This window comes from Notamacropus eugenii, chromosome 2 (genome assembly GCF_028372415.1).
Source record: "Notamacropus eugenii isolate mMacEug1 chromosome 2, mMacEug1.pri_v2, whole genome shotgun sequence".
NCBI lineage: Eukaryota > Metazoa > Chordata > Mammalia > Diprotodontia > Macropodidae > Notamacropus > Notamacropus eugenii.
The window spans coordinates 24454553-24698032 of NC_092873.1; the positions used below are offsets into that span (position 1 = coordinate 24454553).

The window sequence follows — 243480 nt, forward strand, 5'->3', positions numbered from 1 at the left end:
GGCAGTAGTTATCTACTACATGAACCCCAAATGTCCATATTGTTCCCACAATACTTCAAAGGTCTCATTTCCTTTAAAACTCCACTCCAGTGATACCTCCTATTACAGGAAGCCTTCCCTGATTGCTTCCCCAGCAACTGGTACCTTCTCCTTTCCCACTCATGCCAAGAGAAAAAAAATTACCTTATATCCATTTGATGTATTCAATACATGTGTATACCTGCTAGGACCCCCTTCTAAGTGTAAAGTCCTGGAAGGCAAAGACTTTCTGCTTTTTCTCTGCATCACTGGTGCATAGCTTGGTGCCTGGCAGGATATACATTCTTAATAAAAGTTTGTTGTTTGACTGATTCATGGATTCATCTCTATTAAATTTCTTCTAATTAGTGTAAGCTCGAGCCCAAGGCCCAAAAGTAAAGAAGCTTTTGGCGGTGAGATCTCCATACAGAAGAGTGCCCCACTGCTCTCTGTCCTTCTAAACCCCAACCCCAGCCTGAGCGTTGCTTTAAAGGTCCTCAGTCACTTTCCTGCTGTGGTGCAGCATAACAGGGAAAGGGCTGCCGGTGCAGTCTCAGGACCTGGGTTTGAAGGGTGGTGGGTCAGCTGGGCAGACCTTGGGCTCGTGGCTTGCCTTCTTCAGGCCCAAGGATCCTGTAGCTGGGAGTAAGTGGTCTCCAAAGGGCCTTACAGCCTGGATTCTAAGAGCCTATCTGCAGCCTCGCCAGGTTTCAGATCACAGAATCAGAGCGGAAAGAGACTTTTGAAAGAGAACCCCTTTCTCCAGCCGTCATCCATCATTAGCCAGAAGAGCTTCTCTGAGAAGCTCTCACTCCTGCCCCTCTTCCCCCACAGCTTAATCCACTCTGCAAAGCTCTCCAAAGCAGGAAGCTTTTCCAAGCATGGAGCCTAATTTGGCCTTTTCACAGCATCCCCCGTGCTTCCAGCTCTTTCCTCAGGGGCCCAAAGGAACAACTCTAATTGTCTCCAATAAAATGACTGAAGACAGCCCTCAAGCCTCCCCCCTTGGAGAAACCCCAGAGTTTAGGGGTGAGATAGCAGGTGTCAGAGGCAGGGAGTGCTGACCACCTGCGCCTCTGGGATCAGCTCAGGCCTTCACATAGCGGATGTTAAAGAAACATTGTATGAGGTGGGAGAGGGGCAGCAGAGAGAGAGAGGAAGAAGCGGAGGATGGAGCAGGCAAAGGAAGGGGGAGCAGGCAGAGGTGGAGAGGAGACGTGGGGGGGAGGGGATGAGAGGAGGAGGAGGAGGGAGAAAGAGAGGAGGGGGAGAAGGGAGCAGACCAGACTGAAGCCCTGGATAGCTTCAGCTTGCCCCACTCCCAGCAGCTCTAGCAGCTACACAAAATCAAAAATTAGAGAAGGAAAATCACCATCCCAATACAAGAAGTCACAGCTGTGGAGACACAGGGCAGGACCTCTCAGGACCAAAGGCAGCTCCCAAACTTTGGATCAGACCTGCTAAAGCAGAACATGGTGGAAACAATGACCATGAAAACAAAAGGCTAGTCTGGAATGGTGGCTGCCTGCGCTATCCCTCGTTTTCCAACAAGAGTTCTCCAGGGACTCCTGAATTGCATTGGGATACTTGTGCCATGCTGGGGGACAGAGAATCCTTAGGATTCTTGGGAATGAAACCTCTGAGAGGTGACTGCTGGGAACCTGCGGCCAGGAGGAACCTGGGTTCGACTTTGGAGACACTTGGTAGCTGTGTGACCCAGGGCAAACTACTTCACATGCCGGTGCCTCAGTTTCCTCATCTGGGAATGTTGGGGTCTGCCTGGTTCCCCCATGCCCCCATGAGGAGGGAGAGAGACCTGGAGCCTGGAAAGTGGAGCGCCATGGACGAGTTGTTTGTTCCAAAGGCAGGCAGGAGGTCTGGCCAGACGTCCTCCCCCTACTCTCCCAGCCAAGCCTTACTTCCACTTCTAGGCCCCTTGGGAGCAAGCTGGAAGAAACAGAGGATGGTTCTGGAAAGGCGGCGGTGGTGCAGGCCCTGTAATGGAGCTGGGAGGCAGAGGCGGAGGCAGCTCAGGGCTGGAGCCTCTGACAAGTGGACCGACACCACGTGATGCTCCCCTGCCCCACTCCCCAGCAGCCTGGGCATGCCGGAGCCAACAAACAGCTGTCCGGGAGCCGCCCTGATTCCATCGGTCTCTAGGCGGGGAAGGAGGTGCCTGCAGCTGGAACTACCAGTGCGAGCCAGCAGTTCAAAGCCCCCTACACCCAGGAAGGTGAGAATGAAAGCAATGGTCCGTAGCCACAGCCTTTGGCGGGGGAAAGGGTATGCGGGTGTCACCCCAGAGCTTTCTGTCTTCCCTTCTTTCTCCTCTCTGCTGGGTAAAGTGTTTGGAAGGGAGTGGGCACTAGGGTACCAGAGAAAAGAGTGGTGGGGGGGGGTGGGTATCATCTCCATCCCCCTGCCTCCAAGACCCCACCTATCCACTTCCACCTCTAATCTGTGCAGCCTTTAGAAGCTTCCCTATTTAGCCTGGCAATGTTTACCTCCACGGAGAGCATCTGTTGTTCCTGAATTGGGCAGACTTAGATCTATCCCACATCCCTCATGCTGCAACATGAGCTCATTTCCTTGGGTTCTGGACTCTGGGGACATGAAGATCAGCCACTCCTTGTGGGCCCAGTAAAAGGCATCACCTTCTCCCCTGACCTCCCCATACCCCTGAAGGGCAGGTAATGAAATGAATCCCACTCCCCTTAGACCACCAAAGAGAGTAGAAGAAATCACTTTTCCCAGGCACAACTCTGGGGAAGCTGGGGCCCCTGGTTTCTCCCTCCTGATTTCCTACTACAGGTGGATGGAGCCCAAGACAGAGCTTGGTGCTGCCCGAAGTCACTGGGCTGACAGAAGAGGCTCCCTAGGATCCCTGACTGCCCAAGGGGTAGGCAAGCTCTCCTCTCTTTTCCTCCATGCACATGGCACCCAGCTTTCCCACACACAAGTAGGAAAACTATTTGGTTTTCTCCTCACCTCAACCATCTCCCAACCTCCAGGGCTCCCTAACTATACCTTTCATTGTTCCTCAGCACTAGGTCCTTCCTTCGGCTCAGGCTGAGCTGATGGTGCAGCTCACAGGATCTTAGGTCCTGGAGGGTGCTGGGAGGGGGAGGGGGAGGACTGGCATGGGAGCCAGTGAGCCCTGCTCTGGGGCATCCCACCTTCTTTATCCAATCTGCCCTTCCCCTTCCTTCCCTTTACTGTCTCCTTCCTTGGATCCTCATCTCTCCCTTACTGTCTCCCCTATTCACCTTCTTAAGGAGAGGTCTGGTTATTAGTGCATTAGGCCCCTCCCAGTCCCGCAATTCCAGTCCCCCCAAGGGGTGGGAAGGAGGCCAGCACCAGATAGAAAAGCCATGAGAGGTTTGGACAGAGGGAGAAAGGAGGCAGAATCTTTGGGAAAGATCAAGCATCATTTGGGTTGGGGGAAGAGTCAGGTCCTTGGTGTGGAATGTGCCTTGGGTATTATCTACCCTAACCTCATTTATTTTAGAGGGCCAGCCTGTGGTCCTGGGAGGGGAAGGGTCTTACTAATATTCATATTGGCTATAAAAAGCAGAGCCAAGATTTGGATCCAGGTCCTCTGAAATAAGAACTTAAAATAAGAGGTATCTGAAAGTAGAATAAGCTTCCTCTGGAAATGGTGGAACACATCCTCTGGCTTCCAAAAAACCAGGAGGGAGGGAGGAAAGGAGGGAATTAGAGAGAAATGAAGGGAGAGAAGGAAGAAGGAGAAAGGGAGGGAGGTCCTCCCTAGCTACAGTTCACCACAACCCAGGGAACATTTATTAACCACCTCCCATTGGCTGGGCACTGATGAGGCAAACATGCTGGTTCTCAAGATCCCTGTTTGTTGACTTGTGGTACTTATGCCCATGCTCCAGAATTCACTAGCGTTCTAAGGAGGACACACAGTGCACTTTACAGGCTGGTGGACAAGGTCTCTGAGATCCCCTCCACCTCAGACTTTCTGGGATTTGGTGATGCCGGATCCAGGCTCCTCTCCTCAGTCACAGATGGGGTCAGATGGAGTAGGACTTGCTCAAGGGACATTATTAAGTCATTGACAAGGCCCTGGAGTTAACAGACAGCTCAGAGAGCAAAGGGAGAATCAGTCAGAGGACCTGGGTAGGAGACCCTTGAGCAAGGTCCAGGGTGTCAAAGGGACTTAGAAAGAAGTTCCTGAAAGATGGAGCTTAAGTTTTCTTTAACACCTGGCTGGGCAAGAGGGTAGCATGAAAATTCCTCCTAGGTTTTCTCACTTTGATAAATATTTTCCCTTCCCCACAAGGCACTAACTACACAAGGGTACATCCAGGGTCCAGTCTGCAGCTTTGCTGAGGTTCAGAAGAGTCAGAGAGGGCAGGATGTGGCTGTGGTTGGGGTAAAGGAGAAGGAAACTTTGGGGTATCCAGGCACACCACCCCTCCTTTCAGTCCCCAAGTAACTGCCAGTTCAAAGAAGCCCAGAAGCCCTAGACCATAGCCAGAGAATGAGTCATCCCTGAAGGACAAGTAACAAAAGCCCCCTTCCTCCCTCCACCCCAAAAAGAGCCCATCCTACCTCCCAACAGAAAACTCTTCAGGAAATTGAAGAGGAGAGAAAAGACTGTAGTGGACAGATATCTCTTTCAGAGGGTGGTCCCTTCCTAACCCCCTAAACAGCAAACAATGATTGCACAGCTTTCCTCTAAGAGCCAGCACCCAAATGACTCTAAAGTGAAATTCTCATTTCCCTGATGATTCCCAATTTTAATTGTAATCTGCATCCCAGAAAACAAGAATGCATCCCTCTTTGAGAAATGGTGCCCCAAAGTTGCAGCCCAGTTCCAAGTTGAGAGAAGCTTCTCTGGGCTGCTCATTAAAAGCACTTTCAGCTTTTCCATACATTAAGTTCCAAGGACAGCTGAATGTCTCCAGCCTTCTGCAATTAGTTGTAGTGCCTGGTGACCAGCTCTTGTCCCCTGCTGCTTTGGAAGGTGAAGGGGGTGGTCATTCCAGGCAATTACATCATCAAGGGGATGCAGAGTCCTTCCATGACTCCTTGGTTCCCATGTTGGCTCACAACTCTGACCTCTGTCTTATCTCCCCTGGGCATTGATGAAGGTCTGAGACAGGGATGGGTAGGGCAATGAAAGGAGTTCCCGGTACATCGCCATGTTTTCCTTGTGTTCACAGGGACGTTGGGTGTCAGCAGAGTCCCAGAGAGGGATCCTGAGCATGGACGCAGGTGCTGGAGAGCAGGTTCCTGGCTATCATGGGGTTGGTAACCAGACCGAGGACGTGAAGCATCTCATCATGAGCGATGAGGGGCTGGTCTTCAGCGTTATCATCCTTGCTCTGACAGAGGCTGTGGGGCTGGTGGGGCTGGCCGGGAATGGCATTGTGCTGTGGCTCCTAAGCAGCCGCATCCATCGCAACAACTTCTCCATCTACCTCCTCGACTTGGCCAGCGCTGACTTCCTCTTCCTTTGTTGCCACTTGGTGATTGTTATTCCTGAAACTCTCCAGCATCACTTCAGCTTCCCCCATTACGTCTACGACAGCCTCCTGGCCCTGAGGTTTTTCTTCTACACGGTGGGCCTGAGCCTCTTGGCAGCCATCAGCATGGAGCAGTGTGCAGCCACACTCTGGCCCACATGCTACAGCCGCCGCCGGCCCCCACACACATCGGCCATCGTGTGCGCCCTGCTCTGGGCCCTCTGCCTCCTGCTGCACTTCCTGTCTTACGGCACCTGCGGGGAGCTGTCCGGGGGCACCTCAGGGACGCTGTGCAGCCAGATCGGCTTGGCCCGGGTGGGTTTGCTCTTCCTCCTCTTGACCACAATGTGCGTGTCCAGTCTGATCCTGCTGGTCAGGGTGGAGTGTGGCTCTCAGCGCCGCTGGCCCCTGAAGTTCTACCTGATTATCCTGTTTACGGTTCTCACATTCCTCTTCTGTGGCCTTCCCTTTGGCATCTACAGGCTCTCCCTGAATTGGATGGACATCCCTGCCTACTACTACTGCCTCAGTATTCTCATGGCCTGTGTCAATAGCTCTGCCAAGCCGCTGATCTACTTCTGTGTGGGCAGCCTCAGGCAACGAAGATTCCAGGAGCCCCTCAAGGCTGTCCTCCTGAGGGCCCTGGGGGATGAGGAAGAGCTGGGGGAGGGTGGAGAGATGCTGGATACAGGACCCGTGGAAATCTAGGCCTCGGCTCCGGAGGATGGGGGGGTCACCCCTCAGGATGCCTGATTCTTTTCGTTCAGCTGTACTTATTCCTCTGCCCCTGCCAATGAGACAGGATGCTACCTTAACTTGGTTCCCACAATCTTTTCTTCTGGGGTGGGAATACCCACCAGCCTGGGGTCCCAGGATTTCTTGGGGCAGCCAGGGCCAGAACTGGTTTATTGCACATGGAGGCTTTAATTCAGTATAACCCTCCTTCCCCTTGGCTATGTAGAGGGAAGGTGAGGCTGAAACCAGTGTTAAAATATAGAGGCTGCTAAAAGTATTTGAACTCCTTTGTCAGGGAGAAACAACTGACCTGAGTACTAAGTTAGCAGGAATCACTATCCTCAGACACCTGCACCCCCTCTAGCCCAGCCACACTTGCAAGTGAGTTCCTGGCACTAACCTCCCTAGACTTGGTGGTCTCTGTCCCCTCCCCCTCATCCCTGTCATAAGGCAGTGGCCAGGATATCTCACTCCCTGAGTCCTAATATTCAGAAGCCCAGAGTCTCTCTCCATAATCCTTCCTGACCCCCAGGGCTGAGAAGCTGTTTTGTTCCTGTCCTGTGTGGACAAGCTCACCACAGACACGTGCTCTCTGTATCCCCCATTCCCACCCAAGTCAAGCTACAACTGCCCAGGAGTGAATGGATAGGATTTTTACATTACAAGTTCATATGCCTGGTGTTTCACTGAGGACCAGAAGGCTGGTCACAAAATTTAGACGGCTCATTAAAAAATCTTGGCCAACAAAGGGAGAGTGAGAGCAAGCTCATCAAGATGATGATGGCTGGCAGGATCATCAGGCGGTTCTGGAGCCACTGTGACATCCAATCTAAAGCACAAAGATTCAAAGGTGAAGAAAGAGAGAGAAGTGAGAGCACAGCCAACCTCCGAGGACCCCTGGTCTAGCCCATCCCTAAAGAGACAGACTCTCTCCCTTCCCCAGTTACGTGGCCAGCCAGCCTGTGCTCCAAGAGTGAGGGTAAGGTCACTGATTTTATTCTCTGGACAGCGCCTCCTGTGGCTCTTCTGGTTGGAATTTCCTTGCATCAAAGTCAAATCTGATGCTCTTTAACTTGGGATCAGAGATTTAGAGCTGGAAAAAATGTGTGAGGCCACCTAGCCCTAAAGGAGACTGAGGCTCCAAAAGCCAACCAGCAGTCAACAAGCAACTATTAAGAGCTTACTATGTACCAGGCACTCAGGTGATTTCCCCACGGCCTCACCACTAGTCAGTAAGTCCTATCAGAAGTGCTTACCTTGGTTTTCTGACTCTCTAACCACAATGCAATGCTATCTAACTCTTGGGGGTTGGGGGAGGAAGGGATGAGAAGAAAAGACTAGTTCTTCCCTGTGAATACAAGAAAACCTCCAAAGCTAAGGTCTTGGTCAGAGTAGGGAAAGGAAAAGAATAGGTTGGGATAAAGACTATCTCTAGGTTGAGACCTTTGTGCTCCCAGAGCATGAAGGATACAAACCAGTGAGGGCCTTCCTCAGAGATGGGGAAAGGTTACAGATATGTCAGTCTTAAGATCCCAGTAGGAGGCAGAATGGGAGCCAGTGATGATCCTTCCAAAGATCGCCCTTGGACCTGACCTGTCCAGCTTCAGCTAAGTTCTTATCACTTCTAGGGATGCCTGCGTTCTTCATCCCCTCCATACCAAGGCAGCTCACTGACTTGACAAAGAAGGGACAAGACCCGTTTTTCTATCTCTATTGCTACAGACAGATACTAGGAAGTGACTGGTAAGGCCCTGTGGTCCTACACAAGGTATGGAAATTTCCAGCATGGGACATGAAAGTTTGAAGGAAATGGCAGCAGGAAGAGATGGGACCAGAGTAGAGGCAGCCTGCCACAAATGAGGCCCATGGATCTCAGGCCAAAGAAATTAAAACATGTTTGTGGACTCTCATGGTTCCTTTATCCAAATCACTGATAAACAATTTTAAATGGCACAGGGTCAAACAGATGCCAGAGACCTCCACCGGAAACCTCCATCCAAAGGAAAATGCTGATGTTAAAGACAGCCTCTGGAGTCTGGCCATTCAACCAGTCCTGAAGCCACATGATTGTGTAAGGTCTCCCTCATAACCCTTCTTTATTTCCATAAGAATAGCATGACAAGCCTTGTCAAGTGCTTTTTTCAAACCTAGGTTATCCATATCTGCAGCATTGCCATGAAGTACCTGTCTAGTAATCGTGTTAAAAACAAAAACAACAGATTTCTTTGGGTCTGGTGTACAATTTATTAAGGCATGCTGGCTGCTTACAATGTCCACTTCTTTCCTAGTTGATCACTGACCCTCTCCTTAATCATCCATTCTAGGATATTGCCAGGACTAGCATTCACCACTAGTTTACCTCTGGTAAACAGGATTCACCCTCTTCCCCCTTTTGAAATCTATCATTTGTCCCCTCCTAGTCTTGAAGTACCTGTCCTAGTGGCTGTTATGTCCCCTCTGTCTCTTCTCCACATTCAACCTCCCAATTTTTTTTTACTCAGACCACATAGGACTCATCTCCAGGACCCTCATACATACCCCTGACTGCTCTGTAGCTTACCAAGGCTCTTCTGAAAATGGGGTCCCAGAGATGACTATAATATACCAGATGTGGTCTGACAAGAGCAGAAGACAGCCACCAGAGACATCCTCATCCCCCCACCCCCGGTGTCTTGGAGGACATGCTTTTTGTTCTGCAGAGTTTCCAAAGACATCACAGAATTCCTTTAGCATAATCATATAAACAAGGTTTGCTGCATGGCCCTGTGAACTGGCTGATGGTTGTTAGTGGAATTGGCACGGGTTTGCTCATTCCTTCTTGCGTCTCTGTAACCACCATATTTATCCCACATCTTTGACTTTTATGATCTCATTTGGAGCCACTGCCTTCCCTGGGACAAAACTAGAGAGGGTGGGGAACCCAGGAGGTAGACTCAGGGTCACAGGCTTAAGTCACTGAATGTTTCCTACAAGCAGAAGTTGCTAATCTTTGTATTTATTAAAGAGAACTGAAGGATCTCCTGTCTGTGCCCCACCCCATCTGCTCAAGGTAACAGCTTACACTGGTCTGACAGTCAGGCCTCCACACTTACCTGGGCTCTCCATACTCTAAAACAAGCTTTTTCCTGTCACCAATAAAGACCTCTGCTCCTCCTAGGGAAGAATATCCCCACAACTTCCCCTGGAGAAAGGGTCCCATGTGATCAGAGAGGGGGGCTGCAGCCTCCCAGTGTCCTCTGGGAGTGCATATCATCAGACAGATACATGGTGATGCCAATATACACATGTATCTATATGTGTGCCTGTGTATATAGCATGCCTATACATTTCTACCCTGAGACACAGACACATGACCCAGTGGAGGAGGAGCACCAGGGAAACTAAGAGGTTCTTTATGCTGGATTCACGTCAGAGCAGGTTCCTGACGGAAGGGCAGCAGTCAGCTTTTGGCCCTCAGGCTGGAGGCTCCTCTGAGGGCCGACTGGAAGGGGCCAAATGCTCCCCCTCCCCGAACCCTCCCCCCCACTGAAGATTCACTTCAACAGATTTTTCACTGGACCATGACTTCTCAGATCTCCAGCTAGAGGAATCTTGGAGGTTCTCTCATCCAACCCACCTCACTTTTCAGATGAGGAAACTGAGGCACAGAGAAGCTAACTCATTTGCCCAAGGTCCCATAATAGCATCAGAGACAACCTTTGAATATAAGTCCTAGAACTGCAAAGCCAGTTTTTCCGTATTTTCTCTCCCCACCACCTCACTTGTCTGTGTCCCATTCTCTCCACTCACAGAGCCACTACTTCCAACCAGACCCTCATCACCCCTCCTCTGCCTGCTGCAGTGGCCTCCTAACTGGTTCCCCTACCTCAGATCTCCCCCCCACCCTACCCCATCCTCCACAAAACAGCCAAAGGGTGTTTCCTAAAGGGTGAATCTGATGATGGGACTCTTGTGCTGTATGAACTTCAGGGGCTCCTTACCATCTCTGGGGTCAAAAAGAAAGTGTGTTAGACACTTAAAACATCTCCCTATCTGCTCCTTCACAGCTTTCCAGTCTTCCAACACTTCCTCACACCACCCAGCTTGCCCAATATGCTGCTTTACCACCCATCTCCTTGACTTTCCACTGGGTTCCCCCATGTCTGAAAGGCCCTCCCTCCTCACCTCTGCCTCTTAGCAGCCCTGGTCTCCTCATGCAAAACCCAGCACCGGGAGTCTCTCCTGATTCCTCCTTTCCTTCAGAATCTTACCCTGGCTCCCTATTTGCACCTACGCAAAATGACAGGGATAGGGTCTAGTCTTCAATGAGTACAAACCCTGGGTAAAGGAGACCAGGTGCCCGGGCAGCTCTGAGCCACAGGGCTTAAAAAGTACCAGAAGGGGCCAAATTCTTGTCAACACTGTGTTGACCAGTGTGGATGGTCCTGATCCTCAAGTCCAACCTCTTTGTGACTGCTCCAGGGCCTTTAAGTCCCCTCCTCTGGCCCTTCCAGACTTGTAGCTGCCTGGCAGCCTGTGCAAACCCCATCCCAGCTCCCCAGTTCCTATCCCTGCCCTTAGCTCTTCAGTTCCAACCCCACCCTCTGTTTTCCACAGAAATGACCCAGCCACCCCTACTCATGACCCAGCCTCAACCCTTTGTGAGAGTCCCTAGGCCTGAGTTCAGGGTCATGGAGGTTTAACAAGAACACAGTGGTCTCTATGGAGGTAAGGGTAAGAGGCTTTGGGGTCCTGACCAGAGGGGCTCTCAAGACTGTCAGTGTCTGGGATCCAAAACCTGGTTCTGCTCCATATAGGAACCAGCTTGAGGGCTCTGCCCATCCATGGGCCAGGAGGTTCCATTTCTGTCAGGGGAACGTTTGGTGGAAATAGGGGCGTTGCTGCCTGGGGGTGCCAAGAAATTCCTGGAAGCCCTGGGGTGACTTCTGATCTTTCTCCTCAGGCATCTCCATGAGGTCTCTTTTCTATCCTCAAACACCACACCCTCGGATCTTATATCCTCTTGCCTTATGTTTCCTCAGGCCTAAGGACTGGAATGATTGAGACACACTCCTTGGCACTGCTCTAGGAGTATATAGCCGGGTCAGGGAGAATTGCGCCTAGGCTAATGCCCCTCTGCATTCTGTTCTGTTTTCTAGTTCTGCCCTGCCCCCAACCCTGAAAGGACAACAATGCATGCATTCATAGGGTGGAAGGGGGTACATGTACACATAGACCATACACAAGCAGAGACCAAACATCAGACCTACATAAACCTAAACTAGCTTCTGGGGAGTGGAGGGGGGGGAGGTTTCTTATTCCCAACAGTAGATGAAATCAGGTAATGTCTGAAATACTTTGCAGACCTTAAAGCTGAATAATTGTGAGCTATTATTATCAGTCAGGATGCCAGAAAGACTGCCCATGGCTCATACCACTAGTGGCCTTTTCTTTCTTTCAGAGCCCAGGCCACCTTCTCTTCCACATCCTCCACATGAAAACCCACTCTCCTTTGAGAATGGAAACAGTCTGACCTCACCTATGGGAGTGAGGTGGGGGGAGGAGGGGAGTGAAGCTTGCTAGGGCTGTCCTTCCATCACAAAGGAGGCATGTCTCTGAAAGCATAGACTGGGGCATCTTCCAGCTTAAACTCACTTGAAAGGAAATCCCACTCTAAATCACTATTGATTAGAGAGATGCAAATCAAAACAACTCTGAGGTACCACATCACACCTGTTAGATTGGCAAACATGACAGAACAGGAGGATGATAAATGTCGGAGAGGATGTGGGAGAGTTGGAACACTAATTCATTGTTGGTGGAGCTGTGAGCTGATCCAGCCATTCTGGAGAGAGGTTTGGAACTATGCCCAAAGGGCTACAAAAATGTGCATACCCTTTGACCCAACAATATCACTTCTAGGACTGTATCCCCAAGAGATCATAAAAATGGGAAAGGGTCCCACATGTATAAAAATATTTATAGTAGCTCTCTTTGTGGTGGCCAAGAACTGGAAATCAAGGGGATGCCCATCCACTGGGGAATGGCTGAATAAGTTGTGGTATATGAATGTAACGGAATACTATTGTGCTATAAGAAATGATGAATAGGAAGACTTCAGAGAAGCCTGGAAAGACTTATATGATCGATGCTGAGCGAAAGGAGCAGAACCAGGACAACTTTGTGCACAGCAACGACCACAGTGTGCGAGAGTTTTTTCTGGTAGACTTGAAACTTCATTGCAATGTCAGGACTTAAAAAAAAATTCCCAGTGGTCTTTTAAGGCAAAATGCCTTCCACATCCAGAGAAAGAATTATGGAATTCAATTGCAGAATGTAGCAGATCATTTTCTTTTGTATTACGTTTTGGTTTGTTATATGATTTCTCCCATTTGTTTGAATTCTTCTATGCAACACGACTGTGGTGAAAATGTATTTAATAGGAATGCATGTGTAGAACCTATGTAAAATTGTATGCTGTCTTGGGGGGAAAGGGGAAACGTAGCAGGGAGGGAGGGAAAAAGAAATCTAAGTTATACGATGGTGATTGTGGAACACTGAAAATGAATAAAATTAATAAAATAAAAAAAATTTTAAAAAAGAAAGGAATTCCCCCCAAGCTCCCCGATTCTTTGGAGGATGGCAGCAACATTTTTGAAGGCTCAGTATCACCATCTTTTAAGCCAATGAGCCAATGAGCATTTCCATATATTAATGAAGAGTCAGTCAATAAGCTTTTATTAAGCACCTAGTATGTTCTAGGCACCGAGGATACAACAGCAGCTCACAGTCCGATGGAGGAAGCAACAGGCAGATCACTCCACACCCATGAGACAGGATACATCAGACATGATCTCAGAGGACAGGCACCAGCATTTAGGGGCAGGTGTCTTGAAGAGGGGAGAATTTTAGTCAGGACTTGAAGGACCCAGAAAAGTTAGATAGCAGAGATGGGGAGTGAAAGAATTCTAGGCCTGGGGAGCAATCAGTGAAGATGGCCAGAGTGAGGAGATGAAAGGTCTTTCAGAGCAGCAAGGGAAGCAACATCACTGAATCTTAGAATGCCTGGGAATAAGTAAAATGGAAGAAGACTGGAAGGGGGAGGTCATGAAGGGTTTTGAAGGCCAAAGAGAGGATTTTATATTGGATTCTGGAAGTTATAGGGAGCCAATGGAGTTTAATGAATGGGAGGATGATAGAATCAGACCTGAACTTTAGGAAGATCACTTTGACAACTGAATAGAAAATGAACTGGAGTCTGGGAAAGCCTTGAGGCAAAGAGACCAATTTTGCAGACCAATAGCAACAGCCTACTGCAACAGAAAAGGGGCAATAAGGGCTTGCACAAAGGTAGCAGCAGGGCCAAAGGAGAGGAGTATATATACAAGAGATGTTATGAAGGTAAAATTGGCAGAACTGGGTGACAGATTGGATATGAGGACTAGGGGTGAGAGAGGGGGAAGAACCAAAGATGATACCTAGGTTGTAAGCACAGGTGACCAGGAGGATGGCAGGCTTGGGGAGAAAGCTAATAAATTCACATTAAGTACAAACTATGGGACATCTTGTTCAAGATACCCAATAAGCAGTTAGAGATATGAATCTGGTAACAGGATAAAAGTTAAGGTTCAATAGGTAGGTTTAAGAATCATTAGTATAAAGATGATAATTCAATCTAGGAGAGTTGATAAGATCACCAAGGTAGACTATAGAGGGGAAAGAGAAGAAGGTCCAGGACAGAACCCTGTGGGATACCTCCTACTAGAAGGAATGATCTGGATGAGGATCCAATAAAGAAGACACAGAAGGAAGGGTCAGATAGGCTGGAGGAAAACCAGAGAGCAGTGTCATGGAAACCTAAAGAGAAGAAAGGATCCAGAAAAGGGTGAGCAAAGGCTGCAGAGATTTCAAAAAAGAATGAGAATTGAGAGAAGGCCATTTGATTTGGCAATTAGGAAATCGTTAGTAACTTTGGAGCGAGTAGTTTCAGTTGGATGATGAGGTCAGAAGCCAGACTGCAGGTTGTTAAGAAGAGAGTGAGAGGAAAGAAAGTGGAGGCACCGATGTCTTTTCCACAGAAGGGAAGAGAAATATGAGATGATGGCAGAGATGATGATGGGTCGAGTTAAGGTTTCCTGAGAATGAGGTGATATGAGCATGTTTCTAGACAGCAGGAAATGAGTCAGTAGACATGGAGAGATTGAAGACAAGCAAGTGTGGTGCGACAGGTGAAAGATGAAATGATTGAGGAAACAAAGCTTCCATCTTTTAAGTAGATCACTTTATTAAGCAATGTATGCAATTGTCTAACAAATCAGGACCAATAGCCTTCCTCAGCTTTGACACTGGACCCTGAATATAGGGGAAGACAGACTTTTATGCATTCAAAACAATCACATAAGGCCGATTAATTAAAAGGAAACAATACAACATTAGATAATCTGATTTCTAATTGAAGGAAAGATTAGGGACTTTCCAAGTTGGGAGGGAGAGAGTAAACAGGTGTAATTCCTTGAAATCAGAAAAAGAGGTGTTCCCATTTCCCCAAGTGTCTGTAAACAATCAAAGGAACATGGAAACTATGACTGACCAATCGGTATAGGCTGTTCTCAGATAAGACTTACGGCTTGCTTGAGATAGTACAATTATGAGAAAACTCCTTGTGTCAATCTTAGGGTCTGACCCAGTTTCTGGTCAGCATAACCTATATCCTTGGTGAAGGGTCTCTAAGCAGCGGGTAGAGGTTGTCCAGCTTCCAGGTCAAGGTTCAAACAAAGCAATAAGGTTTTCTCCCAGTTGCCATAATTGAGTAAACTTTTCTCAGAAGATATATTTTGGACTAGACCCCATAATTGAATAGAAGGAGAACTGAGCTAGGACCAAAATTGAGTCACTAAATTGAGTCAGTGGGGTTCATTCAATTCCCACAATTGACCAGCTGCTATCCTAAACCCCTCAATTCCCTCCATTTCCTCAATGGGAATGATAGCGTGAGTGGTCTGCTGGAGGAAATGGGATGGAATGACACCACTTAGTGTTACACTAGATCATCTCTACAATCCCTGCTACTCCTGACATTTCTTTTAGTTCTATAATACAACCTCTCAAAGGGACTGTGAGACTTATTTCAATTCAGCAGAATTCAATAAACATTTGTTAGTCTCCTGTCTTGAGAGAGTTAAGGGATAGGGATACAGAAATAGTGCCAGTCTTCAAGGACTTCAAATTCTACTAACAGGGTGCTGCATGCGCACAGATGAGCAGAGGGTGAGACTTGCATTAATCAGTATTGACTTCAGTTAGATGAGCTGATGTAAGAAATCAATCTAACCTCAGCTCACCATGACCAATGAACCTGGCCAGCCTGGGGAGGAACTTGCAAGGGGGAAATCAACCCCTGTAACAAATCAACTGCTTCTTGCTCCTACCTGAATCATAAGTCCAAGTCACAGGTAAAAATCCCTTTTTCCCAGCTACCTCCTATTTTAAACCCTTTAATACCCAGCTGTTTCCTGCCCTTCTAGAATTCTTTCCCATTTCTTTGTTTCAGGTACGTGCAGTCCCTCCTTCAAACTTCTAGATTATTAATATGCTGCTTCCCTCAAGGAAGGAGTTGACAGTCTCCTACTCTCTTATCCTCAACCCTGCACAACAGAGTCATGGAACTCCCTCCCTGAAGGATCAGCAGGGCCTCCCTGGAACTCCTTTCTATGAATAAGGCTGGCCTTGCCTTAGAATGTCAGGACTTCAAGCAAACATTGTAAATATTAGCTTCATGCAATCAGATGGTCTCAGGAACATGACCTAATGGGGCAATTATTTTCTGAGCTGTATTTTTCTTTAGTTTTCCTGACAGCCAGGGACAGCTAATAAGGAAGGAGGTTTTTCTAGCCTGGAAAATTTCCCTTTTGTTAGATAGTGCTGGACAGTGTGCTCAAGCACAAATCTTCCAACAAATCCTCACCAAGAGGACTCTTGGGAAATCCTCTTCCTAAGAACTCACAAGCGATAGTGCCAACCCAGCCCAACCCAAACCAGCAAGAGAAATTAGAGTCTGCAGGAGTTTCACCAACCTCAGCTTTGAGCCTGACCGCCCGAGCAGAGGACAGGGGGCTTCCCAGCAGGACCAAGGTGGAGCCTGACTCTGGAGATAGGGGCACAGCAGCCTGGAGGTGCAGACTCACAACTCTCCTGACTGGCACAGGACACCTGGGAGGTGTTGGTGAGAAGAGCTTGCAGACATCCTCAGCTCCCAATGCTTCTTCTCTCTACCTTCTCTTCCCAGATAGCTGCCTCTGCCTCTGCTAGACACCCCAGGCCTGATGGGTGATCTGAGGGGAGCCCATAAAGGTCCCTGTCCATCCACCCATCTGCATCCATTCCATCCTACTTCTTGTAATCTTAACTCATCTCTAAATTTTCTTGGTGGTGAGAGTTTCATGAAAATCATTGTGGAGGGAGAAGAAAAGGCAAGGGAGCTGGAGAGATAAATTAGATATATGTTCCTAGGGGGTTGTATGTGTATGTGCATGTGCATGTGCATGTGTGCGCATGTTTGCATGTGTGTGAGTGCACGTGTGCCATGCATGTTCAGATGTGAACCTTGGTCCACCTATATTTTGGTTTGTGCTTGGAGAATCCCTGTAGATGCCTTTCATAATAAGAGCTAACAGGTATAGAGCACTTGAATTTTTACAAAGCCATGTTGCAAACGTTCTCGTTTGATCTTCACAAAAACCCGGTCAGGTAGGTGCCATTATTACCCCCATTTTAAAGATGGGGAAACTGAGCCTGAGAGAGATGAAGTGACTTGTCCAAGTTCACACAGCTTGTTAGTGTCTGAGGCAGGATTTGAACTCAAGACTTCTTGACTCCAAAGTTAACACCATCTGTATGCACTGCCCCACCAAAAGCTGTCCCTCTCTGCTTCCAGTTTTCCTGTGCCCTCAAAGGAATAGGTGTCATCCAGCTTGGAGTCATGAAATCTGAGAGCTTGTGGAGATCCTACGGGATCATCTTGTCTAACCCTCTCCCTTCTGTCAAAATAAAACCTAAGAAATACACCAAGTGCTCTTTTGTCTGTTATCCTCGGGGCACAAATCCCATAACCTTCACTAGGAGTGTACAGAGACAGGGCACCTTCCTTCCTAGAGCTCACAGCCTCCTTCCCAAAGCTTGGTTCTCCCTCCCAAAGCTCTTCTTAGCACTGAATCCCGCCCAGCTATATGGGTTTCCTGTAAATCCCCAAAGCTGGAGTCTGGAAGGACTCTTAAGACTGTCCAGCTAGTCCAACCCCTTCACTTGACAGATGAGAAAATTGAGGGCCAAAGATGAAAATGCCTCATGGCCAAGGTCATGTAGTCAGTGGGAGTCACTGAGAGGCCAAGACCAGATACAAGTTCTCCCAGAGCAGGACTCTTTCCCTTGGCAGCTGAGAGAGTGCACAGAGAGCATTGCTAGCGCCCAATCCAGAACACCTGAGGAGGAAATCGGCTTCTTCCGCTAAGGAGCCTGTGTGCTCCTGGGAAGTCGCTGGAGATTCCTGAGCTGCAATTTCCTTACGGAGGGAAGAGGGGTAGGGGGGAGGAATAATAATTGTACTGAAAGTGGACAGAGAGTTAGCCTCCGAGCCAGGAAGGTCTGGGCTCAAGTCCCACCTGCAGACTAGCAGTGCTCTCGGAAACGCCCTAAGCTGGTAAGTGACCGGAAGGATTCTGACCTGCACTGGGTCTTTCCCGAAGGACTTTCCTGGCCCAGAAATTCCCGGTGCCAGGGACATCCAGACTCACGTTCCCCTCCCTAAAACTTACACTTCCTTCCTCCCAAGGGGGCCGTGAGGACCCAAGGATGTAAGGCTTGGAAGGATTCCTTAGCAACTTGGAAGGATTCCTTAGCGGCTCGGCAGCACGTGTCCAAATCAGCACCTGGCCGCTGTCCACCTTGGGTTACCCCGCAACTGAAGCCCCAGTCCTGTTCATCGTCTGCCTTCTGTGGACGTGAGAAGCGACGGCCTCGCAGCAGAAGTAGGAGCTGGAGCTGCTGTCACCTTCCTCCTTCCCCAGCTCTCCTCAGAGCGCCCGCACGAAGTGATTCTCATCCATTCCCCAGAAGGAGAACCCCAGCCCAGGGAAGTGACTAGCACAAGGTCTCTCAGCCGGTGAGTATCAGTCAGGAGTTGAACTCGGGTCTCTTCTGACTATGAGTTTTGAGCTCTTTTCATGACATCAGACTACCTCAAAGTAGCAGCAATTCGGCATGTAATCATCACTGGCGTTTCAAATGGCCCTTTAATTAGCTCACAAATACCTTTTCTTGCTTACATGATCTCCCAACAATGCTAAGAGGAAAGTGGGTCCAAGGACCATAAATGTAGAGCTGGAACAAACCTGAGAGGTCACCCAGGCTAAAGATCATGAAACTGAGGTCCACGCTCACATAGCTAATGAGGTACAGAAGCTGGATTTGAGTGTGGGCCTTCCTGATGCTACATACAGCACCCTATGCCCTATGCCACTGTCTGTTATACAGAGAATGCTATGCCAGGCACAGAAGAGAGATTAGATGGGGGAAGGGGTGCTCCTTCACCTTTATTATGGGCAGACCAGGGAAGGTCAGAGACTCCTCAGAACAATGTTTTTTATCCATAAAATAAAATACAGAGGATTGCAGCGGGGGAAGGAGTTCTATTGAAACACAGCCAGGTCAAAAGATTTTAAGAACAATTGCACATACCTCAAGTTAAAAGTCCTGGATCAGATTCAGTTTCTGTCTGCAAGTAACTTTTAAGCTGGACTGGGAGTTTGATCAGAGAGATATTTTAAAATAATAATAAAAGATGGAAAGCACAGCTTTCCTGGTGCTCAGTGAGAGATTTGGATAAACAAGATCTCGGGGATCTCTGGGACTGGAGGAGTGGGACATGATCACCACGTGGAAGGAAGACAATAAGCAGAGAAAAGGTAAAGAAGCAGTGCATGCCAGAGAGGAAGGGGACCAAGGAGAGCCCAAAGGTAAGTGATGGGAGAGCCTGGCCAGGCTGGATCAGGATGGGGAGAAGAAGCACTTCTATGGCACCTATGTGCCAAGCACTTCCTACAAATATTATCTCATTTGACAATATGGAGCAGAGAAGCAGAGAGAGAAGAAAGGAGACACAGGTAGTATATGTAGTATGGGGAAAAGGCAACTGGATTTGAATATCTGACTGTAAGACCTTGGATAAGTCCCCTCACCTTTCAGGGCCTCCCTTTCCTCACCCATAAAAGAGGCCCTATGGTAGATGACCCCACTCCTCCCTTCCCCCATTCAATAGTAGGTCTTCTGGCAGATCAGGCTGTGGTTCCCACAAGCAGAGGGGCCCCAGGGCATTTCCCTTACCAAGCCTAAGCAGCCCCAGCCTCAGCCCCAGCCCAGCCCTTCCCAGGAGCCCTCTCTTTGAATACTTGGAGAGACTGCATGTTAGGTCCAACATTCCACACCATACACCATCTTGTATCTTTGTTAACTCTCTGTCCTTAGCCATGCACCTCCAGCTGGCCTGAGAAGACTAACTGGGTCTGTTCCTTCTCTCTCAGCCCTCCGCACCTGGCTCAATATGAGGTGCTTAGTGGGTGCTTCCAGATTCCTTGCTGCCCTGCACAGAGCAGCTCAGGCACTGGCTCTGACACAGCTCTTGCACCACCCATTGGTGCACTCTCTCCCTTGAAATGACTTTGTGTTACTTTGTCTGGACTGTTTTGATGTGATTCATGCAACAATAATGTGCTAAATGCCTTCCTGTGTGCTGGGTGCTGAGACATGAAGACCCAAAAATGAAAAAATCCCTGTGCTCAGACTGTCCAAATGACTCTGCATGTGCTTAGGTGAGTGCTGCCTGACCCAAGAGAATACAGCCTCCCTTTGTACACCCAGTGTCTAGCAGTAACTTGCACGTAGTAGGATCTTAATACATTATTGCTGAAATTCTCAAATCAATGCCTCATGAAGAAATCAATAGAAAGTAGTTAGGTAGCACAGAGCTCTGGACCTGGAATCAGAAAGTCTTCTGACCCTGGCTGTGTGACCCTGGGAAAGTCACTTAATCTCTACCTCAGTTTGCTCATCTGTAGAATGGACACAATAGTAGCACCTACCTCCCAGGATGGTTGTGAGGATCAGCTGAGAAAATCTTAAACATTTATATAGCACCTATAACGTGCCAGACACTATGTATGCTAAGTGCTTTTTACAAATATTATCTCATTTGATAAAGCTATTTGCAAACCTTAAAATACCGTATAAATGCTAGATATTACTATGAATGAGTGAGCAAATGAATGGATTCCATGCCATTCTGTTCACAGGTGTACCTGGGGTCAGTAGTGCCCAGCAGCATTTGTCTGAGGACACACGGGGATTGTGAATTCCTTTCTCCGTGCTCTCCCCAGCCTGAGGAAAGCAACACTGTCAAGATGTTCGGTTTCTGGAATATTATCAGTGGGAGAACATTCTATACCATTGTCCTCTCCCTCATGGTGCTCACTGGTCTGGGGGGGCTGGTGGGGAATGGCCTCATGCTTTGGCTCCTGGGCTTCCGAGTGAAGAGAAACCCCTTCTCTGTCTATGTCCTCCATCTGGCAGGAGCCGACTTCCTCTTTCTGGGCTGCCAGACTGTGTTTGCCATCCTCACCTTCACCCAGGGCCCCCAGCAGCAATACCTGGTGGTCACATTTTTCTGGTTCGCTGCCGGCCTGGGCCTGCTGGTGGCCCTGAGCCTGGAGCAGTGCCTGGCGGCCCTCTTCCCCAAGTGGAGCCGCCGCCGGCCCAAGCACATGTCGGCCTGCACGTGCACCCTAGTGTGGGCTCTTTCCCTGCCACTGGTCTTGGTGCCCAGCCAGGCCTGTGGCTTACTGAACGGTGGCAGCTCGTGGCTCACATGTTTCCGATACCACGTGGTGAGCGTCATCTGCCTGTTTCTCCTCTTCTCCATCCTCTGTGTTTCCAGCTTCATCCTGCTGGTCCGGGTGCAATGCTGCTCCCAGAGTGGCCAGAAGCCCCCATTCTACTGCTACGTTCTCCAGGCGGTCCCCTTGTTCTTTTTCTGCGGCCTCCCCTTCCTCACATACTGGACTTTAAAGAACACCATGGGCTCCCTCATGTGGTTTTTTTCTTTTTTCTTATCAATTGCTGAACTCCTGGCCTGTGTGAATTGCAGCACCAAGCCCATCATTTATTTCTGCAATGCCAACCACAGGCGGGATCTGCAAAGGGCCTGGGCCAGGGGACGGAAGGGCAGGTTCGCAGAGGCCCTGGAGATGACAGTCTGAGCCCCAGGCACACTGACCCAGTTCTCCATGGCAGAAGTCTGCTGGATGACCTAGCTATCCATACCCAGAACAAAACAGCTTAGATCAGAATGGGAGCTCCTTGAGGGCAGGGACAAACTCAACTTTGTTTTTGTATCTCCCAGGTCTGAAATAGTGCCTGGCTCATAGTAGAACCTAATAAATGCTGAACTGAATTCATTTGAGTTAAGATTGATGAAAGGATAAACTTTCTAGCAGTGAGAACCCTCCCCAAGTGGAGGGGGTGGCCTCCCGGGGAGTAGCCTTGCCCTCAGTGAAGAACTTCAAAGACAGGCTGAGCAGACACTAGTTGGGGATATTGCCCACAGAGAGCCTGTTCAGGTCCATGTTAGAGTGGATTACTAATGGGGGCCTTACCAACACTGAGGGTATGTGAATAGAATGGAATTGGATTGGACACTGGGACAGTAAAGAGTTCCCTGGCTTTGGGGTCAGAGGGCCTCTGACACTTCCTGCCAGTGTGACCTTAACCTCTCAGGATCACAGTTTCTTCAACTGCAAAATAAAGGCAGCTAGGTGGTCCAGTGGATAGAGTGCCTGGTCCAGAGTCAGGACGGCCTGAGTTCAAATCCAACCTCAGATACCAACAAGCTGTGTGACCCTGGATAAGTCGCTTCACCCTGTTTACCTCAGTTTCCTCATCTGTAAAATGAGGTGGAGAAGGAAATGGCCAACCACCCCAGTACCTCTGCCAGGAAAAACCCAAAGGGGTCACAGAGAGTTGAACATGACGGAAAAATGACTAAACTACCACGACAAAAATGAGGAGGTGATGATGGGTGACGGTGGATGGTGGCTCCATCTACCTCTGAATTACAGATATGATGATCTGAATAGAAACAAAATCTAGGAAGAGATTCCCACTCTCCTAAAAACTTTTCAGAAGCAGATGGGCCATATGACCTTACCTAGGTCACTTCCCCACTGGACCTCAGTTTTCTCCTCTTTCACATGGAGATAATTCATTCCCTCCTTTGCTCAGTGGCTGTGAGTGAGCCTGAAGGACTTCTAGACATGGGCCTCACCATGTGCTCGTGAACGCTGAGGGGACACACAGCCTGGGGCCTCCCTCAACCTGCAAAGACAACTAAGTAATAGGAAGAGGAAGGGGCTCTTTGAGGGACTTGGGGTGGGGGAGATTTGGGAAACAGAGTTGGGGAGGGCATTGGCTAATGAGAACAAGTGAAAAGGGTCAAAGAAACAGTGTGAGGAGGGATGTTCGAGGCCATCTGGCCTCCTCCCCTTGTTCTGCTCATGAGAAAACTGAGGCTGAAAGAGATGATGTAACCTCCCCAAGGTTACACAGGTAGCAAGGGCCAGAGGTAAGATTTGAACACAGAGCTTCTGATTTCCAACCCAGAATTTGTTTTTCCCACCGAGCTCTACCAGGAGGTTTCCGGTCCAGCTTCCACCAGAGACCATAGTCATCACAGGTTAGACTTGTGTCCTGTGCCAGGCTTTGTGCCCAGGACAAGGTGTCAGGTCCTACGGCTGGAATGCAGTCAGGAACAATCATCTTCTTCCTTTGTTTAAAATGCCCACCCATCTGGAATAAAGGAAGGAACAGCATTCACTCAAACATGCCTGGCACCATGCTCAGGGCTGGGCATTCCTCTACAAAAGGGAAACCGGTCTCTGCCTTCAAGGAATTTACAGTTTAATGGGGGAGACCACACATGAGGGAGTGGAGGCCAAAGTGAGGGGGAATTATTTTGGAAAAGTTATGAGGATAGTGAGGATAGTCCCAGGGAAGTCCTTTATTTTCCCAGAAGTCTTTCCTAAATCCCAGCTTTTCTGTTTCCTTACAGATGTTCGGGTATTTGCTGGGCCACATTTTACCAGCTCCCTCCATTCCCTGCCTTGCCCTGGGCTCTTGAAGTTGACTCCACTGAGCCTGAAGCCCCTTATAGGACAAGGCCCGGGGCCGGAGGCACAGACTGATCATTCCTCTTCAGCATATACCCAAAAGGTCCCTCACTAGTCCCTCATGGATGGAGATCCTTATTGAATAACATCCCAGACCGAGAGGATTCAAATTAGAAATACACCATGTCCTAGCTGTCACAAGGAAAAGGGAGGAGGCTGGCTCTGCTTGAGCCCCAGGGGCTCAAGCATGGTGGATGGAAGGCTGGTACAGAGTAGCAGAGACTTCCTCAGAGGGCAGTCAGCTTCCCCTCACTATAGAATGTAACAGGAGGCAGCTGTCCCATTGTCTGTGAGTCTCACTCAGCTACAGGTTGGATCCTGGGGCCTTTTCATCTTTATTCAGATGATGCTCAGACCTATTTGTCCAACCCTAACCTCCCTGCTGACTTCCAGACTCAATCTCTAACTGCCTGTTAGACATCTCAGATGGATGCCCTGTAGACATCCTAAACCCAAAACTGACCTCATTCTCTTTCCCTCTAAACCCTTCTGTCTTCCTAACTTCTCCAGTTCTGTCAAGGGTCCCACCATCTTTCCAGTCATGTAGGCTGACCACCTAAGGGTCATTCAGGCCTCCTCACTCCTTCTCACCACCACCCCCAGATCCAGTCTAGAGAGAAGAGCTGTCAATTTAACCTTTGTTATGTCTGTATCTTCTCTCTTGACACCACCGCCACCTTGGCCCCTCACCCCTAGACCATGGCAGAGTCTTCTGCTTGACCTTCTTCTCCCTAACTATCAAACTGATATTCCTAAAGTACAGGGCAGACTACATCACCTCAGTCCCTATCACTCCCAGGATCAAATCTGACTTCCTGATTTTATACAACTTAGTCCGCCGAGCCTTTCCAGTCTTCTTACCTCTCTTGCCCCTCCTCCCTACCTCTTTGATCCAAGGACACCGGCCTCTTATTCATCTCAACTCCAGGCATTTTCACTGGCCATTCCCCATGCTGAAATTCTCTCTCTCTCCATCTCCATTTCCAGCTTCAAGTCTCTGATAAAATCCCACCTTCTGCAAGAAGTTTTTTCCATTTCCCTTAAACCCAATGCTTTCCCTCCTGCTGAGAGATCATCCCGAACATACTGGTTTACCTGTTGTTCCTCCTTGGAGCCAGAGACTTTCCTTTGCCTTTCTTTGCATTCCTGTATACTGGGATGGACACACAGTAGGTGTTTAATGTTTACTGATTTGACTTGCCTTGGACCAGTCACTGCAAGTCACTAGGCCTCAGTTTCTGCATCTGAAAAATGAAGGCATTGGACTTTCTAAGGCAGGGGCAGAGAACCTGCAGCTTCCAGGCCATATGTGAACCTCTAGGTCCTCAAGTACAGTTCTTTGAATCCAAATTTTACAGAATAAATTCTCTCAATAAAAGGATTTGTTCTGTAGAACTTGGACTCAGTCAAAAGGCTGCACCCCAGGACCTAGAGGGCCATGAGTCCTCTACCCCTGCTCTAAGGGATTCTGAGATTCTCTAAGATTCCTTCCAGGGCTAATTCTCATAAAACCAAATAAATGCTTCTGGAACTTTTGTTGACCTGAGTTAAATGCACTATTCCCTACACCTGAAGCCTAGACTCTAGGCCATGGAAGACAGTGACCTTAGAACAGGTTTAGAGTTCACCTCATCCAAGTGCCTCATTAACAAGCAGTCAAGGCAGGATTCAAACCCAGGCCTCTGCCTCAAGTCCTCATTTCAAATAACCCACTGCCACCATCCCACTAAGGCGCACCCTGGATCACATCTCCAACAGGTCCCAGGCCTTTCTGACCAAAGGAAAATTTGTCCTGCCTCTAAATAAAGCCTTCTGAACCACAGACTGCCCTCACATCCCCTTGCTGGAACAGGTGTGCAGACTTGAATTCTTAATATTCAGGGAAACTGCCCACCTTCTCCATTGGCAGGAGAGGGCCTTCCCTCAATGGTGTTCATCAAATAAGGAAGGCTCCTCTATCTCCTCCCCAATATCCACCTCACACATAGACAATGCCCTGAATGTTATCAACATCTCAGCCCTCTATTCTCTGCCCACATCCACCACATCCCCAGGGCATGAACAACTCCTTCTCTCCAGGAATGAGCCCCCTTGGCCTTGGCAGCGGACTCTTTCCTAATTTTTAAAACACAAATCCCCATCACATTTGGAAAAGTCCAGTAGGATGAGAAAGTCAGCCAATCTTTCTCCAGAACTCGCTGGAAAGAGTGCCGCCTCTGGATCCGATTCCCCTTGGGACTCTTCTCCTTATGCAGCGGTGGTCAAACACCTTCTCCTGCCCAGGCCTCCCTTACCCCTTCTGTAAAGTGAGCAGTTTGCACTCAAAGGGCTCCAAGGCCCTTCCCAGCTTATGGGCACATCTGGCTGCATCAGGAATCAACCATCTGTTACAAGAACGAGGAAAAGATTCGAAACAACAATACCACACAGGACCACATGGGGAGGATGTTTCTCCACAAATATATTGCGAGTTGTCTCAACCAGTCATTGAACTGAAAAATTATCACCCTAATTTCAGGTCTAACCCTGCTCAGCTCCGAGGATACGGAGTTCGTCCAGGACAGACACAGAGTAGATGGACGGTGATCCCAGAGCAGAGACTCCAGCAGTGGAGAGAAGAGAGGTCCCTTATAGAAGGCATCATGTGGAGTCTGCAAGGAAATGGGAAAGCCAGGAAGCAAAGATGGGGGGGATGGCATTCCAGGCATCGAGGATGGCCAGTTCAAATGCACAGAGATGAGAGACGGAAGGAGCGACCTGCACACGTAATAGTAAGTGCACCAGTGTCGCTCCATCATTACGCATGTAGAAGGAATGCTGTCAGAAAACCAGAAGAGTGGACAGTTACCATGTTATGAAGGACTTTCAATGCCAAACAGGACTGTATATTTAATCTTAGTTAGGGAGCCACTGGGACTAATGAGTAGAGGGGTAATGTAGTTAGACCTATGTCTTAGGGGAAAGGGAGAGGATGAAAAGGTAGAGTTAGAGTGAACTAGTAAACCCCAGTGCAACTGACCATTATCCCCTGCCCTTCTGTGTTCTCAGCCTCTGCCTCTGCCTCTTGATTGGTGAAAGATCAACACATCTAAGCCCCAGCTGAGCTACCACAGTGCACCCTGGTCCTCATGTCCTGATCTTCCTGCCCTAAAACACCTTCCCTATCCCCCTTTCCACCTCTGTGTCTGGATAGAGTAACCAAATCTCTAGAAACAATTGATCAATCGATGCCTTCTGCCTTTATGTGCTGCCCCTGGGACTTCCCAGACCAAAATGCCATGCCCTCCTTTGTGGCATCTAAGTCTATCAGAATGTAAGCTTTTCAAGACAGGGACTGTCTAACTTTTTGTATCCATATGCCCAGAACTTAACATGGTCCTTGGCACACAGTAAGTACTTAATAAAGCCTTTTTTTATTCATTCACTCAAAACCAAAGAGTAGGGTCATCATTCTGGGGCTACCATTGATTGGAAGTATGCCTTTGGGCAAACCAGTTCCCCTCTTTGGAATACGCTTTCTTCACTGGCAAAATGCAAACAAGAACAATATTTTACACCCTTCCCCCTAGGGTTGTCTAGTAAGCCAAATAAGATCATGGGTATGGAAATGTTCAGTACCTAGAAATCAAAATATCAATAACAACGGACCACTATTGCCATTGTCCAAGGGACTGTGTGCTAAGATTCTGGAAACCTTGTTGACTAGCCAATGGACCATGTTAGTCAGGCAATGAATATTTATTAAGCACCTACTATGTGCCAGGAATTGTGCTAAACAATAGTATGTATATTCTGTCATTCAGGATGGATCAGAACCTCTTGGTGTCATGGAGAAAACCATTGGATAAGTGGATAGAGGCCACAGTAAATGAAGTCAGAATGAAATAAGCAAAGTCATAGGGAAAATCAAAGTGGATCTAAGAGAAGGGTTCCAGACCAGTGACTCCCAACCTTTCCAAATGTAATGAGCTCCATTACATGGAACTTGTAGAGATACTCTGTCTGGTTCCAGTTGAACACATAGGGGCTTTAGGAATGCTGTGGGCCAAGTGATAACTTTCTGCTAAATGTACTGGTGTTTGAATATGACATGATAGACCCTGGTTGTCTCTTTCTCCATTATGGCAGCCAGATAGTGGGGTTCTGCTTCTGTTAAAAGAAGATAAAACTTCCAGCTGGTGCTGTCTTGGTTGTAGCTCTCCAGATGGCAAGGTGAACCTTTGGTGTGGGGGGAGGGGAAGACAGGATTATTCTCTACCTCAATATCATGATGATCCTACCCACATGACAGTTAGTGACAGGGGACAAAACTAGGTGAGTTTGGTCCTGGATCCTGGCTAGCTTGTATCTTGTTTGTGTTTGCTTTCTTTGAGGAGATGACCTTGTGAGTTAGAAAGGTCTTCAAGTCTGTGCGTGAATATAGCAATACCCACTAGAAGAGCTGGTTTTGCTCACAGCAGCAGGAAGAGGCTAGTGGCAGAGAGGAGTCCTGGGCTCTGTATCAGACAGGGCAGTCACCAGAAAGAAAATCAGCCCAAATATGGCTGTTTGACCCAAACAGCACCAGGCTAAGGTAAAATGGCTAATTAGCAGCCTTCCAAACTGTTTCTATGTCCTGATGATGTATGACTACCAGCAGAATGTAACGATAGTCATAAATTACTGAATCCTGTTTAAACCATTCTATTAATGTGATTCTATGTCCACCATCTTTTTATGTAAGAATAAACTACCTGACCCATACCTGATTCATATTGTCAATTAGATGCCTCTTATTCTCCTTCCACTTTTGGGCAGAAGTCCTAGAGGTGAGCCATATAAAAGTATGACTCCAGTATCCCAGTGTTGAGAGTTGTTAATAAGCTCAGGAGTGGGAAAGAGAAGAAGTTCCTTTTAATGAGAGCAGGTAGCTCAGTCCAGAAGCTGCAATAGTTGGATACAGAGTAGAGAGGAGTATTCTCTAGGCTCAGCCTCCAGTGTCTTGATGCCAGAAAACGATGAGGGGAATATCCTTAATGCCTATGAGCATCCCACACACAATGGGAGTGGTACTTTTAGCATCCAGCCAGCCATTAAGAAAATATATGATGACAATAAGTTCTTGGGAATCCAGTACTAGACAAAGTTCTGTTTTATGTCACAGGAGCACCCAGACAGAAAATCATCTCTGGTCTTTTAGGTCTTAAAGTCCTATTCATTTTCAAAAACTCCAAGTTATAAATCCAGTCCAAGAGTCAGGAAGAGATTTTGCCTCCATGGGTTATATACTTTTTAAAGCACGCTACATACATGAGACATTGTTTTTCAGTTCTACTGAACGTATCCATTACATGTGTATGAATTTCCTGTCTTACACAAATAACCCTGTGGCCAGGATCGGCCACCCACAGGACTGCACTAGACCAAGAATCTGTCCCTTCTTTGGGTTAGTGACCCTTTGGAAGCCTGCTGAAGCTAATGGACAATTCTCAGAATCGTGCTTTTTAAATTCATAAAATAAAATACATAGGATTACAAAAGAAACCAATTACATTGAAATACAGTGGGGGGGAGGTGGACTTAAAGTTCATGGACCACAACTTAAGAATGTTGGATTGGAGGAAGGGAGATGAGCAAGCTTGTCACATGCCTCTTCTGGAGCATGCTGGGTTCTTGCCTAGGCAGGATCTCCATCATTCCTAGCCATCCCTGTTCAAGCTCCTTCTCTTCTTTCAAAGCTCAGCTCAAGCTACAACTCTTCCGAGGCAGCCATCCTCATTCCCCATCTCCCAGTGTCTTTCCCTGCCCAATTATTGCTAGAGAGCTTGGTAGAATCCCTCCTTTATCCCATTGCTTCCCATCTTGTGTGTTTATCTGTGTCCATGCTATATCTAGCCAACAGATAATGTTTCTTGGACGCAGAAATTGTGGCCCTTTTTTCATCTCCATATCCCTAGAACCTAATACAGTGCTTGAGAGTTCAATGTACTTTGTCCAGCTTCCCTCACCACTTAAAACCTAGCCTTAGTTATATTAGATCAATGATTATATTGGACCAAACCAACAAAATGTAGGTTTCTTGATGACTGAGGCTGAGTTGTGTATGTGGGTATCTGTTTCATTGTTGTAGCCAAAGCGCGTAATACAATGCCTTGTGTGTATTATGTGCTTAATCAATGCTTTTGGAGTGAATGAATGAACCCTACCTATCCTTCAAAAGAGAGCTTTGACATATTCCCTCCATGTGGCTCAGTTTTCTCATTTGTGAAGTCAGGTGACTGGACTAGATCTTGGGTGCCTTCTCATACGAAAGCCTACAAAAAGGCATCATCTTTTCTATTTCATTCTCTAAATGATTAAAGACATGACTAGGGGAATGGTTATTCTGGACTTCAGTTTATCATTCAAGGAGGAGATAGTAACTATTGTAGGAAAAGATGGGTCCCTGAGGGAAGGGGACCTCTTCCATCTAAAAGGCCATGGTGGATATACAGAGAAAGCTTTACATAATTTCACTAGTGACATAAATGTAGAAGAAGTAAGACTTAGGGGGTTCAGAAAAAGGGCTGGGAGAGATCTATGACTGAAATTCTGAAAGGGAAAACAGCCCTGGGCAGAGGGAGAGTTCTCAAGAATGAAGACTCAGATGTAAACAGTGCTAGTGAAAGAAGAACCCAGAGGCTGCTTAGAGAGATGGGATGAGGAGTCACGGGGTGCTCACTAACCAACACAGGCTGGTAAAAACTGTGCTTAACTGATGGAAGAAGCCAGGACAGGTAATGCAGGAGGCACCCAATGGTCCCATAAGGAAAATGTCCAGAATCATAATGCATAGTGGGAGCTGAGGCTACCTGGGAGTCAATAGAAAGGGCTTCCAGAAGGCCAAGTCCCTGCTGGGGAGGGGTGGGGAGTGGGCAGGAGGAGGAGAAGGGTTGGGACAAAACAATGAGAAGGAGAAGAGGAGGGAAGGTAGTTGATTCTATTTTCTCTGTGCCATTAGAGGAGGGAAGTCCTGCCTGCTTCTGGCTTTATGTTTTCTAATGCTTGAGACTTTGCTCCTGATAGGATTCAGAGGAGCTATGAACCCCTGAATATGTAGTATCTTTACCCAGAAGAGTATATGACTGGGAGTGAGGAGAGAAGCAGCTGTAGGAGGAAAGGTCTCCAACCCTCAGAGTCTATCAAGAGAAGGGATGTTCGGGCACCAGGCCTCTTTGCCAGGGCTGGTCACTGAGTCTACCCTACTCCAGGACAGACTAGCTATATCCAGAAGAGGACAGAGGTCCCTACCAGGACAAGGCAGTCAAAATAGAAAGAGAGAAGGAGAGAGACAGAGATGGAAAAAACAATCCTAACCACTGTGAGGTCCAAGGGGCTGGGGTGCTATGCCTTCTCCCTCTTTACTGAGGACCTCTCATCTCTAAACTCATGCATGCAGTGACCAGGTCCCATCCTGGGAGCCTAGCTTCTACCGAAAGTGAGTCAGCTCCTCTCCTGATAATCTTTCCACCCTCTTCCTCAAAACCCAGGGGAAATGACTTAAAGCTTAGGTTTGGCCTCCTTCCTGGGGTGTCCTCAAAGGGAAGAGCAGAAAAGCACTTGAATGAAGAAGGTATATAATGACTCCAATTTCCTCTACACAAAACAGATGCTAACACATAAGACCCAGAAGTGTGCATTGAAAGAAAACTGCAACAACAGCATGTAGTATGAGCACTGCTACATTCTCCTGGGTGGTTGATACTGAAAGTCTCAGGGCATAGTGCAGTTTGGGGGACGGCAGAATAGCCATTTTACACCCCACCTTGGCTCTGGATGGGCCATACAGGACAGGGTCTGAGCTCCTTCTCCTATGAATGATCATCCTCCCAGGTATAGAAACTGCCTCTGTCACCAGGGAGATCTAGGGTCCTCAGACCTCTCAGATTCACAAAGTTGTCTCCAAGACTGAACTTGTCCATCTCAGGATTACCCATTGATCACCAGCTATTCAGCAAAGAAGGACAAAGCAGGATAGATGACCAGAGATTCAGGCTCAAACTCACTCAGCTCTACTCTGGCTGCCATGTGGAGCCAGGTTACACCTCATGGTGGAATAAAGCATGCTGACCCTCCCCATCCCTTCCTAAGAAGTGTGGGAAACAAGGAAGTTCTATTTCCACAGTTCCGGGTGATTGGGGTTGTGACCTAGCACAGTCAGGTGAAGATCAGAAACTAATTAGAAAGCCTGATGAGCTGTTTAAGGAAAAGCCTATCAAAGAGAAAAACAAGAAGTCACATGGCCAGAGAAGGGCGGCCTAAGAGACTCAAAGTTCATAATTCCATAGGAAGCCTGCCTTATTCTGAGCTTGTTGTAGTCTCCGGTAGCCATCCTGAAAACTACCCGTTCCTTCAGGGAAAGTAATGTAGAAGACCTTCCCTCCTCTGAACTCCATTTTAATAAATTTTCCTTGATACCTTTCTGTGTGTCAAGTGCATCTGTAACAGAAGTCTAGAGGAAGATCTGTTTGTCATCACCCCCTTCTTGGGCCAATAAAGGTACCACTGAGTCATTTCAAAGATTAGTTCTTCAGCAGCCAAGTCAGCACCTGGAAGTAGATAGGGTCACACTATGTGTTCAACAGAGGGCAGAAGTCCCTGCAACAGAGTTTCTTCCCACCCACCCCTTCCTTCCCACCCACAGTCCAGCAGAAGTTTGAAAGCTCTCTTAAGAGACAGAAAAACATATTTCTCTCTCTCTCTCTCTCTCTCTCTCTCTCTCTCTCTCTCTCTCTCTCTCTCTCTCTGTCTGTCTATCTGTCTCTCTCTGTCTCTCTGTCTCTGTCTGTCTCTGTCTGTCTGTCTGTCTCTCTCTGTCTCTCTCTCTGTCTCTCTCTGTCTCTCTCTCTGTCTCTCTCTCTGTCTCTCTCTCTCTGTCTCTCTGTCTCTGTCTCTGTCTCTCTCTCTCTCTCTCTCTCTCTCTCTCTCTCTCTCTCTCTCTCTCTCTCTTTCTCTCTCTCCGATATATACAGACACACCCCTGACTGCAGGTTGTAACCCTAATCGACAGTTTCCCTCCTCAAATCCAAGCTTCCAAAGGAATCTCCAAGAGTCAAAAACTTAACAGGTAAAGGACAAGGCATAAGGCTCTATGTGTGTTGTTATTGATGAGGAGGAGGAGGAGGAAGAGAAGGATGGTGATGATGGTGATGGTAATGGTGATAGTGATGATGATGATGGCGATGATGATGATGATGATGATGATGATGATGATGATGGTGATGAGGATGCTGATGCTCATGCAGGTGGCTGTAGCAGTGGGGAGAAGCAGCCCCAGAGGTATTGTTGGTTCTTCTTCCCTCCCCCTACCTTGCTCCAGCCGGCAACTTCCAAGTGTGTCCTTTCATTCTTCTAGAGACTACATCTGGTTGATCTTCTCTTGTTCCTCATAAATAGCTGTGGTTGACTGTGTCCTGTGCATTTCCTTGTGTTCCTCTGTCTGTGGCATGAGGATGCTGCAGGTCAGCTCTAGCAGATGCCAAAGAGAGAGCAGCCTTTTCTAGTGCAGGGCTGGGATCTCAACCTGCCAGCCCATGGTAAGAGAGTTCACTTTCTCTAATTAGGGGCACCATGATGACCTGGTTATGTTTCCTAACTGCTCTTCCAGGGCAGAATTACTATGAACCTGGGGCCTGGAAATCCATGCCCATTAGACCAGGAACCAAAATTTGTTGCAATCCCTAGGGGTTACATTTTAAAATGAAACTAAAAGCAAACCAAACCAATAATAAGCGATGTGATGGTGTTGTCATTAAGCATGAGCAAAAAGGACAGTAGAGAGGGATGAGAATGGAGAGATCTTAGGTATGACTTGGGGGAAAGAAAGTATTACCAAAGGGCACTCATGGCCTCTAACATCAGAGGAGCTGAGATCACATTTGGCCTTTGATATTCACCACCTCTGTGAGCATGAAAAAATTATACATCCTCTCTTGGTCTCAGTTTCCACTTCTGTAAAAAAGAGGGAGTTGAATCAGATGGCTTCCAAGGTCTTTTCCAGTTCTACATCTCTGAATTTATTATCACCCCTAACCATCTAAAACCATTATTGGGTTCCAAAGTCGACTCCTGGGGCAGAGGAAGGCTAACTTCTGGCCTCTTTGTTGGAAGATGAGGATGGGGGTGGGGAGGCAAGTTGGCAGAAATGGGGATCCTCAAAAGTCTCAGGGATCTGTCAACACTGCCAGCAGTAGTGAGCCTTCTTCCTGGGCCCAATGAGGGGGAAGGGAAAGGAAAAGAAAAGTGGGTTGTCAATGATTTGTTAATAATCGAGAACAGTCATTGTATCCTTGGGTCTCAGCCAATGAAGAATCTGGAAGGTGATTTATCACAGCTGTTTGGCCTCATTTCCCAAAGCTGCATCTATCCAAAAACTGAGGACTGTTCAGCAGCCCCTCCGGAAGCCTAGGATCCTTGGCAAGAGAGAGGGGCCGGACCAGTGGCAGACTAGGGTGGTCTGAGAGCTTTCCCTGGACTGCAGAGGACATAGGAGAAGATGGTGATTGCCATCTCCCTACCCTGGCCTTTCCCTTCTCCTTCCTGACCCCTCATGCCTAGAGACAGAAATTCTGAATTACAGGCCAACCTCCCCCAGAACGGTGGAATTAGCTGATCTTCCTCTACACACTCCCAGGCTGCCCTGCACCCCGAAGGGAGTGGAGGACAAAGAAGCAATTCCTACTTGTCACTGTTAGTCATGTGCCTCAGTAGGATGCAGACAAAACAGTGGGAGGAAGGGAGGTAACTTGGAACTGAAAATTAAAGTCAATTAAAAAAGAAAGAAAGAAAAGAAAACCTCTCCAGATTCAGGAGTCAAGGGACACCAGTACAAATCCACATTCTGCTGCTCACCAGCTGTCTGAGCGTAGTCAGGTTATTCAACCCCTTTTACCCTTAGTTTTCTAATCTGTGAAATGGAAACCATAATATTCACATCCTTACCCCAACAGGATTGTTTATAGGAAGGTATTTTAGAAGAGAAGGAGGAATAAAGAGAAGAAGGAAAAGAAGGAGAAAAAGGAGGAGGAGGAGAAGGAGAAGGAAAGCTGACATTTATCTGAAACTCAAAGGTTTGTGGAATACTTTATGTGTGTTGCCTCATTCGATCTTCACAATAACTCTGGGAAGCAGATGCCACTTCTTATGGCGTAATGATTATTATTATTACAGAAGAGGAAACTGAGGCTGAGATGGGTGAAGTGATTTAGTCAACAAGCATTATTCATTGTTCACTGTGTGCCAAACCCTGGGAATACAAAGAAAGGCATGAAAACATCTCTGCCCTCAAGGATCTCACAGTCTAATGGGAGAGATGACATGCAAATGACTGTACATCTAAGGTACAAATAGTATAGATGGGAGGGAATCTCAGAGAGGAGATGCTGGCTATGACAGGGGCCAGGAAAAGCCTCCTGCAGAAGGCAGAAACCTGTCCAAGGTCACCCTGCTAGTGTCTGAGGCAGGTTTCAAACTCAGGTCTTCCTGGGCCCAGTTTAACCCTCTGTCATTCCCTTTGGCACCCAGCCAAAACATCATACAGACCTGAGGAGGGGGAGGTGTGGTTGTCATTGCCTAATGCTGTCTGGGGTTTCATGCTAAGTCAACCTTGTCTTTCCAGTGAGGTGCCAAGCTCCTCCAGGCCAGGGAAGGTTATCTTCTGCATCCCCCACCACAGATCTGAGCTCTCAGGTGCTTTCTAAATATGAGTGGAATTGAACAACTCAGACATAACTTCTGGAAGTCTGCAAGCCCGCCCAAACTTGACCTGCCCTCTAGGGATAAGGGTGCCCGGGGTGGATAACAGCAGAGGGCTCTTGCGGGCAGGCTGCTCCAACTACTGTCTGCAAGGGTCCTGCTAACTGTGAAACAGAAAGCATCTCAGAGGCCTCCAAAACGCAACTTTCAGGGACTTTATGACACAGTGTCCATGTCCAAACATTTTGTTGTTGTGCATGAGAGTAAGTCAGTCATGTGCATTTATTAAGCACCAATCATGTCCCAGGTGCCAGGGATATAAAAAGTGAAAGACAGCTCCCCTTCAGGAGCTCCCAGTCTCACGGGGACATGACAAGCTAGCAACTATGTATGAACAAGCTGGACAAATAGGGACAAATCAAGAGAGAGATCTTAGGAGAAGTCAGAGGAAGTCAGAAGAAACCACAGAAGGTGACCTTTTACCTGGGACTTTAGGAGGAGAGGGGAGAGCATTCCAGCCACGACCCATAGGAATGCCTGGAGTCAGGAAATGAAGGAACAACCAAAAGGCCAGATAATGGGGGAGGGTTGAGGAAGTAAGGTGTCAAAGACTGGAGGGGGCACTAGATTATGAAGGGCTTTAAATGCCAAGCATATAATTTTTCTGTTTGAGCCTGGAGCCTGTACGCAGCTCCCAGAACAATCCAAAACCCCCAGGATTTCCCCCCAGGGACATTCACAAGTCAGACAGATGCAAACATATATAAACATGGAAACTACCTGAGTCCTCAGACTCCAGAGCCAAAGAGGTCTCCCCTGACTCTTCATCTCCATTTTTTTAAAATATACAACTAAAGCAGCCCCAGCCCAGAAGCCGATGTTTCCCCTGCAGCCACATCGAGTTGTTAACAAGCATCTATTAAACACCTACTTTGTACCAGGCATTGTGCTACAAGCTGGGGACATAGGCAAGATCAGCCCCTTCCTTGAAGGAGGTCCCAGTGGAGATCTAGAGGCCAAGGATACCCTCGGTGGGATGACTGGCCCCCTCTGCCTCCTGGTTGATCCTGAAGATTAGGTGCTTGCCTTTCTGAGTCCAGAAACTCCTTCAACAAAAACGTCATCCATCCAATTGTTCTCCACGCCTTGTTCTGTTCATATTCCAGCTAGCTTTCGATCCTTCCCACTTCCACCCAGAGAGATGTCCAGGGGAGGGCATTTGCCTCTTGCCTCAATCCTGAAATGTGTGTCTAATGTCACTTCTGCCAATTCCTTTCCTAACCAGAAATGGAGAGGTAATGGAAAGCAGAAAGAAAGAGGATGGAAGATAAACTTTCTGGGTTTTCCTGGGACCTTGGTTAAACATTCAGGTAGAGACACACACCACAAGCATGTTCCCTGCTGAGCTTCCAGGGCAGAAATAATGTATGGCCCAACTCTGGGAGGACCTCCTCTCAGACTCTTCTCTGCCCTTGACCTTGTCCAGTGCATTGGTCTCTGAGCTCCTTGGAGACTGATCTTTCCAGCTGGTAAGGAAGGCCAGCTCAAAGGAAAGGTAAGGGACTTGATTTCAGTAGCACTGGGCTCACTCAGAGAATAGAACTTTAAAACAGAGAACATAGCATTCCATGCTTGGAGGCAGTCTAGAGTTCAAACAGTAGAATTCTCTCATGTTACAGCTGGAGAAACTGAGACCCAGAGAGATGATTTGCCCAAGGAAATATATAAGAACAGGTCATCTGAGTCTTCCAAATTCTACCTTCTTGAGGTCATTGACTACCAGTCCCACAGAGCCAGCTGAAAAAAGGTTTAGCCACAAAGTAGGATATTTTATACACAGGTACACACAGAGTTTGAGAGATAGTGGAGTTAGAAGGGCCTGGCATGCTAGAGTCCATGGGGGTCACAAAAACTCAGGCCTGACTGGACAACTGAACAACAAATAATAAGAGTAACTGAGCAAAACAGTACTTCTCATGACAAGCCTGGAAGTAGAAAGCAGAAGCACTGGTAAATTCATTTTACCGATGAGACCACGGAGGCTCAAAAATGGGAAATAATGGCCTAGTAGAGATATGAGAACTCATTTAGTACAACCTTCTTATTTTACAAATGAAAGAACCCAGAGAGAAACTAGTTTGTCCGAGGTCACTTGTTGAGTCTGGAGTTAATAAAACACAGCTTGGTGCAGCAGAAGGAGCCCTGGCGCTGGAATCAAAAGACCTCAGTTCAAATCCTGCGCTTGCCACTTACTCCCTGGACAACCTTGGACAGCTCACCTTCTGTCTGTGAGCCACAATTTCCTTATCTGTAAAATGGAGGGGCCGAGTTGAATAGCTTCAGATGCTCCTTCTGGCTCTGGTTCTGGCTCTAGGCTTCACGATCCCAGTAGAGCTAAGTTTTGGACCCTAACCTTGGTCCCAAGTTCAGGCCTCTTTCCACAACACCACAAAGGTGCCTCCCCATCTGCAGCAAGGACTTCCTAGGAGCCTAGGGCTTAGAACTAGAGAATCAGGGAACTGGAGGAGACCCCACTGGCCATCATTCTATGTCTGACTGAGAGTCCCCTCTATGACATACCTGACAGGTAAGCAGTCATTCACCTTTGGTTTGGAGACCTCTAGTAATCAGCAACTCAGGAACTTCTTGGCCAGGCCAACCCTTGAGATTCTTGACCACAGGGACCCTCTTCCCCCTTCATTAACCCTCCAGGTTAAGCCTCCGAATTCCTTAAACCAATTCTTTCATGGTCTACAGCCCCCACCCCCTTTCCAAATATGGAGCACAGAGTCAGACAGGGCAGAGTCAGAGTGCAGATGTGGGCAGAGGATCTTTTGTGTTACCTTTTTGTCCTCAACACTATGCTTCAGCTGATTCAGGAGAATGGAGAGCAGTGATGCCCAGTGCCCTTGGGGGAACAGGTTTATTGGTCCCTCCTGGGGGTGGGGGGAGATGGGGGGAAGACAGATGATTGGAAGGTTGTAGAGTCTGCAGGTCCCCAGAACAATTAAATACAGTTGGATTCCTGTTAGGGGATTCTGGGCTTAGATCCAGGCAGAGAGGAATGTGGACCTGGTGCAGACAGATGGACAAGGTCACCACTGTGGAGCCAGTGAACCAGGCTTAGCAAAGTTTTCCTCTTGTTAACATCTATTTCAGAAAACTTCTAGAAAGGGAGGCCTTCTTGTGCTCCCCTCAGAGGCCCCCAACCTTTAAGAGCTCCACCCTTTCTAACTACTCCTCTTCAGTCTTTGCCCTCCCTTCCCCCAACCTTGCCTGGCATCTCAGACAATGAGAAGACCTTTAGCTCGGATTACCTTGAAGGCAGTTCTTGTCAGCTTGATGCTATGCTAAATCAGCCTCTTGGCCCAAAGTTTCTTCTCCACAGCGTGGAAGGGGAGGCACCCAGTGCCCCTCAGTACAACCTAAATCTCCCTATCACAGGAAAATGTCTAAGCCTCATTAGGGCCCCCTTATTCTAAGCATCATTTCATACAAGATAATTCCAGCCCCATGAGTAGCACCTAGACACCTCCTCCCCAGCCCTCAACCCTACCCCCACCCCGTGATCTCTGCAATGGCCTCTGCTGTCTCTTAAAATCAGGTCCACATTATTTTATCCTGGCACAATGTAGGCACTTACTAATTGCTTGTTGGTGGATATGTTTTCTTCTTCGTACCCCTAGCATGACCTCCTGGACCACAAGTCAGTAAGATATTTATTCTAAGGTTTTTTTCATAGGGGAGAAGATGGATCTGCCTTGGAAAAGGACCACAGAACCTAGAAGTAAAGGAACCGCTGTTTCAGTCTTTTTGCTTTATCTACAAAGTAGCTCTGGTTTCATACAATATGGAAGGGACAGAGTGGCATTTGGGGCTGTCTTCTGCTTCTGAATCCAATGATTTTCCCATGACATGACACCGCCATCAAGGTATCTGTGATCTTGGAAGAGCTCCCTGGCTCCCAGTGGAACCTGTGGCCTCCTTGGAGCCAGGGTCAGAGCACCGAGTCTGCCACGGCCTCCTCTATCCTAGGAGCCCAAGGTTTCAGATTGGCCATCTCTCCTGGGGTCCTTGAACACAGCCAGATGGAGCCCAAACTTGGGAAAAGTGGCTGGGCAGGGGCAGAACAAAATGGGCTTGACCCAGCACAGGACCTGGGATGGAGCAGACTGGATAAATGCTTGTTGACACTACACTAGCTAACTGCTCTCCCTGTTTTTCCCTCTTGCTCTTTCTTCCTCACTCTCTTTTCCTCCATTTTCATTTCCCCCTTTCTCTCTTCCTTTTACCTGCTTCTAATTCAGCACAATTTTGGATCCTGATTGCCAGAGCTCGAAGGCTCCCAGAATGCAGAGCTGGGTCAGAAAGCAGCTGCTCAGCACTGATTCCCCCAGGCTCTTGGAACCTTTCTCAAGGCATCTGGGAAGTAGACACGAGGAAGCCCAGTCCCTGAATGGCCCCAGTTCTCTCCCTCCCCATTCTGCCCCTCCTCCAGCCCTTCTCTGCAGTATGTCAGGTCACCAGGAATGTGTTATTTATTCCCGAAGCAAGGAGTGATAAGGCTTAGAACTGGAAGTCATATATCTGACTCTTTGTGACCCTGTGGACCACACAGTCCATGGGGTTTTCTTGGCAAAAATACTGGAGTGGTTTTCCATTTCCTTTCTGACTCCGGGCCTAGCACTCTATCTACTGAACCATCTAGCTGCCTAGGAGAGGATTTCAGAAGTAACCAAACACAACTTTTTCACTTTACAAAAAAAGGAAACTGAGGCCCAGAAAGGCTAAATGAATGAGCTCAAATCACACAAGTAATAAGTAGCAGAGGAGGATTCCAACCCTTGAAGATGTCACCTCTGGGCAGAACCTCCTCTCAGGATCTCACCTCTGGGTAGAGCCTCCCTTCAAGACCCCCTCCTCATTCTCAGGGCTGTGACAGAAGCAGGAGTCAGCACCTCTTAGGAACGGGGGAGGAGGGAGCTGACCAGAGCCAGCAGTGCAGGGGGTGCAGTGTGGCCTCTAAATCTTTGCTTTGGTGCAGCCTTGTGCAGCCAGCCCCACCTCTTGGAGTCAAGCCCGCCGGCTCCCTGCCTCCTGCCTCTGGGGCCAACCTGGCATTGCCTCTACTCAGTCCTAGAAACACCTGCTCGGTTGGTCCCAGATACAGCTCAGAATAACTCCATCTGGCTGAGCTGCCTGCACCCAGGCCCACACCCGGAGCAGAGTGCACCCCCTGGAGCCCTTGCCTCGGTTTCCCGGGACGAGTGTGTCTGCAGAGCACGGATCGAGCCATTGCCTGGTCTTTCCTCCCAGCTTGGAGGCTGCAGAGTCCCCTTCCACATTCCCAAACTGGGCAGAGGAAGGAGACTTCGGAAGCCAGCTTGTCCCGGCGCCTTCGAGATCGCCCAGGGCTGCCCCTGGGGAGGGGGGATGAAGGAGACCTGAGGGTGAAGAAGGATCTGCGTGCGCCTGTCCCAGAGCAGCCTCATGCCTTGCTGTACGGTGAGTACCTAGCGGGGGTAGGGCGAGCGCTGCGCGTGCCCCAAGGACGTACCTGATATACTCCAGACCCGAACTGGGATGAGGTCTGGGCTTCTGATCCAGGACAGGGAACGGGACAGGATCTGGGTCGATCTGCTGGTAGTGGGACTGGCCCGGGGGCGTGGGGGAGAACTAAGGGGAGAACTCCCCAGGAATGCCTGCGGTTACGGAGGGTGGAGTCTGGCCTGAAGTGGGGCTGGTTCCCCCATGGTTGGCGCCCCTCTCTCCATTTAGGGGCTGTAGTGGGGGCTGAAGGTGGGGATCCGAGCCTAGAACAGCCTCCCTTTTCTCGCCTCTGCCTCCTCCTTTCTGAGAGCTACTGGAGCTCCTGCTAGTCGTCTGCATCCAGAGACAGAGAGGGTGGGGCCCCCCAGCCACCCTGCCTCTACCTCCAGCGGCCCAGAGACTGGGTTAATGGCCAGTACCAATAGGCGCCTGTTTCCCACCGGCCTCGTCTTGGGGAGATGAGGCGACAGACACCGTACTTCGGGGAGCAGGGCTCCCAGATTCTGCGGGCGGGATGCTGCATTGCGCTCCCTCAAGCGGCGGCTGCGTGCGAAGTGCGCCTCTCTCCCTGCACCCCCACCCACCCTCGCCCCAGTTCCTGCAGCAGGGACTTCGAGTCCAGCGCCAGCTGCCAGTCTGGGCACCCATCGGTCTTTCCATCCACGCGTCCCAAGGAGAAGACAGATGATGCTCCCTCCCCAGGGCAGGGCCCCCCCTCCCCAGGCTCCCGTGGGGGCGGGGACGCTTCGGGACTTTTGCAGCGTCCATCGGCCAGTCTGGGAGCATCGTTAAACTGTGGCATCTTGTTGGGGCGCTTGCCCTTAAGACCCGGGGCAGTGCAGGGCGAGTCTGGGCGCCCAGGCTCGGGTTACGCGCCGCTGTCCTCTCTCCGGTACTGATCCTAGTTTGAGAACTGGGAAGGATCCCAGAAGCCATGTTATCTCCCAGAGTGCAGCGGCGAAACGTGGGAGCTGAAGCCAGGCCTGCTAACTCCCTAACCATCCCGGTCCTCATTGCGCGGGGCGCCTCCTCGTGGCCAGTGGGGATAGTGAATCCCTCCTCTTAGAACCGTCCCAGAAAAGAGGCCTCTCCCTCCCACATTTGAGATCCCATCTTCCCTCCCAGTCCAGCTGCGGCCAGGGAGCCAGTCTGGAGTCAGACAAGGGACATCACTTGCCCCCTGTGTGACCCTGACCAAGCCCCTTCCTCTCTCTGCGCCTCGTTTTCCCGACATAGGAAAGGAGGGGGCTAGACTCGCTGAGGGCCCTTTCAGCTTTAACGCTGTGACTCAGGACAGCTTGACTTTTTTAATCCTACTATTAAAACTGATGATGTAAATATCAGAGTTACCAATACACTTTTAAAGACAAAAACATGATAATCCCAGAGGTGCATCTCACAGGAGCTCCTCCGCAATGTCAAATTTCCAGCCATCTGCAGAGTCAAAGGGCATGGCATCAAAAAGCTGTATATGGCAGAGAAGTGGGCTCCTTTGGCCAGTGATGCAGCGGCACATAGAATCTTGGACTGGGGGTGGGCTTAGATTCCTCAGTCTTTGCCGGGTCCAAAGTCAACTCAAATGTGAAGAATTCTTCGATTTGCCTTTTTCCGTTGTGATATCGGTAGGACCTGGGAGCCCAGCAAGCAAGTGCAGACAGCAGCCAGGATTTATGCCTCCATTTCCCCCTTCTCCATTCCTTATTATCCTTCCCTGTACTCTCCAGGTGGGATTTATGCATCCATTTCCCCCTTCTCCATTCCTTATTATCCTTCCCTGTACTCTCCAGGTGGGATTTATGCATCCATTTCCCCCTTCTCCATTCCTTATTATCCTTCCCTGTACTCTGCAGGTCAGGGCAGCTGGACCTTTGGCCACCAGCAAATCCCTTTCTAATGTTGCTCCTTTCCCATCTATTTCCAATACAGACACTGCCTGTGAACAGACACTTTCCAGACACCTGGTCCCATTAGACACAAAGTCCTGAGACATGGGAACATCTGGGATGGGTGAAATGTGGCATTGACTTCCTCCTCTGCCATCACAGAGTGGTGGTAGGTATAGACTTACAGGGTCACAATCAGCTACAACACAGGAAACACTGAGGGGAAGGGGATAGGAGACTGACCTGGGAATCAAGACATCTACATTCCAGTCAGCGCCACCCATGAGCTGTTTAAGCTTTTAGCGAATTCCTTCCCCTCTCAGGAGGCTCATGTTTATATTCTGTAAAAATGTTGTAGCAGGAAGGAGACAGAATGATTAAATGGTGTCTGAGAGGTCTTCCAGCATTTCCAGGTACTGTGTGTTGTATGTTCTAAGTGCCTCCCAACTCTGACACTCTGACCTATGTTCTAAAGGTCTCTCACATCACTAACATCCTCTGGTCCAGGTTCTAAGCTTCTATTCACCGCTGACATTGTCTGAGTGTTCTTCAAAGAATCAGACATCCCAGCAATGTACAAAGTGATAGAGTATTTTCTACTTATATTACAGAGTTTTAGGGCACTGGATACCTCCCTAGGGGTCACAGGGCCACAGAGAACAAGGGTTGGGTACAAATGATGGATCCACTGGGCTCACAGTCCCTATAGGAATAAGTCAAATTGCAGCAGAAAGAGATATGGTAACAGATAGTTCACTGGAGAGATGGCCCTCAGACCCTACAGACTCTACACCCGCAGGCTGTGGGGACCCTCCTGGCTCTGACCTTCTATATTCCCAAGGCTCTCCCATTTCTGACCTTCTGTGTTCCCAAGGCTCTCCCATCTATGATGTTCTATGCTCTGTGTTCCAAGGTCTCTCACATTTCTAACAGTCAGTATTCTAATGTCTCTTTGACAGCCCTCCCAATTCTGACACTCTATGCCTTATAGGCCCAACTCCCACCCTGGGCTCAAAATTCCATATTCTAATGTTCCTTCCAGTTCTAACATGTCATGTTCTATGTTCTCAGGTCTTTCCTAGCTCTGACATACTATGATTCACAAGAATCTCTTTCCTTCCCTTTCTTTGTATTCTTCCCCACTTTCTCTTACCCCCCCCCCCCCAAGACATTCAATTATCTGTGAGATCACTGGTTTTTCCAAAGCCAGACTACAGTGGTTTTTTCAGATGCCCCCACCCCTCTACTCCCAGCAAGGAGGCCCTGGGATGACCTGATACCAAGTTGGAATAAGACTTGGACCAGTTTTGGGAATTCAGGAGGCATAACAGTATTTGGGAAGGATGAGTTACGAAGAAAAGTTGCCAGGAGGTTGGAGGTCAGCTAATCATCATTCCTGAGGAGAGACATATGGAGGTAGTAGCATCGATCAGATGTGTATGTGTTTGTCCTTCGTTGCAGAAGAAGACCATGCCATTAGAGAAATAATGGCATGACTTGTATTTGACTTTGTTTTGAGTGAGGGAGGGCTGGCAGGTCACCAGCCTCACTTCTCCTCCAGAGCCATCTGAATCCAGTGACCAGATGTTCATCGGGATGACTGAAGATAACCTAAGAGGAGGCAACTGGGGTTAAGTGACTTGCCCAAGGTCACACAGCTAATGAGTGTCAAGTATCTGAGGTGAGATTTGAACTCAGATCCTCCTGACTGCTGCACTGGTGCTCTATCCACTGCACCACCTAGCTGCCCACTAGCATTGATGAGAAGGGCAAAAGGGAATGAGCATGTATATAATGCCTACTACTACAGAGTCAGGCACTGTGCTAAGGGCTTTACAAACATTATCTTATTTGATTCTCACATCAACCCTGTGAAGTAGGTGCTGTTATTATCCCCAATTTACAGTTGAGGAAACTGAAATAAATAGGTCAAGTGACTTGCCCAGGTCACACAACTAATAAGTATCTGAGGTCAGATTTGAACTCTGGCCTTCCTAACTCCAGATCCAGTGCTATCTAGCTACCTCGCTTCAAAATACAGGAGACTCCAGGGAACAACAGTTGTCCAAATACCTGGCAGTTGCATCAGGGAGGGATGAGGGAGGGAAACAGATGTAAGTCATTTATTTTCCCTGAAATGGATATTTCTGGAACCCTGTCACTGAGTCCCTGGGACACTCCTCTACCTAGCCTTTCCCTGCTGTTGATGTGGATTTTATGAACTCCTTCCATGTGGCGGGCTCAATGTCATGCCCTAAAGTGGAGGTGGGAGGATAGACATGGACAGGCAGGTCCATGCCGTAAACCTGGGCTGGTTTACTTTCTAACTCAGGGCTCCAGCCAGTGTGGTTGCTGCAGAAGCCTGCACCAAAAGCCCAAAAGGTGCTCACATTTGCATAAGATATGCAAAGCAACAGAATGCAGATTTCCTTAGGCTAGCCTAGATTAGAAGACTATCTGCAAACAAGAGAATACAAGGTCTGGAGCATGGCTTCCTTTCCTTTCCCCTTCTGCAGAGTCTAGGGGTTCCCCCAGGAGCCTGAGTACCCACCCACTCAGGTCTCCTTTCTGAGGCCCTGTGCACAGTGCACATCTGCCAGGAGGGGTCTGCTAAAACTCAGTAATGGGAACTCACTGATGGATCACTCTTTCCAAAAGGTGGAAGTGAAAAAGAGAACTCCAACTCAGGACTCCCTCAAGTAGCCGTGTCCAAGGAAGAGAGGGGACCAGTTCGGCACAATCCAAATCCATCCCCAAACTCCCCAAGCCCAGTGTCTCCCTTCCCTCCTCACTTTCCCAGGGCTCACTTTGGTCCCACTGAAAGCTGGGTCCCCTGCAACCGCTGGAGTTCCCAACATGCCAGCAGCTCCCTGGGCTGGACTCAAAGAGCACCTTTCTCCAGCTGTGGAATTCCTGTATGGTTCCTCTGCCGTTTACTAGGGCCTCATTGTTCCAAATGCTCCAGAGAAGGAACAGAGGAAGGGACTATTAATTGGACTGATGAGAATATAAAATGTTTCTAATCCTTTTCTCTTGTGACCAGTGTGAGGAGGGAAAACAAAGGTGAGAAAGAAAGGGGGAGAGAATGAGAGTGTTAGGACACAGGCCCCTCTCTGGAGAGAAGGTAAGGGAGGGAGGGACCAGCCACCAGCCCCAGTCAAGGACCAATGAAAGTCCAGCATTACTTGGGTCACTCATATGAAAGGACTTGCTGGCACCAAATGACCTCATTTACCTCCATCTCTGCCTCCTCTCTCATCCCTCCCATGCCTTGGTGGGGATGCTCGCCTCCAAGTTCAGCATCCATGAAGCCCAGCTAGCATGGTAACTAGGGGAGAATAGCAAAAAACTCTGCCCCAAAGAGCCAAAATTTAGAGGGTACTAACCTACTGCATTGCTACAGATAGAAATCATTAGATTTTTGAGCTTCAGTGATCAAAACAACTAGTTAAACAAGGAATTTCCAAAGGCTTCCAGCTGACCCTTCTAGTAACCACACCCTGGATAGCTCTGACTGGACTAATGTCCTACTTCTTGAGGCTCCCTTGCAGGAAGCTTGCGATGCCCCAAAATCATCCCTCCACCAAGCTTACTCCATTCCCTGGACTTGCCCCAGGGTCCAAATTGTCTCCTCACTGCTCTGAGGCAGGACAAAGGTAGGCCTTGGAGAAAGGTCCTGGGTAGGAAAGAGGAGACGGTTCTACTGAATTTGATGTAATCAAACTAGAGGCACCCGAGGACAAAAGAATTCAATCCACCAATTAATAAACACTTATTAAAGACTTACTACATGTCAGGTACTGTGCTAATATCTCTTGGTATGCTGGCCCATCCCACTGAAGGATTCAGGGGTTGACCTTTCCTGATTAATTTGGATAACAGTGGTAGATGGTTCCAGAGATGCCCTGGAATATCCTAAGCTGATAAAACATCGTGCTGGAGCTGTCTCATCTGAGTCTCCTGGCCTCTGCATAAAGAAAGTTCCTTCTCCAAGGGCCCTGGGATGTCACCAAGAGACCTAATTTTAGCCATTCCCTGTCAGGTGTACATAAAGGACAAAGAAAGATCACAGCAGATCTTCCAGCTCTAGAAGTATCTGTCTCCAGCTGGTTTAAACAAACCTGTCCAACTTCTCTGCTCTCTGCCTCTTTGACAGTTTCCACCCACCTAGTCTCACAGTCCCATCGCTCTCATCTGATATTCCTTCCTGTCTGACTGGGTGCACTCTGTGGGCTGGGGTCAAAAGACATCTGGTTCTGGAGCCATCCAGGTTCACATTCCACCCCCACTCCTTATTACCAGTATGTCCACAGGTCAGTTATGTCACATTTTCTCTGTGTCCTCATTTCTAGAATGAACCAACTAGATCTCTTTAAGGTCCCCTCCAGCTCTGAATCTTTGATCCCACTTCTATCTTATGTTCAATAAAAGAGAAGGAATGAGCTTGAGCATGAACAAGTTAGAGGCAAAATGTCAAGGCCAACTTACATCCCAGCCTCTCCACAAAGCTCTCCCTGATTACTTCATTCTCCCTTCTAATAACATTCAACTTAGGACCTTAACACTTTGCATGACCCCTCTCCACTGCATCTCCTATATAATGTCATGTAGCAGCCTTATCTCTGTGGATGCCACATGTGACAGAAATTTCTTCATCCATTAAGTTATTCCTTCACTAGGATCTTCCCTGTGATCTTACCTAATCATTCCTGCATTCAGAGGCAAGGCATGACATGGGAAGAATATCTGTTCATGTACATGCCATGACCTGTCTGGCCACAGGAAAGGGCCCTGACTGATGGAGAGTTTTCACCCAAATCATGGCCTCATTCAAGGGACAAGTAAAATCCTTCTTCCCTAAAGAAGGAACAAAGAAAAGTGTTTTGATTGATTTATTAGTGTCCCTTCATCTCTTAAGGAATTAACAGGTTCAAAAATTAATCCCCACATGGGTTAAGTACCAGAATCTGAAGAGTCACACACACACACACACACACACACATGCACACACACACACACACACACACACACACACATGCACACACACACACACACACACCCTGCTGAAGTATCCCTGATAGTCGTCTCTGTCGACTGTGGTCCATTCTCATACGGGACAGCTCCTATTCTCACAAAGGGCCACAGCCAATGAGCCCTACATCTGCTCTCTTGAGACAAGAAGAACAATTCATCTTCCATGAGACAATCCCTCTGATTTCTGAACAAGGCTAATCCTTCTCCCCTCTCCCCCAAGTCTTTTCTTGTCCAAGCTAAACATCTCTAATTCTTTCATCAAATTATCTCCTGGTGTAGTTTCAAGTTCCCTCCTTGGACCAGCAGTTTAATCTACTCATCATTGTCTCTAGAACTAATAGTGGTTTGGACTGATGGAGGCCCAGAGAATAAATACAACTTTAACCCAAAACTCAGCTCCAAGATCTCAAGAATTCACACAAGCACCAGACACATAAGCACCAGTATCATTCCTCTCTAGAAAAGATAACTCCAAGGCAAGTCAGTCCAGAGAAGGAGCTCTTAAGAATGAAATTCTCTTTTTTCTTTTAAAACTGTAAACATTTATTTCTTTTGTTTTTACCTTCATTTCCCAATACTCTCTTCTCCTCTCTGCTCCCCTCCCTTGTGAGTCATCATTTGTAACAAATAATAACAACAAAAGATCTGGGAAAAGACAGTACCACAAAAGTAAGCAGACCCCAACCTGGTCTGAGAGGGCATTTGATGCTTCACAGCCACTGCCCCCTCCCCCTACAAGGAAGAAAGAGAGGTGTCCTTCTTATTTCATGCCAGGACCAAGCTTGATCAGTGAGTTTCAGATTTATTTGAAGAATGAAATTCTGGAGGTGCACAGAGATACCATTTAGATGAGGAGAAAAATGGGAGTGGTCTGAAGAATTATTAGTGGTTGTGCAGAGAATTCCCCAAAGAACTGGGGGGGGGGGGGGTGTTGTTTGTTTTTTAATATATGTACAAGAGATAGAGACAAGGATGGAAAACAAAGGATGAACATAAAAATGTGTCATGGGAAGGACATTGTCAGGACTTTGAGAGCTCAGTGTAAACTGGGGCTGGTGAACGAGACTGAAGGCAACATCAGGAACATTTGCAGGGGGTTATGAGCTATATTGGGAAAAAGAGGAGGGTCAAAGAAGATATCAGGCTATTGCATGACATGCGTGAGCCAAGAACCACTGACAAGGAGAATACAGAGCTGCTCAGTTGCTCTTATTTTTGTGTTTTCTCAGAAAAGGAAAAATTACCTTTGGATTGGAAAATATAAAAGGACAAAATGACCAGTGGGGAGTGACTATCCAAGATAAATAGGGAGCTAGTTAGAGAGACTTGGCAGCCTCTGGTGAAGTCAGGCACTGGTAGGTATGCTGACCGAGCCCCCATCAGTGATATCTGAGGGATCACAGGACTGGAGTAGGGCAAGAGATGTCCTGATTTTCAAAAAAGGAAAGAAAATAAAATCGGTAAATAATTGGTAAGTGAGCTCAACTTTGACTTTTGGCAAAAATCTAGGGTAGATTTTAATGGATTGTAAGCTTCATATGAGTCAGCAGTGTGTTTTGGCAGTCAGAAAAGCTGAGAGAGGCAAAGTTTCCAGGAATAAGGAGGATGGTTAGTCCTAATATATAACATCCTGGTTTGACTACACACGGAGTATTGGCTTCAGTTTCAGACACATTTTAGGAAGAGAATTTACAAGCTGGAGAACATGATTTTACCAGTGAGAGTGAAAGAAGTGGGATGACCTGTCCAAGGTCATGAAGACTAAATTAGTCACCAGGTGCTAACCCTAACCCAGTCCAGGGCTAACCCTAACCCTAATCCTTTGCTTTCAGCTGAGCAGCCAACTCAGCTGAATATATCTTCCCTTAACCCTGGAGCACTCCCTCCTCACCCCCACCTTTCAGAATCCTGGTCTTCCATTGAGGTTGAAGTCATGTCAGATGGAGCCCTTCTCCATGCCCCCACACCAACACCTCCCAAATCATCAGAGTAACTTGAAGCTGATTCTCTGCCTCCTCTGGTAGGTAGAAGAGACAATATCACTTTTGCCTTTTTATCACCAGTACTAGTGCAGCGTAGTGGTGATTGGGTGGGAGTGGAGGAGAAGGAGGCTGTCAAGTAGAAAATGAATGACATTTGTTCTGCCTCATACCAAAGGGAACAACTTGAAGCAATGCCTGTGAAGTGGGGGGAGAGGTGGAGTTACAGGGAGGTACAAAAAACTGTCCTGACAATAAGGGCTTTCCATCTATGGAATGGGTGGCACTGGGTGGTAAGGAGCTCCCTGTCCCTGGAGGTCTTCAAGTAAAGGCTGAATTGCCATTTCCCAGAGCTGCTACAGTGGGGGGTGTCTTTGGTGGATAGAGGTTAGACTGGATGGTGTATGAGGCCCCTGCCAACTCTTCTGTGAGTCTCTGACTTGGAGATTCCAACATTCCTTTCTTTCCTCACATCACCTATATCATCTGGCCTCCATTATTATGATTCGAACCCCCTTCTAAAGCCCACCTCATCATCTAAATGGTGAAAGATCATGGAAGAGAAAAAGGGAATGACCCAGCAAGGGACAAGCACTTGAAGGCTTACCAAGGGCTTTCCTCATCATTTCACTGAGATTCATGACAGCGCTTTGTGTGACAGGAGGCTCAATGGAGAGTGTACTGAACCTAGAAGATGAATTCCAATCCAGCCTCAGACACGTCCTTTCTGTGTGGTCCTGGGCAGCTCCCATAAGCTTTTTCATTCTGTTTCCTCATCTACAAAATGGATATAATAAGAGCACAGTATTACCTCCCATGGTTGTTGTGAGGATAAAATGAAGTGATATTTGGAAAGTGCTTTTAAAACCTTAAAGCTCTAAAAAAATGCTAAATAATAATTATCATTTTCCCCAAGACTGGGAGTGGATAGAGTTGAACAGGAGGACCCTCCATGGAGTATATATGAGGATGAGACTGAAAGGTTGGGAGAGGGGTGAGAGCATTGCAACCCCACTCCACCCCCCAGCCACTTGGGATCATGGATCATAGATTCAGAACTTCAAGAAAACTTGTTGTGTCATTGTTCAGTCATTCTGAGGTATGGCCAGCCCTTTGTGACCCCATTTGGCAGAGAAGCTGGAGTAGTTTGCCATTTCCTTCTCCAGATCATTTTACAGATGAGGAAACTGAAGTGAAAGAGTTAAATGACTTGCTCAGGGTCTCACAGCTAGTAAGTGTCTGAGGCCAGATTTGACCTCAGAAAGATGAGTCTTGCTGACTCCAGGCCCCAGTGCTCTCTCCACTGCACCACCCAAGAAATCTTAAAGGCCATCTATGCCAATGCTCTCATCTTATAGATGAGGAAACGGAGGTCCAGAGAGGTTACACAGTTTGCCCAGGGTCACACAACTATCAAATGTCTGAGAGAATTTAAACTGAGTTCTTTCTCACTCAAATTCAGGAGTTCTTGATCACACACACACACACACTCACACACACACACACACACACACACACACACACACACACACACACACATGCATGCACTCTCTGCTACCACCACCATCACTGGTATCTCCCCTCTAAGATCACCTCTCATTTGTTCTTTACTCTGTGTCTAGTTGTTTCCATGATGAATCCCCATTAGAATGTGAGTACCTAGAGGACAGGGACCATATTTTTCCTTTTTTTTTTTTTTTGTATCCCCAGCACTCAGCATAGTTTCTGGCGTGGAGTAAGGGCTGAATAAATTTTTGCTTATTGACTGACTGATTTTTCACCATGGGATTTGGCTGTCACATGTCTTAGGTGACTCTACACTGAAGGATGTGTGCTCTGGAATAATGAAGCTGCCCCCACATTGGTTGGTCCCCGTGACAATAGCCTATGTCAAAAAGGAGAGGCCCCTGAGATACGAGGAAGGGCCCAATCAGTGGATCTTGAAGGGATACACAATTTTTACCCTCATTCTCTTCTCCCAATTTCTAAAGGGTCCTTAGTGAGAAAGAGAAGTATCCTAGAGCTCCCTTAAGCCCATCCAATCAGTGGCTACACTGACCTTACAAATGAGAAAGCAGAGGCTCAGAGAGGCTGTGATTTGCTGCAGTCACAATAATTGTGGGAGATAGAATTTTAATCCTGTTCTTCCTGACCCAGGTCCATCCCGAGCACAATCTGTCCAATGGCGGCTTCTCCATTAGCAGCCTTGGTTTGCCTGTTTTGTATCATAATGGTGGCTATCCCCAGTCTGATATCTGCTAGTGGACTATGAGGTCCTGGAGGCTAAGACTCCCTCCATGGGCCATGCTAAGTGACCAAGTGAGCTGTAAATGTCTCCCGCCTGGATCTGGGTACCTTCTTTAAGAATGGGGCCTTGGGAATGAGCTCAGCTGCCATGATTCAGACATCGTCAGCCCAAGGGTAGAGTTTTCATAGAATCCTGGGCTCCAGAGTTGTAGGACACCTTAGAGATAACCTAGACCAACCCCTTCATTTGACAGAAGAGGAAACTGTGGCCCAGAAAGGGGAAGAGACTTGCCCATCCTTACCCAGGCAATTCTGGAATAGAACTGACTCCAAAGTGAAGATTCTTCTACTAACTCTCCCACCATTTTAACTCCAGTTCTTGTAGATGTTGTGTCCCTGGTTGGTTGACTGGTTGTTGTCCTTGGTTTTTGAAGAGGACCAAAATGACATCACCATGATAAAGTGAAGTTTCAGTGTGTCCAACTGTGGCTGATCAGACCAATATGAGTTCAGAATGCTCTACCACGGGTTGGACACAGATAGTCCGTATGAATTGTGGAGGTGGATACTCCAAATTTGTGCATCCTGTATTTACTTTGTGCTGTCTCAATTCTGCTTTGCTCACAGAGCACAGCACCCTTTCTGATGTGGGCATGCCATGCTGAGTGTCTCCCATGTATCTCTCATGTTGCCCAGTCAAATCCCTAAACTATGACTGAACAGACTCTGAACCCTTCCTGTTCAATCACCACAGTAATTGAATGAATGAATGAAAGGGAATGAAACCCAAACTGCAAAACTTTGGGGATCACAGTGAATGTACCAGGTATCCAAGACTGTCCCAAGGTCTCCCAAGAACTCCCTCCTTTGTCTGCTGTTCACAATCCTCTCACCCACACGTGTAATCTACTGGGTCCTAGATACCTTTTCCTTTTTCTAGATTCTCTCACTACCCTGAAAGAAGTGCTTGTGCAACTAGTAACCTTAGCATTTTTTTTCACTCTATGAAATTTGTGCTAGTTTTTTGTAGATTTTGGATATCAGAAAGGCTTACAGCAAATATTTTCCCCAGTTTATTTCCTGCCTTTTAACTCTGGATGCAGCAATTTTTGTTGTGCAATATCCTCATATTTTATATAATCAAATCCCTCCATTTTATGTCTTATCATTTCTTCTGTAATTTAAATAACTAAGAATTCTCCCTGCCCTACATAATTTCTGTAGGAATAATATTGCAGTATCTTATTTTTGAACTTTTAACATTTTAAAGATATTTATATAGATCTAAATGAATAAATGAAAATTTATTTATTAATAATTACTATATGCCAAGCACTGTCTTAATCAAAATTCCTTTCCTCAATGATTTTATATTCTAATGAGGATAGAGAAACTATGAGAGAGTTGTGGCCCAGAAGGGGAATTTCAGCTTGGAAAATTACAGGGATGGTGAGTCAAAACTTTGAGGAGTATATTGATGGACCTTTGCCAGTGGCAGTAGTGATCTGATTATGACTCAAGAGCTAGGACATAAGGAGGCATGGCAGCTGATGTACTTGGGCTGGCAAGAAGATGCCTGGAAAATAAAATGAAATATGACTGAGGGTAAGTCTCATAGAGCCAGATGAATCACTCATCAATCAGGCCTGAGGGGTCTGGAGGGGAGAGCTCTAGAGCTTAAAGCAGGGGGGCTTAACTTTGCCTCATGGATCCCTTTGGCAGTCTGGTTAAAGCCTGTAGGCCCCTTCTCAGAGTAAGATTTTTCAAGTGCCTAAAATAAAATACATAGAATGACAAAGGAAACCACTCATGTTGAAATGCAATTAGGAAGAAAAAAGCGAAGTTCACAGCCACCAGGTTATAATCTTGGCTAAAAGGATTAAGTCCTTAGGGCAAGGCCTCTGCCCTGGGGAGCAATGATGGTGCTGAGAAGGTGGTCCTGAGTCATCCTGGCCAACCCAGCAGGTTTAAGGACTTTGTTTGGGACTTTGACAATGTGTTGTCATCTCCACCTAAATCATCCCAGGCCTCATTCGATCATGCTTAATGAGTGTGAATAAGGCAACAACTCCTCAGGTCGGGGGAGTCCTCACCCCTGTGAAGGCTCATAAACAGTGGGGATAATCACAGCAATCACAGTGTTGCGGCTGATCTCACCCTTTACTTTGTTACAGCTGATTCATTTGTAATCCATTGTTTTAGATGGTGTGAAATTCCAATGTAATTCTACTTTCTACCATATTATTGTCTAATTTTTCCTGTAGTTTTTGTTGAATAATGAATCATATCCCCAGTGGGAGTTTTTAATCATAGATTGTGCAGAAATCAATTCACTGTCCAGACTCTTAGAAGTGCCTAGCACATAAAAGACTTCCTCCTCCAATAACTTTTGTTCCCTGATTTATTGATTATAAGTCATGGCAGCCCAGTTTGGATGGATCCATGGGAATCTCCCATTCAAGCAGTTGCCTGTTTTTTATTGCTGTGATACTAAAGCCACAATCCAGCACATCCTGTAAAGATGGGGCCAGCCATCCCTGCCAAGTGCTAACCAACTGCCACCTATGGGGCAAACCAAGCCAGCCTAACTGAAACTACAAGGTACACTAAGGAAGAAATAGACATGAGCCATCAAACCACCACTGCCACCTCCCCTCATGCTGAGGGAGATATACCAAGACTCTGAAGCCAAGAGCACTGACAGGGGTGATGTCCCTCCAGCCCACCAATCCTGCTTCCATCTGAGCCCCTGAAGCCATTATCCCAGACATCATCCCTCATGAAGATAGGACCTGGCCACTGTTCCCTCGGGTAATTCAATCACAGCTACTGAAGACTCAGAAAAGAAAGTACTTACCACTAATGTCATTGGCACTGTCCAATGTTCTGACATCAGGAATGGATGTGATTTTAGGAGTGAAAATTAGAGTTAAGGAGCTACATCACAAGCTACCCTGGCCCCCTCCCTAGGAATCATCTGGCTAGTGGCTGAAGCTTTCTCAGTGACTCTTTCATTAGAATGTGAGCTGTGTGAGAGCAGGCATTGTCTTACTTTTCACTTTGTATTCCAAGCACTTGGCACAGCACTTCATATGTAGCAAGCTTTTAATAAACAATTTTTCATTCATTTGTTCATTCACTCACTGGTCCCTTTCTGCTTTGGATCCATATCTGATAGACCTTTCTAAATGATGAGCTTCTGAAAACCTCCAAGTGCCCAGCAGAGGCCCTTGACCGTGGCAAGAGCCCAGTGAGGATGAATTATATACCTGTCCCATGGTCCTCCTTCTCTAGCAGTGGGTCCTTGGAAGTACTTTGTGCTCATTTCCAGCTCCTAGACTCCTAAAGATGCTGAAAGTGTGTGGGAGGGAAAGGAATCCACATTTGGAAAAAAACAGGTTCAAAAGTAGTACCACTATTCCCAGCAGGTGGCAGTATAGGGATAAGAAATAGATGGGTTGGGATGGGATGAGAATGGGCCAACCACCAGTGTTTGTTTGCTTTTCTCAGAAGTTTCCCTTTTGCTCCATTGTTTTCCTTGCATCTTTAAGACAAAACAAAACCTCTCTGGACATTTTACCTATTGAGATGGCTGGTCCCTGCCTCCCATGAATCCATCCAGTCGTTGGCAGTGGCAGTGTCTGCACTGAGGTCCCGTCCAACACTCGGACATCCACATTCAACAGCCTCCCCAGTTCCCATGATTTGCCAATGAGCTCAGTTTCAGCCTCCCACCCACGGAGTCAGACCATATCCTTCAACAGAGAACCATGGCAGGGTTTGCCCTAGATATGGGAAATTGAACTCTGGTCCTTCTTCTGTCCTTCTGTCTCTCCCTCAGTCTGACTACCTGGAAATCCATCCCCATTACAAAGCCACTACTTATGCTTTACTAAACCTCATCTCAAAGTTATTTGCACTATCCACCTTCCCTCCTCCTTGAAAATAGTTAGGCAACTGATCCTTGGTCTGCTACAAGGTTATGCTGTCTAATCTGGCCTGCGACCTCCCTGCTGCCCAGCAATGCTTGTGTTCCTCCCTAATTGACTATCACGCTCCCCATACTATCTGTTCCAAAAGTTCTCTTCTTACACCATCCTCAAATTACCTCAGCTCTGACTTCCCTGAGAAAATCAAAGCTATCCATCCAGAAGCCACATCTCTGCTATTCAATGCCTAAAACCATCCTAGTTTGTCTGTCATTGTCTCCTGCTCTGTTCCAATCTCTCACAGAGGTGATGCTTCTCTTTGCTAAAGTCAACCCCTCCACTGGAGCCTTTAATCTCATCTCCACTGAGAGCTTGCCCCTTCTATCAACATCTCTCTTGTCTTTAATCTCTCTCTCTCTCTCTCTCTCTCTCTCTCTCTCTCTCTCTCTCTCTCTCTCTCTCTCTCTCTCTCTCTCACCCTATTCATGAGTATTCTCTCCCTCCCCACTGTTAGCTGCCAATGATTAATGTCCTTGTTCCATTTAACCTACCAACAACAATTAGCTTTTATAAAAGGATATCAATCACAAAGAAATACCAAGGACAGAAGTTTTAGCCCAACACCCAGGAGCACATTCTACCTCATACCACCTGGAGAGATTGAGTTCAATCTTAAAGCAGCTGCTTAACAGGTCATTCACCCCCCAAATTCCATTCTGAATGTGGCACAGCACATGACAGAGTTATCCCCTTGTTTTCAGGATTCTGCATCTTGGTTTGAGGTCAATCCACGGCTTGGCCAGAGCCATGGGACTCCTCAGAGCTGTGCTCTTGACCAGGCTTGGCTGTCTGCAAATTCTAACATGAACTCTATAACAGCTCTTGGTGGCTCAGCCAACCTTTTGCAGTTCAGGAGATTCCAGCCTGGTAGATTCTATCTCCAGCATTGGAGCAAAGTAGGGCTGTGTATTTGCTCCCATGCTTTTTAGCATGATGTTTTCAGACACCTTCAGTGAGGATGAAAATAGCATCAAGGTCAGCTGCCACAGTGATGGTAAATTATTTCATTGAAAAGGCTACAAGCCAAGACTTAAGTTGAGGGAGAGATGGTGTGTGACTTTTTGTTCACTCAATTGTGAACTCGATTGTGCATTCAATGCAGCTTCTGAGGCTAAGATGTAATAGGGTGGATTCTCTGCTGCTTGTGCTAATTTTGGCCTGACAATTAACACCAAGAAAACAGAGGTTCTCCACCAGCCAGCACCACATCATCTGTGTGTGGAACCATCAGTTACAGAAAATGGAAAAATGTTGAATGCTGCGGATGAGTTCACTTACTTCGGCAAGGTACGTCCACATAGATGATGAGGTTGATGCATACGTAGCCAGAGCTAGCTTAATGTTTGGGAGGCCTGGAAAGAAAATGTGGGAGATAAGAAGTATCAGTCTGCCTACCAAGCTGCAGATCTACAGAGTCATCGTACTGCCTTCATTATTGTATGCCTGTGAAACCTGGACAGATACCAGCACCATGTCAGAAAATTGAATAGCTTCCATCTGAATTGTCTCAGGAAGATTCTGAAGATCACCTGGCAAGATAAGGACACTGAGGTCCTTTCTTGAACTAAACTCTACTGCAGAGAGCACTACTCCAGTGGGCTGGCCTTGTTGTGTCAATGCCAAATAGGATGTTTGCCATACAAGACTATTTTACAGAGAACAAGGCAAGCACTCACATGGAGGTCAGAAGAAGGGCTACAAGGACTCCCAAGCCAGTCACTTAGTAAAAATTTATTAAGTACCTACTATGTGCGAGGGACTGTGTTAAGTTCACTCATTTTTCTATAACTCTACACTCACTGCCTTTATGGATGTCTTAAGCCCTACCACTTTGGGGGGTAACCTTACCTGCTTAATACCTGAGGCTTATCCCTTCACATCCAGAGACTGCAGATGAGGCCAGGTAGGAGGGAGAGGGCTCTCAGGGCTAAAAAAATGGACAGAGGCCTAGCACAGACTGACCTCTCCTCTCTTTTCTGTTCACCTTAGCTTCAAGACCTGGCAGCAGTAGAGATCAAGAAGGCAAGCAATCTGCACCATTCACCTTTTACTCTCTCTGCCCTAGAGAGGTGCAGGGTGCAGGTAGGGAGAGGATGGGACACAGGACTAAAAACTGACCTTGGAGCCCCATAGAGCAGGGTTGGTCTCTTGTACAGGTGGTGTAGGTGGATAATCAAAGATGAGAGGCACATGGCAAAGCCCAGAAATATCTTTATCACCAAGTATGAGGTGTATGAGGCCACCACCCTCCTCTCCTCCCTGGCCTGGAATTCTCAGCCTCAGAGTCACAAATGAATAGACCATGAAGGCAAAGAGAAAACTAGATCCACAAGACTGTGCTGAAATGCTGGCAGGGGCCCCTTAGCCTTCTTCATCAACACAGATCAAGCTCTCAGATTATGGAGCAACACCCCAGGAGCTGAAGAGACTGAGATACAGGAGAGGGACATGTTAACCAGGATGGAGAGACAAATGATAAGATAGTCAAGGCCCCAAAACACCAGGGCTCCTTGCCTCTAATCCACTTTATTGGAGTTAATGGAATATCATTCAATTCAGCAAGAACACAGCACATCCCAGGGAGAAGAACCTGAGGTCTAGAAGCAGAAGATCTGGAGTTGAATTTCGGCTTTTCTCCTTACCTACTGTGTGAACTGGGGTACCTCCTTTCCCTCTCTGGGCCTGAGTTTCCTCGGATATAAAATGAGGGACTTTGTGGTGGAAAAAATTGGAAACTGAGCAGGAATGGCTAAACCAATTGTGGCATATCTCACTGGACTGCTCCTCGGGGACAGATTCTGCCTTTTGCCTCTCTTTGTATCTGAAGCTCTAAGCACACTGCCTGGACTGGACATTATAAATGCAATGAAATTATTAGGCAGTAAGAAATGAGGCACAGAAGGAATTCTGGGAAATATGGGAATATTTATATAGACTGATATGGCACAAAATAAGGGGAGGTGGGAGACTGATAGACACAAACACATATTTACAAGAATGCAGATTAAAAATTCTCTAGAAGGAAGGCCAGCACTGAATAATGGGAAAGCAACAGCTACAGAGAGGAGACACCCATCCTCTACCTCCTGGCAGAGAAGTGGAGTCAGCCTAGGACAGCCTAGTGTGAACATCGATATGACCTCTAGCAGATGGTTTTGTCCAGTGGATTTTCTTTATCACAAAGGAAGGCTTTGTTATAGAGTTGGGAGGAGATGCTATGACTTTGGCACAACCACAAGAAGCATCAACAAAAGGTATTTTCCATTTTGAGGGCCAACTGTAGTTTTAAATGACTCACCCAAGGTCACACAGCAAGTGGGTGACTGAATTTGAACTCAGGTCCTACTCACTCCAGGGCTGGTGCTCTATCCACTGTACCAGCTAGTTGCCCCAAAAGGTATTTTTAAAATAAAAATGAAAGGGGTTGGAATGAATAATCTCTAACAAAGGTAAGGAACCTGTAGCCTTCTAGGTCCTTGTGTGTGGCCTTTTGACTGAGTCCAAGTTTTATAGAACAAATATTTTTATTAAGGGGATTTATTCTGTGAAGTTTGTATTCAGGCAAAGGGCCACACTTGAGGACCTAGAGAGCCACATGTGGCCTTGAGGCCTCAGGTTCCTCACCCCTGCAGTCTAAGATGTCTCCCAGCACTAATTCCCATCAAGTTATTGTGGTTCAATTGTTTCAGATTCCTCATGACCCTATTTGGGGTTTTTCTTTTTGGCAGAGATCCTGGAGTGGTTTGCCATTTTCTTCTCCAACTCATTTTAGAGGTTGAGGAAACTGAGGCAAACAGGGTAAACTGGCTTGCCCAAGGTCACACAGCTAGTAAGGGGTTTGAATTTGAACTCATGGAGATGACTTCCTGAACTCATAGCCCAATATTCTATCCATTGTGCCACCTAGCTGCCCAAGTCCTAGCATGCTAAGCATTCAAAGTCCTTCATAGTCTTCCTTACAAGACCCAACCCCCACATTTCCATTCTTTTTTTCTTCTAATTTCCATTCTTTTTACACGTCATTTGTCCACACACAGTTTGTGGCCCAGGGACACTGGCCTCCTGGCTATTCCTCCTACAAGAAACTCTATCTCTAGATTCCAGAAATTTTCACCTACTGTCCCCTGTGTCTGGAATTCTCCCCCTCCTCACTTCTGCCTCCTCAACCTTCCTGGGTTCCTTAGGTCCCAGCTGAAATCTCACCTTCCCCATCCTTCCTTAATTCTAGCACCTTCCCTCTGGTGAGTATCTCCAATTATACCCATATATTTTCTGGGTATGGAGTTGTTACACATTATCTCCCCTTCAGACTGGGAGCTCCTGGAAGGCCTTTCTTAAGGACATGCCTCTCTTTTATTCCCAGAACTTAGTGCCTGACGCACCAAGGATGCTCCATGAATGTTTACTGAGTGACTGACTGATATGAGCAAACAGAGTATGCCTGGGCTCATTTTCCAAGAAAAGCTTAATACAAACCATGCTGGGTGTTGTGGCTAGGATAGCTGTGGGAAAATGGAGCTGTCAGATAGAGGAGATGGGACAAAAAGTTGTCCTGAGAAAATACAGTCTCACAGAAGAGATAAGACAGTTTATTTTATTTACAAGAAAAAGCAGCTACTTTATCAGCAAAGGGGGAGCCATGTGTCCAAGAAGAAGATGCTGGACAGCATCAGAGGGCTCCCAGACTCCCAGGTTCTGGCATGATGGGAAAGGAACCTTAGCCAAGGCCATTACACAGTGCAGGGTCCCATTAGAGGTCTGCACAAGACTAGAGAAGGCCCAAGACCTAAAACCAGTACCTGGAGGTAGGGCCAGGGCCAGGAAGTTAACAGGATAGAAGATTCCAGGACAATGGATGCCTCCTACTCTCTTTTACCAAAAGGGTGTGATATGACTCCCTGTCAGTCACCAGAAGGGGTCTCCAAGGCCTCAGATCTTCAGGTCACAATAGGAAAGAAGAAGACTGGACAGTAAGAAATGGCCCTTCCTAGATGGATGGAGACCCAGAACATCTAAGCTCTACATCCCTTCCCAACATAATGGGTCTAGCTCTTTGGTCCTTCCCTACTCCCCACCAAGGTTGGTGGAATCAATATTAATGGGCTTCATAGAGAAGAGGCAGGTTCGTACCCACGTGCACTAGAGAGATGCCAATCAATGGTGATGAGTCCAATACAGAGAAGCAGGCTCAAGTGTGGAAGATTCCTGGGAAAGGTAGGGAGGAGAACTAGGCAAGAGGACAGAGATGCAGAGCAGACACAGCAACGTAGCTTCATGGGTCTCCAGGAGGTTTGAGGACCTTGAGATCCAATTTTATTTCTGATGAGAAAAAGACGCATAAGGTCATAAATTTAGAACAGAAAGAGTCCTTAAGGGCCATCAAATCCAACTCCATTCATTTTACAGAAGGAGAAAAGAGAAACAAAGTTTCAGCAACTTGTCCAAGTCATACAGCAGTAAGTATCTAAGACTAAATCATAGCTAAGGCTAGATTGCATCTATAGCTGATAGTAAGTATCTAAGCCTAGATAGTAAGTATCTATGACTAGAAAGTATCTAAGGCTAACTACTAAGTATCTATCTACATGCCACCCAACTAGCTGGGTAACTCAGCTCATCCCCCTTCCCCTCCTTCTCCTCTCTGAAGGAAGGTAAATTCGTATGGCCAGAGGATGTCCAGTTAACTTGGAATTTACTGGTTAGATTTCTTTTTTGCCCTTCCTTCCTTTCTTCCTTCCTTCCTTCCTTCCTTCCCTCCTTCCTTCCTTCCTTCCTTCCTCTCTTCCTTTCTTCCTTCCTTCCCAAAACCTTAAACCCAGTGCACTCTGAAGCCCATGGATTGCACACCAAAAAGTCTCTAGCCAGACTCCACTTAATGGCTGCTTTCTGGACCCTCCTGGTTTAAGAATAATTATCAATAGTAACTGTTGTTCTTTCCTCCCAGCTTGATTTACGTATATTTTTTTCTTTTGTTCATTACAAGGGCCATTCTGAGTACTTCTTAAAGAGGCCTATTCACTGAATGGGCGTCACTTCACTCTAAGTGAATAGGGCTTAGTCAAAAAAGGCCAAGGTCTTGTATTTCATTCTGGGCCATCTCCAGTCATCCTGGATCACTGGATCCAGATGGCTCAGGAGGAGAGCTGAATGTGACCATGCACAGCCCTTCGTCACTCAAAACAAACTCAAGTGCAAGTCATGTCATCATTTCTCTGATGTCATGGTCTTCTTTGAAATCTATATGCCAGATGGTGTCTAATGTTAGATAGTACGTATCTAAGACCAGACAGTAAGTACCTAAAGCTTACAAGCTTTAAAGCTTACCCAAGGCAGTAGGGAGTCACTGAAGTTTATTGAGCACAGGAGTAGCTGAAGCTCTAGGAAGAAGACTTTATAGGATTTCTGCAAAATGCATCAGAGGAAAGGGACTCAGAGCAGGAGAACCAAGAGACTGTTGCAGTAGATGAATGCAGCTAGAACTCCAGAAGTCATCCTGTGAGTCTAGAGAAGGGAATGGTGGTGGAGAGGAAGAAGCAAGACTTGGCCAATGATTGGATGGGGAGGCAGGAGGAATGGAAGCCCTGCCCTTCGCTAATTTGTGTGTCACCTTTCAAGGCTGAGGCTCCAAATGCCTTTGTTTCAGGCCTCCCACAGCAGTTGCAGCATAGTGTTTTCTGTTTCAATCGGGCTAGAGTTGAGTCGGGGAATAACAGCCCTACACCTCTCCTTATTTTACAAGGGGGGGGCTTTTTATTTTTTATTATTTATTTAGCACTTTTTAACACTTTATTTAATATTTTTATTTATTATTCATTTTAATTTAATTTATTTATTATTTAACACTTTCATTTTCTCCAATTGCTTGTAAAAACAATTTTTAACATTAGGGTTTTTTTTTTTAATTTTGAGTTCCAAATTCTTTCCCCCCCTACCCTTCCCATTGAGAAGGCAAGCAATTTGATACAGGTTGTATATGTTCAGTCATGCAAACCATATTTCCATATTAGTCATATTATAAAAGAAAACATAGATCCCCTAAAGAAAAAGAAAGAAAAAAATTTTAAAGTATGCTTCAATCTGCATTCAGATGACGGCAGTTCTTTCTTTGAAGGTGGACAGCATTTTTCATGATAAGTCTTTTGGGATTGTCTTACATCGTTGTATTGCTGAGAATAGCTAAGTCACTGGGAGTTGGTTTCATACAATATTACTGTTACTGTGTACAGCGTTCTCCTAGTCAATAACACTTCTAGGTCTATATCCCAAAGAGATCACTAAAAAGGGGGAAAGGACCCACATGTACAAAAATATTGCGTATAGCAGCTATTTTGTAGTGGCAAAGAATTGGAAATTGAGGGAGTGCCCATCAATTTGGGAATGACTGTACAAGTTGTGGTATATGAATATAATGGAATACTTTAAGTGCTTTCAGAAATGATGAGCAGGTGGATTTCAGAAAAAATCTGGACTTACACGAATTGATGCTGAGTGAAGCAAGCAGAACCAGGAGAATATTGTACGTGGTAACAGAAACATTGTGAGATGATCTTCTCAGCAATACAATGATGTAAAACAGTTCCAAAGACTCATGATGGAAAATGCTATCCACATCCAGAGAAAGAACTGTGGAGTCTGAAGCAAGGTGAAAGCATACAATTTTCATTTTTTCATGGTTTTCCTCTTTTGTTCTGTTTCTTTTTTCACAACATGACTAATGAAGAAATATGTTTACCATGATTGCTCATGTATAAGCTATATCAGATTGTTTGCCATCTTGGGGAGGAATAAGAGGAGTGAGGGAGGGAGGAAAATTTGGAACTCAAAATCTTATAAAAATGAATGTGAAAACTATTACATGTAATTGGAAAAAATAAAATACTATTTACCAAAAAAAAAAAAAAAAAACCCCACAGTGTTCTCCCGGTTCTGTTCATTTCACTTTGCATCAGTTCATATAAGTCTTTCTGAGAACATCTTGCTCATCGTTTCTTATAGTATTCTGTCACAATCATAAACCACAACTTGCTCAGCTATTCCCCAATTGATGGGTACCCCTTAAATTTCCAGTTCTTTTCCATCACAAAGAGTTGCTATAATTATTTTTGTACATATAGGTCTTTTTCCTTTTTTAAAATCTCTTTGGGATACAGAATTAGTAGTAGTATTGCTGGGTCAAACGGTATGCAATTTTATAGCCATCTGGGCATAGTTCCAAATTGCTCTCCAAAATGATTGGATCAGTTCACAATTCTACCAACTGTGCATTAGAGTCTCAGTTTTTCCATATCACCTCCAACATTTATTATTTTCCTTTTTGTCATATTAATTAATTTGACAGGTGTGGGGAGGTACTTCAAAGCTGTTTGAATTTTCATTTCTCTAATTAATAGAGCATATTTTCATATGGCTATAGAGAGCTTTAATTTCTTCATCTGAAAATTGTCAGTTCATATCCTTTGACTATTTATCAATTGGTGAATGACTTGTATTCTTATAAATTTGACTTCATTCTTTATCATATGAAAAATGAGGCTTTTATCAGAGAAACTTGCTGTCAAAATTTTTTCACAGTTGTCATTACTATTCTATTTTCTATTTTATTTCTATTCTGTTCCCTCCCTGTTTATCCTACTCTCTCCTTTTACCCTCCATCCTCAAAGATGTTTTGCTTCTGACTAGCACCTCACCCAATTTGCTCTCCCTTCTGCCAATTCCCCTCCTTCTCCTTATCTCCTTTCCTTGTAACTTTCCTGCAAGGTAAGATAGATATCTATACTAAATTGCCTCTTTAAGTCAGTTTCAATGAGAGAAAAGTTGGAGCACTCCTCCCCTCTCTCCCCTCCTTTTCCACTCCACTGTAAAAGTTTTTTCCCCACCTCTTTTATGTGAGATAATTTACCCCATTCCCCTTCTCTTTTTCCCCCTTTTTTTGAATTTTTGATCACAGCCTCCCTCAGTCTTCCCTCCCTTCTTTCAGCCCCCCTCCCTTTTAATCCCCTTTCCCTTACTACTTCTTCCCTCCCTTTTAGGGTCCCCTCCCTTTTCTTTCCCCTTTCCCCTCCTATTGCCTATAGAGCTAGTTGTAGTTCTATACTTAACTGAGTTTGTTTTTCCCTCCTTGAATCCAATCAGATGGGAGTACCTCTCAATACTCATCTCCCTCCCCTCTTTCCCTTTACTGTAATATATTTTTGTGCCGCTTCCTGTGATGGAATTTTTTTTTTTTTTTGCTGCCTCCTCCTTTTCACATCTCCCATTACAATCCCTTCGCACCCTTAAGTCACATTTGTTACCATCATATCATTTAATTTATACCCACTCCATCTATCTATGTATATCCTTTTTACATTTCATAGTAAATATACAATTCTCAAGATTAACAAGTATCATCTTCCCTTATAGGAATGTAAACAATTTGCCCATATTGTGTTTTTTTCCCCCTGTTTACCTTTTTATGCCTCTCTTGAGACCTGCATTTGAGGACCAAATTTTCTATTGAGTTCTGGCCTCAATCATCAGGAAGGTCTGGAAATCCTTTATTTCACTGAATGTCCATCTCCTTGCCTGAAATATTATGCTCAACTTTGCTGGGTAATTAATGTTTGGTTGTAGTCCCAGCTCCTTTGCCTTATGGAATATCCTATTCCAACTCCTTCGATCTCTTAATGTAGAAGCATGCATTCCTTTTTCTTACTCCTTAATTTTATTTTTTTAATATCATCCCATTGTAGTAAACTCACACCTGTGCCTCCTATCTATGTATACTCCTTCTAACTGCCCTAATAATGAGAAAGTTTTTTAGTTGTTACAAGTATCACTTTCCCAAGTAGGAATATAGTTTCACCTTATTAAATCACTTCTGATTTCTCTTTCGTCTTTACCTTTTTATGCTTCTCTTAAGTCTTGTATTTGAAAGTCAAGTTTTCTACTGAACTCTAGTCTTTTCATCAGGAATGCTCAGAAGTTCTCTGTTTCATTAAATATCCATTTTCACCTGGAGGATTTTACTCAGTTTTGCTGGGTAGGTGATTGGTTGTAATTGATTTGGTTGTAATTCTAACTTTTTTGTCCTCCAGAATATCATATGCCAAGCCTTCTGCCCTATCCTGACTATGATTCCTCAGTATTTGAATGGTTTCTTTCTGACCACTTGCAATATTTTCTCCTTGACTTGGAAGCTCTGGAATTTGACTATAATATTCCTGGAAGTTTTCATTGGGGGATCTCTTTCAGGAGATGATAAGTGAATTCTTTTGATTTCTACTTTACCCTCTGGTTCTAGGAATCAAGGCAGTTTTCTTTGATAATTTCCTGAAAGATGATGTCTAGGCTCCTTTTCTTTTTATCATGGTTTTCAGGTAGTCCAATAATTCTTAAATTATCTCTCTTCAATCTATTTTCCAGGTCAGTTGGTTTTCCAATGAGATATTTCACATTTTCTTCAATTTTTTCATGTTTTTGACTGTTTAATTATTTCTTGATGTTTAAAGGAGTCATTATCTTCCACTTACCCAATTCTAATTTTTAAGGAATTAATTTTCTTCAGTGAGCTTTTATGCCTCTTTTTCTAGAATTTGGTCAATTCTACTTTTAAAAGAATTCTCTTCTTCAATGTATTTTGGTACCTCCTATTCTATTTGATCATTTTTTCTTTTTAAGGAGTTTTTCTCTTCAGTGGATTTTTGTGTTTCTTTTGCCATTTGACTTATTTTGAGTTTTTTTAAGGTGTTTTTTTTTTTAGCATTTTCTGTGTTCCTTTACCAAGCCATTGATTCTTTTTTCATGATTTTCTTGCATCACTCTTACTCCTTTTCCCAATTTTTGCTCTACCTCTCTTATTTGATTTTGAAAGTTCTTTTTGAACTCTTCTAGAAATCTTTTTTTTAGGCCTGAGACCAATTGACATTTTTTCCTCAGCTTTGCATATAGCTGTTTTGACTTTGTTGCCTTCTTCTGAGTTTGTGTTTTGGTCTTCCTTGTCAACATAGTAAGTTTCAGGTTCTTTTTTGTTGTTTGCTCATTTTCCATCCTATTTCTTGACTTTTAACTTTATGTTAAAGTTGGCTTTACTTCTCTTGTGGAGGAAGCACTATCCAAAATCTTTGCTTTTTCATGCAAGTGTTTTCCAAACTGGCTTGGGGGGAAGGGGGGGTCTGTAAGCTTCCAGTTCTTCTAAAGTGGATCTAAGGAAAGGCATGTTTACTACTGTTCTGGCCTATACTCTAGTATGTGAGTGACCACAAGCACTGTTTTCCACTCTGGAACTGGGATCAGGCTCCCCACTCTCCTGCGGCTATAAGCTGTGTTGTTCCAGTGCTCCTCCTTGATCTCAGACTGCAACCCAGGACTGTGTTTAAGTAACACAACTAAGTTCTGCATGCAGTACTAGCAAAGAGACTCCTGTAATCTCCTTCTGACCAGTTGTCTGACCCCCTTATAGTCGGTGGGCTGAGAACTCTGGAAAGTTCCACTGATTCAGTCAGTGCTGCTTTCTGGGGCACAGCCTACACTAGACTATGGCTTCACTCTCACCCTGGTGCCACACACCTTTCCCAATGACCTTCTAAATTGTGTTGGGCTGGAAAATTGCTTTGCTCTATCCCTTTGTGGGTTCTGCCACACTGGGACTCATTTTGAGGCATTATTTAAAGTTATTTGGAGGGGAATTGGGAGGGTTCATGTGAGTCTCTGCCTTTGTTTTTCACCATCTTGGCTCTGCTCCACCTTCCAAACTCACCTTCTTGCTGTTCCTTACATATGGTATGCTATCTCTGGCCTCCTGGCATCTAAGCAGGCTCTTCCCCAGGCCTAGAATGCATCCCCTCCTTCTCTCTACCTCTTAGAATCTCTTCTATCTTCAGAAAGCCTAGAAAGCTATGTGGATCAAAGATGGTCCATGGTTTTGGCTTATAGTTTATCCTATAAACAATGGGGAACCAATGAATGTTAATCATCAAGCTTAAGGAAAATCTATTTGACAGCTTCATGGAAGATGGATTAGAATGAGGAAACTAACCAGAGGGCTATTGCAAGAATCCAGGCATGGGGCAATGAATGCCTGAACCAGGATAGAGGCTGGATGTGAGAAGAGAAGGGAAGATACAGACAGATAGGTAGCCATACATACATTCATAAGACATGGATGCATACATACATGGATACATGGATGGATACATACATAGATAGAGAGGTACATAGATATATCTATCTACATAGGTAGATAGATAGATGGTAGATAGAAGAGATAGTGTAGTGGCAGAAATGAGAAGACTTGGCAGTTGATATGGGGATTGGAGGAGAGGAATCATGGACCAGTCAGAGGCTTTGACCTTGGTGATTAGGAGGGTATTGGTGCCAATGGAAAAAAAGAAAGTTTGGAGGATGGGTGGGAGGGGTAGAGAAGATGGTTTGTTTTATTGTGGTGATTTACATCTGATCATTTTTGTTACTCTATATCCCCACTTCAGCGATGATGCTTACAGTCAGAACACTGCATTTAGGTCCAGAAAAGCCTTTGGGGAGTGTTGAGTCAAACCATCTGATGCAGATGAAGGCTGTGAGGCCCAGGATGGGAGAGGAGAACTGCTCAGGGCCATTGGGTAGGAAGCTGCCCAGCTAGAATCACAGGGCCAGTCTCCAGCACTTTCTTCCACATTCCTGTATTCTCTACTTTAGAGCTATTTCTGCATTCCACTTGTCTTCCCTCTGAATGGGGGCTTCTTTCTGAATCTCCCCCTGCCCTCCCAGAGCCCTGCCTGATCACAAGTCATGGGTCAGAACTTGTTGAAATGCAAAGGATGTTCTATTAGCTGCAGGGAGGGGTGGAGCCAAAGGGAGGTTAGGCCCAGCAGTGTAGAAGACTGTCTGAACTTTGCCACCCCTCTGCTCACACCTCCCCCCACCCCAGTCTCTCCCCTAGCCTCACTGTGAGTCACACATTAAAAAATGTCATCCTCCCTTCCTCACTGGTAAGTCTCATGGGCTCCAACTGAAACACAGTAGGCTCTAGACCTTCCTTTAGACCCCATATGTAGGGCTTCAATCCAGTCCAAGCCACCATCTTTGCAGGACGAGAGAAGCTCTTATTTGTATATATTAGCTAGGGCTCCTCAGGGCCTCTGGGGCTTCCCGGGGAAGGTCCAGGCTTTCAGAGAATTCAGAATTAAGAGGTTTCCCTGGGGCAGAAGGCAGAATAACAGCAGTCTTTTCTCTGGCTCTTCAGCTCAGCTGTTTACACACCTGAAATGATGATTCACTCCCTCAGGAGACGGAGTGAGGCCAGCTGCCAAACAGTCAAGACCTAGGAGGGATCCCATCAAGTGCCTGCTCTTTCCCAGAGCTGACCTTCACAGAGGACATAGGGAGAGGGCCTAGAGCACTTGCCCAGGCAACCTCACTCCTCTCCCCCTCCTTTGCTCACCTTCCTGCACTTTGGGAGATCAGAAAGTAGTAAGGGATGCAGTGAGTGAGGGAAGAAGGCAGAGGAAGAGAATGGGGTGTTGGCCAGGACAACAGGCCACAGTTTGACAAAATAGTTGAAATCACAAAACTGACCATGGCCTTTTACCCAAGGTATCCTAAATAGGGTCACAGAAAGTTATACATAACTGAAACAACTGAACAACAACACAGCTTCATATAATGTAGGACTTCCTTGAAATGAGTCTGTCATTTTAATCAAAAGGTGTTTAATAAAGTACCTACTGTGTGCTACTAGCATCAGCAACTGCCTATTGAACATCTTTGAGACATCTCAAACTCAGCATGTCCAAAACTGAACGAATTTTCTTCTCCCACTCCTTCACTCCCCTCCCCACTTCAAACTTTGAACCTAAAGACTTGAAGCTCACCACCATCCTCAGCTCCTCCCATTTCTACCTCCATAGTATCTCTCCAATCTAACTTCTGTTCTCTACTGTATGGCTTCCTTTTGGGTCCTGGCCCTCATCTCCTAACAATAATCATAATTTATCAATAATAATCTCCTCTCACCCAGATTATTGCAACAGCCTCCTTATTGGCCTCCTTGCCTCCACTCTCCCCATTCAACCTTATCCTACACACTGCAAATGGCAGTAGCCAGTGATTTTCCAAAGTGCCCAACTGACTATGTCCTTCCACTTCTCAATCTATTTAAGGACTCCTTTTACCCCTAAGATCAAATATAAACTTCTCTGTCCAGCTTTTAGAGTCCCCACAATCTGGTCCCACCTTTGTCTCCAGCCTCACTGGCCATGCCTCCTTCCTCCTCCACACTGGAATCCAGCCAAACCAGCCTTCTCTCTCTTCCTCTCACCCATCCTGGCCATCGCTCCCCACACCTGGAATGAATGCACCTTTTGTTTTGCAGGTCTTCCTCCCTTAAGATGCTGCTTAAATTTCACCTGACCCCCACAAGTGCTCCTGCTGCCTAGACAGTGGCAGAAGGAGCCACCATAGGGCACAGAATCCTGGACCCAGAGTTAGAAACACAGTTCAAATCTGCCCTCAGGCATTTGCTAGCTGAGCAAGTCCCTTCTCCTGTCTACCTCAGTCTCCTTGGATGTAAAATGGGGGTAATAGCACCTACCTCTCAGGCATGTTATGAGAATCAAACGAGACATTTGTAAAGGGCTTAACACAGTACCTGGCACACAGTAGGTTCTTAATAAATATGTTTTCTTCCTTTTTTTCTTTCTCCCTAACTACTTGGTGTACACTTACATTTATTCACCTCAAATATTAGACAGACAGACAGAGAGACAGATAGGTAGACATTAGTATATTCACTTGTCTTCCCCATTAGAATGTAAACTGGTTGAGGGCCTATTTGGGCTTTTATCTCTATATCCCTAGTGCCTAGAACAAAGTAGGCACTTTAATAATATCTGTTTATCTATTCATTGCCAAACATGTGCTTATTGGATGCCTGTTTCCTCCACTGGTGCCCATCATGCCTTACCCATGCCTTCTCCTTCTATTCTTGGCCCATGTCTTCTCAAAAGTCCTGCATACAGGATCCAGACACAAGTACCAGGCCTTCTGCTGGGTCTTTTGATGGAATCCAGTGTGATCTCCCATCTTCACCCCACCCCACCCCCAGTCACTTAACCTGCTCCTACCAGGATCAGCACTTCCCTTTTTCTGACCATGCATGTCCTCTGCAATGTTTTGCACTGTTCTCCAGCATTAATCATCCTTATTAATATGCTGCCCTAATAGATGCTGAGAGGGAAGGGTAATTGGCTCATCTTTGATTCACCCACAGCTATGGTTCTTCTAAGATCAGCAGCCATACAGTGATCTCCAGAAAAATCATGATGCTAAAAAGGTAGGCTTTGGCAGCAGGTAGTAAATTGTACAATTTCTCAGAAGCAGTCCATCCTGCTCTCTTCCAGCTTAATTCCATGTTGGTCAAGAAATCTACTTCCCAAGTACAAAATGAGAGAGATTTGGCGAAGTTTCAGTGGGCTTCCATTCTCTAGGACTCTTAGTTGTAAAACAGGAGCTAAACTGCATTGGTAAAGGGAGTTTCTTCACTGGGATTTCCCAATACCCATGATGTCACAGGGCTAGTCCAAAAATAAAAGCTCCAGATGAGTCAGCCATTCGATACTGAAGCCAAGAAAGCTAATGCCATTCAGAATGGCAGAACATCCCAGGACTAAGGCTATGACAGCTTTATTGTCCCCTGCCCTGGTCAGGAGACAACTGGAGAATGAGTTCAATAATGAGCACCACTCGGTAAGAAAAGAGAAGAGCAGTCAGGATTGGGCAGTAATCTGACTTTGTGCTCAACAAGCCAGTGACACCCTTTGGGTATCATCCAAAAAGCAGCCTAGTGAAGTTTGGCGCTTCTCATGAAGGCTGGATGCCCTGGATAACCACCCTCAGATACCATCTCCAGAGTTTTAGAGGAGCTGCCATATGTACAGTGAATGGGGAAGAGTATGCATGTTAAGGAAATCTCATACCTTTTTCTGTGTAGAAGTTACTAAGGTAGTATCCCTTCTGGAGCTTACACTGAAAGTCCAGGTTCCCCTTGAACAACTGAAGATTACTCTTAGGACTCTAGTAATAACCTTAACTGGAGATGTGGTACCAGCAGGATACTACTCTTCTAACCAGAAGTAACACCACCCAAAGAAGGGTAGCTTTAGGGAGCATGAGCTATCGTAGCAGAGTGATATGTGGGCTAGGAACTCTTTAAAAGCGCTAACCCTCCCAACCCAACACCTAATAAAAACAACAACCTAATAAATTATTGTTGCTGTCCAGTTGGATCTGAGTTTTCAAGACTCCACTTGGGGTTTCCTTGGCAAAGATACTGGAATACTTTGCCATTTCCTTCTCCAGCTCTTTTTTTTTTTAACAGATGAGGTACTAAGGCAAACAGAGTGAAATGACTTGCCCAGGGTCACACAGCTAGTAAGTGTCCAAGGCCAGATGTGAACTCAAGAAGATGAAGTCTGCTGTTCTATTCACTGTGCCACTTAGCAACAATAATAACCTTGAGGGATGAGTTTCTAGTACTTGTTCATGAGCCCCCATTGGTGTGCTTCCTCTTAACAACAAGCTTTTTAGCAAAGACATTTATGAAAATAGCTTAGCAAGAACAGTGGTTACAAAAAACATTCCCCTAAAATTTGGGGGGCATACTTGTCTACAAATACACATAGCATCCAACAGAAGAATGGTCAAAAACTTAAAATACAAAGTTTGTGAGGCATCCTTACAGAGAACATATGTGATAAAAGAACAATCCCCACTTTCAGCTACCAAAAGTCCTAGTCTCCTTTCATAAAGTCCTCATGAAGCTTTTATTAGGTGTTGGGTTGGGAGGGTTAGTGCTTTTAAAGAGTTCCTAGCCCACATATCACTCTGCTACGATAGCTCATGCTCCCTAAAGCTACCCTTCTTTGGGTGGTGTTACTTCTGGTTAGAAGAGTAGTATCCTGCTGGTACCACATCTCCAGTGACATAGTAGGGAGTTGAGACATTCCTTCACTGGGGCTTGATTACAACTATCTAAACTAGAACTCAACTAGTCACATGTTTCATATGTGGAGCTATGTGTGTTCATCCCATGGTCAAAGAATGATGATCCTTCCAAATTCCTTAAGGACTTAGTTTATACTTCTGAGTAATTGATCCAGTTGTGGTGTCCATGCCTTCTATGATAATGTCCATTTATTTGAAAAGAAAACAGAAATAAAAGAGTAAAATGTAAAGCCAGACAAAATGATAGTGATGGGCCTTTCCACTATCCCCTCCACCAGCCACTTTCAGAACCCAATTTTTTTTTAAGTATGGCCTAGCAAAGTGCATTTTCCCTCGATGAAAGTGGCAACGTGGAGGCACTGGTAATGTGGCCATATCAAGATGGGATGAGATGTTCCAGTGAAATACTTGGAGGAACGCAAACCTGATGTGGCTGAATCAGTCACAAATTCCCCTAGCTGATGCCAAGGGGCAAAGTGACCCATCATAGAGGTCTCAAGATCATTCCCAAAAGGTCCCACTCACTTCCTCTCCATATTTCTCTTCCTTCCTCCTCTCCTTCCTTTTCTTCCTCCTTCCAAGGATTAAGTATTTCAGAGCACAAGACAGTGAACTATGGGGAAGGAGTCATGACTTAGAGAGGTCATCCCTCCCTCCTTTTCAAGTTCCCCTTCTTGCTCACCTTTTAAAAAGGAGCAATGTGTGGGTGGACTTTCCTATAAAGAGAAATGACTGGGTCTTATGCTAAAAGAATCCTCTCCAAAGAGGGAACAGAGGATCTCCAAAGATGGGGGTTGGAATTGAGCCCAGAGGCATCTGGCCCAAACCCATACTTGATCAAGACTCTTCTCTACCACAATTGGTCATCCAGCCTCCTCTTGAAGATGGCCAGGGAGGGGGCAGCCTATTCCACTCTGGGACAGTTCCAATATTAGGAGGTTTTCCTGACATTAAGAAATAATCTGCTTCTCCAAGATTTTCACTCACTGTTTCTAATTCCCTTCTCTGAGGCCAAGCAGAACAAAGCTAATCCATCTGCTATTTGACCCTCAAATACCTCTTCATACACTCTTCAGGTTTTGAGTTGGAAAGGATGTTAGAGATCACCAAGTCTAGTGATTTCACAGAAGAGGAAGCTGAGATTCACCTAAGTGAAGTGATTTTCCCAAGGTCCCACTGATAGGAGGTAACAAAGGTGGCAGTTACATCTAGCCCTTTCCATTACATGTTTTCGTGACATCGACTGCATCCCCCCAGTTCAAGTCTTCTCCTCTCCAGAGCAAGTATCCCTAGATGCAGCTGCCTTTGCTCAGATGACTTGGTGTCCAACCTTCTTATCACTGCCCAGCCCTGGAATTGATTCAGCCCATCAATGTTTTTCCCTACGTTTGGAGAACTGTACATTGGTCTCCATTCAATTTCATCCTAGGAATCAGGGCCACAATTCTATGCTGTCAAGATCTTTCAGGAGACTGATTCTGTGATCCAAGGCTTTAACTCTCCCTCTCAGGATTGTATCATCTGCCAGTTTGATGAAACCTTTTGTGGATTTACAGAAATCAAGAATAAAAGAGGAACTGGCCCAGGGCCAAGCTGATCCTCTAACCATGATGGTTCTGCCTCCTGCCACTGACAACTCCAGGTCCAGCCATTCAATGAGTCACCAATCTGAGTAATTATATTATGACCTGTGCTAGTCCACCTCTCTCTGTCTTCTATGCTGATAGCAGGAGAAGACAACTAAATCACTGGGGACATCTCAGCTCTTCTTGACTCACTGCCTGGGGGACGTGGTCCAAGTCACTGAACATCTTTGCCTTAGTTTCCCCATCTGTAAAATTCAATTCCATTTTGCCAGCATTTCTTCAGGCTGTGCTGGATAGACAAAGATCAGAGTGTTAAGCAATAGCTCTGACCTCCCCAGGGTGCTGGAAGAAAGCCTGGGAAGAGCCTGGCAAAGCCCACAGCCTCACATTCACATGAGCCATGACTAGCAATAGAGCAGGTGTCTGGAATGGGAGCAGGGGTGGATTTGTTAGAAGTTAATGATGAGGCTTTTCTGCAGGTGCTTGTCAATCTGGTCACACCTTCCTGAGGATGACTGAGATCTGCAGGATGATGGATTGGAGCCAAGTATTGTAACTCAACCCTAGCCTTTATAAAAGGAACAGAAAGATCTATCGGGGGGGGGGGGGGGGGGGGGGAGGGTCACAGAGGTCCACTGAGGCCTATGAGCCAGGGCCCTGAAAGAACCTTTGGTGAAGCCCATCAGTTATCATACCCTCCCACCCCCATCCCAGAAACCACTCCCCCTCTGCCCCCACTTCCTCCCCAGAGGTGCTAGTGTGGCAAAGGAGTCAACTAGGTGGCTCGGTGGACCTGTAGTCAGGAAGACCTGAGTTCAAATCTGGCCTCAGATACTTCCTAGCTGTGTGACCCTAGGCAAGTCACTTAGCCTCTATTTGCATCAATTCCTCATCTGTAAAATGGGAATGATAAGAGCACCTCCCTCCCAGGGTTGTTGTAAGGATCAAATGACATAATTGTTAAGTACTTCTCAAAGTTCCTGGGACATAATAAAGTGCTATATAAAAATTATTCTTGTTGTTAATCCTGGTCACTGAGACCTCAGCAAAATCCTAAACAAAGAATTCCTCCTTGTAACCTCTGACCTTACCCAGGCTGACCCTACCAGGGCAGAGGAAATGAGAAGTGTGAGCATGTACATCCCAAAGGGTTGTCACCTTTAGATCAAGCGCCAGTGGGATGTGCTGGAAGCAGCATTGACCTGCAGTCTGAGGGCCTGGGGTTTGAATTCTGTCTCCGGTGCAACCACAGTTCCCTGCCCTCATGTTCATCATCCTCTTCATCCATTCTAGGTCCATGATCCGAGGCTGCCCATTCCACTTTAGGCAGCTCCAATCAATAGGAAGTTTTTCCTGAGAGAAAGAAAAAAAATCTGCTCCTCTCGGCCTCTCCCCACCAGGGATCTGCCCTGTTCCTGGTTCTCCCCTCCTGTACCAAGGAGAACCAGGCCAACCCTTCCTTTGGCCTAATGTCCACTGCCAGCCTTCCTTCTCCAGACTCAGCCTCCCCAGTCCCCAGCACAGAAGCTTGACTTGCTCAGCTGTTCCCGTTCTCCTCCAAAATGACTTTGCATTTTGCATTTGGTTTGTAAATAGACCATATTTGCTTCCTATGGGTTTCTATTTCCTTTCCTGTGTGTGTATGGTTTTCTTTCTTTTCCCATAAGCATCTGGAGGGCAGCGTAGCCCTGTTTTGTTTTATGGTTTCTGTATCTCCTCTGAGCCTGGCACATGATAAACACTTAATAATTTGCTGAATTGTATTGAGTTGAGCACATGAAATTTGGGGTTGTTGCAACACAGAGCTACTACATCCAATTCAATCACATCCTTTCAGAGAACAACCCTCAGTCTCAGAGAAGGGACCACACTTGCCAAGTCATCCCAGTTAGGCAGGAGAGCAGGCTTCTAGTCCAGGTTCTGAGCCCTCTTTTCCTCATCAATGCTTGTTGGGGCCCCAGCCATGTTAAGGCATACAGTCTTTATGCCTGATGGGCCTCCCTTGGAAACACCTGGCATTCAGCAAGTCTGGCAAACTGCAGTGAGAGTTTTACCAGGAGTTCTCCCACCCTCTCCTCTGGCTCTAAGCTGCATTTCCCTAGAAGAGATGGGGCCCAGCATTCCCCACCCTTCCCCTTTCTTTCTTTGGAAATGTTTCTCTCTTTCTTTGCCCCAGGAGGCCTAGGGCTTTGGGGAATACTCAGCCTTGTTTGTCTCCCTCAGTTCCCCACAGTTGTCCCAGCAACCCTGCAATTAATGAGCCTTTTTTTTCCTGTAACACAAAATGATCCAGCAAGCTTGGGCTGAGATTCAGAGTTGCTGGGGAGCCCTGCGCCCACAGCCCAGTGTTGCCTGCCTACTTGGTGGAACAGCAGCCTGATCCCAGCTATGGCGCTGAGCATTTTGTCTGACCAGTTCTGCATCAGAAGGCGTCGAAAGGTGACAATTGAACTAGAGAGTGTTGTGAGGGAGGGAAGGCCCTGGGAGGTCATCCAGTCCAGCCCATTCTATAGATCAGTATCAACACAGATAAGGAAGCTAAGGCTCAGACAATGGGGGATGGGGGGGGGGGGGTCTTGCAGCTCCATGATCCAGGCCCTCAGACTGGCAGGCCAATGATCATTCAGGTAGAGGGTGGCTCCTCTCCACAGAGCAGTCAGCTTTCCTTTCTCTGCCCTTGTGCACACAGCCTTCTGTGAAGAGAGAGTAAACATCTCAGTAAAGAGACTCCTTTAGAAAGGAAAAGTGAGAGCTGGATGAGGGTGGAGTGGGGAATCACCCTGAAAGAAGAGGTCAAAGGCTTGTCTTAGCGCTGACCCTAATTCTGGGGCACTGGGCAGGCTGATGCTGGTTCCCCATCTGATGAATAAGCAACGCTGATCCTGCCTTCTTTGCCTACTTCCCAGGGTTACCTGTACCATGGGGTGTGCCTTCAAAAGGTAGCAATTCAAACATCTATTTCCTGGAGCCATCCTATGTGAGGTTAGAACCCTAACCCATCCTATGTCCAGAATGGGAGGGGTTCATCCCTTGGAGATCTCCAAGCAGAGATACTAACTAGCAAACCACTTGTCAGGGGTGCTGAAGAGGGAACACCTGTTCAGGTAGGGTTTGACTCAATGACCTCTGAGGTTCCTTTGGACTCTAAGATTCAGGGATTCTTTTTAAAAAATACTGCTTCTGGACAAGTTTTGTGATGATGTCTTGGCTTCACTGCATGGGGACTGGGGGAGGTACTTCATGGAATGACCTAGTCCCATCCACTAACACCCCAATTGATTGACTGGAGCTGTTTGACCATGTCGGGGTCCTCTGGTAGGGAACGCTTGGCAGCAGATTAGGCTGCTGTCCAGTAGGAGCAGTGCCAGGGGTGCCTGGGATCCAACTGAGGCATCTCTTATCTTCAAGGATGGAAACAAGGCAGGGAGCAGGGTTGGCCTGACTGCTGCAGTCCCAGTAGGAGATGGGCTCATTTTTCTGGAGTGATGATGAGACAGGACCCTTAGCAAACAGCAACTGGGAACAAGGCAAGTTTGCTCTTGTGCCTGGAAGGGCAGGGAGCATCAGCAGCTGAGCTGATCTTAGTGGATGGCTGAGAAATGAGCTGTCAACCTACACACATCCATGCATAAAGAAGTTGGGGAGACAGCACAGAACTCTCTCTCCCTCAGTAGAAGAGAAAGACACAAATGGAAGGGCTATGGAGAAAAGGACATCCGGAAGACATATATACGTATGTAGCATGTACATGTGTACAGCGGCATATATATAAATATAAATCCAAGTTGGGGGTCAGGAATAGGTGGGCTCAGTGCTGGGGGAAGTCCAGAGAGTCTCTAAGAAAACAAGATTTTTCTTGGGGGGAAGCTGGAGGATTCCTCAGCACAAGTTTGGGCTAAAGGCTCCTTGAATAAAGTTAGGATTTGTGGAACCTGTCTTGTTCCTTTGCCATTTGAGTTTCTCCAGCCCTTGTAAATGGGAAGGAAAATGGAAATGAGGTTGTTAAGGTGGTGTCTGAGAACCAGGGATGGAAAGCACGAACGAGGTCCTAACTAGGACGCGTAAAGAGGAGATAAGCCTACACTGTCAAGAGTTTTGAACTGAAAGGGACAAAGGAGGGAGAAAATATATTCACTTCTGGAAGGAACCACTTATTTAAATAAAAAAGTGGGGGTTTAAAAAAAAAGCAGCAGGCTGTATAATAGTAAACTTCACCAGGGAAATCAAGGACCAAGGATGAGGTAGCGCAGTGGAGACCACTGAGTCAGTAACAAAATCGATGTTTTCATTAGACTAGAAAGGAATCCAGAGGCCGGTGCAAGCTGAATGGAGGAGGATGGGAAACGTCAGGAGTTCAGGACTAAGGCAGAGAGGTCCTACTCATCACATGTACAGACAACACAAGGGGGAAGAGGTGGGTACCATGAAGAATGACACTGCCAGGAATCTTGACAGACTAGAACATTTGGGACAAACCTGAGAAAATGAAATGGAATAGGCATAAATAGAAAATCTTGAACTCAGATTGAAAAAATAACCGCCAACTTCCCAAATACAAGATGAAAGACATGACCAGACCACAGGCATCTGAGAAAGATTTGGGACACCAAGTGGACTCGAGGATCAAAGGGAGTCTGCGGCGTGATCCGGTTCGAGCAAAGCTCTCTGGTCAGAGTATTAAGCGCCCACTACGTGTTAGGCGCTGTCCTAGGTGCTGGAAGCACCTGCGGCAGGTCCTGCTCCCAGGGAGTTTGCTATGGATGGGGATGGAATTGGGCTGGATGTGGAGAAACTGTGCTCTCGAGGAGAGCCGTCCCAAGTGGCCAGGCTGCCCTGGGAGGCCACCGGCTCCCCCTCACTGAAGAGCTAGGGACACAAAAGCGCCGAGACCTGAGTCAAGGGAAGTTGGGTGCTAGTTCCGGTAAAGGGATTTGAGCAAATGTTCTTCCAACTAACTTGAAGAGTCTAAAGCGAGAGTGCAGAGACAGAGACTGACAGAGAGGGAAGGAGGTAAAAAGAGGAGAAACAGCAGACTTAGGGGGCAGGGCAGAGCAGGGGACGGACCCTCCTTCCGCCCCGCCTCCCCAGCCTGCTGTGGCGTCAGTGTGCTCCACCCCCACCCCTGGGCCAGCCCCGCCTATGCCTCTCCTCCTTGTACTGGAAACTGGGTCACACAAACCTGTCCGCTCCGAGTTGGAAGATCCAGGCCAGGTTTTGGCGGCGCCTCTCCAGCCCCCCCCCCCCCCCACGTCCCGCCCCGCGCCGCGCCGTCCCTCCCCCTCCCCCGCCTACCCCTCCTCCCTGTCGCTAACGTGGTTGGATAAGTCTTCTGGTATTTCCTGCAGCAGTCGCTCTCCGACAGCCAGCTGGGCAGCCTTGGGTTGGCCCCAGCCCCAGCTCGGGTCCCAGCCCCGGCCCCAGCCCGCACGGCCCCCTATCGTCCGGACCCTGGCCCCTGGTCCCCGGGCCCGGCTCTGCTGCAGGGGTAAGGAGGCTGCGGCTACTAGGGCGAGGGACGGGGGGCTTTTTCGCTGGGAGGGTGGGGGGCGGGAGAGGAGTAGATACGGGCCGGCCAGGCCAGGGACCCCCGCCGGACCCGTCACCGCCGCCAATCGAGGAGAGAGAGGGGGGTTTGGACTGGGCTCCCGAGGACACATACACACACACACGCACACACGCACACACACGCACACACACACCCCACCCCGCGGAGCTGGAGGAAGCGGGGCGGGGCAGCCTCACACCCGGAGCCCGGGTCCGAGAAGGGAACTGTAGACCTCGCGCCGGGGGATCCTCACCCCCACAACACACACCCACTTAGTCTGCGTTCTGCGGAGCCTGCCCCGCGGGACATGGGGGTCTGCTTTGGTTTAGCCCTTGCAGCGCCCATGGGGCGGACAGCCGTGACTGCCTATGACGGGAGTGGGTGGGTGACCCGCGGCGCTTGTCTGGCCTTGGCACGTTCGTCTCCGTAGCCCGATGCATCTGTTCAACTTGGTCCCTGCAGGTCTTCTCTCTCTCCCTTTAAAATCCAAATCCAGCGGTGCCCCCCTCCCAGGTTTCGGGGGCTCTTGGGAGGGAAGGAGCCGGGCCCACCTGACTTGGAGAAAGACAAGGCGGAGGAAGGGCCGGGGCCAGCTACCGTGCGCTGAGAAAGGGAAAAGTGCAGGTCTGTCATCCTTGCGGTGGCACCCCCAAGGCTGGGCCCCTTACGGGAAGGGGCTCTGGGAAGAGGGCTAGCCTTGCCCCTCTGTGCCCTCCCCAGCGCCTGCTCCGTGTGACCCTGAAGAATGTCTGTCCTGCCACCCCTGCCCCAGTCTGTCCTAAAGAAGAGTTGCAGAGACTGAGCCCCTAAAAACCTGTGAGAACCCTGCCCCAACTGAGGAGGCCACTGGCTGAATGACCCAAGAGGTCGCCCCCAGCTCCTTTTCTGGAGTCCTGGGCTGCCTTTGGGTACAAACAGAATTCCAGGGGAATCCCTGTACCAGCTTCCCAGGAGCAAAACCCCCGACCCTTTGTTGGTCCATGAACAAGAAAGAGAGTCGTTCTAAGAGGTGGGGGGGGGGGGGGGGGCACTATTTCCTTCCTACTCACTTTCCCACTTTCTTGTATTTCCTTGAATCTGACAGGGTTTTCAGAAGAGCATCTGCCGGGATTTATGATGGGGGACCCCCAGGTCTGTGGTTGTCAGCTTCAGGCCGCTTTGGGGGGCTCCCGTGTCATTCTCAGGGGCTTGAACCTGGTCCCCCTACAGCTCCCATTGTCTGCATGAGACTGCATGGGACAGACAGTGTGTGTGTTCGTGTTTGTGTGTTCATGCCCGTGTGTGCACTCCTAACCCAGAGAATGGTGAGCCAGGTGCTTGGGTTTGGTTTCCTTTTGCTTGCTGTGTGCCCTCCGCCATCGGAGAGAAATAGGGCTGGGGGCGGTTCATCCTGACCTTCCATGTTTAGCCAGCACTATGTGAACTGAATGGGAGATATGGTCTGACTTTATCTCCAAAACAATTTGCAATTCAATTTGACAAAGCATTTATTAAGTGTGGGCTCTGGGCAGGGCCCTGGTCTAGACAACAAAGAAAGACCTGCTCTTGTCCCTGTCTGGTGCCAGACCCAGAGGGTAGAGAGCCCTTGCCCCCCTCCCCTCGGATGCCCACTTAGGGCTTGGCCCTCACACGGGTTGCTTCAGTGGAACGCACCCTGCGTGACTGGCTCACCTTGGGAGCGCAGCTTTGTGTTCCTAATGAAATATGGCTTGTCTGGGCCCCAAATTCCCTCCTCTCTCTCTCCTCCTCCATTGTAATGCCCCCCTGCTGTGGAGGCTGAGTATCAGTTTCTCTCCTGAAATGCTGGCATCCCAGATGCTTACTAAGCTGCTTTGATACTCATCTGACCTGATGCCCCTTCTGGTAGAAGTCCATTGTCGGATGAACGCCTCTCCTTCCAAGACTGTCCTGGGCTCCTCTCGGGCCACTAGTGAGGGAGCAGAGCCAGACTGATTTTAGGAAGCTTTCTTCTTGCATGACTGTAGAGAGTTAGAAAGACCTGATGACAAATCCCTCTCAGATGTTTGTTGACTGTAACTGAGACTCAGTGTTCCTGTCTGTCAATTGGGGATGACGATCACAACACTTGTCTTACAGGGCTGTGGTGAAGATCCAAAGAGGTCATGTGTGGAAAGGGCTCTACAAATCTTAAAATGCTGTTTTATGCACCTGTTGTATACCAGATATCCTAGGCTCTGGGGGATGAATCCTTTCCTTCAGAGCACTTATGTTCTACTGGGAAAAGGAGTGGCCGAGGACTAAAGAATATATGCACCAGAGATGTAAACAGAAAATCTGTAAACAGAGAATATACAAAATAATTTAGGGGAGAAAACTGCCCCATGGCCCTTGAGGAAAGGCCTCTTGAATGAGACCCAGAAAAGAGTCTGGGGGGAGGTCATGGGTGATCCAGGGAGGGACTAAGGAGTATCAAAGGATCAGGTAGCAAGGGCTGGGACCCTATGCCTCTTAATGCACCTCTGCCACCCTGGACAAGGGGGCTGATGTTCAGGGAGGGGGTGTGACTGAGGCTGGAGTGATGTCTAAACTTAGGTTGGGGCCTGAATCCACCTGCCAGTCACCTGCCATTGCCAGCAGCAGAGGCTTGCAGGGAGAGGCTTGGAGATGGAGTGTGTGGGAGCAGAGTTTGGGGGAGACTCAGGGCCTCCAGAAAAATGACAGTTCTGGGACATGAAGATGGGAGCTGGCCTGGCCCTTGGAGAACAGAGACCAGCCTTCCCTTGAGCTGGAAACTGAGGCCCAGAAAGTGGAATCAGATGGTAAACTGAGTGAGCCTGCTTCTCTAGTTGGGGCTTGCTGCCTTGTCCCTAAGGTATTTTTAATGGAGGGACATTTCTCACCATGATGAGCATACTTCAGTCATTGTCCTCCTATCCTCTGGGGCCATCCCAGAGGCACCCAGGACTTTCCACTCCATTCTTCCACATGACTTACCAAGCCATGCCCATTCTCCTCTCCAGACTGGGGTGCATGGCCATGCCCTGTTCTGAAGGATTTATAACTTGGAAGGAAAACTTCCCTCCAGGCGCTTGGGTTCCCTTAGGTCACAAACCCTCTTGAAGTCCCTCCTAGACACAGATCTCTTCTCCTGGCTGGGGAACCTGGCACAGAAACCTCCATGGCCCCTGCCCTTGGGAGCTCCCCCTCTCCTGGAGGAAGGCAGGAAAGACCCAGAGGGGGTCCAGCCAGCCCCATTTTGGGGAAGCCATGCTTTGGCCCCAGGTCAAGTCTTATGAGAACATGTGTTTCAGGGGATGGTAGAATCGATTCTATCAGGTCTCCTCCCCTCAGACAGTGAGTCTGAGGCCCTGGTAAATGGAAATAATGAGCATGTTACCAGCTGGCATTGCTAGAGCCCTTTGAGGTTTGCCAAAAGTTTTCTATTCAGAATCCTCTCATGTGGGCCTGATAGTGAGCCCTGCAGAGTAGGTGAGGTTATGGCTCCATTTTATAGATGGGACACTGAGGCTGGGAGGTTAGCGAAGAAGTCTCCCCTGAGAAAGCTGAGGGGTGGAGGGGTGGAGGGCTGGCTGCTGGGTTCAGATCCTGTTCTTTACATGACCCTGGCTTATATCCCTGGGAGGGGGGGGGACGTGGCCTCTGATGGGAACGTGCAGGTGGAGGATGCTCTGGGGTTGGAGCTTTCCCCTAGGCTGCAGATCTGTTCCCCTTACACAGCATCCTCTCCAGCAATACCCCAGAATGCACCCCTACCCCAGCCCTCTTGGCTCTGCCCTCCATCGGCAGGTAGCACCCACCCCTCACTCCCCACTCTTGTCTGCTCCATGCTGCCAGCTGGTCCTCCCAGCAGAATCATGATCCATGGCCCCATAGACGGTCGACACTTTCACATACATGAGCTAAGTACAACATAGAATGTTTCACAAAGAACATCGGCTCCGAGAAATGGAAAATCGTCCGTTTCTGCCTCAGCAGCCTGGCCCTCCACCAGCTTAACAAGTGTGACTGAACATTTATTAAACACTCCCTGCATGCTGGCCACAGCTGCGGCTCACAGTTATAGTGTCCAAAGGGCCAGCCCAGGGGTGGGGAACCTTCAGCCTGGAGGCCACACATTCAGGGTCCTCAAGGGCACCCTTTTGAATCCAAACTCCACAGAACAAATCCCCTTCATAAAAGGATTATTCTTGGATTCAGTCAAAAGGCCGTACCCAAAGACCTAGAAGGCTACATGTGGCTTTGAGGCCACAGGATCCCCACCCCTGGGCTAGCTTAAGGCTAAGCTGGGAAAATTGATATTCTGTCATTTTCAGTTGTGTCTGGCTCTCTATGGCCCTGTTTGGGGTTTTCTTCATAGAGATACTGGAGTGATTTGCCATTTCCTTCTCCAGCTCGTTTTACAGATGAGGAAACTGAGGCAAGCAGGGTTAAGTGACTTGCCCAGGGTCCCACAACTTGTATGAATAATGACGATGATGTTGATAGCTGCCATTTCTGTAATGTCTACTATGTATCAGGCACAGAGAGCTAAGTGCTTTACGATCATTCTCTCCTTTGAGCCTCATGACCCCCTTAGATCGTCAGGAAACTGAGGCAAAACCAGAGAGGAAGTGACTAGCCCAGGGCCACCGAGCTAGTAAAATGTCCAGAGCTGGATTTGAACTCAGGTCTTGCTGACTCCAGGGCCAGCACTTTATCTGCTGCATTGGTTCCTGGTTTAAAACCAGAGGAACATCTTTCCTCCAAGCCATCCTGGTCTGCTCTGGCAAGAAGAAGGAAGCAGATGGCTCATCGCCTCTCCCCCGTGCTCCTCCTTCACATGTACAATGTATAGGAAGGAGGACAGTGAAGTCATCCAGGGAGAGTTTCTCACACTTGCTCCCACCCACCGGAAGAGACGCCTCCAGGATCAGGGCTGGTCATACATAACAGAGTAGGAGGTTGCCAATATGGCATACTTCAAAAATATCTCCCTTGGATTTTTAAAATTCACAGATATTTTTAAGTATCTGTAGCACTCAAGGCTGTGAGATGCAGTGCCAGCCTCCACAGCTCACTTCAACCTGAGCAAACCATCTCAGCAAAGGAAGCCAGTGTGGGAGAGGGACCCCAAGAGAGTGAGAACTGGCAGGAGCCCCATGACCCCTCATTTTACCACTGGGGAAGGGAAGGTCATTTCACAGACTTGCTGAATCTTGGGGCTAGAAGAAATCTCCTTCAATCTATGCCTAAAAAAGCATCCTCTGCACCTATCACACTACCTGTGACAAATGGCCCTGCCAGCTCCCACCCGAAAACACCCCTCCTCTGGGAAAGTCCAGCATCTCGTTCCCTTTCTGGACAGCTCTCTCCCCCACTACAGGTGGTCATGCCCAGAGCACCTTGGCTGGAGGGACCAATCAGAACCAGGCTGAGTTCTGTCCCATACCATAACCCGTTAAACCCTTGGATGCTGTGACCACAGTGTTCCTCCTCTAGTCTTCTCTTGTGCAGGTTCCACAGACCCAACTGATGGGGCATCATCGCCTAGAGGCCCTTCCCTATCCTGGTGATCTCTAGACACTCCAGCTCACTCTTAGGGTCCATAAGCACCAGAACAGAGCCCAGTCCAGGTGGGATCTGACCAGGGGAGAACATCACCTGCCTCTTCCTGATCTTCCCACCCCAGTTCATGACACCTCGAGGATGCCCTGTCACATGCTGACCCAGACTGACAGATCATCTACCACATGCAGGGACACTCAGTGACTTCACTAAGGGCACATATATGAAAGCCCTAAAACCATACTGTGTATCAGATACTAAGCAACTAGTGGGCATGAGTCAGATAGACCTGAGTTCAAATCTGGCCTCAGACACTTCCTACCTAGCTGTGTGACCCTGGGCAAATCACTTTATGGCTGCTGCTGCCTCAGTTTCCTCAACTGTAAAATGGGGATCTAACAGCACCTCCTTCCCAGAGTTGTGGTAAGGATCAATGAAATAATACTTGTAAAGCACTTGCCTGGCACACTGTGGGTACTTCATAAATGTCCTTCCTTTACCAATTGAATTCAAAGCCTCCACAAGCCTGGAGCTCTGATCCTAGGCCCTTTCCTCCCAGGTTGCAGTGTGAGAACACATCCAGTCAGATTCTGAGTTCTCAGTGCTAATGGTCAGTCAGACTTCTGAAGCTCCTTGTGTAACTGGAGGCCCAAAGATGTTTTCTGTTCTAACATTGCTAAACAAACCCTGCGGCTTTGGCTCTTGTGTGTGTCATGGGGCCCAAGGCATGACTCACCCTGCCCTGGGCTGAAGATGGCAAGTCAGTGGCTCTTGGAGCTGGTCCTCTCAAGGCAGGGAGTCCAGTGCCTCTGGTGGGGGAGGGGCTTCTGGCTTTTCTCTCAGATGCCATCTTGGTAGGAATGAAGAGCTCCAGAAAAGCTCTGGCCTCCATGCTCCTCAGATTAGCCTTGGAAGGCTGGTGTTTCTTGTCCTTCACTGTCAAAGAGGCCCATAACATCAGGGAGGTGATGCCATGACATGCAAGTGAAGTGGACTTAAGTGAGGGAGGACTGTGCAGAGTCACCAGCCTCACTTTCTCCTCCAGAGTCTTCTGGGTCCAGTGGTTGTGTTACCAGCCCTTGGGCAGATTGCCTGGAAATCCAAATTCCTTAAAGATCACATTGGAAGCCCTCCCACCACGGTCTGGCCCCAGTCTTTACTCCCCTCTGTCTGGCTACATGACCTGGTCATTGTCGAAGTTGTGAGTACCCTTAGGACAGAGAACATAGGATTGTTGGACCTGAGAACAGTGAGTGTTGGAGCTCAGAGAGGTCTTAGAACAGAGGATGTCAGTCTGGCAGGGGGCCTAAAAACAGGGGATGTCAGGGCTGGGAAGGGCCGTGTCTTCTCTTCCCAATTAAGTCATAAACTTAGAGGATGAGGATTCTGATCACTGGGGGCCTGTGCAAATACCTATCAGCTGGAAACGAGACAGACATCATTGATTCGTTCAGCTGGGCAGGAATCTAAGGGGGGGGGGGGGGGGGTCACATGACCTGGGGCAAACTCAGGCCTGAGGGAGCACCTGAGTCTCCCGGGCACCAGCAGAACTTCAGGGACAAGGGAACCAAAGGGCACAAAGCTTCATGGCACCCTGGGCCCTGGGGAACTGGAGTCTGAAGGAGGGGGCTAGCTAGGCTCTTCCAAGCCCTTATTTTACAGGTGAGATAACTGAGGCACAGGGAAGCTTAGTGCTTAACCTACTCCTCCTCTTCTAGAAAATGAGGGAGTTGGACCGGGTGAGGGGTACAATAAAACAGACAATGAAATGTACTGCCTTCGGGCTGGAGAGGTGGGGGTTCAGGGGCACTGAATACTGCATACATCACCTGAACAAGGATTTTCTTTGTTACAAGGAAAGTTTCAATTGTGTATGGGGGGCAGGGATAAGGGATACTGTGTCTAGAAGTGGATATAGCAGATAGAGAGCCAGAAAGCATCAAAAATATACAATAATGATGAAGGGAATTGGACCAGACAATGTCTATAGCGGCCCCACCTCTACCATTTCATTACCCCAACCCAGCCTCATGCCTGGGACACCACATGATAATGTGGGAAGCCAAGAATGAAGCCCCAATGTCTTCAATGGGCCGAGAGATTAGGTGAGCCCAGATCTCGCTTTTCCTCTCTCCACTCTCTCCTTTGTCTTGTTTCTCCCCGGCTATCTTCTCTCCTCACAGTTTTCCTGCATTTCAGTGAACCTGCCCTTCCCTCTGATAACAGACCTCTTGAATTTCACCTGTTGCCCTCCAAACTTCTGAACAGGTCCAAGTTCTTTGGAATGTCTAGAAAATCACTTTCCAAAGCCTGCTTTGGCTGAGTGGGAAGTCACCCTTTTGGCTTTGTGCCATCGACCTCCTGCAGCTGTCCAAGGCACACTGGGCTGGTTCTCTTGGGTAGTACATAGTAGGTGCTTAAGAAATGCTAGTTGAACACACATGAATATGTATGTTGACAAGCAGAACAAATACCACTCAGCCCCAGACTTTCCCTTTCCCCCTCCCATCCCACTCTGTTTCTCAACTTTCCTCCATCCCCAATGAGATGGCAAAGGTCAGTAGAGCTGAAGGCTAAGATCCTCCCACCTGTTCTGGGCAGGTGAACTTTCAGGTTGGTGCAAAGAAAGGTCAGCAAAGATGAGAGGAGCTGCCTCCTCCTGCAGGAAAACAGCTGCTTTTCTGAGCCCTCTGCAAACCTTGATTCATTTTCTTCTTCCTCGTCATCTACTCTTAAAGGGAATGTTCTGCCCGTGGTGAGGGGATGGCTAGTGGAGGCGGAAGTGAATGAGCAAAATACCCAGGAGCCTAATCCTGTCACCCACTGGGCTGGGCTGGGCCAGGAGAGGGCTGCATCCATGCACCTGGGCTGGGGGAATGCTCACTTGGAACCCAGCTGTCATTAACAAACAGCTACATTGTAATATACAAGAAGGAAAAGGATGGTGGCGGAACCATGGACTTGTGTGGACACACAGATTTGGGGGAGACAATGGAGGCGGAGCCTGTCTGTAGTCAGGACCAGGGCCAGTCTTGTCTGGGAAGGAAGGAAGGAAGGAAGGAAGGAAGGAAGGAAGGAAGGAAGGAAGGAAGGAAGGAAGGAAGGAAGGAAGGAAGGAAGGACGGACGGACGGAAGGAAGGACGGACGGACAGGGAGGCCAATGGGCTGCTCCAGAAGTCCCTGGGTCTGGACAGGGAGCCACTTGGGCAGGTTTTCTTTGTTCATTAACTGACTGACTGATAAGGATCACATTGTACTGAGACCTGCAGCTGGAAGTGCTTCCAGGTCCTTCTATAGGTCACAGGGACAGCTTCAAGTCTGATTCCCTTGACCCAGGCTCCCAGCCCTTGAAAACTCCTAAATCAGGCCAGCCATTGTTTGTGGATCTGGTCAAGGCCCAAATGGCTTCTGCTTGAGTTCCTCAGGTGGGTAAGGCAGGCACGGTAGACAGATGGAAGCAGTCATTCTTCAGAGGTCAAGCAACTCTCAAGAATGCCTCAAGTCAGGGCCTTCTTCTGCCATCTTTACAGCCCTGCTCTTCTGGGCCAAGGGTAATAAGTAGCCCTGGGGTATACACCCGCTGTCTGCTGCTTACAAAGAGCATGTTGTTTGGCTTTTGTCTTTGGATCTTCAAGCGCTGCCTGGTCCCACCCCTGGCACATCACCAGGGAAAGAAGGTGTGGAGAAGGGCTTCAGACCATCTAGGGCACAAGGAAAGGGAGAAATGGAAGGTCCAGTGGATTTCACCAGCCTCTTAGAGGCAGGGGGAATTCTCTCATTCAGCTTTTGACTTCTACCCTGGGAGGTGCCTCCTCCAAAGCTCTTCTGCATTTTTCAGGTCAGGAAGCTGGTCTCAGAGAGTGGGAGTGCCCAGCCTGGCATCCCAGAGCCAAAAAGGGACAGGCTTCTCCCCGCCCCTACTCCCCTCCCACCTCCTATCCTTCCCTCCCTCTTTCCCTCCCTCCTGGGGAGTGTGTTTATAGCTGATCCTGGAGGCCGGGAGCCAATCTTCCCAAGCAGGGAGAAGGGCATAGGGAGGAGCAGGGAGGGGCCAGGCCAGTCCTCTGCCAGGCTTATGTTTACAAGACTGGTTGCACTTGTTTGTATCTTAGATTCACTGACATCTCCATCCCAGGAACTTCCCCAGAGCTTGCTCACACCTCCAGTGAGGAGCTTATCATCCCTGTGGCCTTGGAGCAGAGGCCAGAGGCCCCCATTGTGAGGGAACATGCCCTAGAAGGAGCTCATGGTCCAGTATAGGGTCACCTGGGGGACCCCCTGAGACACTGCACACTCTGAGACCTTGGCTCTCCCAAGGCTCATTCTCAGGCAGTCCAACAACTTTTATTAAACACCTGATGTGCCAGCACTGCCAAGCACTGGGAATACCGAGAAAGGCGGAAACAGTCTCTGCACACAATCTAATGCACCAGCTATGTACAAAAAAAATCTATTCAGAGTAAATTGAGGTTAATCAATAAGAGAAAGCATGGCAAGGGGGAAGGGGGGGCGGGAAGGACTTCTTGCAGAAGGCTGGATTTTAGCTGAGACTTGAAGGAAGGAAGAGGGAGGGCATTCCAGGTAAAGGGCACAGCCAGCACAAAGGCATGCTGTTGGGAGAATTACATAAGAAGGAATTATCAAGAAGCCTTATTCCATAGAATACATAGAAGGGAGAAATGTGAAAGAAAATTGAAAAAGGACAAGTGGGGGGAGGCAGGTTGTAAAGAACTTTAAAAGTCAACAGAGGATCTTAGATTTGATCCTGGAGATCATAGGGTACTTTATGGAAGGAGGGAGAAGTGAGCTAGTCAGACCCGAAGTTGGGAAGATCACTGTGGCAGCCCAGGGTGGACTGGAGTGGGGAGAGAATAGAGGTGGGAAGACCCACTAGCAATAGTGGATGGAAAGGGATGAGGGCCCAGCTGGGCAGGGTTGGCATGGGCACAGAGATGCCCATTGGCTGGCACATATGGCTCCAGGTCTTTTCTGACCTCTGTGTCAGGATCACCAGTCCTCAGGTGACAAGAGGGGGGAAGGGGCAGAGCTAAGGAGCCTGGGACATCCTTGGCAGCACCACCCACTGACAGCTGGCCTCTGGCTGTGTAAGTGGGGACTGAACTGGGCACTTGTATATGCCTATTTGTTTTCTGTTGTCGTTATTTTAAAATGTAATTCCACAGCGACTCCTGCCCCATCTTAGAATGTCCTTGGACCTAAGATCTGGTTACGGATCTTCTACCCTTGCACATGAGTCTAGGAATGGCTTGCCCAGCCAGGAGCAGGCTTGCTGTGGAGTGTCTGTTCTTGGGTTTATTTTTAAACCTTGGAATGCAGGAGGAACATGCCACTTGGCTCCTGAGCAAATGTTCTCCTCCAGGTATCTGGGGGATGACTATCACCCTATCCAGGAGCAGGTGAGCCCACAAGAGTCCTTGCCCTTGGTCCTGGCAGGGGTGAGCCATGGTTGGCAGAGGGCTGCTGGTCTTGCAGAAAGCCAGACTCAGTCACTGGGCAGCCCAAGGCCACAGTCTCTCTGAGATGAGCCTGGGTCAGCTGGCATGTTCCATGATGGGAAAGACAGGAAGAGAGGAAGCCCTTCCTGCTCCCATCCCTGTGAGGAGGAGAGATAGGGGGCTGAGGGGCTGAAATCCCAGCACTGCAGCTCCCTGGCCCCTCTGGGGACCATTGTCAGTCACACCTGTGTATGGCTCAGAGAAGCTATACAACCCAAGGAGCCTTTAGGAAGTGTCTGCTGCATACAAGGCACAGTGGTAGGTGCTGAGGACACAATGACAGAACCGAAATAAGCCCCTGCCCACAAAGAGCTTACATCCTAATGGGAGCAACTATAATTAATATTAATGATTATTTGATCAGTGGGGGGGGCTTCCATGGAGATGAGAGTTTGGGCCATAGCAGGTATGATATGTGTCTGTGATATGATCACGGGAACTTCCCTCCACCCCAGAGAAGCACAGTGCCCTGAGGTCCTGAGCTGCTGAGTGACTTGCCGAAGGTCATGAGGTCTGTAGGTGTCAGACCAACTTTCTTTCCATTCACTCAGTTAACACGGTGTGGCAGAGATAAAGGAATTTGTAAAAGTTAAAGTGGTAACGTTGGATTGTATGTTAGTTTTCCAGAAAGCTTATGCCTTAAGTGCCAGAGATCTGGTTTGTTTTAGCCTTTTGGACATAGCTTTTGTTAAGACTAGAGGCTGCTGGAGGTGCAGGGCCTGGAGTCAGGAAGACTTGAGTTCAAAATCTCCCTCAGATACCTCTTAGCTGCAAGACCCTGAGCCAGTCACTTAACACCCATTCCCCCCTGCTCCACTTACTGACTGCTAACCCAGAAAAACCTTTGGAGTCCTAGCCGGGCCAGCACTTTGATGCAGGACGTTGGCCTGTCTCAAGGCAAAGGGGTCTCATCAATGGGGTACCCATTGTGGGTCGTTCAGCAAAGCCACACCCCTTCTGAGGAACTCTCCAAGAGCCCTGGTGCCCTCCTTAAGCTTTCAGGGTCTAGGGGAGCCCAGAAAAGGTGTTTGACAGATTTCAGCATTCAGCCCTTTGAGAGGAAGCTCCTAGGTGAGAAATGTCAGAAGGAAAACCAGATTTGGGCAAAAAAATGAGGTCCACCCGGATGCTCTTTGGCCTGGCCCAGCATTCACTTCATCATGTGCTCCTTGGTTACATACCAACCCACCCTGGATCTTCACCAAGTCTTAGAGACACAGAAAGTGTTAGGTTGGGGAGTCAGGAGAGAGGGTTCAAATTCTCTGCCACTTAGTGACAGAGCCTTGTCTGTAAACTGGAGTGAATCACCCTGTTCTACCCACCTCACTTAAAGCCCCCTTCAGAGAGCTATGGAAATGAGAGTTCTAGTCATTAACGAGAGGGAAAGGAGAGAGGGATTTAGCAAGCTTCCCTCCAGACTGGCTAATGAGGCTTCCTGTTGACCTGCCATGTGTCTAGACCTCAGAAGGCCCCCCTCAGGGAGTAGGGAGGAGTCTGAGTCTGTGGGACTGGAGAGAGGTGATCTTGGCCCTGCAGCTGGAAAGACCTCGGAGCTGTCTGGTCCAGCCCCCTTATGTTATTGAGGATGAAGCCCAGGCCCAGGTGAGTGAAGGAATTGATTCTTGGCTAGGAGGTATCAAGCAGGATCTCTGCCTGCCCCCAAGGAGTCTTCAGTCTCTTCCCAACTATGTGTCCCCAGGGCAGGTAAATTACTCCGTCTCCCCCTCGTCCTGCCCTTCTCCCTTTTCTAAGCCATTTCAAAGACTTGTTCCATCCTCACGAGCCCTGAGGTACCTCTTGCCCCCATTTTCCAGAGGCTCAGAAATGGGTAGCTAAGGTCACAGGCTGTGGGCAGTCAGGGCTGCCTGACTCCCAGTGAAAAATGAAGGTGCCAGGACATTCTGGACCTGCATTCATCTCTGGGCCCTTGGGGCAGTGGAGGGGACATTGAGAGCCCAAAGCTTGACTGGGTCTTAGAACCAATGGCTGTCATGGCCAATGGCTGCTGACCAGGCTTTCTCAGGGAAGAGCCGTCCTGCCATCCTAGACACAGTCTCATGCCCACAGTTTTACCATCTGGCCTGGACAAAGCTGCCATCTTGGGCTTCCCCAGAGGTGCTCCAGACTGCAGGGAGCCCTTTCCTCCTTTCCTCTTCCAAAGGGCCATCCTTCCTTATCTCCTCAGCCGTTAGGGGAAGAGTGGGGACCCTCCTCCTGGACCCTGCACCCACTTGGCTGTGTGACCTTGAGCGGGTCTTCAACAGAGTTGGGCCACCCTTTGTTGGGGAAGTGGCAGACTGGTCCCTCCGTTGCCTGCCATCCCTCCACTCCACAGCCCCAGTCTCCTCTGCCTGCCTTCCTGGAGGCCATGCTGCTCACTTGGTGCAGAGCCTCAAAGGAATAAAGTGAATTACTAGGAGTATAGGCCATTGGATTTGTTTAATCTCAGACCAGCTGGCGTTAGGCTCATTGGCTTCAGGGTGGCTTCTCTTCCAACAGGCTGTATGGTATTCTGGCATGCAGTAGCTACTGAGGCCTTTGTCCTCTGGGGCAGCTGGCTTGGGGATGGCGGGAAAAGTTGGGGTGATGGGACATGGACATGGACATTTGTACTTACTTACATGGAACTCTTACAATAGGGACAGAAGAGGCCCAGTTTCTGGCTTCTCTGTGTTTGCCTTAACCCTTTGGATGAATCTGCCTCCCTGAAAACCTGAAGTCCTTTAACAGAACTCGCTCCATCAATAAGTCAGTCCATAGACACGAAGGGTCTCCTGTGTCCAGGCATTGTGCAAAGGTGCAGTGATGAGAGAAGGATTGTCATGCCTGAGGTCAGCCTGACAGGATGGAAAGACTGAGTGTAAAGATGGGCTCCATGCCTTTCGCCCTGGGCATCCTTGACTCAGACTAGGAGTTTCAGAGATGTGGACCTGGCCTCTGAGGGGGGTGAGGGGTGAGGGCACCTGGGGGGTGAGCTGGGGTGCCAGAACCATGATGGGGGACAGAGTGCAGCAGCATCCCCCCCTCCATCCCACAGTTTGTGTGGTTCTTAGACTTGTGGGGGAAAAAAAGATGCACAGTCTCCTCCAGGGAACTTTTCATCAGCCTCTCTGGGGACAATCACCACATGCTTGGGAGGTCACAGGCTCCCCAAGAGTCAATCCAGGCCTGTAGTTCTTGCCAATTAACTTGGTATCTCAAACATTCCCCCACCTCCTCCTGCTTTCTCTGTAAACATGGCTCTGTTAATCACTCTCTCTCATCCCATAACTATTGCCCTCCAGAGTCCAGTGGGATTCAGTGAAAAGGCAGTAATGAAGACCCTAGGGCTGAGCCCCAACCACTGAATTGGAGGCCTTTGCCCTCCCCGAGGGGATCTGCCCTCCTGGGGACCTGAGGGAATGCACCAGGGGCCTCCAGGCCACACCAATGTGCTCCAGAGAGTTCTGATCACCCCCTCCTACTCCTCCCCAGCCAGAAATGGTCTTTTCTGCTGTCTTGGCTCCTTTGGGCCTCTGTTTCTGTATGTCACATTGGTCTTGGGAGCTCCTCCATCACCAGCCCAGGGCTCATTTCCCAATAGGTGCTTAATGGATGCCTGCTTCTATGTAAATAAGAGGCAGAGAGGTTTAGGGTCAAGAAGGTACCTCCAGGGTCACTCACTTCTGAACACAATCAGATCTGGCCTCTGCTTGGAGATGTCCAGGGAAGAGGGACTGGCTACCTCCTTCTTTTTGGACAGCTTTCATTGATAAGAAGGGTAGCTGGGTGGTGCAGTGGATAGAGCGCTGGGCATGCAATCAGGAAGACAGACCTGAGTTCATATCCAGCCTCAGACACTTCCTAGCAGTGTGTCCCTGGATGAGTCACTCAGCCCTGTTTGCCTCAGTTTCCTCATCTGTAAAATGAAAAGGAAATGGCAAACACTTTCAGTGTCTTTGCCAAGAAAACTCCAAGTGCAGTCAGAGTTGGACATAACTGAGATAACTGAACAACATTAATAGGAAGTTTATCCTTACCTTGAGCTGAAATCTGTCTCTGCATGACAGCCCTTCTGGTGCCTGAATACAGCTAGCAGACCCTTGGTGAAAAGAGCTGTTTTGGCCTCACTCGGGGCCTATTTACTGGTATTTTACAAATAATGTTAAACAGCTTGGATATCAGATTTCCCAGCATGCAGTGAGCTTAGAAATAAATCAAAAGGAAGACTTCTGGCACCTACAGTGACTGAGCTGAGGAGACACCAAAAGTATTCAAAGTTGACATAAAGGTGAGACAGAACATCTGGGACTGAGTCGGGCAGGAACAAACAGCTCCTTCTGCCTCAATATCCCTAGAGGCATCCCTAAATTACAATCCAGTAAACTCAGAATTCTAGAATGAGGTACTTGTTAATGAGCTTTCAAACCTTAAAATGCCATAGACATGTGTGCTCTTACTTTCATTATCACTGAGGGGCAGCATGATACCCTGGCAAAACTGCCAAGCTTGAAGTCATGAGATCTGAGTTTGAATTCTACCCTAGGCACTCTCAGCGTGGCCACACACACACAGTCGGGCTAGTCACTCCCTTTCCCCAAGACTCAGTTTCCTCATCTCTAAAGGGGGGGTGGTAACATGGGCATGTTGCTTTACCCGTCTGAGCCTCAGTTTCCACATCTGTCAAATGGGGATGATACCTGTGAGATGATATCATGTGCTTTGTAAACCTCAAACCTTCTAAAAATAGGAGGTATTAGAATGATCCTTATTCACATTCTCCTCCCGAGCATGGGCCTATGGCCTAGTCACTGTCATTTGGATGTCAAGGCATTTCCTGCTTCTCCCAGGGCCCTCCCCTCTGTGTGGTTGTTGCTCCCCATCTGTGTGTGTGTGTGTGTGTGTGTGTGTGTGTATCCGTCTATCCATTCATCCATCTGTCCATACTCAAGGTAAGGTTTCAGTCCCCCGGAGTTCTCCATTGAATCAGTTTGGAGGAAATAATGGGGTGATTCCCAAAGTGACTGGCAGGTACCAAGGCCAAGATTGATGGGCTAGGAAGGAGACTCAGCCAATATCTGATTTTTCCCAGAGTATGATGGTCTAGGGGAGGACTTGTGATCATCTCTCCCCAAGCCTTCTCCAAGCTAAACATTCTCTGTTCTCAATGATGAAAGACAAGGGCATATGTCCCCTGATCCAAAGTCTGAGGCCCCAGATTCAAACCATGGTTCTTATTGACCTCCCTGGAACCTCCCCCAGGACATCCACCCAGCCTTGCTTAATAGAAAGGTCGTTCAACTGAGAGTCAAGAGACCGGAGTCTAGCCTCAACTCTATCACTAAGTCACTGTGTGATCCCACACAAAGCTACCTCTGTTTCCCCGCCTATAAAATGGGCCATATCTTCCCATTGTGAAAGGAGTACTGACCTTGGCATAAGACAACCTTGGTTTAACAATGTCCCAGGTCAGACACCTTCTCGGTGGATGAGAATGGGCACATGCCCAAGCCTCACCTCTCCACTGTAAAATAGGGCTGGCCAACACTTCCTTTCCCTACCCTGTTGGGGTGTTGTAAGGATAGACCAACCACTCTCCACATAACTGTGAACTGGAGGATCTGGTGATGGAGCTTGGGGTGGTCCCAGTCAGCACATCCACGGGCCTCACATGCCCTTCCATGTGGGTTGGCTATGCAAGGCCAGCTGACAGCAAATGCCACGGACCCATCAATTGGAAATGTCAGACAGTTGAGACCTGAAAGAGCTTTTTGTTGACCTGTTCCACACAATCCAAGGCCTGCCAGCATTGGAACTGAGAGTTAGCATGGGCAAGGGAAGGAGCTGGAAACCCAGATTGAATCTCTTCCCTGGGTGGGCCACCTGGTTCAGTTTGAGGAAGATGGTGAAGGGGGTTACCTAGAGGCTTCTACCCCACCTCAACTGACCTAGCTGGGCACAAGTGTCCTGATGAGGTTGAGAGCTGTGCCTGAGCACTAGATGTCCCCATAGGGACTGTCAGTGATAGTTTGGAGGGAGGAAGGCAGTAAGAGTCCAGGCCTCCCTGGCCAAGTACGCTGGTGTTGTCTTATTCCACAGGGGGAAATCCTTGGCCAGGCAAGACAAACACCCCACTGACTAATTTTATTGAGGCCTAGTGACTTCCCCAGGCTTAGCAAAGCTCTAGTAAGTCAGCGGCACCATGTGAGCTAGCTCAGGTCCTCCTACGTGCAGTGCTCTAACCACTTCTCTACCCAGCCAGATCGCCTTCCATAAATACGGGGGGAGTGAGATGGCAGCTGACATCTATTTTCTGATGTCAGTAGTTTATTGTTTATGGCGAATCATTTTTGTTGATGCTTAAATATGTTCATAGTAAATTCATTTTTTTTAAATGTTCCCAAACATTTTTAAAGTAAGAAATACTTTCATCCTTGGGATGGAAATAAACATTTTCTCTCAGGCATAAAGACAGCCAAGAGTTTTAGTCCCATACTACTGTCCCGCCCTCACAAACTCTGCAACACCCCCTTCTCTCCTCCAGGCCTACCCAGTGCAGACCTTTATGCCCTCATGCCTGGACTGTTGTAGTAGCTGCTGGGGGGGCTGGGGGGGCGGGGTCTGCCTGCTTCAGTCTCTCCCACTCCAACCCAGTCTTCATTCAAACCACTTTCCTGAAGTATAGGTTGGACCACAGCACCCCCTCCTCAGTGCCCTCCCATGGTTCCCTGTCTCCTCCAGGCTTCCTACACCTCATGCCTTGACCAATGACACTGGCCTTCTGGCTCTTCTTTAAACAAAGTCCTCCATCTCTGGCCTTCCATTTTCTCTGGCTGCCCTGGGGATCCAGAAAGCTTCTCCCCTTCTTCCCTCCCATCTCCACTTTTTAGCTTTTTTCAAGTTCAACTACAATCCTACCTTCAACAGGAAGTCTTTCCTGCCCCCCCTTCCCACCGAGAATCCTCCCAATTTACCCTGTCTGTCTTGTTCATCCACACTCGCCTGTCCCATTAAATTATTAGCTCCTTGAAAGCTATTTCTGTCTTTCTCTTCATTTCCAGTGCTTAACAAAGTGGCTGGCACACAGTAGGTGCTTAATAAATGCCCAGTAATTTGACTTAACTCATTGATATTAAGACAACTTGAACACCAAGACAGAAATATTTGCCTGTGAGGCATCAAATGTCCTAGCAAGAAACAATACGTGGGCATTTCAAAATGCCTTTGCTCCAGCAAGACTGCCCACACTTTTATATTTTGGGGAGGGGCAGTATAAATTCCTTCCCCCTTCCCCTTCCCCTGCAGGATTTGAGCAAGTGTGAAGTCCAGAGGGTGAGGCACACCAGAGGGGGGGAGGGCAGGGCAGGGTTCATGACTCCTTTTGTCCGTCAATCATGAGGACCCCAAGGAAGTCTGGGGAATTTCAAAAAGATTTTCATGAGCCATTTTCCCTACAGAGTCTCCCCAGCTCACCCTAATCAGGAACCGAGGCAGCAGAGGGTCAGCAGGCAGGGAAGCTCCTGGGGGGGCGGGGCTGTCTGATCACAGAAGAGAGAGGAGACCACCCCAGTCGAGGGACAGCAGAGTCACAGGAACTCCACTCTGAAGGCTTGCATAGACAGACATGATTCAGTGGGGAGGGGGACTCCTTCCCTTCAGGACATGGCTGGTACATGGGATTCTCAATGCTGAACTGGCCTCAGTGCCCCTGCTGTCCTCCCTTCCTGCTCCTTGCCTTGCCTAGCTCCTGGGCTGAGTGAGTGAGAGGGAGCCTCCTGGAGCCAATCTGCCTGGTATTGCTCACCCTCAGTGCCTGCCCAGGAAGGAGCAGAAGGAACAGGGAGGACTGGAGGGTCCTCTGGACCAAGCTTGACAGCATGGAGCAGGGTCAGCTACAGGAAAACCAGAGTACTGTCATCCCCTGGGGTGGAGAGGGTGGGGGAGGAGAAACAGATGATTCCTGGAGGTAGACAATTAGTCCCAAGGCTGCAGGTTAAATCACTTTCCTCTTGACCTTGGCAACCAGTGAGAAACTCCTTGGGCTCTTCCTAGGGGATGGACCCACTCACCTTCTGAGTGTTTGCCTTCTTCATTTTGTCTGGTGATAGCTATCATTCTGAGTGTGGGAGAGAGGTGGGGTGGGTTTGCCTAGAGGCTGTTTCTTTAGTATTTGATAAGCTTGTACCCAAGTAGTTTAACTCTGCTACCTGAGAGGGCTAAGCCAGGCCAATGATTTCTGACTCAGAAACTAGCATGTCGGGGAAGGAGAACTTGGGGTCCATCCCCCCTTAGTGTACCAAAGGGGAAACTGAGGCCCAGGCAGAGGAAGGGATTCACAGAATGAGTCAAGTCTGCAGCCAGTTCAGGAAGCCAGGGCTCCGCCTTCTTCTAAGACTTGACTTTGCCCGCTAGAGGAATAAGCCCTGATATTCATTAGACTTGCTTCTTGCTATGGCTCCCCTTCCCATCTCAATTCCCCCATTTCCCATACTCGAATCCACTCCAACTGGCCTGCTGCTGTTCCCATATAAGACCTTCCCTCTCCTGCCATTTGCACAAATGCTCTCCCATGTGTGGAATGCACTCTTTCTTTCCTTCCCTTTCTTCTTTCACTCCCTCCCCTACTTCCCATCTCCACAAAGAACAGGTCATTCTTAGACCTTCAGGTGCACCTGGAAAGCAGCGGCTGCCATGGGAACTTTTCATTTAAGCCAGGAGAGAGCTCTCCCCCCACCACCTCCAGAGTCCCATCACAATCATGCTTTGGAGCCCACCAGCAGAGGACTTTTCCAGCGGCTTCTCCTTCCACCCCTCCCCAGCTGAGGGCATGTGGTCTTTGGCTCCTGTCTTAGATAAATCTTTTGTGAGCACTCAGGTTTCTGTTTTGTCCCTGTATCCTCAATGTCAGACAAAGTGCTTTGCATGTAGCAGGCGCTTAATAAATGCTTTCTTGAATGAATGACTGGCTTTTCTAAGGTCACAGAGGGAGCATAAATCCCAGAGCCAATTGTGCACCCCAGGTCCTCTGACTGAATCTCAAATTCTCAGCTGTGTGCCTAGGTCTCCCCTCCCCATCCTAATTTGAGGGCAGGCCCCATAAAGATAGCCCCCAGCCTGAGTGTCCTAGGCAGACACCAGAAGCTTTTCTAACTGGGAGCTTAGAGCAATTAAAACAGAACTTTCACTTTTCATCTTAGACTCCCTAAGACCAAAAGGGAGGGAGCCACAGGGACCTTAGGCACCATCATATTGCCCTATAGGCTTAAAATGAAGTAATTCTTTAGTGTCAGGAGTAAATTCAAAGGAACTTCTGGGGGATGGACATTAAGCCTTGGAGAAAGGTACCAGAAAGTGCCCCATTTATGAGGTGGTCTCTGAAGGGCCTTGGAATATTATGAAGTAGGGTTTATGACAGAGGGGCATTTCAGGCATGGCTGTTTAATCCCTCTTTGCCTTGGTTAACTCATGTGTAAAATGGGTGTGTTGGACCAGGTCCTGCCTAGTTCTGAGTCCCTTAGTCCCTTTTTTTTTGCTTTTGGGTAGCAGGGGGTTTCTAGGGTTAACATGCTCAATAGGGTCTAAGAAGCATGGCTGGCAACATCTCTGACTGGGCAAAGAACTTCCCAAAGGTAGGAAGGGCAGGGAATGTGCTCTGGCTGGGAGGGGAAGGAATGTTCCAGAGAAGACTGAGAGGGCCCCACATGGTTGTCCAAAAGGATCATAAGGACAGCCAACCTTGTCCTGCTTGGCCCTGGATCCTAGAATGAGGAGCCTTGGGGGAAGCTGCAGAGAGGGAGACTGAGGGTCAGGGTCGAGAAAGAATTCCTCCCAAGCAGGGCTTCTCAGAAGGAATTATAACTCTTTTATAATTCCCACTGCAAAGGGAGAGAGTGAGCTCTCTGTCACATAGAGGTGTCTACCCAGAGTCTGGATGACGATTTTTAGAGGTTGTGGTAGAAGGGATTCTTGGTCAAATCTGTGTTGGCCCACCTGGTCCCGGAGGTCCCTCCCAAAGGCTGAGATGCTTGAACTGTGAGAATACAGACTCAGGATGTGCTGAAGGCTGGAGGAAGCTTTCTTGACTGTGAGGGAGTTTCAAGGTTCCCTCCTCGCCCAGTGGACGAAGGAAGGTTTGGCCAGTTAGACGCAGGCCTTGACAACAGCCTGATGAGAGAGGGGCTGGACACCTCCAAGGGAGCCTGAAATCCTGGCTGGGTAGTTTTGTCTTTGACACACATGTCTGAAGGTTTCTCATATTGGAGACCTAGCTTGAGGAAGCCAGCAGATCTCTCTCAGAAGCAGCACACAAAGGGTACACCTCAGAATCCATCCCCAGCCATCAGAGGGCTGCACTGCCATTAATGAGCCTCCATCAGAGGCTCAGGGGCCACACAACCTATATCTAACCAGGAATCTCCTCTGTAACAGGGATGCCTAACCGTTTTTGTTCCTCTAGGAAGTCTGGGGAAGACTAGGGATCTCTTCTCAGAGCCATGTTTTTAAATGCATAAAATTAAATGCATGAGCTTACAAAGGAAAGCAATTTTATTGAAAACGTTATTGAAATTATTTGAAAGTTCATAGACCTGCAGTTGAGAACCCCTGCTCCAGAGGAACCCCAATAGTTGGCCCCCAAGTCTCTTCCAGAGAAGAAAAGCCCTCCACCCACCCAGGGGAGCCCAGGCCATTTTGAAGCCACACAAGTGGCTACTTAGCCATTATAGATATTATCTATTAGGCATATTTTGATGCCTCCCAGGGCAGGGAGGTGGCCCTTGGCTCCCCAAGGTTCTACCAGCAGACTATAGACTAGAAGGTCTTTCTAAAATACAAAACATTGAAAAACAGTCTCAATAATGAATGAATGGTCATCTGAGAATCAGATCTAGACTTAAAACAAACGGGTCTTTGAAGGTGTTTGTTGTATTGAGGTTTTTTTTGTACTAATGAGATCAGACCTGTTCGTGCTTCCTATCTTGCCTCTTGCTCAGCTCTCAGTCATCTGTGTCCCAAGAGGGAGGGAGGATGAGAGAACAACAGGATGTGTGGTCAAGTAGACATGCCACCGGGCAGCCAGTATAGCCCCTGGGTATCTTAGAAAAGTTGGCCACCCTGTTTTCAGTTGAGAGGGTTTGAAAGCCAGGAAATCTCAGACTTCCTGGAGACTAGGCACAGCACAGATCCTCTTGGGAGATGGGACCTGAAGGCTGGGCTGCAGGAACCTGGAGTTCAGGAGAGTCAGGGAGCTTTTCAAGACAGTGCTTGATGAAACAGGGAAGGTGCTGGTTTCTGCTGGCCTGGTACTGATTTCTTTAGGCCTCTCAGATGAGATGTCAGGTGGCGGTTAAAAGCCAAGGAGCCATACGGGGTAGTAGTGAAGGGGATATGCTCTCTGGTCTACCCAGGAACAAAGCAAGACCAAGCACTGACCATGGTGGGAATCCTCTATTATCAAGCTTTGGAGGAGGAGTGTGGGGAAAGAGATTGAGAAGCTGAGGTGCAAAGAGATACACAGGTTATGTAGGTAGTAAACAGGAGAGCTGGGTGATACAGTGGATAGCACACCCAGATTCAGGAAGACCTGAGTTCAAATCTAGCCACCAACATTAGCTATGTGATCCTGCTCAAGTCACTGAAACCTGTTTGCCTCTGTTTCCTCATCTGCAAATGGGGATCATGATAGCACAAGCATAAAATGATTCAAAGACTACAAAGTCCTTTGTGAACCTTAGAGAAGGAGGTAGTTAGCTTTTCCTATCACTGCGGCTATTAATGTATCATCTGATGGAGATGAGGCTGCTCTGGCTTCTGGGGACCATGATGACATCTGGCGTCAGGTCCGGTCCCTCAACACAAATCCCATCTTCAGGCTCCGAGTCTGGTTCAGACAAAGGATTTGTTGAGGGTCTTTTAATTTTCACTTGTAGGAGGAATTTTGCCACTTGAGTTTCAGCAAAGAATTGCCCATGGGTCACACCCAGCTCCAAACTGTCACAAAAATCCTCTTCCTACACTGAAGAGAGAGACTGAAGACTCTGGGCTAGTAAAGGAGATAGATGGACACTGTAGGGGAAGGGGAGGAAGTGTAACTGTGTGGGGTCTGTTCTCAAGGCTGCCCACCCAGGGAAACATCCTTGGGTTCCCTCAGCTGACCAACCAAAATTTCATGAGAGATGCCCAGTGAGAAGCCTCCAGGCCAGCCCTTCTATACCCAGTGGCTGACAGTGACTCACAATGGCCAAGGAATGGGGGGAGGGGCACTCCACAAGGGTCCCCTTGGTATATTAGTGGCTCAGCCAAGAGAAGGGGGGGGTTGTACTAGGCTTGGGGGTTTCTGCAGCACTGAAGCCTCCCTGCTGTGCTTCCCTCTCCCCTCCCCATGACTGCTGGCTCGCTCATTGATGATACCAGTCCCTGGACCTCCTGAGTCAGAGTACCCATTCCAGGGCCCCTGTGCAGATCTGAGGTTGTTCAGGCTACAGGAAGTGAGGTGGCCTCAATCCCACTCATTTTTCTGGTCCCTCCTGGACCAGCCTGCTCCCCAGGGAAAGAGGGAAGGGGCTCCCCATGCTCACAAAGGGAAGAGCCCTAAGAACACAGTGCTGAGGAACATGTTGGTTCTCCTGGGAAGTCTTTTACTGAACGCTTCTGTCCAGCCCATAGCCCAAGCTACAGAGCTGCACACTGCTATCCTTCCTTATAGGATGGGAGCCTCATCCCCTAGCATCCTGAGCATCCTACCTGAAACAGTGGGAGAGCACAGGGTCTAGAGTTAGAGGTTAGGATCTGAGTTCAAACCCTATCTCTGAGTTTTGCTGACTATGTGACCTTGAATAAGTTAGTTCATCTCCTGGGCCAGATTCCTCATCTCTACAATGAAGGCTGACATGAAGCCTTAATTTGACATTCTCTTCTAAGCTCAGTGGGTTTTTAGCAGCCCTTCTTCTGTCTCTGAGGCTCAGTGTCACGGTCTCTAATCATGGCATGAAAGGGATGGCAGGGCAGCAGGAGCCAGTACTAAGGCCAAAAGAGAATATTGGTTATGTCTCTTTAAAACCAAATGTGAGCTTCGGCCTAGTAGCCAACTCAGCTCTCCAGTCAGGCTCTGCAGGGCCGCCTGTCATCCTCACTGGTCCATCGTCAGTGCTATGGCTTTTAATATCTTCTGAGTTTTGGCTTGGCAGCTTCAGTCACAAATCTCCCCTCCTTCCACGGCACCTTCCCCCTGAACACAAGAGTCTGAGCCCCAGAGCCCAGAACCATGATTTCACCCCGATTCCCTTCTCTTAGTCCCAATAACCAAGACATTTCAGGCCAGCCTAGGTTTCTGCAGAGGCCACCTGCATCTTCCTCCCTGTAAAGGGCAGAGAATTCATTGACTTGGCACCCACTCACTTCACCCATCTGGACCCAGAAGAGGACCTGAGCAGCAGGCCATCAGCCCCAGCCCAACCCCATAAAATATAAGCTCCCTGAGGGATGGCCAGGAGGTACAATGGATGCTTGCTGATAGATGGGCCAGGTTTTATTCAGACTAACTAAAGCCTGCAAAGAGGGTGACCCTAGGATGCCAGCTCCATGAAGACAAGGACCGTTTCACTTTGCCTTGTGACCAACTCAGTGGCTGACACACCAGAGTCCCTTAATAAATGCTGATGGTGATAAAAAATTCTATGTCTGTATAATGTTCTTTCCCCACAGCAGTGCTGGAGGGTAGGCATTATAAGCATTATTATCCCCATTTTATGGGTGAGGAAACTGAGGCTCTGAGAAATTAGACCTGCCCAGCATCACACAGTAAGCACCAGAGCCTGAATTTGAATTCGGATCCCCCGACCCTCAGACCAGGGCTTTTCATTTCTTGGCTGCTCCCTTGTATGGCTGGGACCCAATGGGACTGACCTCTGTGAGAAAACCGTACAAACATTCTTACCTACTTTCCACCAAGTACCAAAGCCAAAGGTTAAATGACCTGTCCAAGATCACTAAATCAGGAAGCAGACAGCAAGAACACAGACCATTCTGTAAAAACTGAGACATGGAGAAGCCAAGTCTAGGTCCCCCTGCAAGGGTCCTTTGAGGCCAGTGCTCAGAAGGGCACAGATCCCTGTCTGCAAAAGTTTGTACTCAGGCAGTTTTCCTAGGAAGAGAGCTGAGCCCATAGGCAGGCCCTCAGATTGGGAGCAGCCCAGAAGAGCCAGGCACTCTGGGGCTCCCAGGATAGCTGGAGAGGACTCAGCTGGAGTAGGGAGGAGGGGGTCACCTCTTCTTTCCCACGGAGGAGGTTCGACTTCCCTCCCCCACTCACCTGGGCCCTGGCAGGATAAGCCCAGGAAGGAGCTGCCTCAGGGGCTTGGTGCAGCTGGTTGGTGGGAGGGTCCTGTTGCTGGCAGGATAGCTTTCCAGCCAGGATGTTCATTGTACATTCAGAATCTATTGTCCCCATAAATGCCCTGTGGGGTGTACCTGCTTGTGGGCACAGAAGGTACTAGTAGCTTTGGCTCTAGACAGTGTCCACATACACACACACACCAGCCTGCAGCCTGCTACCCTCCCATTGTTTCTGGGAAATGAATACTGGACTCAGGACCTGGGATCCAGTCCTGCTGTGCCCGTTTACTCCCTCACCATATGACAAGTCCCTCCTTCTCTCTGGGCTTCCTCAGTTTCCTCCTCTGTAAGTTGGAGGTGTGGGGGTACAATTTGGATCAGATGAGCTCTAGGGTTCCCTCCAGGCTCTGTTCACCTATAGTTTTGCCCCTAACTCCATGCAGAGGGGCATGGGAGAAGCAAAAGCTCAGACCACAGCTCTCTAGGAGCCCAGTTTGATTGGAGAGACATTAAATAATGAGACTAAGGAGGTACTACATACAGCCTGTAGGTAGAGACCACGGAATGAGAAGAGTGCTGGGCTGTCTCAGCACACCTGGGCTTGGGTTAGAAATGAACACAAATAGTAGCATGCCCCTGGACAAGTCCCATCACCTCTGTGATCCTCACGGATTGGAGCTGCCCACCCCAGGGAGCAGTGAGGGGTGTAATTAATGACCTCCTTCTTGTCTCGGTCAGTGGGATTCACATAAGAATGAAATGGCCTGAGGACAAGATCTTTTTTTTTTTTTAATCACTGAAAGCCCTGCAGCCTTTTGGGTAGGTGGAGAAACCAAGGCTTTCAGAGCTGAAAAGAGCTTTGAGAGGTCAGCCTCTTCCATAGACTCACCGAAGTGGCGCTGTCCCTCTCTCCTCACCCTGGGGCTTTCCTTTCTCTGACTCAATCTCTGTATTTCCAAAGCTCTTCATGCTGGGTGGTAGAGTGAAGATTCAGTGCCGTGACATCTATTAAAACCATCATTCTTAGCTGTGTGTCAGCATTCTATCTGGACACTGGGGGCAGGAAATGGGGCTGCTCTGATGCTCCTGCTCTGTCTGCTGAAGTCTGAGGCTTTTTGGGTGTTGTTATTAGTAGGACAGGAATTTGGCTTCTGTTGATTTATGAAAGTCAGCAAGCTTGTGGGGGGAATTCCAGCCACCTGATTGTGTCTGTCCAGGTATCAGGGAGAGGCTGCATGGTTACATCCTTGCTGAGGTTTCTGCAGTGAAATCACTATGGGCTGCTGTCATCCGGAAGGGCTTCTCGGAGGAAGCGATACTTGGCCTGGGCCATGAGGCGAGAACAATGTAAAAGGAATCCTGTGTTATTATGGGTTTTCTGAGGATTTTCTCCTTACCCCATTTCTGGGTCATTAACAGGACAAGTAAAATTGCGCATCCATCATGTATGAAGCAACTGAGACCTTGAGAAATCTTGACCTGACCAAGGTCACCAGGCAAATCAGTGACTCAACCAAACCTAGGTCCCTAGGTAATGCAGTGGTTAGAGCCCTGAGCCTGGAGTCAGGAAAACCCTTACTGCTCTGGGCAATTCACTTAACTACTGTCTGCCTCCATTTCTTCATCTGTAAAATGGGGATCGTAAAAGCATCTACATCCCAGGACTGTTGTGAGGAACCAATGTGATCATTTCGGCAAAGCACTTAGCACACAGTGCCTGGCACATAGTAGACCCTCAGTAAATGCTCCTTCCCCTCTCCTCCCTTCCCCCTTCTTTTGCCTGTGCTGTGCCTTGATGGATGGCTACTGTGTGATAAGAGAGCCCAGGGCTAGCTACTGGGGAGGGGGGAAGGAGTGATGGTGAGGTGACCAGCCTGACTGAGCTGAGGGGGACTTTGGAGAGGAGGCAGGTCTTCAAGATGTCCTGTTTGACTGGAATGTGGAGGCTGAGGAGAGCAGTGGGAGAGGAGGAGGGAAGGACAGATCGAACCTGAAGCCAGGGGATCTTCATAGCCAGGCCTCATAGCTGGTTCGTCCTATTGGGGATCCACAGAAGGCTTTTGAGTAGGTTTTGGTAGATTTTTGAGAGACTGTCCTTGGACATCCAAGCCTCCTCTGTAGAACTGGGAGAGATGACTCTCACCACTTTGTGCTTTAGTGCCAAGGTGAGCCTCTAAAGACAAATTGGAATGTGAATATTTAACAAACCTGCTTGAAATCCAGCCTCAAGTTTTAAAGAGGACATTTTTCAATGGCCATCAGACTGGCATTAGCATGAAATGAAATCTTCCTTGAACGAACCCACTCAGCAGGCAACTGTCTCACAGCATATAAATTCTGGGGCTCTGATGAAGGACAAGAACACAGGTGACTGGGAAAGTGAGATGGGGGGCAGGGTCTGGTGCTGTGGGAGATTGAAGGAGGGAGAAATTACTTTTCAGCTCTGGTAGGGGGCAGCAGTGAGCAGTTAGAGCTGGAAGAGCCTGGGGTATCAGGTTAGCACCTCCAGCACCCCATCCTACAGAGTAGAAAACTGAGCCCCAGAGATGAAGAGACATATTTGTCACGGTCAGATGGGGGCCAAGTGGAGGAGCCATGGCCTTCTGACACCAAAGCCAACTTTCTTGTCTCTGTAGCATATCCTTGCTCTAGCTAAGGGGGACACCTTTACAAAGGCACTTTCTAAAGAGCATTTTCAGAGGCAGAGGCTGGGGATATAAAAAGGAGCACAAGACAGACCCTGCTCTCAAGGAGTTTACAATCCACTGGAGGAGATAACTTGCAGATGTGTGTGTGTGTGTGTGTGTGTGTGTGTGTGCGCGCGCGTGCGCACGTGCCAGTCCTTATAATTCTAGGCAGCTCTGTTTTTCTATCCTATGCCAAACACATAGCAGGGCCTGAGGATGCAGAAACGGAAATGAAATCCTTCCTGCCCTCAGGAAGCTTATTCTGTAGAGGACTGGAGAGAATCACATGAATCCATGAGCAGGCATTTTCTTAAGGGTCTTCCATGTGCCAGAAGCCTGGGGCAGGTTGCTTTTCTGGTTCAAAATGAGTAAGGAGTGGGCATAATTAGACACAGCCTAACCAAGCTGTGCCAGAACTCAGGGATACAGAAACCAAGAATGAAGTCATCCCTGCTCCCAGAGAGCTTCCATCTTAACAGGGGAAACACAGCGGCATGTATACCTCCAGACAAGATTCCATGACAAGGAACTTGAGTGCTGGGAGCCTATGGACAAAGCTATCCACAGGTCCCTCTGGAAGCTAGAACTTCTCCCTAACTAAACAATGGCTTGGGGCTCCCTGGCTACAGACTGGACACTTGCCCAGTGCCTCCTCCTCCCATGGCTGCAGAGGAGTCAGACATTACCAGTCTCACAGCTGGGAAGGACCTAACAAACCTGGCACCTAACTTAGAATCACCCCCACCCCCACATCCCCAGAGAGGGATCCCCTAGCTTTGGTGTTTGATGGACATAAGACAGAGGGAGCCCCAACTTTTCCCAGCAGTGCATCCATCAGGGCTAACTCTGCTCCTAGCAGCCTCCCTCCACCCCCAGACTTCCTTGTGTCGTGAAGCCTTCTCTGAGCCCTCCAGGCAACCTTCTGGGACAGGAAATGCTCTTGTCCAGTTTGGGATGGAATTAGGACTAGATGCAGGAGTTGGAGGACAGCTGGAGGCTGGAGTGAGCTTACCTGCTTGTGAGCCTACTTCTGATTTCTGAAACACTTAGAAGCAAAGTGGACATTGGCCCTTTAACGGTCTCAGGTCAAGGGAATTAGCAGTAGGTCTCTCATGACCAAGCCAGAGAGTTTCCAGCATGGAAGCAGCCCTAGCTTTCCTGCAGCTGATGACAAACCACATCCCCTGTTTATTGGGGAGGTGAAAGAACACTTTTGTGATGCTGCAGGGCCACCCGACCTAGGCTAGGCACTGACCCTGGCGCTGGCCCTGGCAGTGAGTCACATGCACAGAGGGTCCTGGCTCAGGTCACTCAGGAGCTTGTTGCCCAAGCTCCTGTAAGCCTACCCTGTCTGGCCTGACCTTGGCTTCTCGTCTGCAGCATGGAGCAGTTTCTAGGGCTCTGGAGGCTCACCCCACCCAAAAGCCCCAGGATGACAGATTGTCACTCCCATTTTAGAGCTGAGGAGACTGAGTCAGAGAGGGTTGGATGCTGAAGTGCTTTAAGCATCAGATCTAGGCTCCTGAGTCTGATGATTAGAGGATTTCCAAGTTGTCTTCTGGCTTCTGTGCTATGTGTGCCAGGCATGAGGGGCTATAATGGGGCAGGAGCCCCAGCCCTGCCTCGGGATCTCGTCAGAAGCACAAGAATCACAGCATTGTTGTAAGGCAGGATGGCTAATCACTGGATGGATCATCACAAATACTGAGGCAGGAGGACACTCTGGAGGTGGCAGGTCCAAGCTCGGAGGCGGTCAGGAGCACATTCTAGAGAAGGAAGGGTTGCGACTTTAGGGATAAGCCCATAAACTGAAATGGGCTGGATTATCCTCAGAACCCCCAGTCCCACCTGGGCCTGGAGAAGAATCAATCCCCTTTGGATACAAACAAACAGGTTGGGTTTGTTCCTACCTCATTAAATTTAATAGACTCATAAAAGCAAATGGTGCCCAACAGAAGCTCCTAATTTCATGAACCGTCTTCTTTGTTCTTGGTCATATATTGGGATGTTGGTATTTGTTGAGAACTATTAAATTCATAATTGAAGAATTTTTTGAAGATCTTGTTACAGGTCCCACCCCAAGCATTTGGTTGGGCTTTCCTTCCCTTCCCCGGAAGGGCCAGGGGCTCTGCCTTCCCAGATCATCCATTCCACTTGCAGTAGCTTTCCTTGTGAAGAACTTTCCTCCTCTAGGAAGCTGATGTTGATCTCTCTGTACTTTTCACCCATCACTGCCCATTCTGCCCCCAAGGTACCCACAGAATAAATTGAATCCCTCTCTGGAGTAACAGCTCTCCAGCTGTCTTACCTGCTCCGGTGGAAGGATCTCAAGGCCTTGTGCTGTCTTCTCTGGCTTATAAATGCCCTTTCTGAAATGTAGCTGGGAGAACTGAGTACAATCCTACCTGTGAAAGATGATCAATAGAGAACCCCATAGGGTGTCCCCACTCCAGTCCTGGGTATGGGACTCTCCTTCATGCAGCCCAAGATCCCACCCACTTTCTTGACTGCCATATCACTCCATTAACTCGCGTGGAGCTCATGGCCCACTAAAGAGCTACAATGTTGCCACCTCAGATTTGTGAAATTGATTTTTCTTGGCCCTGTGTAAGCCTTTCATTTATCCAGCTACTCAGATCTCTGCAGAGGGGATCTTTGCTCCTACCTATTATAAAGATTCCAGCCATTCCAGCTTGCTTGTCCTGACAGCTCTTGTTCTCTCTTGTAAGTTCACCCCAGAAGGACCCCCCCATCCTGGCATTGCAGGGATGACAGTGGCACCCATGGGTCTCCATGGCCCTAGTCATGTGATTCCCCATCCTCTCCTTCCATCATACTTTTCTCTTGGCTCTGAAATTCCTTGGTGGGTGGATTTGGTATTTATCTTACTAAATGGAATTTGATTCAATACATCACAATATTGGAGTGTTGGTATTTGTTTTTTCTTTTAAAAAAAGATTTTTTATTTTTAACTCCACTATATGCCAACTAAAGTAGGCATTTCGGGGAGAAAAAGCGTTGTATGGAAAACCACAGGCCTCCATTAGGGAGAGCTGGCTCCTTTTCTGATCCATCCAGGCTGTCACTTTCAAAGTTGCTCTTCTCAGTTCTCCTTGCTGGCCATCCTCTTGCCCATTTTTAAAGATTCCTCAATGTCTCCCTCTCCTCTCTTTTTGGCTGCCCTGTCTCCCTCCCCCGTGGAAAAAAAGAAAGAAAAATTACACCTTTGTAAATAAGCCTAGTCACGCACAACACACTCCACCACAATCCATGTTTTAAAAAGTCCATCTGCACCATATGGGAGTCCAGGCAAGAGGTGGAATGAGCATCCCCAAGGGCCTACTGTCATCTTGGCCAGGCTTCACATTGAGCAGAATGCTGGGTGCCTTCTCAGCTTTGGCTCTGGTCTTTGGGGCATGGAGGAGGAACTCCCCCTCCCAGCACCTGGCTGGCAGCCTCTTTGGTCCCTGAAGGGCTCTCTCCCAGGTCCCATCTCCAGGTGTGTGAAGCAAAGGCAGTGAAGGAGCCACAGTCCTGAAGAAGGCAGTTTGTCAGGGACTTTCCAGGCTAGGCTGTGCAGGTGCTGGCTATGAGGGGGCTCCAGCTTCCCCTGGGGCCCGGTGATCCTCCAGGCCAGGTCTGAAGAGCACAGACTGCAAAGGGAGCTCACTGAGGAGAGGCAGCACAGGGGCTTTGGCATGAGGGGATTGGGTAACTTTGGAATGTGTAGGGAGAGATGAGGGTGGACCACGGAGCTGAGTGGAAAAATCAGGGTTGGAGCATGCCTTTCCTTTTTCCTAAGGAGTTGTATTTTCTTTTGCCTGAGCCTCTGGAGGCAAGTCTTACACACACACACACACACACACACACACACACACACACACACACACACAATTGCACACCCAGAAACCAGCCTGGCCCCCATCCCCAGACCTGTCAGGGCAGTTTTCTGAGAAGACTCTGACTCTCTCCCCTTGACAACCCAGAGCCCCAGTGAGTTCCACCCCAAGTTTGCCGCCCTGCAGCCCATCATCCTGCCAACAACTATGAAGTGCCTGCTGTATGCAATGGTGCAGACTCTATGTGGGAAGGCAGTTTAGGGATGGGCATGGCCCAATGGTGGAGGATAGCAGGTGTCAGGCTGAGGATCTGCTATTGATTGTACAGGACAGAGGTGAGCCACTAAAAGTGTCAGAGCAGGGGAGTGACCCCAAGCCTGTATAGATGCTTGCAGCTAACAGTCAATAATAAGCATTTGTTAAAATCCCTACTGTGTGCACGCACACTAGGGAGTTTGGCCTTTACAGAAAACAGTCCCTGCCCATACGGAAGTGAAGGAGGTCACCCTTGCACCAGGGAGAGTCCCCTCCACACTCCTACCCCCCAGAGCTCTGGGGTGCAGGGAAGGGACTGACAAAAAGACAGGGCAGGGAGACACAGTCAGGTCAGACATTCCCCAGAAACTGTGAAGAAAGTGACAAAGCAAAGGAACCCCATTAAGAATGGGAGAGTGGCATTTGATAACAACTTCCTCTTCTGTAAGAGGCAGGCTGGCCTACAGTGATCTCGGAATGTCTTGCCCAATCTGACACCCTCCCCCTACCCCCAGCACCCAAGTTCTGTGACTATCAACAGCCTGATGGGGGAAGGGAAGATGCATTGAGAGAGGCCCACAGCCCAGGGCTAGGATGCTGACTGGCCTCAGTCTCCTTCTTGGCAAGGTGAGAATAGGACCCACTTCTCAGAGCTATTGGAACAGAAAGATATTTCTCAAGCCTCCAAGGGTCATTTATTCTTTCCCTTAATAGCATTTTTTTCCAATTACATGGAAAGATAGTTTTCAAAATTCATTTTTTTGAATTTTAATTTCTACATTTTTCTCCTCCCTCCCTAAGACAGCAAGCAATCTGATATAGGTTATGCATGTATAATCGTGGTAAAAATATTTCCACATTAGTCATGTTGTGAAAGAAGAATCAGAACAAGAAGGAAAAACCACAAGAAAGAAAAACAAAAAACAAAAAAATGAAAACAGTCTGCTTCAGTCTGCGTTCAGACTCCATAGTTCTTTCTCTGGATGTGGATAGCATTTTCCATCGTGAGTCTTTTGGAATTGTCTTGCATCATTGTATTTCTGAGAAAAGCCAAGTCTATTATCATTGATCATCTCACATTGTTGCTGTTACTGCATACAGTGTTCTCCTGGTTCTGCTCCCTTCACTCAGCATCAGTTCATGTAAGCCTTTACAGGTTTTTCTGAAGTCTGCCTGCTCATCATTTCTTATAGCACAGTAGTATTCCATTATATTCACATAATTTGTTCAGCCATGATAGGCTGAATATCCTCAATTTCCAATTCTTTTTTTTAATTATTTTACTTGTTTTCAGTTTTCTACAATCACTTCCATATGCAATCCCATACTTTCCTATTAAATACATTTTCACCCCAGCCATGTTGCATAGAAGAGTTAAGATGAATGGGAGAAACCATAAAACAAAACAAAACACAAGAGAAAATGGTCTGCTTCATTCTGCAATCCAATTCCATAGTTCTTTCTCTGGATGTGGAAAGTGTTTTGTCTCAAGAATCTATTGGAAATTTTTTAGGCCCTTGCCTTGCTGTGAAGGATTAAGTCTACCAGAAAAATTCCTCACACACTGTGATTGTTGCTGTATACAAAGTTCTCCTGGTTCTGCTCCTTTCACTCAGCATCAGTTCATATAAGTCTTTCCCATCCTCTCTGAAGTCTTCCTGTTCATCATTTCTTATAACACAATAGTATTCCATTACCTTCATATACCACAACTTGCTCAGCCACTCCCCAATTGATGGGCATCCCCTTGATTTCCAGTTTTTGGCCACCACAAAGAGAGCTGCTATAAATATTTTTGTACATGTGGGACCCTTTCCCATTTTTATGATCTCTTTAGGATACAGTCCTAGAAGTGATATTGCTGGGTCAAAGGGCATGCACATTTTTGTAGCCCTTTGGGCATAGTTCCAAATTGCTCTCCAGAATGGTTGGATCACCTCACCGCTCCGCCAACAATGATTTAGTATTGCAACTCTCCCGCATCTTCTCCAATATTTATCATCTTCCTGTTTGTCATGTCAGTCAATCTGATAGGTGTGATGTGGTACCTCAGAGTTGTTTTGATTTGCATCTCTCTAATGTATAGTGATTTAGAGCATTTTTTCATATGACGATAGCTTTAATTTCTTCCTCTGAAAATTGCCTATTCATATCTTTTGACCATCTAACAACTCAATTTCCAATTTTTTGCCACCACAAAAAAAAAAACTGCTATAAATATTTTTTGTACATATGGGTCCTTTTCCCTTTTTTTATGATTTCTTTGGGATACAGACCTAGTGGTGTTTTTTCTGGATCAAAGAGTATACACAGTTTAGTTGCCCTTTGGAGATAGTTCCACAATGTTCTCCAGAATGGTTGGATCAGTTCACAAACACCAACAATGCATTAGTGTCCTAATTTTCCCACATCTTCTCCAACATTTATCATTTTCCTTTTCTGTTATATTAGCCAATCTGATGGGTGTGAAGTAGTACTTCAGAGTTTTAATTTGCATTTCTCTAATCAATAGTGATTTAGAGCATTTTTTCATTTAACTATAGACAGCTTTGATTTCTATATCTGAAAATTGCCTGTTTGTATCCGTTGGCCATTTATCAATTGAGGAATAACTGGTATTCTTATAAATTTGACTCAGTTCTCCATATTTTAGAAATAGACCTTTATCAGAAACACTGGCTGTAAAAACTGTTTCCCAGCTTTCTGCTTTTCTGCCAATCTTGATTGCATTGGTTTTGTTTGTGCAAAAACTTTTTAATTTAATGTAATCAAAATCATGATGTTCTCTGTCTCTTTTTTTGCCATAAATTCTTCCCTACTCCATAGATCTGACAAGTTCCTTGCTCTGTTAATTTGCTTATGATAGCACCTTTTATGTCTGAATCCCATTTTGACCTTATCTTGGTATATAGTGTGTGAGATGCTGGTTTATGGCTAGTTTCTGTCATACTATTTTCCAGATTTCCCAGCAGTTTTTGTCTGGTGCAGCTAGACTACCTTCCTTTTCATTTTTTTCATTAATTTCCTTGATATCTTGACCTTTTTGTTATTTTTCTAGCTGTATAAAATAATTTTTTTGTGTTTGATTTGTACGGCACTGAATAAGTAAATTAATTTATGTAGAATTGTCATTTTTATTTTTTTAGCTTGGCATACCCGTAAGCAATTGATATTTTTCCACTTGTTTAACTCTGACTTTATTTGTTTGAAAGGTGTTTTCTGATTGTATTCATATAGTTCCTGGATTTGTCTTGGCAGACTCCCAAGTATTTTATATTGTCTACAGTTATTTTGAATGGAATTTCTCTTTCTATCTCTTGCTGCTGGGCTCTGTTGGCAATATATAGAAATGTTAATGATTTATGTGGGTTTATTTTATATCTTGAAATTGTTCATTATTTCAAGTGGTTTTTTAGTTGATTCTCTAGGATTCTCTAAGTCTACCATCATATCATCTGCAAAGAGCGAAAGTTTTGTTTCCTCATTGCCTATTCTAATTCTTTCCATTTTTTTCTTCTTTTATTGCTAAAGCTAACATTTCCAATATGATACTGAATAACAGTGGTGATAATGGGCAACCTTGTTTCACCTCCCAATCTTATTGGAAATGCTTCTAGCTTATCCCTATTACATCTAATGTTTGCTAATGGTTTTAGATAGATACTGCTTATCATTTTAAGGAAAACTCCATTTACTCCTATGCTCTCTACTGTTTTTAATAGGGATGGGTGCTTTATTTTGTCAAAAGCTTTTTCTGCATCTGTTGAGATAATCATATGATTTCTGTTAGTTTTGGTCAATTATGCTGATGGTTTTCCTAATATTGATTCAGCCCTACATTCCTGGTATAAATCCTACCTAGTCATAATGTATTATCCTTATGATTAATTACTGTAATCTCTTTGCTAATATTTTATTTAAAATTTTTGCATCAATATTCATTAGGGAAATTGATCTATAATTTTCTTTCTCTGTTTTTACTCTTCCTGGTTTAGGTATCAGCACCATATTTGTGTCATAAATGGATTTGGTAGAACTCCTTCTTCACCTATTTTTCCAAATAGTTTATATAATGTTGGAATTAATTGTTTTTAAATGTAGAATTCACTTGTAAATCCATCTGGTCCTGGAGATTTTTCTTAGGGAGTTCATTAATGGCTTGTTCAATTTCTTTTTCTGAAATGGGGTTACTTAAATATTTTATTTCCTCTTCTGTTAATCTGAGTAATTTATATTTTTGTAAATATTCATCCATTTCACTTAGATTGTCAGATTTATTGTCAGACAGTTGGGCAAAATAGCTACTAATCATTGCTTAATTGCTTAAGAAGAGGTTAATTTCCTCTCCATTGGTGGTGAATTCACCCTTTTCATGTTTGATGCTTCACAAAAATTTGGTTTTCTTCTTTTTATATCAAATTAACCAAAGGTTAACTGTTTTATTGGTTTTTTTTCTTCATAAAACCAGCCCTTAGTTTAATTTATTAGTTCAATAGTTTTCTTTTAGTTTTATTAATCTCATTTAGTTGGGGATTTTTAATTTGTTCTTTTTCTGGCTGTTTTAGTTGCATGCCCAATTCATTGATCTCTTCTTTCTCTATTTTATTCATGTAAGATTTTGAGATATAAAACTTCCCCTAAGAACTGTTTTGACTGCATCCCATAAGTTTTAGCATGTTATCTCATTATTGTCATTCTCTTTGATGAAATTCCTGATAGTTTCTATGATTTGTTCTCTGATCCACTCATTCTTTAGGATTAGATTACTTTCCAATTAGTATTTAACCTATCTTTCCTTGGCCCTTTATTACACCTAATTTTTATTACATCATGATCTAAAAAGGATGTACTTAAAATTTCTGCCTTTCTGCATTTTATTGTGAGGTTTTTATGCCCTAATGCATGCTCAATTTTTGTGTAGGTGCCATGTACCATTGAGAAAAAGATATAATCCTTTCTATCCCCATTCAGTTTATTCCAGAGGTCTAGCATATCTAACTTTTCTGAAATTCTATTCACGTCTGTAACTTCTTTCTTGTTTATTTTGTGGTTAGATTTATCTAGTTCTGAGAGAGGAAGGTTGAGGTTCCCCCCCCAGTATAGTTTTGCTGTCTATTTCTTCCTCTAACTCCCTTAACTTCTCTAAGAATTTGGATACTATACCACTTGGTGCATATATATGTTTAGTGTTGATATTACATCATTGTCTATGATACCATTTAGCAAGATGTAGTTCCCTTCTTTATTCCTTTTAATTAGATATGTTTGCTTTTGCTTTGTCTGAGATCAGGAGTGCTATCTCTGCTTTTTTTCACTTCAGCTGAAACATAGTATATTCTGCTCTCTAGTCTTTTATCTTTGTTCTATGTGTATCCCTCTGCTTCAAATGTGTTTCTCATAAACAACATATTGTAGGATTCTGTTTTTTAATCCACTCTGCTATCTGCTTCTGTTTTATGGGAGAGTTCATCCAATTCACATTCACAGCTATGATTACTAACTGTGTGTTTTGCTACATCCTATTTCCCCCCTGTTTATGCTTTTCTCTCTCCTTTCATCCCATCCCTCCTCATCAGTGTTTTACTTCTGACCACCACCTCCCTCAACCTACCCTCCCTTCTATCAGTTCCCCACTTTCTTTTTCTTTCCCCTTTTCCCTCCTACTTCCCTATAGAGTAAGATAAATTTCTACATCAACTGATTGTGTATGTTGTTCTTTCTCTGAGCCAAATCCAGTGAGAGTAAGGTTCAAACAATGCTTACCCCCTCCCTTGTTTCCTTGTACTGGTCTTTTGTGCTTCTTCCTGTGATAGAATTTATCCTATTCTACCTCCTCCTTTCCACTTCTCTCAATGCAATCCTTTTTTTCACCCCTTAATTTTTTTTGTATCATCACATCACAAAGTCAACTTATATCCACACCCTCTATCTATGTATACCTCTTCTAACTGCCCTAAATTATCATCTTCCTGTGTAGGGAAAATAGTTTAAATCTTATTGAATATCATGTTGTTTTTCTTTCCTGTTTACTTTTCTATCCTTCTCTTGAGTCTTGTATTTGAAGATGAAATTTTCTGTTCAGCTCTTATCTTTTTATTAGGAAATTTTGAAAGCTCCCTATTTCATTGAATGTCCATCTTTGCCCCGTGAAAGATTATGCTCACTTTTTCTGGGTAGTTGATCCTTGATTGTAAACCAAGCTCCTTTGACCTTCTGGAATGTCATATTCTAAGCCCTCCAATCCTTTAATATGGAAGATGCTAAGTCCTGTGTAATCCTGACTGTAGCTCCTTAGTGTTTGAATTGTTTCTTTCTGGCTGCTTGCAGTATTTTCTCTTTGGCCTAATAATACTGGAACTTGGCTACCATATTCCTTGGAGTTTTCATTTGGGGATCTCTTTCAGGAGGTAATCAGTGAATTCTTCCAATGACTATTTTACCCTCTGGATCCAGAATATCAAAGCAGTTTTCCTTGAGAATTTCTTGAAAGATACTGTCCAGGCCCTTTTTTTTTTTTTTATCATGGCCTTCAGGCAGTCCAGTAATTCTTTAATGATTTCTCCTGGATCCATTTTCCATATCAGTTATTTTTCAATGAGATATTTTACATTTTCTTCTGTTTTTTCATTCTTTTGTTTGACTCTTGATGTCTCAGAGTCACTAGCTTCACTTTCTCAATTTTAATTTTTAAGCAGTTATTTTCTTCAGTTAGGTTTTGTGCCTCCTTTTCTATTTGGCCAATTCTACTTTTAAAGGAGTTATTTTCTTCAGTCAATTTTTGTGCTTCTTTTTCATAATTCATAATTTATTTTTTTCATAATTCTCCTGCATAACTCTCACTTCTTTTCCCAATTTTTCTTCTTACTTGATTTTTAAGATCCTTTTTGAGCTCCTCCAAGAGGACTTTTTGGACTTCAGACCAATTCATATTCCCCTTTGAGGCCTCATGTTTTCTGATCTTTCCTGTCACCATAATCAGGGCTCTTTTTTGTTTCTCACTCATTTTTTTATCTATTTTGTGACTTTTAAAGTTGATCTCTGCTCCTGGAGCACAGGGGACACTATCCCAAGCTTCTTATGCTGGAGGTCAGGGGCCTGCCTGGTCCTTGGCTTTGTGTGCCAGAGCCTTGGGTGCTGTGCTGGGGTGGCCCAGGCTAGTCATACCTGTTGTGCTGAAGTTCTAAGAATGGCAATTTCTCTTCTTCACCAGAGCTGGAGACCTGATAGGTGGCCTGCTCTGCCCCTGGCCTTCCAAGCCAGGATGGCTGAGGGGTGTCATCACTAAGAGTCTCCCACTGGCTTACCTGGACACCGTCTGTACAGGGCTGTGCTCCTCAAATGGCACAGACCTTTCCTGAAGTCCTTCTAAGTTATCTTAAGCTGGAAAATTGTTTCACTTCATCTTTTTGTGGGTTCTGTCACTCCAGGATCTGTTTAGAGTTCTGATTTAATGTTGTTTCCAAGGGAAGAAGTTAGGCAACTTCCTGTCTTCTCTTCACCATCTTGTATCCCCCCCACACACCAGGGTTATTTAAACACACATTCCTAACCAGAATAATAATGAAGGAACATTTTCTGAGTGCTCTAAGGCTTACAAAGTGGAAGAAGTCATAATCCTGTTATGAATTATCTTATGACTTCTCTTTCATAATTGGCTTCTGGGCCCCCGGTCCTGTCCTCAGTGGGTGACCTGGGCCCAGTGGGTGGTCCAGAGGCAAGGGCCTCCCTCAGCACACAGTGGGTGGGCTCCTGCCCTGCCCCACCCTCACTGTGGTTCACCTCCCAGGCTCTGATACAACTGTCAAACGTATCCCTTTATACCCATGTCTCTAGATGGTCTCTCCTGTAAGGGATCCTCCTCCTGAATGGGCCCCAGGGGGACCAGGGCCAGGAGGCCTGGGCATGCCTACACAGCCCCACATTTGTGAGTTCTCCCTCACAGGACACTTACTGTACGCAGTCAACAGTCACAGGCTCCCTCCTGTTACTCAGGATCTGGAGGGACAGTCCATGGATTTTCCCTCTTGGTGCCTCTGGGGCAGTGACAGAGGCTGCCCCATGGTTCATTTCCTCCAAAGCCCTCTGACCTCTGAAAGATCTGAGGAGAGACCCACAAATACAAAGTACTATGATTTATTTTTCTGTTGTGATTTTTAAAGAAAATATAAAGTATTCCACTAGTCTACTATTTAAAATCCAAATCAAGGATTGAATAAAAATTGTTCTCAGTGATTATGATGACATGTCAAGGTACCATGGGCAAGAGAAGATGGAAGGGTGGAGGAGAGAGAGACACAGCAAGATCCAGACTGCTTCAGAGTTACAAATGTCCCTCCCCCCAGATCCTAAGGCCAAGGTAGGATCTCGTCCCTAGAGACAGACATGCAGCTGCTGGGCCTTTCCCTAGGGACCAGGTCAGTGTGACTACCCACTTCTCCCAAAGCAGCCCTGATTCTTCAGAAAGTGTTATGGGATGACCCAAGGCAATTTGTCTCTTATTTCTTTGTGCCCAGCCTCTGCTGAAAATGGAATTCTGTAGCAAGGAGACTGACACTTGACTGGCTGGCACGCAACTCTGGGGACAGGATGGCAGACTGGGCCTTTGGGGGCTACCTATGGGGGTCTCTTAGGTGTCCAACCCCAAGAGGTCTGACCTGAAGGGGTCCTTGGATAGGATGGTGTCTCACCCTTAGGACAATTTCCTAGCACGTCAACCATACTGAAGGATTTTTGGAGGCCAGCCAACAGCTAAGGCTGGTAGGGTCAATGTTTTAGAGGCAGAACTGTGAGGCCACCCCACTCGGGACCAGCTGACTATGTGGACCATCATCCTTTAGGGTTCCAGGTCAACTCACTGCCAGTGGGGGAACTGGCCAGCTTTCTTCCGAGTAGAGAAAACACCAGACCTGCAGCTTGTCCCCTGGGTGAGGTGGGTGTGACCTAGAAAGGGTCCTAACCTTTCCCACCATTAGAAGGAGCAAAGGCTAGACTGAGTTGTTCCTGAAGGAAACAGAGCCAGGTTTAGACCATTGTCCCCAGCCCAGAGAACCCTTATGAGGGTGCTAGGGGCTACCAGGCTCAGGAGCAAGGGCTTGGCCATGTCACTGAGGAAGGAGGCTCTCAACCCTAGCCTGGCCAAACCAACGAAGGGGCCAGGGGAGATGGGGATTCATCTTTCACTTGCTAATGCTGCCCCTGCCATTCGCAAAGGTCCCCCAAAGGCTGCCAGCCTAAGGGGAAACTGCCAAAGATGAAGAGCCCTAAGAAATAATGTGGTGAAAGAAGCACCATGGGATTCAGGACACCGGGGTTCTGGGTCTGGCTCTGCATGAACCAGCAGAGGACCTCCTGACAGTCACCTCTCTAACCTGGACTTGGCTCACATTGAAACTGGAGGTGAGAGGGATGCCCACCCTGGCTCCCTGTCAAGGGAGGGGAGTTGTGGGGAGCAAAGGAAGGGGGAGGAGAAAACATTAAGAGCCTACTGTGTGCCAGGTGCTAAACTAGGCACATTGGGATCTCATTGGATTCTCACAACAACCCTGAGATCACAGATGAGAGATATGCCTGTAAGACTTTGAAAACTAATCAGGCTGAGGCATTTCATTTATCCAGAGTCCAAACTGGTAGCATTTCCATTATCCAGAACCCAGCTGAAAATCCGGGAACACAGAGGCCTCTCAGCATCAGGAGAAACAGTCCCCAAATCCATGGAGGTTATGCCAGGAGCCAGAGGCTTCTTGCCTTGTTCAGGCCGCTTCCCTGAAACTTGACCTTTGGCCCTTTGTACACATGCATGTTTAGTAAGAACTGCATTCTTCCTAAACTTTGGCGGGAATAGATGCCACAGGGATTGATTCATTCTGGGGTGCCAGGAAGAAATCTGCCTAACTCTCCTTAAATTTACCACGTAAGAATCTCTTGCCCCTTTGTGAATGGTGCCTTCCTTTCCTGGAAGAGGTTTCCCAGGTGTCTCTGAGTGGGAAGGTTTAGACACTGAACTCTGCCTACACTGAGGGTAAGGCCCGTGCCCCCTCGGATCTGAACACTGGCCAGAGCTGGAAAGGGCCACGATCCAGGCTCTCCCTGTGGCTGAGTCGGTGCAGCCCATCCCTGACACAGTCCTGGGAGCCTCTTTCCTGTACATTACCCAGAGGACTGCAGGAGGCCTTGAAGGCTGAATCAGGCAGCTTCAGGGGCTTTCCCTGGGAGAAGCTGGACAGAGGTTGGAGAAGAGGACTGAAGGAGGGGTCACAAGACCAGGGTGGAGGTCCTGCTTGTACCGGTCACTCCCTGTGTGACTGTAGGTATAGGACTTCTATTCAATATTTCTCTGGGGAATGAGGCAGGACAGACATGGCAATGTCTAAAGCCCTTTTCTGAAGCCAGAGGGCCCCTTCCCTTCTGGAGTCAGGTCAATCCAAGTAAGGTAACTGCACAGGACAGGGTGAGGACATGGTCAGCCCCAGACCCCCTGACCGGGGCTGATCATGTATGTGTCTGTGCCCAGGACAGCCGTGCTGGAAGAACCTGGACCCCCTCTGCTAGTCTGTGCAGGTTCCCCCTGGAACTGGAGGACGGGATGCTAGCAGAGATTTCTCTCCCAGTCAAACGCTCGGAAGCATTTGGAGAACAGAGAAGGCTTTCTTTGTTTCCTGTCACGCCTTTCTGAAGCCCATGACAAGCTTGGCTGGCTTCCTCCTGTTCTTTCATGCAGCTCCCTTAACTCCAGGAATTAATGATTTCCTTGTTGACAGAGGAGGAAAGTGGTGTCTCACAGGGCCCCGGGCTTCTCTGGGCCAAGGCAGAATTACCTAGGCTCATCATGGATCATGGATTAATCACAGATTTAGCTCTGGAAAGGACTCAGGAGACCACCAAGCCCAGCCCTCTCAGTGCAGAGGAGAAACACCATGCCCAGGGTGGCTGGGACTTGCTTAGGGTTGCACAGGCAGGAAATATCAGAGCAGGATTAAAAGCCACGGGCCCTGCCCTCAAACTCAGCTTGCGGCCCACTGCACCACACTGCCTCCCATCATTCTCCCCTCCCTTTGGCTGGTGAAGCATCAGGTGATGAGGCCTAACACAAGAGCAGAGAGCACACCCTCATCCCGAGAATGAGGATGTCTGAGCCAGGAAGGACCTGAGCTCAAAGGTCTCAAACAGGCAGCCTTCCCCAATGGGGTAAACCAGATTCAGATGGAACTGGGAAGTGTCTGACAAAAAAGAAAAAGAAAGAAAAATACAATAAAACATAAATAGCGTTACATTTTTTAATCTTGGGGGTGGGGAGGCATGGTCCCAAGCTTTAGGATTCCTCATGCTGCTGTTTTCAGAGCTCTGTAAGCTTTTAGTGTTTCCAAGATGGTATGATCCTGGAACAGGTGTGGTCACTGCTCTCCTGGCCTTTACCCAGGAAAGGCCTCTGGTCCCCTGAAGTCACAAACACTGGTGCTCTCTCTGCCCTAGAACTGTAACCCAGAACTGCATATGGCAAGACAGTTGCCAATCAGTGTCAGCTGCACCCAGTGCCAGTAATCTCTGAGCAGTTGTCAGATCCCCTCACTGTCTCCTGTCTCAGAGCTGCTACTGCCCCCAGGTATAGCTCCTACCAGCCTCTTAAGCCTTCTTAGGCCAGAATAATGTCCACCCCCAACCTTTCGTTGGCTCCACAATGCCCCAATTTGATTTAAGGCATGACTTTAAAGTTGTTTGGAGGGGAATGTTGAGAGAGTTCAACTAGGTTGACTAATCCACTGCCCACTGCCCTATACTTCTGGTGTTGTGTTCAGTTTTCAGTCATGTCCAACTCTTCATGACTGTTGGGAGTTTTCTTGGCAAGGATTTTAGGATAGTTGTCCATTTCCTTTCCTAGCTCATTTTATGGAGGAGGAAACTGAGGGTCACATGGTTAGTCAGCATCGGAGGCCATATTTGAACCCAAGAGAATAAGTCGTTCTGATTCTAGGCCAGGCATTTTATCCACTGTGGCGCCACCTAGCTATTCATGCTTCTGGTAGTGTACTTTGTCAGAGGGCTGGATTTGGAGTTGGGAAACCTGAGTAGCTGTGTGCCCCTGGGTAAGTCATTTAACCTCTTTCTGCCTCAATTTCCTCATCTATAAAATGTGGATAATAGCATCTTACCTCACAGGGATATAGGGAGGAATCAAGGAAATAACATGTAAATTGCATTGCAAATGTCAAAGTGCTCCATAAGTGCTTTTATTTTGGAACATAGGAATCTTTTCTTTTTCTCTTTTGGGGTATAATTGGTGTATCACTGGGTCAAAGGTTGGGTACAGTTCAGTGACTTTGGGGCCATAGTTCTACATTTCTTTCCAGACTGGAGCAGTTCACAGCTCTACCAACAATGCATCCAAATACCTCTTTGCCCACAGCCTCTCCAGCATTAATAACATTATTTCAACTAGTTTTTTGGTGCGTTCTCTAGGATTCTCCAAGTATACCATCATATCATCCCCAAAGAGTGATACCTTTGTTTTCTCATTGTCTAGTCTAATTCCTTCCATTTCTTTTTCTTCTCATATTGCTTAGCCACTATTTCTAGCACTATATTGAATAATAATAATATTCTTGCTTCACCCTGATTTTCTTGGGAAGGTTTCTAACTTAGCCCCATTACAGGTCATGCTTGATGATGGCTTACTACTTATCATTTTAAGAAAAGCTCCATTTATTCCTGTTCTTTCTAGTGTTTTTTTTTTAATAGGAACGAGTGCTGTGTTTTGTCAAAAGCTTTTTCTGTATGTATGGAGATAATATGATTTCTGTTGGTTTTATTGAGATGCTCAATTATACTGATAGTTTTCCTAATGTTGAACCAACCGTGGATTCCTGATATAAATCCCTCCTGGTCATAGTGATCTTGGTGATATATTGCTACAATCTCCTTGCTAGTATTTTATTTAAAATTTTTGAATCAATATTCACCAGGGAAACTGCCCCATAGTTTTCTGTGTTTTTGCTCTTCCTGGTTTAGATATCAGTATCACATTCTGTCATAAAAAGAAATTGGTAGGACTCCTTCTTTGCCTATCTTTTCAAATAGCTTATATAGTATCAGAATAAATTGTTCTTTGGTAATTTGTTCTCTGGTTCATTCACTTGTGAGTTCATCTGGTCCTGGGGGTTTTTTTCTTAGGGGGTTCATTCATGGCTTGTTCATTTTGTTTTTCTAAGAGAGATTACTTATGTATCCTATTTTCTATTAATCTGGGCAATTTATATTTTTGTAAATATTCATCCATTTCACTTGTTAGATTTATTGGCATATAGTTGGGCAAAATGGCTCCTAATAATTGTTTTAATTTCATCTTCATTGGTGGTGAATTCACTCTTTTCATTCTTGACGCTGGTGATTTTTTTCCCTTTCTTTTTTTTAAAAAATCAAGCTAACCAATGGTTTGTCTGTTTTGTTTTTTTGTTTTGTTTTGTTTTTATAAAACCAGCTCTTACTTTTATTCATTATTTTAGTGATTTTTTTTTAAACTTCCAATTTTATTTAATCTTGTTGATTTGGGGGATTTTCAGTTTAGTGTTTAGTTGGGAATTTTTCATTTGTTGTGTTTGTAGTTGCATGCCCAATTCATTGATCTGTTCTTTCTCTGTTTCAGTGATGTAGCATTTAGAGACATAAATTTTCCCCTAAGTACTGCTTTGTCTGCATCCCATAAATTGTATTCTACTATCTCAAGTGTTATGATTTATTCTTTAGGATTAAATTATTTAGTTTCCAATTAGTTCTTAATCTGTTTCCATGACCCTTTATTGAAAATAATTTTTATTGCATTATGATTTGAAAAGAATGGATTTAATTTTTTTGCATTTGGTTGGACGGTTTTTATGCCCTAAAACATGGTTAATTTTGTGTATTACTTTTCACTTTTCAACAGAGATCTATTATAGCTAACTTTTCTAAAATTCTATTCATTTCCTTAATTTCTTTTTCCGTTGATTTTATTGTTGTTGTTGTTGTTAGATTTATCTAGTTCTGAGAGGGAAAAGTTGAGGTACTTCACTAGTATAGTTTCACTTTCCATCTCCTATTGTAATTCATCTAATTTTCCCTTTAAGAATCTGGATACTATACTGGATAGTGCATATTTATTTAGTACTGATATTACTTCATTGTTTGTTGTACCTTTTGACAAAATGTAATTTCCCTGCTTGTCTCTTTTAATTAGATCTATTTTTGCATTTGCTTTGTCTAAAATCATGATTGCTACTCCTGCCTTTTTTTAGTTTAGCCGGAGCATATTAGATTCTTCTCCTACCCTTTATAACACTATGTGTGTCTTTCTGTTTTAAGTATGTCTCTTATAAACAACATATTGTAGGATTCTGATTTCTAATCCATTCTGCTATCTGCTTCTGTTTCATGGGTGAGTTCATCCCCCATTCATATTCATAGTTGTGATTACTAGCTATGTATTTCCCTCCATCCTGCTTACTCTCTTTCTCTCTATCTCTCTGTCTCTTTCTATCACACAGACACACACACACACACACACACACACACACACACACACACTCACTCACTTTTCACCCTGTCCCTCTTCAAAAGTGTTTTGCTTCTGACCACTTCTAACTGCCCTAATAATGATAAAGTTCTTAGGAGTTCTTAGTATCACCTTTCCCATATAGAAATGTAAACACTTTGACTTTATTGAGATCATTATGATTTCTCTTTCATGTTTACCTTTTTATGCTTGAATATTGATTTGAAAGTCAAATTCTCTATACAGTGGCGGTCTTTTCATCGGGAATGTTTGGATTTCCTCCATCTCATTGAATATCCATTTTTTCCCCTGAAGAATTAATATTCAGTTTTGCTGGGTAGGTAATTCTTGATTATAATCCTGGCTCCTTCGCCCTGCAGAATATCATATTCCAAGTCCCCTTATCAGAAGCTACAAAATCTTATGTGATCCTGACTGTTGCTCTATATTTCAATTGTTTCTTTCTGGCTACTTGCAATATTTTCTTTTTGACCTGGGAGCTCTGGCATTTGGCTATGCTATTCCTGGGAGTTTCATTTTGGAATCTCTTTCAGGAGGTGATTGGTGGATTCTTTCAATTTCTATTTTACCCTATGGTTCTAGAATATCAGGGCATATTGACATTTCCTTGAAATAGGATATCTAGGTTCTTTTTTGTCATGACTTTCAGGTAATCCACTAATTCTTAAATTATCTCTCCTTCTAGGACAGCTGTTTTTCCCATATTTCACATTTTCTTTTCATTTTTTTTATCTTTATTGTTTTTTTGCCTAATTCTAATTCATAAAGAATTATTTCCTTCAGTGAGCTTTTATACCTCATTTTTTAAGTAATTCTTCTCTTCAGTGCACCTTTGTCTCTTTTACCATTTGGCCTATTCTGTTTTTTAAGGTTTGTCTTCAGTATTTTTCACGCCTCTTTTACCAAGCTGTTGACATTTTTTTCCATAATTATCTTGCATAACTTGCATTTTTTTTCTCAGTTTTTCCTCTACCTGTATTATTTGATTTTGAAACTCCTTTTTAAGCTCTTTCAGAAATTCTTGGAGGGGGGTAGGGGAGGGCATGCGCTGAGGCCCATTCACATTTTTCTTTCATTTTTTGCATGTAGCTGTTTGGACCTTGTTGTCTTCTGAGTTTATGTTTTGTTCTTCCCTGTCACCATAGTGACAGGGTTGTTTTTGTGGTTATTGTTTGCTTATTTTTCCAGTTTATTTCTTGATTTTTAACTTCATATTAAAGTTAGACTCTGTTCTTGGGATGAAAGGACTACTGTTCCAAGCTTCAGGTTTTTCATGCTGCCATTTTCAGAGCTGGTTCTGGGGGTCTGTAAGTTTTCAGTCCTTCCAAGATGGTATGATCTAAGGAGAGGTGTGGTCACTGTTCTTCTGGTTTGTGTTCTGGTCTGTGACTAACCCCAAGTACTTTTTTCTGCCATGACCAGGGTCTCCTCTCCTCTGCTGCTAAGATATCTAGTGTTCTAGTGCTCCTCCTCACACTGGGACTGAGACCCAGAACCATGTATGCAGAGTCCTACTCCCACTGCCCACAAAACGTCCCCGGCAATCTCCTTCTGACCAGTTATCAGTCCCCCTTAACTGTCTGTGAGTTGAGAACTCTGGAAGCTACCTCTACTTATTCAGTCACTCCCAAGGTCTGCTGCTGGCTTGTCCTTGGGACATAGCCTGCATTGGACTGCACTCCACTCTCACCTTGGGGAGACAGATCTTTCCTGTTGACCTTCTGAGTTGTCTTGGCCTGGAAAATTGTTTCGCCCTGTCTTTTTGTCAGTTCTACCAAGTTCATGTTGAAGTGTTATTTTAACATTGTTTGGAGGGAAATTTGGAAGAGCTTAGGCAAATCCCTACCTTTACTCTGCCATGTTGACTCTGCCCCCTCCAGCCTTAATAAGAGCTAACATAGCACCTACTACATACCACACACTGCGCTAAGTATCTTACAATTATCTCATTTGATCTTGACAATAACTCTGGGAAGTAGGTGCTATTATTATATCCATTTTACAGATGAGGAAACTGAGGCAAACAGGGGCTAAGGGATTTTCCCAGGGTCACACAACTAGTAAGTGTCAAAGGCTGGATTTGAACTCAGGTCTTCCATTCTGACCATTGTGCCACCAAATGCCCCCTAAAGGACATTTTCTCTTTTTGTCATCTTAACCAATCTGATGGTGTGAGGTGGAACTTCAGAGTTGCTTTAATTTACATTGCTCCCATTTTTAGTGATTTGGGGCCTTTTGGGTATGGCTGTTGATAGTGTGGATTTCTTCCTCTGAAATATGCTTTTCCATATCTTTTGACCATTTCTCGGTTGGGGGACTGGATGTCTTTTGTTTTCCCATCAGTTTCTCAGTGTGCTGCATTCCCACCCACCCACCATCTTCCCCCAGGGAGCCGGCCTTTGTAACAAAGAACAGTTAAGCAAAACACAATGACTGACCTCATGGCAAATGAGACTCCACACCCTTTCCAAGGAAAGGAGGGAGCTGCCTCTTGGCATGTCTTCTGTGGAGCTCCAGTGAAGGTCCAGTGAAATGGAGGGTTACGGAAAGCCCTTTTGTCTCTGCAACATCTAGAAGATACTTCTAGGGGCCCCCTTGCCTCCACTTGCCAGTTCCTCCTCCCCTCTGGGCTAGACACTTTCCAAGCCTATGACCAGAACCACCAATTGGAAGGAACCTTGGACTTTGGGCTCCCTCCAGCCCCACCCACACTCCCTCCTCCCAGACCTCCCAGACCACTGGGCCAGCCTGACCTCTTCCATGAGTACATAGACTCCTTCTTCCACAGTTTTGGAAGAGGACAGTCCTCCAGGCTCCTCCTATCCTCCCACCCCCATAGTCCCTGTGTCTCCATGATGGCCTGGGCTGCTGGGCACTCCTGGGTCCCTCTCTGTCCCCAGCACTTGTCTGCTCTGCTGCTCCTAATTTCATGAGTAGGATCAGTGCATTTTGGGGAAGTTCTGACTTCCTTCTGTTGTGCCAAAGGATCCCCTCCAACTCCCTGCCCCTAACCCCGTCATGGTCCTATCCTCCCATCTAGAGAGACCTGAGAGGTCTCCAAAGGCACCTTTGTGCCCTTAGCTCCACTGTTCCTTTGGACTTTCTTCATTAACCCTCATTCCCAGACCCTTCACCATCCTGTTTGTCCACCAGGATGGGCTCCAGCTGGTCAGCCCTGAACTGGGCCAAAATCTACCCACTGGCCTACTTTGCCTCTTCCTGGCTATGACACCAAGGATAAGCTTCTCAAGGCTGCCACCAATCCAGGAAAGCCTGGAGGGGGAGTTGTGTCCAGTCAGCCCCTGTCTCATACCCATGATTTCTGACCTTGGCCCCTGGAAGAATCAGATGAGCACTAGGACAGGGAATCAATATCCCGCTGGCTCTCCTTCCCATTGCCAATGGATGGCAAGGCCTCGATGACATGGTCGAGGCCGATGATGATAATAGCTAGCATTTTGTAGGGTTTTCAGGTCTGCCAGGCATTTTACCAATGTGTCAGATGATCTGCAGGCTAGATGCTATGATTATTAGTCCCATTTTAAAGATGAGGCACTTGAGACAGAGGTTAAGTGACTTGCCCAGGGTCACCAAGCTAGTCAACACCTGAGGCCAAATTTGAACTCAGGTCCTCCTGACTCCAAATCCAGGGCTACTTCCCAAAGGCCAAGAATTCATGGTGTCCTTCCTTGAACTACAAGAAGACTGGTTATAATGGTTGGGTGCATTTAAGTGGAATATAGAATATTACATAATAAGAAATCAGTCTGGTACTGGGAAAGAAAAAAAAAATGGCTCCGGATCCCAGGGCACTTGGCTTCAAGCCTGTCTCTTCTTGCTTCCCTGGACATCAGTTGGATTCTGGCCTCTGAGGGCCCTTCTGGTTCCATATTGAGGATTCCAGGGTCCATGTTGATGTCTTATTACAGAAATGAAGATTTGGAAGTAATCACAGCAGCCCTATTGTCTAGGCTGTCCCCCAAAAAATCTACTGTGTGCCACCCTGCCCCCTCTGCAGAGCAGGCACCACTCCCTCTCAGTCGTTCCACTGGGGCCACCCAGGACACTCCTTGGCCATCCTCCCTAAGACCCAGGCTCTCTCCTGAACTCAGAACAAGTCCCTGAACATCCAAGATCAAAGTCTGAATGAACGATTGGATTGACATGCCCTTAGAGTAAAGGACTCTACACAGGCAGGATGCCCATGAGGACTGACCAGCCCCTAAGGCCATCCCTAACTGGAATCCTGAGAATGCCTCCTTCCCAGCCTCCCAGACTGGGGAGCCACAGAGGCCTTCTGATAGTCCTTTCCTCGGGGCCCAACCTCCATCCTTCTCCTTCCAGGCCTGTGCTCCAGAGTCTCCAAAGTAGGCCCAGCCTCCTGTACCTGGCTAGAGGGGCATGGCTGTGACATCACCACATCTTGTTGCTAAGCCATTGGCAGATCCCAGCCCAGAATAGTCTGATACACAGGCTACAGGCCAGAGGACCTTTGGCTGCCACTCCTCCAGTTCCATCTGAGTGACCTTGACAACCCCCTCATCCTTTCATATTCTGGGCAAGCTGGCAGATGTGGGCATCCGTATGCATTCCAAGGAAAGTTATTCTGGGGCCTGACAACATTCCAAATGCCAAGGGAACTGTTCAAGTTTGAGCGCCATGGAGTGTGGCTGGGCTCACTGGCCCTCCAGGTGTCTCAAAAAGCCACACCCTTTTCAGAGACCAAGAAGCAGAGCCCTGAGCAGGAGGGTGGCACAGGCTGGACCAGCCCCTGGAGGGTAGACCAGATGGGGTGGTGGCTGCTCAAGAGTAGTAGGCCAGACTCGAGGAGCCAGGGGCTCCCTAAGGGGCAAAAGTACAGGATTTGGAGTCCCACAGCCTGAGTTCGAGGGTCAGATCTGCTGCCTAATGTGCCTAAGGGGTCTGTAAAATGGGTACTTAGATGACATGGTCTCGCCAGACCTCAGGCTCCCTGCTGGCAGAGGGTCCAGCTAAGGCCTGGATTTGGAATGGGAGTGAGCTCAGGCTGATTCTAGAACAAGGAGGGGAGAAGCAGAGCCCCCAGAATCTGCAAGTCATAGTCTGTCCCCCCAGAGACAGACTCTCCCAGGCAGATAATGGCCTTTGCTGCTGATGTCCATCAGGACTGTGGGCATGACACCAGCCTGCCTGAAGCATTGGCACTGCCACTTTCCTTGGGGACAAAGGGAAATGGAGAGATAGTGCTGGAGAAGGTAGAAGGATGTTAAATGGAGGCTGCAGGTGAACTCTGTAGGGGAGGAATCAGGGTCCAGCTGGAAGCAGGACCAGAGAGGACTGGGTTAGGCGTTCTCCCTCTCTGCCTCTCCCTCACTTCATGGCAGGGATCCTCCTCAGGGCTCATGGAACGGGGCCACAAGACCTTCCTGGAAGGGTCCCCAAGGTCAGGGAGGTCCCTGGGTAGACCTTGGTTCTTCAGGACAGTTTCCTTCTTTAGTGGCCAAGGGGCCAGGGGAAAAATAAGCTCTAACAGATCCTAACCAGTTGGAAAGGCTTTAAGTAGGAGACAGGCTGAGGTCTATCTGCAGGCCCAGGAGGACCATGATGGAAGTTGGTCAGGTTAGATTTAGGGCAGATGCTGGGCAAAACTCCCCAATCATGAGGCTAAGCGGTCATGGGAGAAGCTGCTCCAGAGGGAGGGCTCCCTAATGTGGAGGAGCTGACTCCCTGAAAGTAGCTGCTGGGCCAGGATGAAGACCAGAGGGGTCTGGAGTAAGGAGAAGCAGGGAGGCAGGCCTTCGAGGTGGGGCTGACAGGGGAGGAGGCCTGGGCTTGGAACCTAGCTCCTCCCTACCTAGCTTCCTTCCCCTCCTTCCAGAGGATCTTATTTCTAAACACTGAGAAAGGAACAGAGATAGAGGCCCCAGTCACACTGAGATTTACAGCCAAAGTGAGTGAGCCCAAGGTGCCGGAAGAGTCCCTCATCAACCCCCCAGGGGGAGGGAGGTGCTTAGGGGTCCTGTTCTTGGAGCCTTTCCAGGAATGGGAAAGCCCACACTAAACCATCTGTGCACCCCACCTGATGACAAGAAGCATGTGATAACCAGCTGGCTCGTTGGGGTCAGGCTCTGCCTGGGCACAGGCACGATACTCTCTCTGGGGTCTCTGGGCTGGATTTGGAGGGAGCCAGCCTGGTGGAGTAACTGGATTCCAGGACTAGAGTCCAAGGCCCTGAAAGTCAGCCCCTCTCCAAGTCTCAAGTTTCCCTCCCTGAAAAAGCAGGCATCGGCACTCAGTGATCTCTGGGGTCCCCAACCTTGAGTCCTTTTGGTCCTTACAGAACAAATCCTGATCCCCCCCTCTTGGCCTCTGTATCAAGGAAGAGATTTGCTGTGATAATCATGGGCCATTACGGGAAAACATCAGCAGTTTGGCCACTGCTGAGGTGTGTTTTGGGAGAAACTCCCCAGGGCTAGGTGGGGAGTTCATGCTTCCCCCATGTTCCAACCCATCCACAGATTTGGCTGTCATCCTGTCAGGCCTCTGCAGGCAGAGCTGGTGGATCTACCTGGGCAGGCCCCCTCCTCCCTTCCTGGGACAATCCCATGTCTGGTTGGTCCTCAGGAAAGTGGCAGGGGGCCCCTCAGCCCAGAAAGCTCCACCAGTCCGTCAGCCAGCCGCCCTTTCTCAGTCTCACCCCTGCTGTCCAGTCCCGGGCTCAGTTCTAAAAGAAGACAGGGTCCAAAAGAAGACTTTGGCCAGCACCAGGAGCCTACTCCCCACTTGGCAGCCCCTCATTCCCTGCTGATGACCTGGCACCATCTGCTGCTTGGCAGGACATATGAGGCTGCCAGGAGCAGACCTAGGAGTTACAGAGGTGGCAGAGGGGCAGGTTTCATGTTGGTATGCAGGGTGGAAGGGACAACCTTGGCACTGGGGGCTCCTTCCCTCTTGAGGCTGGGGTATTCTGGAGGAGCTTCCTGTCAGGTGACCCCCCAGGATCTAGCACAATTCTCAGAACATGTGTAGTGGCTGATGCCCTCATTTGGTGGCACAGCCATCTGCTCATTAGATAGAAGTCCTCATGGCATCGTAGAGGAGAGTCTAGTCATCTATGCCCAGAGTGAGCATGCCCAGAGGTCTGACTTCTGATGGACTTTCAGAGTGAGCAGGGAGACTGAGCCTGGGCAGGCATGCTGGGCCCCTATGGATGTCTCGACTGACTTTGCTCCTCCCCAACCCCAGAAGGAGTCTGTGATCTCGGCATCTTCTCATTTGTTGTGCTGGTTGGCAGTGTCATCTCTGGTCATTACCATGGTGGGCCAGAGAGATGGGGGGAAGACAGAGGATGAGATAAGAGATGGGAGAAGAAACCGAGGGAAAGGGAGAAGAGGCCGAGACAGAGAGAGGGAGGGAGCAGGTAAAGAGATGGTAACTGGTATGAAGCAGGAGCACTGTCCCAGCAGGAAGGGAGGGGGCTGCTTGGCCAATGTGGAGAGAGTGTCCCAGGACATCCCATCTTGGTTAGTAGCTTTGTTAGCTGTGCAAGGTAGCGTCACATTGGAAACCATCGCCAGCAGCTGCTTCCCAGCCACATCCTGTGGGCAGTCAGCCCATCCCCCAAGCCAGGCCTCTGCCCATGTCCCCAGAGAGTCAGGTGGGTGCAGCAGACTCTATGGGCAGGCCTGCCAGGAGGCTGCTGAAGCTGGATTTGGGGAGTAACATCAGCACAGGGGAGCCACTGTCCTCTTGGGGTTCTCAGCCTCCACCTCCAATCCTCTTATGCCTGTCCCATGATTTGGGACAGGGGCCAGCGAGAAATCTGGCAGGCACTTCAGCCCATAGCCCTCCTCCCCTGGAGAGACAAGGCCCAGCTGGGCTTGAGAAAAGCATCCCAGGACTGAGAAGGGCAAAACTGTGGTGAGCTGGCCCAGTCTGGGAGGCTGTGTGGAGGCAGGTGTGCCTGACTAACTAGGACTAAGCAAGCTCCACCCCATTCCAGTGTTCCTGTGAGCACATTAGATGGACCCTGGGAAGGGCAGGAGGTCTGGGGGCTTGTGTGTACTGGGCCTTCTCCCCAAGGAGGACCACCAGACAACAGTCACATTGGGCAGCGGGGATGACGCTCTGCCTCCTCTGCAGTGGAGTCAGAAGGCCTGGATTCCAATCTTGGCTCTATCACTGGCCCACTCACGGTGAGGCTGGGTGAATATCTGCCTCTCTGGGCCTAAGTTTCCCTATTTGAGACAGATAGACTAGATAGTTTCCAAGTATCTCTTGCCCCTACAAATGTGTGACTCTGAGGACCCCTGTAGTGACTCTTCATGGCTCCCAATGGTTTCCTTGTATCTTTCCTAGAAGAGTTGCCCAACATGACCACCATATCAAGGATATGGGGGAAGGAGCTACTCATTCCAGACCAGGGCCAGATTTCTTGGCTGATGTCCAGCCTCCCAGTTCACAGACTGGTCTGCTGGTGGAGAGGGGTAGTGTTAGATTTTTTGTTTCCCATATGTTCTCCTTTGTTACAATGATAGGTCTCAGGCATAAAAATAGTTAATAACATATTAGCACCCTATGTGTCTTCTCACAAGCCTTGATTAATCTTTGTAACATGCCCTGGGGCTAGGGACAAGGGAAAGTATTATTGTTCTGGCTTGGAGGGAAGTACTTCGTGATATAGCTCAAGACCTTCTCAGGCTCTGGAAAAATGGCAGCCTTGTTCTCGAGCTCTTGGATCTTGAACATAGGCACCTGGGAAATGGATTCCTTTCCTACCTCACCTCTGCTAATGACTGTGGTACTGAGGAAAGAGCTCTATATTTAGACACCAGAGGTCTTGGGTTCTAATTCAGTCTCTGCCATGTACTAGTTTGAAAAGTCCTTTCCTCTCTTCAAACTATGGTATCACAGAAAAGGAAACCAAGATCCATCCTAGGTGGGAGGGGCCATGGGAGCCTCTGGCAGCAGCTTTCACAGTAGCTGCTCACCTGCCTACCCAGCCAAGCAACCTCCAAGCTTTGGTTCCTTGTGATACCCAAAGGAAGGGACAGAATTTTGCAAGCTGAGAATGCTAGTCCTGGTTTGACCTGGGACGGTCATGTCTCCTTTAGGATACAGCATCTCTCCAGGGGGTCTTGGCCTCCCCCTTGGTGTCTGCTCTGCTTATTTCTGGGAGAAGCATTCGCTGATTAGGATTGGTCCTCTCAGCAAGTAAACAGGGGGATTGTTGCTTCAGGTGGTAGGAGGACCAGATGCCATCCAGGATGGAAAAGTCTTGGGCAGCGTGGCACAAAGGCCTGGACCCAGGACACCTGGGTTCTAATTCCAGCTCTGCTTACTACTGCTGCATGACTCCCTGCTTGGGCTCATTCTCCTTGGCCCCAGAGCAATGGAAAGATATTGGAAAAGCTTATTTTGGCTCAATACAAGAACTTCCTAACAAGAGAACTCTCCACAAAGTGGGATGGGCTATCTCAGAGGCAGTGAGTTCCCCCATCATGGGAGGTCTTCAGCAGAGACTGGGTGTCTTCCTCTTGTCTGAGATTCAGTAGAGACATGTGCTGCTCTTTCCACATGGTGTGTGGTCCCATTCTCCTGGCTTGGGTCCAAGGTGGCATTGGGGGATGGAGCCTGATGGGACTTACCCAGCCAAAGGCTTGTGGGCAGGGCTTTTCTCTTCCTTTCTTCCCTCCCCCCACCCCAACCAGCACATCCATTTTTCCTATTTTCTTTCATTAGTCTTGCTGAACACTTCCAGGATGTGGGGTGTCTCAGGACCACTGCCAGAGAGAGATACTGGATCCTGTTCACAAAATCTTGGCATCTTGAGCCAACCCCTTTGGTCCCTTCTCATCCACGTTTCTCATTCTGTGGTGGGCTTTTATGGAGCCCACCCTCACTCCCACTACTTACAGGCCCCTCAGCAACTTGTCCTTGTCCCAACCTTATAAATGGGAGCAAGAATGCCCAGGCAGATACACGTGCTTGCCCAAGGGCATGTGCCAAGGCTGAGCCCAGTTACCAAGTGAGAGGGGACTGGGGTCATTGCTAGGAAGCCAGACAGGCCATCAACATTCACTAAACACCTACTCTGGGTCCAGCACTGGGCTAAGGGATGCTTCAGGCACATAATGACTGAGTAACCCTAGCCAAGCCACTTAACCCCTCAAGTTCCCACATCTGTAAAGTGGGGACAACACCTGTGGCCTTTGTGGAGGATTATAGGATCAAATGAGGTCAGTCGCTGCCATAAACCTGGGCCCTCTGCTTCATCACTCCCAAACCTCAGCTGAAGGAGAGAGCCCCGCCTGCACCTCTCACTTCTCCCAGGCTGCACTGCTCTGGGGCACCGCACCCGCCCTCACGGCCCTCTGCAGCTTCCTCCTCCACTCAACTGGAAACTCCTGGCAGGCAGGAACTATCTTTTTTTCTATTTGTATCCCCGGCATCTAGCAGAGTGCCTGGCACATAGTAGGCACCTGACGTTCATTGATTGATTGACTAATGAGTTTGGGACCAAGAAATGAAGGGAGCCACCTGTCTATTAGATGGAGTAGAGGGAAGGGAAGCCAATGAGGCAGCCACTGCCCTGGTGTAGGGGACAGGTGATGTGTGCCTGAGCTAGGGCAGTGACCTCATACATGGAGAGAGAGGAGAGATGTGGGGGTAGAGCCACTAGTGATGGAGAGGGACAGAAAAGACAGCTCACAGTCTGAATGGGGACACCTGACTCACCCACTCAGAGACATGCACATGAGATCTGCCCCCAGCAGAACGTGGCAGGCTTTTCATTCAATCTTGAAGCGCAAATATGCGTGGCCTGTCTCTCCTTCCTCCCCTCCATGCACTCTGAGTCAAGCAAACACCAGCACTCCCACCTCCAAACCTTTGCTCCCCCCTTAGCTTGTGGACTGCCACCCTCAACAGAGCTCAAACACCACCCCCTGCACCCCTCAAATCTCACATAGCACTTTGTAACTCAAGACATTTTTCTAGGACACCATGATTGTATTGGTTAATTGATTGATTAGCATCTGCTCTCCCACCAGGCAGCTTTTGTACCTCCTCCAAGGCTCTACGCGTAGAAAGCAAGGAATAAATGAGCCTATGGCAGATTTCAGCTCAGTCCTTGTCCTTGGGTTGTTTAATCCTTTTTAGATGAATGGCTTGGATAAAAGCACCAGGCTCAAGCTGAACAAATTTGAAAACAAGGGAAAGCTGGGCAGAGGTGGGGGAAGCTAACTCAGACTTCGAGTCAGGATTCCGAGACCTGGACAGGGCTCCCCCCCTTCCCCCTTCCTCCCCCCTCCCCCGGGTTGAATAGTGTAAGAGGAAATTTATCACAAGAAATGTAAAGCCTGACCTGGGTTCAAAAAATCAGCCTTTCAAATGCAAAGGGAGGAATGATTTGTCTCTAAACCTAGGGGGGTTGGGAGGGGAGTAGGCGGCAGGGTCTGGACAAATCAGCAGGAAAATCAGAAGTAGCTAGGAGGAGTCACAGAGCATCAGGCTGGGGTCAAATCTAACCACAGATACTCCCTGTGTGACGAGTCACTTAACCCCTGTCTATCTACTGTGCATCAGTAGCCCTCAGACTCAAATGGTATCCCTGTTCTGGGCATCTCTCTTGGGTCTGGAGACTCAACAAGGTGGCTCTTGGGGGCCTCCCTGAGCTGCTAAGGGGGTGAGGGGTCAGGGATCTCAGGGCAGGCTCTGGCCAGTCTGAATCTTCCTGGGGTGGACCCAGTCCTGCCCAGCTCCCTGAGTGCCACAGGAGCACAGGGACAGACATTGGGGAAAAAGGACCAGAACATTCTAGAACCTGGGCAGGGAAGAAAGGAGGGAATCTGGCTGGCCCAGGGAACTTTTTCAGGAAACAGCTGGACTGTATCTGCCTGCATCCTGAGAGAATGGAAAGTGATCTCTCGGGTCCATCTAGCGCCAGGAAACTCAGATTCCAGGAAAACTCTCTCTTCTCCTCCACCCCTAAGAGTCATGGGCCTTCTGCTCCCTTCTTCCTCCCCTTCATACTTTCTCTGCTTCTGGCATCAGGCCCAGAGCAGCTTAAATCCCTGGGTTCAGGGCCCTCAGAGTTGTTGGACTGGAGGAAGGGTGGCCAGCTGGGGAGAGCACCAGCATGGCCAGAACAGTGAGGGGAAGGCCTGAGCCTGAGAACTGAGTGAGACACACGTCAGGAAGGGTACACACAGTACATGGGGGCCAAGAGCTCAGCAAATGTATAGTTTTAATCCTGTCATTGTATTAGCCATCCCTTTCCATAGGCTCTCTGTCTCTCTCCTCTCCTCTCTCATTCTCTCTCCGTACATATACTTGTGTAACATATGTAAATGTCATTTCTGACTCTCCATGATCCATTTGGGGTTTTCTTGGCAGAGATCCTAGAGTGGTTTGCCATTTCCCTGTCCAACTCATTTTACATATGAGAAAACTGAGGCCAACAGGGTGAAGTGACTTGTCCAGAGTCACACAAAGACTTGGGTCACCCTAGATGACCCTAAGCTGGTCACTTCAGACTCTCTGGGACTCCACTTCCTCATCTGCAAAGAAGATAAGTAAGAATATTAACTGTACTCAGGACCTCACAGTTGAAGTGAGGGGAGCATCTTGTAAGTCATGAGCCCCATAGAAACATCCAGTGTCTTAGAGAAGAGCATGCTGGGGCTCAGAAAGGGTAAGGAGGCAGCCCAGCCCAAAGGGCTACAGACCTTTGGCTCATCTCCTGAGGGCCTATCTCACAAGGCCAGAAGAAAAGGTGATGGATGATAAAGCTGAGTCCCCTTGAGCCCAGGTGCGAGAGCTCCGAGCTGTGCCGAGGGGTCAGGGAAGAGACTTGGACCACAAGCGCCAGGGCCTGACCAGAGAAATGGGCAGCCCAAGGGACTGGTGGGCTCCCCTTCACTGGCCACAGCACTCCTCAGTGGGGATGGTGGAGCTGACCAGTCTCTATAGGCCCATAGATTGGGAAGATCTGTGGCAGATCTCTGCTTGGGACCAAGTCCACGATGGGTAGCTTCTCAGCCCTGGCTCCTGCTTCACCTGCACTTTGGGGTCTTCCTCACTCCTTTTCATAGCCCCAAAGGCAAAGTGTCTGAAGGACTCATCCCCACGCCCAGTGAGTGGCCAATAAGGGCCAGAAGAACCCTTTCACCTGTTATGGGGTCATCAGAGAGTTTGCATTTTAATAGAGGACTTGAATTGGAAATTCCCCGGACTTCTGAGGTGGGCATCACACACACACACACACACACACACACACACACACACACACACACACACACACACACACACACTCCTTTCACTATCTGGGTCTGATTTGTTCTTCCATTTCCCACCTTGATTTCACGATTCCCCCAAGTCTGTCCCCGGCCTCGAACACGTCTCCCCTTCCCTCCCCTCCTGTCCTGCCCACCTCCCACCCTCCTCAGCTGTCTCTGAGCCTTTGGCCCTACTCCTTCCTCACACCCCAATCCTCAGGGCATCGTTCTGCCCCAGGCCTCCCCATAACTGACTTCTCAGCCTGTCTGAGCTTCCTCCGGGCTCATCTCTAAGGCATCGCCCTTACCTCTTAGGACCACAGGATAGCCGGGATGTAAGGGCTCTGGGAGGCTATCTTCTCAATCCAAAGGGAAAGCAAAACCAGAGGGAAAGGGTCACCTGCCCAAGACTGTCACTGACACAGCCAGAACTAGATCCCAGGTTTCCTTGCTTAGCCTCAGCCCCTCTGAACCACAAGCCCCAAGGGGGTAGCCCTGTCTCTGGGACTCTCCATTATGACCTCAGATACCCTTTTCCCTTTGGATTGGCCCAGAGTTGGAGAAAGAGAGATGGGACCTGGACGAAATATGATCAAGGGGCAACCAGAGGGGGCCAAAAGGGCCCAGCCCCCAACTTTGAGGAAAGTCATCATAAGTCAAATGCTGCCTTGTCTATGACCAGAAACAAGCCTCTGTTAGCCAGCTTCAGTCACTTCTGCATCCAGACTGGGCTGCTGGTATGCTTAGTTCTTGCCATAATGGCCCTCCCTTTTTCCTTTCCTTTCTTCTTTTCTTCCTTCTTCCCTCCCTGTCCTTCTCCCTTCCTTTCTCCCTCCCCATCTCTCTCCCTTCCTTTTTCCATACCTTTATCCTTCTCTACACTCCTCTCTAAAGTATTTAAGAACCTTCTCCATGCAAGGCACTAGAGAAGGAGTCATGCCGTGATGGGAATGAATACAGTTCATGGGGGCCATAAAGTTAAAAAGTAGCTGAGCCAGTATTTGGACCCACAAACTTTGACCCCATATCCAGGGCTGGTCCTACTTGTCACTTCCTTGGGTTCCTTACAGGGACCCCTCCCATTTCTCAAAACAGATTTCAGACTGCTGAAAGTGAGAGTTCCCTCTCCATTGTGTGCAGTGGGAAGGCAGTGTCCTCAGGTGGGAAATTCCCCAATATTCTCTGATTTGGGAAAGTACTTGGTACTTACATTTGATTCTGCTCCATGTTCTGGGATTTCTTAACACTTCTAACCAGATATTCCCTGGTCTGCCCCAACTCAAAGCCAGGGAGCTGTCCAGCCTCCCCATCCAGCCCTCCTTCAGAGCAGACAGTGTCACCTGTCAGACAGAGCCCAGGCAGCTGCCTCAGAGCAGGCATCCTCTCTGTCCTTGCCTCCCTCTGTGACAGAGGAGTGAATTCTAACCACATATGTTTCAGAAGAGAATCCTTCTACACAGTCCTTTCCCAGCTGCTGGGCTGCAGTCCCAGGTAAGAGGAGAGAGCATGGGAGACCAGAGTGTCACAAAGCAACTGATAACAAAGGAGCTTGCTCAACAGTGGAGGGGATAATGTCACAAAGGGTAGGAAGCAAGGGTGGCCCCCAGAGCCTGGTTAGTGCCTCAAGAATCCAGAGCCACCTCCTCTTCCTCAGTGTTAAATGGAGAGCCAAGAGACTCCTCACCCGACTCCATGTTTAAGCGCTTGTAGGGCAAGTGCACAGACCTGGAACGAGACTTGGCAAGCCTAGGACCCTGACATGAACCAGTCACTGCCCGCTTTGGCTCTCCTGCCATACACAGGGTCACCCTTCAACATGTGAATGGGTCTGGACCCATCAGCCCTCGATCATATTAACCACACAAGCAGTAAGGAGAGTCCATCTCCAAATGTCAAAGACCCTGAAGGGACCCCAAGGACTTGCTGGTTCCCCTATGATCTCCCCAACAAATGGATCCCCAGTCTCTGCCAGAAGCCCTCCAATGAGCCCATCTGAGGCAAGCCCAGTTCACTCTTGGTCATGCCCTCCCCCTCCTTCTCACCTAGTCCTGCCCTCTTGGGTCACACAGTACAACCCCTTTGCTAAGCCCTCTTCCACATGCCAGTCCCTCAGATATTTGGCAAGCTTCCATGTCCATCACCATTTTCCACCCCTAGAAGAGGTCCTTGAAGGGCAAACAGGCATTCCGGACAATGACTTCTTCATCACATGGGGCCACACAAGGCTCTGAGGGGTGAGTGCTAGAACTAGAGAAAACCTCATCATCCAAACCCCAGGCTCTTCCAGTCTGGTGAGGCAGAACCACTCAGTACTCTATGCTTTCTTTGGGAGGATGGCTCTAACTACTCTTAGCCCATGAGGGTAGCTCCTCCCTCAATCTGTGCTAGGGAGAACTCTGCAGGGCATGAGACCCAGGATGGTGGCCTATGTGACTTCCTTCTCAGGCTGATATATGATGCTGGCCAGGGGATATTATCTTCTCAGCCCTGCCCAGGCCCTTGGCTTCTGTTAGTCCTCTGAAGGTACAGATCAGGTCAGAGGCCCTCGCTCAGTGTTTTAATCCATCCTTCCCTGTCTTTCCCTCTAGACCTCTATAAGCACTTCAAGGACAGCAACTTTGCTTTCTTTGTATTGGCTTCTCCTTTAGTGTAGAGCACACTGTGTTGCACATAGTTGGTATTTAACATCTAATCCTACCAATGTCTCCCTGAATTTAAGTCTCCTCTGCAGTACAGAGCTTCTGCTTGAAGACTGTCAGACTTGCCAGGATTGTAAGCCTATTCCACCAATTGGGGAGCTTCTCTAATGTGGGCTTCATTCCACCATCTGGGGCTACCTGGAATAAGGCTAAGGTACCTCTTGTCCACTGACACCCTGCTGATGTCATACCCTACCTTGGCTTAGGTCATGGTTTCCCACATTGGTTTAGCCACTCCCAGAATCAATCTGGGTTGAGGTACACTGGTTGATCACCTCCTAGGCCTTGCTGAGCCTCTGCTTGGGACCACCCACCCACCCCACCTTTGACTTGCCTAGCCTGGGGGAGATTGAGAAGAATTCCATCCTGCTGATATGTGGGCTGCTTCATGGAGGGGAGGGTGGTTTGTAGCTGATCTTGAAGGGTTGGTGGGATTTGGAGAAAACAGAAAAACAAGAGTTTAATAAGTGGAGAAGCCCCTGGAGTCAAGACAAAATGTCACCCCGGAGCATGGTGGATGCAGGGCACTGACTGGCCTAGCAGAAATGGGCTGGAAGAAGGAGATAGAAGTGTCTATCCCAAAAGTCTCTCGAGGCTGGCACTGTCCTCAGCCATCCCTGCCTCCCTTGATCTGTGGACATATCCTAGGTCAAGGACACACATCATCTGGTTTTTCCTCTCCATATCTCCAGGCCTGAGTGTGGCATCAAGCATGTCTTCCTGGGATGACTCAAAGAAAAGGGGATTGACAGGCTTGGACTGATAGAAGGGCCCTGTTAGTGGGGGTCTTAGAAAGCCAGACAGCAGAGCTGGAAGAACTCTAGAAGGAGCTCCATGGAGTGAGCAAACTAAAGGTGAAAAGGCATTAAGGAAGATGAGTCCACTAGTTCAGACCAACCTAGCAAGAGGGGACACTGAGGCAGGGAGCCCTGGATTCACATGGGGATGGTGGGTAAGGCAGAGGTGGATGGGAGATCCAGTGCCTGGTACATAGTAGGCAGTTAATCATTGTTTCTTGATTGATTGTTGGTTGTGATGCAATCTACAGAATAGAAAGAGAAGTCTGAGGAGGGAGGGCAGGGGAGGAGACCTGGGTGACTGGGAGAAGCAGAAGGGGCATTAGGTGAGCAGTCACCTTTGAGGCACATGGAGCTGGAGGGAGGGGGCCTGTGAGTTGGCCGTGAGCTACTCTCTCCATATTTAGATTCTCTGCATCTTTTCAAAAGGCAGCTAAAGTATGTCCAGCCTTTCCCTCTTAACATTTTTGTGGAGACACGAACCTGAAACTGAGCCAACACACACAGGAAGAAGCCTAGTGGGCCAGGTCCCAGAGCTCACCTTCTCTGTGGATGTGTCTGTCCAGTGAGGGCTCTTCTCTGGCTTTTATCTTCTCTTCTGGGGTGTACGATGTATTCAGGGAGGACCAGTACCAGTACCTTTGGTGTGATGGCTGCCAAGCCCTTTTCAGGGCTCTTCCACCTTTGGTGTCCACCTGTTCCACCTAACTCTCACCTGTGGCTCCAAGATGTGACATCATCCGTGCCTATGCTCCTACCATGACAAACCTTGATGAAGTCAAAGAAAAATGTTATGAAGACCTGAAGACCTGGAGATTGTCATCAATGTGCCAAAAGAGGACAAACTTATAATTCTGAGTGACTTTAATGCTAGAGTAGGCTCAGACTACCAGACTTGGCAGGGAGAGTCCTAGGGAGGAATAGAGTTGGAAACAACAACAGCAATGGTCATTTACTGCAGAAGACTTGTGCATCACATGACCTTCTCATCACCAACAGTGTCTTCCATTTACCTAAATGCAATTAAACTTCATGGATGCACCCTCACAACAAACACTGGCATCTAATAGGATATGTGATTGTAAGGAGAAGAGACAGACAAGATGTGAAAATGACAAAGGCAATGTGTGGTGCAGAGTGCTGGACTGATCATAGACTTATCCTTTCCAAGGTAAATATTCACATTCATCAAAAGTGCCACCTCCAAGGCCAAATGACTACCAGAAGAATTAATGTCAACAAATTAGAGCTCTCCTCTGAGCTTGAACAGTTTGCTGCTGACTTGGAGGGAAAGTTGAGCCAACACACAGTTGGCAGCAGTGGAGCAGAAAAGGAGTGGGCAGCTTTCAGAGATTTGGTGTACAGCACTGTATTTGTTCATCTGGGTCAGAACACTCGCAAACACCAAGACTGGCTTGATGAAAATAATGAGGAAATTCAGAAGTTCCTAAATGAAAAATGAGAATTCCACAGGATTTACCATCAGGATAGTTCATCCCCCTCTAAGAAAGCAGTATTCAATTCCATCAAAAGCAAAGTACAAGCAAAGCTTAGAGAGATGCAGGATTCCTGGCTCAATAAGAAGGCAGATAAAACTCAGTTTTATGCTAAAAGTAACAATCCAAAGTGCTTTTATGATTCCCTGAAAGCTATTTATGGACCAAAAACCTATGGTGCATCACAACTGCTCAGTGCTGATGGAGCCACATTGATTAGTGGTAAGGACATGGTCCTAGAGAGAGGGTCTGAACACTTCCTTAGTGTTCTCAACAGACCATCATCAATCAATGCTGAGGCCATTGACCATTTACCTCAGGTGGAAGTCAATCCCTCCTTAGCTGAACTTCCAACTAAAGAAGAGGTTTTGAGGGCCATTAGACTCCTTTCATGTGGCAAAGCATCTGGTGCTGATTTTATTCCAGCTGAGATTTACAAGGTAGGGGGACCATTGCTCATACAAAAGATGACTGAAATTTTCCAGGTTATATGGCAAGAGGAGGTTATCCTCCAGAAGTTCAAGGATGCCTCCATTGTCCATCTCTATAAGGGTAAAGGGAAAAGATTGTCCTGTGACAATCACAGAGGAATCTCTCTCTTAGGGATTGCTGGCAAAATTCTTGCTAGAGTCCTCCTTAATAGGCTGATCCTTCACCTGGAAGATGGTCATGTACCTGGGAGCCAGTGTGGCTTCAGAAAGGACTGAGGAACAGTCGATATGGTGTTTGCTGCCTGACAACTCCAGGAGAAATGCCAGGAGCAGAACAGAGGTCTGTACACAATGTTTGTAGATCTGAACAAGGCCTTTGACACTGTTAGTTGTGAGGCCTTATGGAAAATCATGTCAAAATTTGGTTGCACAGAGAAGTTCATCAATATTGTACATCAATTTCATGACTTCCACATTCCATGCTTTTTAGCATGATGTTTTCAGCCACGTGGACAAATGCTTTCAATGAGGATGAACATGGCATCAAGGTCAACTACCATACTGATGGTAAGTTCCTCAATTTCAAAAGGCTTGTAAGCCAAGACCAAAGTGGAGGGAGTGTTGGTGCATGATTTTCTGTTTGCAGATGATTGTGCACTCAATGCAGCCTCTGAAGCTGAGATGCAACAAAGTATGGATCAATTCTCTGCAGCCTGTGCTAATTTTGGCCTAATAATTAACACCAAGAAAACCAGGTGCTCCATCAGCCACCACCATACCACCCAGACATGGAACCATCAATTACAACAAATGGAGAAGTTTTGAAGGCTGTGGATAAACTCACTTACCTTGGTAGTGTACTTTCCAGGGATGTACACATTGACAATGAGGTTGATGCACGCATTGCCAGAGCTAGCTCAGTGTTTGGAAGGCTCTGAAGAAAAGTTTGGGAGAGAAGAGGTATTAGACTGACTACTAAACTGAAAGTCTACAGGGCTGTTGTGCTAACCTCATTGTTGTATGCCTGTGAAACATGGACAGTCTACCAGGGCCATGCCAGGAAACTGAATCACTTCCAGTTGAACTGTCTTAGGAAGATTCTGAGGATCACCTGGCAGGATAAGGTACCAGACACTGAAGTCCTTGCTCGAGCTGCATTGCCAAGTATTCAAACTGTGCTTCAGGGAGTGCAACTCGGGTGGGCTGGCCACGTTGTCCGAATGAGAAATGTATGCTTGCCAAAAAGACTATTTTATGGAGAACTTACATGGGGCAGGTGATCACATAGTGGCCAGAAGAAATGATACAAGGACACCCTCAAGGTCTCTCTCCAGAACTTTGGAACTGATTGTGCAACATGGGAGACACTGGCACAGGATTGCTCAGCATGGCGTGCCCTAATCAGAAAGGGTGCTGTGCTCTTTGAGCAGAGCAAAATTGAGACAGCACAAAGTAAACGCAGGATGCGCAAATTTGGGATATCCACCCAAAATATTCATATGGACTATCTGTGCCCAACCTGTGGTAGAGCCCAACCTCATATTGGTCTGATCAGCCACAGCTGGACACACTGAAATCTCACTGTACAATGGTGATGTCACTTTGGCCCTCTTCGAAGATGAAGGACCGCAACCACCACCACCATCTTCTCTTCTGTCCTCTATCTCTCTCGAGTTTGTATTGTACATCAATCTCTCTTGTATCTTCCGGTTTCCGTCTTTTCCTGGTGCTTTGGCCATGAAGCTGACTTGCTCTCTGTGAGACAGAGTGTCCTGTCGTAGTTGGGGATATAGGCTGTTCTGAGGTTACTATGTGGCTATCTATGCTCCAATTTGGGGCACATTCAAAGTAAAAATCAATAAATGAATGAATGAACAAACAAATAAGTAAAATAAGGACCCATACAATTCAAGGCTTCTGTAGCAAATCAGATTTCTCGGCATCTCCAAATCTTCCAGGACCTGTGGAGTGGCTGTTGGGAGGCCAAATCCCAGCTCTCCAGACCCGGAGATGGAGAAGGCATAGGGGGCTAGGTTAGATGTGCTCCAAGCTGGAAGGAACTTTGTGGAACCTGCTCCTAAGAGCAGCTGGAAGCCTCGTCCCTCTCTATCTCCCCCCATGGAGAGCCCAAGTTCTTTCTGACCATGTAAGATGTCTAGGAGCTTGGATTCAGGAAGCACAGAAGTATCTTGCCTTCCTCTGTATTCCCATACTCTGTATGAACTGCTGTGTTGTTGCTTCCTTTCAGAGAACCCCCACAGCCCACACCATGAAGGAGGAGAACTTCCTACGGCGCAGGTTTTCCCTCTGTCCACCTTCCTCCACCCCGCAGAAGATTGACCCTCGGAAACTGACCAAGAACCTGTTCTTTAGTGGAGACCATGAGATCTACCCTCTCAGCCCAGGTCAGTTCTAGCTAGGAAGGCAAGCACAGCATTGTCCCTGGGGATAATAAGAGGGCATGAGCACATGACCAGCCAGGAGAACCCGATCCTGATCCTGACACCCCCCCCCACAGCTGCTGAGGGGAATCCCCCATGGGAAACAGGACACAGGATGAAGGGTCAGACACCTCCAGTTCTGATGCCGTCTGTGAACATCTATGAACAAAGTTGTGGAGGTTCACAAACCTTCAAGGGATAGAGGTGTTGCCCCCTTATTTTAAGTCTTCCCCCCTTATTTTACAGATCAGGGGACCTGGGTCACAGATAGGTATAAGTGACTTGTCCAGGATCACACAGCTTTTAAGCATCTGCACTGGAATTCAAACTTGGGCCTTTAAATTCTGTGGAGGTGCAGCCACTGAGGCAGCTTCCTTCCCCCTCCTTGTCATCCCCTCTACATGCTCACACCTGTGCACACTCATGGCCATATACCACACACACACATGCATGCCTCCCCTCTGCTTTTAAATGATGCACTGAGTCCGAGCAAGTTGTAAATGAGTAAGTAAAAGCCAAGATTAATGTTCTGCCGCCTATGTCCCCCATCTCTGATGCCCGAGGGCAATGCTGTGGGTCAGCAGAGAGGTCAGGACTCCAATCCTGCCTCTAATACTTCACAGCTATGGGCAAATCACCTGGCTCATGGAACAGTAGCAGCAATGACAGGATGAGAATCCAAGTGGCATAAGGCCCAGAGGGTAGCCCTGATCTGGAAGCCAAAAGCCTTGGGTTCTAGCCTGGCTCCATCCCCCAGTGCCCAGGCCTGCCTCTGAACACCTCCCCCGTGGGCAATGTGAGTGCCCACCTTTCTCAGAGGACACTGGCCCCGTCCCTTACTGCTGCCATGTTTCAGGCAAAGATATGGAAGGCAGCAATGGTGTGTCCCTGCTGAAGGATGAAGTGCCTCAGACCCCTGTGTCCGTGCCCAGAGCCCTGCAGGTAAGCCCCCGGGCCCAACCTGTGGCCACAACTCACCAGGACTGGTGGTACATGGGCGGAAGGGGCTGGGGATGGGGGAGGGGCACAGGACACAGGGCGGGGGGGACGGGGGCACCAGGATGTTGCCTTTCTTTTTTCTTGGAATAACTGGACTCAGGGATGGGCCCAGGCTGGCCTGGCTCAATTGTCTCCGGAAGGATGGGACTGCAGGAAAAGGGAGACAGAACCTTCAGACTTTCTGGGTCTGGAGAGAATGACAGACAGCCTTAGGGAGATGGGGGTATGGCTGGGATGAGCTGGTCACTTCCCACCTAACTGAACTTCTCCTCCCACCCAAACAGCAAATGTAAGGTGGGGGTTAGAACAAGAATCAGACTTGGGAGCCAGGACACCTGGGTTCTGACCCTCACCATGGTAAGGACACATCCTGGCTTTCCTGAGTCATCTTGGCAAATCAGGGGATGATGTTCCTGGTCGAGTGTGGCTCACAGGCTGCCCAGAGGAGCCTCTGAGATCTGGTGGTGTGAAGGATCTTGGGAACTTCCCTCCCCTGGGCCCCAGGTTACGGTAAAGGTGGGGCATTGAGCTGGATGGTCTCTGATGCACCTGCCAGCTCTGGACAGAGAATCCTGGGGCCCTGGAATCCAGCATTTCAACATAGCTTGTGAGTTGTCATCTGAGTCAACACTGAGTATAGCTCCTTAACTATAGCTCTTTAGGTGAGGCTGGAGACAAAGAATATCTGGGCTGGGAGGGGCCTTAGACCAGGGCAAGTGGGATGCAGAGCTGGGAGGGACTCCCTCATGTGGCCTGAGTCACCCCTCAGAGGACATGAGATACAAAGCTCTCTTCCCCACCAGCAAGTCTTGGGAAATGTGACTGTTTGGTTGAGTTTAAACTTTGGTTCAGACAGGATCTTTTTGCTCATCCTGGGCTCTCAGGTCCCCACTCTCAACTGGCCCCCATGGCAAGGAGGAATCAGGGCTTGTCTTTCCTCCATCCATGCCTTCAAGGAGGAAGCCAATAGTTGGGAAAGAGCTCCTGTGTGGCTCCAGGCCCTGTTCTGGGCCCCATGGGAGACACAGAGCTTAGGGCCCACCCCACCTTGGGAAGCTCAGCCTGACCCCTGGGGGCTTAGTCCAGGCTCCTCAGACCCCGGCAGCTTCAACTCACCCTTCACATGCTGAGTGCTGGGTGGGGCCCATCTGACCAGAGCTCTGTAGGATGAGGAGGAGGGCACATGAGACACAAAGACAAGGAAGCAGGCAACTGTGACCCTTTGAGATTCACAGGGAGTTCCCCTAAGAGCAACTGTGGGCGCTCAGAGGCAGGTCTGAGACCACAGGCCGCAACTCTTGCATGATTAACGCCAATCTCCCTTATTTCCTGGGGCTTATTCCATTCCATTAAATAAATATCTATTAGATGCCTACTGTGTGGTAGGGAAGGCCTTTCTGAGGGCCCAGTTCTGTGTTCTTGGCCAACCTCTAAAAGCACTAGGTCTGTACCATTCTCTGCCTCTGTCCCTGCCCCGCCCCCTCCTGCTCCCACCATCATCTTAGTTCAGTCCTTTCCACGGAGGAAGAGACCACACGTGTGCATGGACTTCTGTCCCTAATGTGGCTGCTCAGTGCCAGAGATCATCAGCCCCCTCCCAGGCACTGGCCTGCTGAGACCACAGAGCCAGAGCACTGAGAGTTGGAAAGACTGTGGAAGCCCCTGGGCCAGCCCTCTCCCTTTACAGGAAGGAAAGTGAAACCTGGAGAGGGGAGGGGACTGGCCCAGGGTCACAAAGAAGCTGGAGCAGAGCTCTCTGTCTCTGCATATGGATTTTCTCTTTGTCTCTCCCTCTCTCCCACCTCTCCTCTCCTCTCTCCTCTCCTCCCCCCGTATTTTCTCTTTTCTCCTCTGTGTCTCCTCTCTCTCTCTCTCTCTCTCTCTCTCTCTCTCTCTCTCTCTCTCTCTCTCTCTCTCTCTCTCTCTCCCTCTCTCTCCCCCTCTCCCCCCTTCCCTTCCTCTTGTTCATCCCCCAGGCTGCTAAAACTGGAGGCTGTCCTCCCGCCAGCTGGCAGCCCTCTACTCTAGTCAGCTCACCATGCTGGCTGATTGGGATTGGTGAGGGTAATAGGGATAGCCAGGACACTTGGTGCTGCCAGTATTCAGTCCCACCCCTCCCTCCTGGGTGAGTCTAGTGGTCTTGTGGCTTATGCTTTGGGGTACTGCATTTGAGAATTGTTTCCTGTACCTGTCTCAGTGTCTCTCACAGAGCCAGTCATGCTACAGTGCAGAGCATGGTCACCCTGGAGTGGGTTTGGCCCTGAGAATGTTCATTGATTGTTTAAAATCAGAGGTGAGGAATCCAGGGAGAGCAGGGATCCAGTGGGTTCAAGGACCAGCCCTAGTGACTTGCAAGACTTTGCTGGAGGAGTAGTGCACCAAGATCGGGCACCTGTACCCTTGGCCCAGTGGGCAGGGGCCTCATGCCAGCACAGCAGTGATGTCTGGATCTGAACACCCGTCAGGGATGCTATGCAGGAGTCTAGAGGCCACCTAGTCCAGTCTCTGTGTTTTCTGCCTCCAGACTCTCCAATCCACCCTTCACACTGATACCCAAAGGGGACTGCTCAGATCACACCATTCCTCTCCTCAAAAGCTTCCAATAGCACCCTACTGCTTCCCTTGACAGAAATCAGCCCCTCAGGCTGGCATTCAAGGTCTCCCATGTCCTCCCTTCATGAAGGCTGGCTTTTCTCTCTTGCCCACTCTCCTCTCATCTTTCCTCCGGTGCAGGTCATACCTTCCCCATCCCCCCTCCTCCAGGGATCCCTCCTTACCCTCTAAAGATGACGTCCCCGAAGTTTCCTCCATGGCCCATGTCTTGGGCCTCATCTCTGTACTGTCCATCTTGCTTTCCCTCAGAAGACACGTACACAGGTGCTCTCCTGCCCCCACCCCATTGGACCATAAGCCCCAGCAGAGCAGAAGCTGGGCTGAGGCTCTCCTTTACCCACAGAGCCCAGCAGCCAGGAAATGCAGGTGGGATTGGGATTCAGGTAGGGAGTCCTGAACTTTATGCAACCAAACTGTGGAACATGACTGTCGCCACTGCTGCCGCTGCCACCTCCTAGGGCTCAGGTCCAGGGGCTCTGCCTTTCAGGTGGCACTGGAGGGAACTATCCAGCTTCTGCCCCGTCCCCATCTCTCTTTCCCTCTCTACTTGTCTCCTCCCCCCTCTCCTTTCCTCCCCTCTCCTCCCTCCTTCAATTCCCCCTTCCATCCTTCCCTCCCTCTGTCCCCTCCTTCCTTCACTCCCTCCCTTTCTTTTCTCCTTCCTTCCTCTCTCCCTCCATCCCCTCCTGCCTTTCCCTTTCCTTCATTCCCCACACCTCTCCTTTCCTCTGCCCCTTGTCCCCTCCTCCCCTCTCTCCTGGGCCTGCTTCTCTGCTGCCCAGACACTGAGGAGGACTTTCTCTCCCGACTGCCCCTTCAGTCAGGGAAGGCCATCCTGAGGGTTTGGCAGTTTCTGCAGCAGGTGGTTGGGATGACGGGGCCCTCCACCTGTCTAGCCGACTGGACCTTCTCCTCCTCATCCCTGGCCACCTGACCTGCCTGGTTTTGGGCTATGTCTCAGGAGCCCAGCATCACGCTCTTCGTGATTTTTAGCTTCCTCCAGTGCTGGGAGGTTCAGCCCCCAGCCTGGCGCTGGCTCTTCCCTGTTCTGTCTTTGTCTCCATTTTGTGAGTGTGTCATGTTTGCCAGCTAGTGAGAGCTCCCAGGTGTCCTCCCTCCTTTCTCCCCCATAGCACCTAGCCCAAGGTGACGAATAAGTATCCCTGGATGGAGCTGCTGCTGCTGGTGTGTGTATGTGTGTGTGTGTGTGTGTGTGTGTGTGTGTGTATGTCTGGTGTGTGAATGTGTGTGTATGGGTGTGGGTGTGGGGGGATATCTATGTGTGTCAGTGGGGGGGTGTCTGTGTGGGTGGATGAGTGAATGTGTGTGAGTGTGAATGTATGGGTGTGGGTGTGGGCGGATATATATGTGTGTCTGTGGGGGGGTGTCTGTGTGGGTGGATGAGTGAATGTGTGTGAGTGTGTATGTGTGGGGATGGGGGTGGAGATGTCTGTATGTGGGTGTGTCTGTGGGTGTGGGTGGGTAAGTGTGGGAGGCTGAAAGGAAGCCCTGATTCTGAGATTGGATGGGACACAAGGGGGGCTCCATTGCAGGGTCTGATAGAGTGATATGGGAAGAAGAGAAAGCAAAGAGCAGGGACAGGGAAGGAGGAGGAGACAGGCTGCCTGGGCCATAGAATCCTTTGGTATCAGCAGGAATTCGCTAATGGTCAAGTAGCAGGGACTATGCTGCTGTGTATAGTGAGTTCCCCTTCATGGGGAGGTCTTGAGCAAAGGCTGGATAATCAGGGATCCTCTAGAGGAAATTCCTCCCCTGGGTGAGGAAGTGGTCCCTTCTAGCCAGAGATGCTGTGATTCTTAAAGCCTTTCCTGCTCAGGGGGATTTCGATCCCACGGGAAGATAAGCATTGAGTCAAGCACAAAAACATAAATTCCATGCCTTGTTCTTGTCCTCTAAGAAACCCTGATCACAGCAAAGGAGCAGTGATGGAGCCAGGGACAAAGGAGGTCAGCAGGTGTGAGGATAAGGGCAGTGCATGGCATCACTGTCCCTGCACATCCCACCACAGATGTTGCTTTCTCCTAAGCAGGGGCCCGGGGACCCAAGAGCTGTGAGAACAGCCGCCCAGCAGGCCCTATGGGTGCAGGCCAAGGGGCAGCGGCCATCTCCCCAGGCTGACCTCTCTGTGTCTCCCTGTTTACACAGAATAATGACTACAGGATTTGCAATGGATCAGACAAAGAGTCCTTGTCCCCCACGGCCAAAGTCACCAAGAAAGAGACTCTCAAGGTAAGGGAGGTCTTGGGCTCCTGGAGCTTTCCTGGACACATGAGGCTGTTCCGCATCCCTTCCTCTGACACTAGCCCTAAGGGAGGGGAAGGGGAGACTGGAGCTCCAAGAGGGAGCTCATGGCAGCAGTGGACCACCCTCAAGCACATCTCCTGCCTTCCCCTCCCCAGTGCCCCTCCTCCCCCGCACCTTACTCCTTTCCTTGCCTCTTTCTGCCTCTTCCCTCCAAACCCTACCATGACTAACTCTAAACTTCCTGTCCAAATCAGGTCCAGAAGAGGAATTACCGCCAGGAAAAGAAGCGGGCCACTCAGCAGCTGTTCAGCGCCCTAAAGGACCCCAGTGTGGTCATCATGGCTGACTGGCTGAAGGTATAGGATTCAGCCCCAGGGGTTGGAAGACCCTTCAAGGTCATATCTAGACCAAGCCCCTCATTCTATAGAGGAGAAAATCTGAGACAGTCACTGCCTTCAGAGAACTTACTCTCTATCAGGAGAGATGGGAATGTGTATGTGTGTATGTATATGTACACATGTATGTGGATGCATGTCACTCTAGAGACAAGCTAAATCTAAAGACATCCTGGCACCTAGGGGGAGTCAGAAAGGAGGCTACCTCTCCCAGCTCTCCACCTCTAGCCCCAGGGACACCAAGGCCATAGTCTCCTCCTCCCCCACAGTCACTACAGTGGTCAGGGGTGGGCTAGTCCAGGGCCAGGATACCACCTGGGGCCCAATCCCAGAGGATGAGGCAGACAAGTTCTAATAGTCTGGGGCATCGGAACCTTGCAGGGATGGGTCTCCCAGGCTGGGCTACATCGTGGGCATTCAGGGAGAAGAAGGAACCCCACCTGACAGAACTGGAGGGTCAATGGGAATGGATGCTGGGGGCAGCACTCTCCAGTCAGCCAGGACATCAGACATTCAGATAACTGGGCATTTCATGTGACAAGCAAAGTGCATTGGGAAAGGACCAGGCTCAATCTGTAGCTAACCCAGTGCGAAGACTGTTCCTGGTTGAGGGCAGCAGGGAAGGCTCATTGGAGGAGGCATCATAGCTGGACTGTAACAGAGGAGTGGGCAGTGATGAGAGGAAGGGGGAAGAGGGAGGACAGTGAGAGGCACAAGGAATATCATGGGCTTGGCTGCATCTGGGGGATGGAGAAGAGACAGCCCGTTTGGCTGCAACATGGGTATCAAGAGGTGGGTAACAGTCAGTGAGGACGTAATGGCACCAGGCTGTGGAGGGCTCTGCAAGCAGGAAGGAGATCAGAACTCTCCTTGGAGGTGACGCATGAACTGATCTACATATAAAAAAAACTTCTCTACACATTCAGCCCATGTTCATTAAGTACCTACTGTGCGCCAGTCCCAGAAAGACGAAATAGGCCCTGCCCTGTCATTCTACTAGAGGGGACACAATGTGGGCACAAGTAATTAAGTTCCAGGGCAGAGGAGACTGTCAGGAAAGGTTCTCATGGGACGACCCTTGAGAGAAGGGCCTCAGTCTCTCCAGCTGTGAAATGGGGATGATAATGGGGAGATCCTGGATGTGGACCTTCCAGTGCCATCATCCCGACCCTCTGCCTTCTTCCCATGGCTCAGATCCGGGGGACCCTGAAGAGCTGGACCAAGCTCTGGTGCATCCTGAAACCAGGTGTGCTACTGGTTTACAAGACGCCCAAAGTGGGTCAGTGGGTGGGCACCATCCTGCTGCACTCCTGTGAGCTCATCGAGAGGCCCTCCAAGAAGGACGGCTTCTGCTTTAAACTGTTTCACCCCCTGGACCAGTCCATCTGGGCCATGAAGGTAAAGTCCTGAAAGAGGCCTTGAGAGGGGCAAAGTTCCGAGGTCAAAAGGCCTTCCAAAGAGACCATGCTGAGTTGTCTCCCTAAGGGTAGGCAGGAAGGGGGAGAGGTGGCCAGGTCCCTGGGCACTCACAAAGTCACTCTGCCTCATACAACTAGCCAAAGGACTGAAAGTGCTCACCTGGTCCAGCCCCCTGCAAGTAGATCAGATCTTAAGGTCTGGCCAGAGGGCAGAAGGGAAGGGGGGAGGACCTGGGAGGAGGGAGATGGCCCCTGGAATTAGCCAAGAGACCAGGTCACCTTTTGTTCTGTGGATCTCAGTTTCCTCATCTGTACAATGGAAGAAATGACCCCAGCCAGCCCCCAGGGTCTTCCTAAGACTCCAAGGATAGAACAGTTTTAAAGGCAGGAAACCCCTGGGCCTGTGGGAGGAGAATGCCCCATCTACTGTACCTCCTGCTGCTCAGAGATGACTGCCAAGATCTCTGCCATGCTCTGAAGAGGCCCTGCCATTCTCCGGCAGACTTTTCCTGAGGATGTGGGTGCCAGATACCTCATTGCCAGCCTCATTGATATTTTCCCCTGCGGGCAGGCAGCACTTTGCTGAGCATCACTGTGCCCTCTCCCCCCGACAAGGCCCAGGGCTCTGTCTAATCCTCAGAGGGTGGGGTAGGGGGTGCCATTCCAGGCCCCTCAGCTCCTTCACCATCTGCTTGTGCATCTTCTCCCATAGGGTCCTAAAGGAGAGAATGTCGGTTCCATCACCCAGCCCCTCCCCAGCAGCTACCTAATCTTCAGGGCACCCTCTGAGTCAGATGGTAAGTCCTCTTTCCCACCCACACCTGGCTTCCCTTCTGATTTGGGACAAAATGCTACCAGTCACACATCTCAGCACCCTAGGATCTGTGGAGCCAGAGAGGTGCCAGCATGTACCAGAGCAGGAATCCCTCAGTGCCACAGCCAGAAAGGGCCCCTCCAGCCTCAGCTGGGAGATCCTCAAGCTTACCCTCCTGGCATACCCATGCATGTGGAGCACAACAGACTCTGGTTGGTCAGTCAGTCAACAAACATTTACTAAACAGTTTCTCTATGCAAAGCAATGGGTTCTAGACTGGAAACCCAGAACCACCAGGTCATTTTCTAGGTAGGAGGTAAGAACATGAGGCATGTCAGGATAGCCCACTCCAGGACGTAGATGTCCCAGGAGCCATCTGGGGCAGACCCCTGCAGTCTTCCTCCAGGTCACAGACAGATGCCCCAAGATCCCCTGGTGACAGACCGAGGCGCTCTGGCTTTGCCACCTCCAGGGGCCTGGCTGCTCTCCAGGGATGAGTCAGCAGTATGACCTGGAGAAGACAGCTGGGGCTGGGGCCCAGACCCAGCTTCTTGGGCTGATTCTGCATTCATTCACAATGCAGTCTCTGAACCTCTGATCTGCACCCCAGTTTCCTCCCCTGCCCCCCCATATCTAGAGCCCTGTGGCTTGAGGCTCAAGCCCCCAACCTCCACTTCTCTGCCCATGATGGGGTCACTCTGCCCCCCCCAAAGCAAATAGTTTGGCTGGCAGGGCCTGGTTTTCTATCCCTGCCCCACAGCACCCCCCCGTGGTGGCCTGAGGAAGAAGAGCAGGATGGCCCTCTAACCAAGCAGTCCCAGGTCCATTCCATCCATGCCCTGTGATGGCATTTCCCATCAATGAGCTCCCAGTTTGCTCCTAGTCCTCTGCCTCCATAATATGGTGGCTCCCATATCCTGGCATCTCTGCCCCTTCTCTTTGACATTGACCTCCTTGGGATATGTACCCAGCAGTGGCATTTCTGGGTCACGGAGAACATTTTCATTTCTTTTTTAATTCCAAATTGCTTTCTGATGGGTGGTTAGACCCATCACAGATCCACCAACAATGACTTAGCATCCCTTCTGTTCACACTGACTCCCCCCAACATCGACCCTTCCCATTTTGGGTCATCTTTGCCGATGCACGAGGTACAGTGAAGCCTCAGGGCTGTGTCCATTTAGCTTCTTCTCTATGTGGTCTTCCACATAGTTGCAAATAGTATGAAATTCTTTTTTTGAGGCCTGCTTGTTCATATCTTTGACCACTTATCCACTGGGGAGTAGCTCGCAGTCTCAAACATTAATTGCCTTTGTATCTTTGATATCATACCCTTCTTGGAGATATTTGACACAAAAATTTAGGAAAATGTTTTATGAACCTTGCAGCAGGCTGGAAACACGAGACACCCTTGTTACTTCTCCATGCACAGGCCGCTGCTGGCTGGATGCCCTGGAGTTGGCTCTGCGCTGCTCCAGCCTCTTCCGGCTCAGTGCTTCCAAACAGGGGAAGGATGGTGAGCTGACCAGCCAGCTGGACTCCTCCCAGATGCCTCTGGATGGGCTGTTGCATGGTGGGACCATCTCAGACCAGGATCTCTTTCAGTAAGCCATGGGCCAGGCAGGGCAGGGGAGGGCCAGGGCTGGACGGAGATGGCGCTGTCCACACTGATCCTCTCCCACTTCTCTGCCTGCTTTTGCTTTCCATAATCACTGCCCTTCTGTTGTGAGGGTCAAATCCTCCGGTGTAAATGCACGCGGGAGAGGAGACAGCATCATCCCATTGTGGGTCTGTATGGTAGGTTCCAATGTCCGCAGAGTGGATCTATGTCACACAACACTGATTCAGCAACGGTCACTTGTCTTGCTGAGGAACACCCAGCCTTGCCCTCCTGTACTAATCACTATTCTCTGCAACTCCTAGCACATGCGACGCCCCCCACTGAGAATCCTGCTTTGGAGGGCAGGAGAAACTCAGTCACTGACCTCAGAAAGCCCAGCCTGATAGAGGTTAGAGCTGGTAGGAGAAATCCAGAGGTCCCTGGGTTCAAAGTCCACCTCTGACCCTTGCTTGCTGTGTGACCCCGACAAATCTCTTCCCCTCTGAACCTCAGTCTCCTGTGTAACATGGAGATGCTGCCCCACAGAGTCATGATGAGACTGCAGGGAGATGAGGCCTTAAAGCTTCCGTGGCAGCTCTGAAGCCTGGGCCAAGCCTCCCAAGGGGGAGGGGATGAGGACAGGGAGCCGAGTACAAGGGCTGAAAGCTAGACTCCAGCTGGAGGGGGCAGGGGTCACTGAGCCCTTCATTCAGTTAATGACTCGGGGCATTGAGTGTGGTGAACAAGAAGAATGTCCCAAGGTTCACAGAGCCAGAGGGTTCAGTTTGGCTCAGCTCCACCCATTCTTACTGAGTTCGAGCTGAGCCCTGAAGGATGAGGCCAGTGTGGACAGGGTACAGAGGGGGTGCCGAGAAGGATGGAAGATCACAGCACTGTACATTTAGGGCTGCAAGGGTTGTGAGAAGCCACTGACCTTCTCATTTCACACGGGAACAAACTGAGGCTGACTGCTCACTGAGGCCAGGGTCCCCCAGCTAATATCAGAGGCAAGATCAGAACTTGGGTCTTCTGAACCCAGCACACTCTGCACTGCATCACTAGGGTGGGGGTTGGACAGGGGAGGACTGCTCTCTCTCTGGTGCATTTCTCCTCCCTCCATCCCTCCAAAGGCTGAACTCAGCCCCAGTACTCAAGTGGTGTCTGTAAATGGCTCCTTAAATGGCGAAGCCTGGTTACCTCTTCCTCTGCTCTGCTCTCCCAAGTGCAGAGGACAGGAAGGACTTTCTGACCCCTGGCTCTGGCTCTGGTCTAGGGGTGCAGGTAAGGTCATCGTTGCCCCAGTGCATTGCTGTGCCTTTGTTTGGGACATTGTAGCTGGCCCTAGGCAATGGAAGGAGCTGCCCTGGTGTGGGCAGTGTGTCTGAGGCCTCTGATGGAAGGACCTGGGCTCCTGTATTTTTCAGGCTGAATGAGACCTCCCTGGAAAATCACCAGCTAGAGAATGACGCCTTCTCGGACAGGTCAGAGAAAGACACCATCGAGGAGTCAGAGAATGACACCCGAGAAAACAGCCGGAAAACCAATGATAGTGAAAGCGACCAGTCAGAAACACCTGGGGAGAATGGTCAGGAGAAAAAAGGGACGACATACATCGAGCAGATCTACGAAGAATTTGGGGAGGTAGGGGCAAGGCATCTTCCTGAGAGGGCAGGGCACAGGTGGCATATCCCCATTGTATGGATGAACAAAGGAGAGAGATAAACATTGGCCTCTGTCCTGTGCATTCCCAGCCTCCAGCCTACCTTTGCAGCCTTCTTACAGCCTTATTCCTCCCCTTCCCCCAAGCTCGAAGTCTGGCCAAACTGACCTTCCTCTCGCTCCTCCAGTTCCATGCCTGGAATGCTCCCCATCCTCACACCACCCCCCCATGGTAATCCCTGGCTTCCTCTAAGACAAGTCTTCCATGAGAGGTCCTTCCTGACGCCCGACCCTTCCTCCATATCCTAATTTCAATGTTGGGCGAACTTAGAGATGTACATAACCGAACCCAAAAGAACAGCTGCCTGGAGGGGGTGTGAGGCAGGGCCTCTGCCTTTTCTGGCATCCCCAGCATTTTGCCACAAGAACAACACACTTGTGAGTTGGTTGTTTCTTTGGCAGCCTATGATGAAGCAAAATCATGACTGTAAAGCATTTCACCAGTCTTTATTTTAAATTAATTTATTTGTTTTCAGTTTTCAACAATCACTTCCATAAGTCTTAAATTTTCTCCCCCTCTCTCCCTGAGACAGCATGCAATCTTATATGGGTTCTACAAATACATTCTTATTAAACACATTTTCACATTAGTCATGTCGCATAGAAGAATTAAAACAAATGGGAGAAACCATGAGGAAAAACGAAACACAAGAGAAAATAGTCTGCTTCTTTTTTATGTTCCAATTCCATCATTCTTTCTCTGTATGTGGATGGCATTTTGCCTCGAGTCCTTTGGGGATGTTTTAGGTCCTTGCATTGCTGTGAAGGGCTAAGTCTATCTGGAGCAGTCCTCATACACTGTGGCTGTTACTGTGTACAGTGTTCTCCTGGTTCTGATCACTTCACTCAGCCTCAGTTCATCTAAGTCTTCCCAGGTTTTTCTGAAGCATTTCACCAACCTTAAGGCACGATGTCAGTGTTAGCTGCTGTTATTCTTGGCCATCATTAATATTACTCCCATCTTTAGACTCTGGTATGAGCTAGGAGTGGGCTTTCCCCATGCGTCAGTCATGGAAGAGGCGGTGCTATCACTCCTTGTCAGAGGAAGTCACACCCAAGGCCACGATATGATAGGGACGAGCCAGCCTCCACCTCCATGCTCCTACCATTGCATGGCGCTGCTTCCTCTGCCTTCTAAGAGTTCACAGTCTCACTCACTCTAGGCTTCTAGTGATGAAATAATTCCTAACCCCAGGTCCAAAGCCTGTAGACATGGGGTGAGCGGGGTCTGCAGTGTCAGGCTACACTGGTTCAAGTCAATGAAACAAGCCTACTAAGTGCCCACCATTTTATGTGTCAGACCCCGGGCTTCTCCCTGGACTTTACAATGTCAGCCACCCTCTTGTCATGGCAAAAGCTTTCCATTCATGTCCTCTAATCCCAGAAAAATCAATAGCCCTTTGGTGTAGTCAATAAGATTTTGATCTTGGAAATATATTAGATGGATGGTCCTGGATGCTCCTGTCTAGCATCAACAGTTAGCATCTGTAGAACCCTGAAAGGTTTGCAAAGCACTTCACGTGTTGCCTCACTTGGTCTTCACCACAACCCTGGGAGGTAGGAGCTGTTATTATCCCCATTTTACAGATGGGGAAACAGAGGCACTCAGCATGATCACACAGCTAGTAGGGTTTGAGGCAGAACACAAACCCAGATCTTCCTGACCCAAGGTCCAGGCCTTTACACACTGCAGCAGCCAGCAGCCTCCACCATGAACAGTCAAGGAGCTCATCTCCCCCTAGTCACTTGTCCCAGCCTTCCCTGAAGACTCCTGCAGACTCTCCTGAAGAAGACATCTCCAGTGCCTGTCAGGCAAAATTCTCCCTTCCCCCCGCCTTTAATACAGCATCCTCTTCTATGTCCCAGCCCTTTGACTGAGATTTTCTTCTTTCCTTAGACAGGAGAATCATCACAGACCGAGACTGTCTCTGATGAAAACAAGAGCCTCATCTGGATCCTGCTGAAACAGCTGCGGCCAGGAATGGACCTGTCCCGAGTAGTGCTTCCCACGTTCATCCTGGAGCCACGATCTTTCCTCAACAAGCTCTCTGACTACTACTACCATGCAGATCTGCTGTCTCAGTAAGTGCCTGAATGCAGACGACTGCCCAGACATGTGTTACACATCACCTCTGGGCCAGATGCCATGCTGGATGTGGAGGATGTAACAATGAGATGTAGCAACAGTCCTTGGCCTCAAGAGTTAGCTGAGCTGAACCTCAAAGGAAGGCAGGGGTCCTGGCAGGCGAGGAATGGAGGGAGTATGTGCCAGGCAGGTGTGGGGTATGGAAAGCCTCGTGAAGGCACAAAGATGGAAGATGGCATGTTGCCTTTGGGTCACATGGAAGTAAGCTAATATACTGGACAGAGTTTATGAAGAACAGTAATGATTGTTGGTCTGGGTTGAGAGTAATGAAACAAGGGTTGAAAGGTAGGTAGGACCCAGTTGGGTAGAGAGAGGATACCGGGGGAGCTGGTTGGACTTTATCCCAGATGCAACACAGAAGATGATAGAAGATTTTTGAGCAGGGAGTAAAGCAATCTGTGATCTGTGCCTTGGAACCCACTAGAGCCTAGAAGAGCCTCAGGCCCAGGTAGCTTAGACATCTGTGTGCTTCTAGACTCAGGGGGCTCTGAGGTCTCCTCCAACTCTTGAGATTGGGGAATGTGTAACCCTAAGGCCTTTGTGGGGCCTTCCCAACAGGCTGGCTTGCATCTGCTTGCAGACTTTCAATGACAAGCAGTTGATTAACCTCCTTAGCCCACTGCTAGACAACTCTGACAAAGGTCATCCTTACATGGACCCAGAGTCAGCTTCCCAGTTGTTCCCATTTTCAAAGAAAAGAAAAGGCGACAGTCTGCAAACTATAGGCTGGAAAGAATTATGTTGATCACTGACAAAATTACAGAGTATCCTTAGAAAGGATATCTAAAAAAGTAAATGTTGATCATAAAGAAGTAGCATGGCTTCCTCAAAAATGGGCTGGGCCAGACCAATCTTATTGGATTAGATTGGTTGACAAGAGTTACTGGGCTGGTAGATCAAGGGAAGAGTGTAGACATGGTTCACCAAGATTTCAGCAAAGGGTTTATTAAAGTCTCTCATGCAGTACTTGTGGGAAAGATGGAGAGATATAAGCTAAATAAGAGCACAATTAAGTAAATTAGGACCTTGCTGAATGGCGGTACCCAAGGGCAGTCATTAACTGTTTGATGTCAGTCTAGAAGGTTAGGTTGTTGTCCATCATTCTCAAAGAGGACCAAAATGATATCACTATGCTAGAATCAAGGTGCCATGTCTGACTGAGGCTGATCAGACCAATGTGAGCTCAGAATGTTCTCAGAATGCCACAGGTCAGGCACAGAGAGTCCATATGTAGAAGAAGGTCTCCAGTGGAGGACCCCAGAGATCTGTGCTTGACCATTGATCTTAGAGCTGGAAGGTACCTCAAAGGCCTCCTAAACTCAACCTATCTGAACACTAATCCCCTCAACCTCTTCTCTTGCTAGTGCCATCCAGTTTTTGAAGGTTCAAAGAGAGTGAACCAACTACCTTCTAAGGCAGCCCACTCCCCTTGCTTTCTTCTAGAGAGTATAAATTTATCTATTTGGCAGCTTCCCCTCATTGCTCCTAGTTTTCCCATCTAAAGCCAGACAAGAAGTCTAATACTTCTTCCCCAGGACAGCCCTTCTTATCATAAAACACCACTCTCATGTCCCACCTTGAATTTTCTCTTCTCCAGGCTAAATAACCTGACTTCCTTCAATTAATAACATCCCACTGATAGACAGCTCTCATGGATGTCCTCTTGACATCCAGCCTAACTCTTTCTCTCTGATCCTACCTATTCACCCAGTTACTCCTGCTTCTGTCCTCTACACCAAGTAGAATAACCCTTCTTTCAAGGACCAGCCCTGGACCAGCCAGCCCTTGGGAAGGATCATAAGGAAATCCATATTGTCACCTAAACAGATCAGAGGACCAAAGATTTAGGCACAGCAGAGGCCATCATGTGCAATGCCCTCACTTTATGGAGGAGAAAGTAAGGTACAATGAGCTGGTGTGACTTGCCCAGGATCATTCAGCTAGCAGGTATCTAAGGTGGGATTTGAATCCAGGATGTCCTCAATCCAAATATAGTATTCTATCCATTCTACCAAAGGTGTGTACAGAAATAATCCCTCAACTCTCCAAGTGCTGCCCAAACCAGATTAAAGTGTAACTGGGCAATATTTGATGAAGTGGAGAAAAATTCTTGGAGTGTAGATAATAGTGACATGGAATTTTCTGAGTCCACTGCTGGCAGAGGTCTTTCTATATGGATTAGTGTGAGTTTGCCATTCCTCCCTCAGCCCATCTGCCTGGTGGAGGTCCCCTGCTCATCTTAAGCAGTGACTGTGCCAATAGACTGTATGGAGTGGCCACAGCCATATCCAGTGTTCCCACAGTTATGGCTGCATGGGATGGCTGGGAAATGGAATAACATGGGCACCTCTATACTCTTTAAGTGAGTTTCTTCTTTCCTTGCCTCTTTTGCCAGAGCGGTCTTGGAAGAAGATCCCTTAAATCGTATGAAGAAAGTTGTAAGATGGTATCTGTCTGGCTTCTACAAGAAACCAAAGGTAAGAAAGAAGAGCCATAGAATTAGGGTCAGTGATCAGGGCAATCTGATGACTGCTGAAATCTTGCCCCCCACCACCAAAGTAGTATCACACCACTAGTATTACAAAAGGATCCACCAGAGTTCATCCTATGTGCCACAGAGTCAGGCTATCTCCATTGGAGTGTATCAGGCTAGGTCAGTGATGACTTATACTTTCCTCATTTTCCTGATATGATGACTCATTAGTAAAAAGCCTTAAACCACTCAAAGGACCCTGGGGATCAGAGAGGAGAGCACTCTGTACTCTATGGGACCCCACTATGGGACACTCTGAACTGGACCTTGACACCTTCCACCCCTTAGCCAGCTGGTGCAAAGATCAGGAGAGTGACAATAGCCAACATTCTGTAGTTTCAGATGATTGACAGATTTTGTGGGTCATTTACTTTGTTCCCCTCCAAAGAAGGGAGAAGACTTGGGGGTCAGAGCCCCCAGCCCTTCCAGCTTTAAACCCTATGATCTGAGCATCCTTTGCCTTCATCCAAAGGAAATGAGTTGATCAATAAGCAGTTAGGAGAGCTTCTGGTCTAGGAGCTTTCTAGCAAATGCTTGAAGCTGGCAGTGGGGGCTCATTGGCTGGGGCAGCTCAGAACACCCCAGGTTCATGCCTGCTCTGGGGGAAGGCTCTATCTCCAGCTGCAAAGCAAGCTTCCTCTTCCTCGTCCAGGGAATCAAGAAGCCTTACAATCCCATCCTTGGAGAGACCTTCCGCTGCTGCTGGTACCACCCACAGACCAACAGCCATACCTTCTACATTGCTGAACAGGCAAGTCCCTCCCATACCTTACCCCTAAAAGCCAGGTCTGGAAGCAGGCTTGCCCCAGAAGCAGGGTTCAGGGCTGTCCTGCAGCTACTGCCAAAACTCAGATGAACGAAGAGTGATTTCAAATGAGATTTTCTTCCCTACCCAGCTTAGCTTAGCTGTGGAACACAAGGAATCTGCCTAAGCACAAAACAGTCACATCCCTTCTAAATCTCTCTCTGGCCATCAGACAGAGGGTTCAGGCCACAGACCTACTGAAAGTGAAATTGATTTTCCTGAGGGAGATTGGCCTCTAATTCTATTCCAGCCTGAAACTCCGAATTGGTGCCAAAAACGACCCTCTCTGTTTCTTGGTGCTAAGTGGGACCACTTAGCTCCCAAGCTCACTGTTCACCAGACTTGAAGTGTGGAGTCCAGCCCTTGAATTTCTCATTGTTTGCTTTGAAGACAGGAACAGATAGAGGAGACTTTTCTCCTTGGCTGTGGCCATGTTTTCCTCCCCCTCTTCTCACAATCTCTGCCAATCTGGCCTGGCTGACACAACTGTCTGGGGTCAGGCTGAGAGAAGGGCATCCTGATGGAATGTCCAAGAGGGCTTGGTAGCCCCAGACTATTGGAGAAGTTGCCAGTAGGGATAGAGGGTTCCCAGGCCTAGACCAAGGCAGGGAGGGAACTGAGAGAGTCCCCACCCCTGCCTTAATCTGCCCTGGCCCCTCCTGTCCGGGAGCACAAGTCTGTGGGGACACTCTGCCCTTGTGGCACTTCTGGTAGGTCCTCCAAGGGGATTTATATTTTGTAAAAGAAGGCCTGAAAGAGAGAATAGTTAATGTAAAGGAATCCAATTTTGCTCACATTAATTAAATACCTACCATGTGGAAGACATTATGCTTGGTACCAAAAGCACAAAGATCCGGAGGTACAAAGAACCTTTCTCTGTCCTTCAGTTTACAGTCTGATGGGGAGAGGTGAAAAGGACAATGCAAGGGACCTTTGAGGCCACCCATGTTACTGAGAGGGAAAGAATCTCTTCTGAGCCTTAGAGAGGGCAAGCATGGGCAGAAGGGATGGAGGCAGAGCCTCAGAGCTTGGTCCTGATGTGGAATGACCAGGTAGGCTTGGCTCCAGAGCTCCCAGGAGGGAGGACTTTCATCAGAATCGCTGTTCTGTCTTACAGGTCTCCCATCATCCCCCCGTGTCTGCTTTCCATGTAAGCAATAGGAAGGATGGCTTCTGCATCACTGGGAGCATCCTAGCCAAGTCCAAATTTTATGGTAAGACCAGGGGTGGGGCAGGGGTGAGGGGGGATGGGAGGAAACTTTACCCAATCAACCATCAATCAATCATCATTGCTTAAACATCTCCTATGTGCCAGGCACTGTGCTAAGAACCGGGAAGACAGAAAGGGGCAAAGGACATACCCTGCTTCAAGGAGCTTATAATAGTCTGTACTGAGAAAGGAGTCTCCTCAATGGAAACCTCCTATCCATTTAAACCATGGGTCCAGACTTTGATAATAATAATAATTTTGCATTCACTTCTCTGTGTGCATGTTAGTTCTCCCCAACAGACTGTAAGCTCACTGGGGACGGGGCTTTTGTTGTGAATTTTAACAATCACTAAAGTCTTAGGACCTGATTGAGAAAGGGCGTCTGTCACATAGAGTGGGGGGAGGAGAGCTCAAGAACAAAAATGTTCCATGAACCTGGTGGTAAATGTGGCGCTCATCTGCCCCATTCTGCACCTCCATGTCTCTCCTCCATAGTCCCTCCTCCTATCTCTCACTCCCTACCAGCCATCTTCCTCCTCTCCTCAAGCAGAATCCCTCCTTTATGATAAGCACGTAGAGTTATTCAAAACAAATCGAGCCTTAGGCCACGTCTGGGATGCAGATCTGACCTTGTGCCTCTCACCTATCTCTTCTCCCAGTACAGAGGGATTGAATTGAATGAATACTTGTGACTGTTTATCACTCCAGGCATCAGTGAGGCCCTCCTAAGGCCAGTGCTCCCTTCTATCTGCCCCTTCTCCCCCACAGTCCCCTCTTCTTTTTGTATTCATTCTGGGTCCTGCAGGGATAGAAAGCCCTCAGTGACCATGGTCTGGTCCATGGAATCTCACACAACTTACAGCTGGAAGATCATCTAATCCAATGTCCTCATTATGCAGATGGGAAAGCTGAAGTTCAGGTGTAAAAAGGGAATGGCCTGTGACCCCCTGACTAGTGATGGCAAAGCCCACGTCTGAGCCCAGGTCCTCAAACATCATGTGGAGGGAACAGGAAAAAAAAACAAAAAAAACAAAATCAAATAACGCAGCGAGTGAAATAACATTAAACAGAAAATTAACCTGTATATGTAAAATATCTCAAGGGTTACCTGTCTTTTCCTTGCCACCCCTCTGGGGGGAGCTGGCCATGGTACTGTCATGTCTAGTCATCAGGCTTTGGTGCTGAGATTGAGTGAGTTGCTCAAGGTTACCCAGCCAGCACTGGGAACAAGGCTCTGAGCCCCAAGGCATGTTGGTTGCTGGTGATCTTCCTCCCCTTTCTTATTTTCTTTAAAACACTTGTTACTACACTTGCCTAAATAAAAGACCAAATTGTCCATATTTGCTGATGATAGTTTACTCTAAAAACCCTTTGAGAATCAGCAAGGACAATTCTCATTCCTTGTGTTTTCATTTGAAGCCGCAGAATAAGACAAGACTCATAGATGGGAAGGAATTTGAGCTGCCATCTCATCCAACTCCCTCATGTTACAGGAACGAGGCATGGAGAGGGGAAGGGACTTTTCTCTGGACAAACAGAGCAGCTGCCAAGGCAGCAATGACCAGGGAATCTCAGAATCCAGGGGGATTTCAGAGGCCATGGTGTCCAATCTCTACCTGAACTAGGATCCCCGCTACATTACATCTGAGTGACATTCCAGTGTCTGCTCTTAAGACCCCTGCCACCTGAGAGACCCACTGCCCCCACTGCACTTTGGAATAGTACAACAAACCTAAATTGCTTCTCTATAATCAATACCTGTAGCACCTGGCTCTGTCCTCCAGGGCCAAGCAGAAGAAAGCTAATCGTTCTCCCACAAATAGTTGAGATTATCTCCTCTGTCTCTGCCAGGTTACTCATGCCCAGTTCCTTCAGCTGATTCTGTTAACAGTGTGATGACTTGGTTACTCCCCCAGAGCCATGTCCCTGCTCTCTGAGCCTCAGCACTACTTAGGAAGCCCCACTGACCTCCTTGGATTGAGCTCCCCCATTCACTTTGCTTGTGGACATCCTTCATCTGCTTTTGCAGAGTCATTGGAACCCAGGGCTGTTGTTACCAGCTCCTCCCTTAGATTGCTGTTACCTTCGATGCTCTGGGATATAGGTAGTGCTATTTCCCCTCCTACTTATAGCTACTCTTAATGGTATCTATCAGTAGGTCTTTCTAGAAGATTTGTGTCACCTGCTTCCCTTTCCTAAAACCTAAAACCCTTGGGATTAGATTTTCAAGAATGGGGAAATCAGTGTGGGGTGAATCCTGTGGATCCTGAAAATGGGGAGTTCACTGGGAACTAGCATGATCAGGGAGAGCTCTTACACACTCCAGGACATTTGCATACACACACATGCATGCATGCATACCTACATATGTATAGGCATGCATACACTCACACACACAGGTCTATAATGCAGGACCCAAATCCAGAAATATAAGGAGCCTCTTAACTGAAAGAGATCTGAGCAGCCATCTCACCCCACCCATGACTGGGTAGGAATTGTTTCTCTAGTATCTCCCAACTACATCTGTGTTCTTGACCTGCCAGTGAGTACAGTGGCCTGTGAAATATATTGCTTTAGAAGTCAAATGGAATCCAGCTGGGTTTTTGCAGCCAGTGTAGACACAGACTTAACCAGCTCCATCCCACAAAAGAGGAGGTGGGAGTCAAGGAGGGCTTTCTATACATCTTGCTGCAGAGAGACTTTGAGAAAAGGGGATATTATTGTGTGGCTTGGGAAGGGGTGGGGCCAGAGGGGGGAAGGTTAAAGATTTTTCCTCCCTTCTGTTCCCACAGTGCAGCCATCCAGTCTTTATACTGAAAATAAGCCACAGCCCAGTATGTCTCACTATTATGTAGGCCTGTCACACTTAGCTCACCTGTGTCTTAAAAAAAAGAGCTGATTTAGAGTTCCTGAAAGTGGGGGGGAAGGCAAACCCTGGAAGGGGTCTGTCCACCATCCACCTCTTTCTGTCTCATTGGGCGTCATCTTTCTTGGTGCCTACAGGAAATTCCCTCTCAGCCTTACTTGATGGCAAAGCCACCCTGACATTTCTAAGTAGAGGAGAAGATTACATCATCACAATGCCCTATGCACATTGCAAAGGTAAGCAAGCCTAGCCCTTCCCACAATGGATCCAGGGGAAGGTTAAGCCACACAAAGGCCAGGAGCCTCCGTCCACTGCCCAGAGTGGGGAGGAGGGCACTCTGAACACATAGCCCAGGCCAACAAGTGTTCATGGAGCAAACGTATGCCCATCCCTGTGCCCAGAGGTGTGGGGGAAAGGGGAAAAAAGGAGCCACGGCCTCTGTGGATGAGTGTCTGCCCAAGTGCCTGGTGGAGTAGTGAGCTTCCCATCACTAAAGGTCTCCAAGACTAATATGAATGGCTTCCCAATGGAACATGCAATAGTGGGGATTCAGATTAAGGTTCAACTAAATGACCTCTGAGGTCCCTTCTGACCCTGTCATCCTGATTCTGTGCTCAAAGAAAAGAAAGATTCACCTTACCTGGAGTGATCAGAAGGCCTCCAGTAGGAGGGGGCTGATTTCTGCTGCATCTTCCAGGGCAGAATTTGGACAGGAGAAAGGGGTGGGAGGGCATTCATGGTGGAGGTCCCCACATAAGCAAAGGCACGGAGACTGACCCAACTAACCCTGGCTGGAGAGGGTCTCAAGCTGAACTCTCAGCAGCCCAGGATTTAGCTAAAATTGTACCCTGGGTACTAGGGAGGCAGCTCCATGGGACAGAATAGATGCCCTGAGACATGTGGTGATGGAAATGACTGGGAGTGATCAGGTCAGAACCCAGCTGCCAGGCCTTGATATTCCCCTCTCCACCACCACAATGAGAGACAAAATACCTTTTTCTTTGCATCCATCCCCACCTTTGGATGCAATACCTGAAAAGATCACAAGATGGTGCTGTCTGCTTTCAGGCTCTTCAGAATGAATGAGCTGAGGGCACTGATTGAATGGGTCTCTCTGCTCAAGGAGGGTCTGGTGGTTCCCTGGAGAGCCGCTTTCCCATCTTTTCTCTCAGGGGGGTCTTTTCTTTTTCATTTCCCTACATTCTCTCCCGTGCAGAGAATGCACAAAGTCATAGGGAACGTGGAGAGACAGGGACACTTGGACTCCCAACTGAACCAAGGTCCTTGGTCTGGGAGAAAAGTCTACAGAAAACTCAGCCAGACCCCAGCTTGGGCCAGCCAGAAAACAGTTAGACAGCACACAGTCTTCGGTGGGAGGGCAGGCACTGCCAAGGTTCCAAGAGGGAGCCACCTGGGCCACGCATTTTCAATGGATTCCAACACTTAGTTTCAGCTTGACCCAATCCACTATGAATAGTCTTAATTAATAAACAAGCATTTATGAAGTGCCCGCTGTGGGCCAGGTGCTGGGGATACCAAGGCAAAATGGTACCAGCCCCTGCCCTCCAGGAGCTTCTCTTCTATCTAATCTTACTATCCCAAGCAGGCCCTGATCAAAGGGGTGTAAAACACCTCGAGCCTCCAAGGACTCGGAGCTGGAGACCTTGGCTCGTGTCGGACATATAACACTCTCTGTTCTCTAGACCAGACATGAGTCTCCAATCTGATAACAAAGCATCTAAAACAGCAAGAGAGAATGAAGTAGAACTATTCTTTGCGTAAAACACAAATGGGTGTGATTTCTACAATTGGGGCAGGGTAGAGGGAGGAGAAACCTACCCACCACCTCCAGAGAGAGTCAGAAAGTGGCCCTTTGCATGGTTGCATGGGCGGAAACTCTCGGGGAGTCTCCTGCCTGTGTTCCAGTCTGTGGCTCGCTTTCTCTTCAGGGATTTTGTACGGCACCATGACGATGGAGCTGGGTGGGAAAGTGACCATCGAGTGTGGGAAGAATAATTACCAAGCAGAACTGGAGTTTAAGCTCAAGGTAAGGACACTCCTCACATGTCCTCCCATGCCCCTGGAGGATGCTGGGAGTTCCTACCCCACCACCTCCTCCAGGGAAGAGGCAGCCCTGTGGCCATTGGGAGATCCTTGTCCTAATCTCCTACTAGAAGACTGGGCCAGTCCCTTCTCCTCTGTAAATGAGGGTGGTGGACTCTTAAGAAGTGGTCTAGATGGCTCCACTCCACTCAGAGGCTGGGATCCTTGAGCCATTTCTGAGACCGTGGGGAAATCACTGAGTGGCATCCACAGGGGCTGTCTCAGGACAGAGCCAGCCTGTTTGGTATTTGTATCCCCCAGAATCCAGCTGAAAAGATGCTGAGTAAAGGTTGATTGTCTTAAACTGACCTTTCTTAGAATGTCTGACAATGTCAAAGCTGGGAGGCACCGTAGAACAGAGAGAACTTGGGGTGTCAGAGCTGGGAGGGAGGGGCCTTAGAGAATAGGAGGAAAAAGAGCTCTAGCCCTCTGCAAGCAAACTGCAAAGAGTCCTCTGAGTAAGTTAGGGCAGGGCCAACTGAAGAGAAGGGGGAGGGATTCTTGATGGTGATGAGAGGCTGCCTGGCACAGGACCACAATAGCTTTGTGACCTCGAATAAGGCCTCAGTTTCCTCCTATGTAAGATAAGGGGTGTTGGCCCTGGTGACAGCTAAATTCCCCTAATCCTATGCTTCAACAATCCTGCCTTGATGTATCCTTGTGATAAGGACCCCAGGGGGACTGCTTATCCTGCCCATGCTCTGGGTACAGTCTATCTCTAGGACTGTGTGTTAAAAGCAGGTATTGACCTCCCCTTGGTGGAGGGAGTTTCCCCACACGGGTGTTCCTTGTCCCATGGAAATCCCTCAGAACAGTATGATTCCTGCCAATACACAGTTCTGGCTGCAGTGGCCTTTGCCTCCTGAGAGCCTCCCCCAACCCTGGGAAGTCAGTGCCCCCAACCCTCCTTGCTGCCTCCCAGAGCTTTTCCTCTTTGGTCCCACAAACCACTCTGGGATAAGAGGTTGGCAGCTCTGACCATCCCCATTTGATGGTGGAGGATACTGAGACCCAGAGTGGGAAGCCTTTGTACAAGGTCACAGAGCACGTGAGTGACTGAGCTACGAGGAACAACCAGGTCTCCCAACTTGTGCATGAGAACCACCCTCTCAGAGCCCCCTGGATGGCAGCCTGACTGGGAAGGGGGAAGGTTGCAGGGAGCCTCCTTTCCAGAACTCTCCAGCCTTGACCCACCCTCACCCCCACCCCCACCCCCACCTCATGGGCTCTGACTTCCATGGGCCCCAGCCCTAATCCCAAAGTAGGCTCTGACCAGGCCCATTTATTCTCTGCAGCCTTTCTTTGGGGGCAGCTCTGGCCTTAACCAGATCTCTGGGAAGATTAAGTCAGGAGAGGAAGTTCTAGCAAGCCTCGATGGACACTGGGTAAGTAAGCCCACTCCTTCCACACCAGAGGCCCTAGGCCTGCGGGTGGCTGCATTTACTTCATACCATCGAGAACCCACATGAGATGCTCAATCAGCATTTGTGGGACTGTTCTGGGTGCCCAAAACCGGGTCAGGCCCTGTATTGGGGGCAGTCAGGGCCTACACACATACACACACACACACACACACACACACACACACACACATATATATACATACATATACCCACACATATATGCATATATATGCATACACATGCAAAGAAACATATATACACACATATACACACATACATACACTGTTAAAAACCAGCAGAGCAGAAAGTGAAGAAAGGGAAAGTTTAGCATAGGCTAGGATTAGGAAAGGCTTTCTGGTGGAGGGGTAGGCCTTGAAAGACGGACAGAACTGAGAAAGGAGGGAGGAAGGCATTGGAGGAGGGGGAACAACGTGAACAAAGGGGTGGAGGTAGGAATCTGCCAGGTGTATGCAGTGGACCCCTAGCCCCAATGGAGCTGGAGGGAAAACAACACAGTTCACCATCACTAGTAGCAGCAGCAGCTGTAGTTCTGTGTAGGATCTACAAAGCAGTGTCTCTGGATTCTTTGTCTGGGCAGTGGTTCCTAGAAGGTCCCTCTGCTTCTCTCACCCAGAATTCAGGGTTTGACAAGTACTTGTGGATGGATGCCTCATGGTGGATGCTTGGGAAGAAGGAGGGAGGGGAGGGGGCCCAGGTTGGCTGGAACGGTGCTGTCTCATTGCCTAGGGCAGAGGTGGGGAGCAGGTCAGGCTCAGGAGGGCCCCAAGTGCCTAGGTGGCACATTTCCCAGCACTCTCCTCCATCTTCCCGGGCAGGACAGGGAGGTGTACATCAGTGACCCAAAGAACGGTACCACCGATGTCTTCTGGAACCCAACCACAGACATCCGGAGGCAGAGGCTGAAGCGCCACATTGTGCTATTTGAGGAGCAGACAGAGCTAGAATCAGAGAGGTGAGTCCTGCCCAGAGGGGACCAAGTGGCCGTGGCTCCATTTCCCAGTTAGGGACACTAAGAGCAGAAGCAAGCTAGTGACTAGTCCAGGATCACTGAGGCTAGACCATGACTGAGGTGAGAAGCTACAAAGCTCATGAAGTTCTTCAACCCCACCCACCATTGTGTAAAAGAGGAAACAGAGGCCCACGATGGGAAGGTCTTGGCTCAGGCTCCCCAGGCTGTAGGTGGCCAAGCTTCCTGCCATGTGACCCGTACTCAGTTTCTTGGCCCATCCCTTCTACATGCACCTGAGCACCCTCCCACTCCTCACCATGGGATGCTCATCACCCCCCACAAGGAAGGCCAGGCTGACTAGAGACCAGCCATCTATAGAGTCCTCCCAGCATGAGGGGCTTTTGGCTTGGAAAAGAGGGGACCTGGGAGAGGACGGTGTTGGAGCAACTGCAGGGCAGGGGGCAGACATTCTGCCGGTCCTCGGAGGGCAGAAGCAAAACTGGCAGGCAATGGCTACAGGGCCAAACCTGGGGAGCCTCTGAGCATGCCATGGGCTGCCCTCTGAGGCTGAGAGCGCCCCATGAGTCATGAGAGCTCAGGCAAAGGCCCATCAGTGACTGCAGTACACAGCAAGGATTCCTGCCTTGGCTCATGGGCTGATCCCTCCCGATTCTGGGAGATGAGGGAGAGGGGTCCCAAGTCACCCAACAAGGTCATGGTGGGGCCAGAACCAGAGCCCAGGGTGGCACCTCCCTGACCAGGTCTGGCCCTGGGCTCACAACTGGCCCACTGGCTCTGTTCCCCACAGACTCTGGCAGCACGTGACCAGTGCCATCAACAAAGGTGACCAGGTAAAGGCCACCCAGGAGAAGTCTGTGCTGGAGGAGGAGCAGAGGAGAAGGGCCCGAGAGAGGCAGGAGGCCTTTCTAGACTGGAAGCCACTGCTTTTCCTTCAGGATCCCAGCTCCCAGGAGTGGCACTACAAATATGAGGAGTGAGTCTGTGGGCCTGGGAGGCCATCCAGAGGGGGAGGAGGGCCTTCACTCAGAGCTCAGTGGGCAACTCTGGAGGAGGTGACTGCCCACAATCCTGTGTCCCTGAGGGGTGACAGGCTCAGATTGTGGGCATGGGCCCTGTCATGTAACAAGAGTCAAGGTGGACTGCGAATGGCCACCATTGGCTGAGATAGGTTTGCTGGAACAGAGCCCAGAGGAGGAGGTCCCAGGGGGCTCCAAGCAGGGCCCATAAGTCAGGCCCACAGGCTCTCCACCAATGCTGAGCAGATGTCGATTCTGCTCCCATAGAAAGAGGTACATGTTATGCCCTCAGGAGCCAACATTCCAGGTGACACCAAGTGGTCTCATGGGGCCTGTTTTCCCTCCTCCAGCCTCAGGCCTTGGGACCCCTTAGCAGACATTGCCCAGTTTGAGCAGGATGGCCAATTGCAGACAATGGGCCGACGTGCACCCCTGAGGCTGACCACTCGGAACCCAGTGGCTCGGCACAAGGTGAGTCACTGCCTCCCCCCTCCTCCCTTGGTTGGCTCTGTCTAGTCCATTTATTGAGCACTTCCCGTGTGCTGAGTAGCCCCCTTGGTGAGGCTGGTCATGACAGTAGGGATGGGAGGCAGAGCCAAGAGTTCCTTGGTATGAGAGCTTCCAGCAAGCACAAGGCCAGGCCCCCTCTGTCCTCAATCTCACCTCCCTCCCAGCTCCACCTTCCAGTCAGGTGATGCTGACTCAAGGAGGCTAAGCCCCAGGCTCCCTGTATTGTAGGATTCTGAGTTATAGGGGACCTCACAAATGGAGAAACTGAGGCCCAGAGAGAGGGAAGTATTTATAGGTCGATAAGGTCCTAGACGTGCAGCAAGCAGAGAGAATTTCGCAGCTGTTGGGCCCAAGCCCCTCACTTTACAGATGAAGAAACTAACACCCAGAGAGGTTACAAAGACCAATGTCGGAGGTGGGATTTGAACCCAGGTGCTGGGCCTCAGAGCCATTGCTCTTTCCACTGAGCCTTGTTGACTTTCCTTAAGGAGCTCCCTGCCAGTGGTGAAACTGAGAAAGAAGCAAACCTCATGCAAAGTGCAGACGGTGGAGGTGAGAGGCAGCCCCACCTCGCAGGGAAATGGTTTTGATGCCGTCTCTGCCAGCCAGCTCCGAAGGCAGAAGGCAGCTGGAACTCAGCCAAGCAACAAGGCTGGCCCCGCCAAACTAGAGCCCTTCCTCACTACGGGGGCATGGTCACCAGGGGGCCCTGGGCTCTGCTGCTCTGCACCTCTGAGGCAAGGGCTCAGGTGTGCACCTAGACAGGTCAGGAGCAAGAGGGATCTGAGGCAGAGCCAGAGCACAGGGATGGGAGTTTACCGTGACTGCAGAGGGAGGAGAATGATGTTTGAGCATTAGCAATGTGGATCCAGGCTTCCTCTGTCCCAAACTCCCCAGCCCAGGCTGAGCACCTGGTTGAGGTCATACAGGTAAAAAGTGGCAGAGAGAGGGCACCCCCAGAGCACTCCAGGGTGTTCCCTACTGCACCACACCGTCTCCTGAGTCTTCACCAGACCAGAGGCATCTGGAGAGAGTAGGGGCTGGCCAGAGCTCTCCTTCATGCTCCAGCATTTTGACAACTTTAATGTGGGGGCAGAAGGCCCCCCAGATCACATGCTTGGGGACGGCAGAGTTAGGGGTTCCGTGATCCTGATAGCAAAATGTTGGTGCCGGTGGTGGTGGCAATAATCTCAGTATGTATGTGACTGGTGCATTACATATATTCTCTCCCTCCATCCTCAGAATTACACAGTATTAGGGTTAGAAATCAACCAAAGGCAGCTCCATTCCATGGGGACCACTCGCTTTTTTGATCGTTGGTCTAGAAGACAATGCCCCCTGTAGGATCTCAGGATGTTTCCTCCCTCTGAGCCCTCAGTTTCCTTATTTAAATGGGAGAAATGACATTTGCAGGCTTTTCCTCAAAGGGCAGCTGTGAGGAACACAATTCCCAAAACAATGCAAATGTTTAGGGTTTTCTTGTTTCTCTGAACCTGGGGTTGGGCAAGTGGAGGAACCTCTTGGTGAGTGATTAACCACAAGTAAATTATTTTTTAGGAATAAGGAAAAATGCATAAAATTTTCAAGAAACTTTAAAGAAAATTGTATAGTTGTGAAATTCTCCTCAAATGAGTGCTTGGTTTGGGGGTGAGAAATGAGGGCACAGGAAAAGCACTGTGGGTATGTCTAGAAGGGCATTGGACATAGCCTGCCATCCCTCATCCTCTAGCTCTCCTCCCTTCCTCAACTTAACTCCTAAAAAAGCCCTCCACACTCCCTGCCACAACTTCCCCACTCTCCCTCACTCCTGGACACTTTACACTTTGACTTCCAACCTCATCATTCTCTCCAAAGTTATCAGTGACCCCAGTTGCCAAATCTGGTGGCCTTTCCCACTCTGTATCCTTCTTGACCTGAGCTCTCTCTGCATTTGGCATTGGTGTCTGTCATCTCCTCCTGGCTTTTGGAATGTTACTCCTTGTTTCTGCTCCTTGAACTCCAGTTGCTCCTTCTTAGTCTCCTTTGCTGACTCATCTTCCACATTCTGAGCGCTCCTTGAGGCTCTAGCCCAAGGCTCTATGCTGAGCTGCTTCTCTTCTTTCTGTCTATGCCTCTCAATGAACTCTTCAGCTTCCAGGAGTTATCAGCATCTCTTAGCCAGTGACCCCTAGATCCTTCTATCCAGCCACAGCTTCTCTGCTGAGCTCGTCCCATATCTCCAGCTGCCTACTGGACATTTCCAGCTTCATGTCCCTGAAACATCACTTCAGACTCAGCACATCCAAAACCAGACTCGTCATCTTTTCCCCAAAACCCTCCTCCCTTCCTAACATCTCTGTCAAGGGAACCATCCTCCCTCCTCCCAGTGCCCAGACTGAAAACACCAGGTGACTTCTCACTTTCTCTCCTCACCCCCATAGCCAACCACTGACGGGTTGTATCCAGGCTCCTTCGGTATCTCTGCAGTTGTGATCTCTCGCTCATCAGATCATAAATTTAAAACCCACAGGGCTCTTAGAGGTTATCGAGTCCAACCTTGAGTTATTGATAAGGAAACTGAGTCACAAAGAAGCTAAGGATTATGTAGCCAGTGTCTGAGAAGAAACTTGAGCCCAGATCTTCATGGCTTTTCAACCCTCCTGGTCCAATTCAGATAAAAATGAGCTTCTTGGGATTTCCCTCTCCCTTTCCTTCAATCATGAAAAACAGTCAATTCTCCCCTAGGGTATTTCTTTCTTCCCTTAAAGTCAAAGAAACAGAACCATACCACACTCAGACTCATGTATGTGTGTTCTTTAATATCTTCTGTGTGATGAGATTCTGAAGACATTGTATCATCTCCCACAATAGAATGTAAACTCTTTGTCCTCCCTTTAAAGTGCTGAAATGTCCTTAGCTTTCTAGGTTCCTGTATTTACTCATCAAAGTTTCTCCTCAACTCTGGTCAGATAAGCTTGACAGGCAAGCCTGCAGCCCTTGGCCTGCATGCATCTAGCAACATTTCCCATGCACAGCCTGAGCCAGATTAAAATATAATTTGAAAATATTTAACAAAATGACTAAAAATACAATGAAATGGATAATATTATGTTTTAAAATTAAATCAGTACACAGCCTTCAGGGATCCTTCTGTACAGCTTAGAAAGCCTATGTTTTTACTTGAATTTAACACCACTGGTCTAGTCTATCCAAAGCCTGGTACTACCCATACCCCAACCCCAACCCCTGAGGATTATACTCATCGTTGAAGGGTAAAAAGTGTTCCTGATTGTTGGCTTTCTTTATTTTTCTAGAATTTTGTGTTCCAGGATTTTCTTAACTGTGAAGTAGAGGTAGCAAAATCTTGTGTGGTCATGGCTACACCTGTGATTCAGGACTTGAACTCTTTCCTCTGGCCATTTGTAGTTTAGTTTTTTCTTTCACTTGGAGGCTGATGTTGTCAGGTGTTTTCAGTTTGGCGTTTCTTCCAAGAGGTGATAATAGATTCTCTTTTCCATTTGCCTTCTGGTTCTCATAGATCTGGACAGTTTCCCTGTCTGGTTTCTTGACAGATGGAGTCTGGATTGTTTTGCTTGGTCATCATTTTCAGGAAGTCTTGTGAGTCTAAAATTCTCTGTCCTCTATCTATTTTGCAGGTCAGTTCTTTTTTATAGGTCACTTTATATTTTTACCTATTTTTTTTTCAACCTTTTGGCTCTTTTAATATTTCCTATTACTTCATGAAGTCATTGAGCTCTGGTTTATTTTATTTTGCAGGAAGTCCACTGCTTGGGTGGTAAGGTTTTCTGCCCCCACTATCCTTTTCCCTTCCCCTCACCCATTTCTTATTTCAATTCTTGTTTCATGTTACTATGTCTTCCTTCATTTCTTTCATCTACACTTGCAATCCTTATAGCCAAACCATTTTCTTTTTTGTCTGAGTCTCTGCTTTTTGTGGAATTTGTCTCTCCTTCTGTGTCTACCTCTTGGGCTTATTTTCACATATAAAATTTTTTCATTGTGTTTGGTGTTATCATCCATTCATTTATTCAGATTTCTAGCCACAGTTCTTGAATTGGAATTTTGTGACAGGGCTGGGCACACTTGGATGGGCTGAGTAGGTCCTCGTTGGTTCTCTCCCCTCTGGTACCTGGATGACTCTATCTCTGGAGGGAGTAACCAGAACCAAGCCTCACCTTTAATTCAAGTCATGACTTCTGTCTCAGTCTCCTCATGGTGCCCTGAGGATGTTGGCCTCATCCATCTTGGTCACCTTTTCCTTGTACAATCTCTGATCAGGAACTGATTCCATCCCATGTTATGGCCCAGACAGGCCTCAGTTGGATGTTAAAGAGCTCTCTAGTCTTGGACTTTCTGTAACTCTGCAGTGTCCTAGGTTTCGCTGAGCCTGTCCTCTGATTTGGGTTCTAATAGACCAGACTCAAATCTAGCTTAAGGCCTCAATCACCAGAGTTTTTGCTGACTTGTGATTTCTTATGCAAACTTCACCCACCTCCCTGTGGAGTTGTGTGACAGTTCCAGGGCCTGCCACTCTCCTGCTTCATCACCCAAAGGTGGTGATGACCTTCCAGAGCTGGTGTTACCTGGCACCATCCAGCACCAGCCTCCACAAGACTTTGACTATCCTTCTGAGTATATGAGACTGGAAGGAAGCACTTAATTCTGTTTTCTTGAGAGTCCTTTTCAGAGATATTGAGGGGAGAGGAGGCTGGACACCTATACAATATTTCATGTCTTCATCTTAATTGGAAGACCTAGGCCTCTTCCTGGCTTTCTTCCATGCCTGAAATTTGAACCCTTCTCCTCCCTACCTCTTCAAATCTCTACTTCACTTCAAAACTCTGCCCTCTCTCCTACCCGGAACCTTTCCTCATCCATCCCACTCTCCCCCATCCACTGGTAACTTCCCCCTACAAGCACCCCCCCAAAATTTTGTATTTGAGATGCACATATTGTCTCCCCCAGTAAAATGTAAGATCCTAGAGGTTAGGACCTGCCTTGTTCTGATCTTTGTAGCCTCAGGGCCAGGCCTGTAGTGAGCACTTGAGAAATGTTTATGATCTGGGTATGGGTGGGTGTCCTGCTACATGGCATGTAGGGATTCAGTTACTCCTGATTCAAACCCCGTGGCTCCTTTCCCTACTCTCTCTCATCATTCACTCCACAGTATGTCCCAAGAGTGCTGTTTCAGCCTATTAAAACTTGAGACAACCCATATGGCCCCAAATCCCACAAAATTTAGAAGTATAATCTGGACTTGGAGTCAGGATAGACCTTAATTCAAATTCAGTCTCAAACTCGTACTAGCTGCATGACCTTGGGCAAGTTCCTTCACTTTTGTCTGCCTCAATTTCCTCATCTGTAAAATGGGGATAATTGTACCTCCCTCCCAGGGTTGTTGTGAGGATTCACTGAGATCATCTTTGTAAAGTGCTCTAAACTTTAAAGCGCTAGATTACTGCTAAGGAAGAGGAAAAAGACAAAAAAGGCAAACTCTTACGTCGATGAGCCCCCATCCTCTCCATGGCCAGCTTTCACCCCTCAGTGAGAATGCCCCCAAGTTCACAGAATGAATCCTATGACCTTGCTCTTAATTTTGAATTTGAAAAAATTGTATTTTGAATGTAAATATGAATTTACTCTTAATGGCCATGTAATTTCTTGAAAAAATCAAACTGAGTAGGAAACTCAAGCAAACAATAAAATCAATCAACATTTTTAAGCACCTACTCTGTGCCAGGACTGTGCTAACAAGCACTAGGGATACAAAAAGGGCAAAAGAGAGCCTTGTCCTCAAGAAGCTTACCATATAAAGGGAGAAATAACAAGGAAATAAATAAAATGAACAGAGAAAAGGTAATGGAATCAAGAGGGGTGGGGGGAAGGCTTCCAATAGAAGCTGAGGTTTTACTCGTACTTAGGGAATCCAGGGAGGAAAGTTGTCAGAGACCAAGAGGGAAGAGCATTCCAAGTCTGGAGGACAGCCAGAGAAAAAGCCCTGATCTTGTTCACAGATCAGCCAGTGGCACTGTATGGAGGAATATCCCTTAGGCAGTAAGGTGTGAGAAGCTTGGAGAGGTAGGATGGGTTCAGGTTATGAAGGGCTTTGAATGACAAATGCAACATTTTGTATTTGATCTTGGAGGTGATAAGCTATTGCAGGTCCTGAGTAGGGGTGGCTGACACTGGCAGACTTATGCTCTGGGAAAATCCCTCTGGTGCCTGAATAAAGGAGGGGCTACAGTAGGGAGAGACCTGAGGCAGACAGACCCCTCCAACAGCTATTGCAATAACAGGGTAGGGGATGGGAGCCTGCGCCAGGGGGCGGCAGTATCAGAGAAGGGGAGGGGATATGTTAGATGCCAAAGAAGTGAAATCAACAGGGCTGGACAGAGGATTGGACATAGCGAAGGTGGGGAAGATAGGAGTACAGGAGAATTCCTAGGTTGTAAGCCTGAGGGATTGGGAGGATAGTGACACAGTAATGGGAAAGGCTGGAAGAAGTAACAGTTTGGGGGGAGAAGATCAGGAGTTTGGTTTTGGACATGTTGAGGGATGTTGAGATGTGTACTGGATGTGAGTTCAAGATGTGAGAGTAAAAGTCAGCAGAGAGGCTGGGTCAGAAAAGGTAGATCTGAGAATGGACAGCACAGTAAAACAATAAAAATAAAAACGGCTTCAGATCCTTCAGAATTGGTGAAGCTCAGTGTCATCCCAGTCACCTGAAGGAAAAGAGAGCTTTTAAAGAAAGGTTTTAAAGGAGGGAGGGGCTTGCTGGGCAGGACTTGGGAAAGAAGCTGGGACCTGGAAATCTGGCCCTGCTGGCTCCTCGACAGTTTGGTTCGTGTGGCATTGCAGGACAAGGGCTCGAGAGCCGATCAAGTTTGATCAAGTTTTCAGAACACAGCTGAGTCAGCTGCTAACACTTCCCAGCGAAGCCTGACCGACCACCTTCCCCCACCTCCTCCTCCTCCTGCAGTCCCACCTGCCTTCCAGGAGGCCCCACAAAGGCCCCAGGCCTGGGTCCTCTTCCACTTCCTTGTCCTCCCGGGGGCTAGGTCAGTTCAGAGTTTCCTCCATCTGTGCAACAGAAGGAAAAGTAAGGAGGCTCCTGTGGCAGCTTCTTCATTCTCTGACTAAACCCAGGAAAGCTCAAAGCTAAAGTCTCTTTAAAGACAAAAGGGGTGGGGGGAAGAGAAGGGAACAAGCTTTTATTAAGCCCCTACTGTGTGCCAGGGCCTGTGGTAAGCACTTTAAATGGAAACTAGCTGGCCTCAGGCATCTCCCCATGACTCCTTCTGTCTGCCCTTCCTGGGAGCTCTCAGAAAGCAGGCCACCCTTGCTTTTCCAGTGTGTGTCCTGCTGGGCCACTGGCCAGAAAAGCAGAGCCTCAGCACCCACCTCTCAAAGCACCCATCTCTCTGCTCTGTAAGGCTGGGAGCAAGCATTGTGGTACCTTTGGGGACCTGCCTTCAGAGGCCTAAGGCTTCACTGCCTGTGGAGACTGCACAGTCTGGAGCCCCTTAGAAATATCGATAATTGTCACTTTGGATGAATGTCTTCCCACAGAGGTCAGGAAAGGATTGTCGGCATCGCAAGGCCAGCGATCAGCCCTCCAACCACAGCCAGAACACGGAGAGCAGCTGCTCCACCCCTGAGTCTGTACAGGACCTGTCCGATGATGGAGGGGATGCAGGTAGGAAGCCACTCCACCCTCCCAATGCCCACCCTCTGCTGCCATTCCCCACTTATTCCAACCTTGCTTGTTTGCACATGGTTGTTCCCCATTCCAAGGACAGGGGCTGCTTTTCCTCTCTTGCATCCTCCCCTTAGCCTGATGCCTGACACAATGCTGATGGATTAACAAGACCTCAGCTGAGAGGGAGGAAAGTGGAGGATCAAAACTGACTTGATCTCCCTATACAGGTCACTATACAGGTCACTTCCTCCACTGTGCCTCAGTTTAATCATTTGTAAGAGGGGGGAGTCAGTTCATTTGTGAACCTCTTTTGACTCCATTGAGCAGAAAGGTATTAGTGCACACCTGCTCAGCTTTCCCTCATTTCACCCTAGATAGTCATTGACCAAGCACAGAAATCCCTCACAAACTCAGATTCTCTCAGTCCTAGACTTGTGAAGTGCAAAATTCAAATATACTTACTGATTTTGAGATCTTGAGAACCTTATCATAACAGAACCTCAGAATTCTCATAACAAATGAGTTAACATACATAAAAAGCTTTGCAGACCTGATAAATGCTAGTGTTATTATTATTTATAATAATTCTAGAGCTAGGAGGGACCATGGGGACAACCTAGGCCAATGTACACCCAAACAGGAATCCCCTCCCCATCACCAACTAATCAACAAGCTTTTATTAAGTACCTTCTGTATTGTGCTAAATGCTGGACAAAAGCAGTCCCTGCCTTCAAGGACTTCACGTTCTAAACATCAGTCACTTAGCACATACAAGTTACTATGGAGGAGCAGGAAGATAACAGGGGACAGTACTAACAGCTGGGGGAATCAGGAAAGGCCTCATGCCAGTGGTGGAGTTAGAGGTGAAGGAAACCAGAGAATCCTAGCAGAGGAGTGAGTCCAACCAGGAATTCTGAGTCATGGCCATGGAGGGGACTAGAGATGGAGTGCCATACACGAGGATGGCAAGTGGCCATTGAGCCTCTGCCTGAAGATTCCAAGGCGACAAGCATTTATTATGCACCATGTGCAGGAACGTAAACTATGTGAAAAAAAGGCATAAACAGCGACTGCCCTCAAAGAGTCTACTAGGGGAGCCAACACACCAACACAAGGCATACAGGATGCACTGGAATCCCAGGGGGCTCAGGAAAGTCTCTCATAGAAGATGAGATTGGAGCTAAGAGTGGAGGTGAAGAGGAAGAGAATTTCCAGCCAAGGGGAAGGAGGGAGAAAGGGTAGGGAGATCAGCACCACCACACCCTGGAGAGCTCCCAAGTGGAAGCCGCTCAGGCTTGTCTGCTTTGGAGTTTGGAGGCGGCTGCTGTGCTCCCAGGCCAGCTCAGTACCTTTAAACAGCTCCCCCTTTTCCTTCTAATTAGAACATTCCTGGTATGTTATAAGGGAAATCTTGTTCAGAAAATCCCTAGGTTCGGTGGCTTCTGCATCACAGCATCACCGAATATGGGCCGTAAGACCTCACTCTTCGAGGTCTTCCTTTGTGGAAGCCCAAGACACTTGCTGCTGGACAGCTGTCATGCCCAAGGGATCCCATTTGTAGCCTCCTGCCTTGGCTCCTGGTCCAACCCGGCTGGGCCAGACAGCAAGGCTAATGCAGTTGTCCTTGAACCCCTCAGTCTCCTCTTCTCCAGGCCAAGCCTCTGGCATTCCTCCAGCCATAAACTACAAGACCTTCCCCATCCTGGATGGGGATGCTAGAATTTCACAGCTCTTTGAAACTCCACCTCTGGGATTCTTTACAAGTCCAAAAGCCTCCCATCTCACCCCCCTCAGGGCCCATCTTTCTCCCACAACCAATTCAACATTGAGATTCTGGAATCTGGGAGATCTGCTTGGCCTCAGAGGGCTCCTGGGTTGAAGCTGCCAAGATAGACATGAACTCCCTGTGAGGAAGCTGTCCCACCGTGGAACAGGCTGCCTTGGGAGGTGGCAGCTCCCCCCTTACCTAGGGGTCTTCACGGCAAAGCTGGAGGCCACTTTCTGGGGTGCTCCAGAGAGGATTCTAGCTTAGAGACCCATTGAACTAGAGCCACTGAGGTCCCTCCAGCTCTGAGATTCTGAGATCATCACCTCCCCTTTCCCTCTCTTTTTTTTTGTCCCCCTCCCCCATTTTCTTCTCCCTGTCTTGATTGAAGGGCGAGGGGGAGCGCTGAAAATCAGCTCTATTTAGAGGCATTAGACAGGAGACAGAAATAACCCTTCTTGCTCTGTGGTCCCAGATTGTGAAGGTTCCTGTGCCCAGTGTGGGAAGGAGAGCCAACATCTGAAGGAAATTCATACTGCAGTGTTATCCCTACAGAAGGCCCAACAGGACATCCACAGGTGAGTGGCCTCAACTCTCAAAAAATAGAGGACCCACTCTGATGAATGTTTTCTTCATCCTTTTATTAAAGTTAAATAATAAGATAAGCCTGGACTTCTTAGCCTACAGGTGTAAACGATCACCTAAAAATGTAACAATGAAGGAAGCCAGTTTGGAATGGCTCCAACCTCTGCCACCACCCCCAGTCTCCCAAGGACCTGCCCCAGGCAGTCGGCTAGGTTAGCTGAGCTGGGCCCCCACACAAGCCCAGTGACAGAGAAAGGGGGACTCATATGATCACACCTCCCTAAAATCCAAGTCTAGCTTGGCCTAGCCAGGGAGGGAGGGGAAAAGGCACCCAGGGCTTTGAAAGGAAGTGGAATTTCAGACCTAAAGGCTGAGGTTCAAATCTGGATCTTTGTTCTCTCCAGCTGTGAGATTCCAGGTGTGAGGATGCGCTCTGGCAGGGCAAAGGGAACTCTCTTGGATCTTGCGACCTTTGAGAGTTACCTGAGACAGGAAGGTTACAAGCCCTGCCCAGGGTCACACAGTTGGCCTACATCAGAGGAAGACTTTGAGGCCCCCTTGCTTCCAAAGCCTACCCTCTCTCCACTAGGGGGTGTTATTCTTGAGGATCAGCCAAAGCCTGGCATACAGCCTGGCACCTAGGAATGCTTAATGTTTACTGACTGACTCTGTCCTTGGTGAGCTGCCAGTTCAGTGGAGAAGGCAGCACACCCCATCTGAAGTGGGGAGGGGGTCAGAAGGCAGAGGCCAAGCGCAGAACCCCACTCACCCACAGCCTACCTGTCTCTGTTCCAGGAACCTGACGGCGCTAAACAAAAAGTCTCTGTACAGGCGGGCACCAGGAAGCTTTCTCCACAGCTCACGCTGCTGGTTTCTCCTCTGCGTGTTTCTGACATGTCAACTGTTCATTAACTATGTCTTGAAATAAAAGCACTCTAGGGGCAGCAGCCCAGGCGCCTCCCTGCCAAACGAACTGCCCCCACCCCAGGAGCCCTCCCTGCAGAGGTGGCACCACATTCCATCCAGGGAAGGCCAGGTGGCCAGACCCCAGGCCCCGGCCCGAGCACCGCTCCTGAGCAGCCTGTGCCCTTCGGAGGGGCACCGCTTTGGGACCGTATTACCCGTGGGGGCCTTAACCGCTGAAGCCAAATGTAGCTTATCCGTGCACTTTGTTTCCTACGGTGGCTTGTCCTGTCAGCCCATCCTTTCGTTCACTCATCCACCCATCGCATGTGGTTCGTGTCCGAGCACCGCCCAACACCGCTGCCCCCACCCAGACACCTGGGGCAGCAGGAGGGAGGGGAGGGGAGGGCCTGGCCTGAGGGTGGCACCAGGGCCGAGGGCTGCCCCGCCCCTCCTCCCCCATGAGCGCCAGCCAGGCCCCGCAGACCCGGCAAGCACAGTCCTGGTGCCCTGGGTGAGAGGAGGCTCCCGGCGGGCATCCAGGCTCGGTGCTGCCCGCCCGAGAGGTCGGGGTGCCTCCCCTGCCAGGAAGCCTGCGGTGCCACCCGTGCAAACTGCTGGCCCCGGGTCGTGTCTGTCCTGCGCCTCCTGCCTTCGGGGGCACCTGTTTCTGCTTGATAAACGTGAAATAAAAGGAGCCACCGCCTTCCGCGTCCTTCTCTGGGGGGCACAGACCGGGGAGGCGCTGGGGGGGGAAAATCCCCACGGTGGTCAGTGCGCAGGCGCGAGGCAGGGGCCCGAGGCCAGGGCGGCCCCCTCCCCCGACGGGCGGGGGTGGGCAGGCTCAGGGGTCACTTCTCTTCTTGGCGTTCCTAAAGCCGCGGGTGGCCCCCTGGCCGAAGCAGATGGAGGCCGGGATGCGGCGGCCGCAGGCCCGCTTCTCCGCGCCCGCGGCCTCCGCCGGGCTCACCTCCATGGCCTCCTCCCCCGCCGCGGCCCCCTCCTCCCCCGCGGGCCGGCCCTGCGCATGCGCCTGCGCCTGCGCCTTGCGGGGCTGGTCGAAGCGGAAGTCGGGTGGGTAGCGGTGCGCGCGCACCAGGTGCTCCTTGCGCTCGCGGCCGCTGCCGAACCTGTCGGGGCAGCCGGGCACCAGGCACTGCAGCATGCTCTGCCGCTCGGCCAGCAGCTGGAAGAGCGAGTCGTGCCACTCGAGGACGTGCACGTCCAGCAGGTGCGCCGAGGGGAAGGCGCGCCGGCACACGGAGCACACGTGCGTGTGCAGCGTCCGGTAGTGGTGCTCGTAGGCCTCCAGGCTGGAGAACTCCTGCTGGCAGCCCGCCATGTGGCACCCGAAGGCCGCCACGCGGGGGCGCTCCGGCGCCTGCGAGACCTGCGTGATGACGTCCTGCAGGTACGCGTGCCTCTGGACGTCCCCGTCCTGTAAGGCGGAGACCCGGTGAGACTGGGCCCTGGAAGCCCCGCCCCCGCCCAGCAGCCCCGCCCCCAGCAGCCTCGCCTACGCCCCACGCCCCGCCCTCCGACCTACGTGACCTCGAACAACGGGTGTCTCCGGGGAAGGCTCTGGGCCCGCGGCGCGAAGCGGAAGGGGGCGCCCCCGGCGGCCGGGTGGCGGAGCACAGGCAACGTGGGCGACTCGGAGGGGCCCCTGGCCGGGCCCGGGCCCAGGCGGCCCTGCAGACCCGGCGGCAGCTGCATCTTTTTTCCGGAACCCGAGCTGGGGGTGGGGCGGGCTTGTGATTCTACTTCCCGTGCGGTAACCGCTTCCGAGTTGCGACCGACCGAAGGGGAGGGGACGGGCCGGTCCGAGCCTCGCACGGGGCGGGGCTTGGGAGCCATGCGAGCACGAGGAGCCTGGCTCAGCCCTGGGGGGCGGGGCCGGGCCCACGTGGAGGCGGGCGGGGGCGGAGCCAGGCGCTGGCGGTCAGATTCCGAACCTGGGCCTCCGGCCTGGCCCCCCTGCTGTGCCCGAGGTGAAGTCCCCGCCTCCTGCCCCGACCCGGCTTGGCCTCAGTCTCCCGCTCAGCCAGGAAGGGGCAGACTGGCAGACCTGAATAAAATACAGAAGGGCCTTGAAAAATGTGAGGAGGGGGAATCCCCCGCACGCACTCTCCTGCGTCCGCAGCGACCACGCCGCATCTACGCGGTGCCCCGCCCAGGGTGTGACTTCCCTGGCTTGAGGGCGGTGGGAGGAGGCGGGGACGTTCATGAAGAGTGTCACGCCTCGGCCTGGCACCGAGGCCAGCCCTACCCTGCAGTGAGAAGATAGAGCCACTCTATCCGATTATCCCACTGGTGGAGGGAATCCCCGCCCCCGGGAGTGCCACGGGTGGGCCAGGGGAGCTGGGAAGCCCGGAGCTCGCAGGACGGCTAAGTCCCAGCCGGGACCAGCTCTCCTTAGTCCTTCTCTGCAGAAGGATACATTGTGGCACTCCTCAGAGCAGACGCCTCCCCCGACAGACCCCGGCCCAGTCTCCGGGGCTGTAGCCACCTCCCTGCCAGGGCTTGTTAGAATGAATGGGAGCGCATGGCTGTGCCTCTGCTGATTAGCATTCGGACGGTGGCCCAGGGGTCAAAGTTGTTTCTCCTGTACTTTGTGAAGCCCCTAGTGATTCTGTAACCCGAAGGCGCCCTAAAGTCCTTTCCCCGTCATCTCGAATGTTTAACCTGTGTCGTCCTGCGCCGTCCTTAAACCGTAAAGAATTCCCTTTGCTCCCTGTGTCATGTCTTTAATCTTCAATCTTTAACCTCCGCTAAAACCTTCGAAATCTGCATCATCATTCCGAGACCTCTGTACAAGCACAACTCCCCCAGATACCGGAGGCTCCTAAGGAGGCCTGGTGTGCTTTTTCCACATAAAATAAAAAGCTCCCATGAGCCAAAAGAGAAGGTCTAAGTGAATTCTTTCACACCTGAAGCAGCTCTCCCAATTCTAAAGCTCATCACTGCCCTCAGGGCTCCCAGTCTGGCAAATACCCTCTGCCTCTCCCTGAGCTGTACCCCGCTGTATCCAGGCTGTTCGGTCAGGTCTACCTTCCTCTGTCCAACACCTCCTACTCTCCACTGCCCCTCTTTGAGCCCTCCTCACCTCATTGACAACCTCACAGCTGAATTAAGCCTCCCTGCCTCGTCTGTCCCCACTCCAACCCACCGCCGCCACCCCCCAACTGCCCAGGTACAGGTCTGACTGTAACATCCCCTGCTCAGCACACTGCGGTGGCTCCTTGTTGCTTCCAAGATCAAACATAAAAACTTCACAACTGGTCCAGTTAGTCTGAAGAACAATATGGAACTATGCCCAAGGGGCTATAAAACTGTGGATACCCTTTGACCCAGCAATACCACCACTAGGTCTGTATCACAGATATTTTTAAAGGGGAAAAGCGCCCACATGTACAAAAATATTTATAGCAGCTCTTTTTGTGGGTGACAAAGAATTGAAGATGGGATGCCCATCCATTGGGAAATGGCTGAACAGGTTGTGTTACCTAATTGTGATGGAATACGGTTGTGCTTTAAGAAATAATGAGCAAGATGGTTTCAGAAAAACCTGTAAAGACTTACAAAAACTGATGCAGAGTGAACAGAACCAGGAGAACATTACACAAAGTAACAGCAACATTGTAAATGATTTAGCGATACAGTAATCCCAAGACAATTCCAAAGACCTCATGATGGAAAATGTTATCCACATCTAGAGACTGATGGGAGTCTAAATGCAGATCAAAACAATTTGTTTGTCATTTTTTCATGGGTTTTTTGTATATATGTGGGTTTTTTTCACAATATGACAAATATAAGAATGTTTTGCATTAGTGCACATATATAATCTACATCAAATTGCCAGGGAGAGGGTAGGAAAAATTTGGAGCTCAGAATTTCTAAAATGAGTGTTAAAAATTGTTTTTATGTGTAAATGGCAAAAAAAAATAAAATATTTTTTAAAAAAAGAAATTCTCTTGTTGACTAACCCCAGAAGGGGCTGATGACTTCAATACCTTTGTATTGTACCGTCTAGTAGTGAGTGCTTCTGAAGGTTCTAGCCTCCCAGCATAGACCTGGGAAAGTTCAAGAGGACTAAATGACCCCCAATCCACCCCTTCAGTGTCAGTCTGCAGTTACTCAGTTTATGCAAGCCTAGTTTCCTCCTCTGTAAAATGGCAAACTCCCCTGGTATCTTTGTCAAGATGTTGTCAAGAACACCACCCAAGCACATGTAGCCAGGTCAGTGGATGGGAAGGGGAGGAGGCCACTGTGGGGGCAAGGTCCCTGCCTGAACTTGGTTTTAGAGCACACTGAGTTTTCTGTGTTTCAGCACTTCCACTGTTCCTTCATGCCAGGCCCTCTAATCAATAGCTGGAAGGACGGAGGCAAGAATGTCAGCAGCCCCATCGTAAAGGAGCCTCCTACTTAGCAATGGGACAGAGTCAAATCTGGAATTTCCCAGAGGACCCTAACAAAACAAAAGGGCTTGGTGAGTTGGGATAAATAGGAAGGCCTGGAGGGAGCCTCCTTTGGAATTTGCTTCCATTCCAGCTGCCCTACTAGGACTTGCTCTGGCCTCCCCTACTTCTAACAGGTTTACTGTTACACTTCCATGCAAAAAATCCCAGCAGCATTTCCCCCTGTTCGAGTTCCTGGCATGCATTACCATGTCCCACGTAAGGTTCTCTCTCTGCTTAGCTGGGGCCACGTGTCTCCCTCCAAGGACGTCTGTCTCCATCAATGAGCACTGCCCATAAAAGGGTACATGGGGGGCTCAGGTCAGCTCATGTTCAACTTACTCATGGCCAAGTCTCAGGTAACTTCCTTATGGTTTTAGCTATGTGTGCTCTCAGTATGCTACCACACAGTTTGGTTAGTTCAATAATCACTGGTAGTTCATACACTACTGATAACGCTGTTATGATATTTTTATTGGTGGTCTATTACAGCACAAAGGTCTACAAGTTTCCAGCTGTTTATGCACCTCCATGTGGTTCATGACATCATGCCATAGTGCTTATGTTATTGAAAAACAATTCACCCAAAACAGTCCCATCACAAAATAGAGTCAGTCACATGAGAAACACGGTTACTCTCTTTGTGAAGCCAGGGAAGGTTCTATTCATTTTTACATTCATTCCCCTGAATGAACGGGTAGTTCCTAATGGACTGTATTTGCTTCAGACAAATGCTAGGATTATATGTCCTGCTTTCAATTCAAATTTTCAGCCTGCCTCCTATTGGCTAGAAATTTCAGGGTTCATGGCCTATCTGAAAAACACCCACCCCCCACTCACTTGTGGGTCTATCCTCTCTCTTCCATTTTTTTATTTTCTTTTTGCTTGACTTAGTAAAAGAACAAGTCATAAATTCCTTTAAAGGAATCCCCTGAATTGATAGACCAGCATGTTTTAAGTTCCTTTCACCATTAGCACAAGAAGAGAAATGAAATTCTCTTTTAACTTTTGAAGTTGTGGATTTTATCTAAAGTACAAGGAAGGAGATGCTGGGCTTTAGATATTGGTAACATTTAATATAATTTTTGAACCTTTAATAATGGCCAAAGCCTGAACGAATCAATCAAACTGCTTTGGTTGGCTCTAAAAATAGCCTTTCCTGCGTCAGCAACTTCAAACACCTGTTTAGGACAGGATGCCTACAATCAGAATGGTGGGATTTTTCTTATCCTGCTAAGCAGACATCCTGAGATCTTAATTTCCAGCTTACTCTACCTTGTCCATTGTCTTGTCTCACTGTGTTTACTGAGACAATTCCTTTCTCCTTAAAGTGTATTTAAGCCTGGTCCTTGCACCAGTCAGTCAGAGGTTTCCTTCTGGCTCCATGATCATGTGACAGCTAGCTATAAGGGGATAAGCAATATGAATTTAGCCTGTTTTAACCAAACTTTCAGATTGACAGTATGCTGATAAGCAGGCACCCACATTCTTGTGGAGTGAGTGAAGTATAATCAACAATTCCCATGCATTTGTTTCCCTGCCTTCCCCAAATACAAGACTTGGCATGTTACATGTTTCCTTGTGGAAACAGAAGTTTGGTCCTTTTCAACACAGTCATCTATGTTGATAATCATCAACTTGTCCTAATTCCACCTGCCCCACCTCATCCCAAACATGGATTCAGGGCAGGCTCAGGCAGATTTGGAAGAATCCCAGAATAAGAGCTGAGAGGAAATTGGGCAGCCATTGAGGCCAATACACATCTGACAGCATTACTTTGACCCTCCCTAGTTAGTGCCTCCTTGTGAGGCTCCTGCTCCACCTGGGGACAAAACTGACTCCCTTTCCCCACCCACATCACAGCCCCTGGATTTTCCTCTGGGATAAACCAGGCCAAGTCTGAACCCTCTTTCCCCAAAGAGTTTCCAGTACATAAAGGCAGCCATAATGTTCCCCTGAGTCATCCAGGCCAAGCTGCCTATCTCCTTCAGCTGGTCCTCAAATATCATGGACTCAAGATCCTTCACCAATAAAGCAGAAGATTTTGAGTCAAAGATCTGGATTTAAGTTCTGCTGCTGGCTTTGTGACTGTGACTCTCAGTGCCCTTCCCTGTGAAGGGAGAAGGTGAAGGTCCTTTCTAACCCTTGGCCCAGGCTTAGCAATGTCTTCTCTGTGTATGCATTTGATCACCTCTCCTCCCACTTTCGGCAACAGATTGCAACCTCACCCATCACCCACCCCAGTCTTCAATCCCTCACCAGCTGCCAGTTCCTTCCCTATGGCTTTCAAGCATGCCCATACCCCATCCCCCTATCCTTGACAAACCTTCTCTAGACTTGCCATCCCTTCTAGCTGTTGTCTCAGATCTCTCTTCCCTTTCTCAGCCAAACTCCCAGAATGAGCTGTATATACTTGCTGCCTAGAAGTCTTCACCTCTCATTCATTAGAACCCTTTGGATCTGTCTTCCGGCCCATCGCTCAGCTGAAACTGTTCTCTCCAAGGTTGCCAGAGATCTCTTAATTGCCAAATTGAGGGATGCTTTCTCCATTCTCACCCTTCTCTTCTTCTGCAGGGTTTATCCCTGGGGCCCACTCTCTCCTCTCCCACTTCTCACAACAGTACTGTCCTGATTGTCCAGTCTAACCATTCCTTCCAAGTCTGCTTTGCTGGTTGATCATATGTATTGACAGAAAAATTGTTAGTATAATGACAGAAATTGTCCATACCAAATGTAATATGAACTGCTCCTCTCTTAATGATCCTAGAAATGTCTTATATTCCTACTCTTAAGATGCTAATTCTCCATTAGGTCCAGCTGAATTGCACCCTAAGTCCCCTGCCCACCTCCCCCCACTCCCACCCCCCCCACCCCCACACACACACCTAGAGATTTTTACCTTATAAAGGAACCTAGCTTCAGCTGGAGTCAGCTCCTAATGTCCTTGCCCCCTTCCGGTGGGATTCATGGCAGGACTAACAGTGGTTTTTCTTGCCTGGATTGCCAAGGGCAGGTGACCAGGCCCTGCTCCCTTATACTGGCTCCTCCTCCTAAAGATATAAAGGTCTCCCAGGAAGGAAATCCATTGTGCTCTGCACTCATGGGCCATGCCCCAGGGTGACAGCTTGGCTACTGTGTTACCTCAGTTAAAGCCCTTTGTCAGCTCATGACTTTGATTTATTTTGATTTGTTTCAGGACTTGCCACTATGATAACCCCCTAACTCTGGGTGTCTGGCCTCTTCTCCTTTACTCTCTCCACCCTTTTTTTTGGTCTCATCTGCTGCAGTGGGTTTAACTATCTTTGAGATTCAGATGACTCCCAGCTAGAGACAGGTTCTTCAGAAGGTTCTTCTTCTCCAAGGAACATGTCCAAACTTCACTTTCTCTTTCCCCCTTTAAAGCTTCTTTATTTGTGCCTGAGGCCCACGCCTCTAGTTCACCCATGAACTCATCACCTGCCACCAGGTACCATTTTTATCTCCCTTCTGGACCTTCATTCCACTCACAGCTGAGGCCACAGCCACCTCCTAGCAGTCTCTGCTCATCTTCCTCAAGAAAACTTGTTCTAGCCTACGGCCTTCAAGGCCTAGACCTGACCCTGGCCATGGGGCACCCCTAGCAAATCAGCTTGTTACTTTCTCTTGCCTCCAGATTAAAATATGAACTTCCCTGGGTAGCCTTCTAAACCTAGCTGGCCTCCCCACAAATTCTGACGCCACCATTAGCTCTCCTCATCCTGATCACGCTGGAATCAAGCCAAGCTGACCTTCTCTCTGTTCCTTCCACCAACACTTCACCTCCTCTGTCTGTGCCCTCGGCTGTCCCCCTGGAACACTACCCCCAAGCACCCCTTCCCTATACAGCTCAAGTACATCCCACAAGGGAGTTAGTTATTAAATACTGAACCATGTCCTAGGTGGATGGAAATTGTCCCAGAACCCTACCCCAACAGACCTGCCTACCCTCCAGATTTCCAGTACAGTTAAATTGGCTTATGATGCCCAGAGGCCTCCTGAAATAACAATCCCTGCTCTGAGGCAGAAAGCCAGCAAAGCAGAGAAAGGCCAGGGGTGGGGCCCTGGGGGACTGGACCTGAGAACACTAGCTCTGTCTGATGCAATCTGGTGCTGCAGTTAAACTATAGTACTTCCAGCCCTCTAGCCCTGATCTGAGAGATCGCCTCGGCCCCTCCTTTCCTTCTTTTCCTTTCCCTTCCCCTCCTCCCCTCTTCTTTGCGTCTCCGAAGCCTCCTCTTCTCCAGAAAGAAGCTGCCACACCCAGCTTCTGAACTCTCCAGGGCATGTACGCTCTCTGTGGCCTCCCCCACTACTGCATTGTAAGCTGCCCTAGGGCAAGGACTTCTGTTTTTTCACCTCTCTTTGTATCCCCATCTATGAACACAGCTCTGGCACACAGTGGGTGCTTCTAGACATCATTCCCTCCCCAGACTGTGATAATCCAATGCTTGGTCACCTTGGTCCTGTCTCTAACCCATTCTCCATTTAGGGTTCAAGTCTGACAGGTCACCTCACCCTCCTTCCATCAACTCCAGTAGCTTAGATATAAAATCCTGCCTGGTTTATCCTGGCTTATCCCAGACCCCACCCTGCTCTGCCATCATGACACTGGCCTTGCTGCCCAGAAGGCTCTGCTGCAGCACAGCTCCCCTTAATCATGGTCTACAGTATGTATTTTGCACATTGTGGTTTGCACACAGTCACCTCCATCAAGGCAGGAGCCCCGCATTCACAGCATCTGGCCACTTAATAAGTGCTGGCTGACTAACTGGCTGGGGGGGTAGGGGCCCCCTCCCCAAACCATCCTGCTACTAGGAAAGGTGTTGTGTTCATCCTTTGCCCAAGAAGACCATGCCATCAGAGAAATGATGACATGACTTGCACTTGACTTTATGTTGAGTGAGGGAGAGCTGTGCAGGTCACCATCCTCACTTCTCCTCCAGAGCCATCTGAATCCAGTGACTAGATATTCATCAGGATGACTAGAGATGACCCAGGATGCACTGAGAGACCTTGGGCCCTTTAGGCCAATGTCTTTGCAGGCACTCACTTAGGATGAGGCAACGCCCATTCATTGAAAAGAGCTGTTTAAGAAACAGCCTGGGCATGGCCCCTTTGATGAGGTCAAGAAAAACAAAGATGTCAGGCTGGGAGGGAAACAGAAACAACTGATAATCTCGCTAAAGCTAGGAGGGTCCAGAAGAGCCCACTGGCAGGGCCCCAGTGCAGTCCCAGCTTCAGAGTGCAGTAGGCTGAAGGTTTTAGGATGGGACAGGACCGGGGAGGGCTGGAAGAAGGCCCCAGCTACCCTTGTAGTACCCCCAAAGAACAGGTGCTCCTGGGGAAGACAGGGGAGTGTGGGAAGGGTCTGTGCTTGTCCCTCCTAGTACTGGCCTCCACAAGCAGAACCTGACTTCTAAGGGTTTGGTTGGTTGTTGTTCTTCGTTCTCAAAGAGGACCAAAGTGACATCACCATGATAAAGTGAAATTTCAGTGTGTCCGACTGTGGCTGACCAGACCAATACAAACTCAGAATGCTCTACCATAGTTTGGGCACAAATAGTCCATGTGAATATTTGGGGTGGATATCCCAAATTTGTGCATCCTACATTTCCTTTGTGCTGTCTCAATTCTGCTGTACTCAAAGAGCACAGCACCCTTTCTGATGTAACTGTCGTGCTGAGCTGTCCTGTGCCAGTGTCTCCCATGTTGCACAATCAAATTCAAAGTTTTTGAGAGAGACCTTGAGAGTGTCCTTGTATCATTTCTTCTGGTCACCATGTGATCATCTGCTCCATGCAAGTTCTCCATAAAATAGTCTTTTAGGCAAATGTACATTATTTTCCACTCAAAAAACATGGCCAGCCCATCAGAGTTGCATTCTCTGAAACATAGTTTGAATAGTTGGCAGTTCAGCTCAAGCAAGGACTTCAGTATCTGGTACCTTATGCCAGGTGATCCTCAGAATCTTCCAAAGACAGTTCAAATGGAAGCAATTCAGTTTCCTGTCATGGCCCTGGTAGACTGTCCATGTTTCACAGACATACAACAAGGACGTCAGCACAACAGCTCTGTAGACCTTCAATTTGGTAGTCAGTCTAATACCTCTTCTCTCCCAAACCTTTCTGTGGAGCCTCCCAAACACTGAGCTAGCTCTGGCAATGCGTGCATCAACCTCATTGTCAATGTGTACATCCCTGGAAAGTACACTACCAAGGTAAGTGAACTTATCCACAGCATTCAGAACTTCTCCATTTGTTGTAATTGATGGTTCCACATATGAATGATATGGTGGTGGCTGATGGAGCACCTGGTTTTCTTGGTGTTAATTATTAGGCCAAAATTAGCACAGGCTGCAGAGAATTGATCCATACTTTGTTGCATCTCAGCTTCAGAGGCTGCATTGAGTGCACAATCATCTGCAAACAGAAAATCATGCACCAACACTCCCTCTACTTTGGTCTTGGCTTGTAGCCTTTTCAATTTGAAGAACTTACTGTAAGTACTGCAGTTGACCTTGATGCCATGTTCATCCTCATTGAAAGCATTTGCCCACATGACTGAAAACATCATGCTAAGAAGCACAGGAGCAAGCACACAGCCCTGTTTCACTCCATTGGTGACTGGGAAGGCACGAGAGTCTTGTCCACTATTCAGAACCTGGGCAAACATGCTATCATGAAATTGATGTACAATACTGATGAACTTCTCTGTGCAACCAAATTTTGACATGATTTTCCATAAGGCCTCACGACTAACAGTGTTAAAGGCCTTGGTCAGATCTACAAACACTGTGTACAGACCTCTGTTCTGCTCCTGGCATTTCTCCTGGAGTTGTCAGGCAGCAATCATATCGACTGTTCCTCAGTCCTTTCTGAAGCCACACTGGCTCCCAGGTACATGACCATCTTCCAAGTGAAGGATCAGCCTATTAAGGAGGACTCTAGCAAGAATTTGCCAGCAATGACTAAGAGAGATTTCCCTGTGATTGTCACAGGACAATCTTTTCCCTTTACCCTTATAGAGATGGACAGTGGAGGCATCCTTGAACTTCTGGAGGATAACCTCCTCTTGCCATATAACCTGGAAAATTTCAGTCATCTTTTATATGAGCAATGGTCCCCCTACCTTGTAAATCTCAGTTGGAATAGAATCAGCACCAGGTGCTGTGCCACATGAAAGGAGTCTAATGGCCCTCAAAACCTCTTCTTTAGTTGGAAGTTCAGCTAAGGAGGGATTGACTTCCACCTGAGGTAAATGGTCAATGGCCTCAGCATTGACTGATGATGGTCTGTTGAGAACACTAAGGAAGTGTTCAGACCATCTCTCTAGGATCATGTCCTTACCACTAATCAATGTGGCTCCATCAGTACTGAGTAGTTGTGATGCACCATAGGTTTTTGGTCCATAGATAGCTTTCAGGGAATCATAAAAGCACTTTGGATTGTTACTTTTAGCATAAAACTGAGTTTTATCTGCCTTCTTACTGAGCCAGGAATCCTGCATCTCTCTAAGCTTTGCTTGTACTTTGCTTTTGAAGGAATTAAATACTGCTTTCTTAGAGGGGGATGAACTATCCTAATGGTAAATCCTGTGGAGTTCTCATTTTTCATTTAGCAGCTTCTGAGTTTCCTCATCATTTTCATCAGACCAGTCTTGGTGTTTGCGAGTGTTCTGACCCAGATGAGCAAATGCAGTGCTGTACACCAAATCTCTGAAAACTGCCCACTCCTTTTCTGCTCCACTGCTGCCAACTGTGTGTTGGCTCAACTTTCCCTCACACGTTGTAGGCCTTCATAAAATTTTCTTTCACTTCATCGGGGTTTGTCATGATGGGAGCATAGGCACTGATGATGGTGGCATAGTATTTTCCTGTGAGTGGCAATCGCATTGTCATGAGCCTGTCATTCCCTCCTTTTGGCAGGTATACCAGCTTGCTGATTAGATTAGTTTTGATTGCAAAACCCATGCCAGCTTCACAGTGATTGCCTTCATAAAAAGGTGTATCCAGCTCGAACCTCAGTAAGCTGGCCTTCATTGCCAACCTTGTTTCACTCAGGGCTGCTATTTGGATGCAATACCTGTTGAGTTCTCTTGAAACAAGAGCAGTTCTTCTTTCAGGTCTACTGAATTTTGTGTTGTCTATTAGTGTGTGCATGCTCCATGTGCTGATGTTGAGTGGGATCATCTTTGCAGATGTTTTCATACATTTTGTACATTCTTTTTGTGTTTCGACCACATAGTGGGATGCCTCGCCTACTGCAGTAATCAGGCCAGGGTTGGGTAAGCGGAGAATATTTAAGGCTCCTTTTCTAGCTGCCTTCCTCACACCAGGAGGTGAGCAGTGCAATACTTAAAAGGATGCTCAGACACCCAGGGGCTGCCGAGTCCCACTGCTGCCTCCAGTGAGAAACGGCCCTCGGGCCTGGGCCACCTGTGTGCAGGGTTGTGACTACAGCTCCCAGTATATCCACATCTGCTGCTTCATCACTTGCCTGTCACCACAGGACTTTGAGGCATAATAGTGAAATGGTATGGGGCATGTCTTGATTCATGTGTAAATTGGATTTAAGTGAGGCAGAGTTGCACGAAGTCATCAGCTTCACTCTCTCCTCCAGAGTCATCATAGTCCAGTGGCAGGACAGAGTCAAGATGGCTGGCAATCACTCAGAATGCAGTGGGTGACCTTGGCGTCTTAGATGTCTAACCAGGCTCTAAGTGCTTCACGTCACCTGCTTCATCTGTCTTCTTGGCCATTGGAACAAATTGTTCTATCCACCCATTCCACCAGAGGAAGTCTTCACATGCTTGGGGTAGACACCCCCTAACTCACTAATGGGTTTGAGAACCCTTGGTTACCCTTAACCTGGTTTGGCCCATCTGCCAAAATGGTTTACCGGGGTGTGGCTGCTGCGCATGCTATAGCTTCTTGGAGCCACAGGTAAGAGTTAGGTGGAGCAGATAGACACCAAAGGTGGAAAGAGCCCCAAAAAAGGCTTAGCAGTCACCACACCAAAAGTACTGATCCTCCCTGAACCCCCCCTACACCTCTCTAGAGGTTTATAGTGTAATGGAAAGGAGGCATGTTAGACAAGACAGTTCTGGTACATGAGGACCAAGGAGAGGCAGTCCCAAAGTGGAAGAAACTGGGGGGGAGGAGAGAACAGGGAAGCTCAGGGGAGGTTCCTCTGAGAGCACCACAACCACCCCCCACCCACGGTGTGGAGGGGGAAGATCTTGGCAAGGACAGAGGTGACAACAGCTGGTGGGATCCTGTTTTCCAGTAAGAGACCCAATCCAGCAATAAACATTTATGACGTATTTACTGTGTGCCAAGCACTGTGCTGAGCGGAAGAAGGTGACTCTATCATGGGATGGGCAGTCTCAGGAGGTGCTAGGCTCCCTCTCATTGGAAGTCCATCCTCAATCCCTGGGCAAACCAGCCTGGGCAGGTAGGTCCCCATGGGCAGGGCAGTGTTTTTTGGGTAGAAAACCCATCAGTAGTGTGAGAGACAGCAAAAGTTAAGTTTCCACAGAAGTTATCATTAGTTGATGAAGTCATTGAGAATAAGTCAGACTATGAGAAGGCCAGCAGATGAATCAGGGGGCAAGACGGTGGCCTTCAGAAAATGTCAAAGTTTTTGATAAAGGAACCAAATCTACAGCTAGCTAGAACCAGCCAAGAAAAATGACCTAGAATAACCTGGAGAAGGGTTCTCTTCAGGCTTGCTTAATGAACCTCATGTATATAAGCAGACACCCTGCATAAAATTATCCCTCCATTTCTGATCATGGGTCCTATATTAAAGCATATTTGAGAAGGGGAATCACACCAGGGGTGGTTGCATAATGGGCATGTGGAGAAGGTGGTGACCTAATGGAGAACGGACCAATCCATCTCCCGATGGGAGGATCTGTCCTGAACTAACAGTACTTCTGTATCCATGCTCCCTTCTCCTGAAAAGAGGGTGGGGCTTCTCTTTGGCCAAAGTGTTCAATTCCTCTGAACTCTGCTGTAATAAGTTTTGCTTGATACCTATTAGTGTCAAGTGCTCTCACAGTAGCAGAAATGGCCTCCCACCTGTGCTATCAACATTTCCAAGCTGATACATAAGTCTCAGACCTCTTCACAGCTGTGCTCAATACTTGATCGGTAACAAACTCCTAAATTATTTTTCACATGGTGTTCATGGATGGAGAAATCACCTCCCTCTTTAATCACTTCTACATCCTGTTTAAACCTTATCCTTTGTATCTGGGAGCAGCGTTGGCCAAGGGCTCATTTTCTGCCTGGAAACAAAGAGGAACACCTCCCACTGACAAGGGACTACTTCCTGGAGATCTCTTTGATCACCCTCAACACAAGCCCGTCCAAGGAGAGCCATGGCAGCATGCCTTCTGGCCCAAGGCTTCCCCCTTTAAGCTTCCTCTAGTCTGGGGAAGTGACTGTTCTGAGCCCTTATGCCTTGCCACGGCCAGCAAAGCAAGGGAGAGGTAGAAAATCAGGACCTCAGCCAAACAAAGTAAACAAATGGATGCTGAACCAAATGTATATTTATTAAAAAAAAGATGTGATTATGTTCACAAGAGAACCAGAAGCAGCAGCACAGCCTGAGGGGACAGAGCACTGAACTTGGAGGAGGAAGGAAAAGGACTGGATTCAAATCCTGCATCCTTAGGACACAGCTCTGCAAACATGGGGAAATCACAGGACCTCCCTGGACCTCAGTTTCTTCATCTGTGAAATGGGTGACAATGGTCGTCCCCACACTAAGGTTGCCATGAGGGGTAACAGGAGCCAGGCCATGGCACCCAGTCCCCAGGAGAGCAGCCAATAGAATTCTCCCCCACCCCATGGTAGGGGTGAGAGGAACTTGTTTCTGGGTTTGTTAACTATGTGCTGAACAGTAACCTCTTTGACAGGCTAGTTACCGAATGGAAATGAAAGATGCCTTCAAAAGGTCTTAGTCTCAGCTTTGTTTCTTAGTTTGCCTTTTTATCATTTGATGGAGCCTGAGAATTTACTCTTTGCTGGGTTTTATAAGTCAGCTTGGTATTGACATATTGAGGAGTGACTTTTGGGGACAGTTGAGACAGGACTGATCCCACATTTAGACTTCAGCTAGACAGGAGCCAATGCTACCTAGAAATGCGTTGAGTCTGAGCCCACTGTCCCCAGGGTCTTGAGCAGGAGAAGGGAAATGTTGGGGACCCCTCTCTTCCTCCCCCTTTCTGGAGGTCCTCCCCTCTGGGCTACTTTTTTTCCATCACTTTGGATGAGGGTGCAGAAGTTCCTGGTAGACAGAGGCGGCACTGAAATCGGGTTTTCCAGTCTTCATCACCATGCTCCCTCCTCACACACATGTGGTGAACCCAACCCCGACAAGATTCACACTGCAGCTGGGAAATACAAACAAGGTGGAGAAGGAGGAGATGGAGATGTCACTAAAGAGGAAAGCTGGGGCCACCTAAACCTGTTCAGGAGAAACAGCCACACTCTCTGGCCCCTTCCCTAGGTTTAGTCCCTCCACACAAGGGGAAGGCAAGACTTTTACCTTCCAGAAGGGGCCAAGCAATTTGGTTTTTCCCCCTCAAGTCACAAAATAATGGTTAATGCACAAGTAACCTAGTTCAACAAGCCTTTGCCTCCAGACCTCCAGTGACAGGGAGCTTACCACCTTCCCAGGTGGCCCATTCCTTCTATTTTGGGGTAGCTCAAACTTCCCCCCCCCAACCTCCCATTACTCTGCCCTAATTCTTCTGCCTGACAGCAGATAGCTCTTATAGTGCCTTCATCTTTTTTTCTCAGTTGTGACAAGTCTCTCCATTTCCTTCCCGCATGTAGGAATTCCAAGCTCTGGCTCACCCACCAACCTACTCCCCCTTGAGCCCTTAGAGCCACAGGAATCAGACTGGGATGGGAGGCCAAAGGAGAAAGGCTTGGAAACATCACTACAGAAGGAACCAAAACAGACTCACAATCAAGGGCATGTCCTCACCATTGTGAACACATCACTGTTGCCCTCATCTGTGAGCCTATTACAGTAGGAGCACGTATCATCCAAGCTGACTGTGACTGCTGGGCCTTTGTCACATTCCTGGGCACTGTCCAGGGCTTCAGGAAGGCTAACAAACGTTGGCCACATGTCAGAGTCGGAGTCCTCTGTGGAGGATTCCTCCAAGCTGTCCAGGTATTCCTCATCCTCCTCTTCCTCATCCTGGGTGTGGAGAAGAAGAGACACCAAGAGCCTCCCCAGCTCTTTCTAACATTTTATTCTTAACTTAAACACCAAAAAATAGCATTTCCATATAAAAGAATGAAAAAAGACAATTTGATATTCAACCATAAAATTCCTTTTTACACCCTTTGGTTTTTTCAAAACTTTCTAAGAAATTCCATCAAACCGTCCTGTACAACAGTGCCCACCACACATTCCGGGCAGGCAAACATCATCCAAGTGAATCATGACAGCTCCACCCCCACTCCCATTAGACCTAGTCAGACAGCTATCAGCTCAGCTCTGCTTAGGAAATTTTCTCTTTTTTACACCCAGGCCAAATCTGTCTTCACAAAATGCCCCTATTGCCTTCTGGGCAAAGCCCTCCACAAGCAGGAAGACAGAATTTCTCCTCCACTCTACCAGTCAATGTACATATGTATACAGTGCTTCCTGTATGCCACACTCTTCTGTCAAGAGGGAAAAGCATGCAGGGAGAAAGGACAGCCCCCTGCGTAATCTGAGGAGGGCTGGGCATCAACCCAGTGCCAAGTAAGTAGCATGACAAAGTAGTCTGGACGGGACAAAGGATGATGCAGAGTCCCAGGAGTATTTGAGGGCAGACACCAAGATAAGGCAAGCGACCACATCTCCTCTACCAAGGAGCCTTCCCAAAGTGTGACCCAACTGGGCAGGAATGGAACCCTGGACAGGCAGGATAGGCAGGCGTTCTAGAGCGTACAGCATGTGGTATGGAAGGAGCTGCACCTCCCCCGGGCCCCCCAGCTCCTGGCTGAACTAGTTGTCTACCACCCCAGAGTCTGTTCACATCTGCCAACAGAATTTGGCAAAGTTAGAAGTCAGTGAAAGGGAAAGCCCTCCCCCAAAAGAAGGGAGCCAGGCCAGGTCACTTACGTTGTAGGAGTCTCGGTTCTGCAGAAACAGAATCTTCTGGAGCTGCTGGTCCCAGTCTACCTGGTTTAGATTCACTACCAGGGATAGCAGGCTACAAAGGAAATAGGCTGCATGGGAGTATGCCTGGTCAGGGCAGGCAGCCCCAGGGTATCTGATTGATACTCTAGGGCCTAGAGCAAATCCCTGGAGGTAGAGCACCCCTCTTCCCCACCCCCATTGCCTTTCCCCAGCACCCTCCTCCTCCCCATGGGAGGGCTCCTGAAGAATACTAGACTACCATCTTAATGCTTTTCAGACAGAATATGAAGGCAAAGGAGCCAGACCTGGAGTCTGGAGAAACCTAATTGTGAATTGGGGCTTCAGCACTGACTGAGGAGCACATTCTCTGCCCGTCCATTTCCTTATCTGTGAAATGGGGCAAAAATGACCTTCCCCTACCCCCCAACTATCCTTTCCTCACCTGATTGCTGAGAGAGAGGCCTGATAGATAGAGATTGCTGAGAGACCTGATAAACCTTTGGTGTTCAAGGAAAAACCAAGACCCAGAAGTCAGGTCACTTGCCCGAAGTCACACAGCCAATTAAATTCATCCCCAACTGGACTGAAAGTTGTTTGAAGACCAGATGTGCTACTTGGTTCCAAGCACTGGACAGTGAGCATCCCTCAGCCCCCCATGGCCACACTGGCCCCTGATGGTGGGAGACTTAGACCCAGCTTCCTAGAGAAAATGCCTGGCAAGGCTGACTGGATCCTGCCATGTCCTTGATTTCCCAGAGTCACCCAGGGGCCAAGGCTGGAAGCTTTTCGGGCAGGACCGACCACAAGAAAAAGGAAGAGAAAACCCTCACACCAGACACCTTCTGTCCCCAGCCCATCCTCACCTCCTAACAAACGAGTTGGTTTTCTCGAGAAGCCCGTGGGTTTGAGGGTGATAGACTACAATCAGGTCGCATTTGATTTTTGTCTCTGCTCTCAGAATTTCATTGAGCTGCAAGGGGTTTGGGGGGAAAGAGAGAACTGAGTTGGAAGCCGGGGGCCCGTGGGGGCCATGGAAGTTAAAAATGGAGGCAGCATTGTAGGGCACCTGAGGATCATCTTCTGTGAGGCAGTAGCCCTGACCCAAGGCAGAGGAACTGGGTTCTAATGTGGATTCTTGCTGCTTATTACGTGGGTAACCCTGGGCAAACATTTTCCCTTCTTGGGCCTGACTTACTTTGTTCCACTGCAAAGGGAGGGGAGATCAGACGCAGCACAAGCCAAGTCCTAGAAAATCCAACCTGATTCCCCTAAATACTGTTATTATCCCCTTAGCATGTCTGGCATATTCCCATCTCCAGGCCTTTGCTCACATCCTTCCTTTCCACCTAGAATGCTCTGCCTGGCTGACTGCCATTTTTAAAGGCCCAATTGAAGCCCTGTGAAGTCCTATCCTGAAAGGGAAGCCCATGCTGCCTTCCATTCCCCCCCAGGCCACTCAGAACACTCCCTCTTATAGCATAGCAAGGCCTCATCTCCCATCTCTCCCTCCCACACCTAATACAATAAGCATGTGACATGGTTCTGGCTTAATGTGTAGCCTCCACAATTCAGTGTTCTTACTCATTCAGCTCTGTACCCACCCCCCCATACACACACACCCCCCTACACACACACACACACACACACACACACACACACACACACACACACACACACACACACACACACACACACACACACACACCCTTCCCCCCGATACACACATACATATACTCAGTGCCAAGCCTAGGCACTGGAAAAGTACTCAGGTGCTCAGGCAGTCAGTGTCAATAGGTGATTCTCTACCTGTTGAACAAACCCACTGCACTGGGTGCTGACGATCCTTTCTGGGAAGCCAAACCGATGCACCAGCTTGAGGAGCTGCTCAGCTGTCTCCTCAGGGGAGCAGGTCTTCATGGGGGCAGCCTCGACCCAGCGGGTGAAGTGGTCTACAACCACGAAGATAAAGCGAGCACCTCTGGGTGTCTGCTTCATGGGCCCCACGAGCTGAAGGCCGATGAGGTGAAACAGGCCCCTAGCCTGGGGGGCACAAAGGGCAAGGTGAGTGGGGCTCAGAGAGAAACAGAAGCCAACAATGCAACCAGAGGTGGGCTCAGAAGGGGACACAGTGGGCCCAGGGACACCCAGGGGAAGGTGTGTGGGATCTGGCAACCAGGAAGCCAGAGTCCAGTCTCCTAAGCTGCCCTCCCTCAGTCTCCTGATCTGAACATCCCACCAGGTACCACAGAATGGTAGTACTGGCAAGGACCTTAGGGAACAGTCCATGACTTAAAAAAGGTGACTTTGACCAGCTGTGTGACCCCGAGCAAGGTGGCTTCTGGCTGGGAGCACGCAGTTCTTACATTCCCAGTATCACAGAAGCCTTAACAGCTCCAACGGCCCACCCAGCTGCTTTGTTCCAGCCTTCCTCTCCAAGCTTAGTGCACAAGTCAGTCTCCTTTACCAGCCAGCCTGGTCTTACTGATCCTCTACATAGTATCCCATCTCCCAGCCTTTGCATGGACAGAAACAGACTCCTTTCTCACATGTCCACCTAATAATACCTAAATTTCCCACAAGCTAAAGCCAGCTCCTCCAAAAGGCCTGCCCTTATCTAGTCAGATTGTGGAATGAGGTAGGTTCTGTCATAGAAAAATGCCTTTGAGCATCTTTAAAGCAGCGGCTGGAGTGGTTTTCACTTCCTCCAGAGTGGTTAGTTGTTGAAACACATCCCTTAGGGATTTTGAGGCCAGGCTTTTTGAGGGGTCTATTATGGGAATTTAGACAAGGTTTCAGCTTTTCATTCAGTTCAGTCAGCATTATGAAGACTGGATGCCGTGGAGTGGTCTGCAGGTTTACTTGAAGATGGGTGGATTTGAAACAACTTGAAGGCCTTGTCCTACTGAGCTGCTGGACATAATGTGAGACTCAAAGAATCCAGCTTTTACATGGAAAGCTTTGGGTGAATGGAGTTGGAGTTTTCTGTTACCAACAGCCAAAGCTGTTCCAGAACTTGTGTCTTTGAGCTTTTTCAATACATCTCTAAAGGTGGGGGAGGGCTTGCTTCAGTTTCTCTCCTTTATCTTCAGGTAGATTCTTTCAGCAAGCCCTTTGAACTCCACAATTTTGAGGGCAAGTGCTATGTTCATTATTCACTCTTTGGCTTTATCGGAGCCAACACAGCATTGGTTGCTGGATTTTTCTTCAATGATAAATGAAATATTTACAGGAAAAAAAAGCCTGTCCTGTGTCAGGTACACAGGCTGCCCCATGCCCACCCCTACTGGACCGAAATCTCACTGAAGGGGGTCCTGCATGCATTGGTTTCATACCCCAGCCCTGACTGCGTTGAAGGCCCATAGTAAATGGTTGTTGAATTCTAAAAGTTTCCTTTTCATCCACATACCTATAGGTGGGGACAGGCAAAGGAACACAATGGAGGGGGTGGGGAAAAGGGAACTTAGAGGTAACTCCACCCCCCATTCTCTTCTAGGTCCAGCAGGTTCTTAGTATACCTAGTCCTGAGGGATACCCCCAAACTCATCCTAATAGCTAACAAGGCAAAGTACCTGGGCCGCAGGGAGCTCCCTTCGGGATTGGGGGGGCTCCTTCTTGGCCTTCAGAGGCAAGGGTGGGTCTGCCTTCAGTGCTGTTGTACCCTCTTTCTTAGGAGCACGAGTTGTCTTGGCTTTCTTGAAGGACTCAGTTTCCCCTATCTGTAAGCACAAAGCACAAAGCTGGGGCTCCATCCTGGCCAGGACAGGGCCCCCATTGTGCTCCCCACTCAAGGGGTAAAGAATGCCATGCCATGCCATGCCATTCTTGAGGAGAGACCTCAAGCTTTTAGCATCTTCCTTTCCTATTCGGCCCTTGGAGGGACAGATATGGGAAGGGCAATGAGATGGAGCTTCCAGAGCTGCAGGACACCCACTTACCGGAGTAGTTCGGGTCTCCTTCTCTGCTAGCTTGTCCTTCTGGCATTTCTTACATTCCTTGACCTGGAACAGAGGAGAACATGGAGCTTTCAGGCCAAGCAGGAGGGGGAGACTCCTGCAGCCCTCCTTTTTACATTTAACTAGGCATTTTTATTAAAGTGATTAGTAAAACAATAAGGAAATCACATTTGGAGAGGCTTCCAAGGGTATAAACAAAAGGCTGGCCAGACCCACAACTAGCATCCCTAACACAGGCATTAGCATTCTGATTTTACAGCTGGAAAAAACTGAAGGTCACAGAGATTAAGTGAATTGCCCGACATCCGGCCATCAGCAAGTCAGAATCAAACCTTGGCTCCCAGTCCAGGTTGCTCATCATGCACCCAGCATCAGGGTCCATAAGGGTACAGCCCCAGTCTGTACCCCCATACCCCAACCCAGAGGCTCACAGGACTCTACCTATGACAATGTTTGAGCCTCAGCCAGCCAGCATCTTTGCTGGAGGAGTTAAGCTGGCTCAGATGTGCAGAGAGAAGAGAGGTTCAGAATACAAATGTTCTCAGAAGCTGAGGAGCTTGTGTACTTGGATGCAGAAGGCCAAGCTCTGCCACCCAGTTAGCTGGGTGCCCTCAGGCAGCTCATGACCCACACTCCAGACCTCAAAAATCCCTCTAAAGATGCAAGAGTTACCCCGGACAGAGAGCGGCAAGTAAAACAAGTTTGTAGCAGCAAAAAAGGAAAGAAAGCATTCTCACCTGGAGTGAACAGTTGTTATTAAAACTCCTTCTAGAATTCGGGTGAATTCTAGAGAACTATAGAACTGTATAGGCCAATTTAAATTTCTAATAGGAACCACAGGCTAATTTGGGGTTAAAATGAAACAAAGGGAGGTCTGGCCACTCCAGGGAAGGAAAGAACAGTTAGGATTTCTTGGAAGGAAAATCCTCATCACTAATCTTTGTTTAAAGAAACAAAAGAGAAAACTTTGCTCTCCCTCGAGCCCCCCCTCCCAGCCCAGCCCAACTTCTCATCACCCTTTTTAAAACTGGTGGAAAGATTCGAACACGTCTAGTGACACAGTATCGGTCATCCTGGTGCCAGACACAAGGGAAAGGGGAGAGGGGGGACAAGAAAGCACATGTTTCCCCCCACCCCCAGTCTCTCTAACTAAACAATCAGGTCCCTCTCTTTACCAAAGAGAGTCCCAAGCAAAATCTCGGGAGAAAACAATTCTTTCCTATGACCTGGCAGTAAGGAGGGGTGTAAGTAAGGGAGGTAGTGACCTTAAGGGTCTGGGTCCATGACAACAAAGTGAGCTGTAGCCAAAGCCAATGGCAGCACTTAACCACTAGCCCCCTTCAGCTATGTCTCCTCTTTTCAGAGGAGTAAAAAGGGGGCACACCCCCACAAAGGAGGGAGGGCCAAGAATGGCTGACAAGAGGATGTCCTTCACTGTTCTGGGGTTCCCTCCGTGGGCGTCAGTCTGGGGAAACCTAGGGACCTCTTCTCAGAAGATTTTAAAAGATCCCTAAAATAGAGAACTCCAAAACAAGTCCATGAATTTCCAAAGGTCACATTAAAACACATGCAAGTTTACTTTGCCAGGATAAGAAACCTTGCTGGGGTTGGCTGGGTGGAGGGGAGAATTTACTCCTCTGCTGAGTTAAAGATGGAGTTTGGGTGTTAGAGGCACTGAACTGGGGAGCCAATCTCTACCAGGAAATGGCAGACCACCCACAGAAACAAAAGGTAGAAGTAAAGGGGGAGAATTCTTTGTATCCTAAAAGCATTCTTTTGAAGATTTTAGGATGGGATTTGATTTATAAAAAAGTTGGCCTCTGGGCTTCCCCTAACTGGCCATCCCTTCCTTACATTTGTAAAATAAGAATGGGGGCTGAGATGGAGGACAAGAGGGGAGGGAGGGGGTTGTCCCAAAGACTCTTGGAGAAGGGGAGGCTTCCAGTTCCAAAGCTAGACTTTGAATTGGCATTTGAGAAAGCCAGATCCATCCATCTAGAAAGCAGCCCAATACCATGGTCCTAGAGTCAGTTCCTAGGGCTGGTCGGGACCCTCTCCTTCCTACCACCACTACCACCAAAAAGAAAAAAGAAAAAAGAAAAAAAAATCCCACCACAAAAAAAAAAAAAGGAATTCCTGGCCTCTCTTTGAATGGAGTCTAGCTCTAAATCTGAAGTCCTTACCCATTTCCGGGAGTCATAAACCACCCCAGGCCAGTAGTAGGACTTGGTGACATTGCCCCCAGTCTTCCGGATCCCCAGGTGGCCCTCCTTAGAGATGTGGGCTTCTAAGAAGGCTTGTCTCTTCTCCTCCAAGGTAAAAAGAATCTTCTGCTTTTTACCTCTGCCTTTGTAGTAAAGGTGATTACCTTGCAAAGGAAACAAAACAAAAGCAAAAACCAGATGCATTACCTGAGACCCAGAAGTTCCTCTGTCCTCCCTCCTTTCCCCCTCCCCCCTCCCAGTGGAGCCAAGGTTGTGACCTTGGCCCTCTGGGCTTCTCATTCACCACCAGACATAACCACTCAGCATGGCCTGTACAAGCAAAAGAATCCTAAATCAGGCTCAGAGATGAGTACCTGCCTAGCAACCTTCTCCTCCCCAACCCTTCCGAAGCATCTAACAGCCTAGCGATCGAGTCAAAATAGATAAGTGAGGGATTCTGGGAGGTGGAGCTGAGGATGCAGAGGTAAGAAGGGGTATGGAGGCAAGAAGGATGTGGTTCTGGATGAAGGAGCCCATCCTCCCACACCTCAGCTTGAGTGAGGGATGGATAATAAGGAGAAATCAGTGCAGAGAATACCAGTGTTTAGTGTCTCATTATTCTCTATCTCGGGAGCCACCTTTTCCATAAACTCATTCCCTTTTCTCCCATAGATCCTCCTCTCAAATTCCTCATTTCTGGAAGAGGAGGCGCCAACATCCCAGACACCCAAATTTGGACCCTCCCAGTCCTTGCTTGACCACACTCAGTGCCCACTCAGTCAAGTGTCCCCATCTACAATATCCTCTCCAGGGCAGTCTAGCCACCTCCCTTTCTAGAGGCCCCTTTCTCTCCACTGCCAGGCCCACTAGACTGGGGATAGCCTTTATCACTTCTCATCTGGATTATTTAATGACCTTCTCATTGGTTCCCCCTTCCTCAATTCCCCCCCCCCCATTCATCCTCCAGTTGGGGCCAAAGTGGTTTCATTAAAGGACCAGTTTGTCACGTGGTGCCCCATTCAATAAATTCCTCCTGTATCTAGGACCAGAAGCAAACTGCACACATTCTGGACCACATGGCCCCTTCATCCCTCCCCCCACCCCCATAGAAGGGTCCAGCCAAGTTGGCTTTTGAACAGCATCTCAACTCCTCTCAGCCACCCCCTTCGTCTTAGAATTCTCAACATTCACAAGGACTTTTCCATGTCTCTCCATTAAGATCATAGCAATTCCCCCCCACCGCCCATTACGTCCTTTTCTATCTATTTGGATTCCCATAGAGATGGTCCCTTCAGCCCTTCACTGTCCTCTCTCCTGCAGGCTCCAGTCCAACCTCTTCCACCAAAAGGAGTCCAGCTCTGTCTGCCACTTCCTGGTTATATTTCGGGGGCTTTCTTTAGGATCAAATAGGAACACTTCTGTTGGGCACTTAAGCCCCTTTCAACCTTCCTTTCTGGGCTTATTAGACATGGATCCCCTTCAAGGACCCCGTGGTGCGATTAGACTGGCCTTGATGGTCCCTACATATAACCTTCCATCATGCACCTCCAAACCTTTGCACAGGCTGTACCACCTCATGCCCCCCCAAGCTCTCCCTTCCTCATGCCTGACTCTCAAAACCTCTACTTTCTCTCAGAGTTTATACTAAGTGCCATCTCCTTCATGAAGTCTGTCCAGATTACTCCACTCCCATTCCCCAAAGTGGCTAGAGCCTTTCAACGAAAAAACCGGGCATTTATTCTGTTTGTCAGATTATTATAAAATGTCCCCAAACAAAATGAGCTTCTTGAGGGCGAGGACCTTTTCACTTGTCTTTGTACCACTCCCCATGCCAGGCACAGTGCCTGGCACCGAGTAGGTGCTAGCCCATCACTCTCCTTTCTCAGGATGCTCTGGGGAAACAGATGCTATTTTTTAGCATCTTCCACCAGCCTTTGTACGTCCTAGAACCTGGAAGGCAGCAGGTCTGGAGTATAAAAAAGGGTAGGGACTGGGAGGGAAGGAGGTCAGCTAGGTAGGATCTTCTCCCCTAGCCACCGACTCCAGCTTCCTCCAACCTTGTGCAAGTTAACAGAAAAATCGTGCTGAGTAGGAGGCACAGGACAGGAAGGAGATGCCCAGATTCCAGCATCCGGTAACCCTTAACCTTGGTCACTCGGAGGAAGGGGTCTGAGTTCAGGGCCAGCCATCCTCTACCCATTCAAAGTCAAGGTCAAAGGCACTTAGTGAAGGGACGAAGGAGGCCGAGGAGGGGCCAGACTTAGGGCCCTCCACAGCTCTGAGCACCATTGTCCCCCTTGGTCAAAAGACATCGGGATCAAGAAAGAAATACTGACCTTCCTGAAAGAAATTCGCTTTCTGAAGAAGCTGTCTTCTCAGTGCCTCTGGGGACGATCCCGCCTTCAAAAGCTGCAGTGCCGAGGCCTGACAAAAGAAAGGGGAAGCCAGGCTTTGAGGGGGCGGGTGGGGTTTCAGGACCTACAAAGGAGCCAGCCAGCCAGCCAGCCAGCTCACCTGCCGCTCCCTCCGAAGGGACTCCATCCTTGGGCAGCCTGCTTCCTCCGAAAACGAGGCAAGTGCTTAAGAGAGCAGGCAGGCCCCAGGCTCTATTTAAGCCAAGGGGCTGCCTCCTCACCCTCCCTAGCTCCGCCCCTGCTGAGCCTCCCCATCCCCACCTTCCTGCTGCTTGAAGGCTAGCTCTGCAGCAGGGAAGTCCAGACCCTTGCCAGCAATTGAGGCTTTGTGTTTGAACTCAGCAGACAAAAAGCCGGAGGCCAAGGGAGCGTAATCTCCAAAGAACCCATCTCTGAGAGGCCACTGGTGAACCTGGAACCCCTGTAAAATGGGCAGATGAGAACAACGCATTCCAGCAGCTCCAGCTGAAGCAGGCACCGTGGGGCGATGAGAAGACACCAAGGCGGTCCCCTGCACCCCAGACCATGGTCAGATGTCCTGACTCTTGTTCTGCTGCTGGACTCGAAGAGAGAGCAAGGCTGACGTCTGGTGCAACTTTGCCACAATTCAATCCAGTTCACTGAAAGCCACGACCTGACCCTGAAAAGGCAGGATGAGCTAAGGGGGGCTGGGTGTTTGGCAGCATCCTCAGGAGAGATTTCTCTAAAGCCAGAGAACAGGGAGCAAGAATGGGGGAAACCTATGCTCAAAATCTCAGTGATCCCACTGGCCAAGCTTGGAATTCCCATTTGCACCAGCTCCTGGATCCCCACAGCCCTGAAGGAGGGGACAAGGCCAGGGCCTTCCACAGCCTCAGCCTATTTTGAAGATGGGGTGCCTGGGTTCAGAGAAGGTGTGAGGAGGTCATGCTGGGGAAGGGCCGGGGGCTGCAGACACAGGGCATCCCTTCCACCTCCCACTCTAGCTGTGGAGGGGAGAACTTTCTATCACCCCAGAGTAGGGGCCTCAACATCTAATAAATCCGAAATGGTCTGACAGTGGAAGTGGGGCGGGGAGGTATGTGACTGCACCTCGGTCTCTTTGCTAGAGCTGCACCCAAGTCACCCCCACTAACACTGGACATCCGTCAGAACTCAGTCCTAGATCCTCTTCTCCCTCATTCAGGGCTCTCCTCAGCCTCCACTGATTAGTCTCATCTCTGTGCTGATAATGCTGAGATCTACTTCCCCACCCTAGCCAGGGCTGCTGACCTCTGTCTCCCAGTGGCTGTTAGACTCATACAACTGGCTGCTGTCTAGACATCTGACACTCCAAGTGTCCAAAACCTCCCCTCCTTCTAACTCGCCAATTAGTGTGGTTGAGTTTTCTTTTGTTTTCCCATTTGGAAATTCTTTCCCTCCCCCTATTCATTGAAAAATTAAGAAAACAAAGCCTTTTGACATGGAAAATAGATGCCCTCATGACCCATGCCCAAAAATACAAAAAAAAAGTGGAAAGCATTTGTTTCAATCTGCCTTCTTTCCAAAGCCTGGCACATAGTAGGTGCTGTATAAATAGTACCTATTATGACTATTGTTTTTATTAGCATCTCCAGCTTATACTGTATACGACTTATCAGGTCATGGGTATTTGTATATTGTCTCCCCTCACTGTACGGTGAGCCGCTTACCAAACTGTCTGACCTTTCTTTGTGTTCTCAGGGTTTATTAGACCAGTGTCTTCCTGGCACATAGTAGGTGCTTAATCAATATGGTCATGACCCCCTTGGCTGTGCCTTCTCTTCATCCTTCGTGCATGTAAACCCTAGGACCTAGTCTCCTTTTCCACTGGAGTAGGAAGAAGGTCCTGCATAAGTCCTGGTAGAAGGGGCTAGCTAGCCAGGCTCAGTGGTCCTGGAGCCAGTCAGGAAAACCTGAGTTCATATCCAGCCTCACACACATACTAGCTGTGTGACCCTAGGCAAGTCAAGTAAACTCTGCCTCAGTTTCTTCATCTGTCAAATGGAGATAACAGTTACCACCACACAGCGTTGTTTGTAAGGATCAAATGAGACATTTGTAAAGTACTGTCCCTGCAGGGTTGCTCCACTCAGTATCCACCCCTGGAGCCCAGAGCTCTCTAGCCTCTATGGGATGGCTCCAGCTAGCACAGCAGAGAAGTTCAAACAGATACATGGACACCAAGATCCAGACCAAGGAGGCTGATGTAAAGGACGGAGGGGACAGGGTGCTTCATCCATGCAGAGTAACAGTAAAAAGCAGAGTGGGGAGGGTGCAGGGAAGGTCAGGTTTTGACTAAAGGGAAAACTTTCTTTAAAGGAGAGCTTCTCAGTCAGTGGAACAGGCTGCTTCAGGAGCGGAAGCCTTGGTCAGGCAGCAGTTAGCAGAGATTCCTGTCCTTCTGCCTGCCCTGTCTCCACACACATCTTTTCACATTTTATTCTCCTGTCTCCTCCCAAAGTACCTGGTTTGCTTCATTCTGCATCCTTGGTCCAGTCTTTGAGCCTTGAATCCATCCCATCCTGCTTCTACCACTCAGAATACGCACTGGGTTCTGACACCTTGACCTTGGCTGTTGGGTGCTGAATGGACCCCTGTCCCCTGCCTACAAGGTTCCTGTGCTGAGGTTTAACAAGTGTTGGAGCCAATCAGAGAATCACAGACTCTGAGTGTAGAAGGGACCTCAGGCTCCTCTCATCTGATTCCTGGGACAAGTGGTGGTCAGGCCCCTTCCAGAGGCAGTCCCTCCCTTGCCATGGGACCAACTCTCTTCGTGTTCCCAGAATCCATTCAAGATGGCCTTGTGGCGACTTCCCTGAACCTCAGACCCTCTTTGGGGGTCAGCAAACTTCTGTAAAAGACCAGAGTCAAAATCTGAGGCTTTGTGGGTCAAGAGGCAAAGCTGAGGCTCTTATGCTGGTACTCATAGGAGAGAGAAAACACATTTCCACCAAATTTTTAATGATGAAATTAAAAATGTATAATAACTGAGTACAACATTTTTTTTGCATGTGACAAGGGTCTACTAATGAAAAGAGTGGAATTATTTTGGAGGATAATTTTTTGTTCAATTGAGATTCAAAGCGGTTGTTCCCTACCATCAAAATGGAGGGCAAATGTTCCTGTTGATGCCGTTGTGGAATGACTTTGCCTGGGTCATCTTGAAAATGTCTCCTCAAAAAGCCAGGTCCAGATTTCTTGTCCTGTGCCATCTACCCGAGTCATCCCTGAAGGGTCCTGTCCAGTGTAAATCCTGCATGGGGCCTCATGAAGGGGACTGATGGCCCAGAATCACCTGAGACTGAGCCTCAGTCAGATCAATGGGATCAGGCTGAAGGGAAACCCCTGATGTTCTTCACACAGGTGGTTCAGTGTTGTCCAGAGTATAAAAAAGGAAGCTTTCAGTCAGTCAGCTACAGTCTCCCAAGAGCTGAAATCCCTAGATTCCTCAACAGTTTTTGAAAGCTGCAACTTTGCTTTTAATTTTTTTTAAGCCACTTAAAAATCCTCAGGGATCTCTGTCCTGATAATGTCCTCTACTAAGATTGAGCCCTTTTTTCAGGGCAGCAACAGGGGTGGAGAATTTCTAGTGTGGGAGGAAAATACAATAGTCTCCTGAGTCGGAGAATATTCCATCCAAGATTTGCCAATAGGATTCACTCATTAAGCAAGTGCAAGTTACTGTGTGGCCAGTTCCCTGGCCATTCAACAGTCCAGTGGATAGGGGGCAACAGTAGAGTTTGTTCTGTGCTTTGACCTGGAAAGACCAGTCATTATTCTGATCCATTTGCCTTGGATAAAGATAAGAAAAACAACCAATTCAATGATGGGACGGTAAATCCAGCTGGGAGATACTTTGCTAGTTCCATGGCCAAGGAGATTGTCTTTACTGTGCAGGAGAGGCACCAAGGTTCCCTGTGTGTTCTCTCTCCCAGTGACACTCTAGAGAAGTCCTTTGATCCCATGGATATCTCTAATGGCTTGGTCTATGGATCACAAAATCTATTACATAGCCTGTCTTACTCCATGGATGTCTTTGATTATGACTTAGGGACAGGAAACATTGCCAGGCACAGAAGGGTGTTAAGTTAAGAAAAGAAGAATCCATTCCAGATGTTGCAGAGAAACTCTGTGTTTACAACAGAGCGAGAGTGATCATGTTAGAACAAGAGACAAGAAAGACATCAAATAGCAAAGCGCCTGTGTAAATAATAACTTACTGCTGATTGGCAGGACAGGATTATTCTGAATTATACTGACCTCCGCCCGGATGGCCTGGATTCGGACAAACTTTCAAGACAACCTGAGGCAGGAAGGATTTTCAAGATAACTGGACTGGGTGTAACAGGAATTGTCCATATGGCTTTGCTGGATAAATTCTGGACCCATAATGGAGTAATTTGTCCAGCCCTCTCCTTTTGCTGGAGTCCTTTGGCATAATTTGGATTCCGAGTTAGACCAAGGAGGAAACACCCCAAACTGACTTTTCCTGAAGATTAAGGCTAGTTTGGGCTTCATTTGGGACAATGTCTAAGGGTTTCATTGAAGTTCCCTTGGGGATGGTTATTTTGCCCTGCCAAATGCATACACCCAAGCGCACCTCATGACATGAATGCTTCATACCTCTTCATGGGCAATCACTTCTGTCAGGTCCTCAGTAGAGTGCCAAGAAATTGCCCAGGATAATTCTCCACCCATCAGTCTGCTTGGCAGCCCTACTTGGAGAGGGACCACTTGTGTTCCATTTTGTCATAAAAAGATCTATAACATCCTCTGTACCCAATAAATATCAACTTGGAGGAAAAAAACTCCACACGGACTGACAAACACTGGTCTTAGTCCTGAAGGGTCTTATGTTAGTGGAGCCCTGGGTCTTAAATCAAACTCTATTTTTGTAACTTAGCAATCCTTGTTTGGCTCATCAGTGAGCTACTGAAAACAGACATACTAGGGCTGCTGCCTCATTTTCATTTTTCATTTCTGCCAAAAAATTCTGCCTTGGAGATCATCTGTTGTGCATTTTTATTTTGCCATGAATTAGTCACTTGGCTAATGAGGGCTTAGTCTAGGAATGTTGCTGGCATTTTTCTTTCCCGTAGCACAGCTGTAGGGTCCTTGCACGCTAAACACAATGCAGCTAATGCCACAGCAAAGCAACCCACACGACACCAAACCCTACAAACATTAACCTCAAAGTTAGTTTCTGGTTTTGACACTATGGGTAATTAGGGGAAAAAAAAAGCAAGCAGTCCATAACAGATTCACTGCTTCAATGCCCATTGGAAATAGTTTATTTGGTGTTTAAAGTCAGAATTTAAAAAATAAACCAAGCCAAAAGAAGCCCCTGCGGGTGAGGTAGAAAGGCATTCTAAGTTTGGGGAGCCAAGTCCTGGAGGGTGTTGACAAAGGACAACGGGCTTGGGTGTCTCCACTGGCGCAGTGCCAAGCACACCAGGCGTCTAGGAGCATGCGATGACTCATCCCCCAAGGTCAGTGCAAGCCCCACAACTACTACCTGGAAGACCTGTAAGAGTCATCCAGCCTCTACACCACTTCTCACATGCATCCCCTCCCTTCTCTCCCCCATCCTCCAATGGGGAGAGCCTCTTCATTGGTCTACCCATCATATGACTCCTTGTCACACTCAGTTCCCACCCAACAGTCTCTCTTATTCTCCATAGAGGTTGGCAATCTGCTACCTCCTGTACCTTCACACCTAGGCTGCCCCTCCACCTGGAAAGCCCTTCCCCCTCTCCTCATCTCCCAGCTTCACATCCTTGGCTTCCTTAAGGCCTCAGCTCAGGTGTCACTAGTTAGGAGAAGCCCCTCGTTAGTCTTCCCTCCTCAAATCTTCTTTTTAAAGGTTGTGTCTCCCTGTCTCTCTCCCACTCCCAGCAGAATGTCAGCAGAGATCAAGGACTGTCTGCTTTCTGTCTTTAAACCTAGGACATAGTGGGTACTAACTAAGTGCTTGTTTATTCCGACTAGTACTTTTTAAGGTAGCCAAGAGTGAAACAGACACCCAAGCCCAAGTAAATGATTCAGAAAAACTCCAGAAGGCCTTGGTGATGTTCCTGATTTCTCAGGAAATCGGCCTCCTGTGTGCTGCAGAGGAAGGGCCAGAGGTGCAAAGCGACGCCATATTTTCCTTCAGGCTAATCCATTCAGTCTTGGGTGACTGGACTTGCCTGGAACAAGGGAGAGAAAAGGGCACATTTTAAAAAAGGAATATCAGTGTAACATAAAACACACACAAAGAGATTCCGAAGGGGCCACAGAACCAGCTCAACAATTCCAGTCCTGCTTTGTTAAAATCAATGCACAATTAAAAAAAACTGTTTCTAATCCAAGTTTGCAGTTTCACCTACAATCCACTCCTTTTGGAGTTTGAATGTGTGTGTGTCTGTTAAGTTAGAAAATGGGGGATGGGGGCAAGGGGACAGGCCTGTTGCAGCCACCAAGGCAGAGGACAGCGAGGGAGTAGCCCCTCCTGTGATCACAGAGGGGCTGGAAACTAGAGATGGAGTTTGGAATTCCACCAGACAGCATCATGTCATGGCCTGTCCTTTTAACAGGGAGCTGAGGCCTTTCTCTCCTCTGTGGGATAAGCCTGTGGGTCACTGGAGAAAACACAGAGACAAGAGGATGGACCCAGGTACCAAGAGAGGAGGCCACTACTTCTAAATTACTCTGAGAGCTTAGGCTTACTGTGATGATGCCAGCATCCAGAGCCCCCCAGCCAGAGAGAAGCTTCTGGAGGGCACAAAGCATGAGGGAGGAGGGGAAGAGGAGAGCAGAAAGCCAGGCCACTCCTTTGGTGTTCACTGATCTGACCAATAGCATAGGCCCCATGGCCAGCCAGTGTGGAGGCTCAGGGCCCTCAGACAAGGACCAGTGGGGCACAAAGCAGCCAGCTTCAAGCTCACCACCTGATTGCAGTCACTCCATCACTCTGGTGTGGAGCAGGGCTCCTGTCCGGAGAAGCAGGCATCACACAGGAATCTGTTTTTCCCATCTTCCTTTCTGCGCCACTGGTTCGCACATGTCTGATGGGCCCAGACTTGACATTCGTCACACTGCAGCTGGGAAACCACCAAATCCTCCTTATATTGTGAGCTCCTTTGGGCAGAGATGATCTGCTTAACACAGTGCCTGGCATACAGTTGGCACTTAATAAATCCCATTTACTCCTACTCAGTTCTCACCAGCCCCTCCCCTCAATTCATTTTGACCTAATGTCAGGGAGTCTTCACCTTGATGGGGTCACAGACCCTTCATGGGGTAAAGAAGCCCTCTTCTAATATATCCCAGAAGTATGCTGCTATCTTGTCTCCCCCAAGAAAAATCTGGGGTCCCATGAGAGCCGAGTAAGCTGCGTCACCTCACAGGCCCCCGGTGAACCTCACCACATGCCATAAGGAATCTCCCAGTACCATCCTAGCCTGAAGCAAGGGAGACCAGGGCCCTGCCACCAGCAGATAGCCTAGCCAATCTTGGAACAGTTCCTAAGTAAGGCTTCCAGATTTGCCACCAAGTTTGTCCCCTGGAATTTCCCTCTCACTATTCCAAGGCCTAGGCTCAGGGTCAGTGAGACAAGATTAATCAAAGTCTCAAATAACTGACCTACAGACTGGTAGCTATCAAAGTTATTATACCAGCCGGGTAAGCATGGAGCAGTTAGGGATGGGAAGTGAAGGAAGGCCCTCAGGGGCAGAAGGGCCAACACTGACTCACCATTGTGAAAACTTCACTGTTCCCCTTGTCAACGAGCTGGTTACAGTATAGACACAAGTCCTCCATGCTGAGGATGTCCACCGTGACCGTCTCCAACTCCTCATCTGAGGACAGCTCTGAGGACGATGTGGGGAAGAGAGCTGGGTTCCAACTTTCATCACTGTCCAAATCTCCTTCTAATTCATCCTCCGAGCTAAAGTCCTCCTCTTCAGATGTATTCTCCACCTAGAAGTGCAAGCCCCCAAGTCCCAGGAATCAGTGTTGCCCATGGCTCCTCCAAACCCCCCAAAGTCCCCAAGAGACTTCCCTTCCTTTTCTTTCTTCCACCCAACCCTGGCCCATCCATCCTCCTGCTGCTACTGTTCCACACCTGGACTGCTGAGGACACTAGCCCCTGACCATCCCCCAGCCTGCACCTTCCTGCATCACTCCTCTGTCCATGTGTCCTCAGTCAGGCTCCCCATTATCCACAAGACCAGGGCAGAACTGCTCAGCTCAGCATTCCAAGCTCTCCACTCTCTGTTGTTCCTTCAGCCTCACCTCCAGCTGCTCAGAATCAGTGTCAGAGGCCATTTTTTCCTTGCCTGTGTGAGGGGGTGGGACTCGATGTCCCCTAAGGTCCCTTCTAACACTAGGGTCCTATAAGTACAACGGTGACAAGTGGAGTTCACAGAGCCATGAGTTTAACAGCAATTTACAAATACCGTCAAACCTCAGCATTCCAACGTCTCACTTGCCCTACTTGGAGAATTCGCCTGATTTTATTGTCGGTACTGGCACAAGCTCCCTCGGTGGGCAGGAGAGAGACATGAGGCTCAGTGCCCACAAAGGTGTCCTGGGCTCGTCCACCCACCTACTGCCGAGCGCTCCCCGTGCGTTCACGGCCAGTTTTCGTTGCTTGCCCCCAAAGCATCGCGGGAATCCTTGGGCTCTAAAGTCAAACATCTGCAGCCGTTGTCAGCTGTGAACTTGGCTTTGTTAGATCCCCACAAAGGAGGAAAGACGCTTCCCTTCACAGTCTCCAAAACCAGCCACCACCAGGAAGGACAGGTCAGAGGCAGTCTAGACTGCGCCACCCCATCTTCTACTCCATCCAAAGGCAGCGACTAGAGGACTAGAGTGCCAACAGCCTCGCTCTTAGCTTTCAGGGGGAGGTCAAGGCAGAGGTCGGCCACAGCAATGTACACAGTACAGACACCCTCACACCACCACCTTACACAGTGGAAAGCATGGTGCATTTTGGGACAGGTCCCCAAATGTCTTGGTTTTAAGACTTTTATTTTCCATACAGTGTTTACGGTACTCTAGATTTCATTTGCTATGAAAAGTGAATATTGCCTGAAATCAGTTTTGATCAAGATGGTGGCACCAAAGGTCTCAGAATTCAAGGGAATTAAAATCAAGAAAAAAATATTTTGCGTGTTACTGATTTTATTTTGTGTATTGCGTTGTGTGGCCATTTTGTGGGTACTGCTCAAAAACGGTGCCTATTAATGTTCTGTTATAACAAAATGCATGCATGTGCAGAAAACATTGTCAGCAATCTCTGAAGAGGATTCTTGAGTGGTCCCAGGCAGCTCACTCCCTCTTGTCCACAGGTTCTGTCTATACACATTCGTTTTTTACTTTCACGCGTTTTTTAGGAATCCACCAGAAAGGTGAAGATTGTGTCTCATTCTATCTTCTCAACAACGCTGTGAGGCGGTTGCTATTTTCCCCATTTGACAAATGAAGAAACTGAGGCAGAGAGGCGAAATGGCTTGCCCCAGATCACACAACTTAACCAAGTCTGAAGCAGGGGCTTTGAGGTCAAGTCTTTCTGATCCCAAGTCCTAAGCTCCATCCACCGTAGTACACAGTCACCCCAAGGGCAGGCAGACATCTCTGTAGCACTGAAAATGGCTGCCAGAGTCCCCTGAGTCTCCTAGGCTCAGCATTTCCAGGTCTCTTAACTAAACCTCATATGACTGACTCTAGATCGCAGTCTTTCCCCAGGTCAGATGGCTTTTCAGCACCCTTCCTAATAGAACCCCATGGACTATATGAGTCCCTAGGCCCATCACTGACTTCTCTCAACTCTGGGCAAACTGACCTTCCACTCAGCCAATGGGCCCAAGTGCTCCAAGGACATCCAAAAAGGCCTGATGCCAATCTCTCTCTAGTCTCCTGGGAAGCCTCCCCTTCCCAAGCCATGTCAGGCCACACTGTGCGCAAGAAGAACATGGAGCTTAGCGCAGGCAGGAGCATGTCACTGGCAGGAAGCTTCTCCACCACTGGCTGAGTCCATCCAGCTCTCAGCTCGAGGACCCTCACCCAGCAGAAGGAGCACTACATGCCCACAGTCCAAGTGAGCACCCAGCAGCCAAGAGATAGGTGGGCAGAAGGTGGACAGAGGAAGAAGGGATGATGGGCAGACAGACAGTTGGCAGATGGGCAGCCTGATGGCTGGAGAGGCAGGAGGACCCCCTTACCTGCTTTTGCAGGAAGAGGAGTTTTGGTAGCTGCAGGTCCCAATTAATGCTTCTTTTTACCACCAGCTGGAGCAGCCTGAAAACCAAAAAAGTTTGTTGGGGGGGAGGGGAGCAGTCCGGTGATCCACCCTCCCTGCTGCCCAGCTGCTCTCTCCTACAGGCCTGGGGGAGTCCCCAGAGGCCCCAGGACACATGCCCAGAGCTTTTTTCTGAAGTAAAGGTGGGTCTCAACACCCTGCTACTGAGCCAAGATTTCAAGATTATGATGGATCCCCCAAGTCACTTCTGTAAAGTGGGGAGTAGCTGAGAGGAGAGCAGAGGACTTGGGGTCTGGAGAGAAATCTGACTGGGGCATATACTCCTCTGCGATTGTGCCTCAGTGTCCATCTGTAAAATGGGGCTTCACGAACCACAAAGCAGCAGCTGCCCAGGGAACAATCACCTCATACTTAAATCCCAGAATTGGAGTGGGAGGGGACCTGCAAGACCCTCTGGTCCAAGCCCCTCATTTTACAAGATAAACTGAGGCCCAAAAGGAGGTGTATACATGTATATGCACGATGTGACTAGGTGTGTGCGAGTGTATGTTTATGTGGGTATGTATAGGTATGTATGTGTGTGTCTAGAGGCAACTAGCCAAGGCCACACTCACACACTTTGGCCTACATTAGGGTCCCTGGCACACAGCTCCACCTTCCTCAATTAGCCTGTGGAGTCTCTCAGAGGGGAGGGATCAAGTCATCCAAGGACTTTTTTCCCCTCCTGGCCCCTGCTCTTCCCTGCATAGCCACATTGGCCCCTTCTGATCTGGTGCAAGACTCACCCCCTGGAGTCTGGGCTAAATCTCTCTTTTTTTGGAAGGGGGAGAGAAATCAGGGTTAAGTGACTTGCCCAAGGCCACATAGCTAGTAAGTGTCTGAGGCTAGATTTGAACTCAGATCCTCCTAACTCCAGGGCTAGTCCTCTATCCATTGCACCACCTAACTGCCCCCAGGTAAATCTCTTAAACCAAAGACAGAGCCTGGAGGTGGAAGAGGCAGATGTGTCCCCAAGATCACATGGGGCCAACTGGGCCAAGGCCAAAGACATAAGGAAGCAAATATTTGGGAGAAGGGAGTGCTCTGACTCCCAGAAATGCTCTGCCATGCACCCCATGGACAGGTGCTCACTCACCTTTTCACAAAGGCGTTGGTCTCTTCCAGGAGCCCGTGGGGCTGGGGGTGATATTTAATTACAAGGTCATGCTGGAGATTTGTCTGCATCCTCAAAATCTGATTTAGCTGTGAGAAATGGGGGGGAGGAGAAATGGGACATCAGGAAGGTAGAGACACAAATGCCATCCCCTGGAGGCAGCCTCAGGTGCAGTGTGAGGTCTTGCATTCAAATCCTGACTGACTTATGACAAGTAAAGGGATTGCTGAGCAAGCATCTTCTCCCTTGTGCCCTGCAAGGTGAGATTTAACTGGAATGAAGCACCTCTAAGTTCTTTTCCAGATCTAGAGCCCAGAAAATTCTAGCACAGTTCCCCAAGTTGTATTGAATCCCTAAACATATTTGTCTCCAAGCTTTTGCTCACATCTTTCCCTTCCACCTGGAATGCTATCCTCCTCCTTCTCTGCCTATCCAAACCCAACCTATGTTTTGAGGCTCGCCTGAATTCCAGTCTTTCCTTTCCTTGAAGCCAGCCCTGGCCTGTCAGGCCCCCCACAAGGACAGATACCTCCTTTTGGTCCTCCTTATATCTGGGCACCTAGAATGCCTAGACACTGTGCTAGGGGATAGGGATCAGGTAGTCAGTGCTAATGGGTGACTCCCTACCTCATGGATAAACCCACTGCACTGGGTGCTGATGATCCTTTCTGGGAAGCCAAACCGATACACCAGCTTGAGGAGATGCTCAGCTGTATCCTCGGGGGAGCAGGTCTTCATGGGGGCAGCCTCGACCCAGCGGGTGAAGTGGTCTACAACCACGAAGATGAAGCAGGCACCTCTGGGTGTCTGCTCCATGGGCCCCACGATCTGAAGGCCGATGAGGTGAAACAGGCCCCTGGCCTGGGGGGGCACAAAGGGCAAGGTGAACAGGGCTCGGAAAGAAGCCGAAGCCAACAGTGCAGCCAGAGGTGGGCTCAGAAGGAAACACGGCAGGCCCAGGGACTCTCAAGGGAAGGTGTGTGGGTGCTGGGAGCCTGGAAGCCAGAGTCCAGCCTCCTGAGCTGCCCTCCCTAGGACTCTGAATGAGTAGCTGCCCCCCAATGCCTCAGCCTCCTCATCTGAACACATCCCACTGGATACCACAGAATGGTAGTACTGGCAAGGAACTTAGGGAACAGCCCATGACAGAACAAGGCTCAAGAAACCTAGTCCTGTCGACCTCTCAAATCTCCCTTTTATGCCAGTGCCATCTGCTTGGGGGTGAGTGTGGCACCTAGAAGGGTTCTCTGGCTGATTGGCATGAAGGAAAACCCTCATCACAACCTGGCAAGGGGTTATGGGAGAACTGCTCAAGAAAAAAATCAGATGATGGGGACTTTTAAAAACAAATTTTGTCTTGTGCTGCCCTCCCCATCCCCCCCTTTGTACCCTCTTATCCAGACTGACTAATTTCTGGGACAGAGGGAAAAAAGTGAAAACTTCTGCTGTGTCCCTGAATGTGCCCTGGAGGTTTGAGCTCTCCCTACCAGCAATGGGAGACGCTATGGCCCCTCAGCCCTCCCACGACTTTCTCTAGAGCCCAGAGGTCACCAGCTAAGTCTGAGTCCTCTTCTCCCCTGGTGAGTATTTAGTGGATGACTAAATGACCCCCACAAGCCTCCCTGGAGAAACTGTGGGGCAAATAAAGTACCTGGGCTGTCGGTGCCACTTTCTTGGGCACTGCCAAAGCTGGGGGCGGGAACTCCATCTTGGGGGACAGGGAGGGCTTCCTCTTGCCCCGAGGGGCCAGAGGCTGGTCTTCCCAAGGCTCCAGGAGCCTTTTCCTCTTAGGTTCTGAGGGCAAGTCTGTCTCAGGTACCGAGGACTCCTTCCTTTTATGCTTCTCAGATTTAACCTCTGGAGCTTTAACCTGTGACTAAATGGGAAGCGTCTGAGTCTGACAAAGACTAAGCAAGACTGTTCTGTCTCTGTCACTAGCAGGACACAGTAGCGGAGGCAACATGTGAAGCCCTGGTGCTTCCTTTGATATTGAAGCAGGTCGAACTTCCAAGCTCTGCCTCCCAAATTGTCCCACAAGCCCTCCCTTACCTTGGCATTCTGGGCTGCCAACTCTGCTAACCTGTCCTGCTGGCATTTCTTACAGTCCTTCACCTGGGATGGATGGAGAGAAGGAGGTAGGCTTGCTCCCAACAGCTCATCACCTGCCCTCTCCCCTGTGCCCATATCCAGCCACCACTGGGCTTATAGCTCTTATCTCATGGACCCCTTTGGCCATCTTGGGAAGCCCATGGGCCCCTTCTCACTTCCCCTACTAGTCTTTTTAATGAGGAAAACAAAACCAGATGAAGAGATGTTCCAAAGCGTATGACTCACAAGGCCCAACCCCGGGCCTACAAAAGGACCACAGCCAAAGGAGGCCTGAACAGTAGCATACGTAGGTCCTTGCTGACCAGCCTGTCTCTAGGGAACCCCACTCACCAACAAAAAAGAGGGCTTGTGGGATGGAAAATTTAGGGTTCATAAGCCTGCAGAACACAGAACCCCAACCCCTCATATCCCAAATGAGAAAACCACCCAGGCCTAATCAATCAACAAGCCATATTAAGTGCCTACTATGTGCACAGGCTGGGATTGAGCTGTCAGTCAAAGTCAATCTGCCCTCAAGGGCCAACACTCTCAGAAAGCTACCTGGGTGGGGTGAGCTGGGGCAGGGAAGCCACTGGAGTGGAGTAGCAGCAAAGCTTTCCTCCTACCAATGTTCAGATGGGGCCCTGAAAAGAACCTGGCTTTGGGAAGGTAGAGGTGACCAGGGAACACATTCCAGGTGCAGGAGGAAAAGGGGAAGAAAAGTTATGCTCCAGGAGCAGCCAACAAGGAATTTGGGGAGGAGAAGAGTGGGGAACAAGCCTGCACAGGTAGGTTGGGACCAGGACATGGCAGCCAAAGATAGGCTGGTCCCACAGCTATTCATCATGGAAGATCTGGGACTGTATCCATCCCTCACTTCCCCAAGATTCCCTTCCCTAGGCAATCAGTCTCTTTGGATGGGACCTTGTGTACCTCAGTTTCCTCATCTATAAAATGGGCATCCTGCAGCCCTTATGTCCCAGAGCAGTGAGAGGATCAAATGAGGCAATGTTTGTAAAAAGTACCCTAGAAATACCTGCTCTAAGTAGACGAAGGGGTCTGCTCCCCTCCACCCCCCAGCCCAGCCCTACTTACCCACTGCCTGGCATGGAGTGTGATTCCTGGCCAGTAGTAACATTTGGTGATGTTGACTCCTGTGGCCCTGATCCCGTGGTGCCTGTCCTCAGAGACAATGTGAGCCTCCTCAAACGCTTTCCTCTTCTTCTCCGGGGTGAAGAGAACTTTCTGAAACTTACCTCTGCCATTGTAGTAAAGCACATCATCTTGGAGGAAACAGAGGTGTGTTTAGTTCCACCAGAGCAGTGCTACAGTTCCATGACCCCATTGCTACCCGGACACCTCCTTCTGGTTTCACCAAGATTCCACTTTCTGTCTCTGCCCTCCCCCTCCCAATCTGGGGCACAATCTATACCCCAACTGTTAATCTAGACCCCAAGAGCCCATCTCTTGATGCCTGTCCTTTGGGGTAGCTCCAAAATGAAACTCTCCTTGCCTTCCCCCTCTTCAGTCATGTCTGACCCTCTGCAACCCCTTTGGAGGTCTTCTTGGCAGAGATGCTGGAGTGGTTTGCCATTTTCTTCTTTGGCTCCTTTTACAGATGAGGAAACTGAGGCAAATGGGGTTAAGTGACTTGCCCAGGGTCACCCAGCTAGGAAGTGTCCAAGCCTGAATTTGAACTCAGAAAGACGAGTCTTCCAGACTCCAAGCCAGGCACTCTCTCCACGGCCCCACCAGCTGCTGCCAGCCCAATCAAAAAGGCCCCAAGTCTTTGTACTTTTGACTCCACAGGATTTCTCTTGCCTAGAGGATGCCTTCCACACATGTGGGCAGAGCAGCCCTCCCATCCCTCCTTCCCTGGAATATCCTGCATCTAAGGTTCTAAGCCTTTATGTAGATATTTCTTTAACCTCCCTCCCCCAAGGGTAGGGGCTGGAAAGGATCAGACACCAGCTCTGTGTGGACAACCATGAAACCACCAAGCCCATAAAGATTTGGGGATGGGGATGAGATCTGGACCTGTAATGTCAATGACATACTGAAACAGGGAGCTCCTCTAACGTGGAGACCCACAACCACTGGGCAACTGGCCACAGAAGTCAAAGCCACACAGAGAGAGGCCTAGAACAAGTTGGGTACATTCCAGGGCTTGGGCTGTGGTGGGGGCAGACACCAGCCATGGGAACCGAAGTCTCCTCCTGAAGGGCACATGGGAGGCCAGAAGCTGCTCTGGGGTTAGCCAGGCCAGGCTAGGTCAATGCTGGGCAGAATACCTGAGCCCTAAGTCCAAGTCAAGAAAGAAATACTGACCTTCTAAAACAAAATTGGAGGTTAGACAAAGTTCCTTTTTGACTGCCTGTGTCGGCGAAGAAGTCACCTTCAAAAGCTCCATCATATTGAGCTGCCCAAGAAAATGCCCAGTCATTTTGGCCTGAGCTATGCAGGCTGAAACCGGCCGTCCCCCAGCCCAGCCCAGCCCACCTTGCCTACCTTTCCAGGAGTGGAGGCCATCAGCTGCTGGTCTAGTGAGGTTTATCCATCCATTGGACAAGAGCATTCAAAGGGTGTGAAAAGAGCTATCCACTCAATGCCCTTTCAGACCCATCTCTTTCTCTCTCAGTCCACCTCTCCTGGAATCCCACCAGGGGCTTTCTTCTCCAGTTCTCCCCAGAGAGTTCCAGACCAGAGTATAGGTAGATGTAGAGCTGGATTTGAATTCAAAAACAAATCCCAAACTGTGTGGAGGAAAGGGACTGGATTATAAGGTGCCTGTACCCCTAGAGCTCAAATCCAATCAGTCAGGGACCAATCAGAGCCAGGCTCTAGTCCAGGCCTTGGGATGGGAAGGCTGAAGGCCCCAGGCTCTAGAGTATCCTGGAAGGCAGCTATTAAGGCAGAAATCAGAAAGTACCAGAACTGGGGAAGAAGGAATAAAAAGGAGATCTGGGCAGATCTCAGAAAACATCTGGGCTAGGCTGGAGGGGGAGATTTAAGAGATTACCCGGCCCAACCCCTTCTTTTGAAAGAAGGAACCCTAGCCCACACCTACCCCTCCCCTCCTCCAACACACCCCTGAGGGCAGGAATGGGCTGTGGTCTATTCCTCCAGGGTCCTGGGGCAGGGCTCTGAATTTGTTGTCTCCTATCTACCTGCCCTAGTTTAAGTCTGTTCTGAACCTCATTTTTTCCCTGGTAAAACAACTCTGCAGGCTTTTCCAGACCCTGAGCAGCCCACAGAGGGCCTCCTTTTAAAGATGGCAACTGAGGCACTAAGGATGGGGTGATGGTAAGTCATTTCCCAGGCCTCACAGCTAGCAAATGAGTGACCCGGAACTTGGATTCACAATCTCCTATCAGGCATTTACTAAGCCTCGGGCACAGTTCCTGTCCTCCCTACCCATGGGCAGACAATTTGCAAACAACTCTAGACAAAACCATGGAGCTGGGGTAAAAGGGTAAGGTTTGAACTGAGTCAGAAGGAGCCTGGAAGGAGAAGGCAGGTTGGAAGGTGGGAGATTCCGGTTGGAGGGCTCAGAGAGGAGGAAAGACCCCCCCAGGGAAGGCAGAATTCCCAGTGAAGGGCCTCTCTTTTCTCTGGAAAGTGGGTGCTCTTGTGGGTCCTCTGTGTGGGAGGGGGGGGGTCCAAAGAAAGGGAGGATGGAATCTGGGGAGATTTCCTTGATGAGAAAGAAGAGGCTGGGGACTCTGAACCAGAGCCAGCCTCGGTCCCCCTCCAGCATCTTCCTGATTGATATCACAGGCTGGGCAGTGGGGGTGGGGGAGACAAACTGAGGGAGGGGCTGAAGCCTAGCGCTGGAAGCTTGGAGGCTTTGAGGAAAAGGCTTGGAAGGGAGGGTCAGAGACCCAGGAAGCTGGGAAGAGGCCCAGGGCGCGTGGAGGGGGGCCAAAGAGCTTCATTGCCATCCCCTGGTTTCCTTCCAGACCCAACTAAAATCCGTCCCCTTCTTGAAGGGCCCCTCTAAATTCCACTGCCGTCTCTCTGTCAATTATTTTCTGTTTATCCTGTCCAGAGCATGTTTCTATGTGTGTGTTTTGGGGCAGCTACATGGTGCTGTGGAGAGGAAGCAGGGCTGGGAGTCAGGAACCTCAGAGTTCCAATGCAGCTTCACACACCCTGGGCAAGTCACTTAACCCTGTTTGCCTCGGTTTCCTCATCTGTAAAAAAAATGCTGGGAAGGAAAATGGCAAACCACTCGGGTATCTTTGCCACGAAAACCCCAAATGGGGCCAGGCAGAGCCAGACAGCACTGAATCAACTGAATCACTATGTGTATCTGCTTGTGTCCTGTCTCTCCCACTTAGGTTATCACCTCTTGGAAAAAAGGGATTGGTTTTTATTTATATCTTTAGCACCATGTCTTAGAAGGTGCTTAATAAATGTTTTTTGACTGGCTAAATAAGTACGACCTCAGTGATCCTGGGGCAAATAACTTTAACCTCTCTGCCTCAGTTTCCTTGACGGCAAAGTGGGGATAATAGTATCTGCCACCGGTCGGGATGGTTGAGGATCAGATGAGGTCCTATTTGTAAAAGGCTGATTCGGTACACAGCACGTGCTTAATAAATGTTCACTGACTGACTAGCTGCTATCAGATATGGAAGGCCAGGTTCGGAGTTCGAGGTCCCCCAGCTGGAAGGGCTGAGGGGTACAGTGGGCAGGCATTCCATCCCCACACACACTGCCTCTGCTAAGGAAGCTGGCTTTGAGGTTCACCCAGCAGGCCATGGGGAGCCACAGAAGACTTTGGGGCAGGACAGCCTCACCTGGGCCATGACCACGCCCCGTCCCCTCCCCGCCAGACCCCACCTTCTATTGGCTCCGCCCCCGAGTGGGACCTGTGGTTTGGACACCTGGGCCAGTGGTTAATAAGCCGATCCGAAAGGGTTAAGGAATCCTGCGGAAGGTCGGAGTCTGGACGCTGGGGTGGAGAGCGCTGGCGGGGAGTTCTAGGTGGGTCTCCATCGGTCGGTGGGGTGAGAGGGTTGAGGGCGGTGAGCGGGGCGGGAAGAGAGCCTGGAGCGGAGACCTTGGTCTGGTCCGCTCCCCTCCTCCGCTGGATCTTCAGGTGAGCAGCGCAACTTTAGCTCCTCGGTCCCGTAGTGCTGGAGGGGCCAGCTTCCTCCCGATCACCCAGAGGTGAGTGAGCCCCATTCGGTGAGAGCCCTCCACCCGTAGTCTGGGGGTGACCCCGCTCCACGCCGGGGTGTAGACACAGCAGGCTAAATGGGCCTGGAGGAAACCCCTCCTGGCTTGCGAGGGTGGTCAGAGGCTGCCGTGGATTTTGTCTCCTTTTGTTCTCTGCTCTGAGTCTTAGTCCCCTGATCTTTGGGGCTCCTAAGCAACAGCAGAACAGGGGGTGGGGGACCGTGGAAGGGAAGGCAATTTTAGCTGTTCTCTAGCCCCAGGGAGGAGTCCTGGGGTCTTTCCTGAGTGCCCCATATTTGCTTTGGGGACAGCTGAGCTAGTGAGCTGGGAAATGGGGGAGATTTCACCCAGGCTAGTTCCTCCTTTGGAATACACCTGGTACACAGTGGGCACTTAATGCGTCCTGACTAATTGATCGAATCCACTCCCGCTTTTCCATGCCTTCATCGCCTCCATCTTCCTGTCGGTTTGGCCTCATAAGCCTTTTGCAGCTCTGAAATGCACCCCCTCCCCTGCCTCCCAGGCCTCTAGAATCTCTACCTTTCTTCAAAGCCCTCCTCCCACTCTCTTTTTCCTTTTTGGAGGCAATCCAGGTTAAATGACTTGTCCCGTCAGTGTCTGAGGCCAGATTTGAACTCAGGCCCTCCTGACTCTCTCCCCTTCCCTCCATCTTCCCCTGGGAAAGGTATCTAAACCAACCCATCCATCCGCTGGCATTTATTAATTGCCAGGTGGTTGGCACCAGGGACCCAAAGAAATGGCCCCTACCCTCCCTCAGGAACTACATCCAGTATGGTCTGCCTAGGGCTCCCCTCCTCCATCTCTGGGAGTGACCAGACCAAAGGACCCTTCCTTGGTCCCTCCCACCCAGTCCTTTCTCTAGTATCTTGGTCAAGAGCTCTGGCTGTGTCTGTGCCCAGGGCAGGGTCTGCCCCCAGTGATTATCAGGTGCTTAATGAAGGCTTGTTGACTGTTAAGACTCAGAGGGGGTGTGTTCGTGTGTGTTTGTCCTTCATTGCTGAGAAGACCATGCCATCAGAGAAATAATGACATGACTTGCGCTTGACTTTGTTTTGAGTGAGGGAGGGCTGTGCAGGTCACCAGCCTCACTTCTCCTCCAGAGCCATCCGAGTCCAGTGACCAGACATTCATCAGGATGACCAGAGATAACCCAGGATGAGATAATTGGGGTTAAGTGACTTGCCCAAGGTCACACAGCTAGTGAGTGTCAAGTGTCTGAGGTGAGATTAGAACTCAGGTCCTCCTGACTCCTGCGCTGGTGCTCTATCCAATGCACCACGGAGCTGCCCTGACTGTTATGAATGATTAGTGACTCCCACGAATGTCCCTCCAAGGGTCTAAACATAGAACCACTGATGCTGTTTAGGGGTACAGGGAGCCCAAAATTCTTGAGCTACAGGGCAAGAATCATCTGGAAAGAATTCTCAGAATCAAGCAATCTTCCAGTCAAATGGCAAGAAGTTTATTGTAACTCTAATCTCACAGGCTGGGCACCTTAGGGAGTTCACCAACTAATGGGGGAATTTATAGAAAAAGTTCACTGAGTGGTGTGCCAAGTGTGCTAAGTGGGTGGTGACATGTAGCTTCTGTACCTTGGGCACAGGTGCCATTCACTGCTGCCATGGCCTGAAATGGCGGGGCTTAGAAGGGTCGGTAACAAGATACCCTTGGGAGTTCACATCTATAGCTTGACCGCTGGAGTGTATACGGTAACTGTGAGAATCAGTACAGGATAGTCCTATTCATACAAGGGGAATTCTGTAGAAGTCAGCTTGTTCTTGTAACAGGGAGAGATAGTTTTCCTCACTAGGGCCTGCTTATGAGTTTTTGCCAGAGACATGGCCTTTGGACTGGGGAGAGGTATGACCCTAGGGCTGGGGTCCGAGCACCCATCACCACTCCACCACCCCCACACACACTAGGTATGAGAGGAGAGGTCAACTCAGGGCAATGACCAGTTCTGCCCTCTGACTTTCCTGTGCTCCAGCTGTTGGGTATATAGGCACAGGTATGTATACAGATCTTTTATAAAGGTTCTATACTGTATATATACACATGTGTGTAGATATATATGTGTGTGTGTGGTTGATTCTGATCTGAAGGTTTGAAGGAAGGAAGGACAGGCTGGAACTCATAAGCACATTGCCTGAGAAGAGTATCCAAATATAGAGGAAGGGGGGATGTGGCGCATGGTGGACATGGACATGAGTGACCGACCCCTGCTGAACCAGGAGAGGCCTCAGACTCCAGCCCACTGTTCTGAGCTGAGACCCAGGGACTAGGTTTGGAGATTTACACCCAGGGGAGTGACCTGCCCTGCCGGAGGCTGCAGAAGTCATGTCTGAGGCAGGCCCAGAAAGCATTTCTCACCAGGTGAGAGAGGGTCACCTTGGCACAGTGGAGAAAGCTGGTCTCAGCCAGATTTTTGGTCCAGCTTGTCCTAAAGAAATTGGCTGGGGGCTTCTGGATAAGCCATTTACTGGATCAGTGCTCTAGACCACTGAGACAAATGTGGCACCAACCTGCATTATACTTCTCTATTCTAATGGCAAGCTAGTGCCTCAGTGCAGAGCCCTAGGCCTGGAGTCAGGAAGACCAGAGTTCAGATCCAGCCTCAGATACTTACTAGTGTCATGACCTTGGGCAAGTCACTAAACCTGTGTTTTCCTCAGTTTCCCCATCTAAAATGGGGATAATAATAACACCTGCCTCCCAGATTTGTTGTTAGGTTCAAAGGAGACATTTGTACAAAAGCGGTTAGCACAGTGCCTGGCACATAGTAGGTCCTTAATCAGTACTTATTCCCTTTCCCCAATAAAATCAGGGGTCTTTTCCTGTCCAATGCCTCCCGAGTGCACCTCTGGTGGGTCCCTGCCGGAGCTGCCATACCCCAGGATCCCAAGGCCTAGACAAGCTCCTCCCAGTCTACTGGCTTCCTCGCCCTCTAGTCCCCTGGAGTCATGCCTTTCCATTTCCTTCATTTGAATATAAAGGGCAGGGATTCGCTTATTTTGTTTCGTTTCATCTTTGGTGCTTAACGCAACACGATGCCTTTCTGGTGGCTGCGTAGGCCTGAAATCAGGGTGATCTCAGTTCAAATTTGGCCTCAGACACTTATTAGCATTGCCACCCTGGGCAAGTCACTTAACCCTATTTATCTCCGTTTCCTCATCTGCAAAATGATCTGGAGAAGGAAATGGCAAACCATTTCAGTATCTATGCCAAGAAAACTCCAAACGGGATCATGGAGAGTGGGACGCGACTGAACACACATAAAACATCTGTCTGTCCATCCTCTTTCTTTGTTTCTGTCTGTCTGCCCCCGTGACCTGACCGTGAGAGATCAATCAATCAGGCTTTCTGAATGAATTTAAAACGAGCAAAACCCCATCTCAGGTCCTGGAGATCCAAATGCTAAAGTGAAACTCGGCCCAGCCCTCCCGGCTCCCCCTCCCCCAAATGCATTGGGTCAGGAGGGGCCCCTAGAGAGCCTAAGTGGACATGCTCTGCCCTGGAACAAAGATCTAGTGGTTTTGATCTAGGTTCCTGATTCCAGAACTGGATGGGGGAAAGCCCAGGGGACAAAGGCCAAGAGCAGGCTGTGGGGGAGGGAGAACGCCTAATACTAGACCTCTGCTTAATTCTGTTCAGGGAAACAGATATAGATAGTGTGTGTAAGTACACAGTTATCCACCTGGGAAATGCTGGGGGGAGGGGGCTTCAGGAAAGGCTCTTGTTGCTCTAGAAGGTGGCCCTGCAGCTGAGCTTGGAAGGAAACCGGAAAACTTGGAGGAATTCCTGGAATGTGAATTGCCACCCTAGGCAAGTCAGGTTTTTCCAGTGAAAAATCTGAAACTGCTTGGGGCGAGGGCTGGGCCAAGGACTTGGCCCAGATATATGTTTGTCCTTCCTTGCCAAAAAAGGCCATGCAGTCAGAGAAATAATGACATGACTTGCACTTGACTTTGTTTTGAGTGAGGGAGGGCTGTGCAGGTCACCAGCCTCACTTCTCCTCCAGAACCATCTGAATCCAGTGACCAGATATTCATCAGGATGACTGGAGATGACCCAGGATGAGGCAATTGGGGTAAATGACTTGCCCAAGATCACACAGCTAGTGAGTGTCAAGTGTCTGAGGTGAGAAAGGATTTAGGTAAAAGATAAGTCAAAAGGGAGGCTGTGCACAACCTACTTCCCTGAAATTCCTGAATCATTTCTCCTGGTTTTATTAGGAACAGTCCTACTAAGGGCAAAGATAGAGACCAGGCATTTCTTCTGGTCTTGTTCTATGTAATTTAATCTAGTAGGACAATTATGACTCGTTTTATTAAAAGAAATACATTAAGACTTAAGTAAGAAACTAAAAATAGGGGAGTTAAGGGCATTCACTTGAACACAGTATCAGAGCATCAATATCTGAGAACTAAAATATTAATTTCACAATATTTGGTCCTATCCAAATACAGACATTTCATATAATCTTTTATTAAGAATACCCTTTTGAAAAAACTTACACATGAATACTTAAGCCAAAAATATTAACACAATTTTGGGATATTGTACAAAAATAAGTTTGTAAACTCCTTGAAGGGAGAGACAATATCTATTACTTCTTTGGTCTCCCCAGTGCCTCAAACTATGCCAGGCACACAACAGCCTGAATAAATCCTTGCTGATTATTGGATTCCTTTAGGTTCTGAATCTTTACTAAAAGCTATCTTGTCAAATTTTTTAAAAAATTCCTACTTTCTGTAACTTTCTTAAAATAGCAGATGAAGAGGAAAAAAAATTAAAAGACTGTGATTGATCTTAATTTGCTGTGGTCATTACAAAAGTAAAGTTTCTAATATAAGAAACTGTTTTGTTGAAATGTATGCTACTGGGCAATTCAACATTTTATTTACATTAAATTCAGTTTTAAAAGTTTTATCGAAGTCATTTGTGAAAAGTCCCACTGTCTTCTTTTGGAAGAGAGAATGAGAGAATCACTGTTGTGTTTTTAAAAATTAAAAATAAGTAATTTGTCATTTTTTGAAGTCCAGCTGCTTCGTTAACTCAACATGAAAATAGTTATTTCAATAAAACCAATGAACTTTTTCCCTCGTCTCTTAAAACATCAATATGTTTATTACCTAATTAATTTGAACCAAAATCTAGAATAATCCCGGTAGGAACCAGAGAAAAGTTTACTTTAGTACTGCAGAAAAAAAATTCCTTGTTAACAAATTCCGCGGGAACTATGTTGCGTAGTAATAGTTTATGTAAAAATTACCATATCTGATGGAAATTACAATCTGAACCCACTGAGTCTAGATATTAAAATAGCTTGTCTTTGGAATAAACAAGAGCAATAAGTGAAAATTTCATAGAGGATGGAAGGAGATGTATATACATACTCCTTGTGTCTCATGCCCCACGTACATCCTGCCTTTATCCTGGCTTCTGAATTTTCTTCTGACATTTTTGTGAGTGATTTAGAAGTTGAGGTGAGTTTGTTTTGAGGTCTTGAAGAAGTAGAAGTATAGTCCCTACCCGACAGAACAAAAATAATTATAAAGAGCTCACATAATGCTTGCTAATCATTTTCCCTAGTCTAATCAACAGAGGCACTTTTAAGAGTATATAAGGATTATAACTTCTTTGACCAACCAGACACAGATAAAACTTTTACAGAAGAGACATGAATAAGCCTTAGTTTATATATATGAGAAACCTGAGATCCAAAAGGGCAAGTGCCTTGGCTGGTGCTTCAAGGTCAATGCTCTATGCCCTGAGCTGCCACCCCCATTTCTCATACTGTTGGCACTTTTACAACAAGCTGTTGTTATTTCTCATTTCACCTAAACAACCATCCCTATAGAGTAATTTTAAATGAGTTATACACTGTGTAGTTACCCTGGCTTTTAGGTAACCTCCAAGCTTTACTCTTCCCTTTTAAATTTATGGTGAGGTTTTTAAAAGACTATTTTGAAAATAATAAAAGGAAACAGGAAATTTATTTTCTTATTCCTTTAACAATCCCCTCCATTAAGTAGGAGGGACTCGGGGTACCCTGGGAACCCAATGCTAAAAATTTAGGTTCAATTCAACTCAAGAAAAGGTTAAGGGTGCCTACTAAATGGAAAGCACCTGTGCTAGGTACAGATACAAAAGGAAGCTGAAAACCATATCCCTCCTCTCAAGAGGTTTACAACCTACTAGTAAAGAGAGATAAGCCATGTACAAAATTAGGATGTAGTAGGGACAAAAAAGCGAACTAAATAAAAGACTTAAGAAAATTTAAGACAATATTTAGGAGAAATCAGGGAAAGCTTCGTGGAGCTAGCTCCTGACCTAAGAAGATGGCGTTCTCTTGCTTATTACCAATGACAAAAATAACGCATGAAAACAGCAAATCAGTGGAAAACACTGACACTGAGCAGTTCTTACTTGACTGTACTTAATACAAGACTCAAGAGTTAAACCTGATATTTTGTGACAGGAAGTCAGGGTGCAAAATGCCCAATTCGGTTGCTATATATAAGGTAAGACAATAGAAAAGGATTTTTAGGCAGCTAGATTGACCACACTGAGCCTGGAAACAGAAAGACCTGAGTCTTTCTGCATAGCCCTAGGAAAGGCACTTAACTTGTTGGCCTCAGTTTCTTTAGCCGTAAAGTGGTTGTTGTAAAGGTCAAATGAGGTAATACACAGTGTCTGTGTGGCACATAGAAGCTTAATAAAGGCTTGTTCCCCTTACCCTCCCTCTGCCACTGCTCAAAAGATAGTCTAATATTTCAGCTTAGTTTAATAATAAAACAAAACTAGGCCTGCGACTCTAGGAAGGGAACTTCTAAGTCTGTTGCCTTGGACTAGCCAGCCTCAGGTGGGTGTGGGAGCCAAGGATGCCAAGGGAAGACTTCTAGGCCAACAGCTGGGGCCTTCTCACAGGAAATGGCTCCTCCAGCTCCCTTGTTTTTTAATTAATGAGAAGCTTCCTAAGCCATCTGCAGCCTTTGTCCTCCCTCCAATCTCTCTCCTCGGGGCCTGGGGACTCTCCCGGTCCTTTATTATGTGAGGAGCCCCTAGGCACTCCCTCTGACTCATCGCTACTCTACTACAGTTATTTAAATCACTGACTGGTTGGTGTCTGTCGCTCCTCCCCCGCCCTTTGTTAGGGGGGCTGGGGGTGGAGCCCAGATAAGCAAATTCTCCTAGGAACAGAGCCTGAAAGTGGGGTTAGCCACTGGATTGTAGGGGGAAAGGCCCTCCAAATCCCCTTTGGGGAAATAGCCTCTACCAGAACTTTTGTTCAGGGAGACTTCCGAAGTGGCCGGCCAGCCTTCTGGGAGGGCCAAGGTCACTTTGGACACAGCCCCGACACCTCTGGGTTGGGCCATTAGGCCATCTCTGACATTCCCTGTTGGTCTGGAGTCTGCCCAGGCATGCCAGGGCCCTCTCCTCTCTGGTGTGCTCCTGGTACCCTAATATGCGAAAACCCAAGCTAGGAGCCATTGCTCACACTCTCCTCCCTGGCGGATGTCGTCTGGGATGGACAGTTTCTTGTCTCATGTTTGTTTGTTACCTGGGGGTGCGCGTGGATCACTCTCTCCACATTTCTGTTTTGATGTAAGATTTTGATGCCAGCCATTTCCCCTTTCTTGAACCTCATTTTGATCATGAAACAATACCCATACCCTTCCTCGACCCCTGTCCCTAGTAATAAGTTCCAGTGAAAAAATAGTTTGTGAAAATCTTTGGGGCACTCTGTGCCCTCAAGAAATGGGAAGGTGATGACTGACAGGCCTTGGAGAGGCCCCTCTTCCAGACCCCAGCAGCCAGCTGGCTTACAACCAAGTTTGCCCTGGGGATGGGGAGGGGCATCCCCAATGCCAATACTGCACGGTGTGTGCTGGGAATAGAACACAAGAAGGGTCTAGGTAATCTCCCCCTTGTGCCCAGCCCTGTGCTAGACCCTCCTGGCTTTTTGTTTGAAAACCATGCCACGTTTTATGCATTCAAATAAGGTAGCTTAAAAGCAAACCAGACAAGTGTTTCTAAGGCAAACGCATCTCCAAAATTTGCGGCTGTTTACAAATAGAATATACATGACATAAACTAGGTGTAAACACACTTTAAAATGCCAGCAATTTATTACCACCAGGTTCTGACAAAATATTGGCCATCTCTCAGCTGAACAGCTTTAAAGGAGAACTCTACTTAGCTGTCAATTGGAAGCATTCCAGTTCAAGAACAGGGTGGGACTGAAGAGTTCACTGGGCCCCCCTCCCTCCCACAAGTAGCTGGAACAGTACTTGTCAGAGGCAGAACTTGAACTGGACTCACTCAGCATCCTATCTGCCCATTTCCTTTTGAATGATTCATTTTTTCCACTCAAACTAAACATAAATTGCTTAATTTCTTAATTGTCTGTTACTGTGGAGGGCACCACCCTCCTCCCAGGTTTGTATCCTCTGCCTCTCCCTTTCTCAGGAATCCTTTCTTCCCTTTCCCTGCCCCCTCCCCTTCCCTGGGGGGATTCCACCTCCATCTGCCCCAATGGGAGATCTGACCTAGTAGCTTCCTCACTGTGTCTCCCCAGCTTGGGGCTGGGGGGTGGCTTTCGGTTTGCCTTTCTTTGTATTCCCAGCTTATCCCTGTGCCCAGCACACAGTGGGCACTTATTTAATGTCTGCCGATTCGTTGCCAAACGTAGAATTCAGGTCTGGGTATCTACAGACGAATCATTTACTAGACAGCACAGACGGTCGGTTGGATGGATGCCCTTCCCAAAGATACCTCTGCCCTTACTACTGCATACATAAAGATGGGCATGGAACCCTCACTTTAAATGCTACCCAAAACACTTAGTAGTTGTTGCAACCACAGCCAAGTCCCTTCCCTTCTGAGCCTCAGTTTTCTCTCCCTTAAATGGGGTTACTCACTGCTGGCCTCTACCAGATAAGATGTGGCCCTCCCTATTCATGGTGGGGTTCAGGACTTGTTCAGGTATTTTGGGGTGTTTGTTTAGTGAAAACAAAAAGACCTGAGAGTGGGAGAAGGGAGGGGAAGGATGGCGGGTGGGGGCTGGGGGCAAGGCAGGACCAGATCCTAGGAAGCTTGTTTTTGTCTGCCTCACCCAGAGAGAGCTGATTGCTGGCCATGGCTGGAACGGGAAAGGCTGTTAAGTGGATGAATCCGGCAACTGAAAGACTTACCCAGGTCCCAGCCAAACAGCGTCTGGATTCCCAAGGACCCGTCTATCGGGACAACTTTCTGGAGGGAACGTCTCCCCTGGAAACACTAACGAGGCAGTACCTCCAAAAGTCTGCTAATTATTTCCTGACAGGTCAGTATCTACCGAGGAGCCAAAAGACTTGCAGACAAGATCACTGAAACTTGGCTGAGGGGGGGCCCCCCAGAACTGAACTAGACCCACTTGGTGCTGAATTCAGTTTACCAAAAATCTATTAACTCTCTGCTTGTGGTTTTTATTATTATTTTTTTTTTCAGTTTTCTACCATATATCCTAGATTTTTTCCCCTCCTAGAGACAGTGTGCAGTCTTATATAGGTTCTACACATACATTCTTATTAAATATATTTTCACCTTAGTCATGTTGCATAGAAGAATTAAAATGAATGGGAGAAACCATCAAAACATAACATAAGAGAAAATGGTCTGCTTCATTCTGTGATCCAATTCCATAGTTCTTTCTCTGGATGTGGAAGGCATTTTGCCTCCAGAGTCCTTTGGGAATGTTTTAGGTCCCTGCATTGCTGTGAAGGGCTAAGTCTAAAATTCCTCACACACTGTGGTCTTTGCTGTGCACAGAGTTCTCCTGGTTCTGCTCCTTTCACTCAGCATCAGATCATATAAGTCCTTCCAGGCCTCTCTGAAGTCTTCCTGTTCATCATTTCTTATAGCACAATAGTACTCCATTACATTAATATACCACAATTTATTTAGCCATTCCCCATTGATGGGCATCCCCTTGATTTTCAGTTCTTGGCCACCACAAAGAGAGCTGCTATAAATATTTTTATACATGTGGGACCCTTTTCCCATTTTTTATGATCTCTTTGGGATGCAGTCCTATGAGTGATATTGCTGGGTCAAAGGGTATGCACATTTTTGTAGCCCTTTGGGCATAGTTCCAAATTGCTCTCAGAATGTTTGGATCAGTTCACTGCTCCACCCACAATGAATTAGTGTTCCAACTCTCCCACATCTTCTCCAACATTTATCATCTTCCTGTTTGTCATGTTAGCCAATCTGATAGGTGTGAGGTAGTACCTCAGAGTTGTTTTGATTTGCATCTCCCTAATCAGTAGTGATTTAGAGCATGTTTTCATATGACTATAGATAGCTTTAATTTCTTCCTCTGAAAACTGCCTGTTCATATCCTTTGGCCATTTATCAACTGGGGAACCTGCTTGTGATTTAGTAGAGTCTCTACTGAGGAGGTGGCCTCCCCCTCTACAAGGGCCACATATCTTATTTTGAACACTCCCCCCACCCCCTTGCTTATCCACCTATCCCTTATCTTTCTCATTGTCAGGCTCACCAATCTCAGTCTCCCCCAGATCCCACATCTCAGTCTTCAGTGTTAGCCAAACTTCCTGAGAAAGCTTGCCTTCTGGACCCCTGGCCCCTTCACCTCCTCTTCTCATGGTGTATCACCCCCCCCAGACTGCCTTTCTGTCCCCAGTTTAGGGAGCACTTCTTAGTATTGCTTTTCAGCTAACTGAAGCTGCTCTCCAACCCCCAGCAAGTCTCTTCTCAGTCTTGCCTCCTGTTCTGATCTTCTGCCTCAGACTCTGTGGACAGATGCCTCTCTCCTCACCCCTTGGGTTTCCCTGACTATTCTTTCACAGTCCAGCTGTCCACATCCCTCAGGGCTCTGGCCTGTGCTCTCCTCTCTCTGTTGTTTCCTTGTTACTTCATTGCTTTGCCTGCTTTTTTTTGTTTTATTTCATTCACTTACTTTTTTAAGCGAAGTTTTATTTTCTAGCCAAGATCTATCTTCTCACCATTCTACTTCCCTCTGAAAAAGCATGAAAGACAAAACTCCTGGGTATAATTCTCATCTCAATGTAGCTGGTCACCGATTCGATCCATCTAGGCCCCTTCATACAGGAGCTGTAGTGTTTTTCATAAACCGTGGGTTGAACCCTATTCGGTCAACTCCATCAACTTCCTCTTATTTCCAGGGTAAAATACCAGTTCTTCTTTGGTCTTGCAAACCCTCCCAGCCTTCCAGCCTTGTTAAGAAGTCTTCCCCTCGAATAATCCACAGCCTCTCCAGTCTTCTTGTTATCCGTCCAGGAGGATGTCCCATTTAGGGCATTGTGTCTTTGGCTGAGCTTTGTACCCAGAATGCACCCCCCCTTGCTACCAACTTGTGGAATGTCTGGTTTCCTTCAACACTTGGCTCAAGGAGGAGGGAGGGGAAAAAAATCTAAGATATATGGAAGTGATTGTAGAACACTGAAAACAAATAAAGTAATTTTTAAAAAAGATGAGAAAAAAAAGACTTGGCTCAAGGGGCCATCTTTTGCAGGGGGCATTTCTTATCCTGTTGGTGATCCTGGCTCAAGGAGGAGTTCCTTGAGGGCTCCTGCACAGTACTTAAGAGAGTGTTTTGACTGAATAGGGGTGATGCTTGACCCCATGGGAGTTGATAAGTGACACCAGAAGGGGACCAAGGACAGAGCCTGAAAACGGGGGGGCAGGGAGGGGTGGTGGTCTAGGAGCGCAGGGGGAGGGAAGGAGAAAGGGGGGGAAGATAGAACAGTGCCATGTGACATTCGAACACCCTGTTTCTTTTTGTCTTTTAAGAGGGCATCCTTTACCGTCAGGGCAAAACTCAAAATCAGAAATTTCTCTTCAGTGATATAGAGAAGATAAAGGCCTTCTGGGAGGCCCATGTTGTTGAAGACAGGCACTATGGCATGAGATACACCTGCGCCAACCTCAGGAAGAAATACTACTGGCCTGGGGTGTCCATTGATGCCCGAAAATGGGTAGGAGCAGTTAATGAGAGAATAGCCTTCAAGTTGTGTGCATTGAAGGTCAGGGTCTGCACTCATGTTGGGCAGCTGGGTGGCACAGTGGACAGAGCTCTGGATATGGAGTCTCAATTCAGAACCCCCTGGCTGGGTCATGGGCCATGTCTCTCAGCCACAGTTTCCTAGATAATGAGTGAGTTTGGATTCGATGGCCTCTTAGGTCTGTAGCAGCTCTAAATAGGATCCTCTGATTTTAGCTGGCCTGGCCAACATCACACCTTTCTGACTTCTACTCACAAGTCATGGCTTGTGCCTTGGGTGACCAAATGGAAGGTTGACTAGCTTGATTCTGAAAGGTCATAGGAACTTAGATTATAGAACCAGAGAGACAGCTTAAGGTCCAGAGATGGGAGGTGGCTCAAGGGCAGTTGGGTAACCGAGAGGC

At 48.4% G+C, this 243480-nt stretch overlaps 5 protein-coding genes and 1 pseudogene across 13 annotated transcripts; 4 read left to right on the forward strand and 2 right to left on the reverse strand.

Annotated features, from left to right (window-relative positions):
- Positions 1-2136: 2136 nt before the first annotated feature.
- On the forward strand, positions 2137-9006 carry LOC140524715 (mas-related G-protein coupled receptor member E-like). Of its 2 annotated transcripts, XM_072639445.1 has the most exons (3): positions 2137-2251; positions 2830-2917; positions 5211-9006. In XM_072639445.1, exons 2-3 carry the CDS (start codon positions 2834-2836, stop codon positions 6219-6221), a joined length of 1095 nt encoding a protein of 364 aa, XP_072495546.1. In that variant the 5' UTR covers positions 2137-2251; positions 2830-2833; the 3' UTR covers positions 6222-9006. The 2 variants fall into 2 exon arrangements, with proteins under 2 accessions (XP_072495546.1, XP_072495547.1); XM_072639446.1 differs by lacking the exon at positions 2830-2917.
- A 7204-nt stretch (positions 9007-16210) lies between these two features.
- Positions 16211-21726, forward strand: MRGPRG (MAS related GPR family member G). Of its 2 annotated transcripts, none has more exons than XM_072639447.1 (3): positions 16211-16449; positions 18055-18384; positions 20570-21726. In XM_072639447.1, the coding sequence occupies exon 3, from the start codon at positions 20678-20680 to the stop codon at positions 21530-21532; it is 855 nt and encodes a 284-aa protein (XP_072495548.1). In that variant the 5' UTR covers positions 16211-16449; positions 18055-18384; positions 20570-20677; the 3' UTR covers positions 21533-21726. The 2 variants fall into 2 exon arrangements, with proteins under 2 accessions (XP_072495548.1, XP_072495549.1); XM_072639448.1 differs by lacking the exon at positions 16211-16449 and adding an exon at positions 16793-17922.
- A 58050-nt stretch (positions 21727-79776) lies between these two features.
- Positions 79777-186862, forward strand: OSBPL5 (oxysterol binding protein like 5). 7 transcript variants are annotated; one of them, XM_072639455.1, is made up of 23 exons: positions 79781-79942; positions 147606-147762; positions 148655-148740; positions 149082-149154; positions 153577-153660; positions 153930-154031; positions 155265-155468; positions 156201-156285; positions 157735-157906; positions 159327-159543; positions 161519-161703; positions 164163-164244; positions 164953-165051; positions 166223-166319; positions 169319-169417; positions 171131-171228; positions 172580-172669; positions 173524-173660; positions 174466-174651; positions 175045-175165; positions 182774-182900; positions 185144-185246; positions 186049-186862. In XM_072639455.1, the coding sequence occupies exons 3-23, from the start codon at positions 148697-148699 to the stop codon at positions 186179-186181; spliced, it is 2538 nt and encodes an 845-aa protein (XP_072495556.1). In that variant the 5' UTR covers positions 79781-79942; positions 147606-147762; positions 148655-148696; the 3' UTR covers positions 186182-186862. The 7 variants fall into 7 exon arrangements, with proteins under 7 accessions (XP_072495552.1, XP_072495556.1, XP_072495551.1 ...); XM_072639456.1 differs by lacking the exon at positions 79781-79942 and adding an exon at positions 141525-142168; XM_072639451.1 differs by lacking the exon at positions 149082-149154 and having other exon boundaries at positions 79777-79942.
- Positions 185284-188453, reverse strand: LOC140524719 (zinc finger protein 511-like). The gene is made up of 2 exons (XM_072639457.1): positions 187708-188453; positions 185284-187594 (listed from the first exon to the last, which is right to left on the reverse strand). The coding sequence occupies exons 1-2, from the start codon at positions 188011-188013 to the stop codon at positions 187001-187003; spliced, it is 900 nt and encodes a 299-aa protein (XP_072495558.1). The 5' UTR covers positions 188014-188453; the 3' UTR covers positions 185284-187000.
- Positions 188454-201170: 12717 nt separating this feature from the next.
- On the reverse strand, positions 201171-212807 carry LOC140522551 (uncharacterized). Its single transcript, XM_072637956.1, has 12 exons — positions 212618-212807; positions 212457-212521; positions 212279-212366; positions 209922-210106; positions 208755-208811; positions 207721-207783; positions 207355-207501; positions 205592-205825; positions 204649-204755; positions 203768-203858; positions 202634-202852; positions 201171-202034 (listed from the first exon to the last, which is right to left on the reverse strand). The coding sequence occupies exons 1-12, from the start codon at positions 212805-212807 to the stop codon at positions 201888-201890; spliced, it is 1593 nt and encodes a 530-aa protein (XP_072494057.1). The 3' UTR covers positions 201171-201887.
- A 36-nt stretch (positions 212808-212843) lies between these two features.
- LOC140522552 (regucalcin pseudogene) lies at positions 212844-219289 on the forward strand (annotated as a pseudogene).
- The last annotated feature ends 24191 nt before the right edge of the window (positions 219290-243480 follow it).

Bases quoted from the DNA above. Each gene is read 5' to 3' on its own strand.
- LOC140524715 (XM_072639445.1), top strand. From the start codon at position 2,834: ATGGAGCCCAAGACAGAGCTTGGTGCTGCCCGAAGTCACTGGGCTGAC. The intron at 2,918-5,210 runs GTAGGCAAGCTC...TTGTGTTCACAG, and splicing joins GATCCCTGACTGCCCAAGGG to GGACGTTGGGTGTCAGCAGA.
- MRGPRG (XM_072639447.1), top strand. From the start codon at position 20,678: ATGTTCGGTTTCTGGAATATTATCAGTGGGAGAACATTCTATACCATT.
- OSBPL5 (XM_072639450.1), top strand. From the start codon at position 140,609: ATGACCAGAAACAAGCCTCTGTTAGCCAGCTTCAGTCACTTCTGCATC. The intron at 174,652-175,044 runs GTGAGTCTGTGG...TCCCTCCTCCAG, and splicing joins TGGCACTACAAATATGAGGA to CCTCAGGCCTTGGGACCCCT. The intron at 182,901-185,143 runs GTAGGAAGCCAC...CTGTGGTCCCAG, and splicing joins CGATGATGGAGGGGATGCAG to ATTGTGAAGGTTCCTGTGCC.
- LOC140524719 (XM_072639457.1), bottom strand. From the start codon at position 188,013: ATGGCTCCCAAGCCCCGCCCCGTGCGAGGCTCGGACCGGCCCGTCCCC. The intron at 187,595-187,707 runs GTCACGTAGGTC...TCCGCCTTACAG, and splicing joins GGAGACACCCGTTGTTCGAG to GACGGGGACGTCCAGAGGCA.
- LOC140522551 (XM_072637956.1), bottom strand. From the start codon at position 212,807: ATGCGTTGTTCTCATCTGCCCATTTTACAGGGGTTCCAGGTTCACCAG. The intron at 212,367-212,456 runs GTGAGCTGGCTG...TTCTTTTGTCAG, and splicing joins CCCTTCGGAGGGAGCGGCAG to GCCTCGGCACTGCAGCTTTT. The intron at 202,853-203,767 runs GTAAGTGACCTG...CTCCACACCCAG, and splicing joins AGAACCGAGACTCCTACAAC to GATGAGGAAGAGGAGGATGA.